Here is a 288,358-nt window from a genome sequence, read left to right as displayed (position 1 = left end):
ATGTATATTTATTGCATACATCAGGGCTCAAAATGTCTTGAGCTACTAACCGGGCCTTAAGAGTTACCTGCCACCAGATAACCCACCCAAATCCTACCCTGCCCCCAATCTTGCCCCTCAACACGCACTTGTAAATTATCTCCTGAAATGACACTGGTACAGTGGCTATAAAAAGTCTACACACCCCTGATAAAATGTCAGGTTACTGTGATGTAAAAAGAGACAAAGATAAATCATTTCAGAACTTTTTCCACCTCCTTAATGTGCCCTATAAACTGTACAACTCAGTTGAACAACAAACAAATCTTTTAGGTGGAGGAAAGTAAAAATAAAAAAATGGCAAATCTCGACTTGGCAATATTTGCCCACTCTTCTTTGCAAAAACACTCAGTGCCGGTTCACATTTATGTAATTCGGAGCACACTGCTCCTAAAACTATATGTGATGTCTGTGTGGTGCAAATTCAGCCATGCAGTTTGTATGGCTGAATTCGCACTGCAATCGCACTGAACACGCACAGGACCCTTTTTTTTGGTCCATAGCAGAATCCGATCGCATGGTGGTTCACACTAGTGCGAACTGATTCTGTGCAAACTCTCAGCTCGCACTGCGATCTGATCTGGGGGTGTCATTAACTTTGAATTGACACACCCCAGCGTATCGCATATGGCAGTGTGAACTGCCTGTGCTGTGGATGCGATGCGGGAAAACACTGTATATTCGCAGCATTCCCGCATTGCATAAATGTGAACCGGCACTTAGTGTGTTCGATCCATAGCCCAGACATATGAAGAATAGGGGAGATTGTTACAGTCACATGTACCACACAGCCAGTACTTGCCAGATATTTCTACAGCTCCTTTACCACTTCAATACAGGGCACTTTCACCCCCCTTCCTGCCCAGGCCAACTTTCAGCTTTCAGCGCTGTCACACTTTGAATTTGAATGCAATGCTGTACAAAAAAAAGTTATCTTTTTTTTTTTTTTTTTTTTCACGCAAATGGCTTTCTTTTGGTGGTATCTAATCACCGCTGGGTTTCTTTTAATTAAAAGACAGCATTTTGGAAAACATTTTCCTTAATTTCTGTTAGTAAATTTTGTAAATAAGTACTTTTTCTCCTTCACTGATAAGGTGGCACTTTTTTTTTTTTTTTTTTGTACTGTAATCACGGCACATCAGGGAACTGGCACCCTCTTGTGATGGCCAGGGCTGCAACAAGCAGTCACTGGCAGAGCTGAGGGTTTTCCCCTGCCTGTTCTCACTGCTTGGAGAAGAGGTTGAAGATGAGGGCTTGATGGGTGCCCTTTCCTTTCTGGTGAGTGAACAGAGTGTGGGGCAGCTGGTTGGAACAGCCTCTGTTCCATTTACAACCCCACAAAGATGGGGAAACGGGTGATATTTATTTTTTTTTTCTCTCCCTGTCATGCCACTCAGCTGAATGGAGGGCCCCCCCCCCCCCCCCCCCTTCACATGGGCTTTCTGTCAGTTTTTCAGACGGACCTGATCAGATCCTCCTTCCCTAGTGAGCCACTGCCCATCAAGCCACGTATACATGGGTCAAATGCTGGGCAGCATCAGCCAGTTCATTAAAAACTGGCCGCCATTCTGCCCACGTGTATGGCAGCTGGTCTGACAGAAAGCCGGCCATTTGGCATGCGCAAAAAAAAACTAGCTCCTAACTTTTATTTTAGCTGGCTCCTAGATTGCAAGCAAATTTGTCAAGCCCAGCTTCCAGCAATCGGCCAGGAAAACTGTAGGGCAGGGGGGAGAGCAGAACATTGCTGGATCACACAGAGAGGGAACTCTGCTGTTGAAGTCCTGCCTCCTGGACCGGCTCCTATGATAGACACTTCACCACTTTAATTATCCAGCATTATCTTTCTATCATAGGAGGTGGACTTTGACAGAGGAGTTCTCCCCTCTGTTATCCTGCAGGCTCTTCTCTCCCTTCCCTGCAGTTTCTTGGCTGATCGCTGGGAGGAGAATCCTCTCCCGTTCAGCCCTGCCCTGCCCCTCCCGATGCGGCCCCATGCTTGCTCTCAGATAATTTCCACTCGCCAAATGCGAGCAGGCAAGTGGAGGGCTGGCATACATATTGTACATGCTTATTTGTTAGGTATGTAGTCGGCTTGTTTTGTTATAATTTGCATGCTCTTAAGTGTTTTCTGCAGTTGTGTATGCTGATTTTCTGTTAAGAAAAAGTTAATACACTACAGAGGTCTAAGGTTCTTTGACGTTTTACCACAAGAACCTTTAACTACTTGCTGACCACGCTGTAGTAGCCGAATGACTGCTACAGCGTGGTTGTCCAGTTTTGGGAGGGCGTCTTGATGTCCTTTGCAGATCTGTGTGCCCTGCCCCTGCGAACGCTGTGTCCGGTTTACCACGTGATCATCTGTGTCCGGTTTACCACGTGATCATCTGTGTCCGGTTTACCACGTGATCATCTGTGTCCGGTGTGCTGTGAAAAAACCATAACCGTGAGAAAACCATACCCTCGTCACTTCCGGAGGGTATGGATTTCTCACGGTAGTTTAACTTGCGGCGGTTACATTATAACAGCTCCTCTGCATCATGCCTCATGTCCGCTCCTTCCCCTGTCACTTCCCTGATCTCGGTTAATAAATATAAAAGCGGATCACGGAGCACAGATCGCCATCACTTACATTTTATACACCCGCCGCCGCTTTTATATTTATTAGGGGAGATCAGGGAAGTGACAGGGAGAGGAGAGGAGAGGAGAGGAGATGATTGATGTTGCAGCAGAACTGTTTTAATTTTACCGCCGCAAGTATTAGTGCTGTTAACATAGCATACCCTCCGAGCATGCGCACTTGTGAACTTCTTTCTTCTTCAATTACGTCTCCGGGGCTCTGAGCATGCGCTCTGCTGCGCTGCTCTGCTGTTTCAGACCGGAAGTGACGAGGGGTATGGTTTCTTCACGGGGTATGGTTTTTTTAACGTTACACCGGTTTACCACGTGATCATCTGTGTCCGGTTTACCACGTGATCTTCTGTGTCCAATCTCAGCTGATCACGATGTAAACACACTTGCTGGTTAGCATTACTTTTCTCATGTCGCAGCGTGAGGAGAGAACCGTTAACTGGCAAGTGTGAAAGGGAACGTCTGCACTGATCATCAGTTTCTTAATTTATCAGTGCTGCTGCCTCATCGGCACACATCTGTGAAGGATCAAAATTACCGGTCTTGAAAAATTTTAGAACCAAAACTAAGAAAAGGGGGGTTTGGTTGGGGGGTGTTCTTCAAAAGTTTTTTTAGTCTTTTTCGTTTTAGCAAATAAAAAACTCAGTAGTGATTGAATACCACCAAAAGCAAACTTTTTTTTTTTTTTTTTTTTTGTCAGGGGGGGATAAAAATTTGGGTACAGTGTTGCATAATCGGGAAATTGTCATTCAAAGTGAGTCAGAGCTGAAATTGGTCTGGGCAGGAAGGGGGTAAAAGTGGTTAAAGGACCATAGCTAAACAGTTGCTGATCTGACATCACTTTATCACTGCTACATGTGTTCCAGAACTCCTGATTTTCATATTTCTTCTTGGTGGTTTACAGCCAGGCATCTTGTATTTTCCAAACTGTCACTGCTAATCAGTCTCTATCTTCATAATACTTGCTTTTCTTGCCTATTTATTGCTGGCCATGTATATAATGTGTATGTGTATCACAAAAAAAATGTAGATATAGTATTTTTTTATGGCCTCAGCAATAAGTGGTTTGTACAATGACAGTGGCTGCAGCCATAATCCTGGTATCCCCCCCCCCACCCCTTTACAGCCACCTTTTGCCTATGCCTTTTTTTGTTATGCTTTTGACAATTATTGGCATGTTTGTCATGTACAACTGGGTTTTTGTATAGTAATCGTTAAAGTGGTGTTCCAGCCGCCCCCCTCCAAAAATTTAGTCAGCAGCTACGCATACTGTAGCTGCTGACTTTTAATATTAGAACACTTACCTGTCCTGGAGTCCAGCAATGTCGGCACCGCTCCCGATGTTTCCGTCGGGTGCTGCCATTGCCAGTAAGGGAATCTGGCAGTGAAGCCTTGCGGCTTCAAGGGCGGGTCCCTACTGTGCATGTGTGAAGCGCATTCGGCTCCGCGGTGTGGCGAGGAGGGGGCCAAACTTCCGAGGGACGGTGCCATCTCCCGGAAGTGGTGAAGGGTACCTGTCAAAACAAAAAAAACGAAGGGTGCCAAATGTGGCACTGGGGGGAGGGGGTAAGCAAATGAGCAGAATTTCCACTTTTGGGTAGAACTCCATTTAAAGGACCGGGGGGGGAGGGCTATGTTTATAGGGTGGTGGCTGGGGCAGAATGAATGTCTGTCAATTTTTAGAAGTGATGTCACCTTATGGTAGCTTGTAGAAGTGAGCATTTCATTGCTAACTTTTTTTTTTTTTCCCTTATAGAACCTCACATACTCCTGTTTAGAAGGCCTCTTCCAAAAGACCAACAGAAATGAATTGCTCTTCACTTGTATCTTTTGGGACAATCTGTATATATTGTAATATTCAGTGAATACAAAGACTATGACCCTCACAACCACAGCTGTGCACAAGCTGTATTCTTAACAGCACCGGAGCTCTGGGAGTGTTTTCTACATTGAGCTGCTATTTTCTGTGTTTCTACCGTCACAACATTTTTTTATTTTTTTCTCCTTTTGACCACTAGCTAATAATAAAGTTTATGTATTTCATCTAAATGATGTTATTATAGCTTCTGGCGAAAAGTGCATTGGATGTTAAATGGATTTCTTTCCATTTTTGAAGGAAGTTTAAATTTGGATTGTATAGAGCAGTGTTCACTTTTTTTTGTTTTTTGTTGCTTTAACAGTATGCTTGTTACTCTATGCAAGTCAAGGGTAATGCGAAGTGAGCACTATTGAATGCAAGCTGTTTTCCAAGTGTACTATGTGTACCCAAGAACAGGCTTGATCATCTGTTTATATGAAACTCTAAGAACAAGTGCGCTTCAATAAAGCAAAGCTGCATCCTGTTAGATGAAGAATGAAGCTGTTTTATTTTAGCTTACTGGATCGCACACTTAAAAGATATTTCTCTTTTTTTAATTAAATGCAAATTTTTACTGTAACACTTTGCCTTGTCTATACAGCCTACATATTCAGTTCTTAAAGTGTAATTAAGCTTGCAACTGCAAGCATGCATCTCTTGCATAATGGGGGTGATTTGCTAAAACTTAAGTGCAAAACCTAGTGCAACTGTCTGGTAGCCAATTGGCTTCTAACTACAGCTTGTTCAGTTAGGCTTTGGCAAAATGGAAGCTGATTGGTTTCATTACAGAGCTGCACCAGATTTTGCACTCTCCAGTTTTAGTAAATCAACCCATATGTCTTTTAAGCAATCCCAAACGATTACCTACCTGTTCGCAGTCTATTGAACGTGCATTCCTGGCACAGTCTGTCTGTTGGAATGACTCTTATGGGATGAGATGTCATTCCCTAGCCAGCCAATCAAAAGGCCTAAAAAAAAACTGGCACCCAGAGGGAGCCTGGACAAAGATGGAAAATGGTAGGGGTTCACTATTGCAGGAATGAGGAAGTGCACATTTCTGAGATTTCAGTTCAGCTTTAAAGTGCTTTGTTACCCCCAACATGTCATATTCTTGATGTGTCTGCTGTACCATGTACTTGTATGAAAAAGTATCCTGTTCTTTGTATTGCTTCCTTTGTTAAATTCCTGGTGTTTGTGCTATTCCCTCTGCTTTACTATTTAAAAAAAAAAACACTGACCACCCTAGGAAGGACAACATTGTGGTCATTTCTCTAGCTGTCTATACACAATTTGTTTTTTTTTTTAACTGAATGGATTGTTTTAGAAGGTGATCGTTTACAATCAGTTTTAAGTGTAGCTATAAAAGGAGTAAGGCCTAGTTCATGTCGAAGCAGTGTGAAAGTCCCATAACTTCTGATCTGACTTTGCACTGCAACATCATTCAGACTTTAATGAACAGGATCTAAATTGAGATGGGTGCAACTTAGGTCTGGTATGAATTTGGGTGTTTTTTTTTTTTTTTCTTTTCCTGAGTACATTTTGCAGTGCTAACATTGCCTCTGAGCTCAAGTGCCATGTTACAAGTTGGATCAGTTAAGATGCTGAGATGACTTCAATGATGTTCAGTGGGCTGAAATCGGACCAAAGTAGTGCAGGAATCTTTTCAAAAGTTTAGACAGCTCTCATAGGCAATCATTTGATTTATATGTGGAACCTGTGAACTGGGCCCAAAAGGCATATGATGTCTGTCACTACACTTTTATATTGTGGGAGACAAGCAATTGGACTGTAAGGTTATGCTGCTGTTTACAGAAGGATGTGGACATTGGCAAACAAATGCTCACCAGCTTGGTAAAACGGCTTCTACTTCAGCATACCTTTTTTAGAGTCCTTTCACACGAGCGCTCTGATCAGATCTGCCTGTTTTTTTTTTTTTTTTTTTAGGTGGATCTAATTGGACCCCCCATGCATCCCTATGGGGCAGCGGATGTCACGGAGACATGTCTGCTGCCATCCACATCTGGTCCTGTCCATAAAATCCAGATCGATGGAAACCCCCTTTTCCATCTGTCCAGGGGATGAGAGCGGACAGGCGGTCCGTTCTCATAGGATTCCTCCATAGAGATGCCCCGCTGAGCAGCACGGATCCGCCTACGGAGGCAGACCGTGTGAAAGAAGCCTTTAGTAGTGTGTTGTGTTTTTGCTAGTGTCCTAGGAGCATGAACACCTTTTCCTCTCTTCTGCGGCGAGCTCTACCATGTTTCTTGCATCATACGTTGAGAGGCACAGGAACATGATCGTTTTAAAGTGGTTCTCTACTGAACACAATTATAAACGCAACACTTGTTTTTGCCCCATTTTTCATGAGCTGAACTCCAAAGATCTAAGAACACTGGAATTCATCCGTGAAGAGAACACCTCTCCAAAGTACCAGATGCCACAGAATGTGAGCATTTGCCCACTCAAGTCGGTTACGACGACGGACTGCAGTCAGGTCGAGACCTGAATGAGGGCGACAAGCATGTAGATAAGCTGCCCTGAGACGGTTTCTGACAGTTTGTGCAGAAATTCTTTGGTCATACAAACCGATTGTTGCAGCAGCTGTCTGGGTGGCTAGTCTCAGACGATCTTGGAGGTGAAGATGCTGGATGGGGAGGTCCTGGGCTGGTGTGGTTACACGTGGTTGTGAGGCCGGTTGGATGTACTGCCAAATTCTTTGAAACGCCTTCGGAGACTGCTTATGGTAGAGAAATGAACATTCAATTCACGGGCAACAGCTCTGGTGGAAATTCCTGCAGTCAGCATGCCAATTGCACGCTCCTTCAAAACTTGCGACATCTGTGGCATTGTGCTGTGTGAGAAAACTCAACATTTTAGAGTGGCCTTTTATTGTGGCCAGCCTAAGGCGCACCTGTGCAAAAAAAAAAAAAGTCTAATCAGCATCTTGATATGCCACACCTGTGAGGTGAGGATGGATTATCTCGGCAAAGAATTGCTCACTAACACAGATTTAGACAGATTTTTGAACAATATTTGAGCGAAATAGGCCTTTTGTATACATAGAAAAAGTCTTAGATCTTTGAGTTTGGCTCATGAAAAATGGGGGCAAAAACATAAGTGTTGCGTTTTTTTTTATAATTTTGTTCAGTATAAAAGCAAGAAACAAACAATATTGTATAAGGAGCTAGTGTGAAAGATGTCCAAAGGACTGACTGCCCCATGCCTAATAATAGAACATAGAAAAGAAAGCAACCCCCTAAAATTGGTACTTTATAGGCAGACACTAGATAACAACATAAAATAGTATTATAATAAAAACGGTATTTATTGACAGGAATAAAAATCACAATACACATCAACTAAGAACAAACATGATAAACCGTCTGTGTGAGTACATGTAGATCACCGGTTCAGTTCGTTGAACAAAAGGGTGTGAATCCAACCCAATGGAGTAACCTATCCATAGCCAACATGTTTCAGAACAAAAGCAATTCCTTCTTCAGGGAGATAGGTCTGAACACAGTGTTTAGGTATTGCAGAATACACATACAGAGATATAAGAAAATGTTGACGCTTGAGTGTGTGTCTCAGCAGCGCCATAGTATGCTTAGAGGCCCTAAAAAAAAAAAAAAGGGCTAGCTAGATGTGGGCCATGTATAGACTGACATGGAGTAAGAGATGTTCACAATTAAAGACTGTATGTAGAAAAAAAGATTCCACAACAAATTTCAGTAGAAGTTCTCTCCCCGCTCTTGGCTATAACCGATGCCCTCAAGGATCACCAAAAATTCAAACGGCCCTGTCTTAAATAGTACAGACACCGTAAGTGTCCATAGGAAGGCCCATCTCCTCGTTCTAAAAGCAAAAGGTTGCAGAGGATGCATTAAGTTAAACTTTCAATAGCAGCTCCTTCTAAATGCCTAGTGGTTCATAAAATCTGACCTATATCTGTAGTGTTTACTTATCACTCACCAAAGCTCTGAGTGTCGTTTGTCTCTGATGCTCTGTGTCTCTGTTACGAGCATGGGTTTCTTCTGACAAGCTCCGACGCGTGAGATAGCAGCAGAAAATTTGTATTGGGGAGGGTGCTTAGAGGTATTTTAGCAGAGAGCTGGTCTAGACAGACTACAGCTCTGCATGGAAACATTTCTAACATGATCTGCACTTTTCTAAGAGTGTAGAAAAGGGAAGACTGCCAATACATAAGTAGAACTTGCGTAGGGAATTTTTTTTCAATCTCTGTGTATCAGCTGAGGCTGTTCATTTCACTGGGTATTCATGAGGGTTTACATCCAATTTAACCTGAGTCCATTCTCAATCCAGCACTGTCCCATCTGCAGCAGCCCTTCTGACCTCTTCCTGGCCTCACAGGCACACACACAGCCTGGCTTGAAAGCATGCCTGCGTAAGTACCCCCACAGCTACCGGCTTGCTATGGGGGCACTCCGAGAAGAGGCGGTTCAGGGCCATTGGAAAATTTCTCCTCTATTAGAGCTCTGATGTCAACCCAAAATTTGGTATTTTCTTTTAATTTCACTTTAGCTAATAGTAAACAGGCAAATTAGAGCAGGTGAATCTCCCGGGGGCACAGACAGCAAAAAAATCCTGAGGGGTTTTATTGCTCTCCACAAAAAAAAAGTTTTGCCTTTAGTTATACTTTAAGGGACTGAAACTGGGGGGAATGAGCAAGAAAATAGAAACTGGTGTGCCCAAATTGGAAGAATGTAATTGTGGGGAAAATTTCTATCATATCAATAGTGGTGGTAAGAAGTCAGTGATACACACAAGTGGAAACTTGTCCTGATGAAAAAATGTAAGTGGTGTGTGTGTTTTTTTTCTCTATCGTTCATTGACAGATGCAGTTCTCTCTGATTCATATCAGTAGGGTTATACTGCCCCCTACAGGAGTAGGACACTAGGCAGAAAAAAGTTCTGGCTACGCCTATGGGCAGTCCCGGAGGGTACACCCTCTCTCTTCCTACATAGGATGTCAGTTTTTTTCTGCCTAGTGAGGAGTAAGGACCTAAGTTCCTTGCTGGGATCTCTGGTCCTGGCAAGCCTTTTTAGATCATTTTTTTTTTTTTATATATAGCTTTTTTCTCCGGATTGTTCCTGTGAGATCTACAAGCAACTATGCCGGATCTGGGCGACGGGCTGGATGTTGAGATCCAGTGGTCACCCCAGCCGGCCAACGAGCACGTGCAGGCCCTAGCTCCAAGCTGGGTCGGCCGCGACATAGTCCCACTGGACGTGGACTGGCCCAGCGAGTTAAACCTCTCGCCCCGACGCACACAACAGGGTCTAGGCTGATGTCGCAGCGTTCCTATTTGGCTGACAGCCCCCCTACTCCGGTGGCGTGGGGTCCTGTCAAGAGATGGCGCCCGCCTGTGTTCCCGGTATGGTGAGCAAATGTCCCCCCCTTCCCTGGCGGATTTTGGGGTGGTTGCAGGTCATCTCCCTGGGACGGTCGGACCCTCACACTCCTGGGTTTCCCTCTGTCCTATTGTGACCCCCCTCCTCTCCACCACCCCCCCCCCCCCCCCCCCCGCATGGGGGACTTTTTGGGCCTACCTGAGCCTGGGGCCTAGTGTGCAGGCCGCATGGGGAGCCGGGTAAGTGCGCTGTCTGTGGTGCTCAGTGATCATGCAGGGAGGGGGCCTTGCTAGGGTTCTTCTGAAGTGGATGGGCGTTTGGGGGGTCCCCATGTGGGTCCCGATTACCGCGATTTTTGGGTGGGCTGCCATTTTGTTGTAGCCTCTGTCTGCTTCTATGGAGGTGGCCATCTTGGTACACCAGTTTTCGCCCATTTTGCTGTGAAGGCCGGTGGGAGTGCATGAAGGACAGTGAGTCTTGAGGGTGGTCTCTCCCTCTCTGTGAGGGTCCGTTAGCGCGTATCTGACCTCCGGGGGGCGCTGTGGGGCCGTTTACAAAAAAAAAAAATGTAATTTTTTTAAAAAAGATGCTGGTGGGTTCCTCAGGTTCAGTATGGACCCTGCAGGCCATTTTTTCCCACCTGACCTCCTCACAGAGGCCACAGGGCCTTCCGGATCTCTACTGTCCGTTGATGCTTTTTCGGCAGTTCGGGACGCATTTGGGCTCTGGGGATGGTGGTAGGTGCGCTGAGACGTTTTTCCGCCTACCCCTGCCTAATCTGAAGTTTCTGAGTCTGGCTCAGCTGCCGCAGACGTGGGCCTCCCTGCTGGGTCTGTTACCTCGCGCCCTGTCTCCTCGGATGATGAGGATGACATTTCCACCTGCCCTGCCGCGACAGGCGCTGGTGGACGCGCACTGGCTGTTTTCGGTGCGTGGCACCCTGCAATTTGGGGGTCACAGCGGCGGCTGCGCCTAGGGCGCAGGTGGCATCTGGCACTCACATGCCACCCGGAGCTGCTCATTTTGCTGGCTGCTCATGTAGGAGGGGACCATCTGAGACGTTCCCCTGGGGTGTCTAAGCGGCCGTTAGCCGTTGCCCCTTTTGGGGGAGTCTATGGTACAGAGGACTGTTTCCGCCTTTGGTGGAAGTACGGTCTTTAGCTGAATGGGACTACCTTTGTTCCGGTGGAGGAATCCCTGTCCTTTAAGGACTTGGGGGATAGGATGGCGCGGGCTGTGGCCTGCGCTCTGTGCTCCCTGGCCACGCAGACACTGCCTGATGGACGGAGTCCCAACACCACGACTTGGTGTGGGGCATGTCCCTCTTGCCCTGGGGCAGCTGTTGGACCAGCTGGAGCATGGGCTGCATTATGTTTGCGATGCCGCGCTGGTCGAGGCTCCCTTGTATAGTCACTTTGTCGTTTTCGGCGGTGGTTGACCGGAGTCTACTTAACTGGAGTGTTGGTCTGCGGATCAAACATCTAAGAAGGTCTTAATGGATCTCCCTTTTCAGGGGGATTGCCTGTTTGGCGCTGCCCTTGTTGACACAGGCTGTCAAGGGTGAGGGCCTTTGTCGCAGTCGGGGTTCCCCCCTTTCGGCTCACAAACAGTTTCTTCGTCCTTCGGGAACAGTTGATGTGGCAATGTCCTTCCAGACTTCCGCGTTGGTTTCAGACGACCCTGGTCTGGCGTACATGGGTTTGGTTTTTTACAGACCTGTGGACAAGGCATACTCGGCCTGAAGGTGCTTCCTCTCCCATCTGGGGGGTCGAGGACCTGCGACTGGCCCGGATCCCAGGGTGACTGGGTTCAGGAGGTCATGCGGTCCAGTTGCATGATCGAGTTTCGATCCGTTTATTTCCAGAAAGGTTTTTCCCTTCCAATGTAAGGCTGTTTCCGGATCGCTTACAGGCGCTCTGTGGGGCAGTTCAGGCTCTGGTTCAGCAAGCTGGACCTACTGGTCCTTTGATGGTTCCGTGCAGATCACAAATGCAAGTTGGTATTGGTTCGCATGGTGGTGGCTTCTCTACCTCAGGGAGCTTCCTGGTCTCCATAGACATCAAGCTGCCTACCTTCCCGTTATGTTCTGGACAGCTACGGATCTCTGTTTTTTGCTGTGGGGAAGGATTTCTTGGTTTGTGGCATTACCCTTTGGTTTCACTTATGCTGCTAGGATCTACACGACGGTGTTTGCTCCAGTCCTGGCGCTGTTGCGGCAGCGGGGCGTATCGGTCTGTTTTCCTGATGGCTCTGCGTCTCCGTTTAGAGTCCCCTACGGTGCTGACAACGAAGTTGGTTGTCACCGTGAGAACTCTGGTGGAGTTCAGGTGGGTTCTGTACCTTCAGAAATCCTCCCTGGTCCCTTCCATGAGACTGGACTTTCTGAGTCTGACTTTGGATTCGTCCTCGGTCAGGGTGTTTCTTCCTACGGGGTCAAAACTCTTGGCACTTTAGACTGCGGTCAACTTGCTATTCCGCACATAGTCTTCCCTTTGGACCTGCATGCGAGTTCTGGGACTGATGGTGTTGTTTTTCAAGACGGTCCCTTTCGCTCAATCCCTCTTGGGGATCCCCCTGGAGGCAATCTTTCTCGAAGGCGACTGGATTCCAAAACTCTCTGGACTTGCGGATCCTGGGGAGTCTTGCTCTAGAATCCTTCCTCCCCGTCTACTGGACAATTGTCACCACGGATGCAAACTTGTCCGGGTGGGGAGGAGTCCTCAGCAGGTTTTCTGCTTTGGGAGTATGGTCCCTGGAGGATCCAGGTTACCGCTTATTGTCCTGGGGCTGAGAGCGATCCAGCTTTCCCTAGTTCACTGGATCAGGCACCTTCAGCTTCCGGTCACCTGTGCAAGGCTGACGCCGGCATGGTCGTGCGAGAGTGCTCGCGGATGGGCCGAGGTCAGTGTCAGATGCTGTCTGCCTTTCCTCCTCTCCAGTTGCTGCCAAGAATCCTTCGCAGGATCGAGGCGGCAGGGATTTCGGTCATTCTCGTGGCTCCGGACTGGCCTTGCCGAGCTTGCTACGCCGACCTGGTCAGGCTTGCCACTGACGCTCCTTGGAGGCTTCCTCTCAGAGAGGGTTTCTTCACTCCGGGGGCCGATCTCCCGTCCGGCTTTACGGTCGACGGCTTGTTGCCTTGGCTGTTGTAAGCCAGGTGTCAGAACGGAGGGTTGTCTGCTTCGGTGATTCCCACCCTGTGTAGAGCGTGGGCAGCGTCTTCTATGATGATTTTTTTTCCCCATTGTATTGCGTGGTGAGTCTTCTTGGGCTCCCCCTTGCTCTTGCTCAGTGGCCAAATCCTGGCTTCCTTCAATGGGGGGTTGATGAAAAGTTGGCCTTGAGTACTGTCAAGGGTCAGGTTTCGGCTTTGATAATTTTTATTCCACATTCCATTGGCCGCCCGTTCCCTGGTGCGTAACTTTTTCGAGGGGGTGAAACACTTGGTTCTTCCGGTGCGACCTCCGTCGCCAACTGTTGACCTTGGTTGGTGCAGTCGGTTCTTCCAGACCCTCTGTGAGTATGAAGGGTATCCCCTGCTTGCCTTGTTGCAGAAGGTGGCCTTTGTTGCTGTACGCGGAGGTGTCGGCACTGGGGACATTGTCCTGTCATTCTCCCTATCTGTTGGTTCATGGGGACAGGTGGTACTTCGTCCGGATCCGTCCTTCCCTCCGAAGGTGGTTTCTACCGTTCACTTACACGGGGCCATTGTGTTGCCATCTTGTCCTGAGCCCCCTCATCCTACGGAATGTGCGCTGCATACTATGGATGGAGTTCGGGCACTCGAGGGGTACTTGGCGACTACTGAGTTTTCCCATAGTCAGGTTCACTCTCTGTGCTCACGGATGGCCCAAGGACAGTGCTGCCTGTGTCTGCTGCAACTATTTCCAGGTGAATCGGACAGTCGTTGCTGCAGGCTTCTTCATTTATGGGTCCTCTGTTTCGGCGCTTTTTACTAGGGTGCCTAGTGCTTCCTGGGTTTTTTTTGCCATACAGGCATCTGTGCTTCAGGTTGCAAGACAATTACCTGGTCGTTTGATTGGACCTTTGCTCCGTTTTATGAGGTGGATGTGCTGGCATCTGCAGATGCCTCTTTTCGGCCGCAAGGTTTTTTGCTGGCTCTGTTTGGAGGCTTTTGGCCTTCCTTGAGGGTGTTTACTGTTTGTTTTCAGGTGGGCCTCATCTTTTGTTCTGATGAGTCCTATGTTGCCTGGTTGGCTGTGTTTGGCCTTGGGACTTGTTCTTTTCACCCCTCATTTTATGGCACTGCTTTGGGACATCCCTACTTATATGAATCAGAGAGAACTTCATCCGTCAATGAACGATAGAGAAAACTGGATATTTGACTTACCGTAAAATCTTTTTCTCTTTGACTTACCGTAAAATCCTTTTCTCTTAAGTTCATTGATGGATGCAGTACCTGCCCCTCTATTTTGGGTTGGTGTTACTTTCTGACACTGCTTTGATACAAAACTGATTTTACGGTCAAAAATCCCATTTTTTTTTTTTTTTTTTTTTTTTTTTTTTTTTTTTAATTTTGCAGAGGTGCTTGTAGGAAATGTCTGGGGCTTTTAACTACCTCCCATTTGACCAATGTACATAAAACAGCCGGGTAGGAGCTTCCTCATCCTGAGTGGATATACTGTCCCTCAGACACAGCTAGGCTTGTGATGGTATCAGATTTTCATGCTGCGATTAATTAAGGTTTTGCCACGGTATATGGTATTATCACGGTATTCAATTATTAAATTTAAATTATTACATTTCTACCTCACTTGAATTTCATTGCTGAATTTAGGGACTTTGGTTCACTTATGCACATTATTATATAGTCAGTCAGCCCAGACTCTGTGAACCAGGCCTAAAATAAGCCATCAAGCAGTGTCTGGCCTACCTGGTGATGACTGGTCCTGGTGCTCGGCTCTGATCCGATGGCCTGGTCATTAAGGGGGCAAATCCTTGTGGTCAAGAAGTGGTTAAACCTGAAGGAGGACCGGTGTTGTTATTTATAAATTACTTTACTATTGCTTTAGGCCTGGTTCACATGTATGCGGGTTGGCGGTTCACATGTATGCGGGTTGGCGGCCCACATTTGCACAGGCATAGCAGCCCATTAATTTGAACGGGCTGCTATGCCCTCATTTTCCACAGAAAAAAAGGTGCATGCAGCATTTTTTTTAAAGTCAGTGGCCTTGAAATCCATCCTGATTTTGCACCATGCGACTAACCTGCAGTTCCTGCTCTGGCAAGCTTTCTGCATTTTTTATATACGTGGGCCCAGCACTTAAAAAAACAGTTTGTGTGTGCAGCAACTGCAGGTAAGTCGCATGGTGCAAAAGGATGGATTTCATGGCCACTGCATTTTTTTAAAATTCTGCATGCACCTTTTTTCAGCCGAAAACGCAGGCATAGCAGCTCAAGCCCATTCGAATCAATGGGCTGCTATGCCTGTGCAAATGTGGGCCCCCAACCCGCATACATGTGAACCACCAACCCGCACACATGTGAACCAGGCCTAAAGCAATAGTAAAGTCATTTATAGATAAAAACACCGGTCCTCCTGCAGGTTTAACCACTTCTGGACCGCAAGGATTTGCCCCCTTAAAGCGGAGTTCCACCCAGTGAACTTTTTTTTAATAAAAATACCACCGGGACAGTCAGGGCTAGTGCATTCCACAATGGCTAGCCTCTGATCTGTCCCGGGTTGCACTTACCTGCAAGACGAAATACTTACCTTGAAAATGTATTCTCCAGCACTGCCATCTCAGGTGTGGGCAGCTTGAAGCCAGCGCGATCCTCTTCTGTGTCCTCTTCCATCTTCTTCGGTCCCACGATGCACTGCACCGGCCCCGCCGTCACTTCCGGTGCCGCAGTGTCATCCCTGCACAGCTTCTGGGCATGCCCAGAAGCTGTTTTGCAAGGTATGACGGCGCCTGCACCGGAACTGACGGGGCCGGTGCAGGTGCATTGATTCCTGGGAGCGATGACGTTCAGCTCCCAGGAATCATTGCATGCCAGGAAGTGACGAATCGCCATGGCCGCCGAGGGGAGGAAGAAGGAATTAAGGTGAGTATATTATCTTCTAAACGAGGTAAGTAAAAAAAAAAAAAAAATTGCGATTATCTATTTGTTTTTCAGGTGCCCCGAAGCGAGAAGATGGAGGTAAGTATCATTTTAGGGTGGAACTCCACTTTAATGATCAGGCCATCGGATCAGAGAGCCAGGACCAGTCATCACCAGGTACGCCAGACACTGCTTGATGGCTATATAATAATGTAATGTGGGCTGCTATACATGTGTGTGTATATATATATATTTATAATATGCTGCTATGCCCATGTATGTATGCGTGTGTATATATCTCTATCTATCTATGATTTATATATATATATATGTATCTATCTTATTCTATCTGCAGAAACTTGTATTAGGCAGTGTTTCTGTCTGTGTCTGAGCCCTGGAAGAAGCATGTGGGTGTGTGCTGGGAGTCGTCTGATTGGTTACAGGGAGGAGCTAAGTCTCTCACTCTAGGAACATATTACCAGAGCTGTTTCTATTGAGTGAGTGAATGAGTCATCCAGCTCACTGAAATGTATCAATTCAAAAGTCAGACTTGAGGAGCAGATAAAGACGGTATTTTTAAAATGCCACAATAACAATACCGTGGGTATGCAATACATCGAATTACTGAAAACCGGCACATCTCTAGACACAGCACATCACTAATCGGGATATGGGCTCTCTGATTGGCCCTACCGATAAGATGATAGCTGTGTCCAATCACAGACCTCATGAAATGTAACCAGAGACACAAGCCTCTGTAGCAGTTCTCCCTGCTAAGCTCTGTCTGGCGGGTGGGGAGTGAGTGATGCTGCAGCCTGTGACAGCTTATCTCTGTGTAGCGGATGATTTTATTGTTCAGCTATTCAGACTGCAGCCACCAAGCACCATCTGTCCTTATCCAAAGTGCACAAAAACATTTGCCAGTGTAAAAAAAAAAAAATGCTTGTGTGCGGACACACACATTGTTTACATACATAAACGGCGATCACACCACACATGAGGTATTGCCGTGAACATCGGAGCGAGAGCAATAATTCTAGCACCAGACCACCTGTGTAACTCTAAACTGGTAACCTGTAAAGGCTTAAGAAGAATAGTCTATTGAGGTTTTTACATCTTGTGACTAGAGCGAACACCTGGATGTGCGGGTTCGGTCGAACTTGAAAAAAAAGTCCGGGTTCGTGACCCGGACTTAACCAGAACTTTACCCCGATCCCGAACCCCATTGAAGTCAATGGAGACCTGAACTTTTGAGCACTAGAATGGCTCTAAAACAAACATGGAAAGGGCTAGAGGGCTGCAAATGGCAGCAAAATCATCTTAAGAGCATGGCAAGTGCTCTGCAAACAAATGTGGACAGGGAAATACCTTAAAATAAACATAAAAAAACATAAAAATAAAAAATAATCATCTTGAATGATGTAGGAGGAGGACGAGGCCCATATGGAGTAGGAGGATGAGGTAGCCAACACTGGTTTTTGTTTTTAATTTTATTTCTTTTTAAATGAGGGTACACCCCAAAAGAGTAAGAAAGATCAAAAATACAACAATGGCTGGGTAAGCCCGGTATACATGTCTATTCTGCACAAGGTACGGACAAGTCCTGTGGGATCCATGCCTGGTTAATTTTAATGAACCTGAGCTTGTCCACATTGGCTCTGGACAGGCGGCTGTGCTTGTCTGTGATAACGCCCCCAGCCACGCTAAATACACATTCAGATAATACACTGGCTGCAGGGCAGGCCAGCACCTCCAAGGCGTAAAGGGCAAGCTCAGGCCATGTGCCCAATTTGGAGACCCAGAAGTTGAAGGGGGCAGACCCGTCATTCAGTACGTGTATAGTACGTAAGGAACTGTATATGGTAAGGAACGGTGATGGCGGGGGGGGGCTTTTTTCTCCCTTCTGGGTTGAGTCTGGCCTTGGAAAAGGTATGTGTCCCTGGTTGTGGGCCGGGCTCTCCCAAAGCTGTCCAAGTTCTGAGGCCTTCTGGTAGGGACGGGACTGCACTGGTCTTGCCAGGGACCGGGATTCTGAAAAGCGTGTGGTGTATGTGCCCCTGGAGTGGCAGTCCAGGGGTGCCATAATTCACGGTGGGTGGCAACACTATGAGTATGGCACCAAGGACACTGCACTTCCTACACACATTTTTCACACCTGCCTCTAGGGCAGGGCCTTTTGGTCAGGACCAGAGGAATTTTTTATTCCTGGCCCAAGGGCCTGCCATAGTATTGCAATGTGGCACTAACCTTGCATTTCTCCACTATCCCTTTCCCCACTTTTATGTGTTGTGTATCTCATGTTTTGTGTTTTTTATTGTGGCGGTACACTTTATTTTGCACAGCGTGATTAGTAGGGTGTAGGTCCTTGGGCCTGTCCCTGAAAGTATTGGGAGGGGATGGATATGGCCTTCTGGCTTGGTTCGCCCTCTCTCATGGGGTCTCTCTTTGGGAGAGCCCCACCTAGTACTTGGGGTGGTCTGTTTCAGCAGATCTCCTAAAGAACGGGGCTGCCTGGTTTCGGCCAGGTTAGCCAGTGTAAGTACCCCAGTCCCTGTCAGGAGCCTTGCAACCCGGGGGATCAGGGTCAAGGACCATGTGTACACCCTGTGCACTTTTTGTGTTTCACTTTTTTGGTGTGCACTTTTTTATGCACCCACCGGGTGATAGTCTGAGTGTGTTCACACACCAGGGGCTTAAAAAAAAAAACAGCTGGTGGTCCTGGTTGTTGTGGCGTGCCGAAAAAAATTTCCACATTTCATACATGCTAACCCTGCCTTCTGAGGTGCTGCCAGTGCCCTGGCTGCGTTGGCAACCTCCTCCTTCTCTGCCTTCGCCTTGTGCTTCCACTGTGCCCCTGCTGTCAGGTGGGAATGCCACCAGCATCGCTTCTTGACCTTTTGCCTAAGATCAAGTGTAGTATCTGTTGTTATCAGTTATCTGGGTGCCACCCTGCTGTGAACATGGTTCCTCATCCTCCACCTCGTCATCCAGAACTGTGCCCTTGCTGGACAATTGTGTACCTGATGTTTGTGGGTGCAGGAACCCACCCTCGGAGATCAAGTGTAGTATCTGTTATAAGTTATCTGGGTGCCACCTTGCTGTGAACATGGTTCCTCCTCCTCATCCTCCACCTCGTCATCCTCCAGAACTGTGCCCTTGCTGGACAATTGTGTACCTGGCGTTTGTATCCAAAGGGTGTATCTCACACATACAGATACAGACTAAGCCACAATTTAATATCTTTCTGTCCCCTAAATGGGTGTTTATTGAATAGCAGAATACAACAACAGTATCCAAAGGGTGTATCTCACACGTACAGTATCCAAAGGGTGTATCTCACACGTACAGATACAGACTAAGCCGCAATTTAATATCTTTCTGTCCCCTAAATGGTTTGTTTGGTGTGTTTATTGAATAGTAGAATAGAACAACAGTATCCAAAGGGTGTATCTCACACCTACAGATGCAGACTAGGCCGCAATTTAATTTTTTCCCCTAAATGGGTGTTTATTGAATAGCAGAATAGAACAACAGTATACAACGGGTGTATCTCACACATACAGATACAGACTAGGCCGCAATCTAATTTTTTTTCCCTAAATGGGTGTTTATTGAATAGCAGAATAGAACAACAGTATCTAAAGGGTGTGTCTCACACGTACAGATACAGACTAGTCTGCAATTTAATATTTTTTCCCTAAATGGGTGTTTATTGAATAGCGGAATAGAACAACAGTATAGAAAGGGTGTATCTCACAGTAAAATCTGCAGAATAGCCTGCAATTCCCCCCCCTAAATGGGTTTATATTGCAATGCGCAATACAACAGTATGCAATGGGTGTATCTCACTGTAACATATGCAGACTAGGCCGCAATTAACTTTTTTTCCCTAAATGGGTTTTTATTGCAATGCGCAATACAACTGTATGCAATGGGTGTATCTCACTGTAACATATGCAGACTAGGCCGCAATTAACTTTTTTTCCCCCTAAATGGGTTTTTATTGCAATGCGCAATACAACAGTATGCAATGGGTGTATCTCACTGTAACATATGCAGACTAGGCCGCAATTAACTTTTTTTTCCCCTAAAAATAATTGTCCCCTTAATTGGTGCTTGTTGAATAGCAGATTTGAAATGCAGTGTCTAAACGCTGTAAGTTACAGTAAAGTATGAAGGAAAAAAGTTTTTTTCTTTTTTAAATGCAGATTAAGCAGACACATATGCACTCAGCTTGCATGAAATTGCCACTAAACACTGCACGCCTAACAGGTTGGATACTGTTGTTGTTCTATTCCGCTATTGAATAAAAAAAAACCCATTTGAATGAAAAACTGAAAAATATTTTTTTTTCCCTAAATATTGAAAAATAATTATTTTCCCCTTACATTGGTGCTTTTTGAAGAGCAGGTTAGAAAAGCAGTGTCTGTCTAAAAACTGTATGTCAAAGTAAAATATCAAGGAAAAAAGTTTTTTTTCTTTTTTAAATGCAGATTAAGCAGACACATATGCATTGAGCTTGCATTAAATGTGCAGCACCGCACGCCACCCACCTAACAGACTGATAAAAGTTTTTTTTTTCTCCTTTCTCCTCCTCACTGGGCTCAGGTCAGGGCATAAAGATTGTGCACTGCGCCCCCACACAATACAATCAATGTAGATCGCTGTCTGATTAACCGCTTACCCACTGGGCACTTAAACCCCCTTCCTAACCAGACCAATTTTCAGCTTTCAGTGCTCTCACATTTTGAATGCAACACTGTCCCCATATGAAATTTTTATCCTTTTTTTTTCACACAGAGCTTTCTTTTGGTGGTATTTAATCATAATTGGGTTTTTTATTTTTTGTGCTATAAATGAAAAAAGACCGAAAATTTTGTAAAAAAAAAAAAATGCATTTTTCTTCGTTTTGGTTTTAAATTTTGCAAATTTAGTCATTTTTCTTCATACATTTTGACAAAAATTTATACTGCTACATATCTTTAGTAAAAATAACCCAAATAAGTATACATTTTATGGTCTTTGTGAAGGTTATAGAGTCTACAAGCTATGGTACCAATCATTGAAAATTGATCACACCTGATGTACTGACGGCCTATCTCATTTCTTGAGACCCTAACAAGTCAGGACAGTACAAATACCCCCCAAAAGACCCCTTTTTGGAAAGTAGACATTCCAAGGTATTTAGTAAGAGGCATGGTGAGTTTTTTGAAGTTGTATTTTTTTCCCACAATTCTTTGCAAAATGAAGATTTTTTTTTAAAAAAATGATTTTTCACAAAATGGTCATATTACGAAGTTATTTCTTACACACTGTATAGGCATACTTGCAACTACACCCCAAAATACATTCTGCTACTCCTCCTAAGTATGGCGATACCACATGTGTGAGACTTTTCCACAGCCTGGCCACATACAGAGGCCCAACATCCAAGGAGCACCGTCAGGCGTTCTAGAAGCAAAAAGTACACATATAATTTTCTGACGACTTATCACACTTTTGAAAGTCCTGGAGCACCTGGACAATGGAATTACCCACAAAATGACCCCATTTTGGAAAGAAAACACCCCAACACATGATCTAGGAGGAATAATGAGTCTTTTGAACATGTCATTTTTTTCCACAAGTTTTTGGAAAATGTGGAAAGAAAACAAAACCCATTTTTTTTTTACACAAAGTTGTCCATTTATAAGAAATTTCTAACACATAGCATGTACATAGCAAAAATGAAACCCCAAAATACATTCTGCCACTCCTCCTAAATATAGCGATACCACATATGTGACACTTTTCCACAGCCTGACCACATACAGAGGCCCAACATGCAGGGAGCATCGTCATTTCCTGACTTCCCATTACAATTTTGTGAGACACTGTAGGGCACTGATAAGCATTGTAGTGGCATGGATGTGACCCGGATGAGCACTGACGTGGCATGGATGTGGCACTTATGAGCACTGACGTGGACTGGATGTGGCACTGATGTGGCATGGATTTAGCACTGATGAGCATTGACGTGGCACTGATGTGGCACGGATTAGCCCTGACATGGCATTGATGTGGCACGGATGAGCACTGATGTGGCATGGATGAGGCACAGATGAGCACCCTAACGTGGCATGGATGTGGCACAGATGAGCAGTGACATGGCATTGATGTGGCACGGATGAGCACTGACATAGCATGGATGTGGCACGGATGAGCACTGACGTGGCACGGATGAGCACTGACGCGGCACGGATGAGCACTGACGTGGCACGGATGAGCACTGAAGTGGCATGGGTGTGTCACGGATGAGCACTTACGTGGCACGGATGAGCACTGATGTGGCATGGATGAGCACTGACATGGCATGGATGAGCACTGATGTGGCACGGATGACCACTGAAGTGGCATGGGTGTGGCATGGATGAGCACTGACATGGCATGGATGAGCACTGACGTGGCATTGATGTGGCACAGATGACCACTGACATGGCACGGATGAGCACTGCCGTGGCATGGATGCGGCACAGATGAGTACTGACGTGGCTTTGATGTGGCATGGATGAGCACTGACATGGCATGGATGAGCATTGAAGTGGCACAGATGAGCACTGACGTGGCATGGATGTGGCACGGATGAGCACTGAGGTGGCATGGATGAGCACTGACGTGGCATGGATGAGCACAGATGTGGGATGGATGAGCACGGATGTGGCATGGATGAGCACTGAGGTGGCATGGGCGGGCACAGATGTGGGATGGATGAGCACTGAGATGGCATGGGCAGGCACAGATGAGGCATGGATGAGCACGGATGTGGCACGGAGGAGGCATGGATGAGCACTGAGGTGGCATGGGTGGGCACGGATGTGGCATTGATAAGCATTGAGGTGGCATGGGTGTGCACAGATGATGCATGGATGAGGCGCGGATGATGCATGGATGGGGCACGGTTGAGGCACTAATTGGGCACAGATTAGACATGGATGGGGCATGGTTGAGGCAGAGGAGGCATGCAGCTGCAGTTTCTCTCCTCGCACGCTGTACTGATTGCTGTGTACAGCGTGCGAGGAGAGAAATGAACCGGACATGCGCCGGTTTGTCGTGAAGTGATCGCTCCATCATTGGATGGAGCGATAACGTGGTAAAGGACCGCTCTCATTGGCCCTTTACCATGATCCGTGATGCGTCGGGTCCCCGGGACCTGGCGAGCGCGGGAGCGCGATTCTGGGAGGATGTCCATGTACGCCCTCCCAGAACTAGACAACCACTCTGCAGCTGTCTTTCGACCATGGGCCGGTCAGAAAGTGGTTAACCGCTTGCCGCCCGCCCGCCATCATATGACGGCGGAGCGACCATTATCCTGGGCCGCCGTCATATGACGGCGGCACTTTAAGCAGGGCAGGCGCACGATCGCGTGCGCGCCGCCCTGCACTGCCGGTGTCGGGGTGTCCCCTCAAATCTTCAGCTATCTCCGTAGCGTTTGCAGGATCTGCACCTGGCGGTGCGGGATCTGCGGGCCCAGGGAGTGGTGGTTCCGGTGCCTCATCGGGACAGATTTCGGGGGTTCTACTCCAATCTGTTCACTGTGCCCAGAAAGGAGGGCAAAGTGCGTCCGATTCTGGACTTGAAAGCTCTGAACCGCTTTGTGCGGGTTCGCAAGTTCCGCATGGAATCCCTGCGCTCAGTGGTGGCTGCCCTGGTTCCGGGGGAATTCATGGCTTCCATCGATCTGAAGGATGCGTACCTACACATCCCCATTTTCGAGGGTCACCAGAGGTACCTTCGATTCGCCATTGCAGAGAATCATTACCAATTTGTGGCGTTACCCTTTGGTCTCGCTTCGGCTCTGCGGGTTTTCACCAAGGTGCTTGCGCCGGTTCTTGCTTTGTTGAGAGCCCGGGGCATCTCTGTCTTGGGGTATCTAGACGATATCTTCATTCGGTCTGCGACCAGTCAGGGCCTGGTGAACGACCTGTCCATCACGATGCACAATCTGCAGGAGTTCGGTTGGACGATCAATCTTCCAAAGTCGACGCTGTGTCCGTCGGTTCGTCTTCCCTACCTGGGGATGATCCTGGACTCTGTTCAAGCGAAGGTCTTCCTGCCGGAAGACAAGCTCCGGACACTTCAGGATGAAGTCAGGTCCCTCAGGGACACTCAGTGCTCGTCTATCCGGACGTGTATGAGGTGTCTGGGATTGATGGTCTCGGCTTTCGAGGCGATTCCCTTCGCCCAGTTTCACACACGGGATCTTCAGGCGGAGATCCTGTCCAAGTGGGACGGGCGTCCGCAATCTCTGGATCTGCGGATTTCGTTGAGCCGCCTCACCCGAAGGGGTCTTTTGTGGTGGCTCCAGTCCCTGGCGGTGTCGGGGGGCAAGTCCTTTCGTCCTTTATCATGGACGGTGATCACCACGGATGCCAGCCTGTCGGGCTGGGGTGGTGTTCTGGGCGTTCTGTCCGCCCAGGGAACTTGGTCGGGGGAGGAATCCTCCCTTCCGATCAACATTCTGGAATTGCGAGCAATAAATCTCTGCGTTGGATGGAAAGGCTTCAGGGCCGTCCGGTTCGGGTGCAGACGGACAATACCACAGCGGTGGCCTACATCAACCACCAAGGGGGCACCAGGAGTGCCCGAGCGGCTCGGGAAGTAGCCGACATTCTGTCTTGGGCCGAGACGCACGTCCCGGCGATTACGGCAGTTCACATTCCAGGAGTGGAGAACTGGCAGGCGGATTATCTGAGTCGCCAGACCCTGGACCAGAGAGAATGGTCCCTTCACCTGGATGTCTTTCAGATGTTGTGCGCGAAGTGGGGCTCCCCAGATGTGGACCTGTTCGCGTCTCGTCTAAACAACAAGGTGGAAAGGTTCGTAGCAAGGACGCGCGATCCTCGGGCAGACGCCTCGGACGCGTTAGTGGCGCCCTGGCATCAGTATCGTCTGATGTATGCCTTTCCACCGAATCAGCTGCTGTCCAGGCTCCTTCGCAGGTTGGCCTCGGAACCGCACACGGTGATTCTGGTGGCGCCAGACTGGCCTCGCCGGTCTTGGTACGCAGACCTCGTGAATCTGGCGGTCGGCGCTCCGTGGCGTCTACCTCTTCGAGAAGATCTCCTGTCTCAAGGACCGATATTCCATCCTGCTTTACAGTCGCTGGCTTTAACGGCCTGGCTGTTGAAAGCCAGGTCCTGAAGGATAGGGGTCTCTCCCCTGAGGTCATTCCCACTTTGATCAAGGCTAGGAAGGCCTCTTCGGGGAAGATTTACTACCGTACTTGGAAGGCGTTTTTTGCCTGGTGTGAGTCCAGGGGGTACTCCCCTTGCTCATACTCGGTATCGAGAGTGTTGGCTTTCCTTCAAACGGGCGTGGACCAGCGTTTGGCGTTGGCCACGATTAAGGGTCAGATTTCTGCGCTGGCCGTTCTCTTTCAATGCCCTGTGGCGTCTAATTCTTTGGTTAGCACCTTTGTTCAAGGGGTGCGGCACTTGGCCCCTCCTCGGAGGGATCCTTTACCTCCATGGGACTTGAACCTTGTTCTGTCCGTGTTACAGCATGCTCCCTTTGAAAAGATCAGGGAGATCTCGTTGTCTCTGTTGTCCAAGAAGGTTGCCTTTTTGGTAGTGATCACTTCGGCTCGCAGGGTGTCGGAGCTGGCGGCCTTGTCCTGCAGCTCTCCCTACTTGGTGATTCACTTGGATAAGGTGGTCTTTCGACCTAACCCTTCTTTTCTTCCGAAGAGGATCTCGGAATTTCACCTCAATGAGGATATTGTCTTGCCTTCGCTTTGCGCGAAGCCTAAGCATCCAAAGGAGGTGGCTTTGCATTCCTTGGATGTTGTTCGGGCGATCAGGGTTTACCTGTCATCGTGGAAATCCTTTTGCAAGACGGATTCTCTATTTGTCCTTCCAGAGGGTCCTCGGAAGGGCATGGCAGCGTCGGCTGCGACCATCGCCAAGTGGATCAGACAGACCATTGTGCAAGCCTATGCTTTGAAGGGGAAGGTTCCTCCTTTCCCTGTGAAGGCGCACTCTACCAGGTCTCTGAGTACGTCTTGGGCCTATCGTCATCAGGCTTCTGTGGCCCAGGTGTGTAAGGCGGCGACTTGGTCGTCCGTTCACACCTTCTCAAAATTTTACAAAGTGGATGTTCAGGCATCGGCAGATGCTTCCTTTGGCCGTAAAGTTCTTAGTGCGGCAGTGCCTTAGGGTTCCTTGTTTGGGTCCTTGGCTGTGGGGGTGTTTTTACCCCTAGGTTACTTGTTCTTTCCTGGGTTGTTGCTCCTGTTGAGCACGTTTTTTCCTGTTGCCCAGTTGGTTCTCTTACTTTGGTAAGGTTCCTTTCTCTGATGTGGGTACTGCGTTGCTTTAGGCGCCGCTGCGTTTTTCCCACCCTCATGTCTACACTGCTCTGGGACGTCCCCATTAGTGAAGATTATGAAGTGGCGGCGACTGTCGGAGGACGTAAGAGAAAATGGAATTTTTGTAAAATCTTACCGTAAAATTCCTTTCTCTGAGTCATCCGACAGTCGCCGCCCCCGCCCCTCTTTTGGGGTTTGTTTATGTACTCTACTGCTATGCTACTGAAACTGAGTTGAGAATGCAGGAAGCAGGGAGGTATTGACTGAGGGGACCGCCCCCTAGGGGTGTGATATGCTAAAAGCTTTTATATTAACAAATCTTGTTGCCTAGCTACTCCTACGGAGCAAAGGTCAATACCCCATTAGTGAAGATTATGAAGTGGCGGCGACTGTCGGAGGACTCAGAGAAAGGAATTTTACGGTAAGATTTTACAAAAATTCCGTTTTCTCTATCAATAAAATAGGAGTAGGTGTGACACAAATGTAATAAACCCACTCACCCAGCGCTAACGTATTATATAATATATAAGAGATTATACATACAAAAAAATATAATATGCATAATGGAGCAGCCGCTATTATAAGAAATCAAATGTCAACAGGGTGTAAAATTGCTCAAAGTAGAAAACAACAATACACTAGCAGCGCTTATATCAATGAAAACGTATAAATGATATAAACAAAATTGATATAATAAAATAGTCCAATAAAGTGAAAGTGCTGTGATGATGCAAAATAGCATAGACACACGATGTTAAGTCATCTGTGGAATGTTCAGGTATAGTGATAAATCACTTTCTTCACTACGGTGCCTGTGGTAATGAACACTCACCAAAAGGAAACTTTATATATGCTTTGAAAGACCATTAAGGACTTGTAACACTGGGAATAAAGCACTGGCACACTGCTCTGCAGACCAGGATCCTCCAATCCTCACAGCAGTAAATGTAAGTACTCCAAGTAAACAAGCTCCGTTTTCATAGATGTGCCATGTAATCAGAGAAAGGACTCATAGCGTAATCTCACAAAATCAAATGTTTTATTAAGAAAAGCCCTTCCCCTCTTACAAATGCACTCACATATGATAAAGTTCCATACAGCATGTAAATTGTAATGTAGGAAAACCTGTGTCTTGCAGTAACTCCCAGCTTGTGGTAACTCGTCGCTTGGTACCTGGACGAACGAGTTTCGGGTAGGACGTCAGACGTAGGTATCCTAGATGACTGCGTACTCACGCACTTATGCGTTTCATCATCCAGGACTTCTACGGAGGGCGTGGGCATGTGGCACGATCACCATCTTTTATCTCACTCCGGGATGGGTGGTACGTGTTCCCAATCACTACTACAAATGACCTGGAGACACGCCTATTAGCTCCGCAGCCCGGGAGAGCATAATTCCAAATATATTACTGCCTCCGCTATGCGTCACCTCCTTTCTGGCACAGTTAACCCCTCACATTCCTCAATGAGTTGATGGTCAAACCTATAGGCCAGATCATGCGAAGATCATCCACACAGTAGGTGTAAGTCATAATCATACTGTTTCTCTTTTGGAGAGTTCACAAACCCTATTTGAACCCCTCCACACTGGATCAACCCTCTCTATGCCCCAAAATTTCAGAGATGATGGGTCCCTATTATGATGTCGCCTGAAGTGTAGGGATACACTGTGGTCTTTGAACCCTTTTCTGATATTGGCTATGTGCTCTGAAATTCTGATTGCTAATGTTCTCTTGGTCCTACCAATATAGATGAGACCACAAGGGCATTCGAGGCCATATACCACATGGGTCGTATGACATGATATGAAGTCCTTTATGTCAAAGTTTCGCCCATTGGCCAATGAATGGAACGTTGTAAAATTTCTCAAATGTGTATGGACCTGCCTTCAGGATCTGCAGTTACGGCAAGCAAAAAAACATAGACTTAGATATTAATTGCTTTATACGACAATCGGTCGATCCCTAATAGATGGTGCCTTCATGTCAAAGCACTCGATACTGCTTCAGCTTCGTGCCTCCCCACTTGCCATTAAGGCTATTGATGGGAGACTTTTACAGCCTGCTCATTTGATTCATAAAACTTCTCTGTTGACCATGACTGTAGGGGCTCTTCACCCTTTTCAAGTAATTTCCTCACCTCATGGTGGTCGTTGGTTATCCTTGGTTACAGAGGCACAATCCCTCTTTTGATTGGTGTCATACTGAGGTCCTTTATTAAACGCCACAATGCAGTAATACCTGTTTACAGAAATTGATTAAGGTCATGTGCATGTCTTCACTCTCTTCATTTCCAGAGGAATACCGTGGATTTAGTGATGTCCTTGACAAAGGTCAGGCTGGTATTTAGCCTCCACACTGGTCCTATGATTGCGCAATTGACCTTCAACCTGGTGCCATTCCTCCTCTTGGCCAGGTTTATCCTTTTGTCTGTCTCTGAGGATAAAGCCATGGAGGACTATTTTGCAGATTCACTTTCACAGAGGTTCATCCGCAAATCCTCGTCTCCTGCCAGTGCAGACATTTTCTTTGTGAAAAAAAAGAGTGGTGAACTGAGACCTTGTATCAATTACAGGGGTCTTAATCACATTACAGTTAAGAAAGCTTATCTGGTTCCATTGATTACAGAATTATTTGACCTCCTCAAGGGAGCAACGATCTTCACTAAGCTCGATTTTGAGAGGGGCATACAATCTCATGGGGATTAAGGGGGGGGGGGCAACGAATGGAAAACTGCATTTAATACTAGGACTGGACATTACGAATAACTCATGATGCCCTTTGGTCTCTGCAACACTCCTGCAGTTTTTCAGGAATTTTTTAACAATGTTTAGATGAGATCGTGTTCCATCGTGAACAGGTTAAATTTTTGTGTTATGTCATTTCTACTGCCCGATTTTCGACGGACCCAGAGAAACTATCTGCAGTCTTACAGGAGCCTTGACCCGTAGGTCTACGTCCGCTACCACGTTTTCTTGGCTTTGCTAATTATTATCGGAAATGTATTCATAATTACTCTTCTTAGGTCAAACCCCTGACTAACATGACCAGGAAGGACAGCAACCCACAGAATTGATCCCCAGATTCCAATAAAGCCTTTGAGTCAAGGCCGCTTTTGCTACAGCTCCTGTGCGAGCACATCCTGACCCTATGTTACCCTTCATTCTTGAGGTTGATGCATCTGAGACTGGGGTTGGTGCCCTCCTGTCTCAGCGTCCTACCTCTGAGAGCACTATGCATCCCTGTCAGGGCCGATCCTAGGGTAACAGATGCCTGGGTGCAGAAATATTAATGGCGCCCCACATGGGCGTGGTCATCTTACTAACTCCTCCCCTTTTCCTAATGGGACCTGGAGGGGGGTCTCTCCAAGGAACACAGAGGGCCTCTGTTAGACTGTCTGCTAGAAAGACCCCCCTACCAGGCCCCATTAGAGACTACAATGGGGTCGTATCATGGGACCAGGAGGGGGGTCTCTCTAACAGAGGTCATCTCTATGTGCATTTTAAAGTCTATGTTAGAAAGACCCCCCACCAGGCCCCATTAGAGACTACAATGGAGTTTAATGGGACCTGGAGGGGGGTTTATCTTACAGAGGCCCTCTCTGTGCCTATTGGAGAGTCTCTGATAGAAAGAATCACCTCCAGCCCCCATGAGAAACTACATTAGAGTGTCACTGAACAATAGAAAAATAAACAATATTATATTAATTAATAGCACTTTGATGCCCAGGCCCAAAACTAGAAGACTTCACTTACCTTAAATAATGGGTACTGGGGCTGGCTGCTGGTCCTGATTCTTGGCTGCTGGTCCTGATTCCTGGCTCCTCTGTGGTGTGCCGGTCTCTGTGGTATGCTGGGCTCTGTGGAGCCGGTGGTGCTGGCCTCTGTGGTGCCGGCCTCTGTGGTGCTGGGCTCTGCTCTGTGGCCTCTGTGGTGCTGGGCTCTGCTCTGTGGCCTCTGTGGTGCTAGGCTCTGTGGTGCTTGGCTCGGTGGTTCCCGGGCTCTGTGGCCTCTGTGGTGCTGGCCTCTGTGGTGCTGGCCTCTGTGGTGCCGGGCTCTGTGGTGCTGGGCTCTGTGGTGGCAGTGCTTGCTCTGTGGTGTGGGCTCTGTGGTGGCAGTGCTGGCTCTGTGGTGGCAGTGCTGGCTCTGTGGTGTGGGCTCTGTAGTGGCAGTGCTGGCTCTGTGGTGTGGGCTCTGTGGTGGCAGTGCTGGCTCTGTGGTGTGGGCTCTGTGGTGGCAGTGCTGGCTCTGTGGTGTGGGCTCTGTGGTGGCAGTGCTGGCTCTGTGGTGTGGGCTCTGTGGTGGCAGTGCTGGCTCTGTGGTGTGGGCTCTGTGGTGGCAGTGCTAGCTCTGTGGTGGCAGTGCTGGCTCTGTGGTGTGGGTTCTGTAGTGGCAGTGCTGGCTCTGTGGTGTGGGCTCTGTGGTGGCAGTGCTGGCTCTGTGGTGTGGGCTCTGTGGTGGCAGTGCAGGCTCTGTGGTGTGGGCTCGGTAGTGGCAGTGCTGGCTCTGTGGTGTAGGCTCTGTGGGGGCAGTGCTGGCTCTGTGGTGGCAGTGCTGGCTCTGTGGTGTGGGCTCTGTGGTGTCAGTGCTGGCTCTGTGGTGGCAGTGCTGGCTCTGTGGTGTGGGCTCTGTGGTGGCAGTGCTAGCTCTGTGGTGGCAGTGCTGGCTCTGTGGTGTGGGCTCTGTAGTGGCAGTGCTGGCTCTGTGGTGGCAGTTCTGGCTCTGTGGTGTGGGCTCTGTGGTGGCAGTGCTGGCTCTGTGGTGTGGGCTCTGTGGTGGTAGTGCTGGCTCTGTGGTGTGGGCTCTGTGGTGGCAGTGCTGGCTCTGTGGTGTGGGCTCTGTAGTGGCAGTGCTGGCTCTGTGGTGTGGGCTCTGTGGTGGCAGTGCTGGCTCTGTGGTGGCAGTGCTGGCTCTGTGGTGTGGGCTCTGTGGTGGCAGTGCTGGCTCTGTGGTGTGAGCTCTGTAGTGCAGTGCTGGCTCTGTGGTGTGGGCTCTGTAGTGCAGTGCTGGCTCTGTGGTGTGGGCTCTTGTGTCGAGATCCCGGCGGGGCTGCGGCTGTCACTGTGATGGCGCCTCTAATTCCTTCATAGTCCCGGCTCACAGGCGGAGTGATATCAAATGCACCCTGCCTGTGAGAGGGGGAGCCTTACAGAGAAAGCAGGGGGCTGCAGTATAGAGAAAAGCCGGTGCTTCCTCTGTACGGCTCATCCTCTCAAATGCACTCCGCCTGTGTGGCGGAACTAGAAAGGATGTAGCGGCTGCAGTGAGAGACTCCCGCGACTTGCGGGAGATTAGGGTTATGTGCGGCGTGCGCCCCCCCCCCTCAGGCGGTGCCTGGGCGTGGTGCACCACGCGCACCCGCCCAGGATCGGCCCTGATCCCTGTGGCTACTTTTATAATAAATTGTCTCCTGCAGAATGCAATTATAAGATTGGGGACAGAGAATTGTAAGCAATAATTTTAGCTCTTAAGGAATGGAGGGATCTCCTCGAGGGTACCACTGTGCCGGTCCTCATTTTGACTGATCATAAAAATCTCACATTTTTGTTAGAGGCAAAACCCTTATCTCCCAGAAGGGCACAATGGGTCCTTTTCCTGTCAAGCTTCAATTACATAGTCTCATTCTTACCCGGTACGAAGAATATAAAGGCTGATGCATTGTCGTGGCAGTTTTCCTCCTCTTCCAAGATGGAGCCAGTTCCTACTCCTGCGATACCTCCGGATCCCATTTTAGCCACTATTCGCACTAGTATCGCTTCACCTTTGGGTGAGAGAATTCTGGCCTCTCAGATCCATTCTCCTTGTGACGGCTGCTTTGTCCATGAGAATCTCCGAACTGCTTTGCTCCAGACCTATGATTCTCCTAAGGCAGCTGGGCACCCACGGAAGAATCAACTCATATGGTCTATGTCTCAACAATTCTGGTGTCCTAGTCTCCGCACTGAAGTAACCACATTCGTAGCCGCTTTTCCCATGTGTGCTCAGAATAAAATACCACAACACCTTCCACTGGGCCTCCTTCAACACATACCCAGTGGAAAGAGGCCTTGGACTCACTTGTAGAGATGGACGAACATCGGCCGGGGCGGTTCGCGAACGTCAGCCGCATTGTTCACGGCGGGCCCCATTGACCTTGACAAAAACCTTTAGGTCATATTTGCAGCCACAAAAGACGTCCTAGCTGTGCACCGATAGTCCCAGCACATGGACAATGTCATAACAGAAGTATTGCAATTGAAAAAGTTGCCCCATATTTTTTTTTTTTTTTTTACAGCAAAAAATATTTTTTTTTTTTTCATAAATCAGCCAGAACTGACAGCAGCCAGTAAATTCATGTCTAATACATATAGGGTCCATTCACACATCTGTTAAATGGGTCCGCATCCATTCCACAATTTGGCAGAACCTTTACAGACCCATTGATTTTCAATTCCAGTCTAAAAAATTAGGCATTCACAAGATATAGAAGTAAGTGTCGGTCAGTATAGGCCCCAAAAATTAGCCCACATGGGTTTAACTGACAGCTAAGAACGTAGTGTATTTGATGGCTAGAGGTATATTAGGCATTCGCACAGTATACAGAAGTAAGTGTCGGCCTGTATAGGCTGCAAAAATTAGCTCACATGGGTTTAACTGACAGCAAAGAACGTAGTGTATTTGATGGCTAGAGGTACATTAGACATTCACAGGATACAGAAGTAAGTGTCGGCCTGTATAGGCTGCAAAAATTAGCTCACATGGGTTTAACTGACAGCAAAGAATGTAGTGTATTTGATGGCTAGAGGTACATTAGGCATTCACAGTATACAGAAGTAAGTGTCGGCCTGTATAGGCCCCAGAAATTAGCCATTCAATGGACATGAAATACCCTTTATCCTGCTGTATTTAGCGAAGACAAGGACCAGGAATTGTTGTGGGTGGATGGCGGTCTGGCAGATATTTGTGGCCTGTCATGAGGAATTTCAATGAAACATGGTCTACTGGTCACATGTGTTGAATTCCTCAGAGATCCATGCCTCATTAATTTTTATAAATGTGAGGTAGTCTACACTGTCATGAGCTAGGCGAGTGCGCTTATCGGTCACGATCCCCTTGCTGCGCTGAACGTCCTTTCGGACAGGACACTGAACGGGGGGCAAGCCAACAGTTCCATTGCAAATTGTGCAAGCTCTGGCCAGAGGTCAAGCCTGCCCACCCAGTAGTCCAGGGGTTCATCACTCCTCAGAGCGTCCACATCGGCCGTTAACCCGATGTAGTCGGACACCTTTTTTTACGCTCCAACATTTGAGCCACAGAAGCCTGCCTTTTTCAAGAACAACATGACGACGGCATCATGGAAGGTGGAGTGTTGGACAACTGTGAGGAGACAGGAGAATAGGAGAAGGAGAAGAGGCTGGACGGTGAGAGCCTGGAGTGTGGCTTTGTGGGTTCTTACGGTGTTGCTCCCACTGGGCTCGGTGATGGGATTTCAGGTGCCTTCTTAAGGCGGTTGTTCCTAGGTGAGTGTTGGGCTTACCGTGACTTATGCGTTGACTGCAAAGGCTGCAGATGGCAACACTGTTGTAAGCAATGGATACATTAAAAAAAAAGCCCACACTGCGGAGCCATGTGAAGGCGTCCTGGGAGCGCCAGATGTGACTACATGGTTGATGGCTCGCTCCTGATACATTTGCAGTCTGCTTTGTACCTCTTCTGCAATGCAAGTTTTGCCTGCCTCTCCTCCCTATCTGCTGGTCCGTCAGTTCGCCAGTTCTACAAATAATTGGCCAGTAACTGTTGTCACTGTGTGTAGCACAGTTAACACAGCAAAAGAGGCCACATTTTTGCAGGACTAAAATACAATCTTAGAAAAGTATACTGTTAAATAACACCTCACTTCAATCTGTGGTATTGGGGGGCCACAGGTTTATCACACCAGTTCTACAAATAATTGGGCAGTAACTGTTGTCACTGTGTGTAGCACAGTTAACACAGCAAAAGAGGCCACATTTTTGCAGGACTAAAATACACTCTTAGAAAATGATACTGTTAAATAACACCCCACTTCAATATGTGGTATTGGGGGGCCACTGGTCTATCACACCAGTTGTTCAAAAAATTGGCCAGTGAGTTTGGCACTGTGTGTACCAGACGTAACACAGCAAAAGAGGCTATATTGTTTCAGGACACAAATACACTTGTAAAGGTTTACTCAGATAACACTGCACTTCAATATGTGGTATTGGGGGCCGTTTGTGTATCACACCAGTTCAAAAAATTGGCCAGTGAGTTTGGCAATGTGTGTACCAGACTTAACACAGCAAAAGAGGCAATATTGTTGCAGGACACAAATACACTTGTAAAGGTTTACTCAGATAACACCCCACTTCAATATGTGGTATTGGGGGGCCATTGGTGTATCACACCAGTTCAAAAAATTGGCCAGTGAGTTTGGCACTGTGTGTACCAGACTTAACACAGCAAAAGAGGCAATATTGTTGCAGGACACAAATACACTTGTAAAGGTTTACTCAGATAACACCCCACTTCAATATGTGGTATTGGGGGGCCATTGGTGTATCACACCAGTTCAAAAAATTGGCCAGTGAGTTTGGCATTATGTGTACCACACTTAACATAGCAAAAGAGGCAATATTGTTGCAGGACACAAATACACTTGTAAAAGTTTACTCAGATAACACCCCAATTCAATTTGTGGTATTGGGGGGGGGGGCACAGGTTTATTACACCAGTTCTACAAATAATTGGCCAGTAACTGTTGTCACTGTGTGTAGCACAGTTTACACAGCAAGAGGCCAAATTTTTGCAGGACTAAAATACACTCTTAGAAAATTATACTGTTAAATAACACCCCACTTCAATATGTGGTATTGGGAGGCCACTGGTCTATCACAGCAGTTCAAAAAAATTGGCCAGTGAGTTTGGCACTGTGTGTACCAGACTTAACTCAGCAAAAGAGGCAATATTGTTGCAGGACACAAATACACTTGTAAAGGTTTACTCAGATAACACCCCACTTCAATATGTGGTATTGGGGGGCCATTGGTGTATCACACCAGTTCAAAAAATTGGCCAGTGAGTTTGGCATTATGTGTACCACACTTAACACAGCAAAAGAGGCAATATTGTTGCAGGACACAAATACACTTGTAAAAGTTTACTCAGATAACACCCCAATTCAATTTGTGGTATTGGGGGGGGGGGGCACAGGTTTATTACACCAGTTCTACAAATAATTGGCCAGTAACTGTTGTCACTGTGTGTAGCACAGTTTACACAGCAAGAGGCCAAATTTTTGCAGGACTAAAATACACTCTTAGAAAATTATACTGTTAAATAACACCCCACTTCAATATGTGGTATTGGGAGGCCACTGGTCTATCACAGCAGTTCAAAAAAATTGGCCAGTGAGTTTGGCACTGTGTGTACCAGACTTAACTCAGCAAAAGAGGCAATATTGTTGCAGGACACAAATACACTTGTAAAAGTTTACTCAGATAACACCCCACTTCAATATGTGGTATTGGGGGGCCACAGGTTTATTACACCAGTTCTACAAATAATTGGCCAGTAACTGTTGTCACTGTGTGTAGCACAGTTTACACAGCAAGAGGCCAAATTTTTGCAGGACTAAAATACACTCTTAGAAAATTATACTGTTAAATAACACCCCACTTCCATATGTGGTATTGGGGGGCCACAGGTTTATTACACCAGTTCTACAAATAATTGACCATTAACTGTCACTGTGTGTAGCACAGTTTACACAGCAAGAGGTCAATTTTTTGCAGGACTAAAATACACTCTTAGAAAATTATACTGTTAAACAACACCCCACTTCAATATGTGGTATTGGGGGGCCACTGGTCTATCACAGCAGTTCAAAAAAATTGGCCAGTGAGTTTGGCACTGTGTGTACCAGACTTAACTCAGCAAAAGAGGCAATATTGTTGCAGGACACAAATAAAAATGTAAAAGTACCTCCGTTGGACGGGAGCGCGCTTCTATTTTCAGAGAGATAAAATTGGTTCATGTTTGGCTTCCACCCTCTCGCCCAAACCGTGTCTGCAAGCTCCCCCTCTAGTGAAACTCCCAAATGGTACTGGTACTCGCAATCCCCAGGATATAACAAAGGCCTTTAAAGACTTTTACACTGATCTTTACAGCAAGGCCCCTGACCCGCCCCACTCTCAACTTCACTCATTTCTAGCCTCTATTCCTCTCCCTAAACTAACTGATGACCATCGTGCACTATTGGATGACCCTATATCGGCAGAAGAAATAGAACTAGTCATTAAAGACATTAAGAGTAGCTCCGCACCTGGCCCAGATGGCTTTTCGATCCCGTACTATAAATCCTTCGGTCCGATCCTGGCCCCCTACCTAGCAAGGCTATTCAATGATCTTCGCACGAACCCACAACTAGATACCTCCCTCAATGCGGCATATATTACGGTAATACCCAAGCCTGGCAAAGATTCTAGCGAGGTTAGTAATTATAGACCGATTTCGCTTATAAATAATGACCTCAAAATACTGACAAAGATATTGGCTAACAGACTTTCCTCCTTCATTGCCCAATATATTAATAAAGACCAGGTAGGATTTATCCCGGGCCAGCAAGGACCCAATCAAATTAGACACGCTATTGATGTTATCTCATTGTTGCAATCAGGGTGGGACGGGGGCCCACCCCAGGAGGGTATTCTCCTCTCTATCGATCTGCAGAAAGCCTTTGACTCTATTTCTTGGTCATACTTGTTCTCTATATTAGATACTTGGGGCTTTGGAACATGGTTTGTTAATATCTTGAAAGCTTTATACTCCAACCCCAACGCTAAAGTCAGATTCCAAGGCTGTTACTCAGAATCTTTTCAGATATCAAGAGGTACCCGCCAGGGCTGTCCCCTCTCCCCCCTCCTGTTTGCGATTGCAATTGAAACACTAGCCGTAGCTATCAGAAATGACACTAACATTCATGGAGTTCACTGCGCCCAGGGCACTCACAAATGCGCCTTGTTCGCAGAAGATTTACTCTTATTTATCACGTCCCCGCTGATTTCCCTTCCCAATGTGTGTAGGCTTTTAACAACGTTCGGAACTATTTCCGGACTATAAGTGAATATGGCCAAATCAATGGCTCTGAACATAAACATGCCCCCCCCAGTGATAGCTAACCTGAAGGTCATTTTCCATTCGCATGGAGCGAACAGTCTATACCTTACTTGGGGGTCACCCTAACGAAGAAAACAGACCAACTATATAAGGCTAACTATCCCCCACTCTACTCTAAACTAGAATCGGACCTCCAAACCTGGTCACACTTACCTATCTCTTGGATAGGTAGGGTACATGCGGTCAAAATGACCCTTTTACCACGTATCCTGTATTACTTTAGATCACTTCCTATTCCCGTCAATAGCACTCATCTTCACAAGTTCCAGTCTCGAATCCTCAAGTTTGTTTGGGGCTCAAAAGGCTACAGATTTTCTAAGAATATATTATTCAGAACTAGATCACAGGGAGGGCTAGGACTTCCTAACCTGCGGTGGTATTACCAAGCAGCACAGTTGGCGCAGATATCAGTCATATATTCTCGTGGGGTAAAACCTGACTGGGTCAATATGGAACGCCAAGCGGGCCCTCTCCATGCGATAGACTACCTGATGTGGTGTCAAGAAAAGTATTGTCCAGCAATTCTAGCACCTACTCTCTCACACTCGTTCTCTCTCTGGGACAGGCTTCGGGGTAAACCTGAAATCACCTCCCCCATATGACCTCTGGCTCTCTTGTTCCAAAACCCCAATTTCCCTCCGGGCCGGAATATTACCTTGTTTAAATGGTGGCTAGATAAGGGGTTGTATAGAATAGCACACTTCTTTACAGGATCTTGCCCGATCTCCCTTTCGTACTGCAAATCTAAACTCAAAATGCCAGCTACTGAACTATGACGTCTTCTCTAAAAAGAAGGCTGAAGCACTACCACCCCATAGGACCTATGACTGTCCCATAGAACTTCTACCAGACAGTAAGATACCATTCGGACATATTTACCCCCTTTCACAACCTGAGTTGGTACATTTAAAACAATACCTTGATGAGAACTTGAAGAAAGGGTTTATATGGTCCTCCACTTCACCTGCAGGGGCCGCAATGTTCTTCGTCCGTAACAAGGATGGAGGTCTGCGGCCTATAATAGACTACAGACAATTGAATAAAATTACAGTTAAGAACAGGTACCCCCTTCCATTAATCCCTGAACTTTTAGAGCGGTTACAGGAAGCTACAATTTTCACAAAGCTTGATTTAAAGGGTGCTTACAATCTCATCCGCATTAAAGAAGGTGATGAATGGAAGACAGCTTTCTGAACTCGGTACGGCTTACTTGAATACTTAGTGATGCCATTTGGCCTCTCCAATGCCCCCGCAACTTTCCAATATTTCATATTTCATCAATGATGTTTTACGAGACCTCCCAGACATCTGCGTGGTTGTTTTGTTTATCTTGATGACATATTGATTTATTCCAATAAACTTCAAGACCATCGCAGACACGTTAGATGGCTATTGGCTGGGTTAAGAGCTCACAACTTGTATGCCAAGCTTGAGAAATGTATCTTTGAAGCTGAAAAGATCTTCTTCCTTGGTTACTCCATTTCCAGGGAAGGAATTCAGATGGAAAACAACAAGGTTGATTGTATATTGAACTGGCCAACACCAACCAGTAGAAAGGCAGTTCAAAAGTTTCTGGGATTCTCCAATTTTTATAGGAAGTTCTTACGGAATTTCTCCCACATTGCTAGACCTTTAACCCTCTTAACCAGTAGTAAAACCAAATTTCTATGGGATAGACAAGCCCAAAAGGCGTTCCTAGAACTTAAAACCAGATTCTCTTCTGCACCTATTCTCAGATTACCTGATCCAAATCTGCAGTACATACTTGAGGGTACATACTTGAGGTTGACGCCTCTCAGGTTGCAATCGGAGCAGGACTATCCCAAAGACCCAACTCTTTCTCACCAATACATCCAGTTGCATTCTATTTCCAGCACATTAACCGTCCCAGAACAGAATTACCCAATTGCTGAAAAAGAACTTCTAGCTATTAAGGCGTCTTTAGAGAATTGGCGTCATTTATTAGAGGGTACTGTACTACCGATAATTATCTATTCCGATCATAGTAACTTACAGTACATACAGCAATGTAAAACTTTATCCGCCAGACGGATAAGATGGGCGTTCTTTTTTGATAGATTTAATTGCAACATTACGTATAGACCAGGATCTAAGAATGGTAAGGCTGATACCCTATCCAGACAAGTTGAGGGGTCGTCCTCCAATTCTTCTTACAATAACATAATACCACAAGAGAAATTCATTAACGTTTTGGACTCACTCAAAGAAGAGTTTAAACAAGCCTTCTTACAGGAACAACCCAAAATAAAGTTACAGAGTGATAATAAAGGGATTCTTTATAAAGGGTCGAAACTCTATGTTCCCACAACACTACGTAGTAAGATTTTGCATATCAACCATGATCTCCCCCTTGCTGGACATCCCGGGGTACGGAAAACTTTGGAATTAATACAAAGAGATTAATGGTGGCCTGGGTTGTACCAGACTGTTCGAGATTATGTTGGTTCCTGTAAAACCTGTGCACAGTCCAAACATGACACTGGTTCACCATTTGGTCAGCTTATTAACTCATACCAAGTAAACCTTGGGAGGCTCTTTCCATGGATTTTGTTGTGGATTTACCCTCTTCAGGCGGTTACACCACAGTGTTTGTTGTGGTAGATACCTTAACTAAAATGGCTCATTTCATTCCGCTTAAAAAACTTCCCACAGCAAAGGAAACTGCTACAGCCTTTATTGGAGAAATAGTGAGATTACATGGTCTCCCATTCTCTTTACGCTCTGATAGAGGTCCACAGTTTGTTTCAAAATTTTGGAGAACTCTCTGTTCTGCTCTTCAAATTGAACATCAATACTCCAGTGCGTATCATCCCCTGACAAATGAGCAGACAGAGCGACTTAATAGAGTTTTGGAAAAATACATTCGTTGCTATTGTACTCATCTACAGGATGATTGGCATATATTAATTCCTCTTGCGGAGTTTGCGTACAATAATACGATTAGCTGCACTACAAAACAAACCCCTTTCTTCGCACATTATGGGTACCACCCATCCTTTTTTCCATCACAAATGTTACCCTCCAACAATCCAGCTTCTCAGGATTATCTGCAATCCCTACAGGATATCCATGACCGCTTAAAAAAGAGTATTTCCCAAGCCCAACTCTATCAAAAAAAGTATTATGATACCAGACGGAGACCCGCTCCTCCTTATAAAGTTGGGGACTTGGTGTGGCTATCCACTAAGAATTTATGCCTCAATACACCTTCTAGAAAATTCAGCAGTCTCTTTATTGGACCGTTTCCTATTCAAAAAATTATTAATCCATCGGCTGTGCGGTTACATCTACCCACTCACTTAAAGATTCATCCGACATTCCATGTTTCACTACTCAAACCTCATAAAACAATAAATTTTCCAAATAGAACATTACCCCCAGAACCCCCTGTACTAGTTGCTGGACAGGAAGAGTTTGTGGTTCACTCCATCTTGGATTCTAGAATCAGAAGAAGGAAATTACAATATTTAATTCGCTGGAAGTCCTATGGTCCTCACGAGGATTCATGGGAGGATGCATCTAACGCACACGCTCCCATACTGGTTCGTCAGTTCCATGCACGTTACCCTCATAAACCAAAGACACCTTAACCCCCGGGGTGGGTTCCTTTGGGGGGGGGGGGGGGATCCTGTAACAGACTTACCTGACTTCCTGTTCCTCGTTCCATGTTACCTGACGTCCTGTTCCTCGTTCCATGTGTGGCCCCACCCATCCTTTACTTAAGGCGTGAACTTCATTCCCTCAGTGTCTCAGCAACACATCAGACGCCCATGATCTGCTCCCTCAAGCCGTTCATCTCCTATAACTGTACTTAGACTGCCTCCGTCCTTCCTCCTTTCTACACGACTTCTTGGATCACTGCTTCATTTACTGGCAGAACAGTGTACTACAATTTCAGCTAAACTGCAGTTCCCATTAACTCAGCTAACAGCAAGTATATTGCCTTGACCTAAATTGTTTCCTCTGCTAAAAAAGTCTCACTGTGATGTTACTGTAGCCTGTATGACCAAACCTCACATTGGTAAACATAGCTCCGTTACTGAGTGGTTGACTTCCGCAGCTGAGATCCATACAGGTAATTACGTGATTGTTACAATATTGAAGAGAGACTGGACCTATACTGAAATACCAGCCCTGAAAAGGACTTTTGTGGACATTAACAGAGCGATTTGCGTGTGACTGCTGCCGATCTCTAACTGTCCCTAAAGCACCGACTGGATACTTGTCTCTAACCTGAAAAGATACTAGTAGACCTATACCGAAATACCAGCCCTGAAAAGGACTTTTGTGGATCTTCACAGAGCTATTTGTGTCTGGCAATCTCTCCCTCATGAGCACAGCAGACCTCTCCCTACACTGGCAAAAAGCGGAATGTGAAATGGCCGACAGCTCAGGTCTCTTTATAGGGTAGGGGGCATGTCCATGTGCTGAAATGTTTCAATTGGCTGTCCCGTTCCACCTGACGGCTGTGTCATGGGTCAAAGTTCTCCCCAATGTAAACTAATATGGCCGCCGCAAACAACTCCATGTGTTCACAAAATTGGCGGGTAGCGAACAAGCAAAATTTGCCACGAACCGACCGCTGGGCGAACTGCAAGGCCATCCCTACTCACTTGTCTATTGATTTTATTGTGGATTTACCCAGCTCCCAAGGCAACACTGTTATTCTTATAGTTATTCTTATAGTGGTGACTGGTTTTCAAAAATGTCTCAACTGGCATACATTTTCGCTTTGGGGGTCTTTCAGTTACGTGGGTTACCTAAGGTTATCCTCTCAGACAGGGGCAGGCAGTTTGTGCTCAGTTGGGAATTCAGTTTTCTTTCTCCTCGGCATGTCACCCGCAGTCCAATTGGGCCGCACAACGGGCCAACCAAGCCTTAGAGAATTTCCTACATTGCTATATTTCTGACCACCGTAACAACTGGTCAGACCTGTTACCTTATTATTGAGGTTCCAGCCATCCATGTTGCCTGACACATTTGTTTCACAAGGGATTCTTGCGTTAGAGGAACATCTTCGTGAACTCTGTTCCACTTGGGTGCAGGTCCAAGAATCCTTGCAACATGCCAGTGTCAGTTACAGACTCCATGCTGACCACAGAAGCCTACCTGCGCCCTCCTACCAAGTTGGGGAGAGGGTCTGGCTGTCTTCTCATAACCTTCGACTCCGTGTTCCCTTAATGAAACTGGCGCCATGGTATATTGGTCCTTTGTGCATTCTCCGTAAGATCAAACTAGTGGCCTACGCATTAGATCTTCCTTCCAACATGTGTACTTCTAACGCATTCCATGTTTCCTTATTAAAACCTTTGGCGTGCAACCGTTATACCACCTCAGTACCACATCCTCACCCGGTTCAGGTTTACAACCATGTTAAATATGAGATACAATCTATCATTGACTCCCGTAGGTTTCTGCATACAGAACCTTGTTCATTGGAGAGGTACGGTCTGAAGGAACGCTCTTGGGTTTTATCCTCAGACATACATGCTCCTGCCCTCCTCTGTGCTTTCAATAGATGTTTTCTCTCAAGCCTTGCGCCCCTCCAAGAGGGAGGGGTCATTGAGGAGGGGGTACTTTCAGGGCTGGGCTTTTAGCAACTCTCTTCTCGATGTTCTGGCTGCTCAACTGTCATATAATTACCAGCCACTCATTGTTTCCACACTGACTCACCTGGTTACCATTACCTGCTTCATTAGTCCAACCTACAGCCAGCTCCCTTTGGCTGTTTAAACTGCCTTGCTCATTCCTTCAGTGCCTTCACCTTGGTCAACATATCCTGTGTGTCTCTCTGCTGTGTTCCTGTTTGACTTTGCCTGGCTGGCTTTTCTTCTGGTTCCTGATCCTGATCTTTTGCTTCTGACTATGCTGATTCCTGGATCCCTGATTCCAGCTCGTCTGATTACCTGTTTCGACTTCTGTTTTTGACTACATCCCTAGTTTGTATTGTTTTACTATTACATTAAAGGTGTGATTTTTAACTGCATTTTCTGTCTCTGCCTGGTTCATGGTTTCTGACACAAGCCTTGACAAAGCAAATGTGCGCGAAGTGCGTCATCACAGCATCAGATACGCTTGCACTACACGCTGACTCCCTGAGGCATTCATCTTCGATTGCGAGCTTCCGCTTGTCGGCCTGCAGTGACGTCATCTGGGCACACTGACGTGTCCCGGCTTAGCTACTAGAGGGGCCCGATTCCATGCACCCCCGAATTTTGGACTGGATGACAGTAGCCCATTAACACCCACAGTCTCCAGCTTGGTATTGTTTACTTTCTGGTTTAATTTTACCCCTTCACATTATGGACAATTAATTGAATTGATTTCTCTCTTGGCTCAGTTTGGGTACCTTCTGGGTCCCATTCCCCACTACTCATTCATCCACACATTACCATCCAGACTATTGAGCGCTGTCTAACTTTCTGTACATGATCCACTGCTCCACCGTCTGAGAGTTCTTAAATTGAGAGGTTTTAATTAAGAGGCAGAGCCACCCAACAAAATCACCAGTTGGCCACTCCCCCTCGTGAAGTCATTGAGCGGGCCATACTTGGTCGATGCTGTCACGAGAGGGTGGGGTCATCCGATTAGGTCATCTGGCGACTCTGCCCCTAAGTTTTTTAAGAAATCTCAGACAGCGGAGCAGGCAGACAGTGGAAGTCTTCCACAAGACCGGAGGTTTTTTTCAGGTCTGGCGGTGCAGCGGGAATCGTGATTGAAGTTGAATCTACTTCAAGGGACTTTTTTTTTTTATAAAAGAATTGTCAAAAACTTGTGTTGTGTCTTTACTTACTTTTTACTCTTTTTGGTAAATGGGAAGGGGTACTATGTACCCCATACTCATTCACATAGGGGGGGATCTGGGAGCTCCCTTTTTAAAGGGGGCTTCCAGATTCTGATAAGCTCCCCTGCCTGCAAACCCCCACAACCACAGACCAAGGTTGTGGGGAAGAGACCCTTGCCTCCATCAACATGGGAACAAGGTGCTCCAAAGCACCCCCCCATGTTGAGGACATGTGGCCTAATATGGTTTAGGAGGGGGGAGGGTGCTCCCTTGCCTCTCCCCTTCCTGCCCTGCCAGGCTGCATGCTCGTATAAGGGTCTGGTATGGATTTGGGGGGGGGGGGTCCATGCTGTTTTTTTTCTGAATTTTTCACTGCCAGCATTCTTTTGTCTACATTTCAGCTGTCAGTGAGGACAGCTGACGAGTCATCGGTTGATAAGGACGCAGCCGCCGGCTTCCCGCCCACTCCTTAACAACCAGCTCTTCTTCACATCATTTTTTGACCGATTCGAATCGCTCCAAAATGTGGAATTCGTTAGAAAATGAACATACATAGCGAAATTAAACAGATACATCTGAATCACCAAAAATTTGTCGGAATTTATATTCAGACCGAAACTAATTGCACATGTCTACCTGCACATGTACTGGAGCTCAAATTCAGCAATGTCGAATTTATACTGTACAGTGGTCTGCATGTGTGCACACAGGTAGGTGAAATCATGTGGGGAGAGTGAATGGATCATTTCACGCTGGCAGCTGCAGCCATGATCCTGTTATCATTTTTGGCAAGTTGGCAATCAACTTTCCTGTAAAAGTGATCTGGGCAGCGCTACAGCCCCCAATGACTTTTACAGTAGTCACCTCTCGCCCTGCACCCTCATCACAAAAGTGTCCGTTGGCATCAGAATATTTGCAGCAATATTGCAGTCCTGCTATAAATCACTGATTGCCGCCACTACTAGTAAAAATAAATAAAATAAAAATTCTAGTATATGTCCTGTAGTTTATAGATGCTATTATTTTTCGCAAACCAATCAATATACGCTTATTGGGATTTTATTTTACCAAAAACATGTAGCAGAATACATATTGGCGTAAATTTATAAGGAAATTTGATTTTTTTTTTAATTTATTGGTGTTTTATAGCAGAAAGTAATAAATAGTTTTTTTCAAAATTGTCCGTTTTTTTTTTTTGTTTATAGCGCAAAAAACGCAGAGGTAATCAAATACCACCAAAAGAAAGCTCTAATTGTAGGGGGAAATACATACATTTTTTTGGGGTACAACGTTTCAGACCAAGCAGTTGTCAGCTAAAGTAATACAGTGCTGTATCGCAACAAATGGCCTGGTCATAAAGGAAGGGTGGGGGGGGGGGGGGAATCTTCTGGAGGTCAAGTGGTTACAAAAAAGGTATTATATTGTGTTTGTGTGCACTAAGACTCATTTAACCGCTTGCCGACCGCCGCAAGTAGATATACTGCGGCGGTCAGCCCCGGCCAGGCAAAGTGACGTATATATACCGTATATATATACGGTTTGTGAGCCAATAGCGGACGAGCGCGCGCGCGCCCGCTGACGCACGCGCCCACCACGGCTCGTTCACGGAGGAGTCCGCGCATGTGACCGGCGGACCCAATGTCCGCCGGTCACACTACAATCGTCGGTAGAGCGGGAGAAAGGCGGGCGGCTTTTGTAAACAAGCCGCCTGTCATTCTCCCCTGTGTAAAAATGGAGATCAGACGCATCTACTATGTAGAACCGTTGATCTCTGTTTTTATAATAGGAGACCTGTCCCACTACAGTTAGAAGCACGCCCCTAGGACACACTTAACCCCTCCCTCTCCAATACAGTTAACCCCTTCCCTGCCAGTGTCATTTTTACAGTAACAGTGCATATTTTTAGCACTGATTACTGCAGTAATGTCACTGGTAACCCCAAAAGTGTCAAAAATGTCAGGCAAGGGTCCGATCTGTCCACAGCAATGTCGCAGTCCCGCAAAAAAAAAATCGCAGATCGCCGCCATTACTCGTTAAAAAAAAAAACACCCAAAATTACAAAAATCTTTCCCTTTGTTAGTAAACGCGATAACTTTTGCGCAAACCAATCAAAATATGCTTTTTGCGATTTTTTTTACCAAACATATGTAGCATAAAACAAATTGGCTGAAAATGTTAAAAAATTTTGATTTTTACATTTTTTTTGGGGAATTTCATATAAAAAAATGTGAAAAATATTGTTATTTTTGCAAAATTTACGCTCTTTTTTTGTTTATAGCGCATTATCAAAAAATCGTACAGGTGATCAAATACCACCAAAAGAAAGCTCTGTTTGTGGGAAAAAAAGGACGTGAAATTCCTTTAGGTACAGCGTCGCACGACCACGCAATTGTCCGTTAAAGTCACGCAGTAAAAAAATCGCAAAAAACTCCCTGGTCGGAATGGGGGTAAAATCTTCCGGGGATTAAGTGGTTAAGTGTATTTTTTCCTGAAAATTTGCGTTTGATAAATGGCTCTGCAAATATTAGGCTATGTTCACATCTAGGCGTTGCTATTTTATAGGCATTTTTCAGGCCTATTTACAATCGTTTTACAGGCGTTTTTGTGTAGTCATACGAGTTTAGGTGACCAATGAAAAGCATCGTGTTTTTTTACATTTGCATAAAAGGGGACCTCTTCCTCAGGATTTTGTGGTGGTGTTTGGTGTCTGTATGAGGTTGTTACTGTGTGCTCTCCTGCTTTTTGTCTTTAAAATGGCAGACAAATACAGATTTCTGTTTTGTGCATCAGTTGCACTTCTGATGCTGGAGGAAGAGGAGGAAGTGAGGGATGGACAATACTGGGTCCATCCTGTGATCGCTAATCGGCGACAGCGTGACCAGTTCTGCGCAATGTATGATGACCTTTGTGTGCATGAGGACAAATTCTTCCAATACACACAATTCTTGTAATGCACATTCTTTGCATCGTACACACATGGATGTGTCCTCACTAGTGCAATGAAGCCTTCAGCTTCCAAAAGTAAAGTGCTGTCCTCCATTTTGCAGAACATGAGCTAAAGCAGAGGCGTGACAAGGGGTGGACAGCTGGGTGGAGAGATGCTGTTTGAGCAGATCAGCAGCTACAAAACGCCTGTAAAACGCTCTATATCACCTTTCCAGCGTTTGCATTGAAGTCTATGGGGCAAAAACGCCTGTAATCTGCCCAAAAAGAAGCTCATGCACTTTTTGGAGTGTTGGGCGTTTTGCTCCAGGTGTCGGAACGCTCAGATGTGAACAGGGGCCATTAAAATGAATAGGATTCGTCTTGTTGGGCGTTTTTTGAGCTGATCCTAAAAATGCTCCAAAACGCCTACATGTGAACGTAGCCTTAAGCAGCATAACAAATTCCAACAATGCCATTTTATCCTCCAGGGCCAGTGCTTTTTTTTTCTTTAAATGCAGACATCTCAAGTCTCCGGCAAGTCGCGGGAGACTCCCGCTTTCCGCCCTGAGCTCACGGACACCCGCGAGCTCAGGGCAATATCCCGGCTCTGTGTGTGAGTCAGTCACAGTGAGTCAGATGAGATGACTCATCGATGCAGGCAGAAGAGTGTGTCAGCTGTCAGCAAGCTGAGCCTGCACAGAGAAATCATCTCGGAGCCGAAGTAGATTCCGGCTCACAGGCGGAGTGATATGAGTCATGCACTCCGCCTGTGGGAGGAGCTGCAGAGAGCAAGCAGCGGCTTTGCTCTCTACTACAGCCACATCTTCTACTCCAGGAGGCATTTTGGCGCGTGGGACCAATCATCATGACACCCCACTCTGTGGCAGACACAGTGACCTAACCTGAGAGCAGCACCAGAGAGCCAGCACCTGAGACCAGCACCAGTGACCAGGCCAGCACCAGTGACCAGGCCAGTACCAGCACCAGTGACCAGGCCAGTACCAGCACCAGTGACCAGGCCAGTACCAGCACCAGTGACAAGGCCAGTACCAGCACCAGTGACCAGGCCAGCACCAGTGACCAGGCCAGTACCAGCACCAGTGACAAGGCCAGTACCAGCACCAGTGACCAGGCCAGCACCAGTGACCAGGCCAGTACCAGCACCAGTGACCAGGCCAGTACCAGCACCAGTGACCAGGCCAGTACCAGCACCAGTGACAAGGCCAGCACCAGTGACCAGGCCAGTACCAGCACCAGTGACCAGGCCAGTACCAGCACCAGTGAAGAGGCCAGTACCAGCACCAGTGACCAGCACCAGTGACCAGGCCAGCACCAGTGACCAGGCCAGTACCAGCACCAGTGACCAGGCCAGTACCAGCACCAGTGACCAGGCCAGTACCAGCACCAGTGAAGAGGCCAGTACCAGCACCAGTGACCAGGCCAGCACCAGTGACCAGGCCAGTACCAGCACCAGTGACCAGGCCAGCACCAGTGACCAGGCCAGTACCAGCACCAGTGACCAGGCCAGTACCAGCACCAGTGACCAGGCCAGTACCAGCACCAGTGACCAGGCCAGTACCAGCACCAGTGACCAGGCCAGTACCAGCACCAGTGACAAGGCCAGTACCAGCACCAGTGACCAGGCCAGTACCAGCACCAGTGACCAGGCCAGTACCAGCACCAGTGACCAGGCCAGTACCAGCACCAGTGAAGAGGCCAGTACCAGCACCAGTGACCAGCACCAGTGACCAGCACCAGCACCAGTGACCAGGCCAGTACCAGCACCAGTGACCAGGCCAGTAACAGCACCAGTGACCAGGCCAGTACCAGCACCAGTGACCAGGCCAGTACCAGCACCAGTGACCAGGCCAGTACCAGCACCAGTGACAAGGCCAGTACCAGCACCAGTGACCAGGCCAGCACCAGTGACCAGGCCAGTACCAGCACCAGTGACCAGGCCAGTACCAGCACCAGTGACAAGGCCAGTACCAGCACCAGTGACCAGGCCAGTACCAGCACCAGTGACCAGGCCAGTACCAGCACCAGTGAAGAGGCCAGTACCAGCACCAGTGACCAGCACCAGTGACCATTACCAGCACCAGTGACCAGGCCAGTACCAGCACCAGTGAACAGGCCAGTAACAGCACCAGTGACCAGGCCAGTACCAGCACCAGTGACCAGGCCAGCACCAGTGACCAGGCCAGTACCAGCACCAGTGACCAGGCCAGCACCAGTGACCAGGCCAGCACCAGTGACCAGGCCAGTACGAGCACCAGTGGCCGGTACCAGCACCAGTGACCAGTACCAGCATCAGTGTCCAGCACCAGTGTCCAGTACCAGTTACCAGACCAGTACAGTACCAGCACCAGTGAACAGTACCAGCATTAGTGACCAGTACCAGCATCAGTGACCAGCACCAGTAACCAGGTATACTGATTACATTTCATTATTCTCTGGTAGTGTTAAATTAGAAAGGGGGGGGTGCGGCGCAGGCGTGCGTGGGGGGGGGGGGGGCGGCGGCGGCGTGTGGGAGGGGGGGATGCTCACCTCCCTGAAATGAGTTTTTGCAGGTTGGGATGTCTGTAAATGTATGATTCTAGCAAAAATGTTGATTTAAACACGTATGTAAAAAATGCCCCAGACAGCAAGCAGTTAAAAAAAAAAAAAAGAACTTTTAGCAGCTTTAGCAGCTGTCCAGTGCCCATGTACCCACACCTAATACTAGGGCCATAGTCTTCTAAATGAGAGTTATAAACTAAACGATAGAGCCAAAAGTCACGTCTTCCCACACCCTATGAACAGGCATGAAAACATGGGCTTTGTCACTAGAGCACGACTCTCCTTGTAATAGCGCTTCCAGACTTTATACTGGAGATGGACAGCCGCGGCCATATTGTTGTAGCCCTTTTAGGTTACAATTTAGGTAGTGGACTCCACCAAAATGTTTCCTCTCATGGAGACAACCAGGAAGTGTGCCTCTTCCGTGTTTACTATCATTTCCGAAGTAATAGAAATGCGACTTACTTAGACGTCATGGCAGTGAGCAGTAAGAAACTTACCATGGTGGTTTTTGTCATGTCGGAGGCTTCGGTTACCGTGACTAGTAGATGATGTCTGTGCCCCAGGAGACCAGCACTCGGAGGAAGTAGTGTTGCAGCAGTACGCATTGCCGACATGCAGCCTGGGGGTGAGTTACAGCTTCTAGTTATCCCCACAACATTACTGGGGGACATAGCTGACAACACTTCCACAACACAACCTTACCTATGTTCACTGCTGTGTCAGGGCATCTCCCTATTTATTCCTCCACTGAGCTGTACAAAAACAATAAAAATATAAAGCCAAAACTGTTCTCTTTAGTAGTAGGGATTTTGTATGCTGTGTGTGTACCATTGGGGAAACAGTTGTCCCTATTGGGAAAATATATATATATATATATATATATATATATATATATAATATACACACCAACAAAGAGAGCGGCACTCACGAGTCTTGGAAGGTAAACTCACAATGACAGTTTTAAGCAATGTTTGGACAAGGTACAAGCTCGTCTTCCTCAGGATGACTGTCATTGTGCATTTACCTTTCAAGACCCTTGAGTACCACTTTTTCTTTGGTTTATATGCATTGCAGTCTCTGATGCGCACCCGGGCCCATTTTTTTTTATCCCTGATGTGTGTGCGGTGGCAGCCATTGGATAATATATAAATATATATATATATATATATGATTTTATATAGCACTGACCGTTTACGCAGCGCTTTACAACTTGAGGGTAGACAGTACAAATACAACACACTTTAATACAGTAGGAATCAGAGGGCTCTGCTGATTAGAGCACATATATATATATACATTGTGTGTGTGTGTGTGTGTATGTATGTGTATGTATATATATATATATATATATATATATATATATATATATATATATATATATATATATATATATATATATATATATATATATATATATAAATCATTTTTTTGTTTAAGTACTTATACAAGGTGTGTCTTAAAAGTTCAGTGAATGGTCTGATATCTCAGCGGCAACATGGACCAGGTACACGAGCATGCACATTAGGGCTGCACGATATTGGAAAAAAAGTACATTGCGATATTTTTTTTTCAACAACATATATCGCGATATTGAGAGAGCCGTCAATCAGTGCCGCAGCCTTCTTCTGATTGTATACAGGGACAGCCAGGGTTAATGTTACTGTAGGGATGGGATGGAAGTATTGCAGCAGCGCAGCCTTCTTCTGATAGTCATTGCACTCACAGTGGTGGTAGAACGTAGAAGAACACAGCCTGACATGACATCCGTCTCACACGTTCAGTCTGCCGCCCTGCAGCTAGTTCTCTTGACCGAGCGGTGAGCGCGGCACAGCGAACCAATCACGTCGTGAGTACCGGCACAGCGAACCAATCAGGTGTGCAGGCACGTGTGATTGGTTAGCTGTGCAGCTGCTCACGGCGTGCTGCTCACCGCTCAGTCAGGAGAACTAGCTGCAGGCATGCAGACTGAACGTGTGGGACGGATGCTGGGCTGTGTTCTGCTACAACCACTGTGAGTCCTGACTTCTGCCTACTATCGTATGTTCGGCGATGTGACTATCGCCCATGCTCGCAGCACGATAGTCGATATCACATCGACTATCGTTCAGCCCTAATGCACATGCCTATCCAGAGACACGTTGAGAAGCATCACCTAGCGTGGGGTACACGTGACCATCAGGGTAAATCCTTTGCAGGCAGTCAAACATAGTCAGTGTGAGAGCTAGGGTCACAGTGCAATGGATCAAAGAGCGAACATAAAGTTCTGCTACAAATTGGGGAAACCGGCGACGGAGACACATGAAATGTTGGTGCAAGGGCACGGGACTGAAATCAAGAGCAAAAAATGTGTTTATGACTGGTTCAAACTCTTTCGCCATGGGAAGGAAACAAGTGAGGATGAGTCACGTTCGACAAGCAGAACCCCAGATACGATTGAGCGAGTGCTACAAATGCTGGCATGAGATCGGCGGAATTTGGCATTGGCAAGGACACAGTACGCACTATCATCCGCAAAGATTTGGCTAAGTGGAAGATCTGTCCCTGGTTTGTGCCGCACAATCTGACAGACAAACAGAAAGCAAGAGGGATGGAAACTTCTGGAGATTTCATTACCATGTGTAATCAGGATCCATCCTTTATGCCAACCATCGTACAGGGGATGAGACCTGGTGGTAGCCAATTCTTGGCTCAGCGGGGCGTACCTGTTCTCAATTATCCACTGTACTACCCTGATCAGGCACCTTCCGACTTCCTTCTGTTTCCCCGCCTAAAGAGTGTAATGAAAGGTGCACATTTTGCAGATGGGGCGGTATTCCTAAGAATGTGTGACCACGGTTCTGCGATCGATTCCTAAAGAGGCCTTTGCTGCCAGTTTCCAGAAGATTTATGAATGTTGCCAAAAGTGAGTTCTGAAGGATGGCAATTTATTTTGAAGGCCACTAAAGGTAATTTTTTTGTATCTTTTTTGTGATGCCATTTGCTGAACTTTTTAGACACACCTCAGCGCCATCAGTTTACGCGGCGCTTTCATATATTATGCATTCACGTCAGTCCCTGCCCTCAAGGAGCTTACAGTCTAAGGTTCCTAACTCACATTTATACAGACACATACTAGGGCCAATTTATAAAGGGGCCAATTAACCTACCAGCAACTCTTTGGAGTGTGGTAGGGATTTTTCTCTCCTCCTGTCCTGGAGGAGAACGCTAAGGCTGGGTTCACACTGGTGTTGTATGGTTTGGGCGCAGTGAGATTCTATGCAAGTTTTACATGTTGTTTTAGGTGCAATTCCATTGAATTCTACTAGATTGTGCTTTTTCATGCATATAAAAGTCCTGCATGCTGCATCTTTCACAAAATGCACGGTCTACTAGAAATCAAAGGGATTGCATCTAAAATTGTGTGTGAAACATGCATACAATTGCACTGCGCCCAAACCGCAGCCTACTATTTTGAATTTACTGTACCTGGCCATTAAGCTTCTACCTTCCCTCATTGATTGATTTTTTTTTTTTTTTCTTCTCCCCTGTCCCTGTTCACACTACAACGCTGGTGTAATACGCGCTGGAGAAAAACGTAGACATGCTGCATTGTTCTGCATCGCAATGCACTGCTGTACATAGACCATGAATGAAGTGTAAATTTATCACACTTCTGTGAAAGTAGTAGTTTATGTTTTTTCGCCATCTGTGTCCCATTGTGGAGATTTCCCTTGACTGCCTGTCCCATAGCCAAACAGGAATTGAGAGAAATGCAAATTTTACTGCAAATTAAGGCAATCCCTTGGGGACCCCCAGGTCACCAAAAATAGTGTCCCCATTGAAAGCTCTCCCCTCTATTACATTTCTGGGGACAACTCAAAATGTGGGATTTTCTCTTACTTTCACTTTCAATGATAATGGTAAACACAACAAATAGAGAGGGTGAATCTCCTTAACCGGGACCCAGACAGCAAAAAAACTGACAAGCGTTCAAATCCTTCTCCACTCTATCCTAAACTAAAAACAAAAAGTTTTGCCTTCAGTTCTACTTTAAACATGAATTTCATAGATATAATGTTTATAGATGATGGACCACTGTGGAAGCTGGAAATCACTGCAGTAGTCATCACTACTACTATGTTGATTCCCACGATCTTCCAGATTCTTTGCTGAGCGTCTGGTCTTTTGCACACTGACCATAGGGCTTTGCACGCTTGGCACCACCACTATTCACAAAACGCTATTGAATACAATGATTGGATGAGGTGGAAAGGTGTGCCGGTGATGTCATTTTAAAGTGGAACTGAAGGGGTTTATACTCACCTTTCCAATGGTCTTGCACCAGCATCTTCTCCTGTGTGGCGGTGTTTGACTGTCCTTATTGGCTGGCACAGGAGGCCGTCATTCTGGCACACTTAGACTGGCCTGGCCTGGCGCTGTGTTCTTTCACCAGAAGGGAGATCAGCAGACAGTTGCTTGCTGATCCCCCTCTGTTACACTACCATCACCTGCCATGATGGTCCTTGGGCCTACAGGTGGTTCAGCGGAGCACCGGGTAAAATGGCTGGCAGGAGGAGGAGGAGTACAATCGGCAGGGTGCAGAAGTGATTGGGTGGCCTTACAGCTGCCAGAATAATTTCCATTAGACAGCCCAGCACTGGGTGAATAAGGCTGGCCATACACTATACAATTTTCTTATTCAATTTCCTTTAGATTTACCTTAAACTATGTAGTGCAAGGGCCTGCCTGATTGCATACAAATTGAAAGTGTTTAGGTTTGACCCTATATTACATGGTTTTGGTAAATCTAAAGGAAAGTTGAACAAGAAAATTGTATAGTGTATGGCCAGCCTAAGTGTGTGTGTGTGTGTATAACAGCCAGGAGTGTGTTTTTAAATCCCGTCTGTTTTTTTTTTTTTACCTATTTATAAACGACCATTATAGACAAATGGTTAAACAAACAATAAATAGTGCAATGCAGTAAAACTGCGCATATCACTGTCTGGCACAGCAAACACTAGGCCGCACACTAAGGACTGGTTCACCATTCCCGTGTGGTAAACTGCCACATTTTACTGTGCAGGAAGTCAGTTCTAGCCAGCAGTGCCTTACACTTTAAAAAAAAAAAAAAAAAAGTGTTTGCCTTCCTTTTCTTTCTTGGCGAATTCCTCTGTTCCTGTACGTATGGATTTTCGCTCACTTCTAGCCCCGATGACGAAAAAGATAGATCTCCCCAGTGGGACATAGACAATAAAAAATGACTGGTTACCATGTGTTACTGTACATTGTGTTTCAGTGCTGACAACTTCATAACAGATGTGTAAATATGTGCTTATAGTCCTTATTATGTCTGCATTAAAGCCTAATTGTAGTGCTAAAAACGTTCATTGTTACTTAGTGAGAACTATCTGGCCCTATCCTTTCCTACTGTATGGAGAAGGGTCAAACCTTTTATTTTCTGTCATTATCAGACAAGTATTGCGGTGAGATTAATTTTGAGGACTGGCAGATATTATCAGCCACTTGGTCTATGTGCCCTTCTATGGCTAGCCTTACTTTTCTTAGTAGTTTATTTTTGTGTGTGCTTTTTCTTTCCAGATATATCACAAGTGTCTTTTAGCAGCCCTTTTAGTCAAGAGACATGGGCCAGCAAAGTGAAACAACCTCCAAAAGCTAGGATCCTTCCAGCTACCTCTGTGAAACCTGTATGTTCTTCACCTAGCACTGCTGAGGATTCTAAATCGCAGACCTGGAATAAGGTAGGTCTACTTTTTCAAAGTAAAAATGCTGGAATAGAGCTAAAACCCTTATGTGAGAATCTGTTCAAGCTACTATATCAAATACTTATGCTATTGGCTTGTGTGCTTCTTTATAGTATCTCAATCTGATACATCATGCATAGTACTCTTTATTAAAGGGTTCCTCTGCTTATAGGTAATATTTTTTAGGTGGGTTACATAGTAGTTGAGGTCAAATAAAGACAATAGTCCATCCAGTTCAACCTATGTAGGTGTGTGTGGACGTATTCATTTCCCATACCCCTGAATGTTTTGATCTTTGAGATGTACATCCAAGAGTCTTTTAAAAGTAGCCATACTCCCCGTAGGTACCACCATTTGTGGAAGAGCGTTCCACAATTTTATTGTCCTTACTGTAAAAAAACCCTTGAGTAGCCTGAGGTTAAATCGCTTCTCCATTAATTGCATTGTGTGGCCACGTGTCCTTGCGACTGAATAGTTTTTTTTTTCTTTTTTCTATGCTGAGCTCACCATTGAGGTATTTGTAAATCGCTTGCATGTCCCCTCTCAGGCGTCTCTTCTCTAGGGAGAATAAATCAAGCACTTGTAAACACATCTCATAATTAAGGTCCTCCAATCCCCTAATTAGTTTAGTTGCCCTTCTTTGGACTCTCTCCAGTTCCAACACATCCTTTCTGAGGATTTGCGACCAGAACTGGACAGGGTACTCCAGATGCAGTCGGACCAGAGTTTTATAAAGTGGAAGGATTATAGCTTTATCTCTGGAATAGATCCCCTTCTTTATGCATGCTAATATTCTGCCAGCTTTGGCAGCTGCAGCTTGACATTGCATGCTCTTGCTTAGTCCAGGGATTCCCAAACTATGGCCCTCCAGTTGTTCAGGAACTACAATTCCCATCATGCCTAGTCATGTATGTGAATGTCAGAGTGTTACAATGCCTCATGGGATATGTAGTTCTGCAACAGCTTCAGGGCCGTAGTTTGGGAAGCCCTGGCTTAGTTTATCTTTTACTAAGACTCCCAGATCTTTCTCCATCCTGGATTCCCCCAGAGGTTCCCCCCCTATTGCGTATATTTTGCGTTTATGTTTTTAAGTCCCCAAGTGCAGTACTTACATTTCTCTACATTAAACCTCATTTGCCACGTAGTTGTCCACTCTGTTATTTTATTCAGGTCATTCTGTTAGATTTCTATATCTTGATGTGAAGTTATTGCCCTGCTTATTTTTGTGTCATCTGCAAAAACTGAGATTGAGCTAGTGATTCCGTCCTCTATGCTATTTATGGATAAATTGAACAAAACTGGACCCAGGACTGAGCCTTGGGGGACCCCACTTACCACTACAGACCAGTCTGGGTACACGTTATTTATCACCACCCTTTCGACACGCCCCTTTAACCAGTTTTCTATCCAAAAACAAACCTTGTGGTCGATGCCTGCAGACCTTAATTGGTAAATTTAACATTTGTGGGGAATTGTATCGAATGCCTTAGCAAAATCCAGATACACCACATCCACAGGTCTCCCCCTATCTAGCTCACAGCTCACCTCCTCGTAGAATGTTAACAGATTGGTCTGACAAGAACTTCCTTTTGAAAACCCGTGCTGATTACTGGTGATGATTCTGTTGACTTTAGTAAATTCTTGAATATAGTCCCTTATCATACCTTCCAGTAATTTACATACTATTGATGTCAGGTTGACTGGCCTAAAACTCCGCGGGATATGCCTCTGCCCTTTTTTTGAACATTGGTATCACGTTAGCTTTCCTCCAGTCACCTGGTACAGTTCCTGTCAAAATACTATCTGCAAAGATCAGGAACAGTGGTCTAGATATAACCTTACTGAGTTCTTTGAGTACTCTCGGATGCACGCCATCTGGCCCTGGTGATTTATTTGTGTTAATGTTATCAAGCCTTTCCATGATTTCACCCTCTGTTGACCATTGCGGCCAGTCCTGAGATGTGCTGCGCCATACAGTCATGGTCAGTATACCCCTCCTTTAAATCAGCTCATGGCTTCTTATAAGCCTTGGATACCCCCCAAGAGTGAGGGCTCCCTGCTATAGTTCCTGATTCTGTTCCTGTCCAACTGGAAGTCCTATGTGCTTTCACCTACAATTGCATGTTAATCTCCTCTTGTTACATTCCATATTTAAATAAATAGAAAAGTCAGCAGGGGCAGTCGGAACCCCTCATTATGCCCTCAGTAGTTGTTCAGACCCAGTAGTTCAAGCACAGTGATCTCACAGAGTCCTCAATATTGTCAGGTGTCAGGTTTAACTTGCCAATAGCTACCAAAAACTGAAATATCAGTTTTATGTTTTGTCTTTTTGTTATTAAATGGCTTTTCTAAGGTATTCTGAGTTTTAAAAATATGCCAAGGCTCACCCTTGCTTCGCCTGCTGCTTGGCCGCGCCTCCCCACCTGGGCACAGAGTGTCCCCTTTATGGGGTGCCTATGGGTTGGCTACGCCGGTTGAAGAGTCCTAGCCACAGCCCCCCTGGTTGCCTCTTATCCACCTACTCCTAAGTTTGACCCATGGTTATTGTAGCCATTATTTTGTTAGCGCATCTGGCTTGTACTTATCATGTCACTCTGTTTACCAATTGTTGTTACCTGTTTACTTTGTTCTCCAATAAAATGTTTGAACCAGAAAAATATGCCAAGGTTTAATATTGGCAATATAACGAATATTTTAATATTTGCGATGTACTGGGCCTAAAAAGTAAGTATTTTAGATATACATATCACAGCCAAGATGATTGCACTTGCTGAATTTGGAACGTTGCTCACACAATGGATATAGTTCAGTGCAAAAGGATGTGTGATTAGGAGTCTGAAAGACTGTCCACATAACATGAGCACATATTGGCCACCCTACATGCATGCTTTGTATGTGAGAAGCAACACTAAGTTTAAAGAGGAAGTAAACCCTCCTCTGCAACTTTTAATTATAGGTAAGCCTATGATAAGGCTTACCTATAGGTACTGTAAATATCTCCTAAACTTGCACCGTTTAGGAGATTTTTACTTTGCATGCAGCCAGTGACATCACTGGCGCATGCGCTCTGAAGGAACGGCCGCTCATGCGGTTCCTTCAGAGCCCCGTGCTGTGACCATCGGCTCCCCCGCGCATGCGTCATCGCAGCTCCAGCCAATCAGATGGCCGGATGCCGCAAACCCAGAAGAAGGGTGACCGAACATGTCACCCATGAGACAGGTGAGCGGGCGGCACTGCAATGCTTCATTCTAAGGTAAGTATTTCATAATGAGCTAGTATGCGATGCATACTAGCTCATTATGTGTTTGTGTTTCAGGTGTTCGTTTTTTTTTTTTTTTTTAGCTGATATTTCAGTTTTTGGTAGCTATTGGCAAGTTAAACCTCTTTAAGTTACACAAATCCCCCCAGTCCTACTTGGTATGGTTCACACTAGGGATGCACCAATACCTGTTTTTTAAGAGTGAGTATGAGGTTCAATACTTGTGCTCAAGTACTCACCGATACCTTTGCGATGCGATTTGAACCCATACATAATGAAATGGCTCGTATCGCACTGCAAGGAATTGCACGCAATTTGAAGGAGAATGTAGTGCAAATCCTGTCCGAATCTCATTCCTTTTTCTTGCACTTCTCCTGTTTGAAACCAAGCTGAAGTCATTATGACAAGCCTGGGTTCACATAGGAGTAGTGCAGAAAACCGCATGTGATTTGGACAGGAATCGCACCGCATTCCTGTTCAAATCACATGCAGTTCTGTGCAGTGCGATTTAAGCCCTTATTTTGTATGGGGTATCAGAGTATTTGCGCTAATCAAGTACTTGTGCAAATGCTTAATACCAGCACCGATACGGCTGTCAGTATATGTGCAATCCTAGTCCACACATTCCCATGCTTATACGTCATGCATTGTGGATGGTTTCTGCAGGCAAAGTAAACCTTTCCTATAAGACAGGGTTTGACACATTTGCTTTGTAACTAGGAGCCAGCTAAAATAGTTAGGAGCCAGGTTTTTTTTTTTTTTTTTTTTAAACAAAGCCTTATTTTTAAAGACAAACCCCTCCTCACCCCTCCTCTTATGTAGCCCTTGTGTATCATTACAGATGCATGACACAGGTTTACATACAGTTATGCCTCGCAGCTTTTGCCTAAAACCCTTCTTAGAAACCCACTACTACTGAATGCAACCCATTCAAATAAAAGGGTCTGTGCTGCAGCATTTAGGGGTTTAATATAGGTGGTGTGGAGGTAGCATATCATTGCCTAGCAATTGCTTCTGAAAAGCATTTCGTATGTGGATTGCTTTTCAGAGGAGTGGCAGTCTTTTTCAATCAGAGACTCAGAGCAGCAGAGGGGGCATTAGTGCAATTGTCTAGGGAGGAGGTGGTGTTTAAACTTACTGACCAATTTTTCAGCCTCTAGTGTGCATGTATTCCAATTTGCCACCCGTCCTGCAATCATTAACATACACACAGAAAGTGTGTCTGTGTGTGCATCAGGGAGTGGAGTATGGATGCAGGTGATGGGGTAGGCACAAAAGAGATTGGATAGATCATAAGGAGGCGGGAAAAATAATTGGCCCTTTCAGCAAACTGCACTGTTCACTCCGACGAGAGACACATGTAGTTAAAGACACCAAAAAAAAAAGTATCTGTCAGTCTTAAATGTAGTCAGCAGGATAGGCCATAAAATCCAGACTGATCTATAATGAGAAATTACACTTTTCTCCATGTGTCAGAAGGCAGTATTAACCATACAGGTTGACCATATATACAAGCAAACACTAAGGTGTTAAATGCCATTCATACCAGAAGCACCAGTCTGCAGATGTTAAGCTGTAAAGAGTTAACCATTTAGGTAAGCAGCAGTGTACATGTGTTGATTGAAGCAGAGTAGATAAGCACTGTCCTCCCCCTAGCATCCAAGGACACAGAGGGTTAATTACTAGGGAGTCCCTATTTCAAATAACAGGAGAGACAGTTTGTAAGGACTGGTATTTTACTCTCACCCCCTCCAGGATATACAGTATGTAGCTAGGCCCGTCTGCTGAAGCCACAATCCCACCAGCCCTGATGTGGCTCCATGTGTCACAAGACAGGAGCAGAGAGTGGAAGGAGGAGAAGTTCACCAGCTCTATCTCTCTTCTCCTGTCTGTGCGGAGGGGAGTAGGGAACTGTCAACACATGCTCTATGCTCCATGAGAGAGATGCTCTCAGAACGCTGCAGCCAGCCACCCCAATCGTGAATAGGCGGACAAGCCCAGGCTCTATGAAGAGTGAGAATTTATGGTATTTGTGTTTTGATGCTCGAGTTGGAGTTGAGCAATTCTGGATTGGGGAAAGCTATTTCACTAGGGGCATTGCTAACTTGGGTATAGAGGGCACAGAGATTTATGGGTTGTGTGCTGCTGAACCAGGGAAGTCATGTTAAAAATGTAGAAGAAAACATTTTGGCATATAGGTGTTTTGTCACCTGTTGTGCTTAGGCACACCGTTACCTGTTCACTAGTGTTACAAAAAGCAGATTTGTGACTGGTTCTCTTCATAGTGGCTCTAAAGCTAAACATTTTTGTATCTATTAGCCTTGTCTGGATTAAGATAGAAAACGCTTACCTGAGTCCTCCATCAATCCAGCGATGTGCCCAGGTGCAGGTTTTCTCTCCTCTCCCCCTGCTATCCCTACACTACACTGAAAGTAGCAGGAACCAATGACTCCTGCTGCTGTCAATCAGATACTGTGAGGAGGGAGCAGGGGGGAGAGGAGAGTGCTGGTGGGAGACCCCAAAATATGAGGTAAGGGACTGCTCTGTACAATACCATTGGTTCTCATTGAGACTAGGTTCACGCATGTCCAGCTACAGTTTGCAGTCCGATTTTAAAGGAGTGTGATGCAGTTTTGTTCACTGGTTCAGTTGTTATTCAGGTGGGAATTTTTACCTGAATTCGCACCTGAGCCGACCCTAAAAACGCACTGGACTCTTTTTAAAAACTGGCCGCAGCTGTTCCAGACATGTGTGATTCGGCCCCATTGTAAGCCGGTCCGGCTCACATGTTGTATGAATCAGATACGGTTCAAAATGCATCCAATTCACATATACACTTTATTACCAAAAGTATTGGGACACCTGCCTTTTACACGCACACAAACTTTAATGGCATCCCAGTCTTAGTCCGTAGGTTTCAGTATTGGGTTGGCCCACCCTTTGCAGCTATAACATCTTCAACTCTTCTGGGAAGGCTGTCCACAATTTTTAGGAGTGTGTCTATGGGAATATTTGACCATTGGACGAGAAGGCCTGGCTTGTAGTCTCCGCACTAAATAAACCCAAAGGTGTTCCAAACTCACTCATCCATGTCTTTAATGACCTTGCTTTGTGCACTGGTACAAATCATTTGATGGAGGTGGATTATGACATGGGGTTTTTCAGAGGTTGGGCTTGGCCCCTTAGTTCCATTGAAGGGAACTCTTAAGGAGTCCGCGTACCAAGACATTTTAAAAAAATGAATGCTCCCAAATTTTGTGGAAAAATTTTGGAGATGGCTACTTCCTGTTCCAATATGTGCACAAAGCAAGGTCCATAAAGACATGGATAAGCAAGTTTGGGGTGGAGGAACTTGACTGGCCTGCATAGAGTCCTGGCCTCACCCTGATAGAACATCTTTGGGAGGAATTAGAGCAGTGACTGCGAGCCAGGCCTTCTCGTCCAACATCAGTGACTGACCTCACAAATGTGCTTCTGAAAGAATAGTCAAACATTCCCATAGACACACTTCTAAACCTTGTGGGCAGCCTTCCCAGAAGAGTTGAAGCTGTTATGGGTGGGTCAATATTGAACCCTACGGGCTAAGACTGAGATGCAAATAAAGATCATGTGTGTGTAAAGGCAGGTGTCCTAATACTTTTGGTAATATAGTGTATGTGAACCGAGCCTTAAGGTTCTCGTATATTATTATACAGGATTTATATAGCGCCAACAGTTTGCGCAGCGCTTAACAAAATGAAGGCAGACAGTACAGTTACAATACAATTTGGAACAAAAGGAATCAGAGGGCCCTGCTCATTAGAGCTTACAATCTAAAAGGGAGGGTATATCTAGGTCAGAACATATTTAGTAGTAAGCCACATTCCACTTAAACTGGTCTGTAATGGTAAAGATGTTTATTTCAAGTATAACTTTTTTTTTTTTTTTTGTGGACAGTCCAGTTTCTTTTTTTTTTTTTTTGCTGTCTGTGCCTCCGTTAAGGAGATTCTCCCTCTCTATTTGTCGTATTTACCATAATTATTGAAAGTAAAAGAAAACACCAAATTTGGGGTTTTCCCCAGAAAAGTAATAGATGGGAAGTCTTCCAATAAGTACACTCATTTTGGTGATCTGGGGGTCCCCAAGAAATTCCCTTAATTTGCAGGGATTCCCTCTCACTTCCTGTTTCGCTATGGGACAGGAAGTGAAGGTAAAACTCTGCAATAGGACAGAGATGGCAAAAAAAAAAAAAAAAAATCTGACTGGTTATAACCCTCCCTTGCTCTATCCAAAATGAAAAAAAGAATAGTTTTGCCCATAGTTCTAGTTCAACTCATACAAGCTGTAACAAAACCGTCCTCCACTCTGCTTGTGTGCTTCCCTTAGTATACAGCTTCCTCCAGTCTGGACATAGAAACCAGATATTATAGCAGACCATACAAGACTAGCTGACAATAGCTTGTATGAGAACTAGAACTGTTTATTGAAAACTCACACAGAATTTATATACCACACAATTAGGTGAGCCTGATCACATTATCGTATGTATACAGCTGTATACAGGAATATTAACATAACTAAGGAACAAACAACATATACTATATGCTAATCCACCTCTAGCAACTAATAGCTGACAGTAATATATTTAACTTGAGCTAATTAATTAGTCACTTAAACCAGCCTACCTGGAGGAGAAAATACTAGCATAAGGGGATCCAATTACCATAAAATCCACATCTAAGCAATGCTTTGATTAATAAGGAATCGCAGACTGCATGACAACGGTCTACAAAAGCCTATGGGGCAAAGCTCATACAAAGTCCCAGTAGTCTAATACAGTGGAATTAACTTATCTTCATCTATTTCTTGAGGAATTTTATTAATAAATATTACTGTCCCAAGTGAAGGAGCCTCTCTAACTTTCAACACAAACCACACATATAAGACCCAGGATAACAGGGGTATTCTGTTATCGAAATGCTGAACCCCATATGGTTGTATGGCGAGTCTGGTTAGGGCAGACCACACTGGGCTTCTCAGTCACCCTGTGCCCCTAATAGACAGAGGGTGACTTACACATAAGAGGGGCCTGGGTAGATGAACAAGGAGTTTCCCAACCTCTCTAAGGTAAGCTGAGTTCCAAGGCCCCCCAACCAAATTGACTCTTGTTAAATGATATGTTCACCTTTGGGAACATCTTACATGTTCCGCCCATTTTTAGGGTGGAACATGTAACGTTCCCTCTTGTGCAGCGCCCCGATCCCCAATCCACTGCATTTGGTGACAGCAATGGTAGATTGTCTCCCCTGAATGTGAATGGGGAAGCTACAAGTACCCAGCTTGTAAGTCTCTGTGAATGACCAGAAGCCTGTTGAGGTAGTTCTGCTCTGGTAGTTCATGTCTCTTCCTGTCAGTGTGTATCTGCCTGCCCGTACGAGGTACGAGCAGACAGATACACTCACAAGTCTGCAGGAGTCGGAGTCCTGCATCGCACCTGTGATCTGGTAATAATGGGTGTAATGCTTTCCAGGCTCCTAGTAAAGGCACGTTTGTGTTTTACCTAAAAAAAAGATGTGCAATTATTTTATATATATATATATATATATATATATATATATATTGTGTAATAATTTTTTTTTCTTTAAGGTGAACCGATCATTTAAAGAAGTTGTAAAGGCTGAAGGTTTTTATTTACTCCATCCAGTCTATGCATGAAGGTAAAAAAAAAAACCTTCAGTATGCAGACCACCCCCCTAATACTTATCTGAGCTCACTTTTGATCCAGCAATGTGCACAAGAGAAACTGCTATCCTGGCTTTCTGCCTCCTCATTGGCTCAGAGACAGCAGTGGGAGGCATTGTTTTTCTCTGTGGCCACTCCTCTGACCAAGCATGCCACAGCTGAGCAGTCTAAACAAGAGTAAACCACTTGGATCCCATGATTCCTTGCTATGCGTAATGCTGGCAAATATAATTATCAATTAGGGATCAGGATCATCTATTGGTACACCCTGAGGTCAAGAAATGATCCCTTTTGATTGTTTCTGCTGACAGATTTTCCAAATCAGTGGTGGAAAGCATCTAGAATCCTTTGTGCCGCTATCCTCTGAGTTCATTAACATCACCAGGTTTAAAATGGATATTACAAAACTCTGAATTACTGCAGAACTTACATTTTACACCTTTATGTGAGTTGAATCCAATTTATACATATTCTCAACAAGGAAACGTATTTCAGAATCAATACATTTTTTGTGTGTCTCTGATCTCCTGGGACATGTAAAAACCTCCAATATATCTTGATTCTAGACCACTCCTAACATGCTGTAATTGTATTGATTGTCAAATAAAATGTAAAGGTTTATTTAGTAGCTTATTTAATGAACCTTTTCTTTCTAGATGTTAACATCCCCTAATTTAGCTACTAAAACAGAGGCTGAAGAAGTGGTTGCAAAGAAAAAGAGAAAAAGGAAGAAGAAAAATAAACCGAGTCCAAACAATGAACACCCCGAAAATGTTTCCAGGTTTGCAAATGAGAACATTGTTATACAGGAACCCCCAAAATTTCAAGTAAGTTGTATAATAATTATTATTATTTATTCTTTTCAGACCCCATTCAGACTAGCGCGACTTGGTCGCTTGCCATTGATTAGTACAGGACCCGTTCTAATAGGAGCGACACAAGTCGCTCCGACTTAGAAAAAGGGTGCTGTACTACTTTGGGGCGACCTGGGAGCGACTTGCATAGACTTCCATTATGTGAAGTCCCTGCAAGTCGTGCCGAAGTCGCGGTGCACGCTGTGCACCGCGACTTCACAGGTCGCCCCTCGAAGTCGGATCGCGCCAGTCTGAATGGGCTGTAAATGTGTGCCTGTTTTATTGTTGCAGGTTAAATGGACTGTTTAGGTAGGCAGTCACACTATGTGCCTGCTATACTTTGTACTTGTAAAGAAAAGTATCCTGCTCTCTTTGTATTGCTTCCTTTATGTGAAATCCCTGGTGTTCCTGCCAGTCCCTCTTCTTCCCTATTAAAAACTGACCACACTAAGCAGGAGAGCACATTGTGGTCAGTTCTCTAGATGTACTGGGAACTCAGCCTGCTCTCCTCTAATGATCAGACTTGTCTTACATCCCCCCCCCTTCCCCTCAGGCACAGCCTTACACTGGGAAGATCAGTGTGCTGTTTCTCTTCCCCCAGCTCTTATGCAGCTGAGAACAGAGGGGGATGTGATCACTTCCAAAAGAAAGGTGGGGGGGGGGGGATGGTTATAATGAATTTTATTATCTATACAAAAATGTTTTACCTTTTCATTTTTACAGTGCCTTAACCACTTCAGCCCTGGAAGGTTTTACCCCCTTAATGACCAGGCCATTTTTTGCAATTCTGCACTGCGTTACTTTAACTGACAATTGCGCAGTCGTGCGACGCCGTACCCAAATACAATTGATGTCCTTTTTTCCCCACAAATAGAGCTTTCTTTTGGTGGTATTTGATCACCTCTGCTATAAACAAATAAGGAGCATCAATTTTGAAAAAACACCAATTTTACTAGCTTCAAAGATCTGAATTGGGTGAAGGGAAAGGGGACTGCTTTAAACAGCGACAACTGTAGTGACAAGTAACATACAGTCATTGCTACTTTCTCTGCATGCTCTGTGTTGGTGGGACTACATTGCCTTTGAAAGTAAAACAAGCACAACACTTTAAATTCAAAGTAATAACCATGTAACAAACCGTGCAGAAAAAGATAAAAACTACATGAAAATGCAATTTTTCAAATTCTTTGCTTTTAATTTCTACAAAAATGAAGAAAATAAAAATATATGTATTCAAATCTCCACCAAATTAAAAATAAGTTCACCTTTAAAAAATAAATGCACATGCTCTCGCAGGTAAAAAATGTGAATTTTCTTTAATTTTTTCAGCAGCCTAGTTTTATTCATTCAGATTCCTGTGAATTTATGACCTATTGTGTTGTTTTTAAAATGTGACAGTGAGGAGAGGATCCCCTGCTCTCTGTCAGAGGGGTAGGGGGTGCTTTATAGTAACATGTTACACCCAAAATATGGGTGTAACCTTTTACTAAAGGTGAACTTATCCTTTAAAGGATAAGTTCACCTTTTACAAAAAAATAATAAATGCACATTTTTTTTTTCTCAGGTAAAAAAATGTGCATTATTTTTGTTGCAGCAGCCTGGAAAGCATTGTATCAGCGGTTGGTAGATCGCTGATGTCATGCAGGACTCCTGCAGACCTGTCAGTTTATCTGCTTGCTCGTACCTCATAGTGGCATCCGATACACTCTTGACAATGAACTACCACAGCGCTCACAGCGCCATGGTAATTGAGAACTGCAAACCGACAGCCGCTTAGAACACTGTGAATTAGTGACGTGGCTGTGGGGGAGAAAATCCCCTCTAGCTGTCAGAGCGGGGGCCAGTCCTTTACATACTGAATATGGGTGTAACATGTTATGAAAGGTGAACATATCCTTTAAAGCATTATTGGTCCTGAAAAAAGAGATGATTCAAAGCCATTTATTAGCCCTTGTAGTACAGTTACTATAAGACAGTTATTAAGCTATGTAGAGTAGAGCACAGTTGTAAATCTGCAAAGAACAGGCCATCTATCACTAGCAGGAAACTAGCTAGGGACTACCAATACATTAGCACATTGCCAGCAAAGCAGTGTGTAACATTACTCTATGTGGCAGCATGCATTTGTCACATATACAACCAGCTTCTCTAAATATAATATGCAAACATAAGTTCTCCTAAGTGTGTCAAGCACAGGCACTCTTTTCTGAAAGAACCCTGCTGTTTGTTTTATATTCTGTAAACCTGATTATTATACACAGTCTTTTTTCTAAAAGGATGATGAGGAATTCCCTGACTTGATGTCCTCTACTGGTGTTGCTGAAAGAGGTTTAAGACCTGAAAATAGAAGTTATTCTAGTTACAGCCGGGGACCTCGAGAGACATTGGTAAGAAAGTAAATGTTATTCAGAACTCCTCTAAAGCATTGCCACGGTATAGCTGTGTACCTCCGTGAATGACAATAGAAAAGAGGATTATTTTTTTTTTTGTACACGCTGTAAAATCTTTCTTGGTGAGTTGATTGGGGAACACAGATCCCAGATGTGGTTTCTATTTGTTTCCCACCTTTAGTCCATGTTTATATTGGGGTAGCACAGTGGTTAAGTGGTTAGCACTTCCGTCTAGCAGCACTAGGGTTGTTTGTTCAAATCCCAACCACAACACTACCTGCCTGCTATACCTCAAGGTAAAGCTGGTTACCCTTATAGATTTTATTGTGTGCACAAAAAAAGGTTCTTCATGCCACCTTGATATTGTTTAGTCCTACAACACTGCAAAAAAGAACCATACTAACATTTTTATATATGAAGTCACACAGAAATATTTCTGATGGAAGAATATGAGTAAATGTCTCCAAAAAGTATCAGTATAGCTTAACAACATTTAGATGCTGGGTTTTTGGGATACTATAAAAACAATTGAGATAAAAATGTAAGCAATGCCATCAGCCTTTAAACAAGCTTAACTAGAAAACTTAACAGAGCTTAATCCACTCTATTAAATTAGGAAAGGTAAAAGAGTGGATGTCTGTTATATTTGAAGCAGAACTTAATGCAATTTTGACGCAACTTTGGATGGGTGCAACTTACTTGTTGTCCCTCTGCAAAGTCGGACCCACTGTTGTATGTACAACTTTCATCCAACTTTTTAGGGTTAACATGAAGTCTATGGCCCTTAAGTTGCATGAAAGTCAGACCAAAGTAGTGCATAAATTACTTTGAAGTTGTTGCAGTGGTTATTATTGGAAAACAAGGGGTACAACTTATCATATGACTTTAATGACCAAAGTCGAATGACGTTGCACAAGTGAAAATGGGGCAATAATTTTACTTTGAAACCATTGCAGAAGGTAACCAGACACTTAGGCGGTTATCATGTTCCTCTCCTAGGAACCATTTTGCAATGCTGAATTGTGAGTCTTAGCTGGAATTAACCTTTTGCCCATTGAAGCACAGATACACCTAATATATCCTTAAATCTCCCAGGAGTCATCAAAGACAAAAGGCAGTGGCAGAAAGAGCAAAACTCCTGTACAGCTGGATTTAGGAGGCATGCTGGCAGCACTTGAGCAGAAACAACACATAGATAAAATCAAACCATCTACTAAGCCAGTCGTCTTGTCTGGTAAGTGGGATATCAATGTGATATCTATATGTTTTTCCCGAAGTCCTTATACAATTCAATGAATCATCTTTGGTCTTCATTCACACTGGCACATATAGCAATAACTCAGTGTAGATGGTTTATGCACCAAGGGAATGACAAATGTTCTGTGCAGCCAGCCTGTTAAAATCAATGCAATACTGAGAGATACTGTGGCTGTATGGATTTTCCCATACGTGCCAATGTTTAAATAATCTGCGTCCAATGCTGTGCATCTGTTCCTGTATGCATGTAAACACTGCCATATGCAGGAAGATCTGTAGAGTCACTGGGTCTCTCAGCATGTCATTGGTTTTAACAGGCTGTCTGTACAGAGCTCAAGGCTCATAAGCCCAACCCTCTGCACAGAGGTACGGGTTTATGTGCCCTTGTGAATGAATCTTTGATGCGTTCCTTGTCCTCCTTTTACATTCATTATTGCACTTTGACCCCAACTGTTGAAAGATTTACTTGAACACCCCCTAATGAAATTTTGATGTGCTTGGAGAATTATTTTAGCATCAAACAGTTGGCTCTTAGGCTCGGTTCACACCTATGCAGTTTGCTTTTAGTCGTTTCTGCAGTGCTTTTTGCTATTATTATTATATTATTATTATTATACAGGATTTATATAGCGCCAACAGTTTGTGCAGCGCTTTACAATGTGAGGGAAGGCAATACAGTTACAATACAATTAAAAACAGGAGGAACTAGAGGGCCCTGCTCGTTGGAGCTTACAATCTATGCATTTTGTTTTTGCACACATGATTTTGGTGCGCTTTTGTGTGTTGGATTTTTTTTTTTTTTGGCCAATTTGTTGTTAAGCAGATTAAAAAAAATGCAAATTGCGGCAAAAACACACTACACGCTTCTTCGCAGCTTCTCCATTAAAGTCTATTGAACCAAAAAAGCAAATAAATAAAAAAAAAAAAGCCCCTGACCCTTTCCAAAAAGGCAATGGATAAGAAAAAAAAAAACAGATGTGAACGTATCCCTTAGGTAACCATGTTAAATAAACTGTAGTGAGTTTCTGCAAAAAGCACCAAAAAACGCATAGGTGTGAACCAGGCCTTTGGCTGAATTTGCTGGGCCAGCGAGACCTACACAAATTGGAAGTGGTTTAAATTTGCACCATTTTTAGATTATTTTCCTTACAGTGGAATGATCGCCTTCCAATAATTTGGCAAACTTTTTAAATCCCTTTCGGGGGCCTTCTTTCCAGAGGGCCTTAGAGAGCTCTTTTTATCTTGGCATGATGACACCACAAACATTAATACCAAAGAGTACACCAGAGCTTAGATATTTGCAGTTCCACCTGCACACTCCCTAAGGAGGTTCTAAGCACTGGCGCCTAATCTGGAACTCCAGATTCTAATTCATGAATTTTGTGGTGATAAATGTAGGGGTGTATTTATTTTATCTACATTACAAATTTATCTTTTCATTAATTTGGATTATGAGAATAAATACACATTGATAATTTTATGTGTGACTTGTTCAATTATATCACATTTATCTGTGGGCACCATTTAAATGAAGATTTAATGTTTGCCTGATCAAATATGTTGAAAAAACTTCCATAGGGTGTAAAATGTTTTTATGACTGTGTGTAATTAATCAGCTCAAACGTGTTTGGAATGGCAAACTTGTTTACCATTTTTAGATGCTGAAGAATTGAAAGTGGTATTAAAACCCAAAAGCAAACATTTATTATATTTCAGGTTACCAATTCTTAAATGTGATGGCTGTATTAGTGTTTTTTTTTTTTTAACTCCAGTAGTAAAGGGTATTGATCAGAAATAAATAGCACAATGCATACATACATTGTCAACTGCAACAACAGTGTTCCAGGATAAAAACCTAATACGCATTGATCATTTAGTTTCAGACTGTAGCCATGCTAACATCATAAACTTCACCAGCAGCACCTTACAGTAAGCATAGAGGTGGTAAGGCAGTCCAATAACAATACAACAATACACGCTATTCCAAGATTCTGTCAATGAAAATGTCAATGAACGATAAGCCTGGCACAGCCAACCAATGTCCCCATAGCTTTTCAAACTTCCCTAGGCAACCGCTGTATTGAAATATAACTTTTTCTAACCAGAGGATATCTCCCATGTGGTTAACCCATTCCCTATGAGTTGGAGACTGATCTGACTTCCAATATTGTAGAATAATGGGCCATACACACTATAAGATTTTCTGAAGACTTTTTCCTTTAGACTTACCAAAACCATATCATATGAGGCAAACCTAAACACTTTGAATTTGTATGCAATCTGGCAGGCCCTTGCACTACATAGAAAAGGTAAATCTGAAGGAAAAAGTCTTCAGAAAATCTTATAGTGTGTATGGCCCTTTAGTCTCCTTGCCTGAAATAGTGCTCTATTAATTGCTGGTGTCTGAAACTCAGTTAAGTCGTACTCCTCTAGAATTACATTTGGCACAGAGAGTGGAGGATTGCAGGATCCCAAGTGGTATAATTTCGGGGACGGGGGAATGGGCTAGAAGGACAATGTAAAGCTGTAAAAGCCTTTGTGTTGTGTTGAGAGCTGGTCAATACAGACTCTAAGACATTATCCCATTGGTATTTCTCAGCAATGCCGACATATTTATCCCATTTATCTTTAGCCTTATATGGGTATCCTTCCAAAGAAGGAAGGAGCACATCATAGATCCATAAAATAAAACCTTTGGTTCTCGTGACAGATTGTGCATAGTTAAATATAGGGGTAGGGGAGAGGTTCCAATCTCCTGTGGATCCCTGGGTTCTGACTTCATGCAAAAGAGATTTTTTTCTTTTTTTAAGCTTTCTTTCTTTCTTTTATAGGTACTTGGCCAGTAACTCAATTTGTCAACAAAAAAAAAGCTATCCTGCAGATGTTGCAGTTAGAGTATTGAGACAAACCATTTAACACTGACCGGGTGCTCACAGTGGTCTGCTTTTATTCATTTATATAAAAGCTTTATCCCAAAAAGAACAAAACTGTTGCTGTAACTGCTTAACAAGTGTTTGGAGTTTGGCTTCAATTTTGTTTAGTGTATCTAAATATTCTAGTACATCTAAGGCCTCATGCACACAGGATGTTTTGCAAACTCTCCTAGAAGCCTTGAATTCTGGCAGCAACATTTTTAGCAGAAAAAACACCTGACGCTTGTAAAAGTGCCTAACAATTTAACAAGCATTTAGGTGCATTTAGAGGCGTCAATTGCTTGGACGGTAATTCATTTAATTGGCCAGAATAATAATTTATTTTGTCCATTGAAGTTAATTCCCACTCAAGCGCTAAAAGTGCCAAACATTAACACCCATCAACCGGCAATGTTTTATTTTTGTTTTCCTTCCTGTAAAAGCCCCTGCCATTTAACGCTGCTAAAAATCTATGTGTGCTTGGACTCATAGGCATACATGCTTGGGAGTTTAGCGGCAGGAAAAAAAACGCCTGATGCTCCTTGAAGCGGCTGCAAAAACATCCAGTGTAGCCCAATACCCCCCTTCCCCCGGACTGATAATGTTGCTGTCCAAAGGTGCCCATGTTGCTCCTTGATCCAGAGTGGAGGCACCCCAATCACCAGGTAAAAACAGAGGAAAGGAAACTAAAAAAAAAACAAATGCAGTCACCACATCTAATGATTGGTAAATTGCAGTATATTACATTTTTGGTTTTGGGATTAATACTGCTTTAAGCCTTGCTATATTCACATACAATATATATATATATATATATATATATATATAAGTTGATCAGTTTACATTGAAAGGTACTTTTTAACCGGCCATTGTTGCCGACATTCAGTCCGTGTGTACCCGTGCTTGTAGATATTGCTACAACGTGCAAATTTATTATAGCCAATTGTGTGCTTCTGACATTGTAACAATTGTTTAAGGAAGGCCCTTCTGTAAACAAGCACCAGTTTCCATGTGTTTCTTATGATATATTTGTATTCTAGTTGGTAGTGGTGTTCCTGTGCTATCCAGAGAGCCCAACAATATATCTAAGAACCCTCAGGCAAAGCAAGGCCCGGCACCTCACAATCCTCTTGATTCTAGTGCTCCTCTGGTCAAGAAGGGAAAGCAGCGAGAGGTGCCCAAAGCCAAAAAACCAACTTCCCTAAAAAAGGTTTGTATTCACTGATATTGAAATGTTGCTTCTAAGCCTGTAAATAAAACATTTCTTTGAACATTTTAAGTTTAATGAAATGCCAATATACATAAAATTATTTTTGATTTATACTTTTAGAAATACATATGCAGGAATTTTACATGCAGCTTATTCCTGATCACATGGGACACATTGTGCAACAAAAGTCTGTCAGTTTTTTATACTATGTTTGCAAAGCTATTTCTTCTTTTTTGTTAAATGGGGGACTCCAGGAAGTACAGAATAGGCTTTTTTTTTAGTTCAAATTAATTGTTTGGATCTTTGGCTTCAAGTATTGGTCCCACCTGTGTCAAGTTCTTCCATCTTCCTGGATGTAGGGAGTATATGTTATAGGCTTGACAAACAGCAAAGTAATCAGAGTGGAACACAGTTGCTGGAGATTTGAGGTCAACTGTAATTAGCACACTACAGTGACATGACCCTAAACTACCAGCTTGCACACTAATCATTTGTTTGCCATGCTTTATGCCTTGTTTGTGCAGCCCCTTCCTTATACCTTATAATCTAGTATTGTAAAAAGGTAGCTGAGTCCCCTTGTGCCAGGGTATCATTGAACTTGATGTAATGATGCTTTAGTGCAGAACAATTTAACATTTGGACCTCTAGTCAGTCACAAACTTCAAACATTTGAATATTGTATGCGTTAGAATTTCTGTAGTTATAACGCACTGTGCCTATTTTGCAATGTAAATAGTTATGTCCTTTTATGGAGTGCAATTTTAGGTAAGATATACAGGCAGTCTTTGGAAGAGCAGACTATTCGTTATGCAGTAAAGTCTCATTATGTGACGCTTTTTTGGTTAAAGTGGAACTTTAGTCAGAAAATTAAGTTCAGCTAGATCACTTCAGGCTGACCCCTTTTGCAGGTATAGCTATGTAAAAGTCCCTAGACTGTGTAAAATCCAGTAATACACTGTCTCATCCTGCTCTGCACATGCTCAGTTGCTCTCCATTTTAGGCATTTTTAGGCACTGCCGAAATTGTAGAGGCCGATCTGCTGACAGCCTTAACATTGGAATTAAACCCTCCTATCCTTTACAGCCAAGGAAACTGCTTCTGTTTGATCTGCAACTGCCATGGTGCTGCACATGTGATCAGTAATGACATCAGCCATTTAGTGGTTTGACAGTTTGGTTGAGGACACAAGCAAATGTGACAGTTAGCAATCCTGGAATTCCAGGAATGAATGTAACTGGTTTTTTTAACTGTTAAATTGATGGGTTTAGTTCTACTTTATGATTTACTGCTGTTCAGGGGCTCTGGACTTCCACAAGATGGCTGCCTCCAGTAAGAAGAAACAGGAACAATGCTGGAAGCAATTAAAGCACACACGAATATTGGTAGCATAATTATTAATGTGGAATGTATGTTCCTTGCTAAAAAAACATTATTTTATAATACTTTTTTTGGGTAAAATTCCGCTTTAACTTCCTGTAATATATGCATGTTCCATTTTCACATTTTCAGATTATTTTGAAAGAAAGAGAACAGAAGAAACAGCTGCAATCTTCTGTGTCCCAGGATGCATCCCAGAAAGTGGAGGAAGCTCCTTTAGATGATGCTGAGGGAATAGTGGAGTGCCAGGATGTGTCTGAACAGCCTCTTGATTCTCCAAGCCCAGAAGATATAGGTATCTATCTTACATTACATTTTTGGATTACGTTTGAAAAAAAAAAAATGCAAGTGCTCCTAACACATTAAGAATGCCACTCATAGGCCTTGCCATTCCACAGATTTTCCATCTTATTTCAGTGAAAAGGTTTATACCGCTATTCCAAACTTTCCGAGAAGTGGAAATACAAGCAGTCCCCAGCTTACAAACAAGATAGGTTCTGTAGGTTTGCTCTTAAGTTGAATCTGTATGCAAGTTGAAACGGGTACATTTTTTAAGTGTAACTCCAGACAAAAAAATAATTTTAAAGTTTTTTGAATAGCATAGGGAAGGATTAACACCCCCTGTAATGTTTGTTTTGCTGTTGGTGCCCATGTTCAGAAGATTTCACCTCACTTTCTGTCCTTGTGGCAATTTGATTTTGGAAATTTGGGGTTGTGGAAACAAGGATTGGTGATGATAAAGCTTTAGTGGAGAAACCTTTTTCCTATGATAACTTTTACAGGAGTGAATTTCCTTTCCTAGGGGTAGATTTATTCTCACTTCCTGTTGTCTCCCTCCCTTTGTAAGTATTAGTCGTATGTTTGTAACTCGGGGACTGCCTGTATTCATGTACCACGAATATATCTGCCTGTAGGGGTTCATTCACAAAGCACATGCTTTAACCATCTTAAAGTGATTTGTAAGAGCCCATTCACACTGCAGCGGCACGACTCTGTACTACTTAGGGGGCGACTTGTGAAGTCCCGTGCTCCGCGACTTCAGAGCCACTTGCACAGACTTCATATAATGAATGTCTATGCAAGTCGCCCCGAGGTCGCCCCGAAGTAGTACAGGACCCTTTTTCTAAGTCGAAGCGACTTGTGTTGCTCCTATTAGAACGGGTCCTGTAGCAGTCAATTGACCGCGACTTGTCAGGCTGACAAGTCGCCTGACTAGTCACTCTAGTGTGAATGGAGCCTAAAGGTTTTTTTGTAGTTTTTTTTTTTTTTTTAAATAAACATGTTATACTTGGCTGCTCTGTGCAATTGTTTTGCACAGAGCAGCCCCAATCCTCCTCACCTGGGTTGCCCTGGCATCGCTTGTGGGTCCTCATCTTCATCGGGTGCCCCCACGAAGAGCCGCTATCCATGGGGCACCCGTGCAGGTGCGCTCCTGAGTCCTGCTGCTGCGTCTATTGACACAGAAAGCAGGACTCGGCCTCGCCCCCCGCTCTCGTGTCACTGGATTTGATTGACAGCAGCAGGAGCCAATGGCTCCTGGTGCTATCAGTCTATCCAATGAGGACCCGAGACAGTGGCTAGAGCTGCAACCAAGAAGGTTTTTCACCTTAATGCATAGAATGCATTAAGGTGAAAAACCTTGAGACTTTACAACTCCTTCAAGCCTAGTACACACTATTAGCAAATCGGATAAGTGATTGTTTTTGTCCTCGTCCCATGTTGAAAACAAGAATAACTAAAATGTTACGAAAATTCCCAAACAACAGATGACAACTTCCCACGTACGTAGCTACGGTCTATGTCTAGTCTATGGTCATATATTGTTTCTGATAATGCGCAGACTTGCTCATTTGATTTTAAAGGACTTAATAGTGCTGTACTAATTAAACCAAAAAAAAGATGTCCTAATAACGAACGAGAACATTTTTCCAACATGTCTCTTTTGAAATGTTTATCTGAACAATCCATATCAGCTCTCAAAAGCAGTGTACTAACGATCTGAAAATCGAACGATCGTTCCTAATATGAAAATCTTCATCTGATTTTCTAATATTATGTACTAGGCCTAATGAAGGAAAAGCTCTAGTATCTCAGCCTGGAAATAATTTACAGAATACATAGAACTATTCACATCAGTCTAATAACAGCTACCACACTAAAAATCCAATTAACCTCCCAGTGTGTTTTTGGTTTGAAGGAGAAAACATACAGTATCCCAGATGGGGTTCAAACCCAGCATATGAGCCGCTAGGCACTGTGCTGTCTCTAGTTGGAGGTCCTGTTCAATTCACAATCATGTTTTAACCAGATATCTTGTAATATCCATCCCCTCTCATATTTCAGAGAAGGAAATTGAACCGAATGTTGATTGCTCTGCTTCAACAAGTGACTCTTCAAAAAATCTTTCCGATAGCACCAGTGTTGTTCCTATTCATCAACTGACAAGCAACCTCCCAAAAATTCACAGCAGAAGATTTAGAGAGTGAGTTCTTTGTTTTAAAATGTTCTGTATATCTAAAAAGATGTTTCAAGTTCACCTTTTGTAAGTTGATTGTGCTTTTTAGCTCATGCCATTATTTCTCATTTGAACAGAATTGCATTACAGTATGTTGGAGCCATTTGGTGAAACCTTCTAATGCTTCCAGCCTCATGCCACTTTTGATCTTGAGCCCAACCGCTAAGTTCTGCCCCAATCAAACACCATAATTGCCCCACTCATGTTCCAAGTGGACCCTAAAAAATGCACACATTGGATGGGGGGTGGGGGGCAGTAGAAGAATGGGACAACATTAGGATTTATAGATTGTAATAATGAATTGTATGTATTTGTACATTTTACAGTAGATGTAAATTGCCATTTTTTGTTTGTCAGGTATTGTAGCCAGGTTCTCAGTAAAGAAGTGGACAGTTGTGTGACAGATCTTCTTAAGGAACTGGTGCGCTTTCAGGATCGCTTGTTCCTTAAAGATCCAGTAAAAGCAAAGACAAAAAGGCGTCTTGTTATGGGATTACGTGAGGTGTTGAAGCATCTAAAACTGAAAAAACTAAAGTGCATAATCATTTCTCCCAACTGTGAAAAGATCCAGTCTAAAGGTACTATTAAAAAGTGAGAGATTTAAAATATTGCTCTTTTAAAGGCTTATATTGTGTGTATGTGAATAAGATCCTTGTTTGTATATAATAATTTGTAATGTAGAGGTTCATGTGGGCATCCATATTTGCACATTACGGACTGTGTTTCCTGCTAAGAAATGATGCACAGAGACCATGCTTTACTCAACCCTTTATCTCTTCTGCTATTCGCCCTTATTGAAAATGGTAGACTCTTTGTGACTTATCCTGTAATTGTGGCAGTTCAGCAAAGATGCTAACCATATTCCATGATCAGATGGTCATTATAGTGAAAATCTACCCTCTGTAAATGAAATACTACATAAAAGAAAATATAAAACAATGAGCTTTTAAGCCTCACCGGCATCCGTTTTCAAGGGAATGTTATGATTATAAAATGTGTACTTGGCAACCATGCACTATAATTTCACTTTACTGACAATCTGTCATTTTAAACGGCTTAATCCTCTGAAATGTGTGCATAGGAAAGCCTTGCTGCTTGCTGTAAATCTGGTGATTGTGCTGTTGGTGGCAACACTAAACTTCACCGAGATCGGACAGGGATAGTGACTGACCTTTTCCTATCACAAGCACAGTACTGCTCGGTACTCTTCTGGGGTTAAGATAATTTATTCTATCTGATTTTTTTTTAAGTAATCCTGTGTACTTTGGTTCTGAACAAGAAATTTATATTGGGAGCCCTTGAAAAATGTCCTATTGACTACTGGCTATTTTTTCAAAGAGCATGTCCAACACTGCTATGATCATTATTGTTTAGCATTGTCAAGTATTTAGTAAATGGGGCATTTAGGCCCTCATCTCTGTTGCCAATCAGTGGGGATGCCAAATTGTACTGCATATATATATATATATATATATATATATATATATATATATATATATATATATGAAAATCAATCAATCCTGATGTACTGACTCTCATTTCTTAAGGCCCAAAAACATTAAAAATATCCCCCAAATGAACCCTTTTTGGGAAGTACACAGTCCAAGGTATTTAGTAGGTGACATGTTGAGTAATTTTATTTATTTTTTTACATACTGTCACCAGCCAGTGCAGTACAGTGTTTATTATAGAACGGGTGTTGTAGTGGTCAGGGACATTTTTTTTTTTTTTTTTTTTTTTTATTACATTTTTTTATTTATTTATTTATTTTTTACACAGGTCACATTTTTTTTTTTTTTTTGTGACCAGAGCAATTCAGTGTTTCCATAAGAACACTGTATTACCCTGGGGACGCGATCAGGATTTTTTTTTTTTTTTAACACCTTATGATTTTTTATACCAGTGGATTTCACTGGTATAAGCAACCATTTATGCTGAATGAAACGGATTAAGTGTGATGGGCTGTGATTGGTCACAGCTAATCACATGGTACAGATGGGCCGTGATTGGCTTGGTCTGTACCTTGTAATCACTGTGTCCAATCACAACTAGCAAAACAATTGTACACAATGGATGGGATGAATGAAGCCATCCATTGTTTACAATTGTCCTGTAATCTGCTGTGATTAGTCATAGAGATCACAGGGTACCGGCAGTGGGTCTGTACACTCATCGGTCATTGGCTGTTTCTGATGGACACATCCAGTGATAGATTGCGCCAAGCCACAGTCCCAGGCATGATCCGGGATGACGTCATATGATGTCCACCCGGATTGACAAGTCCCGCTCAGCCGCCATTTTGTTATAGGCCTGAAAGGGAACTGGTTAATGAGAAAAAAGCTCCCCTAAGTGAGTGGAAATCTCTCCCCCAAAGAAAAAAGTTCAGTTTTAAATCTGACTACATCCATCCAAAACTTTAAAAATACTTTTTGATGCATTTGACCTTCAAAATGTTCTACTGTGAAACTACAGTTTTTTTTCACTGAATACACAAATATATTTAGTAAGCTAAAATGTTCAGCGTTATTGTAATCATACTGTGAAAGTTATGAGACTAAAAACCATTAGTAGGGGTCTTTGTAACGAGCGTGTTTGTCTAGAAATGTTGCCATTATAAAGTGCTGATTGTGTCTGTCTGTATATATGTTGTTTGTGCAGGTGGATTGGATGACACTCTGCAGACAATTATTAGCTGTGCTATTGAACAGAATGTCCCTTTTGTGTTTGCACTCAATCGCAAAGCTCTGGGCCGTTGTGTGAACAAAGCTGTCCCTGTTAGTGTGGTCGGGATATTCAGCTATGATGGAGCCCAGGTGAGGCATGTTTAACCTTTTGTCTATTAGAGTAATAGCAGCCATTGAAGAGAGCATTGTCATGTACCAATGTGGACAAACTATTATATAGCCAAAGAACTGATCGTACAACATGCGTGCATAAAGGCATCTACAGAAAATTATTACATGTGCTTCATACAAACTTGTATAGTCTATGTGGTGTCCTCAGATTCTACTCTATGTGAAAATTAACATTTTGTAATACCATTGCGTAAAGATCATTTTTACACATACCTAACCTTTTTTTGGTTATGCTTTATAGGTTTGTTCGCTCTCACCCAGTGCACACGTGAAGAAGAACAAAGACTTAATTTTTTTTAGTTTGACTATTTACTGAATGACAGTAGTAAATGAGCCTTTGGGTTGGTAGGTTTAATAAATTGTAATAAAACACCCAAGTCCCAAATAATCCTGAGCACAGTAGGCACTGGTGTAAAAAAAAAAAAATGCTTATTATACATGTGAACACATGGGCACTGGTGTAAGTAAAAAATAGAAAAAAAAATGCTTATTATACATGTGAACACATTGATTTTAATGCAGATTAGCAGAAAATTTGAACTTCCCTTACATTGGAAAGTTTTCCTCTCATTTCCTGTTGAGCCTAAAGGACCGGAAGTGAAAGGAAATCTCCCAAAGTCACAATGGCAAGAAAAGCAGTTGGCTCCCGCTGCGGTAAATCACTGCCAGGGAGACAATCTGGAGACGGAGGGCGTAGGGCCGAGCCGCGGCTCTGTGTGTGAATGCACACACAGAGGCGTGGGTTGGGAGCAAGCTGTGGGGTACAAGGATTACAGTTTGTCTATGACGCCTCTTTGGATGCAGCTCCCTTGATTTCTAGACTGTCTGTCTCGGCAGTGATCCTGCGGAGTATTATCTGGCTGAAATGCTGGTCAAGGCTCTAAACTGCTTTGTGCGGGTACAGAAGTTCCCAATGGAGTCTATTCGCACGGTAGTGGCGTCACTTCATGGGGGGGGGGGATTTCCTTGCTTCCATCGACATCAAGGACGCCTACCTTCACATCCCAATATGTGCCAGCCACCAGTGCTTCCTCCGCTTTGCCGTGAGTGAGGAGCATTATCAGTTTGCTGCCTTACCTATTGGTCTTGCCTCTGCTCCTCTGGTCTTCACAAAAGTAGTGGCCCCAGTGCTAGCATTGTTGCGTCAGTGGGGGATCGCGGCACTGGGGTACCTGGACGATCTGCTTTTGCAAATAGAGTCTCCGACTGCTCTTCTGGACAACGCGGAGATTACTCTGCGAACTCTGCGGGAGTTCGGTTGGATTCTGAATCTTCAGAAGTCTGCTCTGGTTCTGTCCACCATTCTGGGCTGTCTAGGTCTGACTCTGGACTCTGCATCAGCCAAGGTGTTTCTTCCTCTGGAAAAACTCCAGGAATTGCAGGAGGCAATTCAGCTTCTGCGATCCAGCAGACAGTCATCTCTTTGGACTTGCATGTGGGTGCTGGGCCTGATGGTATCTACCTTCAAGGCGGTTCCGTTTGCTCAGTTAAACACGAGATCTCTGCAAAAAGAGATCCTGGTGAAATGGAACAAGAATCCTTAGTCTCTAGACAATCAGATCCTGTTGAGCTGGAGTACGAGAGGGTCCCTGGTTTGGTGGCTTCATTCTCCGGCAATTTGTCAGGGAAAATCTTTTCTTCCCCTGTAATGTACAGTCGTCACCACAGATGCCAGCCTGTCCGGGTGGGGAGGCATCCTCAGCACGGAGTGTGCTCAGGTGGTCTGGACTCAGGAAAAATCCAGGCTACCGATTAATGTACTGGAACTGTGAGCGATCAGACTTTGTCTGGATCATTTGACGATTCAGGGGTGTCCAGTATGTATTCAATTGGACAATGCCACGGCCGTGGCTTATGTCAATCACCAAGGGGGCACAAGAAGTGCCTTGGTGGCTCGGGAAGTAGCCAGTATTCTAAGCTGGGCAGAACTGTTTGTTCCAGCCCTCTCCACTGTACACATTCCTGGGGTGGAAAACTGGCAGGCGGATTACCTCAGTCGGCAGGCGTTGGACCAAGGGGAGTGGTCTCTTCATCCGCAGATGTTTCATCAGTTGTATCTCCGGTGGGGCATTCCGGAGGTGGATCTGTTGGCGCCTTGGCTCAACAGGAAAGTACAGAGGTTTGTGGCACGGTCTCGGGATCCTCTAGCTGACACCACAGACGCCTTAGTGGCTCCTTGGAGTCAGTATCATCTGATTTATGCCTTTCCTCCTCTCAGTTTTCTGCCGAGACTGCTGCGCAGGATCAAGGCAGAAGGGATTCCGGTCATTCTAGTGGCTCCAGACTGGCCTCGCCAGTCTTTGTATGCCAGTCTGGTACGGCTGGTAGCCGATGCTCCTTGGAAACTTCCTCTTAGGGATGAACTGCTGGCCGAGGGTCAATTTCCCATCCTGCTTTACAGTCGCTGGCTTTAACGGCTTGGCTGTTGTTGAAAGCCAGGTGCTGAAGGATAGAGGTTTGTCTAAATCAGTGATTCCTACGCTCTTAACAGCTAGAAAATCTACCTCTAGGAACATTTACCATCGCACTTGGAAGAAATACATTGCGTGGTGTGAGTCTCTTGGGACTTGCCCTCGCTCCTTTTCGGTGGATCGGATCTTGGTTTTCCTCCAAGGGCCAGGTTTCGGCCTTGGCGGTTCTCTTTCATTGTCCATTGGCCACACATTCCTTGGTGTGTACCTTTTTATCCAGGGAGTTCAACACTTGGCTCCTCCAGTGTGGTCTCCATTGCCGCCGTGGGATCTCCATTTGGTGTTGCCAGTTCTCCAGAAGCCTCCTTTTGAAAATATTCGGGAGGTGCCCCTGCTTGCGTTATCCCAGAAGGTGGACATTTTGGTGGCTATTACTTCTGTGCGCAGGGTGTCGAAGCTGGCGGCGCTGTCTTGTCATTCACCTTACCTGGTGGTTCACAGGGATAAGGTGGTTCTTCGTCCATGTTCATCGTTTCTTCAAAAGGTGGTCTCTGTTTTTCATTTGAATGAAGACATTGTGTTGCCAGTGTCCCAGGCCTCAGCATCCTAAGGAAATTGCCTTGCATTCCCAGCATCCTAAGGAAATTGCCTTGCATTCCCTCAATGTGGTTTGGTCAGTCAGGGTGTACCTGGCAGCTACGGAGTCTTTTCAAAAAATCAGACTGACTATTTGTCCTCATGGATGGACCTCGCAAAGGGTTGGTTGCTTCTGCTGCGATCATTTCCAGATGGATCAGACAGACAGTGATTCGGGCTTATTCCATTAAGGGCCAGGTTCCTTCTTTACCTGTCAGGGCCTTCCATCATCAGGCGTCCGTGATGAAGGTTTGCAAGGCGGCTACTGGTCGTTTGTGCACAAAGTTTTCTAAGGTGGATGTGTTGGCATCTGCGGATGCTTCCTTTGGCCGCAAAATTTTGCAGACTGCTGTTAAGAGGACTTGGTCCTCTTTGAGGGTGTTTTAATTTTTCACGTGAGCTCCAGTTTTATGGTTGAGCTCCATGTTACCTGGTTGGCAATGTTTTGCCTTGGGAAGTATTTTTTTTCTTGCTGTTCCCACCCCTCATGTTTGACACTGCTTTGGGACGTCCCACGTAGTCAAGAAGATGAGGAGTCGTGTCCGTCAATGAACGAAAGAGAAAATTGGATTTTTGACTTAACGGAAAATCAATTTTTTTGATGTTCATTGATGGACACAGCACCCTACCCTATATGGAGTTGGGTTTTTTCTTCTGACACTGCTTGTACCAAAACTGAGTACCTTTTAGCAGAAAATGGGAGTATACCCCCTGGGACTGCCCCATAGGGGTGGTCAAGTTCTTTTCTGCCTAGTATCCTACTGCGGTAGGGGGCAGTATAACCCACTTCATCAAGAAGATGAGGAGCTATGTCTGTCAATGAACATCAGAGAAATGGAGTTTACAGTAAGTCAAAAAATCAAATTTTTCCATTAAAATAATGAAAAGCAGTGCTGGGACAAGGTCACATGGTGGCCAGGGCGAAGATGGCAAACTTTATAAAATGTTATAAAATTATATATATATATATATATATATATATATATATATATATATATATATAATGTTTGGGGGTTCTGAGTAATTTTCTAGCAAACAAAAATTATGATTTTTACATTTAGGAGAGGAGTGCCAATATAGGCCAGGTATAGAAGTGGTTAGCTGTCCCAGGAACATCTTATGGCAAGTGGACCCACCGCCCAGGAAACATATATCACAGATGGTCCCCAAAATACAAAAGTCTTGCTCGCCGTAGTGTAAAAATATTTAAAATTTTTATTCAAGATATACAATATTGCACTTACAGCAAGAAGAACATGTAATCGCATTAGGATCAAAACAAGCCAGCTGGCTAATCGCAGCTTCCTGTCCTTCCGGAATTCGAGAAGTGCGGTGACGTCAGCTGACGGAGTGATGTGCTGATGTCACCGCGCTTCTTGAAGTCCGTGCAATCTGGTAAGCCAGCACTTTATCTATGGTGGAGGTGACTGTCACAGGATCACTCAATTGAAGGTGGCAGATGGGCGGGTGTTACCAAAGAACCTTTATTAGCACATTGGGATTTTGTGTTTATCACTGGTGTTTGACTCAATTTGTAATATGCAGCATGAGAGGGTTAATGTATTGCGCTGGTCACTGATACATTAGTGAATAGTGGCAGTTAATTAACCCCTTTGTGCTGCATTAGTGGCACTAGTGTCAGTGTTACTGATGTATCAGTGACCAGCAGCAATACATTAACCCCCTCATGCTACATATTACAGAAATTAAATATAACTGGTAAATAATCTCCTTCCCTCAGCCAGATAGAAATATAGAGAGAGGGAGGGAGGAATGAATAAAGGAATAGAGAGAGAGAAAAGGAGAGAGATGGAGGAAGGAAGGGGTCCCCTTACATCAGAGTACTCACTGGAAAGCAGAAGAGAAAAGGGATGGAGTGGATGGATGGGATGGATCAGGCTCCATCTTTCCACTTCTGGTTGTTGCTGGTGTGCAAGCACAGGAGGAGAGGGTGGGAGGAGGAGGAGCAGAAGCAGCTCTCTCTCCTGTCTGTGAGGGAGGGGGAAGTGTCGGCTCTATCCGAAATGACAGGCAGGGCTGCTCTAGGCTTGTGCCGAGTGCAGGAGCGCACTCAGCACTTCGTTGCAGGAGTTGCAGCTACAGCTACTAGCTGTATCAATCACACACACAGTAGTCCAGACAGTTTTTAGAAGTACACTTCACTGCGCCCCCCTCCCTCTAATAAATTGTACTGCCCAGGGCATCCGCCCCCCCCCCGCCCCCCTTGTACCGGCTCTGATGAAAAGAGTACTAAACTAAAGCCCTGTATATAAAATGAGCAATGTCAATTCTATTTAGGTATGCAGATAAATCATAGGATAATAGTCAAGTTAACCAATGCATAAGCATGCTGCTAAATTTAGTCTGGACAGCTAGACTTTCATGACCTCCGCATGAGAGGGTTAATGTGTTGCAGTTTACAATTGGAGCGTCAAAATACAAAAATGACAAATATTCTCCCCTATTTCTTGTGTCTGTGTGAATCATTGTGGAATGACTTTCATAGTTTCATATTTCTAAGCTTTGATATTATTTGGTATTCTCCTTATATATTTCTGGTTCAATTTCTCTTCCCATAGGATCACTTCCACAAATTAAATGAACTTACAATGCAAGCTAGACAAGCATATAATGACATGGTTTGCTCATTACAAGAGCAGCAGAGGGAAGATACTGAAGATGGAGAGAAGGTGGAAAGTGTCTTACAAAACAGTCAGCACAAACATGTGGAAGTGAATGCAGAGCCCACAGCAGATGAGGCAGAAGAGCCAAACTACAGTGAGTATTACTAACTATCTGTATTAGCCCGAGCCTTCTGAGTAATGAGCAGTTTTGGTAGACTAGTATGTTGTTATAGTAGTTTATTGATTATACTGTTAAACTCAAATTCAAAATTGAGTTCAAATCAATTGAAGAAGTTTCTTGCTATATTGCCTTCTAACATTACACATTTATAGAGCATAATGTGCTTTAAAAATGTGCACTGTGATTTGCTTGCATCAAGAGCTGTTAGTGGCACACTGTTCACATAAAAAAAAAAAAAAGTTGCGGTAGATCCTAGTCATGTGACCAGCCTCTCTTCTAGTTATGGAATGATCTCTGCAGAATTAGACAGACAGAACTTTGTGGAACACTGAAAGCTCTACACCCTAGCTTTCACTTTATAAGTAAGTCGCATAATGCAGGTGCAGTATGGTGTTGGTGTACAGCTCTAATTGGACAGTCTTATTGTCTCTCTGCTATAAAGATGACCCTTAGACCTTATTCTGGCAATATTTTAGTGGCAGGAATTCAGCGATTTCCTGTGGCTGGATTCACAGATGGATGCGAATAGTTGTGGCCGCACAACCTGTGCAAAGCAATAGCAGGTTAAAGTGGAAGTAAAGTCCTTTGTTTTTACTTGTACCTACAGGTAAGCCTATAATAAGACTAACCTGTAGGTACTGTGAATATCTCGTAAGCTTGCACAGTGTAGGTGATATTCAGAGTGCTTGGAGCTGATGACATCATCGGCGTATGTGCTTTGAAGGTCCGGCTTACCGTGCCGGACCTTCAGAGCCCGTGCCGTGAACTATGGTTTCCACGCGCATGTGCGGGAGTGAGGTCTTTGCGGCTCTGGCCAATACCAGCGCCGGAGCCTGCCAGCCCAGGAGAAACACCTGGGAAAAATCTCAACCATATCAGCGGTGTGTGGGCTCCGCTGGAGGGCATCGTTCGAAGGTAAGTATGTCATAGTAAGCTAGTATGCGATGCATACTATCTCATTATGCCTTTGTCTTACATGTTTTTTTTTTTTTTCCTTGAGGTTTTCAACCTCTTTAATGGTGGCTGCAGCTTTCCACAGGTGTTTGGGTGTAATCGTACACGGAGTATTTATTATCTGAAATATTTGTAGACTAGTGAAGAGAATGTAATGTAATTTTTTAAATTTTTTTTGTCCCCAGTTAAAGTGTGGAAGAAGATGCTAGAAGAGCAATACACTCCTTACACTCCTTACACCCTGAGCCTTGAGGAAACTGTCTCCAATGACATGTTTAATTTCCATTTATCGTGACTTCAGCTACATAATCTTTCCACTCCACAAAACCAGATGTGGGCACAGGACTGGTTAGGAACTGTTTGAAGAATGCTGGAGCATTCTTCCCATTTTCCCATTTTTTTCTGGTATACCAAATGTTCAACAACAAAGCATATGTGAATTGATGTTAGTGGCATTGTTTATGTCTTGATACTTTTGAAAGGTTGGTAAAGTCACACCCTGGAGGAGCAGTACAGGGTTAGCAGCAGGTGAGTCATAACTAGACTGCTCTGTAGATGCCCCTGTCCAAAGAACCACTCAGAATTCCTAAAGCTGCTATGTTGATTTGGCTCCAGAGCCTCTTTGTGGTAGATACATGGCTGGTATAGCTGGATGGGTGAATGTAATTGTGTCCCTTCACTAGGGCGCCTAAAAATATGTTTTCTATAGACAGTTATATTACATTAGGTCATAAACATTTCTGACCATACTTACTACTGTGGCCTTGAAGTCAGCATTGTGTACTGTTTGTCTGGCCTGCATGTGAAATGACCACAGCGGTAAAGGGTTATAATGATGTGTCTGGTCTTAATAAATAGTGCAAGGAACACAGTGTTGATTTTAGTAATTCATTGCAGCAATTTTTCTAAATTAATTTTAAAGGGGTTGTAAAGTCAGAAGGATGTTTTATCTTAATGCATTAAGATAAAAAGCCTTCTGTGTGCAGCAACCCCCCCCTGAGCCCCCTCTCTATCCAGCGAAGCCCGCGAGTGCTTCAGCCATCCGGGACTCTCTCTCCTGATTGGCTGAGACACAGCAGCGGCGCCATTGGCTCTCTGTCAATTAAACTCAGCCAATCAGGAGAGAGGGGGCCGGGCTGAACGGCAGCTCCGTGTCTGAATGGATACTACAGCTCGGCTTGAATGCCCCGATAGCAAGCTGCTTGCTGTGGGGGTACTCAACAGGAGGGAGGGGCCAGGGACCCGAGAAGAGGAGGATCCGGGCCACTCTGTGCAAAACCAACTGTATGGAGCAGGTAAGTATAACATGTTTGTTATTTTAATAGAAGAAAAAAATGAGACTTTACAATCACTTTAAGCTAGACCAGTATAAGGTAGGTCCTGACTGGTTACTGCATGTAATACACTATGGATTTAGCACTTGGTTCTTGCGCATATTCTCTAAGCCTATTAATCTAGTCTTTTGATGTTGAGGCTTTAATGCCACCTTTAAGTGGTCAGTCTTGAAGAAGAACACCAGAAATTAGGTCACTATTTAAAATGTGATGGCTTACCACTTACCTTTTATTTAAAATTTTCCTGAACAGTAAGCTGTCTTCAGCTATACTTTGGTGCTCTGACATTGAACCTTTAGGTCTCAGATACTGCAGCTGCAGTTAAGTGCAACCACTCTGCCTGTCTCTCCTTTCCTCTTGCCAAAATATGAAGATTTCTGTGAATGGACAGTGTAGGGTAAGGACAGGCAGTCACACAGCAGCCGTGTCTTTGCCGTTAGAGCGCTGTTTAATTTAACCCATTGTAAGCCAGCAGGTTTTAAATAGTGACTTAATTCCTGGAGTTCTTCTTTAAGTTTATTTGTTTAAACATGACACAATTTTTAAAGCTGTATTTGTCTATATACCACTAGAAAGTCTATTAGAAAGCAGGGACCACCTCGCAAGGCACATTTATAAAACAGACATTTATAAAACTTTTTTTTTTTTGCATTATATACTAAAATTTGCTGAAAATTGGTATAAATGACACAATAACATAAATACTAATGAACTACGACCCCAATGGCTTTTGTGATGGTATCTTTATGTGTAATAGGAACATTCCGAGCAAAACAGACAGAAATATATGCCCCTACAGACAGAAATGGGCTTTCATTTTTTTTTTTTTTTTTTTGTAAAACAAAAAAAATGAAATTGAATTCACATAAAAAGTTTTTTTTTTTTTTTTAAGTTTTTTTTTTTTCTCCACGAAAGCGTTATATCATTATAATGTGATTTTAAAGATGATGTAATGTAACATTAAATGTAAACTTTCTTTGAAAAGATGTATAAAATTGTGTTTAGTTTGACACCAGTTTGGTTTCCTTAGTTTAGTTTAATCCATTTAAAATGCAGTACCAATTCTAGCCTGCAGATGGCATGAATGTTGTCTGTATAAATTGTATATATAAATGCTAATAGACTCTACAGGAAACAGCTATTTGACTTGCTAGAAAATACAATAAGCCATTTTAGTCGTGGCGCTCTGTTTTTCATAGCACCTCAAAGTCCCTGTAACATAAGAAAGATTTTGTCTAAACAACGGTTGAAAAAGTTCTACTTGCATATATTTACAAATAAACACCAGCAACTTTCTCCCGTAGATTTCAGACTGTAATCTTAGTGAGTGCAAATTCACTTAAAAATATAATTTGTTTCTTTTGGATTTTAATTTTTGATCACTTGTTTTTCACAGTGTAGAATGTAGACAAAAAGTGACGGTTTTATTACTTATTGTTTCAAATTTGTTGAACAAATTACATTTTGCATTTTGCAGGTGCATTTTGATTTTCACCTTTACTTCTTTAGTGCTGGCAGGAAACATTTTCCAACAATCTCTGTTGTACACAAGTCTGAGACCACCAGAATGAGACCATCCTTTATATAAAGGGTTTAATACTAAGGTGTTTAATGACCTTTCTCTGCAGAAGAATTTTATAGCAGATAAGATCTGTCTAGAAACCAGAAAGCCATGTGATTAAGGAAGAACTCCTGACCATTAAATATGAAGAAGTGTGTCTTCCTTTATTAGTTTGCTGCCATGTCGTCTGTGCTCTTCTCACAGTGTCCCTGCTACTTACTTGATGGCCATCTCTGTTCTGTACTGCATTGTTTTTAGATTGAAGAAATCAACACCATGGAATGTCAAAATTTCCCAACTTCACAGCATGCATCAGAGTTTAGAGACCAGAAATGTGCAAGTAGCAGGTACACTCCTTTTACACAGGTTTGCTATAGTGCTTGCCCGCACAGGGATGCAAAGATGTTCCGTGCATCACAGTGCAGGTAGTCCCATCCACATCAGTTAAGACGTAGCAGCTGCTCCCAATTTCTCAGCAGGGGCTATGCACCTGTGTGGTTATTAAGTGTATAAATGGATAGAGAATTGGCGCTGCAATCTAGTAGATATCAGAAATAAATATTGTGTATACTCTTGGATTTATATATATATATATATATATATATATATATATATATATATATATATATATATATATATATATATAATATCTCAAATCCTCAAATTATTCATAACCATAATACATATAAATATAAAGTGACTGGTGATATAAAAGTGATATAGTGCTGTGCAATAAATAAAATCTGAAATCAATAAAATTTACAATATATATAAAAGCACATAGAATAATTCCTTTGGGTGACACAGTGAAAAATGCATAAATGAAAATAAATGTAAATATAAGTATAGATATAAATAAATATGTGACAGAGTCTAAATATATTATAAATAGATTTAAATGCTGTGATAATTATGCAAGTGGTCTGTGCATATAAGCAATAAAGTGCAAGGTGATTGGTGATTCCAAATACGTGCGTGGTCTATAACTGGCAAATATATACTCCTACTAAAGTGCCCATTGGTAAGTGTATGGGAAATATATTCCCAGGAATCTCAAAGCAAACCGAAAGAATCAGTGCAGATAAATCAGTGCACTCCACTCCTTAATCAAAGTGCATCTCGGATTGGTTTAAATGTATAAAAGATGCGGCATAGTAAATACAGTTAATATAATGGAGTGCTTGATTATCTAGTGGTGCTGGCATTCAATCTTCGTGCACTAGGATAGGTGCTCAAAGTGGATGGTGAAATAGATTGCACTCACCAGAGTGCCCAACTCCACACAGGGGTGTTAGGCAGGGTAAATTGTACTGGAAGCCACAGCAGGAAACTGTAATCACCTTGCACTTTACTGCTTATATGCACAGACCACTTGCATAATTATCACAGCATTTAAATCTATTTATAATATATTTAGACTCTGTCACATATTTATATCTATATTTTACATTTATTTTCATTTATGCATTTTTCACCGTGTCACCCAAAGGAATTATTCTATGTGTTTTTATATATATATATATATTGTAAATTTTATTGATTTCAGATTTTATTTATTGCACAGCACTATATCACTTTTATATCACCAGCCACTTTATATTTATATGTATTATGGTTATGAATAACTTGAGGATTTGAGATATATATATCCAAGAGTATACACAATATTTATTTCTGATATCTACTAGATTTACACCATTATCCCCTTGGGCAGCGCCAATTCCCTATCCCTTTATACACTTAATAATCAGATATAGCATTGCTATATTTTAGGGAGGCTGCAGCCCTTTCATTTCCTTACATCTCCATAGCGCGGGTTTCCTTTCTTTATGCACCTATGTGGGCCCTCGCACAGGCATATTTTTTAGCTTGCCCATGTGAACGAGGTCTTATTGCCCTTACACGCGATCAAAATTAGCGATTTTGAAGCGATCTTGCGATAATCGGATCGTTGGTACAGAGCTTTCGAGAGCGACAGTTCATCTGATATTATCCGATCGGACAAGCACGAAAATGTTTCTTGTATGATACCAGATTGTACGGTTTTAGGTTAATCAGGACAATTGCCGTCCAAAAATACAATACAAATACACTACAACACTTTACATCACTTCTGATTCTGTTGTACAAGAATTTTCGTAACTTTAGTGACCTCCATTTTCGATATGCGACTAGCATGCAAAAAAAAACGGACAATCTTTCGTCCAATTTTCGGATCGTGTGTACGGGCTATTAGTGGGGTTGAGATTTCAAAGCAGCTGATGTAATGAAGGATGTTACATAATAATTTACATATTACACTTTCCTTTGCATATTTGAATATAAGCATCCTCAAGTTCTTCTTACTTATAACTTCTCAACTGTGCTCTCTTGTATTTGTGGGACTTTGTGCCTTTCTCCATATATTACACACTGCTTAGGCCCTGTTCACAAACGTTGCGATAACCCATTATAAAAATAAGCATTTTACCGCAATGCATGCATTTCAATTCATTTTGAGATATGCCCTGAAAACCCAGGCAATGCACCATAACACAATTAAATTGTGGTGCACTGTATTAAAACAAATAATGGTTCATGTCGGGTTTTAGGTGCTTTGTGGTGTGTTGACAGCCCATTCAATTTGAATGGGTTTCCTAACGCATCACATGTATACACTACTTTAAACATGCATGCTTTACCGTAACTGGCTAGTGTGAACAGGGAGTATGAAATGCCAGTGCAACTTGTTGTAGCTGTCAGGCTGTGTAATATTGGATCCTGTACAAGTTTACAAGTCACAGTTTACAACTACTTTTTTAGTATGAAAAAGTAAAAAAGTGGACATGAAAATTATAAGCCTCTGTACTGGACTGACAGGTAATCTTAAGGCCTAGACATTATGGAGGAGATTTAGTAAAACTGGAGCACTTCCAATCAGGTGCAGCTGTGCATGGTAACTAATCAGCTTCTTCAATTAACCACTTTACCACCGGAGGATTTTCCTGCTTTATGTCCAGGCCACTTTTTGCAACTTGGCACTGTGCGATTTTAACTGACACTTGCGCAGTCATGCAACGCCATACCCAAACGAAATTTACGTCCTTTTTTTCCCACAAACAGAGCTTTCTTTTGGTGGTATTTGATCACCTCTGCGCTTTTCATTTTTTGCAATATTAATAAAAAAAAGAGCGAAAATTTTGCGAAATTTCTACTTTGACAGTTAAAAAATATCCAATATATTCAATTTTTGTCATATATTTAGGCCAAAATGTATTTAGCTACATGTCTTTGACAAAAAAATTCTCAATGAGTGTATTTTTAACTGCTTTAAGGCCCGGAAGATTTTACCCCATTCCTGACCAGGCTATATTTTGCAATTCAGCACTGCGTTACTTTAACGGACAATTGCGCGGTCGTGCGAAGCTGTACCCACATTTTTCCCCTCAAATAGAGCTTTCTTTTGGTGGTATTTTTACTTTTTGCGCTATAAACAAAAAAAGAGCGACTATTTTGAAAAAATAACAATATTTTTCACATTTTTTTTATATGAAATTCCCTCCAAAAAAATGTAAAAATCAAAATTTAACATTTTAGACCAATTTGTTTTCTGCTACATATGTTTGGTAAAAAAAGCAATAAGCGTATTTTGATTGATTTGCGCAAAAGTTATCGCAGCTACTAACTACCGGAAAGATTTATGTCATTTTTATTGTTTTTTTTTATTTTTTTAATAATAATTTTTTTTAGTAATGGCGGCGATCTGCGATTTTTTTTTTGCTGGACTGCGACATTGCGGCTGACAGATCGGACCCCTAACTGACATTTTTGACACTTTTGGGGGGTACCAGTGACATTACTACATAATTGCTACTACATACTACATACATTACTGCTATAAATATGCACTGTTACTGTAATAATGACACTCTGGCAGGGAAAGGGTTAACTTTATTGGTGTGGGGGGGAGGGGATTGTGTGACACAGGCACAGATCGCAGGTTCAGCTATGCTGAATCCTGTAATATGTCCCTGCCTGTCACATAGGAGATCTGCCCGCTTTGTTTACACAAGCGGCGGATTTCCTCACTCGATCCCCGACGATCGGGGAAGAGCGGCCAATTGGTTTCTATAAAGAACTGCACCAAATTCTACACTCTCCAGTTTTAAGAAATCTTCCCTGTGCTATTTTATATTATAACTTATGAAAATCCCAAGATGGATATCAACAAATAGTTCTCTCCTGATCATCAGAAAGCCACTGTTTCATTATGTCATCTGTGTTATGCTTAATCATCATGGTCTCTGACAAACATTTGGTTATTTCACAGATTCTTATGTAAAATATTGCACTAGCAGCTTGTATAAGTATTCTTGTAATTAAAGAAGAAATATTCCAGTTATCCCAAAATGTGAAAATTCATATCTAATGGGGGGAAAAAAGAAAGTAATGGTAGATTTCATTTAAATTCATTCAGATTAGGGCATTTCTCATACCAAACTGTGTACTAGCAAAGTGTGGCAATGAAGTCTAATTTGTTGTGTTTTCATGACTGAGGCTGCAATGCTTTTTCTGTGGAAAATAAAAATGTTAAGTTTGGATTGGGTTCCTTCTTTCATTGCATTTTACATTTTTTTGTTATGTGAATGTACACATTTCCTGTAGGTAAATCAGTTTACTTTTAAAACACCTAAACCAGGAAGTTTGGTGAATGTCACATTCCCTGCTTTATAACTATACCCCTTTGCAATTTACACTCCATTTGACTGTATTGAACAATGGCTGTTGGGCAGACATCAGAAAGTTAGCTTAAAGTGTTCCTAAACCCACAACAATAAAATCAGTCTGTATATGCAGTAAAGCTTGCTTGTTATACTTATTGCTGCCTTGTGCAAAAAGGCTGTTTGATCCTGTATGCACAGATCCTCCTCTTCCACTGATTCCAAAATATGTCCGGATAAGACAGCGCCTTTAGATTTAGGCTGCACATGCCCAGTTTGGTGTTTTTTTATTGCTAGAAAGTTTTGTTTTTTTTTTTCCTTGGGAGAGTGCATGTGATCAGTACAGGGCCCAATCAGCACTGCCCAGACATGTCCAGACAGAGGATCTTGAGCCCTGTAGCCTCAAAGGAAAGCTCAGTGCTTTGTGAAAACTCCTACAAGCTTCACCAGGAACAGATAGAAATCACAAGACTGCTATATACTGCTAATGCGAAAAGTTATTTAGTAGTTTTATATTTGCTAAAATAAATGCATTTCCATGTTCTGTGGGAGACCAGTTATAGTGAATGCAGGGTCCTGGATAAAGTAACACTTTAAAATAGTTGTAAAGGCTGATGATTTTTTTTTTTTTTTAACCTTCATGCATTCTATTTCCACTGCACAGAGCAGGGAGGTATGACGTATGTTGATTTTTTTTTTATGAAACTACTACCACACCAGACCATCTCTGGCACTCTGCTCCTACATGTAAAAATCATAATTTTTCTCTTTCGTTTATTGACAGACACAGCTCCTGTCCTTCTTGACCATTGGGTTATACTCCCCCCCCCCCCCCCATAGGAGTAGGACATTACGTTGAAAAAACATCTGGCTATACCCATGGGCAAATCTCAGGAGCTATATATACACACTCCCTCTCCCTGCTATAGTCACACATGCACACACAGTTTTTTTCTGCCTAGTCAGGAGTAAAGATCTAGTTACTGGGATCGTGAGGATGATTCCTCCACCTCTGTGACCGCGCATGAAAAGGCGCTAGTGGATGCAATGATTGTATCTGTGCGTGAGACCCTGAAGATGGAAGACGCAGTTGAAGCTGCGATGGAAGCACAGGTACACTTTGGCACTCACAACCCATCCAGAGTAACAAAGGTATTCCCTTTCCCTGCTTATTTTGACAGAATTTTCGCCAAAGTGTGGAGATGAACAGCGTCCTGTGGGGTTCCTAAACGCTTTACTAGGCATTACCCCTATCCCACCAGTGGTGGACCCTCCAGTTTCCAGATTGAACAAGGCAACCATGATTCCGGTTGAAGAGTCCCCGGCCTTTAAGGACCCGGCTGACGGGAAGGTGGAGGCTGTGGCCCTCACTATGTATACCTTAGCTGGTTTGGCGATGAGGTCGGTATTTACTATTGCCCTGGTGTCGCAAACTCTGACCGAGGAAGCTAAGCTCCTACGCCGTGACCTGGAGGGAGAACAGCTTTACCCTGCCTTTGCTGAGCTGGCGGACCAGCTGGTCAAGGGGCTGCAGTTTATCTCTGATGCCTCTTTGGATGCGGCTCCTCTGATGGCCTGCAGTGGCCGTTTGGACTCTTTTTACTTAAATGCTGGTCTGTGGATCAGACTTCTAAAAAGGCCTCGACTGATCTTCCATTTCAAGTAGATCGTCTGTTTGGAACTACCCTGGATGACATCATTAAAGGTCTCACGGGGGGGGGGGGAAGAGTACCTTTCTTCCACAGGCTACTAAGGGCAAGGAACCTTGTCATAGACATAGACCTTCCTTCTCGGCTCAAAATACATTTTTTCGTCCCTCAGAGGCGACTGACAAGGGCTCGAAGCCTTTCAGGACCTCCTTTGGGGGATCCAAATGAACCTGGTCTGGCAAGCCAAGAGCGGGCTTCTCCAGACCTGCGGACAAGGCTCCTTCTTCATGAAGGTGCACCCTCATCCGTATCGGGGGTGGGGGGATCCGTGGACTTCCCTGGTACCAGACAAGTGGGTCCACTAAGTCATTCGGCTCGCTACAAGATTAAGTTTCGCTCTTGTCCCCCGGCAAGATCTTTTCCTTCCGACCTGCGCCTGTCCCCAGACCAGTTACAGGGTCTGTTTGGAGCGGTACAAGACCTGTTTCTTCAACGTCCCCTCTCGTCGCTTGTAAGAACGATCAGGCGGTTGAACAGTCCCTATGATTGTTTTTTTGGTGAAGGGAATCGGCGGCTAAAAAAAAAATATCGGAATGATGCCTGCAGCTGCAAGGCATCATGGTAGGTGGGGGATTAGGGGTTAACATTCACTGGCATTAAGACCAATGCATGTTGAGGGGAGGGGGGGTTAACTTTCACCCCCCCCTGACCCCCACCTGCAGTGGTGGACATGGCAATGTTAACCCCTTCCTCAATTCCAGTCTGTTCCAGTCCCATTCCCCTAGGGCTATGGTCCTGGACAAGGAGCAGGAGCAATGAAGCAAGCACAGTCAGCTGAGCTTACATCCGCACACACGCTCCTGGTAACCTCATCGCTCTTCTCTTCCAGGAGTGCAGACAGGCGGGTGGCCGGACAGCAGGTGGTTCAGGCAGGTGGGAGGGTGGTTCAGCCAGGGGGGGGATCTCAGAAGATTTCTGCATCCCCATCCTGCCCACACAACAAGCAGCCAGAGTCTAAAATTGACAGTCCCGAAGCTAGAGGGAGGGGGGAGTAAAATCCTCCCTCCAGCAGCCATCGCAGCCTGCACTGTTCGGAATGATAGGAGTGATGGCAGTGTCACTCCTGTCATTCGTGCTCCTGGAGTGCTGAGTGCTTATCTGCTCTCAGCGCCCCTCAGCAAATTTCCACTCGCTAAATGCACGCAGGCGAGTAGAAATTGTGAGGACTGTGTATCTATATATAAGTGCTGCGTGGCATTTTTTTATTATTTTATTTCTAGTTACTTGGTGCGAGAACACATTAATGCTGCAACCTGTCAAGTTCAGTTTAGGTTTTTGGTTAATTTATATTTGTTCTTTTCAACACGCTGGTAGTGTGGTGGTATGATATTTAAAGCGAAGCTCCACCCAAAAGGGGAAGTTCCGCTTTAAGCACTCCTCCCCTGCTATGCCACATTTGGCATGTCATTTTTTTTTGGAGGATCAGGTACCTAGTTTGGACAGGTACCCGCTCCCACTTCCACTCGGAGCGCCTAAGGCAATAGGAGCAGAAGTTCTCCTCTCCCCCTCCCTCCCTGCAGTCTTCTGGAACACATCACAGGTCCCAGAAGATTACCCTGCCATTCAGGAGGCTTGAGCAGTGCACACCCAGCTGTAAAGCCACAGTTGTAATTTCGGTGCCAGGGTGAGGAGAGGGAGAGAACCGAGGGTTTGGGCGGCCACATTGCTGGACCGTGGGACAGGTGAGTGTGTGTTTATTAAAAGTCAGCATAAACACTTTTTGTAGCTGCAACACAATAAAGACTGGAACTCCGCTTTAATTTATTAAATCATTTACAAATCTATTGGGAAGCCTAATTGCCTCATCAAGGCCCCTCTGCACAGCATGATTCCTAGCTCTAAATTACCAAAGCATCCATCCTGGGACACAAACAGCAGTAAATCGATTAAGGACACATTCACACCAGAACGCAGTTTGGAAAACCCGTGTTTCATGTGCGTTTCCTGTCCTGCACCGTGTGCAAAGCACACTGGGTGAGCGAGCTGCTGCGGGTGCCAATGTACTCCTAAAAACACCGCAAGCATATTGCGTTTGCCTGCTTCGGATCACATGGTACTGCACAACTTATGGTGCGATTTCAGCCCATTCTGATAATCACAGACCACGTTCCTGTGTGATTCAGTATGCAGGTAGGTGTGAACTGGCACCTAAGAGCAGGTATGCCTGGAGGTAACTGGTTCTATGGTGCAGACACACACGAAACATGGCACAAAGACAGCTGAAGGGTCTACAAGTTTGGCTTTTTAATGATAAAAGGGTACCATTTCATATTTTGTTTATTTCATCTATCGCAATATCATGTCAGGAAACTACGAAATCTTCAGAAATGTCAGGAAATTATGTAACTATGTTTTTAACATGTAAATGTTTTAGTTGCAATAGATTTGTCTTTATTTCAGTTGTTTCTTATTTTTCCTGCTTTTTACTTCCCTCCTGTGCAAACACTAAAAAAGTTGTAGTCCCTAGATACCTGCAGTTGCTCAGGTGAAAACCTGGCTCTACTGCCAGTAGAGAATGTAAAGGGTCTTGTAAAGACCCCCCCCCCCTTAATATTGGCCCTACTTTGTGCTTTACTGTGGCTTAACTTAGAGTGATTCTTTAACATTTGCTTTTTAGCTGAACAGTCTCCTATGTGGCAGCATAGAAAAGATGATACTGAACGTGAGAACTAGAATAATAGACAGGCTAGCAATACACCCAGAATATGCTTACAGAATGTAATCACAAATGTTGATAGTGTGTCTAGAATTAATTAACTTTTGAGATTGTACAATATTCTTCATATATATATATATATATATAGATACACACACACACTTTTAAGAGATGGGTATTACTAGTAGGTGTCAGTAAGGGTGACAAACATATGTCCATAAACAATTCTATGAAAGTGGGTCTGTCTTTAACCACTTGCTTAACTGGGCACTTAAACCCCCTTCCTGCCCAGACCAATTTTCAGTTTTCAGCGCTCTCACACCTAAAATGACTGACAATTTTGAAAAACAAAACAATTTTCATATTTTGTTAAAAAATTTTGCAAACAGGTAATTTTTCTCCTTAATTGATGGTCCCTAATAGGTTACACTGATAGGTATTGATAGATGGCACTTGATAGATGGCACTGGTGGGCACTTAGGGGACCGATGTCCCTCTAACATAAGCCAGGTAAATAGCTTTCTTTTCTTTACGCTGACAGCATGAAGGAAAAAAAAAAAAAAGGCGGTAACCGGCTTCTGTATACTTCCATGATCGGCTGTCATTGCCTGACAGCTGATCACGTGGTAAAGGGCTCGCTGTGATTGACCCTTTACCCTGCTCTGTGATCAACTGAGTCCCAAGGAAGCAGTGATCACAGAGTGCATTGCTCACATGTCGCCTGGGGTACGAGAACGGGATCGTGGGTGGAGTACACCCTTGAGATGGATAGGTACTATTAACTTGTTTGATAGGTGTAATTTTCCTTTCAGGGAATTAATTGCATCTCCTGATACAGGGTGGAAGTTATATACATAGTTGGTTGAACTCTCTGGCATCTAACCATAATCATGTAATGTCCTAAAAGGTAAGAAAATATGTAGAAAGTTAAAGGTGTCCCAGAGGAATGAAGAATCAATGTATTATTTATTTTATCTTATGATTTTGGTAGGGCCATTGTGCCAGAGAGAGAGACTTATGGCTGACCTTTGATCTAGATGTTCTGGATCTCTCCAAGAAGACAGATCTATTGTTACAGAGGGCTTTTTTTGAGTTATGAGTATTAACAAGGCCATTATATGCATAGTTATCTTTTACTGTGGATATTTTATAACCCTTCGTGGGTTAAAGTTGGCTCAGGAATTAGCAGACAGAACATGCCCAGAGCATTTTGAATGTGGAAATCAGCAAAGTACGTTTCATTTCCTGTATAACATCCAGCAATAGAGCACATTTCTGATGTTTCTCCTTAATTTCCCTTGAGGTTACAGTTTACAGAGATAGCCTCTGCTTTTAGAATGGGCCACATTAAAATTATACTATGTTTCTTACTGCCAGTTATTAGGACCTTCATAAAAGCCAGTTTACAACTGTACTGAGGAAGCATCATCTCATCTCAATGTATTTATCTTCTGACTCTGACCTTAAATAGCCCAGTAAAACTGGTTTGGTTGAATAGAAAAGTTCTTCCCTGTACTGTACATAAAGCTTCCAGTACTGGATGAGACTCAGGCTGTAGGCAGCATTAGGCCCCGTTTACATAAGGTGGATTCCGTCAGCTCAGCGAGAAATCTGTTCACTGATCCCCACTGAACAGGCGGATGGCTTGTCTGCTTATGCAGAGCGGACACAGACTCAGCCCGCTCTCCTCTTTGGTCGGTCAGATGTAAATGGACCTTTTGTCCATTTATATCGGATGGTCATCCAGTCCACTAGATGGATGGGGAACGAATCCCCAGCTGTCTGTTTTTACCGGATAGTATCGGATGTCAACACATGTCCGTTGACACCCACCACTCCATAGAGGGCAATGGATGGTCCAATCCGACAGACAGATCTGTGGAATTGGCTGGTCAGCTTCCACCAATAGCCATTAGTTTCAGAAATGTAACCTACAAGATTCATGCTTGACATGTTGTAGAGTGATCAGGTGTTTACAATTTCCACAGATGGTCTGAAGAGACTCAGAAAGTATTGCCAGGCCTTGATTTCAAAAATAATCTTCTTCTAAGATTATATAGGCATGTCATTTATTTTATGTTTATTATCAGTAGTATGGTAATATCCCTTAAGCCGGCCATAGATTTTGGCTGGTTTTGCAGGAATCTGCAAGATTCGAACTATCTATGGGCAGGCTGAATGTACTGAAGTCAATCCATTAATCGACTAGCATGTTGGATCTTCAGAATATGATTATTGCCAGTGGCTATAGCCTCCAGGAATAATCACTGTGTTTTACCAGCCAGGAAGGTTCCCTGCGCCCCTCTGCCCGAAGAACACAATAGCTCTGCAACACTGTGTTGCTGGGGGGAATTGAGTGATTTTCTTTCCTGCAACCTGTACCAATCAGCAGACCTTTTTCAATCATGCCCCTTCGACAGAAGCCGGCCTAATGATCAGCTTCTAGTAGAGATTACTGTACCGCATTAAAACAGACTATGAAGCACCGTATATACTCGAGTATAAGCCGAGTTTTTCAGCATGTTTTTCATGCTGAAATCGCACCCCTCAGCTTATACTCGAGTCACTGGCTAGAGTGCCTTTTTAAAAATGGCGCCGCTCGGCGCCGACGTGTCACTGCGCATGTGCCGCATGCCCGGGAATAGCCGAACGTGTTCGGCCTTTCCCGAGCATGGGTGGCGCATTTGCCGTGACTTATTGGCGGGACGATTTTTAAATCGAAGACGGCGCCTCACCGACAGGTAAGTGAGATTTCCTCATGCAGTGCTGCAGGCATGGTACAGGACATTCCCCTGTACCTTGCCCGCAGCACTGCATCTCCTGTGCCATGCCTGTACATACTGTGCCATGCCTGTACATACTGTGCCATGCCTGTACTTACTATGCCATGCCTATACATACTGTGCCATGCCTGTACTTACTGTGCCATGCCTATACCATCACCTGTGCTATGCCATACCTGTACCATGACCAGTGACATGCCTGTACCATCACCTGTGCCATGACCTTACCATGACCTGTGCAATGCCTGTACTATGACCTGCGCCATCTCCTGTACCATGCCCTCAGCCCCTGTTTTGTGTCTCATGGTGGTCCAGTTGGGTACAGTAGCTGCTGCATTTCCCACCCTAGGCTTAAATTCGAGTCAATAAGTTTTCCCACTTTTTTGTGGTAAAAGTAGGGGTCTCGGCTTATATTCGGGTCGGCTTATACTCGAGTATATACGGTAGTTAGCATATTTTTACAAACTAATACAGGGACAAATCATAGTGTAGATCAAGACACCACAGACTGTAAAGCTACAATATATAAATGTTTTATTGGGAATGATCAAAATGCATTACTTTTTCAGTAAACCTTACTTAAAGGTGTACATGGCATATTGTATTCCTCAAAAATTCTGCAAAAATGCAAACAATTGTTAGCTCAAAGCTTGCTGTAAACATATCTGCCAATAGAGATCGCTGGTTTTATTCATTTTTTATAAGCTGACATACCCACTGATAATATGTCCCTCATGGCAGAGGGGTCATGTGATCTTCATTTGTCCAAGGGTTAAACATGGTCAGATGTGTAAATAATGAAGTCAAGCTGCTGATATGAGGACCATTTTCCTAGGAAAAAAAAATGTGCTCGATGTGGATGATGTCCCCATTTTATTTTCCTTTTTCCTTGTGTGTTCATTTATCAGACCATAAGGTTATTTTATTGAACACAGTGCAATTGTTAAAGTGCTGTAATCCATAGGAACCCGATAATAGTACACGGCATCGGATTTAAAAAAAAAAAGAAAAAAAAGGAACCTTGTCTGGCACAAGTAACAAATGATGCCAACACCAAAAATGACATAAATAAAACCTTATCTGTTAGTGCAGACTAACATTTTCACATTTAGGATGGAAAAAAAAAAAAAGACAAACCCATTAACTGTAAGTAACATGGTAACACAATCATAAACAAAGGTTTTAAATCATGCACTCTCCTCCACAAAAATGGATAGACAATATTCATGTTTTCGGTACAAGTCTTGCATAGTTAATTTAGAGCGTATTTTAGAGAGCTCTTACATTATCTACACAATACACAAAGCCATAGAACAATGTGTGTGTATCCCGTGCCCTCTTCTGCAGCTAAGGTCCTTTGGAAGCCATATTCAGTCCTCATAATACAGAACTGTTCATGGAAGCTGCTCACTCTCATAATTCAGGTTGATGCATTTTCTTCATTTTGTTGAATCAACATCTTTTTTGTTGCAGCTCCCCTAGAATAATGGAAAACAATTTCAGCATTATTTTGGGCAGTCTGGTCCTGCTAAATTCTGACTTGATTAATGGCTATGCTGAAGTGCTCATAATGTGTGAGAGCCTAATTACATGAAAATTGTAAGGGTAAACATATCAGTGGATATGCATATTATAGCTAAAGGTAAGACCACTTTATGACTGAAATAAGTTGCTAAAAGCTTCTATAATAATGATAATTGTAAGCAATAGGCATTCAAATATTACAGTTGGGAGCTCTATCAGTTCCTGTATTACAATTGTGAGCACTAGATGTTCCTGTAATAAAATTGTGAGCTCTATCGGTTCCTGTATTACAATTGTGAGCACTAGATGTTCCTGTATTACAATTGTGAGCACTAGATGTTCCTGTAATAAAATTGTGAGCTCTATCGGTTCCTGTATTACAATTGTGAGCTCTATCGGTTCCTGTATTACAATTGTGAGCACTAGATGTTCCTGTATTACAATTGTGAGCACTAGATGTTCCTGTATTAAAATTGGAATAAGAAAAGGGAAGTTGGGACTTTAAATAATAACATACTTTTATACTTTTTACAGACCCCTGTTGGCATCTGCTCTTGAAAAAGTGGAAAATGTTCCATGAAACGCGTTGAGCACATAGGATGCAATCCCCTACTCAATTCTATGTTGGCATGTGTTGTCATCTATTATCTGATCTTGCAATCTCCAGCTCTCTACCATACAGCTTATGCCGTCTATGTATTATTGTCATTACTTTTTTTTTATTGTGATGCATGACTTTCATTTGTATTTATTATTATTATGCAACTTGTAAAGTTTACATTGATGTGATGATGCTTTTAATAAACACTGTTGGTATCATTCATTATTTTTGGTTGCCTTACATCGGTGTGATTACCTATCACACCCTGCTCTGGTTCATTAGCACACCTCATCCAAAGTCCCAACTTCCCTTCTCTTATTCCTCAAATAGGGATGGAGACACATGTGTTCCCCATGTGTATTGTCTAAAAGTCCCAATCCCCTTTCTTACTTACTGTATTAAAATTGTGAGCTCTATCTGTTCCTGTATTACAATTGTGGGCACTAGATGTTCCTGTATTACAATTGTGAGCTCTATCTGTTCCTGTATTACAATTGTGGGCACTAGATGTTCCTGTATTACAATTGTGAGCTCTATCTGTTCCTGTATTACAATTGTGAGCTCTATCTGTTCCTGTATTACAATTGTGGGCACTAGATGTTCCTGTATTACAATTGTGGGCACTAGATGTTCCTGTATTACAATTGTTGGCACTAGATGTTCCTGTATTAAAATTGTGAACTCTATCTGTTCCTGTATTAAAATTTACATTTTCTCTTACGTCCTCCGACAGTCGCCGCCCCCTTCCAAGTCCTCACCAATGGGTATTGACCTTTGCTCCGTAGGAGTAGCTAGGCAACAAGAATTGTTAATACAAAAGCTTTTAGCATAGACACACCCCTAGGGGCTGTCCCCTCAGTCAATACCTCCCTGCACCAGCATTCCCAACTCAGTTTGATCTTGCCTAGCTTAGGAGTAGCTGGCTTTCCTGTGCTGGGGCTCGGTCTCAGCCTTCTACCCTTTATTTGATTTTATTTCAAGTATTGTTTCTCTTTTCTTTACTAGCTGTTATTTTGTCAGCCTTAGTTTAGGGATCTTCAAATGAAGAATCGTCATGTGGAGCTGGGTCTCGGACTGGCCGCCCTGGATCCCAGGGCTGAGAGCCAGATGGATCCCCAGCCTGCCATCGAGCGTTCAGCTTAGGTTTTACCCTGGCACATTGAACGACCCATCCCTGTTCGCTGCAGGGATGCTGCCTGTGAGGTGGCTACCTCACTGGACGCCATGGCTGCGGTCCACAAGCGTCCTGGCTGCGGCACTCCCTGTCTGCCTTGATAGCTGTTTGCCGCTGGAGACGGCTCCCCACGCCATCTGGTACGGTAAGCACCTTCTGTGTGGGGACCTTCTGTGTGGGTGTCAGTCTGTGGCTGTGTAGTACCCCCCATGTCTGTGTAACTGCGGGCTCCCTGTCAGATCCCTGTGTGGCTGCACTGCCTGTGGGCTGCGAGGGGGGGCCATCCTGCTCTGCTGTGAATTATGCTCTGGGTGCAGTTTTGTGTGCAGACGTGTGTGTGCGGCGATCCGTCATTTTCTTGGCCTGAATACTGTGACCGGCCCTGTCCCTGTGCAGCGCCGTGTTTTGGCGCCATTCGCCGCCATTTTGGCGGGCGGTGCTCGCCCGAGCACATGTCGGCGCCATTTTACTGTAGCCTTCTCCCCCCAGCCGAGCGGCCATTTTGCCGGAGCCTTCATAGGCTATATCAGTCAGCCCGCATTGCTTCACTTCCTCTTTCTCTGGGAACAGCGATCGGTGGCAGCAGTCTGGTGTGCTCTCCAGGTTTTTACCTTCTTGTCCTGTCATTCCTTGCTCAGTGTTATCTATCCCTGCGGGGTCGGTGCATACAGCAGTGTGTGGTGGGCTGCGCTCGCCGTGGTATTTAAAGGGCCAGTACCTTTATTACTTTTCTGTGCTGGGGCATGGATTCTCAGGATAGCAAGTTTCCCCCCGCCCTGGTGGGGGACCAGGGGGCTGCTGCACCCCCCGATGGGGCCGATCTGACTGTAGTGGCTTCCTTAATGTCTCAGGTGCAGATGCTGATGGCTGAACGATCCGCAAAAAGGGCCAGGGTGTCTGTTTCCTCTGATTCAGAGGGCGATGTGGCTGCTGTGGCTGGCGTACCCTTCTCGGGGTCCCGCTCATCTTTGGACCTTCTGGGGTCCGAGGGGGAGGCAGAGGTGGAGGGGGTTGATGTTTCTCCCCATGGCTCGCCTGAAGAGCTTGCACTCATGAATGAGCTGATTGCTTCCATAAAGGATACCTTGCACCTGGAGGATGAGCCTACTCCTCCTCCTGCTAGGGTGTCCTCCTTTGGAACGCAGAGGACTCGCAAATCAGCGCAGGTTTTTCCCTGTCCTGCTGAATTTCACCATACGGTTAATGAACAGTGGTGCAATTTAAAGAAGCCCTTTACTGTGCCAAATAAGTTTAAACTGCTTTATCCGTTTGCGCCCTCCACCGACGAGCGTTGGTGTGTGGCACCTCAGGTGGATCACGCGGTGGCCATTTTGAACAAGGCTACTGCGGTGCCTTCTGAGGATACCCCGGTTTTCCGGGACCCTACGGACAGGAGAATGGAGTCTCTTGCCCTTCATGCCTATATGGTTGCTGGTTCTATGCTGAAGCCTATTTTTGCTTCCATTATGGCGGCACAGGCTGTTGCAGATTGGACAAAAATGCTCAGGCGCACCTTAGTGGCTGATTCAGCTTCACCTACCACGTTGGCTATGGTGGACCAGATCCATCAGGGTGTTATGTACTTGTGTGATGCGGACTTGAATTTAGCTCCCTTGGCTGCGCGCCTGTCCAGCGTGGCGATACTGAACCGTCGTCTGATTTGGCTGAAGAATTGGTCGGTCGACCAATCTTCTCGCAAGACACTGGCGGATTTTCCCTACGCGGGATCTCGCCTTTTTGGCGAGGCTTTGGATACCCTGATAAAAGGGGTTACGGGGGGCAAGAGTACTCTCCTGCCCCAGTCCCACAAGCATAAGTCCTTCCGTGGTAAACGGAATTCCTCGTCTAGGCCCTCTCAGGGGTCCTTTCGTGCCTTTCGGTCGCAGTCCAAGGGCAAGCCCTTCAAAGGCCAAGGCTCCCAGAAGAAGCCGTGGGCGGGGAAGCAGAAATCCGGCCAGTCCGGTTCAACTTCCCATACCACTTCCGCCTGAAGGGGCGCCCTCACCCGTTTCTGGGGTGGGGGGACGTCTGCGCGGTTTCCTACAACCTTGGCTGGCCCGCATTCGGGACAGATGGGTTCAGGACATCGTTCGATCTGGTTACAAGATCGAATTTCTCTCTCGGCCGGCGGGCAGATTTTTTCCCTCAAATCTTCAGCTGTCTCCAGAGCGCTTTGTGCGGGTTCGCAAGTTCCGCATGGAATCCCTGCGCTCAGTGGTGGCTGCCCTGAGTCCGGGGGAATTCATGGCCTCCATCGATCTGAAGGATGCGTACCTACACATCCCCATTTTCGAGGGTCACCAGAGGTACCTTCGATTCGCCATTGCGGAGGATCACTACCAATTCGTGGCGTTACCTTTTGGTCTCGCTTCGGCTCCGCGGGTTTTTACCAAAGTGCTGGCGCCGGTTCTGGCCCTGTTGCGAGCACAGGGCATTGCTGTCTTGGGGTATCTGGACGATATCCTGATAAGGTCAAGCGCCAGTCAAAGCCTGGTGACCGACCTGTCCACCACGATGCGGACACTGCAGGAGTTCGGTTGGACCATAAACATTCCGAAGTCGACTCTGTGTCCTTCGGTTCGTCTTCCCTACCTGGGAATGATTCTGGACTCTGTCCAAGCGAAGGTTTTCCTACCGGAAGACAAGCTTCGGACTCTTCAGGACGAGGTCAGGTCCCTCAGGGACAACCGACAATCATCTCTCCGGACGTGCATGAGGTTTGATGGTCTCGGCCTTCGAGGCCATCCCCTTTGCCCAGTTTCACACGCGGAGTCTCCAAGCGGAGATTCTTGCCGAGTGGGACGGGCGGCCGCAGTCCCTGGATCTGCGGATTTCGTTGAGCCACAACACCAGAAGGGATCTTCTGTGGTGGCTCCAGTCCTCGGCGGTGTCGGGGGGCAAGTCTTTTCGTCCATTATCGTGGACGGTGCTCACCACGGATGCCAGTCTGTCGGGCTGGGGTGGTGTTCTGGGCGTTCTGTCTGCCCAGGGAACTTGGTCGGGGGAGGAGTCCTCCCTTCCGATCAACATTCTGGAATTGAGGGCGATAAAGCTTTGCCTTCTGAGATGGACGGACCGGCTTCGGGGCCGTCCAGTTCGGGTTCAGACGGACAATGCCACCGCGGTGGCCTACATCAACAACCAAGGGGGCACCAGGAGTGCCCGAGCGACTCGGGAAGTAGCCGACATTCTGTCTTGGGCCGAGACGCACGTCCCGGCGATAACGGCAGTTCACATTCCGGGGGTGGAGAACTGGCAGGCGGATTATCTGAGTCGCCAGACCCTGGACTAGGGAGAATGGTCCCTTCACCCGGATGTCTTCCAGATGTTGTGCACGAAGTGGGGCCCCCCGGATGTGGACCTGTTCGCGTCTCGTCTGAACATCAAGGTGGAAAGGTTCGTGGCAAGGACGCGCGACCCTCGGGCAGACGCCTCGGACGCGTTAGTGGTGCCCTGGCATCAGTATCGTCTGATGTATGCCTTTCCACCGATTCAACTACTGTCCAGGCTTCTTCGCAGGTTAGCCTCGGAACCGCACACAGTGATTCTGGTGGCACCGGACTGGCCTCGCCGGTCTTGGTACGCAGACCTCGTAAATCTGGCAGTCGACGCTCCGTGGCGTCTGCTGCTTCGAGAAGACCACCTGTCTAAAGGGCCGATATTCCATCCTGCTTTACAGTCGCTGGCTTTAACGGCCTGGCTGTTGAAAGCCAGGTCCTGAAGGATAGGGGTCTCTCCTCTGAGGTCATTCCCACTTTGATCAAGGCTAGAAAAGCCTCTTCGGGGAAAATTTACTACCGTACTTGGAAAGCGTATTTTGCTTGGTGTGAGTCCAGGGGGTATTCCCCTCGCTCATACTCGGTGTCGAGAGTGTTGGCTTTCCTTCAAACGGGAGTGGACCAGCGTTTGGCGTTGGCCAAGATTAAGGGTCAGATTTCTGCGCTGGCCGTTCTCTTTCAACGCCCTGTGGCGTCTAATTCATTGGTTAGCACCTTTGTTCAGGGGGTGCGACATTTGGCCCCTCCTAGGAGGGAGCCTTTGCCTCCATGGGACTTGAACTTAGTTCTGTCCGTGTTACAACAGGCTCCCTTTGAAAGGATCAGGGAGATCTCGTTGTCTCTGTTGTCCAAGAAGGTTGCCTTTTTGGTGGCGATCACTTCGACTCGCAGGGTGTCGGAGCTGGCGGCTTTGTCCTGCAACTCTCCCTACCTGGTGATCCACAAGGATAAGGTGGTCCTGCGACCTAACCCATCTTTTCTTCCGAAAAGGATCTCGGAATTTCACCTAAATGAAGACATTGTCTTGCCTTCGCTCTGCGCGAAGCCTAAGCATCCGAAGGAGGTTGCCTTACATTCCTTGGATGTTGTCCGGGCGATCAGGGTTTACCTGTCGTCCACTAAATCTTTTTGCAAGTCGGATTCCCTCTTTGTTCTTCCTGAGGGACCTCGGAAGGGCATGGCGGCGTCGGCTGCGACCATCGCCAAATGGATCAGACAGATCATTGAACAAGCCTATGCCTTGAAGGGGAAGGTTCCCCCCTTCCCTGTGAAGGCGCACTCTACCAGATCTTTGAGTACGTCTTGGGCCTACCGTCATCAGGCTTCTGTGGCCCAGGTGTGTAAGGCGGCGACTTGGTCGTCCGTTCACACCTTCTCAAAATTCTATAAGGTGGATGTTCAGGCATCGGCTGATGCCTCCTTTGGCCGTAAATTTCTCAGTGCAGCAGTTTCTTAGGGACCCTTGTTTTTGTGGGCCCTTGGTTATTGGGGTGTTTTACCCCTGGGTTACTTGTTTTCCTGGGTTGTTGCTCCTGTTGAGCACGTTTTCCTGTTGCCCAGTTGGTTCTCTTACTGTGGTAAGGTTCCTTTCTCTGATGTGGGTACTGCGTTGCCTTTCTATGGTTGCGTCTCCCACCCTCATGTCTACACTGCTTTGGGACGTCCCATTGGTGAGGACTTGGAAGGGGGCGGCGACTGTCGGAGGACGTAAGAGAAAACGGAATTTTTGTAAAATCTTACCGTAAAATTCCTTTCTCTGAGTCCTCCGACAGTCGCCGCCCCCTGCCCCTCTTTTGGGGTTTTTGTGTACTCTTACTGCTATGCTACCAAACTGAGTTGGGAATGCTGGTGCAGGGAGGTATTGACTGAGGGGACAGCCCCTAGGGGTGTGTCTATGCTAAAAGCTTTTGTATTAACAATTCTTGTTGACTAGCTACTCCTACGGAGCAAAGGTCAATACCCATTGGTGAGGACTTGGAAGGGGGCGGCGACTGTCGGAGGACTCAGAGAAAGGAATTTTACGGTAAGATTTTACAAAAATTCCGTTTTTTTTCTTACTACTTGGCAAGTACATGTATACACAGGCTGCGCTAGGGCAGTTATTGCACAGGTGATGGATTTAGGATCTGAATATAGGCTTCACAGCACAAAATATTTACTGGCATCCGTAAGTTTCCTCTAAACTAGTGAAAGGCAATGTACCTTTTGATAATAAAGTTGTTTTTTTCTTTTTTTTTTTTACTTGTACCTACAGGTAAGCCTATAATAAGGCTTACCTGTGTAGGTACATTGAATATCTCCTAAACTTGCAGGGTTTAGGAGATATTCCCAGCAGCCGGTGATGTCACTGGCACATGCGCACTGAAGGCTTGGCATACCGTTCTCGACCTTCAGAGCTCCGTGCCGCAGCTGAGGTCTCCTGCGCTTGCGCGACGTCATTGAGGCCTGGCCACGCATACAGCCGGAGCCCAGACTAAAGACTGGGGGGAGATGGAAGCCCTGTCTGTGGGTGACAGGGCGCCACTGGAGAGCTTTATTCTAAGTTAAAGTTTTTTTCAATGTGCTAGCTTGCGATGCAGACTAACACATTAGGTCATTGCCTTTGCAGGAACTTTTTTTTTTTTTTTTGCAAGCCGCCGGTTTACTGCCTCTTTAAGAAAAATCATGACACAGCTGCAATGCATTACCCATGTTTTCTTCCAGGCCACCATGATGTTGTTGTGCTCATCAACAGCGCTCTTCCAGCTTGCAAGTTCATTGGACCAGCCAGGGTTTAATGAGCCTGTGTAACAGTAGACAAAGATTTGCTTAGCCAAAACTTTCATGTTTCATCTTCCCACCCAGTAGTGGCTATATAAAGACCATTAAATCCTATCAAATAAAATGTTCTTCCCAACACCAATCTTCCTTAACAGTGGTATCTGATGCTTGATGTCCAGTACTGCAGTGACCACTAGGTGGCATCACTGATTAATAAGGGAGCCAGTCCTACTGATGAGGATCGTTTGTTAAACAGGATTTTCACCCTAGAAAGAAAATATTAAAAATCAGCAGCTGCAAATACTGTAGCTGCTGACTTTTAATAAAAGAAAACTTACCTTTCTAGGGATCCAGCTCTGGCGTGTTCCAGGAGGCTAAGGGCAAAGAGAAGGGAGGCTGAATTTCAGCTCGGATCCCCTATTCAAACCGAGTGGAAGTGGGTACCTATCAAAACTAGTTACCTGCTCCCACCCATAAAATATAATATGCCAAATGTGGTGGCGGAGGAGGCCATAAAGTGAAACCTCCCCTTTTTGGTGAAGATTTACTTTAAGATTTCTGCTTCACAGTTTGGCCTCTTGCACACTGTACTGATGTTTGGGCATCAGACATTCCCGGCAAAAAAAAAAAAAGAAATGCAAGGATAGGCTGTATATCACAATATACAATTTCTTCTAACTTTATTTTGAATGAAAGAAGTGTGGCATATGTGCATATTCATGCAGAAATACTGACTGGCGACTCAGATTTCTCTTTTTTTTTTTTTTTAAACTAATCTATAGGCAGCACATGTTTATGCACCTGTGTGTACAGGCACATGGAAAGCAATGGGTTGTATTTAGATCAGAAAAAAAAACACTAAAAACTCAGCGTTTTCAGGCAGCAGCGTGCAAGAGGCCTTAAAGTGGTAATAAACCCAAAATCAGAAAAAGTAATATATCAATCATTAGATATGGTGGCAGTGATCAGGGACAGTGACTGCTGACAGTATAATAATATTAAAAACAATTTTTTTTTTTTATTTTTTCAATTTTATTACATTTCTTTCACAATTTTTTTTTTTTTTTTTTTACAGTGACCAGACCAATACAGTGTTAACACAGTGACACTCTACTACTCTAGGAAGGTGATCAGGATTTTTTTTCTTATTTTACACACTAGGATTGCTTACACTGCATTTTACAGTTATAAGCAACCATTTTTTTTCTGAATGAAAACTACTAGTGTTTAATATTGTGAAGAGCTGTGACTGGCCCTGTCTGTACAATGTAATGCCTGTGACCAATCACAGAGCTCATCACAATAGTACACAATGAAAGGCATATAACAAAGCCTTTCATTGTGTACAACTGTCAAGTGTTCTGCTGTGGTTGGCCACAGCAATCACATGATACCGGCAGTGAGTTGATACAGTGATCTGTCATCGGAGCATGGCCCGTGGGGTGTGCATGGGGCACAATTCTGGTAGGAGGTCCTATGACATCCTCCCAGATCAACAGTGCTCCAACCCAGACATTTTACAATAGGCTGGGCGGGAAGGGGTCAAATGGTTTGTCTCATCCCTCTAACTGCTTCATTTTTAGCACAGATTATCCTATTAAAAAACAGAAGTACTAGCCAGATCACCTGGTGAGAATTAAGGCCCCTTTCACACATTCCAGTCTGTCGGCGGACTCCGCTGTGTGCGGAGACAGAGCTGTCGGGTCCCGCTGTTCTCTATAGGGAATCGGATGGGAACGGACCATCTGTCCGTTCTCATCCGATCCGCTGGACGGATGGAAAATAGGGTTTCCATCCCTCCAGATTTGACGGATCGGATCGGATGTCAGCAGACATGTCTCCACTGACATCAGATGCCCCATGGAGATGCATGGGGCATCCGTTCAGGTCCTGAGGAAGCGTTTTCACGCGAAACGGCCATAGAGCAGTATTACATGCCAGAGGTCCTAGCCACCAGTGCTATTGTGGGTTCTGGTGGCTTTTAATGTAAGTGATGTTCTGAAGATTGGACCTTTGTGTTTGGCTTTTTCTTGTTTTTAGTTGTCTTTTAATAAATACTACACTATGGAAAGCATTTTCTCTCTTGCATATCTATTGGTATAACTTCCTGCTGGTTGGAGTACTTGAAGGAATTTTTTTCGGTGTCATCGTCTCTTCTGATTTGCTTTCTGGCTCAAGACCTGCTGTATAATATACAAAAACGCATTAGCTATCCCAATAAGACAGCAACATGGTCTGGTGAGTGCGCATTTCTGTTTTTGGGTGAAGGACCACTGGTGGAGGATTGACCTTGTTTACACTGACACTGATTATCCATATGGACTTTTTTTGCAGTTTTATGGACTGAGTTCATTATTTTTGAGCATATGCACTATATGTTCACTAATTGTATGTTTTACACATGTTTTTTATGTTTGTATATTCACATCGTTTGCAAGCTGATTAAGTATTTTATTTTAAGGCGCTGACTTCACTTTTATGTTTATCCGTTCAGATCCGCCTGAAAAACGGATTTTGACCCACCTATGTCCAGCTTTAAATCCCCTAAATAACAGCTGTACCTAACTTTACCAATGGGACATGGAGGAGAAAAAAAAAAAGACTGTTTTTAACCATTCCCAACTCTATCCCTAAAAGTTTTGACTTTTGGAAAGATTTTTTTTTCCCCCAGTTAGAAGCTTGATGCTGAGATCAGATTGAGCAATTTGATTGATAGATATTTAGCATTGGGTGGGAAAAGCTGATCTTAACCTCTTGCCGACCGCCTACAGTAGTATTACTGCGGCAGGGGGGCTCGGTTGCATAAAATCATGTTGTACTACGCAATTTTGTGCACGAGGTCTCGGCGGCAAGCGTGCGGCGCCAGAGCCGCGCTCCCGCTGTGTTTAGACACAGCGGGAGGCAGGCCGACCCCCGGGATCGTCAGAGAAACTGATAGAAGACCCACCTGCTTATGTAAACAAAGCAGGCGAGTCTTCTGTCACACAGACAGGGAGAGGTCAGAAGTTTCAGCTAAGCTGAAACCCCCGATCTCTCTGTGCCTGTCACAGAACCCTTCCCCCACACAGTTAGTAAGCATACATAGGTACACATTAACCCCTTTGATCACCCCCAGTATTAACCCCTTCCCTGCCAGTGTCATTTATACAGTAACAGTGCATGTCCGCCGCAATGTCGCAGTCCTGCTAAAAATCCCCGATTGCCACCATTACTAATAAAAATAAAAATTCCAAAAAGCTATCCCGTAGTTTGTAAACGCTATAACTTTTGCGCAAAATACGCTTTTTGGGATTTTTTTTTTACCAAAAATATGTAGCAGATTACAAATTGGCCTAAACTGATAAAAAAAAATTCGATTTTTTAAATTTTTTTATTGGGAATGTTTTATAGCAAAAAGTAAAAAATATGGCGTTTTTTTCAAAATTGTCTCTCTTTTTTTGTTTAAAGCGCTAAATCTAAAAACTGCAGAGGTGATCAAATACCACCAAACGAAAGCTGCATTTGTGAGGACAAAAGGACATCAATTGTATTTGGGTACAGCGTCGCAGGACTGCGCAATTTTTTGTTAAAATAACGCAGTGCCGATTCACAAAAAATGGCCTGGTCATTAAGGGGGTAAAACCTTCCGGAGCTTAAGTGGTTAAATTTGCTACCAAAAAAAAAAAACACGCCACACTTATTTATCACCACACCACTGCAGGTGTGACACATTTAAGTACAGAGGGGAGATGTCGTTAACTCCTAGCTATTAAACATGGGGCTTGACTAATTCCATTATTGAGTGGTTATGTTACAGTATGCCCAAGGCAGGGAGTGATGAAGTGGAAATGCTGACAGAAGTAGAAAGCCTAAACTTAAGTAAAATTACAGGTAAAACCATACTAATTCCAGTGTTTCTAGTAAAGTGATATTACTAACTGATCATCTCTTGCGAACCTTAAAGCACCAGTAGTATGTATGTATGTATGGTCACAACTTTTAAAACTTTTTTTGTTGCTGTTGTGTCCCATTAAGTGGATTTACCTTCACTTTCTGTCCAGGAGACACAGCAAACGTGAGAAAGAAGTCTATACAATGTGACATAATTCTCCTCTTTGCTGTCCTTATTGGAAGGTTCAAGTATATAGATACCAGTAGCAGGTCATCAGGACAAAGAGGGTCTTTTCCTTGGACATAGCAGATAACGATTTGGTGTCACTCAGGCCCGTTTCATCAAGATGGTAGACGTCTGACAAGTAAAAGGCCCTCTTTTCCCTAATGACCTGCCATCTATAAAACCTAGCATCACAAGTCCCTCCATTGTTGTGTGCTCATGTTTAGGGATGGGCTGGACTTCAGACGGAGGGCGGTGCCACCGAGTGATGTAACCGGGTGGTCTCGCCCCTTGCCTATAAAAGAGCTGTCAAAGCTCAAGATCTAGCCAGTAACACACTTCCTGTCTTAGGGTGTCTGTATTCTGGAGAAAGCAGTAAAGCAGACACCTTAGGACAGCAACATTGTCAGTCTGGGGGGAGAGTAGTTATAGCAGAATTAGATGGACTTGACTAACAAATTGAAGCCAAACTCCAATTAAGACTTTTTACGCAGTTACAGGTTACAGCAAAAGTTTTTTTCCTTTTTGGATAAATGTTTTACATAAATGAATAAAAACTGATCATTGTAATCACCCCTGTCAGTGTTAAATGGTTTTGTCTCAACTAGAGATCAACTGATTATCGGCAAAGCCGATATATCAAGGGCTGATACGCACTTTCCCAGATATATTGGAATTGGCCACCATGGTGACCGATATTTCGGGAAAGTGTTTGTAACGGAGTGATGCCTGCAGCTAGAGGTAAACGATTGGCTAGAGGTAAACGAGATAGTAAACGATCGGCTGTCTTGTAATGACAACCAATGCAGCAGAGAAGCTGCTCGGCTGTCATTACAAGGAGCGGGAGGGGACGTCCCCACCCCTCCCGCTGCCTTCCACGGCTTGCCCGATTCTCCTGTCCCACCTGGAGAACCGCGCAACCAGCCTGCATGGCCACCAAAGACCCGTTCAAGGCCGCATTCAGCTCTGATCAGGTCTCCACGCAAAAACCCAGAAGTGATGTCATGAGTGACATCACTCCAGGGTACTGTCTGGTGCCAGATTAAAAAAAATTACAGCATTCAAAACAGCCAAACTTGGCGTTTTGAATGATTTTAAGTGCAGAGAAGGGGTTTGGAGTCTTTTAGACCCCCCATATCCCTCCACAAGAGTACCTGTAAAGTAAAAAAAAAATTTTAAATGCACGAAAATATCGGCCAATACCGATATGCATTGACCAAAATATCGGTATTGGCAATGAAAAAACGATATCGGTCGATCACTAGTCTCAAACCTCTAGCTCCTACTTTGTCTGGACAGCTTTGTTTGTAAAGGATGATGAAAAATACCAGACTTAGACTCCGTTCACACTGGGGCGACCTGTCAGGCGACCTGGTCGCCTGACAGTTCGCCCTAGGTCGCCTGCCATAGAGTAGCTGTGGACCCGTTCTAATAGGAGCGACACAAGTCGCTCCGACTTAGAAAAAGGGTCTGGAGCTTCTTTGGGGCGACCTGGAGCGACCTGCATTGACTTCAATGATATGAAGTCCGTGCCGGCCGCTCCGAGGTCGCGGTGCGAGCTGCGCACCGCGACCTGTGAGGTCGCCCCGGCAAGTAGCGTCGCCCCAGTGTGAACGGGGTCTTACTGTCTGGATCTTCAGGTAAAAGAAAAAAAAAGCCTAAAAAAGAAAAAACTGTGGGGCTTTTCAACCACTTCAGGTCTTCCCCATAGCAGTTTTACTGCTGCAGAGCAGCACTTGTGCGCCAGATCATGCATATATACATGATCTGGCTCTTCTACATAGGGGGCGCACATGCATGCCACTGCAGGGCTCGCCCCTGCTGTGATCACACACAGCAGGAGCCCAGCAGCGGGTACCGCAGACTCAAAGTCTGGCAGCACCCATCAATGATCTATCAGAGAGGCAGATCGCTGTTCTTACAGTAGGGAAGACATGGATCCTGTGTCTCTTCAAAGCTGGGACATGGATCCATCCCTTCCCCTAGTAAAAGCACCTTCCACAGTACACTAAAACACAGGCTAGGCACACAGTTAACCCTTTGATCGCCCCCATTAACCCCTTCCCAGCCAGTGTTATTAATACAGTGCAAATTTTTAGCAATGATCACTGTAATAGTGTCACTGGTCCCCAAAAAGTGTCAGTGTCCCAATGTCCGCTGCAATATCGTATTTCCCACTATAAGTCGCCGCCATTAATCATAAAAATAAATAAAACATATCCCATAGTTTGAAGAAGCTATAACTTTAGTGCAAACCAATCAATATGCCTTTTTGGGATTTTTTTAAATCCCACAAATATGTAGCAGAATACAAATTGGCCTAAATTGATGAAGGAATTCGATTTTTTCATTTTTTTTTTATTGGATATGTTTCATAGCAGAAAGTTAAAAATAGTTTTTTTTTTTGTTTTTTTTTTTTAAATTGTCGCTCTTTTTTTGTTTATAGTGCAAAAGATAAAAATGCAGAGGTGATCAAATACCACCAAAAGAAAGCTCTATTTGTGGGGGTAAATAAAAGGACATAAATGTTATTTGGGTACAGCGTTGTACCACTGCGCAATTGTCAGTTAAAGTAATGCAGTGCCGTATCGCAAAAATGGCCTGGTCATGAAGGGGGGTCAATCTTCTGGTGGGTCAAGGGGTAATGAATAACTTTTTTTAGCCAATTTACAATAATACTATGAATAGCCCGTGTTGTGAACAGACGTGAATAGCAATGCATCAAATGGCACACACAAAGCTGAATAACCCAGGCAAACACAACATCACCTCTCTTCTAGCAGGGATGATAACATCTTAACTCATCGGCCTATTAAAGCAAAAAAAAAAAAAAAAGCAGGCTGTGCTGGACTTAAAGTGGAACTTCACTCTCATTCAACATGGACTATTTATAATCCTCCTGCTGCTAGCATTAGTAAATAGATAGGAAATTATATTTATATTTACCGTGTCTCTGCAAAGCAGGGACTAGAATCAATCTCTTCCCCTAGTGAAAGTAGCATACGGTGTACACGTAAACTCAGGCTAGGCACACAGTTAACCCTTTGGCTAGGAAGGGGTTAAACATTCTAGAGCGATCAGTGTCAGTACAGTGACAGTGCATATTTTTAGCACTGATCACTGTATTAGTGCCACTGGTTCCCAAAAAGTGTCAGTGCCCGATAATCCGCCACAATATCGCAGTCCCGCTGTAAAATAAAAATACGCAGCGGTGATCAAATGCCACCAAAAGAAAGCTCTATTTGTGAGGCAAAAGGGCATACATTTTATTTGGGTACAGCGTCCCACGACCGCGCAATTGTCAGTTAAAGTAACGCAATGCCATATCGCAAAAAATGGCCTGGTCATTAGGGGGATAAATCTTCTGGAGGTCAAGTGGTTAAAAAGCCTAGAATCATTTGTATAACAGTCAATGTGTCATGGACACACACTGTAATAAGTGTTTATTTGTGAAATAAATATTTTATTCTAATAAACATATCATAAAGCACCAGTTAAACTTGTAAGATTAAAACACAACTGACCAAAAACGTATAGTTTATGTTGTTCTGATGGCCAGTGCCAATATGGTGCACAGATTAGGGTATTTACCTGTAACTCTAATAAACACTTTTGAAGACTTGAGTCCAGCTGTTGATTGGATGGTACAGCGATACTCGGCATCCTTAATGGCAATGTCTCGCACCCAGCTCAGTATGTGCACGTTCCCATCAGGTAGTGGAAGCAACGCTTCCTTCGCACAACTCTCCATTTTAACCTCTTCCTTCTCCCATGTAAAGTGTATGTCTCTTGGACCTGAAGGGAACTACAGCTGTCATATGAACAAGAGAAAAAGCATGCACAAACAGATAATCAACTTGAAAATGTAATCTTCCCTGAAGAAAGCAAAGGGTCGAAATAATGCACCAGCATCACGATCACCGGAACATCACGAGGGGAGCCCAGCTCATCAATTACTCATTTGATGGCAGATATTTCCTCATCCATTGTTCTGAGGAAAATATCTACCAGTTTACATAGGATCATATCAATAGTGATCACTTACATTTGCTCTTTATTTTTGGATACTAAATTAATTTGTTTTCATGAAAACAATATCCAAGTGCAGTGCTGTCCACTACTTTTGCTAGAATTCTGACGACGTCCCGCGTTTGGTGACGTAACGCGTAGGGTGACATAAGCCGCACACTTGAAAGTTTGTGAGCCATCATCTTGCGAGTGTCTGGAGACCGGTGACTTTAGGGGAAAGGAGCCTATACACTGTGGTGCATTAGAAATGCACTTTGTAATGCGAGTAATGATATTTACCTGCTTGCCGAACGCCCTATAGCAGTTTTACTGCTACAGGGCGGCCGCACTGTGCAGGATCATGTACGGTCGGGTCCATAAATATTGGGACATCGACAATTCTAAACTTTTTGGCTCTATACACCACCACAATGGATTTGAAATGAAACACAAACAAGATGTGCTTTAACTGCAGACTTTGATCGCCCATATTAACCCCTTCTCTGCCAGTGTCATTAGTACAGTGACAGTGCATATTTTTAGCACTGATCACTGTATTAATGTCACTGGTTCCCAAAAAAGTGTCAAGCGTCAGTGTTCGATTTTTCCGCCACAATATCGTAGTCGCTGATTGGCTCCATTACTAGTAAAAAATAAAAATTACATAAATCTATCCTATGGTTTATAGACGCTATATCTTTCTCACAAACCAATTAATATAAGCCTATTGGTATTTCTTTTTACCAAAAACATGTAGCAGAATACATATTGGCCTAAACTGATAAAGAAATTCGATTTTTTACATTTTTTTTTTTTTGAAAGGTTTTATAGAAGTAAAAAATGTTTTTTTTCCTCCCAAAACTGTTGGTGGTTTTTTGTTTACAGCACAAAAAATAAAAAAACGCAGTGGTGATCAAATACCACCAAACGAAAAGCTCTATTTGTGGGGAAAAGACATACATTTTATTCAGAAACAGCGTTGCATGACCGCGCAGTTGTCAGTTACAATTACGCAATGCTGTATCGCAAAAAATGGCCTGTCATAAAGAAGGGGAAATTTTCCGGAGCTGAAGTGGTTAATAAAAATTGATGGGAAGCAGTTTTATACTATAAGAAGTCTGTTTTATCGGAGCTTTGGAAAAAATAATGTGGCACAAGTAAAGAGGATGACGGTGAATTGAATACCAGGGGATTACTGCCATGGAGAATACCTGTGCCTAAAACCTACCCAATTTAACAGGAAAAGCGCTAATTGGCCTAAAATAGTTTTGGGTTAAATTTTGGAGGTGAGATTATATTTGTAGGTCAGTGGTGGGATGAGAACACTGCAATAGGTGGAATCAGAGTGAACACATGGATTGCATACTAATCGATCATTTAAAGAATTACTAATCCAACTAAGGACACGGATTGGCACATTGATAATGCAATATATGTGCGGGAAATAATTCGCACAAATGAAGTGAATAAATGAATCGATTACCAGAAGTAAGGACAGTTTTGGTTATGTTTACTTTTGTGTATTGTTATATATGGTAGATTTCACATTGAATTATAGCAATAGTAGTGGATAGCACTGTTTTCAGCATATGTGGGAACATATATGGGGTTGATTACTAAAGGCAAATAGACTGTGCACATCGCAAAGTGCAGTTTCTCCAGAGCTTACTAAATGAGGTAAGGCTTCACTTTGCAAAGAATACCCAATCACGTGCAAGGAAAATGAAAAAGAACAGCATTTTCCTTGCCCATGATTGGATGATGGAAGTCAGCAGAGCTTCTGCTCATTTATTAAGTTCTGGAGCAACTGTACTTTGCAATGTGCACAGTCTATTTGCCTTTAGTAAATCCACCCCATAGTGTTAGAGTCAGTCCAATCTTTATCGTTTTGCACACACACACACTGAGGTTAAACATAATTGCCCTGATTTTTATAGATTTAAATGATAATTTGTATTTTTTGTGGTGGATGTGCAGCAGAAAGTGGAATCGCCCTCTGACCTATTTAATCCTAAAACTCCAATAATTTGTTTTCCCCTTTGCCATTACAATGCCAAACACTGCTGCATTTTCTGTATTGTAAGAAAAAAAGACCCTTTGGCAACACACTGATGGTAGCCAGTTGATGGAGTTAGATCTGTAGCCTTTTATACGTGAAAGTGATCAAAGTTACAGTTGTGCGTTTAGGTCTTTATTTTATTTGTAAATGGGACAGCCCTTTAGTTTGTTACATATGGCTCTGCTTGGCTAAATTTGGGAAGTCATAAAGAACCTTATAAGTACAAGCATTGATCCTAAATTCTAGCATTGCTTGTGATAAGTCAGATAATTTCTGACTGCCAAGAATGAGAATACTTTTCATCTATAAAACTATACAGGAAGACATTACAACTTCTTGGAAAATCTGCCTACAAATGGGCATAGTCCATTACTCTTCTATGTAGAGCACGTGTCAAACACAAGGCCCTCCGGGCCATTTCATGTGGCCCTCGCACCTCTCCTATAGCTGTAGCACCCCCCCTTGTCACCTTGTTTCAGAAGTTGGCAGCAGAGAGGAGGACAGAACTCCTCCACCAGATCCTGCATATTTCTGTGAAGCTGCAGAGAGGCACATCTCAGCAGTCGGCAGCAGAGAGGAGGGCAGGGCTCCACGTTAAGATTCTGCACCTCTCTCTGCAGCTGCAACATCACCTTGTCTTCACTTCCTCTGTCTCTGCATTAAGCAGACTCCGGCAGCTGACTTCTTTCCTCCTGTGGTCCACCCCCAGCTTCTTCCCGACAGCAGCACCTGGTAAGGGGGGGTGTCACTGTGATGCAAGGGAGGGTGGGGGGCTCGACTTCTGACCATGGGGGGCTTGCTCTGGATATGTAGTCTTCCAGATACAACCCTTTACTGGCCCTTTGAGGGCAACCATAATGCTGAGGCAACCCTCAATGAAATGGAGTTTGACACCCCTGATGTAGAGGAAAGGAGGAACAAGACACCATGCACATGCTGCTGTCACTGTCTGACGAGAATATGAGACTAGAGAAAATATGCTGGAGGACAGGCCAATATCCACAGTACATGCCTGCTGTTCATAGGGAGATATCCCCATTAGGTGCCAAAAGACTTCAGAAGGAGTTTACACGAGCATTCATGCCCTTGACTACTTGGTGCATTATGTATTTTGAGAGGGGGTTGGAGGGGAAAGGTGTTGGCAAACACCAGTGGCTATGGTAGGCACAGGCAACAACAATAAAAATTGAGACAGGCTTCGTAGCCTGTCTTATAGTTCCTCCCAAATGACACTAGCTTGTTAGATCAGCATGGACTAACTTTTCCATGGCTATAGATAGCTTTATTATTCCTTGCCATCAATAAAAGCTTTATTATTCCTTGCCATCAATAAAAGTGTATCAAAGGCCTATTTTTGCCTGGAAATACTAACTTAAAGAACAAAAAATGTATGTAAAAATGCCAACCTTTGTAAAGTACTTGAGCTATCTGTATTTAAATTATTATTTTGCATTGTTTGAATGTATATTAATTTAAAAGTAAACTAAAAAGGCAAAACTTTTTTCTTTTTACTTTGGATAAAGTTCGGCTCAGTTCACTCCTATGTGTTTTAGTGCTTTTTGTAGAAACACACTACAGTCCATTAAACATGTTTTTTTATGGGACACCTGCACATTTCAGCTGCTGCATTTTTGGAAAGGGTCAGGGACATTTTTTAAACGCAAAATGTTACTTTTTGGTTCAATAGACTTCAATAGAGGAGCTGCAGAAAATCATGTAGTGTGTTTTTGGCACGATTTTACTGCAATTTTGCAGTAAAATTGTCCCGAAAAAATGCAAAACGCACCAAAAAAGTACTGTAAAAAGTTCAGAAATGGATCAAAAGCAAATTGCATAGTTATAAATCAGACCCAAGCCCCCGTTCACATTGGGCTCATTTGAAATGCGATTTGACATCTCAAATCAGAGCAGGGGCTGACTGGCAACTTTCAGCTCAGGGGGCAAGTACAAACCAGAGGCCCATGGTGCAGCGACTTGGCCCCCCTCCCACTCTCCCTCATCCCAGCCCCCATTCCAGGCTGAAGCTCGCTCTAGGTACTCTCTACTCACTGGCCAAATCTGGGTTTCCGACCCGGCCAGCAGTTGAGGGGAGCTGGGACAGCTCGGTAAGGGCTGCCTGGGGAAGAAGAGTCTCCAGTGGGGCATGGAACTGGCCTCTGCTCAGACACAGTTTACACCATCCATGCTGGTGAGGAGGCCTGCGCTCTGTCTTTGTCTTCATCCCGCACTCAGTAGGTCAGCAGTGGGGACATTTTACTTCTCTTTACCAGGAATCATTTAGGCATGTCTTTAAGCACTGAAGCCGTTTTAGGGGGGATCAAAAAGGCCCGGGGGACAATTGCCCCCGGTGGCCCAGTCCTCCCCTGAATCTGAGCCTATTACCAGCAAAGTCACTGTCCAAATTCGTGTGACGCTAAATTTGCGGCACTACACCGATTCCGAAAATAAGTTCCTGTCCTACTTTTGGTGACTTCAGGGGTGATTTCAGTAGACATTTGTGCATGAACCCGCACACCTCTCTCAAATCAGCCCCCGAAGTCGAACTAAAATGCTGGTTTGAAATCGTGTGAGTTCAGCTTAGCTTGCACGATTTCAAACCCACATTCAGTGTGAACCTAGGCTAAGGGAAGGTTATAACACCTGTCAGGTTTCACTTTGTCCCTTAACCACAATAGGAATTGAGAAGAAATCCTTCCAAAGTGAGGGAAATCCATGGATATTAACATGATCAGCAGAACTAGTGCCCCAATTGGAAGATTTCCCATCCATTTCTGTTCTGGTGACAACTCAACTTTTTCTATCATTTTTACTCTCCGTGATAGTGGCAACAAGGACAAATAGAGAGGGTGAATCTCTCTACTGGGGACACAGACAGCAATGCCAATCTGACAGGTGTGCTAATCTGTTTTCACTCCATCCAAAACAAAAAAGGCTTTGCCTTTAGTTTTTTCTTTAAGATTGAGGGCTATTAGGTTTTAAGCCAATGGCTTTGCTGTCTATGTATTCTATAGCTGTGTGGCCTCAATGTGAGAATAGTCATAAGATCTTTTACTTTTGTTACACAGACCTCCTTCAACAAGACCTTACCTTTATGCCGTCATTTTACTTCAAATGATTTTTATTGAAGTTTTAACACAACAAAAGAAAAAACAGACAATAAAGACGCGGTCGCAGCCGCAATGCGAATAATAGGACTGTAATACATAACAGTGTAGCTGCAACATTGCAGATGGTACAAGAACAAGAGAGATGGTCAAGCGTAAAGAAGTCATAACATGTGCAACAAGGTGAGTTAGACAATCAACAGGGAAAGAGTTCGTATGGTACCGCTACGGCATGCCGTTATATCAACAGTATATTAAGAGGAGACAAACAAGGCTCCGGTCTAAGGGGAAGAGGAGGGTGTGGGGGATGCTGTAGGTTGAGGTGGGGGGTCCGTGTTGGCAGCAGCAGGGGGGAGGTATCCCCCATGCCACTGCCCCCACGGGTCCCAGTTGGATGCAAAGGAGGCATATGAGGAAGAACGCATCGCCAGTAGACGTTCATATTGGTAGTTTAGTTGGACCTGTGATACCACCTCTGAGGGGTTGGGAGGTGAGGGGTCGCGCCAATGGCGGGCTATAGCTAGTGAGGAGGCAAGCAAAATGTGGGATACTAGTGTCCGGTATGGCGGGGGAAAAAGATCAATCCCCAGGAGCAAGAGGGCAAGGGCAGGATTTGGGGTTACAGTGATATTCGTGATGCTAGCTAGGATGGAAAATATCTTCTTCCAGAAACTCGTGAGAGATTTACAAGACCAACATGTGTGTAGGATGGTGCCTGTAGCCCCACAGTCTCGCCAGCAGAGTGGAGACACCGTGGGGTAGAAGCGCGACAGCAACAAGGGAGTCCGATACCATCTGGTCAAGAGTTTCTGGAACGTTTCCCAATAGTTAATGCAATGAGAGGAGGTATATGCCCGTTTTAGGGCCGAGGCCCATTGATGAAGAGGGAATTCTCTGCCTAGGTCTGTTTCCCAAGCCTTCATCAGGGGGGTTTTGGACATTTGAGTTTTATTGTTAAGCAGGGAGTAGAATAGGGTAATGCCTTTGGTGTGTGTTTTAGGATTTGAGAGGTGATGCCAGGCCTGAAAGTCTAAGTTGAGGGAGGGGGGGGGGGGATATTTGAGGAGAAAGGACGAAATGCGGGTGTAGGAGTACATGGCCTTTTTGGGAATACCGTGCATTGAGGACAAAGTTTCAAAGGGCAAGAGGGTTGTACCGGAATATAGCTGGTCTATCCATAGGATGTTGGCAGCTTGAAACAGAGTCAGGGAGAGATGGGGGATCAGAGACTCCAATATTTTGAGGGGAAGTCTAATTTTGGTATTATTGATGTTAGTCAAGGAGTGGGAAAGGAGGGATTTCCATGCCAGAATGGAGGCCCGGGTAGGGGGGGGTAGGTCGGTGAGGGAGAGCGGTTTCCAAGAGTCTGCTAAGAGCATAAGGGAGAGATCCGATGTGTGGGAACAAGCGGCTTCTAAGGTTATCCAGCAAGAGGCCCTGCGGGTATCAAACCAGCAGGGGAGTTGAGCCAACAAGGAGGCTAAGTAGTAGTCTCCAATGTCGGGAAGACCCAAGCCCCCCAACTCTCCTGTGGTATGCCGTCATTTTAAAGGGGGATAGGACACAGCTGATGACCTTCTTTACAGATTTTCTTTTGCACTTTGCAACAAGATAGAAAACCATTAGAGCTAGCACTCTGCGTTAAAGCGTAACTCCACTTTTGTTGTAAAAAAACATTCCCCTCTGGGTGATCTCTGTACATTACAAGGGTTTTAACAAACTTTGTTGCAGATTCCTACCTTTTGTTATTCTGAAGAAATCCCTGTTTGTTCCTCTGTGCTGATTGGGTCAAATGGGAGTGATTTCATAATTATCTGTCAGCTGTGGCAGCGCAGGGCTCTAATGAGGAAATCTGCTGGGTCTGCATCCCTTTAGATGTGTTCCTATTGGAAGTATCTCACCAAAAATGACATTTTTGTTGCAGGGGATGCCAGAAATCTGACTTGTATCTTAGTGCAGACTTCTGGGAAAATTGGTGAGCCAATCACACAAGCAGGAAATGATGTTTCTGGGGAGTGGTCAGTACACATTCTGTGTACAGAACACCTCCAGGTAGCCATATTACATTTTTAGAAAAATACAACAACTGCAGATTGAAAAGGAAAGGTCATTTTTAATAACGTTCAATTACAATATGATTTGTGACACAATTGTATACGCTGTATTGTTATTTCTTTATTTGCAGATTTTTTTTCCCCACGAAAGTGGAGTTACCCTTTAAGCCTGGTACACATGATGTGAATATCGGACAAATCATCCGTGTTTTTTTTTTTTTTTTTGCATGCTACTCTCATATTGAAAATGAAAAGGTTACTAAAGTTATGACAATTCTTGTAAAACAGAATAGAACTTCCCGTGATGATGTAATGTATTCTTTCGTTTCCGAGCATGCACAGTCTTGGTCACTGGATTTTTTATGGATAAATACTGTACGGATTTAAAAAAATTCAGACGAATGATCATCTGTTTTTTTTTTTTTTTTGCATGCTAGTCTATCGAAAATGAAAAGGTTACTAAAGTTATAAAAATTCTTGTAAGACCGAATACAACTTCCCGTGATGATGTAATGTATTCTTTCGTTTCTGAGCATGCGCAGTCCTGGTCACTGGATTTTATTTTACAGATGAATATTGTACAGATTAAATAAAAATCGTTCATTATCTTATCTTACGAGAAACTTTTTCGTGTTCCTTATAATTTTGCATGAAATGTCGTAATCAGCTCTCAAAAGCGGTGTACCAATAATCAGATTATTGGAAAATCGCCCCGAAAGCGGTATTTTTCGTCTGATTTTCGCATGGTGTGTCCTAGGCATTACAGTGCGGTCCACTCCCGGCTGCACATACAGAAGCAAACTAATGCTATAGTCGTGGAAGACAATGCAACGTTTCCATTCAGTGATTTAGTATAGCTTTGGGCAACCGATTTACCTGTACAAAGTAATCTGGACAAGCCAGACTGTTGACAGATTTAGCATGAGAATGAAAGGTTCTGTGGATGTGTACAATACATTTTAGCAACGTGACACCTTGAGAAAATCCCTTTGTTTGCTCAAAGCACACAACTCTCTTGACATTTTCAACAGCAAGTGAAAAAAAAAATGTCACTTTTGTAGCATAATTCACATTACTTACATGTGTCGCTCCATTTTTGGAAGCTTAAGATTAAAGAATGCAAAAAAAAAAAGATCACTTTAACAAGTTGTACAGTCTTGAAGGTAAGGTTGGAATTTTCAGAGAAACTACATGCAGCAATAAAGCATTGTACACTTGAGTTTTGTTTCTCTTGCTGTCTGCCATGCAACCTGTTCTATTCCAATCTATTTTAACTGCTCTCATTTTTCTACACAAGTCAACACAGTAAACACATGGCATCCACATTAGCATCCACATTAGCATCATTTTTTTTTTTTTCCTGAAAGCATGTAAACTGCTTGTGTAGATGGGAATTTGTGTCCTGCTGCTGGCAAATGGTTGTGAAACATGTTTGACAGATCTAGAATCGGTCAAAAATAGAAGGTTTACAATTTGATTATTGTAGAGCAGTAATAAAAAAGCTGAAGTCCAGGTAAACATTAGGGCCAGCCATAGACGGTGCAAATTTCTTTCCTGCAACCACAATTTCCCCATCAACACAGACCGTGGTGACAGGTGAATCCCTCCTGCCGAGTAGGAGGGTGACCCCACCAGGAGAAGACAGTGATTATTGTTAGCGGCTATAGTAGCTGCTAGCAATAATCGCAAGTGGTTCCAGCAGGCTGGTTGTACCCAGGTTGATCCATCAACTTGGTACACTCAGCCTGCTCACACAGTATCCGAATCCCAGTTCAAACCATCAGCCAGCCCAAGTCTTTGAAATGGCAGAGGAAAACCAAAACTATAACAGACAATGAGCACACCAATCTACTGTATTTAAAAAAAAATACACGCCTGATGAAAAGTCAGCAATGCACCGACAATGTGCCAGATGGAATATCGCCTTATAATAGCACTGCAATTCTGATAACCACACAACACAGGTAGGACGTATAACAAACTTAAAAGGTTTCCATCCAAGACTGGGAAGATCTGTGCATCAATCACCGATTACCAAATTTTTTATGCACAGATATACTCTGCAGTGGGACAGGAATCAGGAACACTATTGCAAGAAGGCGGCTTGAGAAAGAGGAGGCTATCCTGGAAATGCTTTGACTAGCAACACAATGCCACTCAGGAGTGGATGCTGCTGCCTTCTCTGAGAGGTCAGTTTACTAGTTTAGAGCAGCTTTCCGCTTGCAAGGATCCAGAGACTCCCTTCCTGTGGCCAGCATTAAAGGGCAAATTCCAGCATTATACTGGACATTTTATCATGCACTTCGATAAAGTTGGCTATAGATGGATCAAACCTTGGCTATTTCAGCAGTGACCAGTTGAGATACGATCTAACTATGGGCAGGCTGGTTGTATTGAAGTTGATCCATCGATTAACTTCAGTACAACCAACCTGCCATATTTTGTATTTGATCACCGCCGGTGGCTTCAGAAGCCAGCAATGATCATTGTGTTCTGTCGGCAGGGAAAGCTCTCCCCCAGCAGAAAACAGCTCTGTGAGAGGGTTTCCCCAATCAACACTGACTGTGTTAATGGGGAAATCAAGCAATTTTCTCTCCTTTCACCCATGATGGAAGAAAAGAACATTGTATAATCTATGGCCTGCATAAGTAGTTGGGAGTGCATTAATATTTAAAAGCATAAAAAGTATTGTAATTTGTATTGTAGTTGAGGTGCGGTGTTGTTGATCCCTGTTCCACTGTAGAGTATTCCTGTGCATAGGGTATTTGGAAAACAAGTTTATTGTTTGGAGCATGATGTCAACCTGTGGGTGAACTAAAGGGTAATAATGTTGAAATTGTATTACGCTTGCAATAAATGGTGCATTAAGGAGGAATTAGTATGGAATGATATACAGTGGCCAAAATTATTATTTGATCCCCTACAGATTTTGTAAGTTTGCCCACTTACAAAGAAATGAAGGGTCTAGAATTGCTATCATCAATGTATTTTAAATGATAGAGACAGAATATCAACCAAAAATCCAGAAAAAATATTTTACAATACGATACAAATGTTAATTGTAAAATATGTATTTGATCCCCTACCAACCAACAATAATGCTGGCTCCCACAGACTGGCTAAAGTATGTGCTCATGTGGTACACAGATTAGTCCTGTCAATTTAAGAGGGTGCTCCTAACGACAATTTGTTTTGTGTATAAAAGACACCTGTCCATAGAATCTCTTTCTTCCATTCAAACCTCACCATCATGGGGAAGACCAAAGAGCTGTCAAAGGACATCAGAGACAAGATTGTAGACCTGCACTAGGCTTGAATGGGCTACAAGACCATCAGCAAGAAGCTTGGTGAGAAGGAGACAACTGTTGGAGCGATTATTCGCAAATGGAAGAAATACAAAATAACCATCAATCGCCCTGGGTCTGGAGCTCCATGCAAGATTTCGCCTCAAGGGGTAAGGATGATCATGAGAAAAGTGAGGATCAGCCCAGAACTACACGGGAGGAGCTTGTGAATGATCTCAAGGCAGTTTGGACCACAGTGACCAAACAAACCATTAGTAACACTATACGACGCCATGGATTGAAATACTGCAGCATCCACAAGGTCCCTCTTCTCAAGAAGGCACATGTACAGGCCTGTATGAAGTTTTCCAATGAAGATCTAAATTATTTAGAGAAGGATTGGGAGAAAGTACTGCGGTCAGAGGAGACCAAAATTAAGCTCTTTGACATTAACTTGACTCGCTGTGTTTGGAGGAAGAAAATTGACAACTATGACCATAAGAACACCATCCCTACCATCAAACATGGAAGTGGAACCTTATGCTTTGGGGCTGTTTTTCTGCTAAAGGTACAGGTCGACTTTGCCACATTGAGGGGCCAAGTATTGTAAAATCTTGGATGAGAAGCTTCTTTCCTCAGCCACAACACTAAAGATGGGTCTTCCAGCATGACAATGACCCAAAACATACCGCCAAGGCAACAAAGGAGTGGCTCAAGAAGGAGCACATTAAGATCATGGAGTGGCCTAACCAGTCTCCAGACCTTAATCCTATAAGAAATTTTTGGAGGGAGCTAAATCTTTGAGTTGCCAAGCGACAGCCAAGAAACTTTAAGAATTTAGAGAAGATCTGTAAAGACCCTCCTGAGATGTGTGCAAACCTGTTAACCAAATACAAGAAACGTCTTACCAAAAAGGTTTTCTCCACCAAGTACTAAGTCATGTTTTGCTTGGGGCTCAAATACATATTTTTCTGGATTTTTGGTTAACATTCTTTCTCTATTATTTAAAAATACACCTATGATAAAAATGATAGACTCTTCATTTTTTTGTAAGTGGGCAAACTTACAAAATTTGCAGGGGATAAAATAACTATTTTCCCCACTATATATTGGAAATAATATGTCAGGGCCAGCCCTCCTGTACTGGGCCCGGGCCCTCATAAGTTCAAAAGGGGTGCCCAAGCACCTGCTGAGCAGGAGCCTTATTGCTGACACTTGTGGATCCAGTGCAGCTGCTGCTGCAGAGAAAGGAACTGATGAATCTCTGTCCTCAGCCCCTTTCTCTGTCTCAATTTCTCCTGATAGTTCACCAAAGCCCCCCCCCCCCAACAGGGCAGTTTAAAAAAATGTCATTAATAAGTAATACAATTCAAAAAAATAAATAAAAATAATGTAAAAAAATTTAAAATCCTAAAAACTAGAAATGTTAAAAAAGTTAAGGACTGGTTTAATTGTTTTCTAATGCCTCCCTATCGCCTGTGATAAGCCCACACTAGCACACCACAACTGCATGCTTTTAATGTGGTTGTGGGGCACTTGGAGAGCAGCACTATTCAATTAAATGAGTATTTATCTTTGAGGGTATAGTTTCTGCCATGGCTGCGAAGCATAGCATCGGAACCATGGCATTTTAGCTAAATATCATTTGATATTTTTGGAGGTGGGAGGAGGGACCATGTCAGGAAGGCTGTATGGGGCCCCGTGATTTCTAACAGCAGCCCTGTAAAATGGATATACTTTATTGCAATCTTATGTCATAAAAAGTTTATCAAAAAAAAATTAAATAAGACGATATTGCATCCAGCACATTGTAAGTGCGGTATTGATATTTTATTAGTCACATTGTATGTGTTTTTAATACAGGAGTTTTGTGCAGATGTTTTTAATACAGGAGTTTAGTACAGATGGGTTTGTTCCATATAAAGGTAGCACTGATCTAACCGAAAAAGAGCTGTGGAAGGAGCCTAGAAGGTCAACCCACTATAGGTGGTCTGCAGAAAATTACAAAAGAGGCAGATACAAGCCCTCCTGCACACGGGCAAAGTATAGGAGTTGTTTCATAAAGGATTACTGCACAGTTCTGGAAGATATACACAAAGGACAACAAGATTCAAGTAAGGGTCCTTTCACACGGGCGCTCCGTATGTCCGTTTTTCATCCCATTTTTTTTGCAGATGAAAAACGGACATAATGCATGTCAATGGGTTTGCGGATGTCAGCGGATGACCATCCGCTGACATCCGATTTGCGTCCTTTCTTATTAGTTCTGTTTTTTGGAACGGAACAGAACCCTATTTTTCTTCCATTTAAAAAAACGGAACGGACGCAAAAACGGATGTCAGCGATGTCATCCGCTGACATCCGCAATCCCATTGACATACATTATCTCCGTTTATCATCCGCAAACGGATGGGATGATAATCGTACATACGGACCACCAAAGTGTCATCCATGTCCGTGAAAAAAAAAAAAAAATGTGCCGGAGCGGATCAAAAAACGGTCTGCTCCGTGTGAAAGGACCCTATACACATGGCCCCTGTATTTACACTTTATGTGTTTACCCTGGAATTCAGCTTTTACTTATGTTGCTTTTGCATTCGTGGTATATTTATTTATGTAAACACAGCATATCCTTTTTTTGCTGCATTTAAAATGTTTATGGCCCTGCTTAGCAGGAAAGGCAAATGCAATGTAAATGGATGGTAAGTGTACTGTATTGTGGATGAATCCTAAAGCAGTAGTAAACAGTTTCAAGGCAATGTCATTATGAGAGACTTATCTTAAAATTAAGCCTTCCAGCACTGTGCTGTCTTACTGCTGAGAGGGCTTCCATCTTCACCCGGTCTTCCTTCCGTGTTTGCGTCCTCTGGCTACATGAGTGGCCGAGTGCACGATTACGTCACTCCCGCGTATGCGCTTCAGGAGCCGCCATTTAAGACGCAGGCTCTGAAGGTCCAGCACAGTAAGCTGAACCATCAGAGTGCATGCACTGGTGACCTCACTGGCTGCATGCACTCTGAATATATCCTTAAGAGTGCTAGTTCAAGGGATAGTCACAGTACCTACAGGTAAGCCTGATTATAGGCTTACCTGTAGGTAGAAGTGGTAAAACAGCGTTTACTACCACTTTAAAGGCATTCCATTTTTACATGAAAAGCATAAAAACACACTATCTTGGGGCTGCATTTAAGTTGTTTCCAGGTCTGATACCCCTAAACACAAGCCATCACATTTTAACCCGATTTGATTCTAAGGCTCCATAAAGACGGACATTGACACCTGTTCTGTGTGCAGGCCGCATTCATTATTGTGTTTGCATCCACCCCGAGCTGAGAGCAGGCAGCCTATTAAGGTGGATGCAGCATGCAGAGATGTGAGAACTGGCTCCATTAAGAGCCGGTCACAGTTTCCTGTCATGCGAATTGGATACAGGGAAATCCGCATCATTGTGAACCCAGCCTTAGGCTCACCGTACACATTACAATCTGACCACACAATCAACTTTAGCTCTACCAAAACTTTGTAATATGATGACCTACCTAACCTATGCAATGAAGACTCTAGGCATTACATGCTAGTTGGGAGATCTAACAGAGATTGCACATTTAGATTGCAATGCGTGTGGTGAGCTTCAAAATGTATATTTACCTTCAACTTATTTTCCAAGAAAATGTAGACTGTAAACACAAGTCAAAAAAATAAGTATTTTCAAGCTATTATGGTGAAATTACCTACCTGTAAATCTTTACTGCAGTAGCCAGTCCTTCAGTCTATCAGGGGCCCCATCTCTATATACTGGCTTTAAAGTACATATAAACTCAAGACCTAAAATGTAATCTATTGCACCTTACCAGTCTTTAAAAAAAAAAACAAAAAAAAAAAAAACGAATGCAGAGTGATAAACTGTCTGCAATAGGTTATATTTTTGGTTTCGAGTTCAGATAAACTTTAGTCTGAATATGTTACCAACATTTTACAATCTGTCCACTCTTTTGATGGGTGTCTGTCTTAAAGAAATCCTCCACACCTGGAAAACTGAGAAAGATTTGGTTTGGTAATGGTAATGTTGCTGGCTGGGGCTGCCACAAACACATGCAACAACCAGGATTGGGTTGGGCGAGTGGTGGTTTTTATGCTTGAATTTCTTACACTTACTGGATGAGTGTTATCCCGTGTGGATAGCAGTAAAAGTCAGACAGAAATTCTAGTCATTCTCCACTCTATATAAAACAACATTTTGGGCTTTACGTACTCATTACTGAACCTTGAATAACTTATGGAGGTGGTTAAAAAAAAAGACAAGGTCACTGCCAACACCTTGCTAACTCTCACCAGTAACTATGGACAACACAGCTGAGACAAACATCTGGTAATATCTAAGCGTTTTTCTTCTCATTCGTCTGGTTCTTTCAATCTTAGGCCTCATACACTGGCACTCCTGTGTTTATACTTCCCAGATCAATAATCCTGCATTTAGAAAAGCTGAATAACTTTTATGCCTCCCAGATCATCCATTCCTGCAGGTAAATACTATAGCCGCTAGCAGTAACCATTGTATTCTGCCGGCCAGGAATGCTCACCACACCCTCCGCTGGCAGAATACAATAGCGCAGCAGAAGGCATTACCCCATCAACACTGATTGTGTTGATAGGGGAATCGAGTGATTTTATTACCTTCCACCCATGGTAATCGTATCAATCACAATCAGTGGAAAATTGTATCATCTATGGCCAGCCTAAGAGTTACGTTTGGACACAGGTTGCTGTAAGCTCTTTACTGCTTCCCCTCTCATATCACATTTCTCTAGCAATCCCCATTGGCTGAAATAATTTTTTTTTTTGTTTGACCCCAGCCAAAAAAAAAAAAAGTGTCCCAGCCAAGCAGGAAAATAGTGTTTTCGAAGGCCCCCGCCATCTGACAGTTTTAAATAACTAAAGGGTGGGGCCAGTCGATAAGGTCGCCGGATGTCCCCACCCCCTTATGATGTCATCAACCGGGGCAAACTGGGTTGATAACGTCACAAGGGGGTGTGGTCACCCAGTGACGCCATCGGCTGGGCCCACCCCTTTGTTATTTAAGAATTGTCAAATGGTGGAGCCGTCAGACCACGGAGCCTTTATCGGGTGTGGACCTCTTTTTTTTTTCGGGTCGGCAGGAGCCTTCATTGTGATTGACGCTGGATTTACTTCGGGGGACATTATTTTTGTCTTTTGTTCTTAAAGGAATTGTCAAAAATTGTCTGCTTTTATTTATTTTAGACATTTTTGTAGCGAATGAGAAGGGGCGCAATGTGTGATTCCCATGGAGAGGGGCAGTGGGGAAACCTGCTGACAGCTGATGAGTTATCGGTTGTTAAGGACGTTGCGCCCCCCTCCGGCCCGCTCCGTAACTACCAGCTATTTTTTACACATTTGCATCTTTGATAAATTTTCGGCTGATTGGAATTTCGAATCGTTATGGATATTTGGAATTCGTTAGAAAATGAATAAACTATACAAAACAAATTCTTAAACAAATCCACAAAACAAATTTTAGTAACATAAATTTAACCGAAACAAAAATAAACAAAACTTTCTATTCTGCACTTTTCTAATGACATGAGAAACAAACCAAGAGCTAAAAGCAGCTATACACAGGCATTATTAAACTGGATGGCAAGAAAAACGGCATTTTACTTTAATGTGTTTACATTAAAAAGAAATACATTCACCTGTACTATGTTTTGCATAGGGGATACTTGGGATTTACTCACCAGTGGCATGACAGAACAGGTGAAGGGTTCCATGGACATGAACAATCTGGCCCTGATCACTTAGGAAAGGAGGAAGCAATTTGAGAACATCTGTATCAGCACTAGACAGGACTTCAGGCTGCATGCTGGATAGTGAAGGATGTAATTCGGAAGCCATAGAGGACACAAAGGAGGTGGCAGAAGAAGGAAAAGGTATGGGAGATGAGGCTGTGTGACAGACAAAGACACAAGAGAAAGAAAGAAAGAGGGAACTAAGAAAGATCAAAGAAAGTAAAAAAGGATGCACAACACTACTAAAAAGAAAGTTCATGCATTGAACAAAAGTTTGAAATCAGAATGATAACAGGCACGTGTACATGGACCAAAGAATGACAAAACTGTAAATGAAATTTCTTAGAATAAAATTATACTTTAATATTAGGTCATCATGAATTTACATTTATACAGAACCTTTATAGAAAAATAAACTTATTTTCAAAGTATAAACAGCAAGAATCACAGTGTGGTTTTGTCCTTTGTTTACAGCTACACAATATAATACACTGAAAGAATGCCCTTCAATGAGTTTACCGAACATGCTTTCCAGTCTGCATAGCATGTGGATTCTGCAGGCAAATAGTCTCAGTCTCTTAGTCTGCAGTTTTCCTCCAGTGTTTTCACAGATAGGACCAAAAGTCACTGTTGAAAGTCTTTATTTTTCCCTTATAGTCCATAGAAATGTCCACTGGGGCTTCCATTTAAGTTCTACCAGGGCATAACTAATACAGGGATTTTGGAAATGCTTAAAATACATCCTGTTTTACTATATACAATCTGTTTTCCTGTGTACTGGAATTATTTGCATCTTTCCCAGTGTCAGTAGTTAAGTCCACATTCCAGTTCCTGTTGTGACGCATAACAAGTAAAAACAGCTCAGACAGATCACTGTCCTTTTCCCTCACTCCATCACTCTAAAACCAAAAAGCTTACAAGGATAACAGTTTTGTTTTACATTATGAAAAGTAGGACAGCAAAGGTTGTATTCCCTGAGAAAGTAATTCAACTGAAGAAACTGAACTGAAGAGATCCATAGCGAATCTGCAGGCAAATTAACGTAGAATTTATATACAGCATTACAAATTGTGTTCTGGAAGTTTCATCTTCAAGTACTAATGAGAATAGCTGTAGCCCTATGTGGGCAAAGTACCAGATACTTACCAATTTGATAAAAAAAAAAAAACTTCCAATTTGGAATTAAACTTATAACGTGAAAGCACTTGGTCAGTCTTGTGCAAAGAAAGAAACACAAAAACTTAAGAGGAATGTTAAAAAAAAAATGGAAAAGATACAAACAATTAATTTAGATAAAAGCTAGAAACAATAACTCTATATCCTTTTATGAAATGGAGTGAAGCTGAACAGCTGGCTGCCAAGTAGCCCTATTACCTCTGGCTCAGTATACATATTACTTGAAATGAAAGCATTGGTTTCAATCACCGTCGGAGTCGGCGTATTTTATTTCACATTTGACATCAAATGGTTGGTCTGTCTCCTTTTCCTCTGTTGTTTCGTCTTCTTTATGAGTGATGTTGCCATTACCACATTCTGCATCTGTCTCATAGCCAGTGTCTGGAGGTGCTTTACCTGTCCCACTAGTCTGGTTCTCAGTACACCCTTTTTCTACCAAGGTTTCCTTCAAACCCTGCTCACAATCTTTCAAGCTCGGAGGACTCTTCTTTTTGCTAGACAGCACAGCAGAGCGGTATTTCAGACAAGTGTCAGGAAGGAACCCTTTGTAGCAATTGTATGTCAACAAGATGAAGAAAAGTAAAAAGAATACTATGACCAGAATTATGAGAAGAGAGCAGTCATTGTTTTTGGTCAAGTATAAGGCTTTTTCTACATTAGGAAGGGAGCTGAATATTTCTTCCGATACATAGACTGTTGGTGTTGTCATTTTGTTGTTTAGATATGTCACACCCCCAACAGATGTAGTTACTATTGGAGTAGTTGATGTAGACGTCGACCGTCTGGTGGTTTTCTCTTCTTTCATTTTATACAACCGAGTGGGTTCCATTATTCCTTCCATTCGCGTTGATAGTGGTGGAGTTGTGCTGGTCACGGGAGGTGGTGGCTTCTCAATCTCTAGAACATGTTTGATCACCAACTGGGAAACTACATTTTTCATTACAAATTCTTGTGACCAGCACTGGTAAATGCCTGCGTCGGACTCCGTCACATTGAGTAGGATTAGAGCATCGTTCACAATATATTTGGGAGGGGCCATGCTAAGGCTTTCATTATTAAATGTCCACACCACTGAAGCCAAATTAGACTTGTAAGAACATTTCATCTCTATTGTGCTTCCTGCCTTGACAGTGTACCGCTTACTTTCCTGGATCCCTTTATCAGCAGAATCTAAAAAAGCGGGGCATACATCAACAGTGATTCTCTTATATTACTCTACAGCTAAAATCAATTAAAACAAATATTTTAACTGTACAAAGGCAAGTCTTGCATTTCTTCTTGCATATTCAGCATAATGTAGCACCTCTGACTTGGTTTGAAGCAAATCTATATTGTGCTAAGGCTTAATGCTACTGTATGCAGTATGCTGCTAGAAGTGGGCTTTTTAAAGTGGTATTAAAGGTTCAGCTTTTAGGAAAAAAATAAATATAAAAAAAAAACATGTTATACTTACCTGCTCTGTGCAGTGGTTTTGCACAGAGCAGCCCCGATCCTCTTCTTCTCGGGTCCCCCACCAGTGCTCCTGGCTCCTCCCCCTTGACCAGTGCCCCCAATAGCAAGCCATTTGCTGTTGGGGCACTAGTGTGTGCTCCTCCCTGAGCCCTGCTCTATGAGTTCATAAGACACATAGAGCCACGGCTCAGGCCTACTCCCCACTGTCTCCTAATTGACTCACTGCTATGATTGAATTTGTAGAGGAAAAAGTGACCGCACTCCGAGGTTGAAATCAAAAAAGGGAGTGATTTATTCTACATCAAACAAACATCAAGATCAAACTGTGAGACATGGGACAAAAAGGTAGACGCGTTTCAAGACTAAGAATGACGCTTACTCATTACCAAGTCACTGCTATGATTGACAGCAGTGAGAGCCAATGGATCCCACTGATGTCGCAGCCAATAAGGAGAGGGAGTCCCTGGACAGTGAAGGCTCTTGTGCACATCGCTGGATCGAGCGAGGGCTCAGCACACAGAAGGTTTTTAACTTCATGCATACAATACATAAAAGGTAAAAAAAAAAAATCTTCAAGCCTTTACAACTACTTTAAAACCTCATGACAGACCATTAAATAAAAAGTCAGGTTGAATTAATAGAAAAGCACAAGGAACCAACATGACTTTACAAATCTGTAAGGATTCTCATTTATTCACAATAACAGATGACAAAACTTACCTGGGCATTTAGAAGAATCACCACTTAGAGACTGAATCAAGGGTCTGTGGTAAAACAAGACAATGTATATATAAGTTCAAAATCACAGTCCCAGATACTTCTCAAAAATATTATTCAGTCATGCCAGGGTTTCTTATCCTACAATAATCTTAATACATTTTGTGATTCCTAAATACTTACAGGATAACTAAATCCAAGAACAAAATTATATATTGCAGCTTATAGTCTTTAGATGTGGTGACTGCGATAGCTAAAAAAAAAAAAAACTAAGAACATTTTTCAGCAACTACAAAAGAGAACTATTTTACACACCTAGCCGCTTCCTGCAACATCCTGGCAAGCTCTACAGATGGCGCACAGTCTCTTCCAGTAGCTACTCTGCAACACCCAGACATGTTTCTCTGGCAAACTGTGCATATGCCCACAGGACTTTTCGGAGGGGATACCCATATATTGCAGGACGATGTGCCTTTAACTAATTGCATGTGAGTGCATATTATTTTTTTCTCATGTTTTAATTAAAATCTCCACTTAATTGGGGGTACATGAGTACAGAGGCTTATCGAATACTCTGATTAGAGGAGCTGCAGTCATCACGGAAGTGATTGTACACCATTACTATATTTTATTGGGCCCTTTTTGTGGGTTATTTTATATGCCCCCCCCCCTCTCTTGGCTCCCCCCACTCAGTTTATTTGCACCATAAACTGTTGCTTTTATCACTATTGATCTTGCCAAAACCCAGTGTCCTTGTAATTTCCTGTGAGCCGCGCCAAAAATGATTTTCCTCCCTAGCTATCTGCCGTAATCTAACAATTGTCCTGCCCTCCATGTAATGGAGATGGAGATATGGACATGCTTATAGTCTATATCAGGAAAGCAGCCTTGGGTAAAAACCATGGTTCCCTTCACATATACAGTGGAGGAGTGGTGTAGCCACCCAAGAACAGGAAGTGTGCTATTTGCAGGACTGCCACAAACAGAAGCTTAAGGCTCCATGCACGCTAGCATTTTTAATAAGCTCAAAAATCGCTGGATGAAAAACACTAATAGCATTTTTGTGCCAGCTTCTAGTAGCGTTTTAGTAGCTTTTAGGAGCATTAGCATTTTATTAGCGTTTTTTACAGTACATTAAGAAAAAAAATATATACTGCTCGCAAAGAGATGTTAGGATAATTTTTGTAGCGTTTAGCGTTCTTTTCTGCCTTGAAAACACTCCCAAAAACTCTACAAAAACAATTTTATTTCTGCTTCTAGATGCTGAAGCTCAAAAAACGCTAATAGCCTAATATCATGTGCATGGACACATTTGATAGCACTATTTAGCCTCCATGAGCAGAAAAAAATGCTAACAGCTTCTTGGAGCTTAAAAATACACCATTGTGCATGGAGCCTAAGGTGCCAGAAAATTACAAGAAAAAAACTAGATTAAAAAAACGCTGAAAGAAAAAACGCTCATGATAGCATTTTTTTGCCAGTATATAGCAGCAGTTAGGAGCATTCAGCATTTTTTTCTGCTGGAAAATTGCTCTAAAAGCGCAAAAAAGTTTTTTTTTTTTTCTGTTCCTAGAAGCTGAAACTTAAAAAAGGCTTCCAGACTAAAATAGTGTTCATGGACACATAGGATAACACAATTTTGCTTCTAGAAGCAGAGAACAAAAAAGCTGCTGCTAGGAGTTTTTTTTTTTTTTTTTTTTAAAGGAGAAGTACAGACAAAACTCGTTTGTTCTGCACTCCTGTGACCCGTTTTCAGCAGATAGCAGGCTGAAGTTCGCTGTCTACTAACATCACAGAGCCAGTCCACATGCCTGGGCTGTCACTAGGCTCAGCCTCTCAGCGATCCACTGTGAACCTGACCCGGCCAGTCCCGCTGTCTCCACAGCCCAGCGTTCCAGATCCAGAGATCGGGGAGCTGTGAGAACCAAGCAATCTGCGGTGTTAGATCGCTCCATTCTCAGTCTAAGAGGCCCTTTGGGACAGATGCAGCCTCTACCTAGGTATGTATGATACAAGAAAGAAAGAAAAAATTATCTTAAGCTAGTGTGCAAGGAGTCTAAAAAAAAAAAATCAAACAAATGCAGCCACCACACCGAGGACTAATAATATGCAATATAACAGGATTTTATTACTTACTTACTGTAAAATCAATTTCTCTGATGTTCATTGATGGACACAGCACCTGATCTTCCTAACCATTGGGTTATACTGCCCTCTACAGGAGTAGGACCCTAGGCAGAAAAAAAGACTGGCTACGCCGATGGGCAGTCCCAGGGGGTATACTCCCTCTCTCCGCTATCGGTACTCAAGTTGGTTACAAGCAGTGTCAGAAGAATTACAACTCCACAGAGGGGTGGGTGCTGTGTCCGTCAATGAACATCAGAGAGGCTACTGAAGGCCCGTACACACGTACCGATCGTCGGCATACAAACGTCGGTGGACGAAGGATCTGCCGATTGTACGTGTGTTAGTATGGTGCCTCCGACAGATGTCTGCGCACAATCCGCGGACAAAAGTCTTTCGTGCAAACATGAAAATATTTGTATGCCGACACCAGAACGGACGATTGTTCGCCTGTCAGTACACAATTCGGCCGACAGACCGCAGATTTGCAAGACTGGGCATGCTCAGAAAATAGAAAACACAGGGAAAGTTAACCATTACATGACATCACTTCTGCAGTCGGCGGACAAAATTCTTGTGCTGTCCTTGTGCTGTCTTTGCACTTTTCAGCAGACACCGACATCCCGGGGAGAAAAGAGGAACATTTGTAAGCCGACCATCGGTACGTGTGTACGGGGCTTGACAGGCTATATTCTCTGTATAGATCAATGTAAGCCTTGGTAAACTTCACACTCGTGTATCTTCAAACATCCAAAAGGGAACCAAGGAATGAATTTCACTGCCCTTCTGACTAGAACGATACTCCAAGCTAGACAACACTTCCCATATTGGGCTAAAATATATCACATAAGAGAAAGTAAAACTGAAGGGTTAACTTTGATTCTACACTTTATAATTGCATATCTGGAAGAATGTTTCTTAGCTATTCTCCCTTGCTCTGTGTTGTGATAAGAAAAAAAAGAAGAAGAATCTAGAGCTACAATCACAGCCTATTGCATAGTACTATTATGTTAGATACAGAAAGAGCCATCTAGAGTATGATCAAACTCTATACAAAATCTGCATGGCCAGCTACGGGTTGTAACCTCCAGTAAATTTACCATCCAGATACCCTTCTTGCTAAAAGTACCTTCTGAGACATTTGTACATACAAGATACATACATACAAGATACTGCTAGTGCATACAATTTTAATGTAGGTTAGCTTTTAATGGTTTCCAAAACATTTTACACACCAACATACCCAAGGTTTAGATTTTGCAGGTTAATCTGCGCTAATATGCATTTAGCTACTACAAATGTGTAACAATCCCCAAAGCAAGGTTGGAGTAGTGTAACTGATTTACAAAGGAAGAAAAGAGAAAGATGAATTATGTACCTGTCAGTGTCAGCCTCCAGAAGGATTTCAACACAGGAATTTTTGACTGGGTGCCAAGCACAATAGGGATCCCTGGTCAGCACACACTCTGCACAGGAGGTGAACTTCTCACAGAAAGCAATGGGAGACTGAATCACTTCTAGATTGGAGCCAGCATAGATGTACCTCTTGTTCTACAACAAAATTGTTACATAAAGGATGGTGTAGTTACAGCAGAAATGGGCAATCAATCAATGCAAATACAGTAATCATGCTGGTAATACCTATCCATGTACTGCCCTAGCAACTTGACCTCTTAAGATTTATCCCCTTTCATGACCAAGCCTTTTTTGCTATATGGCACTACGTTACTTTGACAATTGCGACATGCAACACTCTACCCACTTTTTTCCCCACAAATAGAGCTTTCTTTTGTTGGTATTTGATCACCAAAAGGCGGACAATTTTGAAAATATAAATCAATTTTTTTACTTTCTGCTATAGCACATATCCAATAAAAAAAAATCTATATTTCTTATAAAATTAGGCTAATACATATTCCGCTACATATTTTTTGGTACAAAAAATACCAATAACCGTATATTGATCTGTTTGCACATAAGTTATAGCGTCTACAAACTATGGTATATTTAAAGGATTTTTTTTTTTTTTTTTATACTAGTAATGGTGGTGATCAGTGACTTATAGTAGGACTAGAAGAACTTAGATAGTATGGCAGGAAATTGACATCAACAAACTTTGACACTTGACACGAATACATTGATCAGTGCTAAAAATATGCACTGTCACTGTACTAATGACACTGGCTGGAAAGCGGTTAAAGATCTAGAGCAATCAAAGGGTTAAACGTGTGCCTAACCAGTGTTTGCATGTTTACTATGAGGTGCTTTCACAAGGGATATGCCGGTTTTTATTCCCTGCTTTGCAGGGAAACAAAAACCAGCACATCCGGGTCAACAGGACAGAGCTCTGTATTGTTTACATACACAGAGCACTGACCTGTCTTCATCCTAGCCGATCAGCAGGTGCTTAAAGTCATCCATTGGCTGGTACCTACTGATTGGCTTGTGCAGTGACTAATCACAGCACAGCCGGGGCGCTGGATGCACACACCACCTATCTGGAAAAGCAGAATCATATATACATATAAATCGCTATACACACCTATACATACATATACACACATACACGTGATCAGCAAGGGGCTAGACACCACAATATATGGTAGATAAACAGATACTGTGCAGTAATTTTTCACCAAAAGCAATGTCATGCTGATTAAAAACCATTATTAAAGCAACTGTGAAATTTTAAATCATGATGGATGGAAAATGCAATCAGAAAGCCTATGCTTTCAAGCATAGACATTTTCCGCTGCAAGTTTACGTATCCTGCCAGTTGGTGAAATACAGTCACTAATGATGGAAAAAACTGCTGCTGGCACCTGTGACAAGCAGTACCGTTGTTGTGAGAACACAAAAAAAAAAAAAAAAACAGTGCAAAATTCCTTCTATATTAGCTTTCCTCTATGATGCAAGGTTTTTTTTGGACTACTCAATTCTGTTTGGTATTTCAATTATTTCAGCCAGATCACTGCTGCTTCTATGCTTAACTCACACCACAGTGAAGGAAGAGTTAAATGGAATGTGCATGCCCAAGGACATTTTACCTAGTGGGAGTCCATTATAAAGAGGACAAGCTGCATTCATGGTCAGTCATCCATTCTGTAAAAAGTATTTTCTGGTGCCTGAAAGTCCATTAGCTCTCTGCTGACTGTACTGTGAATGCAGTTTAGCAGTGTGTTTTAATAAAAAATAAACTGTGTGCATCTAGGCAAAAAGAAAAAGTGACTAAAGTGTTACATAAGCTGTGTGTTAAAGAACAAAAACTCAAAGAACAAAAACTCAGAGATGGATATTGACAACAGTACTTTTTATTTTAGGAACTCAAAACGGGCGGTTTACCTGCTTATTGGAAAGCAGTAATGTCTGGACTGCTTGGTGATCAGAGAATAACACTATCTCCTCAATAATCCGCATTTCAGCATCACGACTTATTGCTTTGTGCAGCATTCCTTTATCTGAGCAGGGAAAAAACAAATCAATAAAAAAAATTGCACAACATGCTACTAAAAATAGGCTTTTTGACTTACCGTAAAATCCATTTCTCTGATGTTCATTGACGGACACAGCTCCTGATCTTATTAACCATTGGGTTATACTGCCCTCTACAGGAGGCGAACACTAAGCAGAATAAAAATCTGGCTATGCCTATGGGCAGTCCCAGGGGGTATACTCCCTCTCTTCCTTATAGATATTCAGTTTTGTTACAAGCAGTGTCAGAAGAATTACAACTCCACAGAGGGGTGGGTGCTGTGTCCGTCAATGAACATCAGAGAAATTGATTTTTCGGTAAGTCAAAAATCCAATTTTCTCTTTCGTTCATTGACGGACACAACTCCTGATCTTCTTAACCATTGGGACGTCCCAAAGCAGTGTTAAACATGAAGGGTGGGAACAGTGAAAAATAAATTCCGAAGGCTAAACTATAGCCAACCAGGTAAACAGGAGCTCAACCAAAACAACTGGAGACCACCTGAAAAGAACAATACACCCTCAAAGAATATCAGGTCCTCTAAACAGCAGCCTGCAAAATCTTGCAGCCAAAAGGAAGCATCTGCAGATGCCCAAACATCAACTTTATAGAACTTTGTGAGAGTGTGCACTGATGACCAGGTGGCCGCCTTGTAAACCTGTGTCACCGACACCTGATGACTGAAGGCCCAGGAGGCACTGAGCGCCCGAGTAGAATGCGCATTGACAGGGAAAGGAGGAACCTGACCCTTGATGGAATAGGCCTGAACCACCATCTGTCTGAGAAATAGTCACAGAAGACGCGGACAACCCTTTCCGAGGCCCATCCATAAGCACAAATAGGAAGTCTGTTTTCCCTTAAAGACTCGGTAGCTGCCAGGTACACCCTAAATCGCCCGGACCACATCCAAGGCATGCAAAGCCATTTCCTTCGGATATTTTGGCTTGGGACACAGGGAAGGCAACACAATGTCTTCATTCAAATGAAAATCAGAGACAACCTTTGGAAGGAACGACGGACAGGGGCGAAGAACCACCTTAGCCCTGTGAACCACCAAATTAGGTGAACGACAGGATAACACCTCCAATTCCGACAGCCTGCAAGGAGAGGTGATAGACACCAAAAAGGCCACCTTCTGGGACAGCATAAGCAGGGAAATCTCCCAAATTCTCAAAGGGAGGCTTCTGGAGGACTGAGAGCACCAAATTGAGGTCCCAAGGTGGTAACGGAGAACGCACTGGAGGAGCCAAGTGCCGAACATCCTGAGGAAAAGTACACACCAAGGAGCGTGTGGCCAAGGACCATTGAAAGAAGACCGCTAAGGCCGACACCTAGTCCTCAAGGCCAGTTTAAGCTCAACCCCCCGTTGAAGGAAGGTCAAGATCCTAGCCACCCAAAAATAACAAGGATGAAACCCAAGAGACTCACACCACACAATGTACGTCTTCCAGGTACGATAGTAGAACTTCCTAGAAGGAGATTTCCTATCTTTTAACAGCATTGGAATCACTGACTCAAACAAACCTCTATCCATCAGCACCTGGCAATCAACAGCCAAGTCATTAAAGCCAGCGACTGTAAAGCAGGATGGAAGATTGGTCTTTGGGACAGCAGATCCTCCCTGAGAGGAAGTTTCCAAAGAAGGTCGGAGACCAGCAGCACCATATCGGCGTACCAAACCCGGCGAGGCCAGTCCGGGGCCACTAAGATGACTGGAATCCCTTCTGCCTCTATCTTGCATTGAAGTCTTGGTAGAAGCTTGAGAGGAGGAAAGGTGTAAATCAGACGCTACTGACCCCACAAGGCCACCAGCACGTCTGTGGCATTTGCCAGAGGATCCTGTTACAGAGCCACAAACCTCTGCACCTTTTTGTTGCACTGGGACACCAACAGATCCACCTTGGGAATACCCCATCGGAGAAACAACTGATGAAACACCACTGCAGAGTCTTGTCCTATTTGGCCAGAATCTCCCTCTGCAGGGACCTCGTATGGAACTGTGCAAAGAGAGCCGCCTTGAAGGTAGACACCATCAAGCCAAGCACCTGCATGCAAGACCAGAGGGATGACCATTTGCTGGACAGCAGGAGACAAATTGCAACCTGAAGTTTGTCCAGAGGAAGGAGCACTCTGACTAAGGCCAGTCCAGAGTCAGACCCAGATAGTCTAGCTTTGTGGACGGAACCAGAGAAGACTTATGAAATTTCAGAATCCAGCCGAACTCCCTCAGAGTTCGTATGGTGATTTCCAGGTTTTCCACCAGAGCAGTAGGAAACTCCGCTCGCATAAGGAGGTCGTCTAAGTAGCCCAGTACCGCGATCCCCTCGTTGGCGTAACATTGCGAGCACCGGGGCTAACACTTTTGTGAAGATCGGAGGAGCAGAGGCGAGACCAAGGGGTAGCGCCACAAACTGATAATGCTCCTCTCCCACGGCACAGAGGAGGAAGTGCCGGTGACCAGCACATATTGGAATGTGAAGGTAAGCATCCTTGATGTCGACGGAGGCCAGAAAATCCCCCTGATGCAGGGATGCCACCACTGTGCGAATGGACTTTATTCTGAACTTCTAGAAAACGTTCCTAAGTCGGAACCGGGACAATCACCCCTTGAAGTAACAGATCTTATACCGCACCCCAAACAGACCCTGTAAACAGTCCGAGGACAGGTGCAAGTTGAAAGGAAACAACCTTGCCGGGGGGTAAGAGCAAAACTCGATCTTGTAACCGGACCGAATGATTTTGTTGACCCACTTGTCTTGTACCAGGGAAGTCCATGGATCCAGAAACTAGCGAAGACGTCCCCCCACCCCCAATATGGGTGAGGGCGTACCTTCATGCTGAAGGAGCCTTGTCTGCGGGTCTGGAGAAGCCTGCTTTTGGCTTGCCAGACCAGGTTCATTTGGATGCTCCAGAGAAGGCCTTGAAAGGCTTTGAGCGCTTGTCAGTCGACCCGGAGGGACGAAAAAACTTCTTATGAGCTGAGAAAGAGGGCCCACGTCTACGACGAGGGTCATTGCCCTTGGTAGCCTGCAGAAGAAAGGTACTCTTTCCCCCTGTGAGACCTTTAATGATGTTATCCAGGGTAACTCCAAACAGGTGATCTCCGTAAAAGGGGAGATCAGTCAAGGCCTTTTTAGAACTCTGGTCCACAGACCAGCATTTGAGCCAAAAGACACGCTGAAGGACCACTGCCGAAACAGAGAACCGAGCCACTAGGGGAGCCATATCCAAAGAGGCATCACAGATGAACTGCAGCCCCTGGACCAGCTGGTCTGCCAGTTCAGCAAAGGCAGGGGGGAGCTGGTCTCCCTCCAGGTCACGGCGTAAAAGCTTAGCCCACTCATTCAGTTTGCAACACCAGGACAATGGTGAACACTGGCCTCTGTGCCGAACCAGCCAGAGTGTACATATTGAGGGCCACAGCCTCTGCCTTCCTGTCAGCCGGATCCTTAAAGGCCGGGGATTCTTCAACCAGAATCATGGTTGCCTTGTTCAATCTGGAAACCAGAGGGTCCACCATCGGTGGAACAGTCAACTTCTTAATAAGGGACTGCTCATATGGGTATTGCCTAGCAAATCGCTTAGGGACCCCAAGGGGGCTGTTTGGTCATCCCCACTCTCTAGCGACAATTCTGTCAAAATAGGCGGGACAAGGACACCTTTGCTGCTCTGGATGGCTTGTGAGTGCCAAAGGGAACCTGCGCCTCAGGTGCAGCTGCCACTGCGTCCTCTATCTTTAAGGTCTCAAGCACAGATATAATCAATGTGTCGACTTGGGCCGAGACCCCGGGCGTATGCGACCTTGCGAGGCATTTAACTCACAGACCAGCCCCTGTTCAGTGGGGCTATGTCGCGGCTGACCTAGTGCAAGGCTGGGCTCTTTGCGCGCACTCGCTTGCCAGACTGGGGTGACCACTGGATCTAGATTATCCAGCCTGTCGCTCAGTCCGGCAGTTGATTGTAGATCTCACAGGAGAAAAAAAAAAAAAAAACACAGGAGAAAAAAAACCTAAACTAAAAAGAAAAAAAATCTGCCAGGACCAGAGACCCCAACAAAGAACTAGGTCCTTACTCCTGACTAGGCAGAAAAAAACTGGAGTACCTATAGCAAAGAGAGGGAGTATACACCCCCCCCCCCCCAGGACTGCCCATAGGCGTAGCCAGACTTTTTTTCTGACTGCCAGTAAAACCCAATGGTTAACAAGATCAGGAGGTGTGTCCGTCAATGTACGAAAGAGAAATGTGTTATTAAAAGAACATAAAGTTTGTTTTAAAAGTAAACTTCTGATGGTCATCTTTTTACCTAACCAGTAAGCAGAACAACATACATCAAACAGAACGATTAGAAAACCTATCACTCCTCCTGCCTTTCTCATATTAATAAGCATGATGCCACGGTTGAGCAAGCATCACCCAATCCCTTTTCATGAAGACAGGTTGCGTACCCACATCTACACCCTTGTAGGTCCTATAAGGTTCCCCAAAGACAGCCCATACAAACTGTCACAGAGGGCATATCTGATTACAGCAAGATGATATAAAAGTAAAGCACACAATTTACAAAACGCATAACATATGTTCACATAGTTTGTATCTGCAGATATACAAAAAATGACATAAAAGGAAACCCTGTACCCATTAGAGGTGTCAGAATAAACACAAACTTTTATTGTAATACTAAATAGTTAAAATAGCAAAGATGTACTGTATATTGCATATTTATGGATTAGCATATCTTAATTTATAGGTATTTTACAAGCACACAGAGTTTGAGTTTTGCATCTGTCATACTTATTAACGCTGCAGTTGTGTAGCAGTATATTGTAGAACGAAATCTGGTGTCTAGGCACCGCATCCCCAAATGATATAGATTAATAAGGGATGTAGAAGACTGGCTTTTAATGGTGCCACACACAAAATGTAATAAAAATCAAATTTTTATTGTGATCAATATTTTATCAAATAAAAATATTTGAAGAAATTGTTCATACGGTACTGCTGCAATGTATTTATCTCTACATATTTCACCAGACTATGGCTTCTTCAGGAGACTTTTTGAAAGTCACTCAAAGCTGTCAATAAAAAGAGCCTCCTGCAAATGTTTATCTATATTGTTAAGGCTGCTAGATACCTATAAACACGTTCTTGTAGATCAAAGGAATAAACTTCCATCTGTAAAGGAGGGCAGTTTAACCTCTTAAAGAAAACCAAGCCATTTCCGCCATTTGTTGCTTACAAGTTAAAATTAGTATTTTTTGGTAGAAAATTACTTAGAACCTCCAAACATTATATATATATATTTTTTTTTTTTAGCAGATACCCTAGAGAATAAAATGGCGATCGTTGAAATCTTTTAGGCCACACTGTATTTGCACAGAAGTCTTTCAAACGCAATTTTTTGGGAAAAAATACTTTAATGAATTAAAAAAAAAAAAACGAAACCGTAAAGTTAAGCAAATTTTTTTGTATAATGTAAAAGATGATGTTACGCCGAGAATCTTGATCTTTATTCTAAGCAAAAGAAATTGTGATTCTCATTTTATCCAGAATCGTGTAGCTCTACTAAGTGCAAATAAATGCCTGTTTGGAGTCCAACCTCAGTACAGCACCAGGATATCAGTGACACAAAGGAAAACAAAGGCCCAGATACATACCAACTGCCTCTAACTGACACAGGTCAGTGCAAAATAAACTTCCCAGAATTCCAAGGTCTAGGTTTGCAAGTACTCTACGATTTTCCATGTGGTGCTTGGACCTTGTGCTCACAGTGTACTGGGATATGTCAACCTCACTGCAAAAATTCAGTTTTTCGCTCTGTGGTCACCGGTATCCTGGTGCTGTACTGATGTTGGATTCCAAACAGCCATTTATTTGTGCTTATAATAAGTAAACGGTTATGCAATATTTCAAATAGTCTCCTGAAGAAGCCACAGTCTGGTGAAACATATAGAGATGAGTATATTGCAGCAGCACTGTATGAACAATTTCTTCTAATGTTTATATTTGATAAAATATTTTAATGATCACAATAAAAATTTGACTTTTTAGAATACATTTTGTGTGGCACCTTTTAAACCCCATCTCCTACTTCCCTTATTAATCTATAGCAGTATATAGTGTTTGTGTGTGATAATTTTCTATAATTTCATATAAGGATTACAATAATTCTGTATTATGCTTTACTGGAATGTGTGTGGGCCACATATTTGAACAGAGGAAGGATTACAGGTAATTGCACATCACAAAATCTATAGATTACAATTTTTGTTCTTAATAAAACTACTAATTCAAATCACAATAACGGGTTTTCCATATAGAAAATGAAAAAGAGAAACATTTACAGGGTTTTCCTTTAGAAATGGTCATGATATTGTATTGACAAGAAAGGCAGGTAATATGCACTTGTGCAGTGCTAAGACTTTACTCTCACCTGTACTTAAAAACATGACATCGTAGGTATCGCCATCCAGTGCTTTGACCTGATCCACGACAATCTGAGTGTATGTCACATTCCGAAGCACTAGTTTAGGCTTTTTTCCTATGGGGGTGACGGACTCATCCATAAGAGGGTGATCTTTTACAAACTGTAATGTCTTGTCCGGCAGGTTCAAAGAGCTGGTGTAGTTCATGGATTTAGCCTCATTATTGATACACTAAAGTTAAAAAAAAGTTATTTAGAAAAAAAAATGCACACTGTTCTGCAAATTTGAAAGACATGTGCTAAACAAATGTGATTTGCAAACAGAGGACTACAGATCCATAAAAATGTTCTTGTGATGGTTATGAGCATGGATGTCAACGCTGAGAAATTTGCACCCTTATGTTTTTAAAACTAAAGCAGACAATCTTCAGATTTCTTGTTTAACCACTTTCCTTCTGACGTACATATATATGCATCCTTGGTAAGTGGTGGTCATATCTGGATTTTGGCTGCAGCTACAGTCATGATCTTGAGGTTCTTTTCAGGTGTCAATTTTCTACAAGTGGTTGTAAACTTCTACCGTGAAAAAAGAACAAAGTATATCCTTCTATAGTGTGTACTTGCCTTAATTCAAAGCATCAAGTGTCATGTCTCTGCTGTCTTTTCCCTCTTCTATCTCCATGGGTCACTATTTATAGTCCAACCCGACTCCACAGCCTTTGGGGTGATGGCCTGCCCCATCTCCAGCACACAGCAGCTGACTCACATCCTCAGCTATGTATATTTCCCAATGATTCTGTGTAGGAGGGTGTTCTTTCCCTCTCTGTGCTCTAGCTGTACAGTGTGTGATGTCTGATCCCACCCCAGCCTTCTCTGGCTAAAAAAAAAAAAAAAAAAAATAGCCTTTGATCGGTTTTTAAATTGAGAAAGGAGTGTGGCAAGGATGTATATGGTCACCCTACTTAATTAACTTCTATGCAGAGTACATTACGCAAAATGCCTTGATCGACGATATACAATCCGGAATTAAGATCGCAGGGAGAAATATCAACAACCTGAGATATGCAGACAATACCACATTAATGGCAGAAAGTGAAGAACTAAAGAGTCTCTTAATGAAGGTGAAAGAGGAGAGCGCAAAAGCTGGCCTGAACATTACGAAAACCAAGATTATGTCAAATGGTCCCATCATTCCTTGGCAAATAGAAGGAGAAAAAATGGAAACAGTGACAGAGTTTATCTTCTAGGCTCCAAGATCACAGCAGATGGTGACTGTAGTCATGAAATTAAGAGACGCTTGCTTCTTGGGAGGAAAGCAATGGCAAACCTAGACAACATTATAAAAAAAGAGACATCACCCTGTCGACAAAGTGCTGTACAGTCAAAGCTATGTTATTCCCAGTAGTAACCTATGGCTGTGAAAGTATGTCCAAGGAAGTCTGAATTGATGCTTTTAAGCTATGGTGTTGGAGAAGTCTCTTGAAAGTCCTTTGGATGGCAAGAAGATCAAACCAGTCACTCCTGAAGAAAATCAACCCTGAATATTCACTGGGAGGACAGATAATGAAGCTGAAACTCGAATACTTTGGTCACTTAATGCCAAGAGAGGACTCTGATGCTGGGGAACATGGAAAGAAAAAAGGAGAAGAGGACGACAGAAAACAATATGGATAGATAGCATCATCGAAACAATGAGCATAAAGTTAAGCAAGCTCCGGGAGGCAGTGGAGGCCAGAAAAGCATGGTGCGCTATGGTTCATGAGGTCACGAAGAGTTGGACACGACCAAACAACAAAAATAGAAGAGATTCCTGCAGATAAACAGGTAGGAGGATTCACTCATCTCTGTGTATCACTTAAGGCAAGCCACTTTACTGGGTATACTGTATATATATATATATAAAATAAATTACAAAGTTGCAAAGGAAAAAAAAAATCTCAAACTTACAGCTCCTGGGCGAGGCTTGGGCACCTCTCCATTAAACTGCACCCATTTAGTATGTGCCTGTTCCACAGTGGCACTCTGCATGTATTTTCCCCTTGAAAACACTTCTTCCACACTAGATACACTATATGCACACACCGCTGACATGCCAACATTGTTTCTGTAAAGAAAGGAAAGGAATGCATTCGATTTATTATAGTCATGAAGGGATATGGCCTCAGAAATTCAGCCAGTTCCTGCTAAACTGGTCAAATTCCGATCAATGTAAGGCCAGCTTAACATCTCATATAGCCTTTAACATGTTAATGTAATTTCAAAAGTTGCTTTAAGTAGAACTACAGTGAAACCTTGGATTGCGGGCCTAATTAGTTCCGGAAACATGCTTGTAATCCAAAGCACGAGTATTCCAAAGTGAATTTCCCCATAAGAAACAATGAAAACTCAGATGATTTATTTCAGAATCATTTATTTATAACTCCTATAGTTCATATAAAAAAAAAAAAAAAAAGATTATAGCAATGTGACTTCAAGGCAACTTCAGGAAATGCCTGGGTAATCTTCCCGTAATGTAGGATCCAAATCACACCAATTAAGAGGAGGATCCGTTTTAGATCCGTTTTACTAATGATTTGTACAGGGGCAAAATTAGATCTTTCTGGAGTCTATACCTTGCAATACAAGAAAGGACTTTGCTCGCTTTGGGAAACGCTGCTTGGAATTGCATGCTATTATTAAGCCCATCATCTAACAAGATCCTTCTCTAGAATTGATTCCCCCAGTTGTGTTCCCCCTAGTATGTATGATGCATGCATATTCTTAGCCTTCAAGTGCATAACTTTACATTTATCAACATTAAACCTCATTTGCCACATAGTTGCCCAATTACACAGTGCATTGAGGTCTCCTTGCAGGTTGGAGACATTCAGTAAGGACGTTGTTCCACTGCATAGCTTGGTGACATCTGCAAAGACTGAAATGGTACTTTTAATCCCAGACCCTGTATAAATTATAAATATATTAAAAAGTACCAGCCCGAACCGCACTGTAATATTGGGCGCCGCCTGACATTGCAGTGAATGAATTGTACATTTATACATTAAATAAAGCTAGTAAAAAATTGAATCGTGCGTCACACTGATCCCCAGCACAGCGGCAACGCAGAATGGCCGAAGCGGTGAATCGCTCCGGCTGCTCTGCGATTTCAAGGAGGGATAGTTTGAATTAGCCCTAAGAGAAAGCTGGTCTATAGTACAGTTTTGCAACAGATGCTGGGGTTGCATGCTTCATGACAGACTGAAAGGGGTGGGAAAAGATCAGCAGCACTGGGATGTAACAAAATATAAAAAAAGTGAAAAATTATTTTTTGGAAAACACATGCCAATTTTATTGATACACACAATACATTAAATCTATTTAAGGCCCCTTTCACACATGCGGACCGTTCAGATCTGCCTGTCAGTTTTTCAGGTGGATCTGAACAGATGCCCCATGCATCTCTATAGGGAAGCGGATGTCAGCGGAGACATGTCCGCTGACATCCCATTTCGATCCTGTCCGTCAAATCCGGACGGATGGAAACCCTATTTTCCATTTATCTGGCGGATCGGATGAGAACGGACAGGCGGTCCGTTCTTATCCAATTCCCCCATAGAGGACAGCGGGGATCTGACACCTCTCTGTATGCGGAGATGGAGCTGTCATCCGCCTGCTCAGCGGGGATCGATCCCCCGCTGAGCAGAACGGCTCCGTCGACGGAACGGAGCCATGTGAAAGGGGCCTAAATTACCGCATGGCCTATGTAGCAATTCTATATGTTATATTTATTTCCAGAAAAAGTGAAGTTTTCCTTGAAATCACAGATCTGTTTTGTGATTTTATAACATTTACAAATAATAAAGCTTTACTTACAAATGGGATGTAAAAACTCCGTAGATGACTGGTTCTTGCAAATCTGGTGATTTCAGGATAAAAACATCATTGATGACATTGAAAATCATATTATTCTCCGGTGAGTGACATATCAGTCTGGCTTTAAGAAAGGTTGTCCATTTTTTCTGCAGTGTTCTGAGACCACCTTGGTCACCCTGGAAACAGAGTAAATATAGGATTTACATTGTATAATAGGACATCCCAAAAGAAGTAGTAGTAGTAGTGCATGTTAAAGAGGAACTCTAGTCATTTGTAGAAAAAATAAAGTCAGCAGTTAAAAATACTGTAGCTGCTATTAATAAAGATATTCAGCAGCCTAGGGGTCCAGCTATGTCTTCCCCCATGCTGTTTCTTCCCAGGTCTTTGGTTTCCTGGTGCCGCCAACTTGAGTGCGGGAAGCCGGCTGTAATTTCCTGCTGGCTCCTTACTGTGCATGCATGAGATGAGCTGTGCTTCTTAAATGGTCCCGCAGGTTCCTGGCAAGGGCGGGAGCCTAGCTTCCTTTCTGCTTGCCTGGGCAAACAGAGCACAAGTGGTAGAGGGCACCTGTCAGAAAGTCAAAGTTTGGTGGCTTATAATGTACATATTGGCATTCATTTTGTGCTTCTGACTGCTTTTGTAGCTAAAAAAGTTTCAGAGATTAAGCACTGCCCTCTTTCTCTGTCCACAGCAGCTGAATTACATCGTATTACAAAAGGTGAAGAAGCAACTTAAATATCTGAATTCTATTGGGAGAAAAAAGCTTATAGACTGACCGAACCTGAAGTTTAAATCGGCCGAATAAAATCAAGTTGTAAAGTTTTAGTACTTCGTGGACTAACTTGGAGTTGCTCTTAATGCCAAGATCCATAATTTGCTCCAGGATGCGCATGCACTGAAAATATTTTCCTACTCAGCTTAGTCCAGATATTTAAAACAGAAATATGGAAGAGTGTAAGGACTAAATTATTTTCTAAACTTTGCAAGAAAATTAGATTAAAATGTAAACCAAATACGCTTCACCTTATAAAAAGAAAGCCATTTCGAGTTTTCTGCTCACTTTTAGACCGTCCCTGCACAGCTACATATGACCTAGAGACACTAAGAAGGTGCAAAATTGCTGAACAGCATGAGATCAATCAAAGACTATGCTCAGCATAGTAGGCTGTAAGGAAGTCACTAGGCCGTGTGACAAAACGTGTCAGTGCGGGGCTACGTGATGTTATCACGCCCGGAAGCCTTATTGTGATTAGTATTGAGGTTTATCCTTATCCTGGAAGATTTTAAAAGGGCGCTTTATTTAGTGCACTGGATTTTTAGTTTACCACAAATGTGAGTGGTTTTCTGTTCTTTTAAGTTAATAAATCTGAGCAGTGTTTTAATACTACACTGTGAGAGGTTATGTATTGAGTGGGCTGGATCCTGAGTTATACAGTGGGATGTTGAACTAGGCATAGACTCTACAGGTGAATTGCTGCAGTGTATTGACCCAAATTGCTGGGAATGCACATGATGACTGTACCCGACTGTAGGTCATATTCTGGAGGTAAGTGACAGCAGTGAATAGGTGGTGGGACGGTGGCACATGTTTTTTAATAGAATGCACGCATGATAAATAGGCATGCATAACATATGCACTAATATTTAAAGGAAAAGCACATTTATAAGACTAAAGTTGTGACATAATAAAGGACTAATATTGATCTAGTATATTATTGATCATGTTTATATAATTTATTATTATTTTTATTATTTTAATAATTCACATTAATCATCTCATTTTCGTTTCCTTGCACTTTTGGGATGTAGTGATAGTAGGCAAATAACTTAGCAGAACTAAAAACAAATGGCAACATCCACTTATTGCTTCAGTGTTAAATATGACATTTTCACATGTAATATATTACCGATCGTAAAATGTTAATCTTTACTCACGAACATTATGAAAAAATTAAAAATATTTACAATTATATTATTCTGAAATGTATTTATCATAAGAAAAATGTGCTTTTTACCGCTCTAATACCTTTTTTACACTCACCTACTCATCTATTTAAAACTGCCATCAATGTTACATGTCCTGCTAATATAATCAGTGCCCATTCAAAAGATTTTCTATTCATTCAGCTTTGTTTGTGAACAAACCAAGTGACAGACCTCAGGAGAGGCTTCGACAATACAGATTGGAATGTCCAAGCAGAAGATAGGTGCTGTCATTAAGCTGCCTGGACTAAGCCCGGTTTATAAAGAGAGCAAACAATGTCAGGGTGCTGTATGTAAGGCTTTATAGCATGGTCCATCTTAAGGTAAACCTCGTACACATATAAATAAAATATTAGTAGTTAAACAGTGCACTCTGCACTTTTCTTCTAAACTCAAAAGGCTTAGTCAGGAAATAATTAAAGTCTGCACTTGTCTCAAGCTTCATGTCTCTAAGGGCTTCAGGTTGCCTTGGAAACCCCAAAGATTAGGTTCAGCACTTTTATCTGCAGAGCCCAAGCATTTCAAATAGAAGATTTTTACCAAAGAACAGCAATGTGCTTAAATGATCTGCTTAGAACAGGGAAGAAGAAAAAAAACTTTAGATCACACCTAATATACTGTGTATCTAAAAAGATTACACATTAACCACTTGCCTACTGGGCACTTTTACCCCCTTCCTGCCCAGGCCAATTTTCAGCTTTCAGCGCTCTCACGCTTTGAATGACAATTGCGCGGTCATGCTACACTGTACCCATATGAAATTTTTATCATTTTTTCCACACAAATAGAGCTTTCTTTTGGTGGAATTTTATAACCTCTGGGTTTTTTATTTCTTACAAAAAAAAAAAAAAGAAAAAAGGCAGAAAATTTTGAAAAAAAAAAAGTTTCTTATTTTCTGAGTAAATTTTGAAAATAAATACATCTTTCTCCTTCACTGATGTGCGCTGATGAGGCTGCACTGATGGGCACTGATGAGGTGGCACTTATGGGCACTGATGAGGAGGTACAAATATGCCGCACTGATAGGCAGCACTGATAGGCGGCACTGCTGGGCACTGAGAGGTGGCACTGCTGGGCACTGAGAGGCGGCACTGATGGGCACTGATTGTGGGCACTGATGGGGGGCACTGATGGCGGGCACTGTGGGCAGTTATGGCATTTTTTTTCCCCACTTGTGTAATCAGGGCACTGGTGATCAGTGCCCTGATTACATTCATCTGTGTCCCCTTACCACTGATCGGCTCTCCTCTTCCTCACACTGCAGTCTCTGTGTGAGGAAGGAGAGCTGGCGATGAGAGATGATCTCATATGTTTACATATGAGATCATCTCTCATTGCATGGGCCGATCATGTGGTAAATGGCCGCTGTGATTGGCCATTCACCACGATCTGTGATTAGCTGTGTCCAAGGGACAAGGCCGACACAGATTTTCCCCGATGCGCGGTCGCGGGAGCGCGCTGGGAGCCTGTTACTGGAGCCCGTGCTGTAGCCGTCTTTCGGCTATAGCGCGGGCCGAAGGTGGTTAAATTTCCCTTTACTGAAAGGGGCATTAGGCGATGAATGTGACAGCCACCAAACATTAAATGCAGGTGAATCAATGTATGGGGAAGGTTCACCTGCTGTGAATGTCACAATCACTGCTTTATAAACATGTTCCATGATTTTATATTTGGAAAGAAAAAAAAAAAAAAAACAAGGGGTTTAGACACAAAAATGGCTGCATTTGTGAAATTTGTGACCGTAACGATTTACAGTATAGGGGGTTCAAAATTCTTATGACCGCATGCAAAAATATTGAATATACAAACAAAAATGTTCTATTTTAGCAAGGGATAGCGAGAAACTGGATGTAAGCCCTTCCTCCCAAGCTGCAGTGCTGGATAGCAGACATCAGATATATCACTCCTCCATTTAAGAAAACTAAGTTATACCCAACAGGGGCTGCCCCTTAAACTAAAACTAAATATGGCACTGCTGGTTGCAACACTCCTAGATATGATCGCTTCCTCCTACTTATGAAACAGAGTTAAGGTTTTTTATGGGATACTGTAGTTATACTTGGTTTTATTTATGGTATTTCACACTTACTATATGCAGGCAGTACCACCCCTATGATTATTTCTACTTCATATGTTATTTGTAGGCTATTTTAATGCTATTAGCTATGTATCCGAACGATTACACCTTGACAGATGCTACCTCAAGTCTTTGCACAGTACTATGCAAAAGTTTTAGGTAGGGGTGAAGTATTTCTGTTAAGTAAGAATGCTTTCAAAAATATAGATTTTAATTGTTTTTTTTTATTAATTTACAAAATGCAAAGTGAGTGAACGTAAGAGAGATGCAAATCAATATTTGGTGTGACCACACCTTGCCTTCAAAACAGCATAAATTCTTCTAGGTACACTTGCACACAATTTTTAAAGGAACTCGGAAAACTAACCACAAATATTCTATGGATGTAGGCTGCCTAAAATCCTTCTGTCTCTTCATGTAATCCCAGACAGACTCAATGACGTGGAGATCAGGACTCTGTGGGGGCCAGAACATCACTCCCAGGACTCCTTGTTCTTCTTTACAATGAAGATAGTTCCTATTGACATTGGCTGTATGTTTGGGGTCATTGTCCTGCTGCAGGAATACATTTGGGGCACCAATCACACACCTCCCCTGATGGTATGCCATGATGGATCTGCCTGTATTCCTCACCATTTAGGACACCATCCATTCTGACCAAATCTCCAACTTAATTTGCAGAAATGCAGCCCTAAACTTTAAAGGAAGCTCCATAATGCTTCACTGTTGCCTGCCTCATTATTGTACCGCTCTCCAGCCCTTTGCCAACAAACTGCCTTTCACTGCAGCCAAATATTTCAAAATGTTAACTCATCAGTCCAGAGCACCTGCTGCCATTGTTCTGCACCTTGTTTCCATGTCCTATGCATGAAAACCTAAAAAATGGAGCAGATGCGGCTCCTAACATAAGAGGTGCAAGCCACATTGGTAATTAGGAATGATCAGTTGTATGTTTGTTAACCCTGTAGGTTTTGCGTAGTGTAATCCCTGTGTGGGCAGAGATAGGGATGTGAGCCGTCGACATCCCATACGACAGGTCACACCACTCCTTCGGGTGATTAGGGGCAGACCTGTGCTAGTTTCTATTTTACTAAAAAATAGAAACTGATGCATGTGTTTTCAACGCAAAAGACAAGTTAGCTGACATGTCATTCTACCAGGCGCAGCAAGAAATGCTGCAAATTAAATCAACTGCTAGGCAAACTCTGTACGAGTGGTTTCCTAATCACCTTCCGCCTGAAACTAAATTGTTGAAACTGGACAGTGCTATAATGTATGAGCATTCTAAAACTGAACTCTAACCAAAACTTTTTCAAATAAAGAGACATGGGGTTAATTTACTAAAGGCAAATAGGCGGAGCTTAGTAAAAATTTACACTGCAAAGAATACCCAAACTCATAGAAGGAAAATAAAAACTTTTATTGCCTGTACATGATTTGATAACGGAAGTCAGCAGAGCTTCGCTTTATTCACTAAGCTAAAAGAAAATGTATTTTCAAAATGAATAGCCTATTTGCCTTTAGTAAATCAAGCCCTAGGTCTACAGAAAAAAAAAAAATGTAAAAAGCACCTTGCAAAAGTAGACAATACTTTCCAGGATGGCAGGCTGCGACTCTGACCTTTGCTCTCTTGGAGAGCTATGGCAGCCAAAGAATGTTCAGCGTTCAATACGTTTCTGGGTGTGTCAGATGCTTGGCCCCCCATTGTGGTCCACCTTCGGGCTTACTATGTCACTACTATTTCTTGTCTTTACCAGCATTATGATGATGCTTCCAGGTGGTCTGTACTTAAAGGAATATAAGATGAGGCCACAGCATTTACAGAAGGATTTAGAGTGTGGAAAATATTCCTTGTTGAGTCACACATAGCAGTCAAGACTATTACTGATAGTAATACGAAGGATGCCATTTCCTGAACTCCTTCTGAAAACTCTAGTTGCATGACTGCTCTTGCTTCAATTCTTATAATGCAGATTTAAAACTTGTATGTTTATCAGCAGAGTCACAGTAAAGTCAAAATTCCTGATTTGCATACCTGTTCCAAGTCAGTCCACTCAAAGAAATCCACAGATTTGCCCCTCCCCCCCTTAATTTGTGTTGATGGAGAAATTTTCCCTGTGGGCCATCACCCATGGACCAAACAGGGACTGTAGCCCCTGCTCGGCCAACTTTTATTCCACCCCAATCCTTCGATTTCTCAATAGAAGTTTGTCTACTCAGGTGATACTGGCAAGAGCACCCACAGCTCACATTTCAGACAATTCACAGGAATCAGCCAAAAATGTAAGCCATGTCAGGCCAGGTTTAGCCCATCAATCAATTGGGAAGCCTACCAATTCCTTTCCCTTTTTACAGTCATCAGATCAAGGACATATACATTATTTATGTTACCATAGTGTCGAATCCAATTTTGAAAAAGATTTTTAACTTCCGATATTAAATTATAATGAAAATGACACAATTCTATTCCAGGGTTTTAGAAACCTCTTACCCATAACAAGCGATGCTTACTTTGTAATCATTATATATGCAAGTGGAAGACACAAAGTAAATATATTTCCCTAATTCGAGCGTCCCTGTATCCTTGTTAATAACAGCCATTAACATTTCTCAGAATACTGCCACGGGTGAAGTGATGCAATGTGAATTTAATCACTGTAATTAAGGCAAGATCTCAGCATTCTAACAATTGTTGAAGAGGCTCTGGAAGACCCATAAAATACATCACTGTACACAATGGATGCTGTCACTGACAAAGCACTGCAACCCTTCTAGCAGCACATGATAGAAGTCGGCAGCTGGGCTCATTTTTTAATGTGAGTGATGACAGCTTAGTATGAATTTCCACCTGTCATCACCAGTTAAGACAAAACACAGCCTGTCAGAGGCATCCCATAACACTTATAGAAAATATGCCAAGGGGTGCTCAAATACATTTTCAACATAGCCCGATTCCCAAATTGCAAATTAATGTTTATGGGGTGTCAGAGACATCTGTAGCAGTATAATCATTATTTTTGGTTAGCTGATAACTCAAACCTTGATGAAGCGTATCATCATCAACCGACAAGCACCTAACCTGATGATCACTGGTTACATTAGGGTAACAATGTGAATATTAACACTTATTTTTTTAAATCGTTTTCGTTATTGAAGATTATAAGGATACAGAACTCTAATATGAACAAAAAAAATTTGGGACATAAAGCGCATGTATAAATGTTATTAAATATGGCATTTGGTATATAGAAAAAATGCACCTTCATTCTACTATAATAGCTTCCAGAAGTACAATGGAAAATTTAGTTAACACAACCTTTTATGTGAGAAAACATGTTTTTAGTAGATCCTCATGTTTTAAAAAGAATTCACATAACAAAATGAATTACGTTTTGTTCTACAATTAAATAAACCTGTAACATCATGCTGTAAAGTAATGGCACAGATGGTTAGCAGGCACATTATCCTAAACCTATCTGCTTACCTAAATGTTCAGCTGGAGCCCCCTTTAAAACGCAAACATCTCTACAGGGCAGACAAGCACATTCCTTCCCCTTTCCACAATGCAGTGCTCACTGCATGAGAAGCCTGTAGCAACACCCTACCACTGCCATATGGGTGGGACTATCCCTATGCAAACATTACTTATTATTTTCAAAGGCAGTCAAAGCACGCAATCCTTGGGGGGCCCTAGGAACTTTAAGAGAGGTTGGCAAGCTCAATGAAGGTACAATGCGAATCAGAGATGTTTTACAGCAGCGCCATATTACAGGCTCACCTTTACGGATAAATTCTAGCTTACACAATAATGTTTTCACCCAATACAAAAATACCACAGCTAAGACTTGGTAATGTCGGAGTTAAGGAAATAAAATGTCTCAGGGGAGTACATTCTTACTGGTTCCCTTTCATGAGCCAATTTAAGAAAACCCATAGTCTTAAGACAAATCTTTTAAGAAATATGATATTTCAAGTTGTTGGTCCATTCAAAAAAATGTGTTGAATTATTTTTTATTTTCTTCTGCCATTTTTCTACAGCATTAAAAACCCTTTTTATGCCTGTCTTGTTATTAAGCAGGCAGTTCTTAGTTTGAACAATCATTCATGAGACTTTGAAGGATGAAGAACAGTTCACACGTTTGATTACTTGTGCCTTATGTCTTCTGGTCACTCATATGCAGAAAGAATGTAAACATTTGAGAAAAGCGTAGGTAGCGTTAATCCTAAATATCAAAAGTATTACTGCATCACATTGAACTTTTGCCTCCTAATTAAAAAGATTTAGAAAAGGACTAAATACATCTAATACAGGGGTCTCCAAACATTCTAAACAAAGGGCTAGTTTGTCCTTTGTCCTCAATCTTAAGGGTGGATCGGACTTTTGGCTACTAGGAGTAGATAAGGTCCCTGACTTCAGTGGAAATAAACAATGCCCCATCTTTGCTATCAGTGGAATGAATAGTGCCCCATCATTGGTGTCAGTTGGAGGAATAGTGCCCCATCATTGGTGTCAGTAGGAGGAATAGTGCCCCATCATTGGTGTCATTAGGAGGAATTGTGCCCCATCATTGGTATCATTGGGAGGAATTGTTCCCCATCGTTGGTGTCATTCAGAGGAATTATGTCCCGTTGTTGGTATCATTGATTGAAAATAGTGCCCCAAGGGTTGGAAAAAGCAAGCAAAAGGACGCATCGTGCCCTGGGCCACAGTTTAGAGACCGCTGATCTAAAGGATAAACTAGAAGAAAAGCAATGCCACTGAATTTGCTAAATGAGATGGAGTCAAATACAGAGCTCCCTCTTGTGATTCACTCAAATCTTTATATTTAAACACATTAACAAAAAAACTCAAAAAATGGATGCCAACAATGCAATAATTGTAAATATGTACTCCCTAGAAATAAACTGTTCTCCTGTAAAACCCATCTATCACAAACCATAATGCTGGTCTCCAAGGCTTCTGAATGAAACAACCATTCCCATACTTGAGTAGGGATGAGCTTGCCTTTGCTCAGACTGAATTCGAAACCGGAAGTCAGCTGTCATTCCTGGTCAAATGAGCTGCCATATTAGGTTAATGATGTCATGAGCCTTCTCACCGCTTTGTAGAAGTCACCTGCAGGGTGTGGAATCCCCACATGCGCAGCTTATTGGATGGGGAATGAAAACTGAGCTCTGGTTTCGGACTCAAACCCAATTCTAAACATACACAAGCTTATCCCTACTCATAAGCCATATCTGTGCAGTTGTAAGTTGACATTATAGCTTTAAAATTTAAAAGTGTAATAAAATCAAGTCTGAAATTGTTACTGGTGAAATGGGGCACCAAAGATATTTCAACGTTTTTTTCCCTAATCCAAATGGAATTTCAATAAAAACACTTGCTATAAACAGGGCAGTAAATTTACAGAAAAATTGCTTGTGTGTCATATTAATCATTTGCGTGTGTGGTGGAAAATATTCTAGGAACTACAAAAATGTGCAAGAAATTGGTTATCAGCATTGACAGCCTAAGAGATGCATAAGAAAAAAAAAATTAAACACATGGATTTATGAAAATAAACTTAATTATCTTTAATTATAAAACATTCGTGAAATGAGTTTTAGTGTGGAAATCTTCCTTAATCCTTCTTAAACACTTAGCTTTGGCCCTGCCAAGGGGAGTAGAAATAACTCTGACACAAATAGCTCTGTTATTACAAGTACAGTAGCTGAGCTGCAAAGGCTTGCACATGGCAGAGTTAAAAAGATAAACTAAAAACAAACATGCACACACACCAAAAAAAAGTTATATATTTTATTTTTCTTGTGTGTGTGTGGGCGCATGATTGCTTTTAATTTATTTTTTTAACTCCCCAAGTACAAGCCTTTACAGCTCAGATACTGTATATATATATATATATATATATATATATATATATATATATATATATATATATATATATATATAGTCAAAAACTTTGGCAAACACTATTGAAATATAGCCAGCAAGTACGGTATTCTATAGGCTGTTAAAGTGAATTAGCAATGAATAAGCACATGGTGTAAAACGCGTTTACTGCTATCCTGTTTGTCTTGCACATGTCGATGTTGGACTTTTTGATTTGAAGAAATAAAACTCAAGTTTCTACTTTCATGAGACTGAAAGTGCCACTTTCTTTCTACATGCAAATGGGCTTCTTAGGTTGCGGACCTTGGTGAGCACCCAGTCTTGCAGGACTACTACAGTTTACTTGGGAATCCTACTGGCCCAGCTGTCAGCACTTTGAGCGGTGATTTGTTTCTTTGCTTCTTTGTTAAAGGGAATATACAGTCTAATTTTTAAAGGGTTTAATTCGTTGTTTCTATTCATTGTTTGTAATTATGTATGGGAACAGGGGTAGCCATATTTGATCATCAAATTTGCAGGCTCTGCTTCGTGATCTGCAATGCTACACAATGGGAGACATCAGCCGGTTTAAAAAAGAAAAAAAAAAAAAAAAAAAAAAACGCTGACATTCAGCTCCTGTGTATGTTGGTCTATCCGACAGAAGCCGGCCATTCGGCTGACCTCTGTCAGGTGTGCAAGCTGGAAAACCAGCAGTCGACAGACTCCTGATCAGCGCTCTCAACCAATAGAGGAGAGTGCTGATCGGAGTGTTCGGATTGCCTCTAATCAGAAATCGAACATCCATTTGTATATTTTAAAGGTGTTCCCAGTTACAAGGATTCACGTGATAAGCAGTGTTTAAGCCTTTCGCTGCCAGAGCCATTTTTGCATTTTTACACACGTTTAAAAACTATTTTAGTCCTGAAGATTGCATAAAACCCCCAAAACATTATATATTTACCGAAGGCAAAACACCCTAGAGACTAAAATAGTGGTAGCTTCAATTTGTTATGTTACACGATATTACAGCAAAGGTCTAGGAAACGCAACATTTCAATGCAAAATACACTGAGGTTAATCTTAGGGCACACAAGTACAGTAAACTATCCAATTTGTTAAAAGAGTTTGCAAGATGAGTAATCCAATACCCAACATGTCAAACCTTAAATTTACCTGCACCCCTAAAATGGCGACAAACTTCAGTACCCTATATATTCTATAGGCAACGCTATAACAAAACCTGTAGGTCATCAGTTTAGTGCTACGGAGGAGGTCTGGTGCTAGAAATATTGCTCTCACTCTAGCTCGCACTGTGATATGTAACATGTATCGCAAGCTATGTTTTCATGTGTAGGTGTCCCTGACGTGTTAGTTTACGTGCATATGTTCGGGATGGGGGGGGGGGGGGGGGGGGAGGGGGGGGGGTATTTTACGTGCTTGGGTGTTTTTTTTTTTACTTAACATTATTTTCATCAAAAGTCCCCTATGTGATGATTTTTGGTGACAGGTTCTCTTTAATGAGACTTCCAGGATCTCCACTGAAAGTAATACAATGCAGATCGTATTGAATTCCATTCGGGTTGGGGAAACTGACAAGGGAACCCAGAAGTAACATCAAATACATGGCCTCTGGGTCAGCAACAAGCTTCCTCCCCCCCCTACTTAGCGGCACTCGCTATGCCACAAATGGGCAGCCCAAGCCCAGGATACAAGGAGGGGGCTGCAGCCACTGGGAATGTGTGTAAACCCCCCCCCCCCCCCCCCGTGTACAGACCTAGCAGTGAGAGGCTTAAAGTGAATTTTCACTTTTGCAGTCAAATTCGACTATAACTAAACATCCCCACTAGAACTAAAAAAGAGCACAACTAAATGGTTCTTTTTAGATCTTTCTCAAGGGAAGGCCTCATGGCAGACTGCCAGCACTTCGAAGCAATTTTTATTTTACATTTCGGGCTCCTACCGGACAATGAACATGTAGTATTTCTTCCATGTTTCTAAGTGCTTTCTTACTATAGTTTTGTTGAGTACCGAACTGCCCCCCCCCCCCCCCACCTCCTGCTGCAGCTGAATCAGGACCCGCTTAAATAGAAACAGCTGATTCTTACCTGCAAGTTGTCTAAGATAAGGGTCACTGCTAACTGTAGGGCTAAGTAGTGAGAGAAACAGAATATTAAATTTAACATTCTCTGCTCATTGGCTAACTGGGAAGTATTCCAGGATTTTCAATGTTGGGCATAAATACACTAGTAATTTTATCTACCGATTCTTCCAAGGTAGGGTGCTACAGCCTGTAGGGAGTGGGCATTACGTTTCTATGTGCCTAGTATCCATTTTATCTGTAGGCAGTAATATAACTCTTGGTTGCTTATCTATAAAGCAGTGTTCCTCAATGGGCGAGAAAGAAAGGATGATTTTCCCAGTATAAGAAAACAAACATGCTGATAGTATGCTATGGTGTGACATCCCTACCAGGCACATATCCTGTTCCTGACAATTTTTTTATTCTTTACAGCTAAAGCAATACAGCCTAATTTTATTCTTTACAGCCAAAGAAATACAGCCTAAGAAACTGTAATTGGATAGAGAATGAGCAGCAACTTACTGATAAAGTCACTTTGCTTAATCTTTGCTTAATCTTCCAATTAGTAATCTACTTTGGTTAGCTTCAGACACACTGTGCAATTTAGTAATACCAGACTGGCATACAGTGCTGTACCCGGGGTTGGTGTGCAAAGGATTACAAAAAGGCTAAAGAGGGGTCTTTTATAGCGGTCTATGCTTTAAAAACCCAAAACACCAAATAGGATGCTCTGTTTTCCACTGTCCCCCCATTTTCCAGGCAATCAGCAAATTAATGTTGCCCAGCCAGTGGAGCCATATATATATTATATATATATATATATATAATGGAATGGTTTCTCCAACAGGTCATTGAGGTAGGACAAAAATCCCTAATGAGGTGGATGAGCAGTTTTTAGGTCCCTGTCCTTCCACACCAGGGGAACAGAATTGAACCTTTTGTGTAATAAGTCATGCTTTGTCAAAGACCCAGCAAAATGTTCATTGTTAAAAAATGAAGCGAATATCAACACACAACACAGAAGAGCAAAGATCAGAAAATCACTGAAGCAGTTTATAAGGCAGAATGACTGCTGACCTACCTTGCATACTCTGGCTATTCTGGGAATTAGAAGCTTGTTAAAAAATTCATATTCGACAGACACTTCGGTGAAGAAGAAATAGACTTTGTCATCATCTCCATCTGGGTTATTCGGAGGTGCTCTGATCACATCTGAATACACAAACTTCGGCTCTAAAAACAAGAAAGGAAATGCACTTATCACTTCACCGATTCAGAGCATCACTTTTTCAGTTTGTTGAATAATGGTTCCATGAAAGACCAAAAGGTTTCAAAATATGCATACATTACACCAAGAATTGCAGAACTTGTACACAGTACATAAAAAAAGCCTCTACATGACAACTCCATAGGGCATCCAATGTAGGGGTTGTGAAATCTTGTGTTTGAATGTTGGTGCGCTAAATAATGTATTGAACATAAAATATAGATTAAATGATGAACAGTGTGTGATTTCTGTGAAAAGGAGGTTTGTGGGATATTTCAGTCCACATGGAGCACAAAATGTATTGGACTGTAGCATCAGACTGCTGAGGCTCCCAGGAAGAGCCAGCATTTCGGTGTGTCTGTTGGGGAATTAAAGGTTATTGCGAGTTGTGGTTGTTCAGCAGAATCACTACAGAACCCAGAAAATGGGCAGATATGTCATATGCTCTTTGTCTGTTGGATGTTGGAAATGAAAAAGAAAAGATCATCAAGCATTTGCAATTAAGGGAATGGTGTAGTGAGTCCTGCGCTGTCTAAACAAGGGCGATTAAAAGGGGTTAAAGGAGAACCCAGATGCTGCTAGTACCGGGGCTGGTAACCAAACAGTGTCAAAGATATAAATAGGTGGGGGGTACTGCGCTTCTGGGAGGTGTATAAATAAATAAATAAATTGAACCAGGTGTGTGTGCCTATCACAATAAATATAGAAGGAAACTAAAACATACAAAATAGATCCATATTCATAATAAACGTACTAAATATTAGTGCAATACTTTAAAAAATACTTCATGTGTTCAAAATGCTCTAGTGACCAATAAAGTGCTCAGGTGCATATATATACAAAGCAAAGTGTCCTCAGTGCTTCACAACTAAATATATAACAGTCTGGGTGTAAAGTCCAGATAATTAAAATAGGTATTCAAGTGAAAAAAATATATCCATAGGTGCAACTCCTTCACCAAACACCGTGTTGACAATAGTGGGGTGCTTCTCCTTATCCCCTCTAGGTGCTCTAACCGCTCACCGCTTACATGGACACACATCGCGGAAGTGAGGACTGTGATCCCACTCCGACGCTATCCTGTTTGCGCCTTGTTTATTCAGCTAATGTGAGTGGTTTTAATTATACTTAATAAAAATACCCGTTATCCATACATACTTGCACCATTTTGAGTATTCTGCTTTGAGATCCATTGGGACCGTGGGGATTCTGGAGAGGGAGAGTGAGCCACGTCACCCGCAGCAGCCCAGACATCTGACCCCAGTGGATCACGGTATAAAATTGGAGAGGAGCCCCCAGGATTACTGATAAGGCTTTTACCCTTAGTACTGAAGGTGAGCGGTTAGAGCACCTAGAGGGGATAAGGAGAAGCACCCCACTATTGTCAACACGGTGTTTGGTGAAGGAGTTGCACCTATGGATATATTTTTTTCACTTGAATACCTATTTTAATTATCTGGACTTTATTTACACCCAGACTGTTATATATTTAGTTGTGAAGCACTGAGGACACTTTGCTTTGTATATATATGCACCTGAGCACTTTATTGGTCACTAGAGCATTTTGAACACATAAAGTATTTTTTAAAGTATTGCACTAATATTTAGTACGTTTATTATGAATATGGATCTATTTTGTATGTTTTAGTTTCCTTCTATATTTATTGTGATAGGCACACACACCTGGTTCAATTTATTTATTTATTTATACACCTCCCAGAAGCGCAGTACCCCCCACCTATTTATATTAAAGCATTTGCAATTGCTGCTTGAACAGAACCAGGACTAACACTGAGCTCCTGAATTGAGGAGATTTTTCCTCAATTCCTATCCTAAAGACACAACAGGGAAAAAGAGGAAACCTCTCTGAATTCTCATCTCAGAGAGTTGTCAAAGGAAAAAGTGTCTCCATGGAAGGATTATATCCTCAACTCTTGCTTCGAGGAAGACTCTGAAAAGTTTGATTCCGTATTACTTCCTGTCTGTGTGACAATGGTCACTGGACAAAAAGAAGGTTGAATCTCCCAGACAGCAATAAATACTTGACAAAGAATCTAACCCATTCCTACTCTACAACTACAAAAAAAAATATATAATAATATAAATAATATTATAAAAAAAAAAAAAAACTGCATGTAAACCGAAGCATGTTTCAATCTCCTGTCATAAAACATTTTTAGGTTAGTAATAGGAGTATTATGGCGAGGGAGTGCATTTTGTGTCAGGATTTCCACTGCTAACCCCACTGTGTGATTCATATTATCCTCATATGAATTGGCATGAACAGTGCACCTGCATGTGGCCTTACTCAAACATTTCCCTGCAGTTTCAGCTGTTTTTGTTGTGGGAATAATTTCAGTTAAAAGAATGTTTTTGTACCTAAGTAGTTGAAATCAGGCACACAGATGTGTGGCAGAAACTCTTTGTTTCTTTCAAAGCTATTCCTATTCACCCCACAGACTCGCAAACCAGACATGCCTAAAATCTGACAGTCAGGTAAACTGTCAACCACCATACTGAAAAAATTACCTACACAAACTCAAGCATGCAAGACAATGTTCAGTCTCTCAGCAAGGATATCTCTATAGCACTACTTGGAGACCTTGTATAGCATGTATTTAATATTTATTTTGCAAACAAACATTTAATGCACGACAAAGAATCCCCAGAGCGCTATAGGTTATTAAAAGAAATAGCAGAGCAGTAACAGCGCTCAGTGGTTCCTTCTGCTGACTTCCACTCCTTACAAGATACAGTAGTAATGTGGAGGTCAAGAGAAGGAACCACTAAGCACTATAGGGGACAGAGCAGGTCAGGTCACCAATTCTAAAAGTGTTCTCAGGAGAAAAGCTGCAGCAATGGGTTAGTTAGCATTGGAACAGTATTTGGCGTTGCAACCGCAGAAAAGGTAAATATTTCTTTTCAGGCGTGCCATTATGAACAATTCAAGTATGTGAGATAATAACTTGAAATGAGCACGATTTTAGCAAATAACTTAAACAGTAACAAAACATCTCAGTAACTTACCATTAAGCCAAGGTACAGCATACTCTGTTCTAATTAGACCTTGTTGGGAGTGTCTGCATATGATTGGTTCGCTGCCCAGAAAAGTAAAAGAGGTGCCAGAATATAGTTCCCCATCTTTTGTAAAAAAAAAAAAAGATATATACATCTTTAAAACACAAGCACTACAGGCTTTATTTAATTAAACCTATTATTTATTATATAATAATATGGGGTATAATATATTTAGAATAATTAAGGTATAATATATTAATTATACCTCACTCTTAAGCCGGCTATACACGGATTGAAATTAAGCTGGTTCAGCAGGGACCAGGTAAATTTTGATCCATTTATGGGTATCCTGGTTGTGCAAAAAAGGCAATCAACTTGTGTACAACCAGCCTGTTGGGTTTTCCCAAAAGATTATTGCCACTGGCTATAGCTGGAAAAAAAATAATCACCGTGCAGGGAAGGCTCCCTGCTGGCAAAAGACAATGGCGCTGCGGGGGGGGGGGGGGGGGGGATTCCATCAATGCTGACTGTTGATTGGGGAATCGGGCAATTTGGTGGTGCAAGGAGAGAAGATTGCATAATCTACGACCTGCCTTACTCTAAGGCCCCTTTCACACAGACGGACCATTCAGATCCGCCTGTTCGTTTTTTTGGCGGATCTGAACGGTCCCCCCATGCATTCCTATGGGGCATCGGAGACATGTCCGCTGACATCCGACCCGATCCGTCAAATCTGGACGGATGGAAACCCTATTTTCCATCCGTCCAGCGGATCGGATCGGATGAGAACGGACCGACGGTCCGTTCCCATTTAATTTCCCCCCATAGAGATGCATGGGGAACTGACAGCTGTGTCTCCGCACACAGCGTGGAGACACAGCTGTCATCCTCCTGCTCAGCGGGGGATCGGCGGCTCAAACCCCCGCTGAGAAAAACGGCATCCGCCGACGGACGGATAGTGTGAAAGGAGCCTAAGTCAGGATAACCCAGAAGATACAACACTGGTCACAGCCTAGTAAAAATGTTTCCAGAAAAAAAAATATTCACACATGGGAGTTGCTACTCCAGGTAATGGAAACCAGTCAGAGGAGTAACCAAAAAAAAAAAAAAATTGTAGGCTGGCAGTTGGTAAAAATGAAAGCACAGTTAGGAATTACTATTTAAATACTTTTATATACAGTATTTTTTTTTTTTTTTATGTATTCCGTAAAATGCTGCTACAATTTCCTACATGTGTCAGGATAACTTTTTTCTTGCACTAATGTATGCACTAAATCTCAAGTTGGACCTTCTGAATACCATACTATAAATAAAGCTCTGACAAACAGAAGTTTACATACTGTAAGAGCCGGTTCACACTAATCCGACTCCAGGGCCCCTCGACTTCGGGCAACTTTGAAGTCGCCCGTGCAGCGCGACTTCAGCGCGGCTTGCAAACGACTTCTCATAATTGAAGTCAATGCAAGTCGCTCCAACTTTGCCAAAAAATAATGCAGGAACCTTTTTCTAAGTCAGAGTGACTTGAGTCGCTCTGATTAGAACGGTTCCATTGCACAGCATTGGGAGCTACTTGTCAGGCGACTAAGTCGCCTGACAAGTCGGATTAGTGTGAACCGGCTCTAAAGGTGAATTAATAACACATTTACATTTCATTACGCAAAGACTACTCTTCTGAAAATTTATGAGGACTGAACTGTGGCTGCAAAATTCAATGCTGAATGATGATGCAGTAAATATGACCTGCAGGGCACTTAATTGAAATACAGCTCTGGTAATCATCCTGATGTCATAAGGGTTGATTAATTTGGCCACGTACTCTAAATGTTTCGTCTGATAATCTCTCCTGTAAAATTTGAATCAGCTAAATCTTGCACACATTACCTTTCTTAGCTTTACTTATTTTAGGGTTTTGTTCTGATAATTATTGACTTACCAACCATCACTGAAGTGTAACTTTGCGCAGGATCAAAAGGACATCGTCCTTTACCATCTTCATTTTTGCCTACCAGCCGAAAGCTACTAAGTTCCTGCAAAAACAAAGATGCCTTCTGTGACATACCTGTAAGTGAACATCTCAGCTCTCTACTGTTTAATAGCTATACTGGGCCGTGTGATGAATTCAAAAGTACAATACTCAGAATAAAGCTAAAAACTTACAGAAACTCCCTCCAGATCCCAAAATCACTCGGCTCCAAGACATGGACCATCATGTAAGTCTAGTACGGTTGGGATACCGTAGCAAGCAGTTGTGAAAAATCAAAAAATAAAGAAACTAGTTATGGGCTCAAGGCCAAACTATCACAGAACTGGGTACCCAGATTTGTGATGGTTTGGTCTTGAGCCCATAACTAGTTTCTTTAGTTTTTGATTTTTCAGAATAAAGCTAGCAGGTTCTCCCTCCTCTACTAATCTTCTCTTACCCAGTTTGCACACCTTACTCAATAACATGGAAAAATGGCAGTCATTAACCACTTGCCGACTGCTCACATTGAGGGTACTGCCGCAAAGTGGCTCGGTATCGTCCAGTGACGTAGACCTACGTCGCTGGACCCCTCCCCTTCTCGGCGGCGCACACGCGCCGCCGGAGGCTCGCTCCCGCTGTATTCAGACACAGCGGGAGTCGGGCCAGGGGAGGAGAGGCGGTGGTCACCGCCGCTCTTCCCCGATAGTCGGGGATCGAGTGAGGAAATCGGCTCGCTTGTGTAAACAAAGCGGGCGGATCTCCTATGTGACAGGCAGAGACAGATTACAGGATTTAGCATAGCTGAACCTGCGATCTGTGCCTGTATCACTTAATCCCCTCCCCCCACACACGTCAGTAAGCACCAGGCATACATTTAACCCCTTGATCACTAAGTTAACCCCTTCTCTGCCAGTGTAATTTTTACAGTAACAGTGCATATTTATAGCATTGATTACTGTAGTAATGTCACTGGTACCCCCAAAAGTGTCAAAAATGTCAGTTAGGGGTCCGATCTTTTAACTGTCAAAGTAGAAAAATATTGTTATTTTTTCAAAATTGTCGCTCTTTTTTTATTAATATCGCAAAAAATGAAAAGTGCAGAGGTGATCAAATACCACCAAAAGAAAGCTCTGTTTGTGGGAAAAAAAGGAGGTAAATTTAGTTTGGGTACGGCATTGCATGACCGCGCAATTGTCAGTTAAAGTCGCACAGTGCCAAGTTGCAAAAAGTGGCCTGGACGTAAAGAAGGAAAATCCTCCGGTGGTAAAGTGGTTAAAAAGGCATTATAGCAAAACTTACCAGAAAATCACAGGAGGGATGAAATGCATTGGTACCACACACATACAAAGTGTTTTCGTTGAGTGGCTGCAGCACTCTAATGTAGTTCAGGCATTCTGTCTGTAATAAAGGAAACAAGCAATGTGTTATTAATGAAATAAGTAAAATGTTTAAGCCAATACACACAAATTGGCATTACAAGAAACAAAAACAAGTGTTTGGGAACACACATTGGGGGTATATAAATAATGTATATAAAAATTTAATATAAAGAATGTAAATTATTTACAGACATACAATTTCAAAGTACAAGAAAAAAAGTGCACATGGAATGTAAAAAAATGTGGCTATATACCCTGTTCAGAAATAAAACCATTTCTGATTAAAACATGGAGGAGGTCTTATTCAGAAAACTCTAATTGCCTGGTAGTCATGTGGATTCTCCTCCTTCAACAAGTTGTATGTAGAATATGCAAAAAGTATTTTAAAGTTTAACTCTGGGAATTTGAAAAATTGTACCCCTGAAATGGGGCCCTGAACTGCAAGGGTTAAATGCTCATCGAGTCTAGGGGGGACAGAAACAGGCAGTACTACCTATCTCAACCCAGACTCCGGCACTCTCCTCTGGTCAGTCCTTCAGCACCATCACATACAATGCAGGGCTATTAACATTGCACTGTACATGAAGGAAGGGGTGTGACTGTGGCCTAGATCGGAGGTGGTACGGGACCAGTCACACGCATAGTGGGAGCGTGGCAGAGGACGGAGTAAGGCTCCTTTCATGCGGGGGACTGACTGGGTCCATCTGTCAGTATTTCAGGCGGATCCGATCGGACCATCCACTGCCCTCTATGGAGCGGTGGATGTAAACAGACATGTGCTTATTTACACCCTCCTACACTTGATCCGATCCTATCCACTAAAAAAAAGAAATTTGAGGGTCCTTGTACAACATCCAACCCCCCAGAGAGAAAAACAAGCTTTATCCGTTTTATCAGCCTCCGGACCTGTCATCTGCCTGGATCAGTGGAGAGGCGGATCCCTTTAAGGCAAGTATTAAGGTAAGTATTACTGCCAATTATGGTAATCTTCGACATAATGAGCACTTAACCATTATACTGCCGGGGGGGGGGGGGCTTACTGCATATTGCTTAATTCCCAGATTTAGGGTTTCTGACTTTGCTCCAACTTCCTGATCTGCATGCGTATTCCTGTTCAGTAACACAGAAAGTAATGAAGCCAGATTGTCAGCATACCAACCAGCATTTCAAAAGCACATGTCTCTTAGACCCCGTTCAGACAGGGGCGACGCGACTTGCGTGCACCGCGAACTCGGTGCGACATGCACGGACTTTATATCATTGAAGTCAATGCAAGTCGCCTCCAGGTCGCCCCAAAGTAGTACAGGACCCTTTTTCTAAGTCGGAGCGACTTGTGTCGCTCCTATTAGAACGGGTCCTGTGCTAATCAATGGCAGGCGACCCACCGCGACTTGTCAGGCGACCAAGTCGTTTGACAAGTCGCGCTAGTGTGAATGAGGTCTTAGGAAAAAGTTATTTGTTTTTCTATCAAACGTGATCTTAAAGGCTTCCTGTAAAACAACAGAGCCACTAATCAAAACTTGACTTGTAAAGAGACATCTGGAGTCCAATGCCAGTAGGAGAGAAGGCAGCACTGTGACTTATGAGCTGGATGACTGTTCTACATTTGCAAAACAAAAATGAAAAATACCTGACCGCTGTATGATAATTATAGACACCAACTCTAGAAGCAAAATATGTACACAAGTTTATTCTAGTAACACCAGAAAATCACACCTTGAAGGGTCATAGAAATTGCAAATAGTACAAACACTTGTAGCTAATTATTCATCAAAGTCAAATGCTTAAGTACCTCTTTGGATTTGCCTTTCCGTACGCACTCTCTGCTCTTGTCTTCAGTGGCTTTCCAGTAAGCCTGAAATCAAAAGGTTAATGTTATTCAATTACCTTTTTAAATTAGTGGAAGTTGCAACAGCCGTGCAAAATATATGAATATATAAAAAAGTTAAACCTAATATAGATAAAATCCTTTAACCTTAAGCAAGCATCAACTAGGTCTCATGTGTCAAACACAAGGCCCGCTGGCCGAATCTGGCCCGCAAGGCAATTTCCTGTGAACCTTGCACCCAGGGATTTTTGCAGCTGAAATGTGGCGGAACCCTGTTTAACTCCTCCAGCTCTAGCCCTCTGCTCCCTGCTTACCATTGTCACTTGTAAACACAGAAGCCTTCTGTGTTTAAAAGAACAGCTTTCCTTTTAGAGATTCTCACAAATCCCTACCTGCCCTGAACTCACCACAGAGACAAGGGAGATGAGCATGCAGGTGCAGTGCGGGATGGGGCATCTCATGGTAAACTGTACTGAGATTCCTGTTTGTGCCTGGCTGCACAGATGTAGATTTATTATCTCCCCACACACTGTGCATAACACACCCCTAAACCCTACCCTCTGTATGTAGCGCACTCCTCAACCCTACACTTTGTACACAACGCACCCCTGAACACTGCCCTCTGTATGTAGTGCACCCCTGAACCCTGCGCTCTGTGCACAAGGACACCCCTTGAACCCTGCGCTCTGTGCACAAGGGCACCCCTAAACCCTGCGCACAAGGGCATCCCCTAAACCCTGCGCACAAGGCCACCCCCTGAACCCTGAGCTCTGTGCATAAGGGCACCCCCTGAACCCTGTGCATAAGTTCACCCCCAGAACCCTGTGCATAAGGGCACCCCCTGAACCCTGTGCATAAGGGCACCCCTGAACCCTGTGCATAAGGGCACCCCTGAACCCTGTGCATAAGGGCACCCCCTGAACACTGTGCATAAGGTCACCCCCTGAACACTGTGCATAAGGTCACCCCCTGAACACTGTGCATAAGGGCAAGGGCACCCCCTGAACCCTGTGCATAAGGGCACCCCCTGAACCCTGTGCATAAGGGCACCCCCTGAACCCTGTGCATAAGGGCACCCCCTGAACCCTGTACATAAGGGCACCCCCTGAACCCTGTGCATAAGGGCACCCCCTGAACCCTGTGCATAAGGGCACCCCCTGAACCCTGCGCTCTGTGCATAAGGGCACCCCCTGAACCCTGCGCTCTGTGCATAAGGGCACCCCCTGAACCCTGTGCTCTGTGCATAAGGGCACCCCTGAACCCTGCGCTCTGTGCATAAGGGCACCGCTGTGTACTTAGCACACCCCTGAACTCAGAGTTGCATTTCTCAAATAGAACACAAATGTGGTGATCGGTGGACCAGCAGCTGCAGAAAGTCTGCAGGAGCCTGTGCAATGCGCCTGTGATCCATTTATTGTGGTTGCAATGAAACTGCTGGCTTTTATGCAAAATAAAAAATGAATAAATAAATGCACATTTTAACTGCAAATATAGGTAGATGTATTATTTGTTAGGTAAAAGGTGAACTTTGCCTTTAGGAGACCAAATTTAATTTGTGGGATAGTTTCTCAGCTATAATCCTTAAGTTGCACCAAAAGGTCAACAGATTTAACTAATGAAAATTGTGGTACTTGTAGATCCAGTGCAAACAACTGAAGTCCTGTGTGGAGCACCAGAAAACCCTGCAAAATGACCTGCTGGGAGCATTTAACCAATTGAGTGGAAATATGAAGTGTTATTTATGACAATTACATCCAGTGAACTTTGATACACGGTTTACAAATATTTTAATCCATCTAAGGGTATTATAGCTTATTGCTGGTCCAGAATTCAACTTTAATAAAGATGATAATGTTCTCGCTTAATCCAGTACCCCAATCTATTTCTAGATTACTATTCTGTAACCCCCCTTCCAAGCACGATCCCATCAAGCTCTACTGCTCTATAAAAGGTGCAGGTACCTTCTGACAAGACCATTCACATGCATGTATGCCAAGGGAATACAGTTATGTGCTGTACAAAAACCTATAAATTATACAAATGTGTTCAGAACACGGCTAAATTATTTATGGAAAATGTTTCATTATCCGCTTATCTTCTTTGATAGTCTTTTGTAAAACCAGATCCAGTACGTGTATGTTTCCTTTCAGCAAAGTTAACACATTAAGCCCTAGTTCACACAACTGCGGCATGCGACAGAGTTGACCCAATAACAGCAATGGAACCGTTCTAATCGGTGCGACTCAAGTCAACTCAAAGAAAAAGATCCCTGCACTACTTTATCATGACTTGCATTGGCTTCTGTTAAAGAACTTGTATGCAAGCCGTGACAAAGTCACGCAGGGATGTCGGTTTCGAAGCCACACTGGTGTGAAGCGGAACTCATTGAAAGCATACTTTTTTTCTATACAGGGATTAGTATTGAGAAGGGGATTTTTTCTATTTTTTTTATTACAGATATCAATACATTCTACTACACAAACAAAACCCACCAGAAATGTACTCATAAGATAGAATTTAGAACTTAAACTGCAGTATCTGTTGATGCAAAAACAATTACCCACCTCATGTTTCTTCTCTGAAATATCCAACGAATTTACTGCAAAAATGACTTCCCGCGCTCCAATATATAAAACATCCTGGTCTTCACTTAGTAATAATGTGGAGTAATTATAAATTTCTTGCTCCTTGAAATGAGTTAAACTAACTTCTACAAAAAGAAAAAAAAAAAGAAAATGTAAGCTGGTACTCTACATGTCTTATACAACTTAACCATACCTTCATCTAGATTTCACTAGCATACAAAAAATATGAAAATTACTGTAGATGAAAAAAAAAGAAAAAGAAAATGACTGTAGATGTTCACAATCCAGTAATTTGCTTCAAACAAAAACATGTCTCATAGTAACATGTAGGGAGGCACATCCAATGCAGAATCAAGGGATTAGAGGTTTCAGATTTCCCATTGATCTGACTAGTAAACTGAAACCCTATTAGATGCTACAGACTACAGCACTTGACACATCACACTTTGCAGTACTTTCCCATTTTTCAAACAGGGTAATATTTCAGTTAAAATCTGAATTTTTTAAAGAAAATTAGGTTTCTATGCTTACATTTTCAGGAAAAAATATACTAAAATGAATTTTAGTGCACACAAACACAATATAATACCCATTTTTTTTTGTGTAAAATATAAAAGATGGGGTTGCATCCAGTAAATAGATACCAAACATGTCAAGGCTTAAAATTGTGCAAACCCGAGAAATGGCATAAAACATCGGTACCCAAAATTGCCCAAAAGCGACATTTCAAAAGACTTCACAGATCACCGGTTTAGAGTAAGCAGTGAATGATTGAATGATGATATGGCCATTAAATTATTGCTCACTCCACCATTCACAGTGATACCTAACATGTATGGCAAAATCACTGTTTACATGCAAGTGCGTGCCCTACTTATTAGTTTCTATTCAAGTGTGTGCTGGATGACAAGTTGCTCTTAAAATTTTTTTTTTTTATCTGTATATATTTTATTAGGATTTTCATTTTTTTCATTCAACTTTTGCTATTATAATAACTTGGGCAGGTGACAGGTTCTTTTAAAGGATAAGTTCACCCTTTGTAACATGTTATAAACGCACTGGCCACCGCACCTATATTCGAATGTGTGCGCAGGATGACAGGTTGCTCTTAAAGTTTTTTTTATTTGTATTTATTTTATTATGATTTTCATTTTTTTAACACAATTTTTTTTATCCAACTTTTGCCATCATAAGGGGGATAACATTGACGGGTTCTTTTAAAGGATAAGTTCACTCTGAACCTGCAATACTCAAAGCTAATGGTTCCAATTTACTAATGGCAGAGGAGATTGGGGCTGGGGTACAGGGTGGAACTTCACTGTACTTGCTCTACAGCCATCTGGATAACTTTTACATGAAAGCCAGGAGCTGGCGGAAAATAAATTATACAGCAGCAGCCGTGAGCTAGTTTTAGCCCTAAAGAATACTAGGACTTTTATAAACATACCATGGTACACAAGGGGTTAAAGATTAATGCTAGCTATACATGGCTTGAATTCTGGCAGATTCCTGAGGACCAGTCGAAATTCTAGCTGTGGGCAGCCCTGTTGGCACCACCGGGCTCACAATAGCTGTCAGGGAGTATTGCACCATCCACAATATGTAGGATTAGCCTTTTTTTCAGTTTTGAGTAAAGGTGGAGAGCACACATCTGATTATCTACTCCAGAATTCTAAAGTGCTCCAAAAAGTGAACATGCATCCAAAAAAAGTGCATACCAGTGAATTCAATCACTCATTGAACTGATATGACCTTCAAACAAAAAGGTAGGTCTGTTAACGCTTTCAATTTCTTCTACCATTCAGAGCCTCTCTGCATCCAGGTGGATCAAACCAACGCCAGTATCTTGCTCTCACTCACCAATGCCGTGAAAATCACCAAGCCCATGATTAGGGCCTGATAGCTGAAACACATTGGCTTTTTTGACTGTTATTCACCTACATCAATAAAACTATGTTTACCCAACTTCCATGGCACCAGCCTATCTCCCCTTTTTTGCACAGATTGCACATGGAGGTTTGCAGAGACTTCCCAGGCTGAGTGCTGTGTTCTTAAAGGCTGACCAGGCAATACAGTAAACCCCGGCTCCATCGCGGTTCAGTTTTTGCGGTCCCGGTATATTGCGGTTTTTTTTGTAATGTTATTTTACTATATAAATCATTAAAAATGAAATATTTTTGTGTTTTCCATAGCTCTTGCTATGTCTCTCAGTATCTTTTATGGGTTTAAATGAGTTTCTATTGTTTTAAAAGTGTTTTTAAAGACCTTAAAATGCTTTTACACGTACAGTGACAGTAAAAAAAACATGCCTACAATGCATTTTAATAGGGTTTTTCTATTTTGCAGATTCTCACTTTTCGCGGCTGGGTCCGGAACGTAACCCCCGCAATGGAGGGGGGGTTTACTGTACACATGAAGTAGTAGCTCAGAGGCACCATGAAAATCAGACCAAAAAAAAAAATCGAAATTGCGTAAAACTAATTATATTTACTTTATTCATAAAAAAAGGTTTACGAATACACTCACATTAATTGTGACCCTTTTTTATGAAGTGATATTAATGGATTTTAAGCAATGAGTTCTTTTCGGATCCGATTTTTATGGCATTGGTGAGTAAAAGGAAGATGCTCTTGTAATATATTTGGAGTTGGTTTGATCCAACTGGATGCGGAGAGGCTCTGAATGGTAGAAGAAGTTTAAAGGGTTGACAGACCTTTCTCTTGTTAGAACAAATGACATGTATAGGAGGCTCTGTCTATGATCATGGAGTGCAGCACAGTTGTTATATAATAAAAACAATCTAACAGCCACGTGTAGGAAGTAGAACTTCCCAGGTGTGGGTTTGTAGAAAACTCATACAGATGATATTTTACATACATCTCATCTAAAATGTTCCTTTCTTACAGAAATATTCCAGGAAACGTCATAAGAGAACTAACGTTTCCTCACACGTAGGACACATGATACTGTACTGTATGCAAATGGCATGAAATGTATAGGAGGTTGTGTCTCTGATCATAGAGTGCAGCACAGAAGAGTGTCAGTGATCGAAAACCAGCAATAAAAGATGCCAGTTTGCTAATACGTAAGGGACACGAAACCTAATAAAGTGAGAATGAATTAGGACAATGAATGGAGTTTTGACAGTGACTGAGGTAAATCAGAGCTGAATGCTCGAAGATTAGTAAAGTTAGAGAATTGTTAGGTGTTAATAAGAAAATAAAGTTTATAGATTAGGCCATCTATAAATATACAGATTACCCTACGCAAGCATAATTAGGTGAACACTAGGGCAGCTCTAAACCTTTATCATGGGAACCACATAGAAGGACATACTGGATGTTTTCACTAAGCAACAAAATTTCCCAATGTACGATATTACAGAAGATGAAGATTCAGAGGCTTGTTTTTAATACGAAACCTATTTCAGCTGATCACCAGCCCTATTCAAGATACATCTAAAGTCCTGGTAAATAGCTAAATACTTAGATAAACAGGTATAACAGCTTCCTTATAGGTGTTTAGTTTAGAATTGTATTTCTGTCCATCCTATTTTTACGTTTGCACAGCTCTGCCAAACAGCACATCTATGTGTGGCATGAACAGGTCCTTCACCCAAGCCTGTAACTAGACAGTGCTCAGCTCAGTGCTCTCTCCTCCTATCAGCACAATCATCTTTACCACCTCAACTAATGGGCTCCTTGTGCTGCTTCTCACTTTACTAATCTGAGCTTTACTGATGCTAAATCAAATTCAAGTACATGCACAGCTTGCTTTAAAAATATATCTACTGTATATATTTAATAGTTTGTTAATAAAAACAGAGCTGCATTCATTTGTGTCTTTTATATCAATAGTTTCAAAGTGATTGTAAAGTGATCCACATTTGGATTGCTCTTTAGAGAGCATTTGCCAGGCAGTCAGGCTCAATGCCTGCTTTAACCACTGGGACACCGCACTAGCGTGCCGCAACTGTTTTCTGCTGTGGCATGTGTACATCCCTAGCCACTGCAGCTTAAGGGGGAGTGGGGGAATGTGGATCATATCAGGTATAAGTAATTTGAATGGAAATCCAGCTGTACAGTTGCCATTTCTGTGTATTGCGGCAGCACGAAGTGACATGTGTCAGTGCCAAATTTCTGGATCGGATGACTATGAGGTACACATAAGGTTATAATTACTCATCAGATAATTGACATTCGTGGACTTCACTTTCCTGAATCAGAAGAGAACATCTGTGGATACCCTCATTTTTCTTTTCAGCTATGACTGTCATGAACTAAAATTAGTTCCATCAGACTTAAGCTGGTTTGAATCGCAGAGTTCAGCAGGGACTGTCCAAGATTCAAATCCTCAGTGGTCAGGATGATTGTACCCAAGTCAATCCATTGTAACTTGGGTACACAATTAAAATATTTGATTTTTGGCATGCGATTACTGCCAACGGCTATAGGCACTAGCAATCATCACTGTGTTCTCCCGGCAGGGATTGCTCCCAGTACACCCCCCGCCCCTACGCAGGAGGGATTTCCCCATCAATAGTGTTTCTTTCCTTCAACCTGTGAAAATTTGCATCGTCTATAGCCTGTCTTAATCAGACCTTACGGGGTTTTTCTTCTGCTGGTGTTCCGGTATACTTTCGTAACACTTTGAGTGACATGGACCTTTTGCAAAAAGTGAAAAATCTGCAGCTAAACTGTTTTACGCAACAGAGAAGCTTTGCTGATAGAGGAACCATCTTTTACATGTCTGTTTTAGTAGATTACTTACAAGCAGGGTTAAATAAAAAATGGCAACTATGAAAATTGTAGTCAAACATGCCTTTTTGAAAAAATACATAAAAAAAAAAAAAAAAAAAAATGCTCCAAAGTCGCCTTGGCATTTGACAAAACCAAATTTTTACAATATACTTAGGACAGATATGAGAATGTAGTCATGAATAGATATTGCAGAAACACATTAAGTATAGTATTCGCCATAGTTAAAAAAAAAAAAAAAAAAAAAAAGTTAGCTTAAAGAGTATACAAGGAAGTCAAAGTGGCCAAAATAAAATAGTTATTAACAAATTGTGAGACCACAAAGATAGCAATCACGGTAAAAAGAATAATATGGGGAATTAGAGCTTACTGTAGAATAAAAAACTATAAATGAATTCTGCTGGTAATCATTTTTTACCTGTTGGTTTCCATGTGATCCTGGGCTCTGGAAATGTTGTTGCAGCTGGCAGAACAAAACAGAGAAGCGTATACAGAGGGTGCAAAAATGCCATGTTACGTGGGAGCAGATCCAACGATTCAGATGCAAAAGGATGTAATCTAACAGCTGTGCCAAGGTGGGAGCAAGCCGATGAGAAGCATGTATGGATTGTTACTTCAGACCAAATAACATCATCAGGTCAGCTCCACAAAATGTGATTCTGTGCAAGAGTTTTCTGTCTTTATGAATCATCTGGAAAAAAGGAAGTTCTGGTCAGACACACTTCCTAGAACAATGATACTGCACTACAAAGAGAAAACCTTTACAGAATACACTCTACAGCTAGTCTACTAAACAGTTATATGTGTTTAGAATAAATATAAAGCAGAAAACCAGCTAAATGTAAATGGTAACTCCTAATCTTGGGGTCAAAAAACTGTTTTTGGGTGTGATTACAATGGTGGTGTTATCTTTGCACAGGACTGCTATTAGATTTAATAAACTATAAATAACTACAAACTGTATGTACAGCATTTTTTTCTTGAAAAGGATGTAATAAAGTTTAGATGGCTGGACTAGATTATACAAGATTAAAGCACTGGTGGCTCTGTGTCAGCTCAACTATATAACAATCATTAACTAAACGTAATAAATACTGGAATACATATTACCTCACTGGTGTCCACGTGTTCAGTTATTATAAGTGCTGGTTCACACTGCCGCTACCACTAAAGTAGCGTCGCTTCCAGCGCGACTTTGACGCGATTTTGACGCGACTTTGGCGCGACTTTGACGCGACTTTGGCGCGACTTAGCGCGACTTTGACGCGACCTAATCGCGAGGCAACTTTTTATTTGGCCAATCACAATCTGATGTCTTGTGACCTAATTTCCTTTTCCTGTGTTTTTTTTTTTACATATTTCCTTTTTCCCATGTGTGCAGTGTTGTGTGTCTCACATAGCTTTGTTTGTCTGTCCAGAAACGTAAAAAAAAAAAAGAGCTTTTTTCCTATAATTTTTAAGAAGCACATGCCTCCAAAGACACCCAAAAAATGCCCGTAAAATGTCTGCAAGAAAAAAAGCCAGCCGCAGAGAAGCCGTATTCCTGAAAATATAGTAAAAATGCTGTTTTTTAGGGGTTCTGGACATGCTACAGAGCTGAAAATTGACAGGTACACTTTTTAGACCCCCCAGACACTAAATAAAAAAAATGACATGCCTGCCTAAAAAAATGCCCGCTAAATGCCTGCAAGAAAAAAAAAGACAGCTGGTAAGACACTACAAAAAATTATAAGAAAAATGATTTTTTTTTAGGGGTTCTGGACATGCTACATAGCTGAAACTTGACAGGGACACTTTTTTGACCCCCCAGACACTAAATCCAGAAAATGACATGCCTGCCTAAAAAAATGCCCGCTAAATGTCTGCAAGAAAAAAAGCCAGCCGCAGAGAAGCCGTATTCCTGAAAATATAGTAAAAATGCTGTTTTTTAGGGGTTCTGGACATGCTACAGAGCTGAAAATTGACAGGTACACTTTTTAGACCCCCCAGACACTAAATAAAAAAAATGACATGCCTGCCTAAAAAAATGCCCGCTAAATGCCTGCAAGAAAAAAAGACAGCTGGTAAGACACTACAAAAAATTAAAAGAAAAATGATTTTTTTTAAGGGTTCTGGACATGCTACAGAGCTGAAACTTGACAGGGACACTTTGTAGACCCCCCAGAAACGAAATCCAAAAAATGACATGCCTGCCTAAAAAAATGCCCGCTAAATGCCTGCAAGAAAAAAAGCCAGCCGCAGAGAAGCCGTATTCCTGAAAATATAGTAAAAATGCTGTTTTTTAGGGGTTCTGGACATGCTACAGAGCTGAAACTTGACAGGGACACTTTTTAGACCCCCCAGAAACGAAATCCCAAAAATGACATGCCTGCTTAAAAAAATGCCCGCTAAATGCCTGCAAGAAAAAAAGACAGCTGGTAAGACACTACAAAAAATTAAAAGAAAAATGATTTTTTTTAGGGGTTCTGGACATGCTACAGAGCTGAAACTTGACAGGGACACTTTGTAGACCCCCCAGAAACGAAATCCAAAAAATGACATGCCTGCCTAAAAAAATGACCGCTGATGAATGCCTGCAAGTATAAAAGACAGCTGGTAAAGACACTACAAAAAATTAAAAGAAAAATGTTTTTTTTTTAGGGGTTCTGGACATGCTACAGAGCTGAAACTTGACAGGGACACTTTTTAGACCCCCCAGAAACGAAATCCAAAAAATGACATGCCTGCCTAAAAAAATGACCGCTAATGCCTGCAAGAAAATTATGCTCTTTTCTTGTTCACTGCCATTTTTTAGCAAAGTCGGATGACAAGTCGGATTACAGGTCGCTTCAATTAAGATAAGGAGGCGACTCCCATTGAAGTATATGGGACAGGTCGGATCACTGGTCGCCTGAAAGTAGTACAGGACCCTTTTCTGAAGTCGGAGCGACCTTAATAGCGGCAATTAAGACGGCACTGATTCATTTACATTGGTTTGGTCATGTCAAGCGACCTGGGGCGACCTGGGGCGACACAAGTCGCCTCGTGAGTCGCCCTAGTGTGAATGGGGGCTTACTATTCTTATTATACAGGATTTATAAAGCGCCAACAATTTAAAACGTTGCGCTTTACAACATGAGGGCAGACAGTACAGTTACAATAATAATTACAATTTTATTTATTTTTTGGAAAAAATATCACTCGTGTCCATTTCTTCATTTTCTTTTTTTTTTTTTGGACTCCAATGGTTTTTGATTCTTTACTCAAAATCTAATGTCACACTCATTTAATCTTTTTAACCACTTAAGCCCCGGAAGATTTTACCCCCATTCCGACCAGGGGGTATTTTGCGATTCGGCACTGCGTGACTTTAACGGACAATTGCGCGGTCGTGCGACGCTGTACCTAAACGAATTTGGCGTCCTTTTTTTCCCACAAACAGAGCTTTCTTTTGGTGGTATTTGATCACCTGTGCGATTTTTTGATCACGCGCTATAAACAAAAAAAGAGCGTCAATTTTGCAAAAATAGCAATATTTTTCACATTTTTTTATATGAAATTCCCCAAAAAAAAAATTTAAAAATCTAAATTTTTTTACTTTTTCGGCCAATTTGTTTTATGCTACCTATGTTTGGTAAAAAAAAAAAATCGCAAAAAGCGTATTTTGATTGGTTTGCGCAAAAGTTATCGCGTTTACTAACAAAGGGAAAGATTTTTGTCATTTTTGTTGTTTTTTTTTTTTTAACGTGTAATGGCGGCGATCTGCGATTTTTTTGCGGTACTGCGACATTGGGGCGGACAGATCGGACCCTTGACTGACATTTTTGACACTTTTGGGGTTACCAGTGACATTTCTACAGTAATCAGTGCTATATATATGCACTGTTACTGTAAAAATACACTGGTAGTGAAGGGGTTAACTTTATTTGGGAGGGAGGGGCTGTGTGTATCCCTAGGGGCGTGCTTTCTACTGTGATTGGCTGGGGCTTGAGCTGTATGGACACTGATCAACGGATCTACATACTAGATCCGAGTGATCAGTATCCTAACAGCAAGGAGAATGACAGGTGGCTTGTTTACACAAGCTGCCTGACATTCTCCCTCTCCCCTGCCGATCGCCGAGTGACCGGCGGACATCGGGTCCGCCGGTCACACGCGCGGGGGGGGGGGGGGGGGTCCGTGACCACGCGGGAGCGCGCCTCCGGGGGCGCGCACTCGCTCCCTAGACCCTCACAAGCTAGTGACGTAGCCCTACGTCACTTTGCCTGTGAGGGGCTGACTGCCGACGTAGATCGGCGTTAGGCAGTCGGCAAGTGGTTAAATACATTTATTTTAATTATTTATTATTATTATTTTAAATTTACTTTTTTTTTTAAATAAATATTAGCTCACTCCTGTCTATGTGTTAATTTATTTTTGGACAATGGTTTTTAGACCATCACTCAAAAATCTAATGTCACACACATTAAATTTAATTTACAAGATATTCAATGTACAGAACAAAGTTATTCAACATCTGGCAATCTAAAAAAAACAGTTGCCCCTTTTTAAAATAAAAAACTGTATGCACTGCAATTAGCACCTAGGACCTTGCTTTGTGCACTGGTGCTCAGTCATGTTGGAATAGGAAGGGGCCATCCCCAAACTGTTTCCACAAAGTTATGAGCATGAAATTGTGCGAAATGTCTTGGTATGCTGACTCCCTAAGTTCACTGGAACTAAAGGGCCAAGCCCAACCCCTGAAAAACAACCCAACACCATAATCCCCTCTCCATCAAATGATTTGGACCAGTACATAAAGCAAGGTCCATAAAGACATGTATGAGCAAGTTTGGGGTGGAGGAACTTGACTGGGCTGCACAGAGTCCTGACCTCAACCCAGTAGAACACCTTTGGGATAAATTATAGCAGAGACTGTGAGCCAGGCCTTCTCATCCAACATCAGCACCTGACCTCACAAATGCACTTCTGGAAGAATGGTCAAACATTCCCATAGACACTCCTAAACCTTGTGGACAGCCTTCCCAGAAGAGATGAAGCTGTGATAGCTACAAAAGGGTGGGCAAACTGAATATTATACCCTATGGACTAAGACTGGGATGCCATTAAAGTTCCTGTGTATGTAAAGGCTGGTGTAGAAACACTTCAGGTGTTGACAGGTGGCTAAGAGGAGATTAGCCCTCTCCTGGATGCCTGTTTTTTTTTTTTTGGTCGAACTATCAAAGCGCTGTAATGAAGAGGTATTAGATGCCGATACTCACGTGGTAATGCATATATATTTGCTGTATTGCAAACTTTACAGACAATCACTTTGTGCCTTTATGTGAGTAATGTCATTCATGTATCTGAAACTACAGACATCAATGACAAAAAACAAAAAGGAAAAAGAGAAGCATGCCACTGAAAGACCTTGTAATGCCTTGTACACACTGAGAAAATCGGAGAAAAAATACCGCTTTTTGAGCTATTGTCCGATCATTAGTACACAGCTTTCGAGAGCCAATTATCTGCAGACAAACACAAAATATTTTCTCGTACGATACCAGAACAAACAATTTTCATTTAATTTGTACAGCATTCATCCTTACAAAATCGAGTGAACAAGAACGCGCGTGCTCGGAAATGAAAGAATACATTACAATACATCATCGCTGGAAGTTGTATTCGGTGTTAGGAGAATTTTTGTAACTCTAGTAACCTATTTGTTTTCGATAGGAGAATAGCATGCAAAAACTAGAAAAAAAAAAAACAATCATTCATCCGATATTCTCATCTTGTGTAACAGGCTTTAAGTGATAATAAAGCTTTGGATTTTTTTGCATTAAAATAACAAACATGTTATACTTACCTGCACCGTGCAGTGGTTTTGCACAGAACAGCTCCAATCCTCCTCTTCTCGGTCCCCCACCGGCGCTCCTGGCACCTGCCGAATGCCCACAGAGAAAGCAGCTTGCAATGGGGGCACCTAAGCAGGCTCGCTCCTGAGCTGCATCTCTAAGTGTGCATTCATACACAGAGTTGTGGCTCGGCCCCGCCCCTCTATCCTCATGGGCTCACTCACTAGCTGTGATTGACAGCAGCCCTTAGGAGTTAGAGTCCCTGGAGAGCCAAGGCTCTCATGCACATCGCTGAAGAAAGATTGGGCTTAGGTAAGTATTAGGGGGGCTGCTGCCCCTTGAGCCTTTACAACCACTTTAACCACTCTAACTACAGCTAAATAAAACACATATACTTTCCAAAGTCCCTCTTAGATTGTAAGCTCCAACGAGCAGGGCCCGCTGATTCCTTTTGTACCAAATTGTATTGTAACTGTATTGTCTACCTTCATTTTGTTAAGCGCTGCGCAAACTGTTGGCACTATATAAATCCTGAACAATAATAATAATAAGACCTACCAGCAGTAAAAGTATGCCCACATTAAGCCAATTACAAAATTACACAGATCCAAGATATGGATCACCCAAACCACACATGACCCCTGACAGGGGTTCTGCAGTGCATCTTGGGACACTGCTGCTGTGCCAGAGATTTGTAATTGCCTGTAGTCTGACACTCATTTTATTTACTCAAATGTTTAGATCACTAGCCCTATAGATGGCCAACATGCAGGCGTACAATACGTATTTCTCTAAAAAAGATACAAGGCAGTCACATATTGCAAGCATTATGATGTATACTCAATCCGGGGCTGTGTAATACACTGTACGGAATCGCACTCTGGCAGCACGGGGCATCATGGCTACTATGTGCATAGCGGTTTGGAGGGGGATTTGGATGTAGTTTATATTTCATTTTTCTTGAAAAGGTGAGCTTAACCTTCAAGGGCTCTTCACACCAGTGGTCCCATTATACTACTGGTGTCTGCTGTGAAAGAAGTGGTACTGATGTATTGTAAACAACCCTTTGCACTGTCTACTTTTTTTTTCCAGCTTTATTGAAATGACATTACATTCTTCTTTATTTATAGCAACACACTGTGCTAGAAAGTACAGTACAAACTGAACCTATAGGACATAAGGCCAATCCAGTCCAGTGCAGACCAACGCATATGGTGCGGCCCAAAATCCCAATTTCTGCCATTTTTTCTTTTTTCTTTTTCAAATTTGGAAATTTGTGGGAAAGGGTTAGTACTTCTGTCAGTTTTTACTTTGAGGAGGAGATTTCCCTTTACCTCCAAAAACAGTAATACAAACTGCTTTTATTACTGGATTGGGAAAATATATGGCTTTGTGTGGAGCACGACAAAAATGAAATAAAGGGGAGAAAAAAAGCCCGGTCACGTGACCTGTCCAAATTGCATGAATAGCTTTTATCCAATCACAGAACTCCTTGGGGCACTGCAACCTTCGCATGACAGACTGCATTTTTTGAACAGGCTGTAAAACGCGAGCTGCCGTGCATGCAACCGTCCAGAATGTAATGAAAAGCGGATAGCAATATACGCTCTTCAGCAATGTTTATAGTCTATAACAGGTATATTTTCTGTTCTTCTGCAGCTTTATGGGGACATACCTATACTCATCACATGAAAGCAAGGATGGTCAGGTATTGTGTAAGCCAGGGCTTGGCAAATTTGTTTTGAATCTAGATGCCAGCTAAAGAAGTTAGCAGATAGTTAAAAAACAAAAAACAAACAAAACAAAAAAAAAAAAAAAAACTTACAAAAAGCTTTATTTTTTTGTTTCTGCCGGTCCCATGAGGTGGGCAATTATAATTTATGTCTTTTATTATATTTAAAAATCAGACAGCTAGCTCATTCAGTTACAATGCTACTGAATGTGACCTAACTACGTATTTTCAAGGTATTACCAATATTACCGCCAAGGTCTAGGAAACGCAAAATGTCAGTAAAAAAAAACACTAAAGTTAATTTTAGGGCACAAAAACGCAATAAATTATCCATTTGTTTGGTAAAATATAAAAGAGTAAATAGATAACCAACATGTCAAACCCTAAATTTGCATGTCCCACGAAATGGAGACAAACTTCAGTACCCTAGATTTTCTGTAGGCGACACTTTTAAAGCCCCTTATAGGTCATCAGTTAAGCATTATGACGGAGGCCTGGTGCTAGAATTATTCCCCTCTCTCACCCTGGCGTGTGCGTTGATATACAACATGTGTATTGAAAGCAAAGTTTTCATGCGTAGGTACCCCAGCGCTTGAGTTTTACATTTGCATGTGCGTATATGTGGGGATGAGGGGCCTCAACATTTTTTTTTTTTTGGGGGGGGGGGATTTTATTTTGCTTGGGTATAACTTGACTTTTTTACAATTAAAAAAAATTATAATTTTTATCACACAGGGGACAAAAAGTCCCCTAGGTGATGATTTTTTGGTGACATTTTCTCTAATGAGACATCCAGGGTCTAAAAGACCCTACATCATGTCTCCCCTGTACTCCACTGAATGTAATGCAGTGCAGATTGCACTTTACCCACGTGGGCAAGCAATCAGATGGCTCCGCTGCTTCCACCTGGCAAGTGAGCCCTGATAGCAGGGCTAAATGTAGGAAAAAAACTACCTGCCCGGCGACCGAAACTGCAAGTCCCGAGCTTTAGGCAACACAAATTGTGCATTCCTACAACAGTGAATTGCTGACAAAAGCCCAGGCACCACGACACAATTTCTAGCCACCAGGGCGACCTGGCGCCTAGGATTTGTCAAGCCCTGGTCTAACACTGCAGGCAGAGTTACAGAACTGCACATTCCACACAGTATTGTTCCATCTTCTGGAAGACAGAGCTCAATGGGTTAGAGTTGCTATCACTCGTCTCAGCCTCTGAAATCAACAAGCTGCTTCTGGTAACAAGACCTTCCCTAGCTGAATTATTGGACCATTCTCCAAATATCTTTAGTACAGTAGTGAATGACAAGATAAGTAAGGCTTCCATGACCATCCCACCAACCTCTGATGATTATCTAATACTCTACTGCTCAAATTCACGAAGGTCACTTGCGGTCTGCAATGTCCATTAATAGAATAGTCATGGCACGGCTGCTAGGCAAGGGTAACACAGTATGGTATGGAAAAAAAAAATGTTGTCACGTGTCAACCTATGACATGAAAATGAAGCATGAAACCTGTATACTGGACATTCAGTAGATTTTCCATATGGCATGGCAGATTCTTAGCATATTTTTAGCTAGCTAAGAGCAGGCCGTTTCTGACTACGCTGCAGTATTTCAGTCTTTATAGCTTGCAGCTGAAGCAAACTATACCAATTGGAAAATAAGGGAAAATTTAAGTACAGGGGGAGGACTGAACTACAAGAAAGAACGTGAGGCTCTGACCATTCAATCTGTTAAATGGCAGTGTAGAATCTAGTCCTCGGTCGTGCTATAAGCTCTTCTGAGGCTGCAATCATTTCTCCAGCAAATCGTAACTCCTCCTAAAAGATGTTGGCCAGTGTCAGCTCACAGACATTGGGGTCAATTCACGAACGTTTACCGCAAGGGATAACGTGGTCATGCGACTCATTTGCATAAATAATCGCATGTGGTTAATTAAGTCCAGATCATGAAAAAAAAATTATTTACTACAAAATGAAAAATGTGCTGGTAAATACAGAGCAGAAAGTAAAAGAAATGTGATTTTTACCTACCACCACAGTTTTGCTGGTGGTATCACATGTGAAATTTGTCAAAAAAAACCCCTGACTCTCATGCGTTTAAAAAAAAAAAAAATACCAGCCCCTTATCCGAGAATGAATCTTCAAGCGATCGCCCCCCCCCCCCATTCTGAATCATACCAAGCTACATGCCCTCAACATGGGGGCTGGGTGCTTTGGGGCAGGGAGGGGCTCTGCCCTCCACACCCCAAAGCACCTTGTCCCCATGTTGATGGGGACAAGAGGCCTCATTCCCACCATCCTGGCCGGTGGTTGTGGGGGTCTGCGGGCAGGGGCTTATCAGAATCTGGAAATATCCCAGCCTCCCCCCCCCCCATATGCGAGTATGGGGTACATAGTACCCTTACCCATTCACCAAAAAAAGTTTCAAAAAGTAATAAAAACACAGATGCAGTTTTTGACAATTCCTTTATTAAAAAATAAAACAATTGTGTCCCCGATATAAATCTATCATCAATCACGCCGCCCGCCGACCCCAAAAAAGTCTCCGCAAGCGCCGACGGCTGACCTCTGAATGCCTCCTCCGCTGTTTGACAGTTCTTATATAGGTAAGGGCAGGGCTACCTGGCGACATCACCTGGTGGCACTGCCCCCCTTGTGACATCAAGGACCGATGCATGCTGGGTCAGTGACATCACAAGGGGGCGGTGCCATCAGGTGATGTCGACAGGTGGCCCCGCCCGTACCTATAAGAAATGTCAAACAGCAAAGGAGGCATTCGGCGGTAATCTGTCCTTGCTATCAGAGCTTTTTTTTTTTGGGGGGGAGGGGAGTTGGGGGCGGTGTCATTGACCATGGAATTAAATCGGGGGACAGAGTTTCGTTTTTAATAAAGGAATTGTCAAAAAAACGTTGCTGTGTTTTTATTACTTTTTGACACTTTTTTGGTGAATGGGTAGGGGTATAGTCATTCACATGGAGGGGGGGCAGGATCTGGGATCTAAGCCCTCTGCCCGCAGACCCCCACAACCACCAGCCCGGTTGTGGGAATTAGACCCTCGTCCCCCCCATCAACATGGGCACAAGGTGCTTTGAGGGGCGCTCGCTGCCCCCCTCCCCCTTTTCTGACCTTCCGGGCTGCATGTTCAGATAAGGGTCTGGTATGGACTTTGGGGGGGGGGGGTGCCCACAACGTTTTTTTTTATTTATTTTAACATTTGTCCCTTGATGGCAATGGTATTGTATTGCAATTTAAATGTCATTTAATTCTGTTTTTTTTTTTTTTTTTTTTTTTTTTTAGAATTCTCATTTTTTGCTGCAGCATGTTCTACACATGCTACAGATGGTATGCAGGGGAGGGGACCCCACAACTGTTTCCAAATTCATTATTTTACCACATTTTATTAGCCATTATTTAACTCTTTGTGAATTGATCTCATTATAACAAGCCCCCCCACACCAACTTGTGATTTCAATTACTCAACCTGGCACTGCTGCAAAACTTTTTTCATCATAGTTGGCGGTCAACAGTCATGTGATGAAGTCACTTGAGCATGTGACAATACACGTAGGCACGGGCAGCAAACGTCGGAGCCGAAGTGGAAGTACGTTAGTGTGCAAGCTGATAGTTTCCAATATTGTATTATTTACACATGTGATTACCATGAAGTGACATACAAGTGGTGCAGCAGATCTCTTAAAGACACAGCAACACAATTAAAGTGGAATTCAGAAAATTAAGTGCTGCTAGAGGACTCCAGGCTGGCCCCTTTTGTAGGTATAGCTATGTAAAACATTAAAAATAGGTGTCTATACTATTTAAAATCCAATAATAAACTGTCTCACACTGCTCAGCACATGCTCAGTTGCGCTACATTTTTAGGCACTGCTGAATTTGTAGAGGCCGATCTGCTGACAGCCTTAAATCAGAATAAAACCCTTCTATCCTTACAACCATGGCAGCTGCTACTGTTTGATCTGCAACTTCCATGGTGCTGCACATGTGATAATGCAACAAAGCAAGGTCCACAAAGACATGGATGAGCAAGTTTGGGGTAGAGGAACTTGATTGGCCTACACGGAGTCCTGACCTCAACACCTTTGGGATGAATTAGAGCAAAGACTGCAAGCCAGGCCTTCTCGTTGAACATCAGTACCTGACGTCACAAATGTGCTTCTGGAAGAATGGTCAAACATTCCCATAGACACACTCCTAAACCTTGTGCACAGCCTTCCCAGAAGAGTTGAAGCTGTTATAGCTGCAGAGGGTGGACCAACTCAATATTGAACCCTACGGACTAAGACTGGGATGCCATTAAAGTTCATGTGCGCGTAAAGGCAGGTGTCCCAATACTTTTGAAAATATAGTGTACTTTGAGATATACATGTTTATCTATTTCATATCTTCAACTTGCTGCCAACTTTAACAGTTGACAAGCTCTATGTAGACCTAACAAGATGCTCAGAAATACAACAATTCAATTTAGCAAAAAGTGGAAATCAAAGAGGGACAAGCTCCCACCCACCCTTAACTAGTCCGTTTCCACTGGCTGCCAACAAGCATGCAGGCGATGATGGGCTGTTTAAAGCTTTACAGTCCAAGTGCCTTGGAGGCACCTATAGTAACATTAAACACATCATTCAGAGTTAGAAATTCAAAGAATGGGCTTACTTCGCTAGTAAAATAATTTCACCAGGTAGGAAGTGTGGGTAAATATCCAACAGCAACACAAACAGAAATAGAAGGTATTAGGTAGAGTAGGGAAAAGATAGAACTCCTGTCTGCTTTTAATTTTGTGCCATCGTTACAGATTTCCTCTCTAGTAAAGCCATTGTCACTGTGACAAAAAGTAAGGGGTAAAATCAAGTGCAAATATTAGAAACAAATGTATTTGCGTGATTTGTTAAAGCATATGCTTGAAGCATACGTCACTTCCGGTCTCGGTGGAACGCAAGCCGGGACCAGCGCAACCCGTGCAGTGACCACAAGTCCTGAAGTCCTCTCTGCCTAGGAGATTGTATCATTACAAGGCTTGTTATCACTCCTGAAATGTGAGTTTATTTTCTGCATTATTCAATAAAGTTTACAAAACGGGTTTCCACTATTGTAAGGAAAGATTGGGTACCAGAGTCCACAAGACTAGCCTCAAAAGAAAAGATCCTACTCCACACCGGACTAAGTGAGTTTGACCCACATGCAATATTGCTAAGGGGTCCTGGCAGTCTGGTAAGTGGAAGTATCCATGGGGAGTGGACCCTCTCACCATTGCACCTTATCTTTTGGCACGGATCTTCACCAATTTGTACATTAAAGAGCACTTAAGCACACCGCACTTTCACTGGCTACTTGCTTAAGGAACTGAACATTTTTGGGGACTTTATTTATTTATGCACCATTGCAAGATATATTGATGTAAAGATTGGTCACGCAAAAACATTTGTTTCTAATATTTTCACTTGATTTTACACCATTATAGTTTTGTATGATTCAGATTAGGGTGGGGTTATTTACTTATTTATTTGCAACATTGCACATTTTTATTACCCACCTATATAATTACTTTGGCACTAGTCACTTTATTGTATATAGCCCAATTTGCGCTGTGTATCCTTTTTGTCACTTTTAAAATATTAGCATTTTTGAACAGCAGCACTTTGGATTGAAGGAAAAAATCATATATCCATAGCGCAGTATTACACATTTTTTAAAAGTAAGGGGTAATCGCCAGTAAGGGTCCTTTCACACGGGCTTTCCACCCAGTGGACTACGTTTTGCTCAGCGGAGAATCGACCCACCGATCCCCGCTGAACAGGCAGATGACAGCTCCGTCTCCGCTAACTTTGCAGAGACAGACCTGTCAGAGCCCCGCCCTCCTCTATGAGAGATCAAATGAAAACAGACCACCCGTCCGTTTTCATCCAATCCTATCCTCCAGATGGATTGAAAATAGGGTTTCCATCTGTCTGGATTTCAAGAACAGAATCGGATCGGATAGCAGCAGGTGTTAGCGGACATGTCACCGCTGACATCCGCTGCCCCAAAGGGATGAATGGATCGTCCGATCAGGTCCGCCTGAAAAAATGATAGGCGGACCTGATCGGAAAGCCTGTGTGAAAGGGCCCTAAATCAAGATGGAGGTTCGAATCCTTGCTCACTCTAATCAACTCTGTTGGGAAAATTCCCCTCTCTATTTGTCCTGATTATGGTTATCACCCAGAGTTAAAGAAAACTCCAAATTTTGGTTGGTCACCAGTACAGAAATAGAGGGGGCTAAGCAGTTCTGGTGACAACCAGGGATTCCTTCCATTTGAAGGATTTCTTCTCACTTCCTGTTTTGGATATCTGGCTGGAAGTAAAGGTAATTCTCTCCAAAGGGACACAGATGGCAAAAAAAAAAAAAACTGGTTTTACTGTATCCAAAATGGAAAAAAAAGAAAAGAAAGAAAAATGTTTTGTCTTTGGTTGCATTCACAAGTGTTTTGATTAAAATGAGGAACCTGCCACTGTCTGGATCATTTCCCAACCACCAGGAACCCTCATAGGGCAAGTTTAAAACTTCCCTAATCTAGCAGCATTTTAGGAAGCGCTCAAGACTCAATACTGGAAAGACTCATTTCAGTTTCCAGGGCACAGTAATTGCTATTGAATGATCTAGTACAATTTCATTTTACTTCTGTTCCTCTAAACGAGAAGGGAATGTGTCAAAGTCTGCCATGTAACAGCGAGACTGAAATCTGGTACATGCATATTAAACACTAGCTGGCTGAGCTGGTCTTTGTCCCAAATTTCTATGCAGGTCAACGTCTCACATTTCTCCAGCATCCATTTGGCAGGACATTTATCATTCTCTTTACTGAACAATTGTACTCCGATACCAACAAGCACGAGGAAACAAAGGCTGACTAAATCTGGGCTGCCATCTCTCGTACAGATTGTTGCTAGGAAACCTTTCAACTCTTAAGCAGCTTGTTGATGCTCATCATTTATTAAACTGCAAGCAGTGAAAGTGGATGGACAAATAAGTGCATGCAAATTATAAAATAAATGTAAGCAATTCACATATCAAATACTGTACCAAATCATGAACATGTTTATATAAAACCAAAGATTATGTACAACGATAAAGCACTTTTTCATGCCTGAAAAAAATCTCATACTTCTGTAAATATGGTACGTGAATATTAAAGAGGTTGTAAACCTCCAATATAAAAAAACAAAAAACTTGTAAAGACAAAAAAGGCATAATGAGCTAGTATGCATCGCAATTGCAAACTAGCTCATGAAACACTCACCTTAAGGCTACGTTCACATGTTAGCGTAGCGGACCGCGGGCAGAATCACAGCAGTTCTGCCCACGATCCGGAAATCATTGCAAATCGCTGGACGCCTGTGCATTGCCATTGATTTGCAATGGCACCCCAAACGTTGTGCGATGTTACAGCAATTTCCGCCTGCCGAATCGCGGTAACATCGCGCAAACCAAATCGCGGGTCGCATGACGCCCAAAAAAGGTAAAAGAGCTTCTTTGGGGCGTAATGTGACCCGTGATTTTGTTTGCGCGATGTTACCGCGATTTGGCAGACAGAAATCGCGGCAACATCGCACAGCATTTGGGGTGCCATTGCAAATCAACGGCAATGCACAGGCGTTCCGCGACTTGCAATGATTTCCGGATTGCGGGCAGAATCTCGGTGATTCTGCCCACGGTCCGCTATGCTAACATGTGATCGTAGCCTAAATCGAAGCCCTTCAGCAGTGCCCGCACACCGCTGAGACGGCTGACATTTTTCTGGTGTCTCTTCCGGGTTCGTGGGCTCCGGCACTATGAGTGGAAGTTTAGGAGATATTCACAGTACCTACAGGTAAGGCTTATTATAGGCTTACCTGTAGGTAGAAGTAAAAACTAAGACTTTACTTCTTCTTTAATCACTTCAGGACCAGAAGGATTTACCCCCTTAACGACCAGGCCATTTTTTTGCGATACAGCACTGCGCTACTTTAACTGACAATTGCGCCATCGTGCGACGCTGTACCCAAATAACATTGATCTTTTTTTCCCACAAATAGAGCTTTCTTTTGGTAGTATTTAAAATTTTTATTTTTTTCACTATAAACAAAAACAAAAAAAAAAAACGTCAATTCTAAAAAAAAATAATAATATTTTTCACTTTCTACTATAGAACATTCCAAAAAAAAAAAAATGTAAACATCAAATTGTTTTCATCCTTTTAGGCCAATTTGTATTCTGCTACATATTTTTGGTAAAAAAAAATCCCAATAAGCGTATTTTGATTGGTTTGCACAAAAGTTATCGTGTCTACAAACTAGGGGAAAGATTTATGTAATTTTTCATTTTTATTTTTTTACTAGTAATGGCGGCGATCTGCGATTTTTAGCAGGACTGCAACCATTTCAGCGGACAGTTCGGACCACTGACATTTTTTACACTTTTGAAGGGACCAATGACATTACTACAGTAATCGGTGCTAAAAATATGTACTGTTACTATAATAATGACACTGGCAGGGAAGGGGTTAACCCAGGGGTGATCAAAGGGTTAAGTGTGAGCCTAGGGGGAGTGTTTTCTAACTGTACAGGGGGATGGGCTTGTGAAATAAACACCGAGACCTGTGATCCTAAATAGGAGGATCACAGGCGCTCTGTGCTCATTTCAGAGAGAACAATGGTCTGCTGTGTTTACAAAAGCAGACCATCGTTCTCTCTCCGCGGGGAGCGATCGCGGGTGCCCGGCAACAATCGCGCCACCTGCCCCGTGGATCGGCATCCCCGCTGCCTATTGGGGAAGGGAATGCGCCCCCAGCGTACCTGCAAACTGCCAAATAGGTACGGCGGTTCACTTCACGCAGCTGTGCCAGCCTGCTGCAGTATATCTGCGGCGGGCAGTCGGCAAGTGGTTAAAGAGTTACTAAACCCAGGACCCTGCATTGGCTATATCTGGTCTCCCACAGTACACATAAGTGCACATAATTCCAGTGCCCTCATCCATATACAGAACTAAAAGGGATAATGTAAATCAGGGTCCCCAAAGTTCCCCCTCACATTCGGGTCCCCAGAGTTCGTACTTACATCAAAAACCCCACTTTCATTAGGCTCCCCAAAGTCTCCCTTTACATTTGGATCCCAAAGTCCCCCCTTACATCATGGTCCTTAGAGCCCATTCCCTTTCAATTGGGTCCAAAGAGTTAGAAGGGAAGAGCAGAGTGGGTTAAGTAGAGTGGAGAGGTTTAAGAAAATAGTTGGGGTAGTGGAAAGGAAAGGAGGGGGCATTGTGAGGACCCCAGCTTACATCAGGATCTATTCCTTCTCATTGCAGCAGTTGGCTACAAGACAGGTAGAAGCTGGAAGGCTGGGCACTGGGACCGGATACGTTTGGAGGAGGAACTTCCTCCTCCTCTGAATGCTGGGGCTTGGGGGAGGGGCAAGCTCCGATTGCTGCACAGCCCACGCTGTTGCTGAGCAGGGCAGCTGTGGCAGCAGGGACACTGACTGGGTATTTGGCAGGATGCTCAGGGGGGGGGGGGGGTTTGGACCCAGCAATAACTGGTTGGTTGCAGCCCTGGCCCCCTACATGTGTATGGGCTGTCACCCCCCGATGTTAGCCCTGAGGATGGGGGAGAGAGGTTCGTTTTGAGATGTTTTGCTGTTTGGAGCTGGGGAAAGATGCAGCCAGGATTTCTTTGTCCTGTTCTAGATATGGAGTGCAAGCTGTTGTCAGAGTTAAGTATTATTTGACCTTTCTTTGGAATATTGGGAATAGGAGTGTATATTTGAGCTTTGTTAATGTTTATGGTAACTTTTAGGTGTAAGAAGCTTTATATATTTTGATATCCAGTAAAGTTTTGTTTTATGCTTTTTATCAAAACTGGTGTGTCATTTGAAATATTCACCAGGTATTTTTCAGTGGCTGTCCAGTATACCTTCATTATAAATGTTGTTGTTCCCACATTTGATACAGATCAGCATTCTGTAAACTTATGTGGGGGTCATGAAGCCACCATTGCTATGGAACAAAATGGGATTTTTGACTTACCGTAAAATCAATTTCTCGGATGTTCATTGACAGACACAGCTCCTCATCTTTATGACCGTAGGGTTATGCTGCCCCCTAAAGTAGCATGCCTATGGGGCAGTCCCTGGGGGTATACTCCCACTTTCTGCTATAGGTATTCAGTTTTGTAACAAGCAGTGTTAGAAGAAAAAAAACCAACTCCAAAGAAGAGCGGGTGCTGTGTCCGTCAATGAACATCAGAGAAATGGATTTTACAGTAAGTCAAAAACAGCCAACAAGGTAACAGAGCTCAACTGAAAAAAAAACACCCTCAAAGAGGACAAATCCTCTAAATAGTCACCTGCAAAACTTTGCGGCCAAAGGAGGCATCTGCAGATGCCAACACATCCACTTTATAAAACGTTCTGAATGTGTGCACAGAAGACCAATTGGCCACTTTGCAAACTTGCACCACTGACGTCTGATGACGGAAGGCCCACGAGGCACTAAGCGCCCGAGTAGAATGTTCTCTGACAGGGAAAGGAGGAACCTGACCTTTAAGAGAATAAGCCTGAACCACAGTCTGCCTGATCCATCTGGAAATGGCCGCAGCAGAAGCAGCCAGCCCCTTACGAGGTCCATCCATTAGGACAAACAGTGAATCTGACTTTCATAATGACTTCGTAGCTGCCAGGTACACCGACTGCATGAACCACAACCAGGGAATGCAAACCAACTTCCTCAGGATGCTTAGGATTAGGACACAGGGAAGGCAACACAATGTCTTTATTCAGATGAAAATCTGAGATGACCTTTGGAAGGAATGATGGACATGGTCGAAGAACCACTGTACAGGGAAGGCAACACAATGTCTTTATTTAGATGAAAACCTGAGATGACCTTTGGAAGGAATGATGGACATGGTCGAAGAACCACCGTACCCCTGTGAACAACTAGATAAGGTAAACGGCAAGACAGCGCTGCCAGCTCAGACACCCTTCACGCCAAAGTAATAGCCACCAAAAAAGGCCACATTCTGGGTCAATGTAAGCAGGGGAATCTCCCAAATATTTGGAAAGGGAGGTTTCTGGAGATCTGACAACACCAAATTGAGGTCCCACGGCGGCAATGGAGACTGCACCAGGGGAGCCAAGTGAGGCTACACAAACATGGCCACCGCTCAGTAGCTAACAGGGCTACAAGAAAATGGCGGCACCGTGTGGCTCCCGGGGGGTCCCAAGAGAAAAGGCTAGCCCAGGCAGGCGCCCCAACCAGGAGCATCCCCCGCAAGGAGCGATCGTTTTTGGCACCGACGGCACCCCCCATAAATTAACCTCTTATAGTAGCGATTATCTGCCCTTTTTTGTACTATAAAAGTACTAATTTTATTTTTTAACCCTATTATGACAGGGGATAAAAAAAAAAAAAAGCCCAAGAACAAACTGGGCAAAAAAAAAAAAAAAGGCAAAACAAATGCAAGAACGCAGCAAAATCGCGTGTTCAAAAACGCACAGCAAAAAGCCCTGCAGAAAAGGATCAAAAGCAAACTGCATAGGTGTGAACCGAGCCTTATGCTGGCCATAAACGTTTCGATTTTCGGACGACAATATTCATGCAGAAAATCTTTGTACATTTGCTGAATGAAAGAATGTCGTTTGAAAATTCCACTTGCTTTTAACATTCAGTTTTAAAATAAATTAAATGTCTGAACAAAAACTACATAAACTATCTGAAGATTCCTTTGACCAAGAAGTTTTCTATTCTGCACCTTCGAGTTTTCTTGTCACTGGTCGAAACTGAACATCGATTTGACCCCACTAATGATTAGAAAATTGAACGAATGTTCTTAAAATGAACATTTTTTGAAGGAAGACATTGATTTTGTATAGCCAGCATAAGTGACAGCAGGCGCAGGGAGCTTTTAGCAAGCCACCGGCCTATGAGAAGGGAGTCTGTTATTCATAATATATTACAGTTCTGTCTGAAAGTTGGCAAAACAGCCTAATTTTTTTTTCTTTAACCACTTGCTGACTGCCCGCCGCAGATTTTTTGCAGCAGGCTGGCTCGGTTGCGCAAAACGACGTAGGTCGGTCGCACGAGTGGTGCTAGGCAGCAGGGATGCCCATCCACCCGACCAGCGGCCGTGATTGCCACCAGGCACCCACGATCGCTCCCCACTGAGAGAGAAGAATGGTCAGCTGTTGTAAACACAGTTGCCCGTTCTACTCTCTTCTATAAGGGATCACAGGTCTCTATATTCATTTCACAAGCCCATCCCCCATGCAGTTAGAAAACACTCCCCTAGGCCCACACTTAACCCTTTGATCACCACTGTGTTAACCCTTTCCCTGCCAGTGTCATTATTACAGTAACAGTGCATATTTTTAGCACTGATTACTGTAGTAATGTCACTGGTCCCCCCAAGTGTGTCAAAAAATGGCAGTTAGGGGTCCGATTTGTCCGCCGCAATGTTGCAGTCTGCTAAAAATGGCCGATCACCCCCATTACTAGTAAAAAAAATAAAGAAATAAAAGTAACAAATCTTTCCCCTAGTTAGTAGACGCAATAACTTTTGCGCAAACCAATAAAAATACGCTGATTGCGATTTATTTTTTTTACCAAAAATATGTAGCAAAATACCAATTGGCCTAAAAAGGATGAAAAATTTGGATTTTTACTTTTTGGGGGGGATGTTCTATAACAGACTGTGAAAAATGTTTTTTTTTTTTTTCCAGAATTGTTGCTTTATATTATATATATACACACACACACACATATATATATATATATATATATATATATATATATATATATATATATATATATATATATATATATATATATATATATATATATATATATATATATATATATATATATATATATATACACACAGTATATCTCTTCTGTCTGTTATCCTCAGAGTGGATTCGAGATTTTGCTCCCTCGCCTTATAGTTGGTTATTTATATTTAAGAATAAATTGCCTTTTTTTTTTTTTTTTTTTAAACTTTACATATTATCTAAAGTATACACCACACCTTTTCTAGTGCCGGTTCACACTAACGCGGCACGACTTCGGGGGCGACCTGTGAAGTCGTGTGCACCGCGACTTCGGCGCGACTTGCACGGACTTCATATAATGAATGTCTATGCAAGTCGCTCCGATGTAGCCCTGAAGTAGTACAGGACCCTTTTTCTAAGTTGGAGCGACTTGAGTCGCTCCTATTAGAACGGTTCCTCACAACAGCATGCAGATAAACAGCAGTATTTTACTGTTTAGTAACATATTTGTTAATCATCAGACAGAAATGGCATTACCCTGCTACATGCCTTGGGAAGATGCCAAAAGATAATCTTCGCTAGTAGCTGGAGAGTTCAAGGAGGAATGGATGCATTAAAAACTTAAAAGGGCCTCCTAAATACCGTAGCTGCTACTCTTAACCTCTTGTTGTACTTCAATATGCTATAAGATAATGAAGCCCATTAAATTCATGGATTTTTCTTGCCCTAAATGGCTGCAAATCCTTAAAGAACAAATCCAGAATTTCTAAGACAAAAAATGGCCCTCTCTGCTCTAATTATTTGTAATGAATAGCACAGACCATGGACCAAGCCATCCGGTCACTGGAGAGAAATCACTTATGGAGTCACCCCTCACTAGTTGAACTGGCAGAAGGCCAATGCCTTGTCACTGAATGTAGTGAGATTTGGCAGTGTTCCGGGTCAGGGAGGGAGTCATTGCATTTGGGTGAGTGGAAGCCTCTACCCCATTCACCCTGCTGCCACCAGCAGAAGCACCTGTGTGCCACTGGATCTGAAGTGATTTGGGTGAGTCACTTTAAGTGAAGCATTGCCAGAGCTGGGACAAGGGGTGGGCAGGAGGGCCGGCTGCCCCCATCCATACTGTATGGATGGGGGCACCAGTAAACTCATTTGATATAAGGCATTTTGACAAGTGGATGACTGCTGGGGGAAACATCCCCTAAGTTTGCACATAATGAAGGAGGGGGGGGGCGCAGTTTGGCTTCTTTGCCCTGGGCGCTGGATGACCTTGTCCTGGCACTGGGCATAGGCGAAGAATGAAAGTTAGAAATGCAAGAACGATTCAACAACTCCATTATCATTAATTAATAATAATATTAATAATAAATGCTCAGGGCAAAGAGTAGGCAGACACCCCATAGTCAGCCTTATTTCACAGATGTGATACAACTCCGTTAAAGAATGTGGTACCCCAACATTTCATATTTTTGATATGCGTCTGCTGTGCCATGTACTTGTACTAAAAAAATATCCTGGTTTGAATAGCTTCCTTAGCATGAAATCCCTGGTTATCCTGCCAGTCCCCTTGCTCTCTTACTTTAAACTGACCTCACCAGGGCATGGAAGCACATCTATCCCAGCTTGGTCAATTTTCTTCTTTGCATACTAACTGGGTGCACTTTACTCAAATGGTCAGACATCTGACAGGCACCTCCCACCCACCCCCTGAGCAATTTACTGGGAAGATCAGTGTGCTGCTGTTTCTCTGCCTCCTGCTGACATACCACCTGCAGTCTCCACCCCCACAGAAGTCATGCGATCACTTGTAAAAAAGGGGGAAATGTATTTAGATTTTTTTTGAATACATAAATATTTACTCAAAGTTTTGCCTTGAATTTCTACTTTAAACTGAATAGGGTAACAAAGTAAGGGTTCACAAAGAGTAAGACACTTTAAGGCACTGAATTACTGATTTTACAACAAGGAGCTGAACACATTATTACACCCACAGTCATACGATCACTGTCCTATATGGATAAGATCATAAAACCTTTAGTGCTCATCACACCAGCCCACATGCTAAAAAGATTATAAACTGGTGTATGTTGTGTAAAGAAAATAAGGAGCAGTGCAATGGGTTGTTACAATGCATTCCACAGTTTAATAACATTAAAAAATAAATAAAAAGTATCACAAAATGACACTCCAGACTATGCATTGCAGTATGCTGCGGTGAATTGCACTGCACAAAAAAGCAGATGTGTTGGATTATCATTATGCAACGCTGCACCTTAAAACAACGTTTTATAGTTTGAACAGGACACATAGCCACTATTTCTTTTCTATATACTTTTGTGTTGAGCCCATGTTGATCTATGCAGATCATCTCAGCTCAATGGAAATGGTGAGAATGAGCTCTTTAATCAGTTGTTACATTATTTCAATGGACAGGCTTCTGGTGAGCAAAAAATGTAAAAAGTTAACACACACGTCAATAACATGGATATCCATTTATAATCCCCAAGAAAACTGAAAAAGAACTGTGAAAGAAATACATCATATAGACCAGGGGTCTCCAAACTGCGGCCTGCAGGCCAGATGTTGCCTTTATCCGACCCTTGGGGCACCATTTTTTCCACTAATACGAGTCACTATTACTCCCACTGACACCAATGATGGGGCACTATTCCTCCCACTGACACCAATGATGGGGCACTATTCCTCCCACTGACACAAATGATGGGGCACTATTCCTCCCACTGGCACCAATGATGGGGCACAATTCCTCCCACAGACACCAATGATGAGGCACTATTCCTCCCACTGACACCAATGATGAGGCACTATTCCTCCCACTGACACCAATGATGGGGCACTATTCCTCCCACAGACACCAATGATGGGGCACTATTCCTCCCACAGACACCAATGATGGGGCACTATTCCTCCCACTGACACCAATGATGGGGCACTATTCCTCCCACTGACACCAATGATGGGGCACTATTCCTCCCACTGACACCAATGATGGGGCACTATTCCTCCCACTGACACCAATGATGGGGCACTATTCCTCCCACAGACACCAATGATGGGGCACCATTCCTCCCACTGACTCCAATGATGGGGCACCATTCCTCCCACTGACACCAATGATGGGGCACTAATCCTCCCACTGACACCAATGATGGGGCACTATTCCTCCCACAGACACCAATGATGGAGCACTATTCCTCCCACTGACACCAATGATGGGGCACCATTCCTCCCACTGACACCAATGATGGGGCACTAGTCCTCCCACTGACACCAATGATGGGGTACTATTCCCCCACTGACACCAATGATGGGGTATTATTCCTTTAATTGACAATGACCGATAGGGTATTATTTCTCCCTCCCACTGACACCAATAATGGGGCACTAGTCCTCCCACCGACACCAATGATGGGGCACTATTCCTCCCACTGACAGCAATAATGGGGCACTAGTCCTCCCACTGACACCAATGATGGGGCACTATTCCTCCCACTGACAGCAATGGTGTAATTCTTTTACTCTCACTGACTATCAACCCCTTTGGCATTGTTTACTCACACTGATGCCAGGCCATTTTCCACTCCCACTGTCCACAGTCCGGCCCTGCTAAAATTTAAAGGGCAATAAACTGGCCCTTGGTTTTAAAAGTTTGGAGAGCCCTGCTATAGCCCCTAATCTCAGCCTGTATGAAGGACTGGTCTTAGACACCCCTGATCTGAAAATGTAAGTCTAATGACACCTCTATGTTTGAAAGTTTTCTATATTCGGTGTCTGCATGTGAAAGACCAGCACAGCAGTTGCTGGAGAGTGCTGCAGGTCGCATGCGTAGTACATATACATTGTACACTGAACAGTGGCAGCTATAGTAAGGAAATGCTACTACCTGTCTGAAACATGTTACTCCAGGTCATAATATCCTTATTGCTGGCAGACGCTGTTACAGAGAGCGGGTATTTCATAACAAAACCAATGCTGACATGCAAAACCGCATTCACTGTAGTGTCTGCATAAAAGCTTAATAGGTGAAAGGTTCAGCTGAGAGCACAGAACATTCTCAATTATCCTCAGTTTTACAAACAATTATGCACAGCTTAAGAATAACAGCTGCCCCACATACACATCACTTAAACCAGCCATAGACATGAAGGTGGCCAAATATTACAGAATACGCCAAACAAAGATTGTTCCCTGCACTCCAAACAGACAGGGGATTGTCTACTAAAAGACGGCATAAAGGTCCACTGGCTGAAAATTTCCAACCCATCTGAAAGAACCTCTCCCAGTGTATTTTGCTTGTATAATGACCCATGCTACAATGAAATACAGTCTGTGTCAATAAAACTTTCATAAAACCAGATGAGCTCACAAATCCTTACATATCCTGAAGTTTACATTTTCTCTTCATATAATTAATGTTGAATATATTTGCAGCTATTTTTTATGGTGTCTACAGAAGGTCTTGGGGTTCAAATCCAAATACGGCACTTTGTTTGCCTGTATGGGTTTCAATCAGTTACTCTGATTTCCTCCCACACTCCAAAGACAAGCTGGTAGGTTAATTAGCGCCTGCCTAAATTGGCCCTGGTATGTGTATATATATATGAATGTGAGTTAGATTGTAAGCTCCTTGAGGACAGGTACTGATGTGAATGTACAATATATATGTAAAGCGATGTGTAAATTGATGGCACTATATAATACAGGGCTCGACAAACCCCAGGTAGCCCAGACGTCAGGCCACTAATTCTAGTTGCCAATGCGACCAGGCACCTGGTCTACACTGTGGCAGGTGTCTTCTCCCCATGCAGCCCCCACCCACGAGTGCGCAGACTAAGATGCCGTGCCAGCAGGAAATGGAGGCGGCGGGTTTGCGGCCTGCTGTAGGAAGACGCTTACATTGGGGAACTGGCACCCAGGGCTGCAACAAGTTGTCACTGGCGGCACTGAGGGTTTCCCCAGCCTGCCCATCTCTTTCCAAAGAGAAGAGGCTGAAGATGTTGAGGGCTTGCTGGTGAGTGAACAGGGAGTGTGGAGCAGCTGGTTGGAACTACTTCAGTTCCATTTACAATCTCACAAAGATGGAAACTGTTTTTTTTTTTTATGAAAATTATTTTTTTTCATTATTTTTTTATTCTCTCCCTGCCATGCCACACAGCCGAAGGCCCCTTTCACACGGGCTGTTGGATCAGGTCAGTTTTTCAGGCAGACCTGATTGGACCCTTTAGTCTCCTCTATTGAGCGGCGGATGTCTGCTGACAACCGCCGCCATCCGATCCTGTTGGCCAAAAACAGACGGATGGTGGTCTTACTTTCCATTCGTCCGGCGGATCGAATCAGATGGCATCGGATGGCAATGGACAGGCCCCAAAGAGGAGAGTGGGACTGTGTCAGTGTTCACTCTGTATAGTGGAGTGGACAGGACCTGTCATCCGCCTGCTCAGCTGAGTTACTGGATCTCCTATCACCCCTAGTGAGCCACTGCCCATCACACCATCAAGCCAAGTACGCATGGGTCGAATGCTGGGCAACATCAGCTGGTTCAATAAAAACTGGCCTCCATTCGGCCCGTGTGTATGGCAGCCGGTCCGACAGAAGCTAGCCAAAAAAATGGCTCCTAACTTTTTTAGCTGGCTCCTAGATTTCAAGCAAATTTGTCAAGCCCTGCTGTAATACATTTGATTAAAATGGGGGTGTACATATTAAGATGTATATATAGCCAAAGATTTTTTTGTTTGTAAAAAGTAGTGAAGGGTTAACTAAAACTTATTTTTTTTTTGGTCCAGTTGGGGAGATTACCCCTCAAACAGGAACAAGAAATCTCTTTCATGGAGGTCATGCATGCTTTGATTCCTTTTCTGACTGATTCAATTAAAACGATCAAGAATCGAATACCCATAACTTCCTTTTCAAAGGATTTAGACTGTTGGATTGGATTCAAACTAAGTCAAGCAGACAGGGCAGAAAATTATCGATCACCTTGCATCGATTGGCAGCACTGAGATACTTTGCTCATGAAGACGATCATATTTCAATGTATCAAGTCATGAAAATTCATGGTGGAAACAGAAATACACCGATAACTACTGTAGCAATTGTAACTTATAATCATATCTTAACTATTAAACAAAAGTTATTGCCACTGGAAAATTTCCCCTCACCTCCCTTCCCCTGGTGGCTCCCCTGAATTTCTCTCTTAATGGCAATGACCACTGGGACAAACCAAGAGTGAATCTACCCAGCAGGGACACCAGGAGTAATAAAAACTTGGAGTAGGAAAGGATTAGATCCCCTATATAAAACCAAATAAGAAAAGTCTACAGTTTAAGGGCTTGTTCCCACAAGCTGTTGGGGGGAGGTAAACCCCCACAGCTAAACCACACCTATACTGCCCTCAACCGCTACCCTCGTTAGCTGCAGAGGTAGCAGCTGGGGTGTAAGCATGCTGTGGCTACGATGCTTTGCTTCACAGCTGCGGCAGAAAGGACACCCTTTATTGCAGCGATGGCGAACCTTGGCACCCCAGATGTTTTGGAACTACATTTCCCATAATGCTCATGCACTCTGCAGTGTGGTTGAGCACCATGGGAAATGTAGTTCTAAAACATCTGGGGTGCCAGGGTTCGCCATCACTGCTCTATTGCTTTCAGCGGGTGTAGCACCTGCTGTATGTGACCCATTAAAGTAAATAGGGCCACTCTGAAAGCGCCCTGCAACTGTGTGCAATGCAAGGGGTTAAAGCAGGCACAGGAGCGGTTGGTAAAACAGCTTCTTCTGTTAAATGCACTCTGGAGAGTGATTTCAACGTGCATCGCACTTCAGAGAATAAAGCTAGTGTGAACAAGCCCTAGGGGCCTTTTCACACCATCACACTAGCATTAACACACATGCATTTGTCATGTGCTGGAATGTATTGTTTTCATGTGCTTTGCAATGTTTTTTTTTTTCTTCTTTTTTTTCCATTTGAAGACTGCTTTTATAAATAAAACGATTTTCAAGTAACAGACCTTGTTCAAGTGGGCAATGATGCCCACACATCGTAAATAAGCTGGAATTTTTTGTTTTTATGCAGCATCTCAACTAATCCTTATAGTTCTAATAGACTTCAATGGGCTGCCTACATGCAGCACCTGGAAGTAGAGACGCTACAAAACACTCGTTCACATTATACGGGCATCATTGCCAATGTAAATGAGGCCTTGAAGTCGAAGTTCACCCAAAACCTAACTCTAAATCTACTCACTTTCACATTCTAAAAGGAATGAAAGGAAAAGGGGCATATAATTGTGCCCCCCATTTTCCTCATGGGATAGTGACAGGGCCAGCTAGGTGGTTAGGCTTACATTATAACTAATAGATAGGTATAGTGGTCACTGAGGTAAGGGTCAGCTGAACTTTTCACCCTGTTTCGAATCTGCTGCCTCTTTCCCGCTCAAATTAGGTTGTATCTGGGGAGATTAAGTTGTTCCCCTGTCTTTCCCGCTCAAAGCTCCCCTGTATCTGGGGAGATTTGAGCTTTAAGTGCCGGTTCACACTCTTGCGGCTGCGGCGATTGCATGTAATTCGGAGCGCACTGCTCCTTCATTACATGCGATCGGCTGTGCGGTGCGAATTCAGCCATACATTTGTATGGCTGAATTCGCACTGCACCCGCACCAAAGTCGCACAAGACCCTTTTATTCAGCCGCATCAGGATCGGATCGCACAGTGGTTCACACTTGTGCGATCCGATCCTTTGCGAACTGTAAAGATCGCACTGCGATATGCGATCAAACTGGGGGTGTCGTTAACATTTCATTGAAACCCCCAGCGTATCGCATATGGCAGTGTGAACTGCCAAGGGTGCGTTTGCGATGCGGGAACAGGCTGCGAATTCGCAGCCTTCCCGCATCGCATAAGTGTGACCCGACACTTAGCCCTCTTCCTGCTCAAATTTGCCACCCAAACCACTAGACAGCTTTTTCCAGAACCCAGTTTTAGGGCTATTTACGGGGCTCCTCGTTAGCAGATTCCTCAGACCACCTCATCAAGAGCAAGAAGCTGTTGGCGTTTCCCCCCCCTCCCTTGTTTGTCGCGGCCAAAGTTTATTATTTGTGGGTCACCTTTATTTTATACAAAGGGGGACGATATGTATGTGGTATGTATTTATATGAATTTGTGTTGGATAATTTATTAAAATTGTACTTATTTACTTTACAACCTGGGTTGTGGTGATCAGGTTGTTTCCAGTGTTTCTATTTTATATTGTTGTTGAAATCTTTATCTAGTTTGTTAAATAAACGAATAATAAACGGCCGCGGCCTAAATCATTTTTTCCAAGCTGATAGTGTGTGGTGTCTTTTTATTTTAAGAAATTGTATTACTTATTTGGTTTTAAAAATGAATTTAGAGTAAGGTCGGTTTTGGGTGAACGTCTACTGCTAAAGCTTTTTGGACTGAAAAAGTAGATCATCCTGTACTTTTTCAGCACAAATAATCAATGGTGTGACCTACCCTAAGTGTAAAGTAGGGATGCACCGAATAATCGGCGGCCGAACATTATTCGGCCGAAAATAGAAAAAATAGCACTTTCGGTGTTCGGCCGAATAAGTCAAAAGGCCGAATAATTTTGTGCCGAATAATAGGGCTGAACGATAGTCGATATGATATTGACTATCGTTCTGTGGCCGTAGGCAATATTCATATCGCCGAGGTCACGATATTTACAGGGGGAAGGGACTCGGAGGACAGGAGGACTCACAGACTTCCGTGTTAGGCAGGGGAAGCCGGGACACTTCAGCGGTGAGCATACATACATTACTCACTCGTGCACTGCAGCCCGCCCCACACATTCAGTGAGTCTTACTCTCCTCCCTAGTTTTTTCAATGGCACATTCAGGAAGCCAATCGCGCCGTGATTAGCTGCACAGCGAACCAATCACGCGTGCCTGCACACCTGATTGGTTCCGCTGTGCCGCTACTCACGGCGTGATTGGCTTCCTGAATGTGCCATTGAAAAAACTAGGGAGGAGAGTAAGACTCACTGAATGTGTGGGGCGGGCTGCAGTGCACGAGTGAGTAATGTATGTATGCGGCTGTGCTCCTTTCCAGGCTCCTACTAGTCCACCTCCAGCCTCCTACTACCACCACTATGAGAGACTGTCACTGTATAATCTGATCGAGTCCACACTGACACTGACTGACTGTCACTGAGTAATTGATGTTACCACATTAACCCTGACCTGCCCAGTGCCCTGTATCTGCAATTAAAATTTACAAGGCTGCCTGCATGCTTCCTGATTTCCATTCCCAGCATCCTTCCCAATCCCTACAGTGTCACTAACATTAACCCTATGGTACAAGGCTGCAGTGTGCACTGAATCCCATTCCCTACAGTAACATTTAGGGAGAGAGAGAGAGAGAGAGAGAGAGGACAAGAGAGAGAGAGAGAGAGAGAGAGGACAAGAGAGAGAGAGAGACATGAGAGGACAAGAGAGAGAGAGAGGACAAGAGAGAGAGAGAGAGAGAGAGAGAGACGAGAGAGGACAAAAAATTGGCAAAATAAATGGGAAAAAATGCAAAACACTGCGTTCGGTATTCGGCCTTCGGCCAAACATTTTATTATTATTCGGCTTCGGCCAAGAATTTCATTTCGGTGCATCCCTAGTGTAAAGCATTGCTTTACCAGTGTCCATGCATTAGGAATGCGTTGAGCAAGGCATCCCATTCCGACTGGTGTGAATGAGCCCTCTAAACAAAAATTGTTAAAGAGTAACTCCACTTTCATGATGAAAAAAAAAAAATAGCAAATAAAGAATAAACAATATAGCTCATACAATTGCCACACACGTCATATTGTAATTGAATGTTATTAAAAATGACCTTTCCTTTTCAATCTGCAGCTCTGTAATTTTCTGAAAATGCAATGCAATATGGCTCCCTGGAGGAGTTCTGTACACACCCCAGAATCATTTCCTGCTTGTATGATTGGCTCACCAATTTTTCCTAAAGTCTGCCTAAGATACAAGTCAGATTTCTGGCATCCCCTACAACAAAAATGCCATTCATTGTGAGATCCTCCCAATAGGAACACATCTAAAGGGATGCAGGCCCAGCAGATTTCCTCAGAGCCCTGCAGCTGCCACAGCTGATAGATAATTATGAAACCACTCCTATTTGACCCACTCAGCACAGAGGAACAAACAGTGATTTCTTCAGAATAACAAAAAGGTAGAATTCTGCAACAAAGTTTGTCATAATCCTTGCAATGTACAGTGATCCCCTAGAGGGGAATGTTTTTTTCTCAACAAAAGTGGAGTTACTCTTTAATGTACTGAAAGCACAACTACAGACAATGAGGTCACAGAGCGTGGAGCTGAAAAAAGCACACACAATCCACACGGCTTGCAAGGGAGCAATTTATCGATCGGCAGAGACACTGCACAGTGTAAAAGCAGAGGTCTCCTAGCAACCAGCCAGCCGAGGTTATTGACTGGTCCGTGTACAGTGCATGATGGGTAATACAGACGAGGCACTAGAGAGGTGATGATCCTACATATATTACAGGCAATGTGTAATGGAGTAGACGTGATCCAGCCATGGATAACACAGACCTGACATGGCTAATGAGAGCTTCTCTAGGGTTACCACGGCGCCCTGTCTGACTTGCACAATCCACATGTCACATGCTGATTTTGTTATTTACTCAACTGTTTCCCTGTAGAAAATTCAGTAATGTCATTTCAGAAATATTATTTAACGGCATGTGATAAATCAGACAGAAGAAAACAAAAAGGAAAACCTACAGTAATCTAGATACTGACATAACTCCATCAACTGATAGGAAAACTCAACTAGTCCACACATTGTTATGCTGCAACCAGGATCATCTGACAGCATTTTGTACATTACTCATACACAAATGGGCTCCTGACATGTGAGCAGTAATATTGCACAAGTGCTAATGGGAAGGTGAATAGGTGTATTCAATAAGGCAGCGTATGCTGCAAAAGTGAGGAGCAAACCACATGATTTTGTAGCATGCAGCCACAAGCCATCTTTTAAAGTGGAACTGCAGCAAGTAGATCTAACCGTTAATCTTCAAATGCACTGCATAACGGTTTTTGTAATTGGAACATCATCCACAATCATTACTGTGTACCAACTTCCATTTTTCAAAACTTTTGCCAGCGGTTTGTCCTATCTTTGTCACATCTCATGGCTGCTAATTTCCTGCAGCCTCTTTACAGCCACTGCCTGTCTACATACACTTCGAGGCTGCATGGCATTTATCTAGGCCAGATTCCTGCCCATTATACCAGTGTAACATGCTTGTGCAATGTGTTTAAAAGAGCCACTGAAAGTCGGTGTGAGAGGGTGACAAAGCAGGAGAACATTTGGGTGACAAGGACATAGCGCTGTCACAAAAAAATAGAAAGATAAATTGTAACTTTCTCTGCTTGCTAGGGGAAAAAAATGTAAACAAAAAACTGTAAAAAAAATAAATAAATAAAATGATAAATAAAAACGAAATCAAGGTTTTATCTAGGTCAGGGTTGGTGTTAGGGTCAAAAGGTCAGGGTTAAAAAGTTAGAGTCAGTATAATTTAAGTAGAATTTTTTTTTTAAAAGCATTTTTGAAAATTAAAATTAGCCTCCCTTTCCTCCCCCAAATCTATACCAGACCCTTATTGGAGCACGCAGCCTGGAAGGCCAGGAAAAGGGGGAGGTTAACAAGGAAGTCAACCCCCGAACCATACCATGCCACATACTGTCAACATGGGGGAGGAACCCCCTGGCAAAACACCTTGTTCCCATGATAGGTGGGGTCAACCTGGTGACCCCCCTTATGCTATCATTGACCAAACATGGACACAGATCCTAAGGGGAGTTTTGATTGCCACTTTAAAACTTTAAGAAGCTGCTAGCAGGCTTCAAAACTTCTTGATGTTTGTTGAAAGCCTGCCAGCAGCTTGTTTAACGTGGCAATCAACTCTTCCATTAGGCTCCATGTTCAACATTTACAAACTGGAGCTGAATGATCCTTTCAGCCCCCGTTCACGCCGGAGCGACTTGTCAAATCGCATGACAAGTCCCACCCTATTGTGGGCAATGGCACTGTTCAAATCTGTGCGACGCCGACTCTGCGGTGCCGCACCAATTTGAAAAAATAGTTGCTGCACTACTATTGGCGATTTCGGGTGCCACTTGCAAAGACAATATGCATGAAGATGCACAGATGTCTTCCAAGTCACACCGACATGCAGCTTTGAAATGGTGCGATTTCATGCAGGCAGTTCCTTCCGTAACCAGCATCCCCAACCCTTATATAGTTATAAATATACTAGCGCTCATCTGGGTGGAAGACGATTAACCTTTCAGCAAATTTTTGGGTAGAAGGAAACAGAAACGAAGACGAAGTAAACATACCAATACCATGCACATACAGTCAGGTCCATAAATATTGGACATCTACACAATTCTAATCTTTTTGGCTCTATACACCACCACAATGGAATTTGAAATGAAATAAACAAGATTTGCTTTAACTGCAGACTTTCAGGTTTAATTTGAGGGTATTTACATCCAAATCAGGTGAACGGTGTAGGAATTACAACAGTTTGTATATGTGCCTCCCACTTTTTAAAAGGGACCAAAAGTAATGGGACAGATTAACAATCATAAATCAAACTTTCACTTTTTAATACTTGGTTGCAAATCCTTTGCAGTCAATTACAGCCTGAAGTCTGGAACACATAGACATCACCAGACGCTTGGTTTCCTCCCTGGTGATGCTCTGCCAGGCCTCTACTGCAACTGTCTTCAGTTCCTGCTTGTTCTTGGGGCATTTTCCCTTCAGTTTTGTCTTCAGCAAGTGAAATGCATGCTCAATCGGATTCAGGTCAGGGGATTGACTTAGTCATTGCATAACATTCCACTTCTTTCCCTTAAAAAACTCTTTGGTTGCTTTCGCAGTATGCTTCGGGTCATTGTCCATCTGCACTGTGAAGCGCCGTCCAATGAGTTCTGAAGCATTTGGCTGAATATGAGCAGATAATATTGCCCGAAACACTTCAGAATTCATCCTGCTGCTTTTGTCAGCAGTCACATCATCAATAAATACAAGAGAACCAGTTCCATTGGCAGCCATACATGCCCACGCCATGACACTACCACCACCATGCTTCACTGATGAGGTGGTATGCTTTGGATCATGAGCAGTTCCTTTCCTTCTCCAAACTCTTCTCTTCCCATCACTCTGGTACAAGTTGATCTTGGTATCATCTGTCCATAGGATGTTGTTCCAGAACTGTGAAGGCTTGTTTAGATGTTGTTTGGCAAACTCTAATCTGGCCTTCCTGTTTTTGAGGCTCACCAATGATTTACATCTTGGGGTGAACCCTCTGTATTCACTCTGGTGAAGTCTTCTCTTGATTGTTGACTTTGACACACATACACCTATCTCCTGGAGAGTGTTCTTGATCTGGCCAACTGTTGTGAAGGGGGTTTTCTTCACCAGGGAAAGAATTATTCGGTCATCCACCACAGTTGTTTTCCGTGGTCTTCCAGGTCGTTTGGTGTTGCTGAGCTCACCGATGCATTCTTTCTTTTTAAGGATGTTCCAAACAGTTCATTTGGCCACTCCTAATGTTTTTGCTATCTCTCTGATGGGTTTGTTTTGTTTTTTTCAGCCTAATGATGGCTTGCCTCACTGATAGTGACAGCTCTTTGGATCTCATATTGAGAGTTGACAGCAACAGATTCCAAATGCAAATAGCACACTTGAAATGAACTCTGGACCTTTTATCTGCTCCTTGTAAATGGGATAATGAGGAAATAACACGCACCTGGCCATGGAACAGCTGAGCAGCCAATTGTCCCATTGCTTTTGGTCCCTTAAAAAGTGGGAGGCACATATACAAACTGTTGCAATTCCTACACCTTTCACCTGATTTGGATGTAAATACCTTCGAATTAAAGCTGAAAGTCTGCAGTTAAAGCACATCTTGTTTGTTTCATTTCATATCCATTGTGGTGGTGTATAGAGCCAAAAAGATTAGAATTGTGTCAATGTCCTAATATTTATGGACCCGACTGTAGGTTCCCTGGTGGGAATGCAACCATGTTGGCCTCTACATGACCAGTTAATCATGCTGCAGTATTGCCAGCACAAGATAAAAAGATTTGCATTTAGCAGAGCCTGCTTGGGTAAGTTCAGCAGAATACTCTTCTCTGTATCTCTGATGCACCTCTATGCACGATAGTCCATTTTCAATAATAAAAAATAATCAGTAGAAGCCCATTCCCGATGAAAAATTAAGCTTTTAGTCTTCTGTACTGATACCATCTCAGATGTTCATTATCACTTCCTACAAGCAATGGCACATTTAACCAAAAGAAAAAGTTTTCAATGCCTGCAGAGTAACTGGGTCAAATCTCTCCGCAGTCAGCCTGCCAAAGCTAATACCTTTACAGTTTGTTAAACAGGCTAAACTATGCAAGCCCTCATTCAACCTTCCAGCTCCAGCAATAAATAGCGTGTGATTAACCAAAAATGCAGCAGAAGGAGCTGACAAGCTTGGTTTCAGCACACAACACGTGACGGCTCACTATGATATGGTTACCAAGCAGTCAGACATATCTGGGGGCAAGGTGACAGCAGTGCTTGGCAGTCCATGTCAACAAGCTAAACACGACGCATGTATGGAATAAACAGGAGCAATCTATTCAATAACGCCACACAACTAGATCAATACAGAAGGTTTGTAAATCATGCCAACTTTTAGCAATATTTCGCAGCAATTTCCAGGACATTTCACACCTGTCCACTATTGATTACTGTACAGCTTTACTTTTGTAATAGGTTCCCCCACTGCCCTCCTATGTACTATGCCCCCCACCACTGCCCTCCTATGTAGTATGCCCACACCACTGCCCTCCTATGTAGTATGCCCCCACCAGTGCCCTCCTATGTAGTATGCCCCCACCAGTGCCCTCTTATGTAATATGCCCCCACCAGTGCCCTCCTATGTAGTATGCCCCCACCACTGCCCTCCTATGTAGTATGCCCCCACCATTGCCCTCCTATGTAGTATGCCCCCCACACATACCTCGGATGCAACTGCGCTGGAATAAAACCGCACCAACAATGTCTAGAACTTCAGACACTTCCCTCTGCGTCTGCACATCCATTGCAGAACTTTGAGACTTTGGGTTCTGCATTGGTCTTGATGAGGTCAGAGGGTCTGCAACTGGCAGAGCGTAGGGGGAATGAGGCTGCAGGAGCAGAGTACTGGGTAAATAAGTGGTTAAGTGTACGAGGAGGGGGATTCTAATCTCAGGATTGCCACCAAAAGGAGTGAAACAGCATAAAACAGATCCACAGAGAGGGACAAAGCACATATAGACCATTGGTTGGTCTTATCCCCCAGGTGGGGGCACATCAGATGAGGGGATTATCACTAATGTATGTGGATGATTGGGGCACATATTGGTGAACACTAATTAAAGGAGTTGTAAAGACAGAAGGTTTTCTTTGTCTTAATGCATTCATTGTCTTCTGGGTGTAGCAGTCCCCCCAGCACCTCCTAATACTTACCGTCCACGAGTCCCTCAGCCATCTGAGACTCTCTCTCCTGATTGCCTGGGACACAGTTGTGGCGCCATTGGCTCCTGCGGCTGTCAATCAAAGTCAGTTAGCCAATTAGGAGATAAAGGGGGTGGGGACGAACGACAACTCTGTGTCTAAATGGATACATGGAGCTGTGACTCGGCTTGGGTGCCCCCATAGCAAGCTGCTTGCTGTGGGGGCACTCGATAGGAGGGAGGGGCCAGGGGCAGAGAAGAGGGACCCGAGAAGAGGAGGATCCAGGTTGCTCTGTGCAAAACCAACTAGAAGATGCTATTGGCCTGGTTGGACATTTATTGTAAAAATTGCACTGGGAATGTTGGCAGGACAAAAACAAGAAGAGTCATGGGTTATGACTGTTTTCTTGCCTATCTCAAAAATCCCTGTACAGCGGTTTCCCAACATTCAATGCCATCTTATGTCCATGCCTCTTGCAAAAAAAAAAAAAACACATTTACCCAACACTGTTGGGCTTTCAACCAAAAGCGGAACTGTTCTAAATGGGGGGATGGGTTACAACTAAACCTGATGCCACAAACTTCCTTTTACAAACTTCCACAGTAACTTTCTGCCTATAGTAAGCACTTCAGAAGTCTCCAAAAAGTGTCATCAAGGCTGTGGGAACATGGAAAGGAACCAAATGTCGTGGGACAGAGCTTCAATAGGAAACAATTATGTAGTTCACTCCAAAGCGACCTTAAAGGCAATTCAAACGTTTCTGAAATCTGGCATCTATATTGCCAACACTTTCTGCTTTCCTAACAGGGTCATTCTCCTAAAACAGTGGACTCCAAACTGCAAGCCTTTGCTAGCCTTTATCTGACCCTTAAGCACTGTTCCCAATGATCAAAGTCACTATTCCTCCCACTGACACCAACAGTGGGGCATAATTATTGCCACTGACACGAATGATGGGGCAACATTCCTCCCACTAATCACCAATATCAATGATGGGTCATGGTTTCTCCCACTGACACCAACAGTGGGGCATAATTATTGCCACTGACACGAATGATGGGGCAACATTCCTCCCACTAATCACCAATATCAATGATGGGTCATGGTTTCTCCCACTGACACCAACAGTGGGGCATAATTATTGCCACTGACACGAATGATGGGGCAACATTCCTCCCACTAATCACCAATATCAATGATGGGTCATGGTTTCTCCCACTGACACCAACAGTGGGGCATAATTATTGCCACTGACACGAATGATGGGGCAACATTCCTCCCCTTAATCACTAATATCAATGACGGGGCACTGTTTCTCCCACTGACACCAACAATGGGACACTATTTCTTCAACTGACACCAATGGCAGGGCACTATTCCTCCCACTACTACCAATAATGGGGCAACTACTCCTCCTACTGACCACCAACCCTGAAGCAATGTTTATTCTTACCAATGCTGGGCCCAGGACATTTTCGACCCCCACTAGGTACAATCCAGCCCCCCTAAATTCTGAAGGACAGTAAACAGACCCTTTGAAAAGTTTGGAGACCCTGTCCTAAAATTATTTTATTGCTCAGTAATATCTTCACCCAAGCCGTGCTTAACCTTCCAATTCAGGACACCAAAATTGCACACCAAGTTTTAAGACTCCACACCTTACACCCCAAGAATATTACCCATCATGCATGCATGGATTGTACTGTGTTTGCAGCGCCAATGATTTCAGCTCATATGCATCACAACCTAAAAAATAAAAAAAAAAAAAACGTTTTCACACCCAATTTTTAACTGAACCTTTAACAAAGATGAAAGTTGCCCATTCAAGCAATGATTGCAGGTCTCTGGGGAAAAAAAAACCCTGACTCCACCCAGCCATTTGTTTCTCCGGTGATCTGGTAGTTAGAAAACCTACCTTAACACTTGTTACCCCTTTAGGATAAATGGTGTCATTCACAACCACCAGCTTCACTTACCTATACTCTCTGGAAAACCAAAAGTGAATTCATGGAAAATGTAGCCTATTCTGGTGCATGGAGGTTGGACAGTACATGCATGTTTATGACCTATTAAGGTCTACCATTGGCTTGGCCAATAATCCAAGTCAACAGCTTAACCACTTTACCACCGGAGGATTTTCCTGCTAAAAGACCAGGGGTTTTTTTGCGATTTTTTACTGCGTGACTTTAAACGGACAATTGAGCGGTCGTGCGACGCTGTACCTAAACGAATTTCACGTCCTTTTTTTCCCACAAACAGAGCTTTCTTTTGGTGGTATTTGATCACCTGTGCGATTTTTTGATCACACGCTATAAACAAAAAAAGAGCGTAATTTTTGCAAAAATAACAATATTTTTCACTTTTTTTTATATGAAATTCCCCCCAAAAAAATGTAAAAATCACAATTTTTTAACATTTTCGGCCAATTTGTTTTACGCTACCTATGTTTGGTAAAAAAAAAAAAAAAAAAAATCGCAAAAAGCGTATTTTGATTGGTTTGCGCAAAAGTTATCGCGTTTACTAACAAAGGGAAAGATTTTTGTCATTTTTGGTGTTTTTTTTTTAACGAGTAATGGCGGCGATCTGCGATTTTTTTTGCGGTACTGCGACATTGCGGCGGACAGATCGGACCCTTGACTGACATTTTTGACACTTTTGGGGGTACCAGTGACATTACTGCAGTAATCAGTGCTATATATATGCACTGTTAATGCAAAAATTACACTGGCAGGGAAGGGGTTAACTGTATTGGACAGGGAGGGGTTAAGTGTGTCCTAGGGGCGTGCTTCTAACTGTAGTGGGACATTCCTATTGGTGTAAAAAAAAAGATCAACTGTTCTACATAGTAGAACCGTCTGATCTTCATTTTTACACAGGGAGAACTGACAGGCGGCTTGTTTACATAAACCGCTCTGTCTTTCTCCCGCTGTACCGGCGATCGCAGAGTGACCGGCGGACATCAGGTCCGCCAGTCACACTCCCGCACTCCTCCGTGAACGAGCCTCGGCGGGCGCGTGCTCGCCCGCTATTGGCTCTAGAAGGAGTGACAGGCGAGCGACGTAGACCTACGTCACTCTGCCTGGCCGGGGCCGACTGCCGCAGTAAATATACTGTGCGCAGTCGGCAAGTGGTTAAGATAAACATATATATCACAGTAATGAAAAAAACTAGGTTATTATGTTGATAGTTACAGTGGTAGTATTAGGCCAAAAGCTATGTATCCAACAAAAGTTTTGACAAGTATACATAAGGCTGAACATCTTCAACAATGAAACAACTGTATCCTAAATCAATGATCCAATATACATAAGGTTGTCAGAAGCCTAGAAGCTTTTTCCTTGTTAAATTCCTTTGCGCTTTTCCTGCCGCTGTCCCTTTTTCTCCTGTTTTTCTCTGGTCTCTATTTCTTTTTTTTTTTACTAGGTCTCCTTTTGTAATGTTTTCCTCTAGGGCTCCTGGCTATACTGCTCTTTTATTACCCTTCTTTGTCAGCCTCTATGGATCGCACAATCCCTCTACTGCGCTGTGCTTCTTCTCCAATGATCTAGATCAAATGTTCTTCTCCTGGGGTTCAATATGGGGCGTTTCCCCTGTATGGTTGACACCATGTCTGCAGACACTTTATGTATAGAAAGAGCTTGATTTCTCCCCTACAATGACTTAAACTGGTTGTAAACCCTCCATATACCCAGGGAAGTGACTGGCCTCTGGTGATGAACAGAGATTAAACAAATCCTCCTACATAAGTTGTATCTGTCTATCTGCAGTCTTCTTTTCTCTATTTCTATTTAAAGTGCTGAATTATAGGGCTTGTCTGAAAGTTCAGAAAAAAAAGGTGATAGAGAGCTGAAACTTCATATTTCAGAGCTCAGTGAGGAGAGTTCTGACAATTTACTGGAGGGAAGGGACAACACCCCCCTTCACACAGACCACGGAACAGAGCTGAGGCTGTCACTTACAGGCTGTGTGCTGGAGCTCCCTCCTGTCACCATTTTCTGGTTGGGGTCAGGGAAACTAGTTAGAAGTGACTGATCACAGAGGAAAGAGGCAGCAGACAAAAATGACACTTAAGCCCCGTACACACGTACCGAATGTCGGCCGAACGATCGGCCGTCTTTTGTCCGGTGCTGTCCAGTCGGCTGAAAACTGCAAAAGACTGCACATGAATTTTGTCGGCCAACTGCAGAAGTGATGTCATGTGATGGTTAACTTTCCGTGTGTTTTTTCTTTTCTGAGCATGCCCAGTCTTGCTAATCGGCTGTTTGTCGGCCGAATTCTGTACTGACTGGCGAACAATCGGCCGTTCTGGAGTTGGCCAACAAAAATTTTAATGTCTGCACAACAGATTCTGTTCGGCCGAAAAGTCGCTGTCGGTTGTCGGAAGCATCATACTAACAAGCCGACAATCGGCCGATCGTTCGGCGGCCGAATATTTACGGCCGACAATCGCTAAGTGTGTACGGGGCTTTCGTTTTCTGGACTGAGACAAGTACACACTATAAAGGGATATGCTTTGATCATATTTCATGTCTGGAGGTTTACAACCACTTAAAGCTGGCCAAGCACTGTTCGATTTTCATTCAAATGGTCGAAAAAAAATCATTTGTATGAATATTCTTTGTTGCCATCGAGTCAACTAATTCTAAAGCACTTAACATTTTATCCAGTCCTTCTATTTGAATGGAATACCAGAGATATTATACAGGTTTCAATACAATATGTACGATTTTCCCACAATCACAGTTAGAATTTCACTTGTTTTAGAAAAATTTTCCAGTCTGCTTCAAATTTTCTCGTTGCCCTAGTCAAAAACAAAACGTCAATTCGACCCTTTTACCATTGGAAAGTCAAATGATTGTTCTAAAAAAGGAAAGTTGGGAATGAAAGTACACCGGTGTTCGGTCAGCTTAAAGGGTAACTCCACTTTCGTGGGGCAAAAAATCAGCAAATAAAGAAAAAACAATATAGCGTATACAATTGTGCCACACGTCATATTGTAATTGAATGTTATTAAAAATTACCTTTCCTTTTTAATCTGCAGCCGCTGTAATTTTCTGAAAATGCAATGCAATATGGCTACCTGGAGCTGTTCTGTATACAGAATGCATACTGACCACACCCCAGAAACATTTCCTGCTTGTGTGATTGGCTCACCAAAGTCTGCCTAAGATACAAGTCAGATTTCTGGCATCCCCTGCAATAAAAATGACATTTTTGGTGACATACTCCCAATAGGAACACGTCTAAAGGGATGCAGGCCCAGCAGATTTCCTCAGAGCCCTGCAGCTGTCACAGCTGACAGATAATTATGAAACCACTCCCATTTGACCCACTCAGCACAGAGGAACAAACAATGATTTCTTTAGAATAACAAAAGGTAGGAATCTGCAACAAAGTCTGTTAAAATCCTTGCAATGTACAGAGATCACCCAGAGGGGAATCTTTTCTCAACAAAAGAGAAGCTACGCTTAAAGTCTGAACACAAGAGCATAGTAGAAATGAGCGGTCCCGTGTTCCATGATACAGCAAGCTGATGCCCATACGGTTATCGTGCAGTGTTGCCCCCTTCCTTAGGCTTTATACCACCTCAACAACGGATGTGACCATCCTTGTCCCGCATCGCTATTAATGTACAGGTCTGTATTCTGCTCGGCATAAATTATCTGCATGTAAGAAGCTAACTAGATGAACATTTTGAGGCTAATATACCTACGAGAGCAAAAACCCCTGAGGAGATCTCTTTTCTGAGTGAGAGAAGATTAATTCCAAGATTAATTTATTGCATTATCAGCAATCTAAAAGGGAATTGCCAGAGAGGTAGGAAGGTATTTTACTGCCAGGATGAGAAATAAACATGCCAGAGGAGAGATCAGATGTAGGATCAGGTTAGCTTAATCTATCATTAAGAGGCCTAGAAAGGATAGCTTTCCACTGCAGCGAAAATACCTTCTTGTCCAAGTAACTGCACAGCGTACTCATGGAAGTGTTCTTTAATTTATATTACATAACTAACACTAAAAATAAAGTTCTACATTACATGCAATGTGCAGCCCAGTCCGGAGGTGCTTCTCAACCTTTGTGCAAGTGCCACAACTGAAAAATATCGAGGCACCCTATTCTAAAATGTAAAAAAAAAAAAAAAAAAAAAAAAAAAACGAAAAACTAATAGTTTTACATAACGCAGCAACACCCATAGCCATGGGCCATCCAACATTAGAAGTGATTTATTCCTCCACTATACACACAAATGATGTGCACTTACATTAGTCTGTGCCAAAGAGGCACCAGCACAAACAACCTGTGATATTAAAAAGCGCACCACCGTTCTCTGCAGAGGATCGACATGCGTTCCCCCAACCCGGACGTGACATTACTGACAACCCGAAAGTGATAACCGCGACTAAGCCTCAATGCATTTTGCACATAAGTCTCTTCAGGAAGCCTGGAACAACTGCACATATTTATGGACATTATTTGTATTGAATACCTGTGGTATTCTACTAAGAGTAAATTAATCCTCAAATCCATGGACACTATTTGGAGGTGTTTTTGGTGATATTTAAAAGTGTAACATTTTTTGTTATATGTGGCTGCAACATATGTTTTCTCTTTCACACATTTTGTCACATTTAATATATTTTCCTTTATTGGTATAAGAGCCAGTTCACACTACCACGACCAGAAAGTCGCCCCATGAAGGAGCGACTTTTTAGCGTGACTTTGAAGAGACTTGTTTAGAGACTTGTTTAGAGACTCGTGTACTACTTTGAAGAGACTTACATGATAGGCAACTGTCTGTGGGGAATGCCTGGCTAATCTCTTTCTTCTTCCTGGAAAGTCTGATAACAAGTTGCTTGAAAATAGATAAGGATACTTAGAGGCGACTCCCGATGAAGTCTAAAGTCGGATAGAGTACGCCTTGAAGTAGTACAGGAACCTTTTCTAAAGTCGGAGCGACTTCAGTAGTGCATATTAAGACGGCTCTCATTCATTTACATTAACCGCTTGCCGACCGCCGCGGTCAGCCCCTGCCAGGCAGAGTGACGTTAATTAACGTCACTAGCCTGGGAGGGTCTGGGGAGCGAGCACGCGCCCGCGGAGGCGCGGTCACGGACCCCCCCGCGCGTGTGACCAGCGGACCCGATGTCCGCCGGTCACTCGGCGATCGTCGGGGGAGAGGGAGAATGTCAGGCAGCTTGTGTAAACAAGCCACCTGTCATTCTCCTCGGTGTAAAGACACTGATCACACGGATCTACTATGTAGATCCGTTGATCAGTGTCCTTACAGCTCAAGCCACAGCCAATCACAGTAGAAAGCACGCCCCTAGGGATACACACAGCCCCTCTCTCCCAAATAAAGTTAACCCCTTCACTACCAGTGTATTTTTACAGTAACAGTGCATATGTATAGCACTGATTACTGTAGAAATGTCATTGGTAACCCCAAAAGTGTCAAAAATGTCAGTCAAGGGTCCGATCTGTCCGCCGCAATGTCGCAGTACCGCAAAAAAAAAAAAAAAAAAACGCAGATCGCCGCCATTACGCGTTAAAAAAAAAAATGACAAAAATCTTTCCCTTTGTTAGTAAACGCGATAACTTTTGCGCAAACCAATAAAAATACGCTTTTTGCGATTTTTTTTACCTAACATAGGTAGGATAAAACAAATTGGCCGAAAATGTTAAAAAATTTTGATTTTTACATTTTTTTGGGGGGGAATTTCATATAAAAAAATGTGAAAAATATTGCTATTTTTGCAAAATTGTCGCTCTTTTTTTGTTTATAGCGCGTGATCAAAAAATCACACAGGTGATCAAATACCACCAAAAGAAAGCTCTGTTTGTGGGAAAAAAAGGACGTCAAATTCGTTTAGGTACAGCGTCGCACGACCGCGCAATTGTCCGTTAAAGTCACGCAGTGCCGAATCGCAAAATACCCCCTGGTCTTTTAGCAGGAAAATCCTCCGGGGCTTAAGTGGTTAAATTTGTGATGACAAGAGACTTGGGGCGACTTGAGGGCACACAAGCCGTGTCCCAAGTCTGAATAGTGTGAACACCTATCCTTATAATTATATACATTCTTAGTCCCGGTTCACACTTGTGCGATGCGGGAAGGCTGCAAATTCGCAGCCTGTTCCCGCATCGCAAACGCACATCTGGCAGTTCACACTGCCATATGCGATACGCAGGGGGTGTCAATTAAATGTTAACGACACCTCCAGTTTGATCGCATATCGCAGTGCAATCTGACAGTTCGCACAGGATCGGATCGCACAAGTGTGAACCACATTCGATCGCATGTAATGAAGGAGCAGTGCGCTCCGAATTACATGCGATCACCGCACTCGCAAGAGTGTGAACCGGCCCTTAGTGTTCTTAATTATAGGGGCAGCTGCAAATCACGTAGGGGAGTTTTGGGTTGCCAATTTGAAAACACATCAGATCTAACTTGTGAAAAATGTAATGCTGGATATCTATACTGATTTGGACTGGGTAATGTGTTAAAAACAAAAAGGATGCCACATCGTTTGATGGAAATGGAAAATATCAACCTACAGAGGGCTGAACTCAAAGACGCCCCCCATCAAAGTGAAAAAAGAATGCAGCAGGCTAGTCAATTTTGCTGAAATTTCATTGCAGCAACTCAAAATGGTACTCAGTAGATGGACTGAAACATAATGTCCCAGAGGTGCTTTATTGGATTTAGGTCAGGCGAGCATGGGGGCCATTCAATGGTATCAATTAATTAATTCTCCAGGAACTGGCTGCATACTCTCGTCATATGAGGCCGGGTATTGTCCTGCACCAGGAGGAACCCAGGACCCACTGCACCAGCATAGGGTTTGACAATGGGTCCAAGGATTTCATCACGATTCCTAATGGCAGTCAGAGTGCCTTTGTCTAGCCTGTAGTGGTCCTCCATGGATATGCCACCTCAGACCATCACTGACCCACTACCAAAGCGATCGTGCCTGTTACAGGCATTATAACGTTCTCCGCGACTTCTTCAGACTCTTTCACATCTGTCATATGTGCTCAGGGTGAACCTGCTCTCATCTGTGAAAAGCACAGGGCACCAGTGGCAGACCTGCTGATTCTGGTGTTCAATGGCAAATGCCAAGTGAGCTCCATGGTGCTGGGCAGTGAGCACAGGGCTCACTAGAGGAGGTCGGGCCCTCAGGCCACCCTAATGAATTCGGTTTCTGATTGTTTGGTCAGAGACATTCACACTAGTGGCCTGCTGGAGGTCATTTTGTAGGGCTATGGCAGTGAACAAAGAAACAGATACCAGTCCTGCTGATAGGTTAAGGACCTTCTACAGCCCTGTCCAGTTCTCCTAGAGTAACTGCCTGTCTTCTGGAATCTCCTCCATGCTCTTGAGATTGTGCTGGGAGAAACAGCAAACTTTTTGCCAATGCCACGTATTGATGCAACATCTGTAGCGTCCAGGTATCACCTCATGCTGACAGTAGTGTCATTGACCCTAGCCAAATGCAAAACTAGTAAAAAACAGTCAGAAAGAGGAATTCAGTCAGAAAAGATAAGCAGGGGAAAAAAATATCAGTGGCCTCCACCTGTAAAACCATTCCTGTTTTGGAGGTCGCCCCATTGTTGCCAATCTAGTGCACCTGTTAATTTCCATAACACCAAAGCAACTGAAACTGATTAACAACCCCCTCTGCTACTTAACTGACCAGATCAATATCCCAGGAGTTTAAATTACTTGATGCTATACTCTGATTAAGAAGTGTTCCTTTGAGCAGTATATATATATATATTATATATATATATATATATATATATATATATATAATTTTTTTTTTTTTTTTTTTTTTTTCTTCCCCTTCAATTACTTTGTACACCCACACAATGACAACGAATGCAGAATACAAAGTTATTGCAATGCAATACTAATGATATTTTTTTTATTTTTCCCTAAATTCGTGTTGGCAAAAGGACTAGTCCAAGAGGGTCTTTCAGAAACAATTGGAATTGCATTACGGAGACGATAAGCTCTAAAAAGCTTTAAAAGGCGACCCTATTGACCTTAACAAACCTGTGACGGTGCAATTTACCAAGAGAAAACATCAGACACATGAAGTGGGGGGGAATGGTGTTGGAGCAGGTGCAGTCTTCTAAATGTGGTGACAGAGAATGGCAGCTTCTTCTAGAAGAAGCTTTATGAATTGGCACTTAACACAGTGCATCCCAAGGTCCTTGCACATAATGTACACTTACATGTTTCTTCAATAAGAGAAGATGACATTGCACTCCATACACCCCATTTGCCCGCGTATGCCCTTCAGCATTTTCTGACACACACTTGCTGTATGACATACTGAACAAGTGCAGAAGAAGAGCGAGGAGTGCTGGCAACATATTTTTTCTTCTCTCCAGCTAGACCAGACTGGATTTTAATTCTGCCTCCAACTTTCAAGACCACGTTACACGTACCTTCGGTCCTGGTGACAGCAGTCATTGAGACAGAAAGTTATGGGAAATGCTCTTGCTGTGGCACAAACCTACCCAAAGCTCTGCCAAAAAATACTGAATATTGGCAAACACACCTAAAAAAAAAAAAAAAGTACCGTATTGTACATTATGGTTCAGAATACAAAGTGCTGAACATAAGAGAACATAATGGCATCTGTCCCTCCTCTCCTCCAAGAATAATCAAAGAACACCTTGTATTTACTGAATACAAGGCTTCTTCTAAATGGTGGAGGTACGAAGGACTATGTTTAGTGCACAGAAGGGAAAGTTGTTGGAGGACCTGCCACGAAAGGACATTGCTTATGCCCAGTACACACGATCCGAAAATCGGACGACGTTCCGTCCGTTTTTGTTTGGTTGCTAGGAACTCTCAATTATATTCGCAAATGGGAGAGGTTACTTACGATACGAATTTTCTCGGATGATGATTCAAAAGCTTCCAGTATGCGTAACCACGCTGTAGCGTGTGAGGGGAAAATGATGTCTACTGCTCACCATTTTTTTCGGACGAACAACATACTGATAATACGATTATTGTACGATGTGTTATAATACGATCAAAATTTTTATGCTTGCACGACCGGATAATATCGGGCGAACTGTCGTGATCGCCTCTCGTAAGTTGTGTACTAACGATCAGATTATCGTCCGATCCTTTCACAAGCGTTATTTTTCATCCGATTTTCGGATCGTGTGTACGGGCCATTACTGTATGTAGCCTACTCCAAAACATTGAACTATTGCTTCATCATTGGTCACACAAGAGGTGGCATCTGGATAATTTGTTTGAACCACACTTGCCATACTCTAGTAGAATTGAATTCAAATTTTTTTTTTTTTGCGTAACCTTCATTCAATTTTATAATCGTGACTGGAGCCAAATCAATGTTTTTCTAGAACAAACTTCTAACGGTAAAATGTGTTTTTCGTTCTGGAAATACATTAATTCTAAAATCTAACGTTAAAAGCAAATGAAAATTTTAAAGTACTTTCAAATTAAATTTGTCAAGTCATCAAATGTACTGATGAAAATTTTCACACAAAATGTTCATACGAGCGTTCATTTGAAAATCTACTAGTGTATGGCATTCGAAAATCTACTGGCATATGGCCAGCCCTAGTATTTATACTAATCTCATTCCTGGAGCTCTTCTGACTGTGCAAACATGGATAGTGAATCATGGCTGAAAGCAAGTCTTACTAGCAAGAAGGCAGATGGAGCCACAAAATGCCGCTGTATTTTAGAAGGAAGGCTTAGATGTGTCTTACAATGATATAATAACACTAGTTATCATCCGCTTTGGCAGAGAGATCTGACACTAATTCGCTAACAGCCTTCAGATAGCAGCTAATCTGCTAAAATACCTTCCAATCATTTAAAGCCGATAAAAAAAAAAAAAATAAACAGTATTAACTTCTACAACAAGATATCTGCTAAGCAATGACTATTTTATTGTAAATCAACATAAAAATAAAAAAAAAAAAAAACACTCAAAAAACACATTAAAGCGGTTGTATCCCGCTTTTTGACACTTTTACCTACAGGTAAGCCTATAATAAGGCTTACCTGTAGGTACAACCGGCACGGTTTAGGAGATATTTACAGTGCATGCAGCCGCTCGCGCGAGCGGCGCATGCGCTCTGAAGGTCCGGGGGGACCTTCAATTAACTTGCCGGGAGCTTGCCGGAAAAATCACTCCCGCGCGCATGCGCGGGAGTGACGTCATCGCGGCTCCGGCCAATCAGCGCGCTGGAGCCGTCTCTTCCGGCCAATCAGCGTGCCGGAGCCGCCGAACCCGGAAGAGACGACGAGGGATCATGGCAGCGCCCGCATCGATGTCCGGGGGTCCGTGTCGGGGCTTCGTTTTAAGGTAAGTTAAACATAATGGGCTAGTATGCGATGCATACTAGCTCATTATGCCTTTGTCTTGCAGGTGTTTTTTTTTTTTTTTTTTTTTTATATAGGGTTTACAACCGCTTTAAGGCCTTGCTCACACTGTATAGGTTTTATCACCTATGCGTCCATAAGCAACCCAATAGCTACAAAGCAGTTTCAAGAGGGGTCACAAGTATGTAAATATCCCGTGTGTCCAAAATCAGTCCCGTGGCAAAAAAAAATAAAATGTCAACGTTGCTCTGAAAATGTTTCAACACATAAGTATATTACTGTTTTTCTACTGCACAGTTTTAATGCATTTAGGCCCCATTCATACTTGGAGTGTTTTGTAGCTCGAAGCTCTAAAACAGGTAACATTAAGTGTTCGGGGCGATCCGACTTGGGGGGGGCGACCTCCGAGGTCGCGGTGCGAGCAGCGCGCCCCGACCTCGGAGCGGCCGCCACGGACTTCATAACATTGAAGTCTATGGCGGTCGCCTCCGGGTCGCCCCAAAGAAGCTCCGGACCCTTTTTCTAAGTCGGGGCGACTTGTGTTGCTCCTATTAGAACGGGTCCGCAGCTTCCCTATGGAAGGCGACCTACGGCGACCTGTGAGGCGCCCAGGTCGCCTCACAGGTCACCTTAGTGTGAACGGGGGCTTAAAAAAAATGAATGGTGGCTGTTCACACGCTGTGTTCATTTGGTCAACGAAAATATTTTCGCCGTTGAAATTAACACTTTTTAGTCGACTAAAACAATTCAGATGACTAAAATATGATTAAAACTAAAATGCTATTTTAGTCAAATTTCAATTTAGTTTTAGTCATCATTTTTTTACGCCAAAATTACCACTGTACTTAGTAGTGCTCAGGTGCCTGTAGCTAGAAATGCAAACAAAGAGGGCGCACCAGCCTAGAGCATTATCCCACCTGCATTTATTGCATACTGTAAATAAAATGATAAAATACTACCCACAAGCATGAGAACATGGGTTTGCCCATATAAGCCACTTGTCCATAGCTATCCAGTCCTGGAATCAACAGTCTCCAGATTATGGGGGGGGAACACACGAGGGCCCCTGCTGGCTGAAACATTTAGAAGGATTCATCTTGAGGCTCTGAGGAAGGAGAATACTTCGGAACGTGTCAGCCAGCAGAGGCCCTCGCATGATCTGAAGACTGTTGATTCCAGGAATGTATAGCTACGGACAAGTGACTTATACTGTATAAGCGAACCTATGTTCTCATGCTTGTGAGTAGTTTTGTTTTTTTATCATTTTAATATGCAATAAATACATGTGGGATAATGCACAAGGCTGCTGCACCTTCTTTCTTTCCATTTCTAGTGACACTAAGGATACCCCCTAGTCCTAGAGGGCAGCAAGGTTTGAAGAAATGTCTCCTGACTACTACTCCTTTAGGTGCTGGGCTACCATACTCATGTGCAAGAATATTTATTCTGGCCTGTAGCTAAAAGCCTTACAGAAGTCCTCTATGGCCCTGAAATGTTGCAATTTACTGCTGTGATGTGATGGGTGTATTTTGATACATCATTGGATCCATGGTGCACAACAAAATATGTCTTGACCCGTAGCTAGAAGCTTGATGCTCTAAAACATGGGTGTCCAACCTTTTGGCTTCTCTGGGCCACATTGAGTGTAGAGAAATTTTCTTGGGCCACATATAAAATATATACTATAGTTAAGGTATACAAGTAATAAAATGCTGCCGCGCCCCCCCCCCCCCCGCACTAATTTAACACAACTAGAGGATGATGAAATGAAATGGAATCAGTATACAGAGGTTTACTTCTTCTGAGAGACAATAAAGGAACACTCTAACCACCGTGACCACTTCAGTGATTTGAAGTGGTCATGGTGGTAGGAGTCAGAAACACGGCACATGCTCGCTCGCCCCCCCCCCCCCCAATCCGAGGCAGCCTCTGCCTACCGTTAGTTGGAAACTGCTGTGGCTGTGCTCCCGACCCAACTTCCTTCCTCCCCAGCAAAAAAAAGATTGTCAGGGGTCAGTGGGCCGCATTACCTGCGGTTCCTGGCCGCATGCGGCCCCCAGGCCGCAGGTTGGACATGCCTGCTCTAAAATCTACATGAGATACTTTTGAGGCAATATGAATATTAATGCCTAAAAAAATTGAGCACTTTTGCCTGTTTTTTTTTTTCAGCCATGTTTTTGCGATCATAAAACCACTTAAAGCACGAATACCCATGTAAAAAACATACACTCCTATACACATGCAAAAATGCTAAAAGAAAAAATATATACACACACACCCATATACATCCATACACACACGCCTGAAAATCGCTTTGCTCAGGTGTAAGGGCAGCCTAATGGGCCTAGAAAAACTGAATTTAAAGTGAGAAAAATACCCTGCATAAAGTTTCCTCCTATGCTTTTTATATTAAAACTTGAGGTGGATAGTAGGAAACCCCCCCCCCCCCTTAAGTCACATTGAAAAACCTTTATTTGAGTTTTTGAAGAGTACATGGATGTTGTATGAGGTGAGTAAGTGTCTGAGGTGAGCTGAGAACATGCTTTGTCACCATTTTATACCGGCTGGCTGACTTGAATAGAGTTGTGATCATGGATTCCAGGAAGAGACAAGCCACAGCACATCTTTTTCAGGAACCCATTATCCAGCTTGCTGGCACATAGTCATACAGGTGAGCAAGCACAACAATGCACCGGGGACATTTCTCAGCACCCACAGTTACCTTTAAATCCTGCCGTGGCATGCCATATATCTCACTTTATTACAATCCCAGCCAACCGGAGTCATGTACAGGCACCTCAGGAAAGCTAAGGAATTCAGATGGCAGAACAGAACTTTCTCCTTGTCTTTGTTCTCACAGACTGGTATTGTTCGCAAAACAACAAAGATTTCTCCATAAACACACAGGATGCACCAATCTTCCTTCTAGATTGTAAGCTCTAATGAGCAGGGCCCTCTAATTCCTCCTGTATTGAATTGTATTGTAACTGTATTGTCTTCCCTCACATTGTAAAGCACTGCGCAAACTGTCGGTGCTATATAAATCCTGTATAATAATAATAATAATTAAATGCTACATGATTGAAGCTGGCCATACACAAATTTCAGGAGGTTCTGAGGAACGATGACCCTCCCTATCCATCTTGGCTCACACTAGAAGTTTTTCTTGACAGGTCAGAGAGGATGCGCACGGCCTGCACACTGGACTCAGCATCCCGAAAGCCTTTTCTCCTGGGAGAACATCTGCTTAAGAAATGCGCCAAAACCCTTATTTTGCACACGTTTAGGCGCATCATTTGAGCATTAATATATTTTATTGGCCAGAATTTTAAACACATTTGGCACTTAAGCCCAACGTCTGCCCAAAAGTTCCTCTCCAGAACGTGCTGGTGATTTTTTTTCTCTGCCTGTAAAGGCTCCTCTTCTAACAGGCTGCATTCCCACCAGCGATTTAGGCCGATGCTGAAAGCGGATGCGCTTTGTGTGCATCCAGCAGCGATCACTGCATGTAATCGCTGGCTGTGATGTATGAGCATATGAGAAACAAAAATGCATCAGAGGGTACAGTGAAAAACGCTAGTCAATATCATCAGTGTATCCAGATAAATAGGCCGCTGAAAGTATATGAGGTGTGTCTGAAAAGTTCAGTGAATGGTCTGATGTCTCAACAGCAACATGAGCCAGGTGTGCGCCCATGCACATGGCTATTCAGAGACATGGTGAGAAGCGCCATCTAGCGTGGAGTACGTGACCATCAGGATAAACCCGCTGTGGGCAGTTGAACATCGTTAGTAGGAGAGGTAGGGTCACAGTGCAATGGAGCAACGAGTGAACATCAAGTTCTGAAGTAGTTGCACAGGACTGGATAGTGGATGTTGTTGCGTGACAATGTGACTACGCGATCCGTGTGTGCCAATTCTTGGCTTAGGGCAGCGTACCTGAACTTGATCATCCACCGTACTCCCCTGATTGGGCACCTATGGACTTTTCTGTTTTCATGCCTGAACAGTGTCATGAAAGACGCACGTTTTGTGGACATGGCGGCAATCCAAGAATGTGTGACAGCAGTTCTGCGATCGATTCCTGAAGACTGAGTTTCAAGAAGCTTTATAAGTGTTGCCAAAAGGGTGATGTGAAGGATGGAGATTATTTTTAAGGCCAATAAGGCTCCATGTACACGGGACGCTGGAAATGGCCATTTAGGAGCAGTTGGGCGTTTTTTTTCAGAAGCCCCTGAACCCATCTACATTTTATCTTATCTGTCCATGTACACCAGGTCGTTTACAGTCATTTGCAGGCAGTTGCGTTCAGGGACTTTTTTTAGAACGCAATTATTTGCGTTCGAACGTGTGTTTCTTGGCGTTTCAAACGCACAAACGCGTCCGAACGCGATGACCCGCGTTTAGCGTTCGCGTTTTTCCATTTTAAAGGGGAATCATTTTTTTGACCTCTAGGGACGGTTCTAAACGCAAACGCCCCTAAACGCCCGCTAAACGCGGGTACAAACGCGACTGAACGGACGTTTCAAACGTCCTAAAAATTCCAGCATTCAAAGGGACTTTTAACAACGTCCCGTGTACATGGAGCCTAAAAGGTAATTTGTTTGTATCTTCTATTTTGTTTTGTTTTCTGATACCATCCACCAAACTTTTTAGACACACCTCGTATGAAAACCTGGACCTTACCAGCAAACGTCTAATTTGGCCCTACTCCTTTGTCTTCTCTAGGACTCTCTATTGCTGATGGGCACCCCATGTCAGTGATGGGCATCCTCAAAAGGTAATAGGATGAAAAGGAACCTCAATTTTCCCAGGAATGGTACATAGAACGTCAACCTCCAAGATCTCAAAATTTTCTGAAAACAATTGACTTCAAGATTTTTAGGATAACCTCATTTATGCATTTTTTTACTCCATATTTTTTTATCCAGATTTAGGACAGGTTTACTAGAAGTGATTGATGTTTCATCAGCTCTGTTGCCAACCTTGGTGACTTGAAGATTCAGAGGTGATGCGTCATACTTTCGCTCCATCTATACACCTGTGTAACCTTATATGACGACACATATAATTCTACAGACCACACACGGAGGCCACAGTAATCCGCTACTCAGATTTCACAAATTGCTTTAAACCATCTTCAATATTGTACTCATTTTTACACTTTTTGTTGTCATACACACACCACCACCGGAGCAAGCTCCCCATGTGGGAATCAAAATAATACAACGAAAGAAGAGGAATTAAGCCAGACACAAAAAGTGTCAGTGTTTGCCAAATAAACCAATCTTATTTCATTTCACTTGTGCATGTAAAAGTTAACAAGAGAGCTAAAAGCAGCATTCGAGACAAGGAGTATTACAGATGTAGGTTTCAGTTCTTCTATGGTCCCCCACCAGCCTTTGCAAATCTGCAAGGAATGCTTGATTTATAAATGGCTAATCAAGCCTTAAAGCTGAACTCCAGGTATAGTTTATAGCATAGTTAGATAGGTTCAGCTTGGGCCAGTGTAAAGTATGTATATACTATACCTGTGGGATAAGTGCAGAAGAAGAGAATCAGTGTAGTATTCACTGCTACTACAGCAATCCTCATTGTCTTCCAGGATCCTGTGCCGTGCAGCTGTAATGCTGCATTGCAACCACAGGGTTTGCTTACTCTGCAAGGGTGCTATTCACAGAACGCATTTTTCTCTAGGAGTGCAAAGCATTCTCTGTTTGGATAAGGTGAAGATCATGACATCATCACCTGCCTCTCCACCTCGTCCAATCAGAGACCACTTTGCATTCTAAAAAAAAAAGAATTCAATACATTCTGTGAGTGGTGTCTGTGTGTTCACTATGAAGCAGGGCAGCTGCTTGGCATCCTGATGACAGCACCGATCACTGTAGCAGTGGTGCCCACTACAGAGATTTACTGATTCCACATGGGTCTAAAAAGGTATGGAATATGCATTCCTACATTAGTCTCATGTAGGAGTCTCCAAACTTCCTAAACAAAGGGGCCACTTTACTGTCCTTCAGACTTTAAGGGGGCTGAACTAGGGCCAGTAGGAGTAGAAAATGTCCTGGTGTCCAGTGGGAGTAAACAATGGCCTATCCTGGTGTCAGTAGAGGAATATTGCCCCATCATTGGTGTCAATAGATGGAATTCTGCCGCATTGTTGGTGTCAGTGGGAGGAATTCTGCCCTTTCGCTGGTGTCAGTGGGAGGAATAGTGGTCCATCATTGGTATCAATGGAAGGAATTATGCCCCATTGTTGGTGTCAATGGAAGGAATTGTGCCCCATTGTTGGTGCCAGTGGGAGTAATTGTGCACACTTGATGAGGTCAGTGGGAGGAATAGTGACCCACTGTTTATGTCAGTGACCAGAATTATGTCCCATTGTTGGGGTCAGTAGACGGAATAATGCCCCAAAAGCCAAATAAAGGCAAGCAAAGTGGCGCAGTTTGGAGATCGCTGGTCTAATGGTATAAAATCATACCCGGAGTTCAGCTTTAAACACGATTCAAAATGTATCTAGCTAAGTGGTTATAGCCTCATACACACTCTTCTGAACACCTTTTTCCTGGTGCCGAAAGCCATGTTTTTCAAAAGCATTTAGGCTCCTTTCACACTTATGCGACGCGATTTTGCTGCGATTTTGAAAGCTATGGCTATGGCTCAAAACGCAATCAAATCGTGGCAAAGTAGTGCAGGAACTACCTTGAAGTCGGTGCGACTTCAAAACGCACTGATATGAATGGGGCTCATTGAAAATAATGGAAAACGACTTGTCATGCGATTTTACGGTCCAAAATCGCGGGACAAGTCGCACTAGTGTGAAAGGGGCCTTAGACCCGTTGAGGCACGTCAAGCGTTTTTGGGGTTTATTCAATTCATTGGCAAGGACATTTATCCTGGCCATTAAAATGACTGATGATGAAAAGCTAAACAAGCGCAAGTCTAACGTTAGGTGCATTAGGGAGGTTTTTCGGCACAAATGCTCCTTTCCTGAACACACAAGTGATGGATTTTTTTCGGCTTCTTATTGCACCAGCCTATAAATACCTATGTGCGCAAAGACACAGAGGCATTTAGAGGCAGGAAAAAGTAAAACGCCTCTAACAGCAGCGTTTAGCACCCAGTGTGCAGGAGGCCTGTAAACAAATAAAGCCCTCTATGCTTTGCAGAACACCAAATAACTATGCAATCGTCTATCAGTTGTCATTTAGCAATCTCTGCATGAATGCAACTTTAACAACTGCAGCTAGGGATGCGGTCACCAGACTCCAGTATGGACAGTAGAGGGGTGTGCATTCTGGAATGGAGGAACTCCCCCCAAGCTCTGATCACTCATCAGAATCTTGATGTATGGTAGTTCTAACAAAAAACGAATCGCGTCTCTTCAGTTATCAGCATGTTGTGATACTTAGCATAGCTGAAGTTGCTGAGGCTGGTTGCAGTGCAATTATCAGGTGACCACACAAAAGGGATAGTCATGTATTTTCTAGAAAGTGATGTAATGTCTGAAGATGCTTTCAATTAAAATAGTTCCTCAATTCAGCATAAAGAGAAACTAATGGGTTTTTGTCAATTACATTCCACTAACTGCAAGTGGAAAATATAAAATATTCATACAAAATGGAATAAATCTTGTAAACCTGACAAAACTATTTCTCTGCTTTCATTTTATTAATATAAATGAATAAACATAAAAGCATCACAGATTTCTTTGAATTGCTTCTCACTATTTGAGTTAGCGAATACAAACACAGACAAAACAGCTTAAGGGCCTGCGTTTACGGGCTTTGGTATTTGATAATGACATCAGTTGAGACCCTTCGGAGACCATTCAGAATTCTTTGACAGGGGCATCTGACCTGCAGTTAACCTCCTTCAAGCTGCTTTTGCAATCCCATAGACTTGTATAGGGGCAGAAGGACAAACAAAAGCCAATCGTAACAGCCCCCTATAGTAGATTTAGACAAACGTCTACCATTTATCTGAAGAGCCAGCCACGTTCGGATCGCTTTGAAGAGGCATTTGACAGGCCTCCTCAGCCTCCTTACCGCCTGTTTTAGCTACATTTTGCCAACAAATGCGGCTTTTGCAGTCCCTCTTCATTTGCTTGAATAAGTTGTGTTCAGTGGGCTTGAACAGCGTGCGTTCAGCAGTAGTTTTTGCTGCTGGTGTGAAACAAAGCCTTGCAACCACTGTATGTAAACACTCATGTCTGCTTCTATTTGCAGGTTAAGGAGGGTATTGTGGGATGGCTCACCACGCATTTTTATTGCTCCCCAACCATCTAAAGATTGCTCACCAACCGTCTAAAGATTGTGTGGTTAGTCCCAACCGTCGAAATGAGGCCTTACAAATGTTCAGAAAGCAAAGTCCAGAATTTTTTAAATAAAAAGTTAGCTAAACTTATTTATTCTTGTGTTGGTAGCAGATTTCAAAAACCCCATGACAAACAGTTTAGTCTGGGCTCCGATCCTCTGTCGGCTCCACGAGAAAGCAGCAGGTGACGTCATTAACGTGAGGCTCCTCCTCCCATACACGTTACGTCCTATGGGACTTCGTCAGCGGGAGATTCCCGTTGACGAAATCCCATAGGAAGTAATGCAAAACCCCCGCTGAGGAAGTCCCGTAGAATGTAACGCGTACGGGAGGAGCCGCCTCATGTTAATGACATCACCCGCTGCTTTCTCTTGGAGCCGACAGGGGATCGGAGCCATATGATTTATCTACTGCTTGTTACCAAGAAAACTTTCTGTAGGTGCGATTTTATTAATAAAATTATAGTTTTATATACAGTACGCACTTAGATGCTTTTATTTTTATACACCTATATTTGATGGCATGTTGATACACCATTCCGCTGGAAAAATGGGAGGCACTATTGGTCCTTATACACAGGGGATCGCTACTTCTAAGGTTGTGAGCTGGTGGAGTGCTGAGGCTAATCTTCAAAGCTTGCCTTCAACTTCTCCTTCTGGTGGAATCAAACTGTATGACCTGCTGGTAATACAGGGGTCTTACAGTGAGGTGAGCGCATTGTATTGTGTATGGGTGAAGGGATTGTCACTTGAAGTGGATCCATTTCTCGCACCGTCTTTCTCACTTGTTATTGGACTTTTTCCTGTTTATCAAGGGACTTTTGGGCCTAAAGGGCCATACACACTATAAGATTTTCTGAAGACTTTTGTCTGCAGACTTACCTTTTCTATGTAGTGCAAGGGCCTGCCAGATTGCATACAAATTGAAAGTGTTTAGGTTTGACCTCATATTATCTGGTTTTGGTAAATCTAAAGGAAAAAGTCTTCAGAAAATCTTATAGTGTGTATGGCCCTTTACTGCTATTTGTGTCTGATGTGTTATAGCCACATTATTTATTGTGCTGCACTGTCTTTCGATTTTTTGTATTTATTCTGGGCTTAGTGTTCAGCTTGCAATACGAATTCATTGAGTCTCATTGTTTTGCTGATTGTTCATTTGTTTTAATGCCTGAGCACTCCCTTTTCTGTTGCAGGTGTGAGACGGGAGGTCTCTATCCCACTGCCGGAACACATTTGTCCCCATCCCACTGCCGGAAACAGAGTTGTATGCTGTATGTAGTGGAGGATACATACACTTTAAACAGCGCTGGCAATGACCACATGTATAAAGCAAAAGGAAAATAGTTTGTGTGTGCCAGCTTGGCCCAAATGAACTATTTAAAGCAGGACTATACTCACCATGGCTCCAGCGATGCAGTGTTCTGGAGCTCCCCACCAGCCGTTGACATGTTTGAGCGGCCGGCTTCCAGGTATCGGTTGCCGGCCACATTTACTGGCTGGGCTGATATGACATCATTCAGCTTTAGTTGGTTCAGCAATGCCCAATTTTTACAGTGAGCTGTGTATGTGCAGCTCACTTTACAGGGACAGACAGGAAGGTAGGTAACTTTAATGCATGTACCTTCTGCACTAAAAATCCTGCCTGCTAGCACTTCTTTTAACTTTTACATAAAGTTTCAATTTAAAGCGATAGCAAAGCAGGAGTTAGGCTTGAATACAGGGTTTGTTTTGGGCATTTAGGTGGATCAAAAGGAATCCTAAAACTCACTATTTTACGTTAGAACTTATATGGCCACTGAGAAGGTGGTAATATGCCAGTCTCTACACCTCTCCCATCTGCAAAGTTATGGTAGAGTAGCTCTCCACCCTCAGTGCCAGCAATGACTATTTCAGCATGTTTGGAAGCCATTTTTACTAATCTTGGAGGTGTAGGAAAGCGATTGGCTGCTACAGCAGAGCTGTACATACGTAGACAAGAATAAAGTAATTACTAGCTTATGATCCCTCCTAAAAGTCTTATGACCCAGGACTTTCTGACACGAGGACAACTGTGACATAAGCCAAGCATAGCATAACCTAAGCTACTACTTGTACTTCAAACTACCCAACCCAGAACATTCTGCCATGCTCATAAATACAATGCACATTTAGCTTCTAAAACCAAACAATTCTTACCCTTGTGTATTGTAATTGAGCTGTGGCTTGTGCACTTGTATTTATGAGTACTTCCCTAGCAGTAAATTATCCAAGTTTCAGGATGCAACTTAGTATGTATGTCTGGCTGGACTCCAGCCCAAGATTTCACTGTTTCCTCAGCTTCCTCCTGTAACCGATGTCTTATTTAATTCTGATTTAAACGTATTTCATCTTGTGGTGATACAAGGATGAATGATTCGTTCTATCGCTTTTGGCAACCTCCAATGTGAATGACATCATGCAAGGCCATTTCCTGAGGGACAAAGGGCGAAAAAGGAAAACGTATGACCCTAGGTCATTGCTTTACATAGGGAAAGGATGCAGACAAAAAATTACTGGATGTTGTATAGAAAACATAGATTTCTACGTTTGTGTGATCAGTAACAAATGTGGAAAAATGCAGCCTAAACAACGGCTAAAATATGTCCACTTTTTGGCCACTGGTTTAGAGGGGATATACGTTAATGAGTAATCTAAATAGGTTTTGCCTATTTAAAAAATAAAATAAAATCTTTCCCCGGACAATGCATAGTAAACAGCGCATGAAGACACACCGTAAGGCCAAGTTCATCTGCGAGTGGTGCGGAAAATTTCAGCGGTTTTCCAGTTTTCCTCATTGCTCTGCTCCGCAGGTGCAGGGAAGAGTGAACGGGAAACACAGAAAACCCTTTTTTTTTTTGTTTTATTTTCTCTGTGCCCTTGCAGAGAAATGCATTCTACAGAAAATCAGAGCTCTCTGCTGTAGTGTGAATGTGCCCTAAAACATAGGCAGATTCTTAGAGTCGGTTCACACTGAGGCGACACGACTCCTTACGACTTCGGGGGCGACTTGTGCATTACCATGCACCACGACTTTGGAGCGACTTGCAGGGACTTCACATAATGGAAGTCGCTCCAAGGTCGCCCCGAAGTAGTACAGGACCCTTTTTCTAAGTCGGAGCGACTTGTGTCGCTCCTATTAGAACGGGACCTGTAGCGGTCAATGGACCGCGAGGGAGCACGACTTGTCAGGCTGACAAGTCGTCTGACAAGTCACACTAGTGTGAACCGGCTCTTAATTTTCACTGTACAGCTAAAAGAAAAAAAAACAAAAAAAGAAGGGGAAGTGAAAGGAAAGTCTCAATTTCAACTTTTATTTTTAAAGCCCTAAGAATGTTCTCATTTATCCAGGTCATGGTGGTATAGCGAATAGTGGTAAAGCTCATTTAGCCTAGAATTGTTCTGTTCTGTGATGCAGATGTTTTGCTACTCATCCAATCAATCAGGTTCTTCAGTTCTTAGTCTAGCCACATGTCTCAATTTCTCTCAGTCAACCCCATGGGCTGAACAAGAGAAATCCATTGATGCAACCATTCATGCTTAAAAGCATGGATGAAGAAAGCCGCACTGCCAGCTATTGTATTTAGGCAGCCACAACACCCAATAAATTTCCCATCCAGCCTGGTCGATTTTCAAATCAACACTTGTCGAGCCAGGTGGTGCTTGTAGGACCACGGCCAGCTCCAATCAGCAGGAACTGGCCAACATTCAAGCTGTCTATGGCCAACTTTAGTGTCAGGAACGTATATACTCAAGCATTTAAAGAATGCATGTAAAAGAAATCAGTTTAATGTAAACAATTTTATGAACATGCATTATTCTTCAAAAGCCTTGTTTTTGTAAAAAGTTTATAATTGTCTATGAACATGGGTTATTTATATTGGCTCATTACATATTCAAGCTCTGATTCCAGCTTTGCAGCACTAGACAAAGGATGCACTTTACTCTTAAGCCTCTTGCACACTGCAGCTTGAAAAAGCTCAGTACAGCTTTTTTTTTTTTTTTTTAATGAGCTAAAATCTTGGTCAGCTTGACATGGCACTGCTCCTGAACCATAAGTGACAAGGACACCAAGCTTGGGGAGCATGTTAAGGGGATCCAGGACTATGATATGGTAGATTACCTAGGCAAGCTGGCTGGCCACAAATAGGATATGTTGTGGTCATGGGTTCCCTCTCAGTGCTCCCTAAGTTTGGTATCCCTGTCACTTATGGTTTGGGAGCAGTGCCATGTCAAGCTGACCAAGATTTCTTATAGACGCCAATGTTAAAAACTGGGAGTAGTGCCATGCCAAGCTGACCAGGCTGTGTCCGTACTCCCGAGTGTACGTAAAGTGAGTGTACTTAAAATGGGGTATGCCTGTAATTTACGCCTCATGCATGCAAATGCACGCAAACCTCCACTTACATATTGTGCTGACCAATAGCGAGAAAGTTTTTGCGCACTTGTGCGAAAATACATACAGAAAAAAATAAATGTCTGAAAAAGAAGATGCTCAAAACAGGAGTATCGTGTGCAAGAGGCCTTACTGACCCGTCACTATGTAAAGCCTGACCAACATGCTACCATACCACTAGTGGCTAGCCTGCCAATCTCTATACTGCAATAAGTAGGGATGCACCGAAATGAAAATTTTGGGCTGGAAACGAAACCGAAAATGCAGGATGCCCTTGGCCGAAAACCGAAAATGACTTTTTCCCCCAAATAATTTTAAATTAGGTAGAAGAGGGGCATACACCAAAAAAAGGCAGCGACGTACACCTGTCGCTGCCACCCTGTCACAGTATATGTACTGTGACGGTTTGGCAAGTGGTTAATTTAATTACCAATGGTATTTGTATTATGCAGCATGAGGGGGTTAATGTATTGTCACTGCTGGTCACTGATGCATTAGTGACCAACCAGTGGCAGTTAATTAACCCCTTTGTGCTGCATTAGTGCAACCAGCATCAGTGTTAATTAACACTGGTTGCACTAATGCAGCACAAAGGGGTTAATTAACTGTCACTGGTCAGTCACTAATGCATCAGTGACCAGCAGTGACAATACATTAACCCCTTCATGCTGCATATTACTAAAACCAATGGTAAGCTCGTCTGAGCTCCCTACCCCCCCCCCCCCCCCGGCACGTCTTTTCAAACCTGCCCTGCGCCCTCCTCCTTCCTCGGCGGCCATTAATTTCGGCATTTTTAACCAATTTTTGGCTGAAATGGGATAGGCCCATTTTCGGCCGAAAATTTCGGTGCATCCCTAGTAATAAGCATAAAAGGAGCAAGCATATACAATTATGGAAGTCAAAGAAAAAAAAAATCTTTAGGGTAAAAATGCAATAAAACTCAAACGTCCTAATTGGAAATAAACAACTTTCTCTTCTCACGTTTGAAGAACTTGCAAGAATAAATGTGACGCATGGCAAAGAACGTACATAAACACGGTAGCTGGTTATATAAGAATATCACCTCCATAGTGCAAAGTTCAGATTACACCACACAAAGGATCATACACCGTGTAATAGTAATGTTATACGACAGGATGCAGGCACACCTACAAGTAAAGCAAATACCATCTGGTTATCATACAAAGTATAATAGAATTGTATGAGTGGTAGCACGGCTCGACTCCAGGGATTTGTTAATATCTGCATTAGGAAGACAATTTCTAAAACTGAATAACGTAATTATATACTAATGTATTTTGAGTAGAGGGACTAATTCCTTTATGATCCAGATGTTACATGCATTAGATTAGCCATGTACAAGGTGACTCTGGCTAGATCAGTGTCCTCTACAAACCTCCGTCTAATGACTTTGCTGCATTACATAATAGAGCCAACGACAATCATACCAACCAACAGTCAGCAAATTGGGTCACAATTGTCAGTTTAGGCCATAAAAAGACTTTGAAATGGTAGTCATGCTTGCCGATAACTGGAAGCTTTACTTCAGATTTATAACCTGAAACATTTTTATTGAAATGACATGCACTGCATCTAAAGCATAAAGGGCTTGTAAGAAGGGTCTGTCTTTGTAAGCCCATAACAACCAGGGCCTGGAAATTTTCTAGTGCAGATTCGAAAAAGAGATGCAAAATTAGACGGATTACCACGGGCAGCTCATGGCAGAGCCATTGTGTTCTCCCAGCAGGAGGGGGGAAGCCGTCCCTACCAGGAGAACACAGTGATTATTGCTAGCGGCTATAACAGCACCAGGGTAGGTGTGGGGAGGAGACCCGTAAGAGAAAGGGAAAGGGAAACTGCAGCAGAGAAAGACCACATCTCTCCCCCTGCCAGGCAGGACTGTGCTGTGCGGAAAAACTTTGTTAATCTCAGGACTGGAAACAGAATCCTTCAGCTGTTATATATGCATGTCTGTGCATTCAGCTGTTTGCCTGGTATTCAATTTAGGTTTTCCAAAGTTATTAAGAATAAAATCCCTTGTGATGCCATTTCCATACCTAGGAGGTCCGGTATGGGGCCAACAATGGTATTAAGCAGCTATTCAAATGGCTCATCCCCAACCGTTGTTGGCACCCCAAAACTGTGCCGCTATTCCCTTTCTATCTGTGTCTATTGGTAATTTTGCTTTCCATGTCTGTAGTAAACGTGTAATGTGTCTCAACAAGCAAGGCACATCAATAACTGGAAATGCATCTCATCAGCTAAGTATCACCAGTTCAACTAGGGAAACCCGAAACTTGTAATTAGATTTCTCCGGCACATGTAAAATATATGAGGCTGAAAATCACTTCAGACTGGAGTTTGTAGAATTAAAGCAGTTGTAAACCACTAGAGATTTTATTTTTTTATTAATTTTTTTTTTTGGGGGGGCTGTGGGGTAAAGCCATAATGTGCTAGTATGCATCGCATACTGGCGCATTAAAGTAAACCTACCTGAACTGAAGCCCTCCCGCGCCGAGAAGTCCGCCCTGCAGGCGCCTTCACCCATCTTGATTTTGGGTTCGCGGACTCCGGCTCTGTGATTGGCCAGAGCCACGATGACGTCACTCCCGCCCAATGTGCGCTGGAGCCGCTGTTAATGCACAGGGCTCTGAAGGAATGGTACAGGCGGCTGTTCCTTCAGAGCGCATGCAGCCAGTGGCTTTACATTACACGTTCACTACAATAGTAACTGGCTGCATGCAATGTAAACTGTTTAGGAGATATTAACACTACCTATAGGTAAGCCTTATTATAGGCTTACCTATAGGTAAAAGCAAGAGAAAGAAATTGTAATTCTACTTTAGCACTGCATGACAATTCCATCAAAAATGGTAAGCAACTGAAAAGCATAATAACTAAAAAAAATAAAAATAAAGTGTAATTTTTTTTTAGCCAACATTTCCTGACGCCATATAAATTATTTGACTTCTACCAACTCAATACTCTTGGCTTCTGTAGGAGGCAGAGGCATGCATTTCTGCTCATGAAGACTGAATACTATTTGTATCAGTTCTGCTACATCTATAGGCTTCTATACACTGCTCAAATGTCATCCAATTCCTGCTGAATCAGCCAAAATTCATGCTGTTGGTGCCCTTTCCATACCCGCTGGCAAGAGAAAAGTCATTGTTTTTTTTTATTGACTTTTGCACAGGTGGAAATTTGTCATCTGACCATTGACAAACAGATGCAGTCACTGTTTGGGTATTCTTACAGCTGCAGGTGGTGGTTGTCAGAATAGAGTACCCTGCAGGGGAGATTCCTCCACCCACCCTAGAGTGAGTGGAGGAGTCTATTAGAAATACAGGTATAGTAACTTTAAAGCTCGAACAGCTCATACACCGCCCAGAACAGCATATTTCAGCTGTTAGTACAGCCACGTTTTTACATTTAGGCCCCTTTCACACTTGTGCCACTTGTCCTGCGACTTGGGACAGCAAAGTCGCAAGACAATTCCTACCCTATTATTTCCAATGAGTACCATTCTGTGCGACTTTCCTGCGACTTGAGGCCCATAGACCTCAAGATTATGCAGGCATTGCTTCAAGTTGTGTCAAAGTCGCGCAACTTTTTAGGTGCCTTAGCAGCAGCTGGTCAGCCTGTACAAATCAATGATAGGCTAAGGGGCCTTTTACACAGGCTTTCCGCCCAGCAGAGTCCGTTTTACTCAGCGGGGATCGATCCGCCGAGCGGATGAAAGGTCAGTCTCCGCTTACTTTGCAGAGACAGACCTGTCAGATCCCCGCTCGCCTCTATGGGAAATCGGATTAAATTGGACCGCCTGTCTGTTTTCATTTGATCCGATCCTCCAGACGGATGGAAAATAGGGTTTCCATCCGTCTGGATTTCACGGACAGAATCGGATAGCAGTGGGTGTCAGCGGAGATGTCCGATCAGATCCGCCTGAAAAACTGACAGGCAGACCTGATCGGTAAGCCCGAGTGAAAGGGCCCTAAGAGGTTCAGCAGGTGTCCGCATGCATTCACATGTGGACTAATTATCTGCAGTTAGAGACAGAGGAGTGGGATTGAAGCAGCTCTGCTACAGAGACCCTCATCTATCCCCAGCCACATGTAAATGGCTACTTAATTACATGTGAACAGCCATGGACAGCTACAGACAGTGTCAGCATATCATTGATTTCTATAGACTTCCAGCCAGCAGCAGGTTCTACAATGAAACAGAGGCTTCAGTGTCGGTTCACACTATGGCGATCTGAATTCGGGGGCGACCTGTGAAGTCGCGTGCACCGCGACTTTGGCGTGACTTGCACGGACTTCACATAATGGAAGTCAATGCAAGTCGCTCCGATGTCGCCCCGAAGTAGTACAGGAACTATTTTCTAAGTCGGAGCGACTTGAGTCACTCCTATTAGAACGGTTCCCATAGCACAGAATGGGCCGTGACTTGTCAGGCTGACAAGTCGCCTGACAAGTCGCGGTAGTGTGAACCAGGACTTAGACACTGCATTGCATATTCAATTTAAAGTGACACAGCACAAGCCAATAAAGAACTTTACCAAACCATTTTCTGAGTCAACCCATCCAGCTAAAATAAAAAGATCTACACCGAGCACCAGGCAGCACTTGGAACATGTTGAAAACTTGCACCAAACCCCCGATATCCACCCTTCTATGGACAAGGCCTTAGATATGTTGCTGCTGGTACTATTGAGATAAGTGATATTGTTGGTGTATTTATTATCACCTTGAACTGCAGCAATCACGGCATTCTCAGTATAAAAAGAGAATCACATATAAAACCTGATAAATTATGCGCCTACTTAGTATCTCTGAGTAAAATGATCACCTTGCTTCCAGACAGAAACAAGCAGTCAGCTGAAAATCTGTAGGTACGCCTTGCCCTTGCATGACGCCAACAGGCACTCTATGACACGCATTTTAAACCCTTTTAAATTAGAGGGCTTAAAAAAGGATAAGCCTTTCATCGTATGTGTTTTACTTAGTAACCAAAGTCTGGCCAGTTTTTTACTTGTTTTGCAAGAATGAGGTCTTCAGATAATGTAAAGTTGATGCTCGTGCTGTACATAAACCTGGAACTTCTTAAAATGGGGGACCACATCGTACCTTTGAACTGAAGAGAAAGCTACTAAAATCTCCAGATTGTTCTCGGTTCCCACAGCAGGTCATCAGCTCCAACACAATATCAGAAAAATACCAAATTCTGAACTTTCATAGCAGCCACAGATTTGTATGTCCAACAATCTTCCTGAATTTCCGGAAGGGTACGAGTCCCTGGCAGAATCCGTTTTGCTCAGCGCTGATCCCCGCTGGGCAGCCAGGTGACAGGTGGGTTGCCTCAAAGCTGTAGTAAACATAATGTGTCATAATGTGCTAGTATGCATTGCATACTTGCACATTATGTGAAACACCTGAAAACTAAGCCTTCCAGTGGCGTGCTGTCACCGCTGAAGGTGCTCCCATCTTCACCCGGTCTTCCTTTCGGACTCCGTTTTTGGGATTTGCCGGAGCCGCCATGACGTCACTCCCGCTCATGAACGCGTGAGCCGCCGTTTATGGCACAGGACTCTGAAGGAATGGGCCGGGTGGCTGTTCCGTCACAGCGCATCCCCCAGTGATGTCACCGGCTGCATCTACTTTAAATATCTCCTAAATAGTGCACGTTTAGGAGAATTATTTACAGTACCTATAGGTAAGCCTTATTATAGGCTTAAATAAAAGAAAGGGTAGCGCTAAAAACAATTAAACTTATACAATTAATTATAAAACAGTTCTAGAAAAGGAAATAAATGTCCATAAATTGATCAGTGTAAAAAAGATCCCAGGTAAGTAATCCATGTGAGTAGAGAAGTTATCACCACCCAGGAAACGTGCCAGGTAGGTAAAAAGTAGAGTTAGACTACAGCAAGGAAATTGGGACTCCCTCAGAACCGTACAACCTGGAACCACTCAGAATACTCGATAGACTCCAAGGTATAGGTAACTTGTTTTCCAAGCGTCTTTCGGGACAGCTCCGGTGAGATTGTGGCTCCTCCTACTGACTAAGGAAACACCTCTTCCACCAATCTTTTAAAAGGCAGCTTCTCCCCACCACATATCAGTCGTAGTAGAGTACCTCCGGCCCAGGCTCACTTTTCCCAAATGTATATATTGGAAGATAGCAACCATCATGGGTTTCTTCAGTGCAAGTCTTGAAGCCACGATCTCTCCGAAGCTGTTCTGAAAGTATCTTGAAAAACAAGTTACCGATATCTTGGGAGTCTATTGAGCATTCTGAGTGGACCATACAGACTGTATGGTTCTGAGGGAGACCTAATTTCCTTGCGCTTGATGTGACCACTTCTAACATAATGGTCAATTGGTTCTGGCAAGCAGAATTTGTTACTCACCTAGGGTGTGAAGTGGGAACGTCTTTAGTCACCCTACTTTTTACCTGCCTGGCATGTTTCCTGGGTGGTGACAACTTCTCTACTCACGTGGATTACTTACCTGGGACCTTTTTGCACTTATCAATTTATGGACATTTCCTTTTCAAGACCATTTTTATATCAATCGTTTTTAGCGCTGCACTTCCTTTTATTTATTGTTTTGGAGTGTGTATCTTTGCTCTGAGTGCTGGCGGCTCACTATATGCTCTAGCACAGTGTTGTTTTTGTTATTATAGGCTTACCTAAAAGGTAAAATTCATGCATTGGAGTTTAGGCCAACTTTAATGCATTCTCTGCATTAGGGTACAAAAACCTTTAAAAGCTCCACCCCCCAGGCCCTCAACCCCCTCAAAAACCCACCTGAGCCCCATCACGATCCACTTCTGTGCCTGTCCACAGCAGCTCTTCTCCGCTTCCTCTCTTCTCACAGGAGACTCCGTCGAATCCATTGAGGAGAGAGTGGTGGCAGATCCGAACCACATTATGTGTTTCTATGGATGAACAGCCAGGTTCAGGATCAAGCCCGCATTAGTGCCCCCATAACAAGTGGTTTGCTTTGGGAGCACTAGAAGAGGAGGAGCCAAAATCCGCAACGGGGAACTCCAGAAGAGGTGGTTCAGGGCTATTCTGTGCAAAACCATTACAGCATACAATGTTCTTTTATTTTTCCTGAAAATAACAAAGCTTTACACCCACTTTAACTTTTAAGGTTTACTCTAGTTGTCAATGCTGAGGCTTCTAAAAAGTCATACCGGCTCCTGAATTCCATATTAAATACTTGAGACAGAAAAGTAAACAAATGTCTTGTAGGATAAATTAAAAAAAAAAGCCTAAAATATTTCTAAAGCACATTGACAAACCATGTATAACAAGGCACACGTTAACAGATAAAGTTATTTTGCAAAGTTTATTGTCTTCTAAAGCAGTATGTGTTGGTGATTAGCAGCTTCCAGAATACAGTGTCATTAGTTACAGAGGCCACAAAACCCCATCATTTCCAGTGCAAGCACCTGGATTTAAAAAGATCAAAGCAGGGAAAAAACAACAAATGTGGTAATCTGCACATTGTTAACACCAATGTACTGCAGGAAAGAAACCCCCAACAGCCAGATGCTTTTTTCCAGCCCTCATAAACTGCACAACATAAAAGGATCCAACTATTTCCATTGTATGCCAAGATCAGTGTTTTATCAGAAGTACAGCCAATAAACCTTACACTGATGGCTGATCGGAATAATAAAAAATAAATTACTTAAAATCTGAACTATACAAAAAGATTTTCATAGCTGGTCATATATTAGTAGAATTCTGAAATTTTTCATTGTAACAACATTTATTTCATTTTCTAATCATTAGTGGTGTCAAACTGACGTTCATTTTCAACTGCAGTGAGAAAATTCGAAGGAGCAGAATTACATTTTTCTCCAACGAATACATTTCTAAGGCCCCTTTCACATATACGGTCCGTTGACGGATGAAAAAACAGACATCAATGCATTCCTATGGAAAAACGGATGATCATCCATTTTTATCCGCTTCCGTCAATTTCCATTTTTTGAAAGGGATTAAAAGCCCTATTTTTCTTCCGCAAAAAAAAAAAAAAAAAAAAAAAACAGGATGTAAACTGACAAACGGTCCGTTTTTCATCCGTTTTTGCATTGGATGTAAGAAAAACAGACAAAAAACAGACCAAACATGGACGAATACTTTATCCATTTTGATGTGACTGAACTGATGAAATGAATGGTGTGTGAATGCATGTGTGAAAGGGGCCTGGCAGTGAATGTGGTTTTCCTTCTGTGAAGTCTATTCACTCCACAAATCAAATGTTAAGCCCAAGTTCACATTGATCCGATTAAATATGTCAAATTGGAGGCAATTGTCAGCAATGGCAGTGTCCGACTTTTCGGCGCCGCACCATACAAAAATAGTTTCTGTACTATTTTGGCGATTTGGGGGGGATTTCCATTGACATCTGTGCAGGAACCGGCACAGATATCTGTGAAATCGCCCCCGAAATTGGACTGAAATGCCGGCTTGAAATTGAGCAAGTTCAGCTAAACGCGCACAATTTCAAAATGGCCCCAGTGTGAACCTGGGCTAAAAGCATGAAGTACTTTTGAACAACATTCATCTAGTCATTGTATGTACTGAGAATGTTTGGAGGAATCTTCATTTGAAACAAAAATCTCAACCACGATAATATTTAATTTGCTCAGATAAGGATACAAAATTTCTCATCATTCTCCTTCTATTTTCCTGTTACCACAGTTGAAAAAAGGGATGGACCGATATAGTTTTTTCAGGGCTGATACCAATTTTCCGGCCACCCTTCAGGCCGATAATCTGCACATTTAAAGTTTTTATTTTTACATTGTCCTTTTATTTTTTTATTTTTTTATCACTTTTATTGCGGTCACAAAGAATGTAAACATCCCTAGAGACAGTTAGGCCCTGTTCAAACCTGAGCGTTTTTCAGCTCATAAAACGCTCATCTCTAAAGTCTCAAAACGCCTAACAAGCAAAATCCCATTCATTTTGATGGCCCCTGTTCACATATGAGCGCTTTGTCACCTGAAGCAAAACACCTGAAGCTCAAAAAGGTACATGAGCTTCTTTTTTGGCAGATTACTGGCGTTTTTGTTAGATGGCAATGCCTGCCTCCAAACGCCTGCAAAAAACGTCTGAAAAAAGTCAGAAAAAGCCCAAAAAAACCTCCTGAAAAAGCCCCAAAAAACGCCTGAAAACGATATGCTCAGGTGTGAATGGAGCCAAATAGGCAGTGACAGGTACAAGTTTTGCTGTTTTGAAAGCTTTAGTTTTTATTTTATTTTTTAAATCTGGCGCCTTTGAGGCTCCAGTAACCGGAAGTGATGTCATGATATTGCTTCCGGATTTTTACATCGGAGACCCGATCAGAGCCAAATGCGGCTTTGTTTGGGTCTTCGGCCAGCCGGCGGACGTAGCTCAGGTCTCTCTGTGGGATTGGGGATTGGGGGGGGGGGGGTGGAGACGGAAAATTCCTTCCAGGACAAATCGAGCAACTGCTTAGCCGCATCCGTTGTCATTATAAGAAAGCGGACTGTCCGCTCTAAACAAATGGTACGGGGTAGAGCTGCACGATTAATCGTATGAAAATCGCGATCTCGATTCACCCCCCCTGACGATCTAACCCTGAAATATGCTCGATTCTTTGCATAGCAGAGAGAACAGCTGTGAAAAAAAAAAAAAAAAGCCTCCTGGCAAACAGCTATCAGCAAAGTCTCCCAGTAACTATAAACAAAAATGGTTACATTGTATCTTTTCCTTCCCTCTGCCAGGGAGAAAGGAAGTTTAACCTCTTAAACACTGGATCTTTTTCTGACATTTGTTGCTTGCAAGTTAAAATCATTTTTTTTTTTTGCTAGAAAAGTACTTCGAACCCCCAAACATTTTATATATTTTTTTTTTAGCAGAGACCCTACAGAATAAAATGGCGATTGTTGTAATATTTTATGTCACACTGTATTTGCGCAGCAGTCTTTCAAACGTAATTAATAGACTTTAATGAATAAAAAAAAAAAAAACAGTAAAGTTATCCCAATTTTTTTTGTTACACAGAGAATCGTGAGAGAATCGTGATCTTTATTCCAAGCTAAAAAAATCGTGATTCTCATTTTGGCCAGAATCGTGCAGCTCTAGTACGGGGGTGATGCCTGTATCTGCAGGCATCACTCCAGTACAACCACTTGGTAGGCAATATCGGCAGGTTTTGTGGCCCATACCAATACTTCAAGAAAAATTTATATCGGTAGATCACTACATGAAGAGCTTTAAATTGTCGCCATTAACCATTGGAAAATCTAAAGAACGTTTGGAAAAAGGCCGTTTTTCTTTGCTCATCTCCACTTTTTTTCCCTTGCTTATTGGGTGGTGTGTTGTGCACATTTCACATACCTCCCCACCCAGCGGATCCAGCGTTGTCCTGCTGAGATCCTTTTGTCTTCTGGCACGCCTGGTTCAATGTCACTATGTTGTTTGTGATGCATCAAGAGGCCCACTGGCTCATCCGGGTTCGGCTGGCGTGCCTACTGATGGCGCAACACTAGTCACGCCCCCCTCCTCCATTCTGAATGAAGCGCTATGCCTTCTGAGATATGTGACGTGCATTATTTTACCTCATGATACATTTTCAGGAGAAAATGATCATGAGGTAAAAAAAAAAGATAAAGTTAAAATTCACAAATTGCCCATACCATAGGTATGGAATCAGTATTTGTTCATATTGAATAATCAAAACTGACAGTCTGACATGTCTGTATTTTATCGAATGCAGTTAAGTTACATGGACAAGTCTTTCTACTCCCCCATCTTGTGTAGGCCTCATTCACACAGGCGCTGAGGTCTATGAATGGCCTGTGTGTTTATGTTTAAGTTCATGGGGATGTGGCCAATAAGTGCATGGGGATGTGGTGGCAATTTAACAGGGTGAGCGGCTCCAAGCACAGCAAGCTGCATAAACACACAGCTCTTGTGAATGAGGCCTAAAAGGAGAAGCACGAGGCAGCTAAGCTCATCTCGCTATCACTCTGCTCTCTCCTCCTATCAGTATGTTACTTGTTAAGCCCCTTTCACACTTGTGATGCGACTTTGTAGTCCCAAGTTGCACTCCATGATTTTCAATGAGTATCATTCATATCTGTGCGACTACAAAGTAGTCCCTGCAGTACCTTGGTCTGACTTTGATGCGACTTAAAGAGGTTGTAAACCCGTTTAAAATTTTTTTTTTTCTTTACATCCTGCAAGAGAAACACATAATGAGCTAGTATGCATCGCATACTAGCTCATTATGAAATACTTACCTTAGAACGAGCCCCCGCCGTGCCGCTCACTCACCTGTATGACGAGCGACATGTTCAGTCGCCCGTCTTCCGGGATCGCGGCATCCGGCCATCTGATTGGCCGGAGCCGCGGTGATGTCACTCCCGCGCACGTGCGCGGGAGCAGACGGTCACGGCACGGGGCTCTGAAGGAACGGCACGATCAGCCGTTCCTTCAGAGCGCATGCGCCAGTGACGTCACTGGCTGCATTAAAGGTAAATATCTCCTAAACGGTACATGTTTAGGAGATATTTACAGTACCTATAGGTAAGCCTTATCATAGGCTTACCTATAGGTACAACTTCCCGAGGAGGGTTTCCTTCCTCTTTAAGGGCCACAGACCTCAAGATTACACAGGCATTGCTACGAGTCGCAGCAAAGTCATGCGACTTTCAGGTCATACAAGTGAGATAGGGACCTAAGAACAAGCTCTGAAGTACATCTGGCTGGCTCCTTGTGCGGCTTCTCACCCTTCTAGTTTGGAGCTGCAAGAGGCTGATATCAGGACAAATTCAGAGATCCCCTGGCAGTTTTTTAATTGCTGTACCCCTTTAGGGGAGATTTATTTTTGCTCCAGCTACCACTGTCACATTAAGAGAAAGTTATGAGAATGTCCTCCAGTGGGGACATCTGTTCCGGTGACAACAAACTCCAGCCATATGCAGGCTGAATGAGAATTGAATCAATTCCCCCAACTATGCTAAACAGCATGGACAGAGGAATGTCCACTGCAGGCTATTGTATTGTGTGTGAAAAGTGTGCTCATAAAACATTCTCGCTGTCTGTAGCAACCAACCAGCTTTCAATTCTACGAGTCCCTTTTGAAAATGAAACATGGATTCTGATTGGTTACTGGACAGCAAGCAATGCTCTTAACACAATTGTTATTTACAGGTCCCCAATAAGAACTGCAGGCTAATGCTAGGTATACACTGGATTACCAAAATTGGGACACCTGCCTTTACACTCACTTGAACTTTAATGGCATCCCAGTCTTAGTCCGTAGGGTTCAATATCGAGTTGGTCCGCCCTTAGCAGCTATAACAGCTTCAACTCTTCTGGGAAGGCTGTCCACAAGGTTTAGGAGTGTATCTATGGGAATGTTTGACCATTCTTCCAGAAGAACATTTGTGAGGTCAGGCACTAATGCTGGATGAGAAGCCCTGGCTCGCAGTCTCAGCTCTAATTCATCCTAAAGGTGTTCTGTCGGGTTGAGGTTAGGACTCTGTGCAGGCCAGTTAAGTTCCTCTACCCCAAACTCATTCATCCATGTCTTTATGGACCTTGCTTTGTGCACTGGTGCACAGTCATGTTGGAACAAGAAGGGGCCATCCCCAAACTGTTCCCACAAAGTTGGGAGCATGAAATTGTCCAAAATGTCTTGGTATGCCGACACCTTAAGAGTTCCATCACTGGAACTAAGGGGCCAAGCCCAAACCCTGAATAACAACCCTATGCCATAATCTCCCCTCCACCAAATAATATGGACCAGTGCACAAAGCAAGGTCCAAAAAAGACATGGATGAGCAAGCTTGGAGTGGAGGAACTGGACTGGCCTGCACAGAGTTCTGGCCTCAACCCGATAGAACACCTTTGGGATGAACTAAAGCAGAGACTGCGAGCCAGGGCTTTTCTCCAACATCAGTGCCTGACCTCACAAATGTTCTTCTGGAAGAATGGTCAAACATTCCCATAGACACACTCCTAAACCTTGTGCACAACCTTCCCAGAAGAGTTGAAGCTGTTATAGCTGCAAAGGGTGGGCCAACTCAATATTGAACCCTATGGACTAAGACCGGGATGCCAATTAAGTTCATGTGCGTGTAAAGGCAGGCGCCCCAATACTTTTGGTAATATAGTGTACATGTGTAGATGGCTAAATTAGCCTAATCTGCACTGTCAGCAATTGTATTCAGATATCCCCAACAAACGCAGATGTCTGAATACCCAAAGAGTGACTACATCTGATAGGATTCAGTCACTGTTTATTTTCTACCTGGATCAGTCAGTTTTTAAATCAACATTTGTCAAGCCAGATCTTGCTTGCAGGGTCCCCCATTATTTGAATTTCAGGCAACTCAATGATGGGAATTGGAGAAATTTCAAGCCATCTATGGCCAGCTATAGTGAGGAATTCCTCTCTTTTTGCGGAAATGGTCTACTTCCTGTTGAGTCTTTGGGACAGGAAGTGAAAGCAAGTCTACCCAGTGGGAAAAAAATTACAGAAATGTTAACAATTCTCTACTCTATGCAAACTAAAACGATATACAATAAAGAACATAACATGGAGTAAAGATTTTAAATCCTTGGTCTTTATTTCCAAAACTGGGTGGGCTATGCAAATTGTAAATGGCTATAGCAGATCAATCTGTTGTCTGTGCCAACACAAAATAACAATTTCCCTAAGATGTGACTGCTAGATCAGAAAAATCTACCAGTAATAATGTAAGGTGATCAATTAAAAAAAAAATAACAGATGAATTCCAAAAGGAAAAGTGGCACGTGGCCAGCTTTGGACCAATGATGGTCAGTGAGGAACATAGTGTGTATGTACCCACCACTGAAAGCCATGGCCTACACAAGAGGAAGAAGAACACAGCTCCTAATGTCTTCAATTTGGACACACTTGTATGGTCTTAGACGAGAGACAGGTCTCATAAAAATGTAGGTTTTATTTTCACCAGAAGAAATTGTTTTTCTGAAACTATGCTTCGGTTCTAATATATGGTTAGTGTATGTGTATAATAATATATATATATATATATATATATATATACACACACACACACACACACACACACATATATATATAGTGTGGAGTTATCTTTTTATATCTTTACCTAACCACCATATGATGGTTTGCCGAACAAGCAGCTAAGGATATGGCTGACCAGAATACATTTACAGATAAACTTTATGAAATTTTCAGAGCTTGCTACAGCATAGGTTAAAACCACAACCCTAGCAACTTACAGTTAGAACATCAACCCCATCCACATGAGTCTATATATAGAAAAATACACAGAATCCTCATTCAGTGTAGGTTCACACTGAAGCTGGTTTAAAATCGTGCAAGTTCAGCTGAACAATTTCAAACCTGCATTTTCAGTCCGACTTCGGGGGGCGATTTCACAGACATCTGTGCGGGTTCCTGCATAGAGGTCTATTGAAATCGCCCCCAAAGTCACCAAAAGTAGTGCAGAAACTACTTTTGGGAATCGGTGCAGCGCCACAAAGTCGGCGTCGCACCGATTTGGACAGTGCCATTGCCGGCAATTAGCTTTCGATTTGGCATGCGATTTCAAAATGGATCAATGTGAACGTGGGCTTAGACCAGTGTTTCCCAAACTTTTTCAGTCATGTCACCCTCTGAAAGTATGTAAAATTTCAAGGCACCCCAGTCTAAAACGGGGTCCCCAATCACATCAAAATCCCTCTATTCACATCAGGGTCTTCACTTTTACCTCCCCCCCACATCAGACTCCTTAGCCCCCTGCCACCCTTTTCCCACATCAAAGTCCTCAGCAACCTGTCCCCTTTTTACATCAAAGTCCCAGTTTTCCCCCTATTCTTTTACATCAAGAGTCCTTTGTCCCCCCCCCTCCCTTTTCACATCAAAGTTCTAAGTCCCATCACTCCCTGCCTTCTCATTCGAGTCCACTGCCTCCACCTTTTCACAAGTCCTACCTTCTGATCTTCACCACAGCAGGTCTAAAACAGAGGTGGACTTTCGTTCCCTTCTAAATACTTGGGGCTACCCTGAATGCCACCCTTCCTGGATTCACGTCATGCATTTTTATGGTGCCGGCCCACCTGCACCATAGAAACAGGTGACGCTGTGCAAAAATTCTGGACGCAGCGCAACACCCTTGACAACCCCAAACAGCACACTAGGGTGGCACCCCAGTTGAGAAACGCTGATTTAGACAGCCAAGTCATCACTCTGCAAATGTATATTTTTAGCTTTAGGCCCCTTTCACACTACTGTTCTGATCAGATCCACCTGTCAGTTTTTCAGGCAGGCCTGATTAAACAATCCATTCATCCCTATGGACAAGTGGGTGTAAACGGACTTTTGTCTGTTTACACCCACCTACTATCAATATGATCAGGACCACAAAAAAAAAAAAAAAAAAGGAAGGAGATCCGTTCTTTTTCATCTAGGTGGATCAGAACAGAGGGTAGTCGGTGTAAATGGACAGCACAGTCTGTTTACACTCGGCCACCCATTGAGCAGAACGAGCTCTGACTGTGTCTGCTCTTCAAAAATTGAGTCGACACGGACCTGTCAACCACCCACTCTGCTCTGATTAGCAGACAGATTTCCTGCTGATCAAAACAGAGTCAGCCTTGTGTAATAGGGGCCTTATATGTGAAGATAGATACAGGACTGGGCACTGGAAATGTGACCAGTTATACAATGAAACAAAATGAAGTAGTTGTTGATCACTGCAGAATCACTTGGCGGCTTTCATTCTCTAACACCAGCAAGTTTGGCATCTTACAGATTGCCACTTTCTACATATAAGCTCCAATAATGCTGCCTGTAAAAGCACTGGACAAACCAGATCTTGTCCTTCATAATACACTGCTCAAAAAAAGGAACACTTTGAAAACACATCAGATCCTAATGGGGAAACATATCATGCTGGATATCTATACTGATATGGACTGGGTAATATGTTAAGAACGAAAGTGTGCCACATCGTTTGATGGAAATGAAAATGATAAACCTAGAGCACTGAATTCAAACACCCCCCCCGAAAATCAAAGTGATGCAGCAAGCAAGTCCTTTTTGCTAAAATTCCATTGCAGCAACTCAAAATGGTACAACCTGGTGGCGTTGAATGGACAGAAACATAATGTTCCAGAGGTTTTCTATTGGATTTAGGTCAGGCGAGCATGGGGGCCATTCAATTGTATCAATTCCTTCATCCTCCAGGAACTGGCTGCATACTCTCACCACATAAGGCCGGGCATTGTCGTGCACCAGGAGGAACCCAGGACTCACTGCACCAGCGTAGGGTCTGATAATGGGACCAAGGATTTCATCCCGATACCTAATGGCAGTCAGGGTGCCATTGTCTAGGCTGTAGAGGTCTGTGCATCCCTCCATGGATATGCCTCCCCGGGCCATCACTGACCACCACCAAAGCGGTCATGCTAAATGATGTTACAGGAAGCATAACGTTTTCCGCGGCTTCTCCAGACTCTTTTGCGTGTCACATGTGCTCAGGGTGAACCTGCTCTCATCTGTGAAAAGCACAAGGCACCAGTGGCGGACCTGCCAATTCTGGTGTTCAATGGCAAATGCCAATTGAGTTCCATGGTGCCGGGCAATGTGCACAGGGCCCACCAGAGGATTTCGGGCCCTAAGGTCTCCCTTATGAAGTCTGTTTCTGATTGTTTGGACAGTGACTTTGACACCAGTGGCCTGCTGGAGGTCATTTTTTTTTATCATGTAGGAGTATTATACTACCGCTCAGACTGTTCTTAAAGGCTGGCAGCCCTGATAACCCCTTTGGTCTATATTGCATGTGTAAAAGTACATGTGCCCTATAGGAAAAGGGCACATAATGTCAACTAAACATGCTTAAGGAGGTCATTTTTTAGGGCTCTGGCAGTGCTTATCCTGTTCCTCCTCGCACAAAGGAGCAGGTATTGGTCCTGTTGATGGGTTAAGGACCTTCTAGGGCCCTGTCCAGGTCTCCTAGAGTAACTTCCTGTCTCCTGGAATCTCCTCCATGCTCTTGAGACTCTGTGCTGAGAGACAAAGCAAACATTTTAGCAATGGCACGTATTGATGTGCCATCCTGGAGGAGTTGGACTGCCCGTGCAACCTCTATAGCAGGGATATGCAAACTGTGGCCCTCCAGATATTGCAGAACTACAAGACCCATGAGGCATAGCAAGACTGACAGCCACAAGCATGACACCCAGAGGCATGATGTGACTTGTAGTTTTACAACAGCTGGAGGGCCACAGTTTGCATACCGCTGCTCTATAGGGTCCAGGTATTGACTCGTGCTACCAGTAGTGACACTGACCCTAGTCAAATGCAAATCTAGTGAAAAACATTTAGAAAAGAGGAGTAGGGGGGAAAAAAAAGTCAGTGGCCTCCACCTGTAAAACCATTCCTGTTTTGAAGGTTGTCTCATTGTTGGTCATCTAGTGCAGCGTTCCCCAACTCCCGGGCCGCAGACCGCTACCGGTCTGCCCAAAGAACATTACATTATTTCCATTTTAGAAAAAAAAAAAAAGGTTTTCAGAAAAGGGTGGACCCGGGGCGCAGAGCAGTGCGCCGAGCCTACCCATTTGTGACAATAGCAAATGAATATTCGCTATTGTCACACGGATCCTCCTCCTGGCCAATCAGGAAGCGGGTCCGAGACCCGTTTCTTGATTGGCCGAAAGGCGAACCCATGCCATTGACCAAGGAGGAGGAGGAGGTGGGAAGACTCGAGGAGACGTGGGGAGACTGAGGAGAAGCTGCCGCTGCAAATCAGGTAAGTGCACTGGTCACTGTGCATTGATGGGGGGCATGCTGGTCACTGTGCATTGATGGGGGCACGCTGGTCACTGTGCATTGACTGGGGGCACGCTGTGGTCACTGTGCATTGACTGGGGGCACGCTGTGGTCACTGTGCATTGATTGGGGGCACGCTGTGGTCACTGTGCATTGATTGGGGGCACGCTGTGGTCACTGTGCATTGATTGGGGGCACGCTGTGGTCACTGTGCATTGATTGGGGGCACGCTGTGGTCACTGTGCATTGATTGGGGGCACGCTGTGGTCACTGTGCATTGACTGGGGGCACGCTGTGGTCACTGTGCATTGATTGGGGGCACGCTGGTCACTGTGCATTGATTGGGGGCACGCTGGTCACTGTGCATTGATTGGGGGCATGCTGGTCACTGTGCATTGACGTCCCCCCCCCCCCCCTCAGCGGGCCACGGAAAAAATTATCAAACGTTGACCGGTGATAAAAAGGTTGGGGAGCACTGATCTAGTGCACCTGTTAATTTCATTAACACAAAAGCAGCTGAAACTGATTAACAACCCCCCTCTGCTACTTGACTAGATCAAGATCCCAGGAGTTTCATTGACTTGATGCGAATACTCTGATTAAAAAGCATTCCTTTAATTTTTTTGAGCAGTGTATATCTCAATGCCGTTACCAGTTATGTAACATTATCACCAAGAGGTAGTTTTATCGGTCTATAAAATAAAAACAAAACGCGAGTCTTGATACCAATGAGTGTCAGATGTGATATGGAAGCAGGACAAATCCAGAAATAGAACCTGTCTAGGAATACCAAGTACAACAAGGTCCTGGGCTATCAATGGTGCAAAAACCTTCAACAAGTATAAAAACAGCAAATGTGTACTGCAGTGTAACAAAAATACTCCGTATGTGACCTTCTCTCCACCGTATTGATTCAAATCACCTGACATTTACAAGGCGGCTTGTCCTGCCAGTAGAACAACTAGGATTGCAATCAGACATAGAAATATTCAGGGGGAATGCAAAACAGTACTAATGACAGTTTTCTGGGGGTAGTTCCTCTAAGCATGACCTGCGCCAAATTCAGGCAAGCATTTGCATCGCTGTTGATAACGTTGGATGGGAGATTCCTGAGCTCAAAGATAAACAATGATGTCATGGCAATGACCATATTTGGGAAATGACATCACTGGGTGGGCGGAGTCTGCTGGGGAGCTGAGCAAATAGTGACAGGAGACGGCAGTGGGTGGATCTGTAAGCCACTACTGGACTGGCAGCTATCAATCCACCCACTGCCGTGTGCGATCAATCAAAAGTTAGGAAACTAATTTCTCAGTTCCCCTATAAGGCTCCGGCCACTCTTAAGGGCCATACACACTATAAGATTTTCTGAAGACTTTTTCCTTCAGATTTACCTTTTCTATGTAGTGCAAGGGCCTGCCAGATTGCATACAAATTGAAAGTGTTTAGGTTTGACCTCATATTATATGGTTTTGGTAAATCTAAAGGAAAAAGTCTTCAGAAAATCTTATAGCGTGTATGGCCCCCATTAGGGCCCATTCACACTAGGAACAGCATGGGAATCGCACAGGAATACTGTACAGTTCCTGTGCGATTCACATGCAGTTGGATTTCAGCCCTAGTCATTTGGAATGGGCTGAAATTGCACTGCACCAAAAGTAGTGCATGCACTATTTTTTGAAACACGTGGCAAACATATCCCATTGTACTTTTATACCTTGCGTTCCGGTCACTGCGCTTGCAACTTCCGTTTGGGGTGTTGTTAACTTTGCACTAACCCCTGCCGCAAATCGCAAAGGCAATGCGGGAAGCCGCAAGGGAATGCAGCTTTCTCGCACTGTATTCTAGTGTGAATGAACCCATAGTACAAAACTCCTGCGCCATGCGTCTGCCGGTGTGCCAGGCACAGTGATGGGGGGAGAGCGACAGAGCACTGAAGGAGGAGTGACCAGTATGAACACTCCGACCTCAGCATGGGCACCAACAGATCCATGTATGTGTCAGGTACAAGCACCCACAAATTTAGTGCTGCACCCCAACAAAATTCTAAAGGGTGTCTATGACATCCTTTATGAATTCCCCAGAGGATTTTCAAACCAATAACGTTCCAAGGTTTTGGATTTGGTCTCCCTTTCAGTCCCAATGACAGTAGTCACCTGTACAAAATGAAAAAGAAAAATAGACAGGGGTTCTAACCCTTCCCTGCTCCAACCACTAAAAGAAAGGATCCGACTTTAGGTACACTAAGCTATTTTTTTTTTTTTTTACAGTTTTCCTACTAATTTTGTATAGGGCTTCCTGCTTGCAGCTGTCCACATAAACATTGCCGAGTCACTTGCTAGCAGTGTTAATTTTGGCAGCAAATTTCAATTTTGTTTTAGTCTTAGGACTAAAATGGCATTTTAGTTTTAGTCCTATTTTAGTCTCCTGCAAGTGTTTTAGTTTTAGTCGTATTTAGTCGACTAAAACTCCAGTATATTTTAGTCGACTAAAACGCCCTACATTTTAGTCGACTAAAACGCCCTACATTTTAGTCGACTAAAACTCATTTTAGTCCTCTAATCGAATGGGTGTAGTTCAATTGTAATTTGTAATGCATTATTTAAGCATTTCTCTACAATTTCCAAACTCATTATATACTACTGCTGGTCCTGGAGTGAAAAATCTAATATGTTATTATTTATGCTTTGAGCACGCACCAGTGTTAATTTTTGGCAGCAAATTTCGATTTAGTTTTAGTTATAGTCTTTTGACTAAAATGCTATTTTAGTTTTAGTCGTATTTTAGTCTGAAGACTAAAATGCCATTTTAATTTTAGTCGTATTTTAGTCATCTGAATTGTGTTAGTCGACGAAAACGTTTTAGTCGGTTTTAGTCGACGAAATTAACACTGCTTGCTAGAATTAGCAATCTGTCTCCAAATCGCAAGTGTGAATGGGGCCTAAAGCTAGCAATACACTGCTTGATTTATTGAAATCTGCACAGCCTCTCACTACGATTAGTGTTCTGCTGTTTCTCCTCCCCCAGCTCTTATGCAGCTGAGAACAGAGGGAATGTGATCACTATATATCTATAATCTATACGCAATATAGATCTCACTATATATCTATACACATGTTTTGCCTCTCATTTCTATTTTAAACTGAATGGGTTGTTTTCCAAAGGTGAGGGCTTACAAATCAATTTAATAGCCTTGGAATCTATTTTTCATGAAATCCTTACTGTGTTTTTGGTTTCCATGTGGCGTCCGCCGTGATCTCCTGAACCTCTCCTTTTCTCTTGCATTTCTGTTTGTTTGGAATGCGCAGTGCCACTTAGCTGCAGCCACGTACACAGCCCTATTTACCCTACAATTTTTTTTTTTAGGAAGCAAAAGAGAATGGCTATTTTCTTACGAACAATGTGATTAAAGAGAACGAACGTAGTCACTCTTTCTTTTAACTGGAAGTCACATCGGAAAAAAAAAATAAAATTTGGAAGCAGCTGAGAGCAATAGAATGTGTATTTCTGAATTAAAAATATGTACTTACTGTATTTCGACTGCTTTTTTTTTTTTTTTTTTAAATGAACTTTTATTGGACATTTGTTTATTATTGCATATTATCTGTACCGGTATGGGCGTGGTCTAATCTACAATCCCTCTTTTTTACGTTTTTGGCTTATTCAAGTTGGAAGAACATTTATTCTATATTAGTATTAATCACGTGATAAATACACGTTGATTTTCCCCATATTTAGGTTATATTTATTATGGTGTTTTGAGTGGGTGTAGACTAGGGATAGATCGATATGTTTTTTTTCAGGGCCAATACCAATATTTTGGTCACAACGTATCGGTATCGGCCGATATTTTGTACATTTAAAGTTTTGAAAAATAAAAGAATTTTTGACACAAATCTGGTACTGAACATGTTAATTTTTGTTTAATGCTTAATGGCTGGCTGGCTGGCACCCTGTGGTGGGTGGGTGGCTGGTACAGGGCCTGTGGCTGGCTGGCTCGCTGGTACAGGGCCTGTGGATGTGGGTGGCTGGCACCGGGCTGCTGTGGGTGGGTGTATGGCTGTGATACACTCCCGCCAGACTATTCCCGACTCCAGACTAGGCTGTCCAAGGCGAAGGAGGCGGCCCAAGAAAGCAGAATGACGTCACAAAAATATCGGCAATATCGGCCAGTTCCGGTGCTGATACCGAGATTATATATATATATATATATATATATATATATATATATATATATATATATATATATATTATATATATATATATATATATATATAAAAATCGGGGGAAAGTGCATATCGGCCCCCAATATATCGGCCTTGCCAATAATCGGTCTATCCCTAGTGTAAACCAACATTTTAGGAATACATACTTGAATAGATTTTTCTTTTTTAAACCAGAGTTTAGTGCCACTTGTGTGAAATATGGAATGTCTAGAAGCAGCATACAAGTTTGCCCTGCCAAAGAAAAGAAATCTTGCGGCCCCTTTCCCTATCCCACCCGATGTACTGAGGCCTCTTTTTATTTCACAAGCCTTTATTGACATTTTTCTCCACATTTACATGCAGGCCGAACTGTCCAACAAAAGTGACAGGGCATGGGACAAACCATAACAATGCCAGGGGGGCTCCAGCAGCCAATGTTCTCTTTTATTTTAGAGACAACCTATGAGAATAAAAGGTGACCGTGGTAAGCACCCCTGGCAGTGTTACACTTTGTCCCTCCCCCATCACTGTCACAGCTCAGTCCACATGTAATGTGCAGGAATAAAAAGCATGTCAAATAATAAAAAAGAAAAAGGAATGCATATACTAAAACAAGGCGTGCGGCAATAAAACCAATTTTTACAGGACACAGTAAACAACCGTTACAGCCCTTATGAAAAATATCACAAGACCTGAGCGCAGTAGTAGAACTGAACACCATGTACTTATTCAACTGTCAGGACTGCGCTACACAACCGGCTAATTTTAGTATGCATCTTACAATAGTGTATATGTTTAAGCAGCTTTCTCTTCCTTATACCCTATATTATCCAAGGCAAATGCCCCCAGGAATTGAAGCATCGTCAGGTTACACTATTAACAATGGACAAACTGTATAGTCATGCAAAAACCAGTAATGTTTCTCCAACAATTACCTTTCTAGAGCAGCTCATTACGTATGTACTGGAATCCATCATAAAGACTGTGCACCATTTATAGAAGAAATATATATTACATTACAATACGAAGCAGCTTATACAAGAACCCACCCTTAGTACAAATTTCATATATATATATATATATATATATATATATATATATATATATATATATCTCTATCTATATCTATATCACACATGAACTTTGATGGCATCCCAGTCTTAGCCCGTAGGGTTCATAATTGAGTTGACCCACCCTTTGCAGCTATAGGTAGAGAAGGCTGTCCACAAGGTTTAGAAGTGTATATATGGGAATGTTTGACCATTTTTCCAGAAATGCATTTGTGAGGTCAGGCACCGATGTTGGACAAGAAGGCCTAGCTCGCAGTCTCTGCTCTAATTCATCCAAAAGGTGTTCTATCGGGTTGAGGTCAGGAAACAGGGCAGTCAAGTTCCTTCCCCCAAACTTGCTCATCCATGTCTTTATGGACCTGGCTTTGTGCACTGGTCCAAATCATTTGGTGGAGGGGGGTTATGGTGTGGAGTTGTTTTTCAAGGGTTGGGCTTGGCCCCTTCAGTTCCAGTGAAGGGAACACTTAAGGCGTCAGCATAGAGACATTTTGGACAATTTCATACTCCCAACTTTGTGGGAACAGTTTGGGGATGGTCCACAAAGACATGTATGAGCAAGTTTGGGGTGGAGGAACTCGACTGGCCTGCACAGAGTCCTGACTTCAACCTGATAGAACACCTTTGGGATGAATTAGTGCGGAGACTGAGAGCCAGGCCTTCTTGTCCAACATCAGAGCCTGACCTCACAAATGCGCTTCTGGAATAATGGTCAAACATTCCCATAGACACACTCCTAAACCTTGTGGACATTCTTCCCAAAAGAGTTGAAGCTGTTATAGCTGCAAAGCAAGGGCCAACTATTGAACCCTACGGACTAATGCCTCGTACACACGTACCGATTGTCAGCCGTAAATATTCGGCTGACGACCGATCGGCCGATTGTAGGCTTGTTAGTATGATGCTTCCGACAGCGCATTTTCGGCCGAACAGAATCTGTCGTGCAGGCATTAAAATTTTTGTTGGCTAACACCACAACGGCCGATTGTTCACCAGTCAGTACAGAATTCAGCCGACAGACAGCAGATTAGCAAGACTGGGCATGCTCAGAAAAGAAAAAACACAAGGAAAGTTAACCATCACATGACATCACTTCTGCAGTCGGCTGTTGTTGGCCGACAAAATTCGTGTGCAGTCTTTTGCAGTTTTCAGCAGACACGACAGCCCTGGACAAAAGACGGCCGATCGTTCGGCCGACGATCGCTACGTGTGTACGGGGCTTAAGACTGGGATGCCATTAAAGTTCATGTGCGTGTAAAGGCAGGCATCCCAATACTTTTAACAATATAGTGTGTGTGTGTGTGTGTGTGTGTGTGTGTGTATATACACACACATACATACCCACTGTATATTATACTAGAACTCCTCTTGTACAGTGTTTTTTAAAGGATCCCCAGAGTCACAACATACACTTTCCTTTTATAACATCAGCACTGAAATAGCAAGCTTACTTGAAAAAACTCCTTTTGGCCCTGTTCACACCTGAGCGTTTTTTAGCTCATAAAAACGTTCATCTCTGAAGTCTAAAAACACCCAACAAGCAAAATCTCTCTCATTTCAATGGCCGCTGTTCACATATGAGCGTTTTATTAGATGTCAATGCCTGCCTTCAAACACCTGCAAAAAAAACACGTAAAAAAAGCCTGAAAAACGCCCAAAAAATGCCTGAAAAGGATACGCTCATGTGTGAATGGAGCCTTCACGTTGTGAGTTCTGCCTATCTGCGGACCATCTTTTTTCACAACTTCCTGGATTCCCTGCATGCTTTGCAGCTTCTACTCTGCTGTTTACTTTCAATTTCTAAGGACTATATATCCCATGGTACCTTGCTGCCTGCAAGCTGTGATCATGTACTGACTCCGCCTCCTGAAACTCCTCCTCAGAGAACCTTTGTAGTTTGGCAGGCTCTGTGATATGTGGGGCACAGCAGTGCCTACCACACAGGGCATAGTGAATACATGTCCCAGAATTAAAATGTGTGGGGATCTTCAAAACGTAAAATTATTTTGCTGGGCTGAAGGAGAAAAATGTAACCGCGTATGTATGGCTAACCTTAATCCTCCACCCATGGTGATCATCATAAATATTTTGCTGGGACCTACCACCCTAGATAGCAAGAGGGAAATATAAAACAAATATGTGAAGTTCCAAAGCTCATCAGATAAGTAAAAATAAGTTTGGTTCGGTCATTTCAGCACTGGAATGTGCAGTTTGACAGTTAAACAAATCCGCTATTGTGTCTGTCTGGACTGAAATCTACAAATCAGCTTGATGGGAGCGCCCTAAAAACGCTATCTCTTCTAAAGAGTTCACGGGTTAAATTACAACCAAAGCAGAGGCGAATCCATTCTCTAGTGATAATAGAATAGCTGAGGACAAACAGTCCTGACATGTTTACAATGGCACAGGACCAAAAGGCTAAACTCTGCTGGACATCTAACAGGTGCAGACCCAAACCCCACATACTTCACACATTACAAAACACCTTTCCTTCTGTCATCTAAAACAATAAATATTTCACAATTATTTTCTCAAATATAACCTACCACATGAAATAATAATATTTAGTAAACATTTCTTTTGGCAATAAAATTACATCTAAAAGGTTTTCTATTTTTTTAAATTAACATTTTTGAATTTTGTTTTGTAATCTATCAAGTTACTTTTCTTGCTTAATTTCATTTTTTAATGTATTCATCACATTAAATATAGTATGCTTTTTCCTTATTTTTTGCATAATGTTATCACATTGAATATTTTGTTGCTAAATATTTCCCAATTTGCTTGTATAAATCTATCACACTAAATATTATGTGCTAAATATTTCCTAATTTCTTTTCATAATTTTAGCTAGCCATTTCCTATTTGTTTTAAATATTCATATTAAATGTTTCCCATTGTTAATATTTAACAGAATATGTGTCATTAACATAATATTTTTGTTAAATATAACATAATATTTTTGTTAAATATAACATAATATTTTTGTCAAATATAACATAATATTTTTGTTAAATATAACATAATATTTTTGTTAAATATAACATAATATTTTTGTCAAATATAACATAATATTTTTGATAAATATTACCAATTTTTTGCGATATCCACCACAAAAAATATTTTCTAATTATTTTTGAATAATACACCATGCTAAATATATTTTTTGTGTGTAATCTTTTCTTGCAATAATTATGTTGCATAATATTTTGCACTAAATAAGTCCTTATTTTTTCACATATTTTCTGCTAACCATCTTCTAATTGTTTTTTTTTTTTTTTTACTAATCACAGTTTTATAAATCAAGTTTTTTTTTTTTTCCTTTGTTAGGCTCCATGTACACGGACGCTGGAAATGGGCGTTTTTTTCAGAACCCCTGAACGCAGCTCCATGTTATCTTATCTGTCCATGTACACCAGGTCGTTTACAGTCATTTGCAGGCAGTTGCATTCAGGGACTTTTTTTAGAACGCAATTATTTGCATTCGAACGTGTGTTTCCCGGCGTTTCAAACGCACAAACGCGTCCAAACGCGATGACCCGCGTTTAGTGTTCGCGTTTTTCCATTTTAAAAGTGAATCATTTTTTTGACCTCTAGGAACGGTTCTAAACGCAAACGCCTGCTAAACGCGGGTGAAACGGATGTTTCAAACGTCCTAAAAATTCCAGCATTCAAAGGGACTTTTAACAACGTCCCGTGTACATGGAGCCTTAATGTTCCTTAACTATTTTCCATGATCCATTACATAAAATATTTGCTAAATATTTACCATTTGTATGTGTAATCTACTACATTAAATATTTTCTAATTATTTTTGAATAATCTATCATGCTAAATATTTTTTCATAAATATTTCCTTTTTTAGTATGATCAATAAAAATAAATATTTTTCTCTATTTCCCAATAATTTTCAGCAAAACATTTTGCTCTAAATATTTCCAAATAATTTTCAACAAAACATTTTTCCCTAATTATTTCCAAAACATTTTTCTCTAATTATTTCCAAATCATTTTTCTCTAATTATTTCCAAATCATTTTCAACAAAAATAGTTTCCCATAAAAACAGATGTGTAAGCCTGTGTTGAGTGTAGTACACATGACTGCCATGGATTGATTTTTCACCAGCTATGCGATATAATAGCATTAATTCAATGCTGACATGCAATAGGGGAACCCATAACAGTAATCACATATATACTGTAAGACAGGGAGTCTGGGAGGAAGTAGAAAAGCGATCTGCTGAGCGTCATTATTAAATTACAGCATTTACATTAAACCAATTTGCTGTCAAAAAGGGAAGCAAAAACCATTGGCAGGAAGGTCAGCTTTGCAGTCGTCATACTTGATGCTGGTAGTAAAAAACGATAAGCACTGGGTGTAAACGTAATACCATCCTCCCACACAACATGCATGTCACACATGGCTCGCTGTCACTGCACACAACCAAGCACTTTCACTGGTGCCTTGCAGTGAAGTGCCATCACATAGGGGAGGGGGGCTCTTCCCTAGGAGGGAGGGGGGTGATCACATCTAAAAGATAAGCTAATGAATCAGGTGGGCGAGGAAGGGGAGTCCTGCTGTCCTACTGGCTCATTTAAAATGAAGGAGGGGGCACTGCACTGGGAAAAGCTCAACCACATCATTTCTCATGGATGCAAAAATACGCAGAATTAGGGGCCCATTCATGCTGCTGTGATTAAAAACACATGCGATGTGTAAAGTAAATTGTGTGTCTGCGCCCATCTTTGAGCTGCAGTGCATTTTTTAAAAAATACAACCTGTATTGTAGTGCATTGGGAAGCCCATAGAAGTCACTGGTAGCGCATCGAAATGCACATAACGAGCGTTTTGATGCGTTGGCAACAGGTTTTAAAGCAGAAATAAACTCAATCAACATCCTCACTCACACCAACTTCTGGGTATGAGGACTTTAGCCATCTTGATTGGCCAGTGTAGGTTGGCGCAACTCCTGCGCACTTTTCATCCTGACACCATGGAAAGAGTGTACCCTACTCTGTGTATATGCAGCTCAGCGTACATTTTAAAGAAACTGTGTACAAACGAGTAACTTTATTTTATTACATGTCATTTGTCACATTGGGGCGTGCTGAACTTCGCCTGCAATTTACACAAGAATCGCACTGCATTCCAGTGCATATCACATGTGATGTCTGTGCGGTGCAATTTGAGCCATACAGATAGTATAACTCAAATCGCATCACATCCGCACCATAATGGTGCAGGACCCTTTTTTGACCTTGCACCTGAATCGTATCGCATGGGTGTTCACACCTATGCAATGCGATTCTGGCAATTGCGCTGCGTTTTGCTGCTTTTGGTGTGTCGTGAATCTAACATCCCGCAGCAGATCACATGGACGCTGCGCCACTGCATTGAGCCTGGGTTCACACTATTATAAACACAGACATTGCATGTAATTTGCAACGCATTGTTGTGCAGATCACATGCGATGTCTGTGCGATGTGAATTCAGCCATACAGTTTGTATGGCTGAACTTGCATTGCATTCCCCAGGAAAATGCTGCAGGAACCTTTTTTCCCCCTGCACTGGAATCGGATTGCACAGGTGTTCACACCCATGAGATCCAATTCATATCCAAATTCACTCTTTGCACTGTGATCTACAAACCGATCTGGGGGTGTCATTAACTTTGTATTGACACCCGCAGCGGCGTGAACTGGGAGATGCGATGCGGGAACCCGCACTGGAATTCCACTGCTTCCCGCGACGCAATAGCGTTAACTGGTGCTAAAGTGCAATGCGGGGAAACGCAGAAAACCTTGTGCGTTTCTGGCATGGCATCAGCGTGAACCAGGGCTAAGGGGGTTAACAAGACTTAATTAATGGCTGTTAACCCTAGCCACTCCAAATGACAAAAACGCACATCTATGCACAACAACGCCACAAAAAGCGCACATCGATGCACAATGCCACAAAAAGCGCATATCTCTGCACGACAACGCCACAAAAAGCGCACATGCACGACAACGCCACAAAAAGAGCACATCTATGCACGACAACGCCACAAAAGGCGCACATCTATGCACGACAACGCCACAAAAAGCGCACATCGATCCATGACAATGCCACAAAAAGAGCACATCTCTGCACGACAACGCCACAAAAAGCGCACATCGATCCATGACAACGCCACAAAAAGCGCACATCTATGCACGGCAACGCCACAAAAAGCGCACATCTATGCACGGCAACGCCACAAAAAGCGCACATCTATGCACGACAACGCCACAAAAAGCGCACATCTATGCACGGCAACGCCACAAAAAGCGCACATCTATGCACGACAACGCCACAAAAAGCGCACATCTATGCACGACAACGCCACAAAAAGCGCACATCTCTGCACGACAACGCCACAAAAAGCGCACATCTCTGCACGACAACGCCACAAAAAGCGCACATCGATCCATGACAACGCCACAAAAAGCGCACATCTATGCACGACAACGCCACAAAAGGCGCACATCTACGCACACATATAGATCTAAATGATCCCTTACACAGGTGTGAAAAATTATTTGAAAAGAATCTTCTAGTGCATTGTGATGAAGTGTCACTAGTGTATATGAAGGGCTTAGATAAAGCTGGGGGTTGATGGAATCTAAGAGTAGAGGGCCGTATCCCATAGCAACCAATGTCACGTGACACATAAGACACTTCCATCCCTATAGGCACACTACACTATGTGTTCCTGGAGACATGGAGTGTGCACACATAGTACAAGCCATAGGCTCACCTCCTGTACACAGATAAAGGGAAGTGTCCTCACATAGAGGAAGTCAGCCGCTTTCAGTAGGCGGACACTTACCTGCTGTACAGAGTGCTCCGGTCTCCGGGAAGTTAGGTCCGTCCTGGGCAGTATGGCGGAGTGACATAGACCCCGCTCAGCACCAAGCCTGCTCAATAGAGGAGCGCAGCCTGGCAGCAGCAGGAGGAGGAGGAGGCGGTGGTGGGGGAGGGGATGTCACTGCAGGAGGAGGAGGAGGAGGAGGATGGGAGACAAGGAACCTGGGCAGCACTTTAATACAAAGCAATGATAAACCTTCACTTTCCGCCAGGTTCAATGATATTGGAATGCTGCTCCCCCCGGGAATGCATTTCTATAGGCTATTATTATTCAGTGATTGGCTAGTTCATTGTGTCCATCACAGGTTGATTTGTGTGTAAAGAGTCTCTCTTTATATGCTAATGGTTCCTTGTGACTTGGAAAAGACAGGTAGAAATGGCAGTGCTGACTCCATCATAAAGTCATAGCATTCAGGTGGAAATGTATTGTTTACTTGGGCTGGGCATTGCTTTTGTAGAGAATGGGGGCTGCAGAAATATGAAGGGGGGTAGGGACATACACTATATTGGCAAAAGGTATTGTTTGTGCCTCTATATTCTCCTCATTTGTGACCCCAAACCCCCAATCTTTCTGTATTGTTTGGGTCTATTTCCTCCTTATATACACTATTTTGTAAAACGTTAAGGGACACCTGCCTTTACACGCATATTAACTTTAATGGCATCCCAGTCTTAAAGAGGTTGTAAACCGATAATTTTTTTTTTCTTTTCTTTACATCCTGAAAGATAAAGACATAATGAGCTAGTATGCATCGCATACTAGCTTATTATCAAATACTTACCTTAGAACGAGCCCTCGCCGCGCCGCTCTCTTACCTCTATGACGGGCGACATGTATAGTCGCCCGTCTTCTGGGATCGCGGCATCCGGCCATCTGATTGGCCGGAGCCGCGGTGACGTCACTCCCGCGCACGCGCACGGGAGCCGACGGTCACGGCACAGGGCTCTGAAGGAACGGCACGATCTGCCGTTCCTTCAGAGCGCATGCGCCAGTGACGTCACTGGCTGCATCAAATGTAAATATCTCCTAAATGGTGCATGTTTAGGAGATATTTACAGTACCTATAGGTAAGCCTTATCATAGGCTTACCTATAGGTACAACTTCCTGAGGAGGGTTTACTTCCTCTTTAACCACTTAAGCCCCGGAAGATTTTACCCCCTTCCTGAACAGGGTCTATTTTGCGATTCGGCACTGCGTGACTTTAACGGACAATTGCGCGGTCGTGCGACGCTGTACCTAAACTAATTTGACGTCCTTTTTTCCCCACAAACAGAGCTTTCTTTTGGTGGTATTTGATCACCTGTGCGATTTTTTTTGATCATGCGCTATAAACAAAAAAAGAGCGTCAATTTTGCAAAAATAACAATATTTTTCACATTTTTTATATGAAATTCCCAAAAAAAATGTAAAAATCAAAATTTTTTAACATTTTAGGCCAATTTGTTTTATGCTATCTATGTTTGGTAAAATTATTGCGTTTACTAACTAAGGGAAAGATTTTTGTCATTTTTGTTGTTTTTTTTTAACGAGTAATGGCGGCGATCTGCGATTTTGTTTGCGGGACTGCGACATTGCGTCGGAAAGATCGGACCCTTGACTGACATTTTTGACACTTTTGGGGTTATCAGTGACATTACTGCAGTAATCAGTGCTATAAATATGCACTGTTGCTGTAAAATGACACTGGTAGTGAAGGGGTTAACTTTATTTGAGAGGGAGGGGTGGTGTGTGTCCCTAGGGGCGTGATTCTTACTGTGATTGGCTGTGGCTTGAAGTGTAGGTACAGTGATCAAAGGTCCTACATAGTAGAACCGTGTGATTACTGTTCTTACACAGGGGAGAATGACAGGCGGCTTTGTTTACTTTAGCCGCCTGCCTTTCTCCCGCTGTCACGGACGATCGTGAGTGCCCGGCAGACATCGGGTCAGCCGGGCACACGCGCGGGGGGGTCCGTGACCGAGCGGGAGCAGGAGCACGCCTCCGGCGGCGCGCGCTCGCTCCCCAGAGCCTCACAGGCTAGTGACGTACCCTTACGTCACTTTGCCTGTGAGGGGCTGACCACCGCAGTATATGTACTTGCGGCGGTCAGCAAGTGGTTAAAGAGGAAGTAAACCCTCCTCTGCAAGTTGTACCTATAGGTAAGCCTATGATAAGGCTTACCTATAGGTACTGTAAATATCTCTTAAACATGTACCGTTTAGGAGATATTTACCTTAAAAGCAGGCAGTGACATCACTGGCGCATGCGCTCTGAAGGAACGCTTCCTTCAGAGCCCGTGCCGTGACCGTCGGCTCCCGCACGCATGCGCGGGAGTGACGTAATTGCGGGTCAAGCCAGTCAGATGGCCGGATGCCACGAACCCGGAAGAAGGGTGACAGCACATGTCACCCATGGGAGAGGAGAGCAGTCGGCGCTTCGGGGTTTCGTTCTAAGGTAAGTATATCATAATGAGCTAGTATGCGATGCATACTAGCTCATTATGTGTTTGTCTTTCAGGTGTACTTTAAAAAAAAAAAAAATTTCTGAGGTTTACAACCTCTTCAAAGCGGAGTTCCGGCCTCAAAATCGAAAAAATCGATTTTGGGCCACCTGAAAAAGAAATGGATGCTCCCGAATTTTTTTTCTGTTCACTCACCTTCCTTCCACTTCCTCCCTCTGGGGCCGCGGCCCGCGCCGTCACTTCCAGCTTGCAATGACTCCTGGGAGCTGAACGTCATCGCTCCCAGGAATCAATGCGCCTGCACCGGCCAGCTCGTCACTTCCGCTGCAGACACCGCATTCCCTGCTAAACAGCTTCTGGGCCCAGAAGCTGTGCAGGGATGACACGCCTTCACCGGAAGTGACGAGCTGGGCCGGTGCAGGGCATTCTGGGACTCCGACGTCACCGAAGAGGAGGCAGAATAGGACGCACTGGCTTCAGCTGCCCACACCTGAGATGGCAGCGCGGGAGAAGACATTTTAACCACTTTACCACCGGAGGATTTTCCTGCTGTACGTCCAGGCCACTTTTTGCGATTCTGCACTGTGCTACTTTAACTGACAATTGCGCGGTCAGGCAACGCCGTACCCAAACGAAATTTACGTCCTTTTTTTCCCACAAACAGAGGTTTTTTTTGGTGGTATTTGATCACCTCTGCGCTTTTCATTATTTGCGATATTAATAAAAAAATGCGACAATTCTGAAAAATAACAATATGTTTCTACTTTGACAGTTAAAAAATATCCAATATATTCAATTTTTGAAATATATATTTAGGCCAAAATGTATTTAGCTACATGTCTTTGACAAAAAAATTCTCAGTGAGCGTATTTTTAACCGCTTTAAGACAGGATGATTTTACCCCATTCCTGACCAGGCCATATTTTGCGATTCGGCACTGCGTTATTTTAACGGACAATTGCGCGGTCGTGCGATGCTGTACCCGAATTAAATTTATGTTCTTTTTCCCCCCACAAATAGAGCTTTCTTTTCGTGGTATTTGATCACCTGTGCGATTTTTACTTTTTGCGTTATATACAAAAAAAGAGCGACAATTTTGAAAAAATAACAATATTTTTAAAAATTTTTATAGGAAATTCCCCCCCAAAAATGTAAAAATCTAAATTTTTTAACATTTTAGGCCAATTTGTTTTCTGCTACATATTTTTGGTAAAAAAAATCGCAATAAGCGTATTTTGATTGGTTTGCGCAAAAGTTATCGCAGCTATTAACTACGGGAAATTTATGTCATTTTTATAGTTTTTTTTTTAACTAGTAATGTCGGCGATCTGCGATTTTTTTTTTTTTGCGGGACTGCGACATTGCGGCGGACAGATCGGACCCTTGACTGACATTTTTGACACTTTTGGGGGTACCAGTGACATTACTACAGTAATCAGTGCTATAAATATGCACTGTTACTGTAAAAATGACACTGGCAGGGAAGGGGTTAACTTTTATTGGTGATCAAGGGGTTAATATATGCCTGGTGCTTACTGACGTGTGTGGGGGGAGGGGACTGTGTGACACAGGCACAGATCGCAGGTTCAGCTATGCTGAATCCTGCAATCTGTCACTGTTTGTCACTTAGGAGATTTCCACACTCGATCCCCGACGATCTGGGAAGAGCGGCGGTGATCACCGCTGCTCCTCCCCTGGCCCGACTCCCGCTGTGACTGAATACAGCGGGAGCGAGCCTCCGGTGGCGCGCGCGCCGCACACAAATGGAGGAGTCCAGCAACGTAGGTCTACGTCGCTGGACGATATTGAGCCACTTTGCCGCAGTACCAGCTCAGTGAGTGGTCGGCAAGTGGTTAAAGGTAAGTATTTCTTCTAAAAGGTAAGTGCAACCCGGGACAGTACAGAGGCTATCTATTATTGAATGTACTAGCCCTGACTGTCCCGGGGGTACTTTTATCTAAAATTCACCCTCGAGGCCGGAACTCCGCTTTAAGCCACGTACACACGATTAGATTATCGGACGATCTTTCGTTCGTTTTTTGTTGCATGCTAGTCTCATATGGAAAGTGAAGAGGTTACTTTCATACAAAAATTCTCGTACTACAGAATTCAACTTCAGAAGTGATGTCATGTGTTGGATTGTTTTTATATGTGTTCTTTTGTTTCTGAGCATGCCTAGTCGTGCTCTTACAATTTTTTTCGGACGAAAACTGTACTAGTTAAACGATATTTGGACGTTGTGTTGACGTACAATAACAATTTTATAGCCTGCACATCCAGTTTTTGTCATCCAAAAATTGGTAATTGGCTGTCGAAAGCACTATACTAACGATTCGAAAATCGTCAGATTTTCGTATCGTGTGTACAGGCCTTTAATCTGTAGGGTTCAGTATTGAGTTGGCCCACCCTTTGCAGCTATAACAGCTTCAACTCTTCTGGGAAGGCTGTCCACAAGGTTTAGGAGTGTGTCTATGGGAATGTTTGACCCTTCTTCCAGAGGAGCATTTGTGAGGTGAGGCACTGATGTGGAGGAGAAGGCCATAGCTCGCAGTCTCTGCTCTAATTCATCCCAAAGATGTTCTATCGGGTTGAGGTCAAGCCAGTCAAGTTCCTCCACCCCAAACTCACTCATCCATGTCTTTATGGACCTTGCTTTGTGCACTGGTGCACAGTCATGTTAGAACAGGAAAGGGCCATCCCCAAACTGCTTCCACAAAGTTGGGAGCATGAAATTATCCAAAATGTCTTTGTGTGCTGACGCCTTAAGAGTTCCCTTCACTGTAACTAAGGAGCCAAGCCAAACCCCTGAAAAACAACCCCACACCATAATCCCCCCTCCACCAAATGATTTGGAAGGTGTTCTACCAGGTTGAGATCAGAACTCTGTGTAGGCCAGTCAAGTTCCTCCGACTCAAACTTGCTCATCCATGTCTTTATGGACAGTGCTTTGTGCACTGGTCCAAATCATTTAGTGGAGGGGATTGGGTTGTGAGGTTGTTTTTCAGGGGTTGGGCTTGGCCCCTTAGTTCAAGTGAAGGGAACTTTTAAGGCGTCAGCAAACCTAGACATTGTGGACAATTTCATGCTAGATTAAAGCGGGAAGGGAAAAGGGATGAACCCACCGCTCCAAAACAGTCTGCAGAGCTGTGATCCCAACAGCTTCATGCTCCCAACTTTGTAGGATCAGTTTGGGGATGGCCTCTACCTGTTCCAACATGACTGCACACCAGTGCACAAAGCAAGGTCTATAAAGACATGTATGAGGGAGTTTGGGGTGGAGGAACTTGACTAGCCGGCACAGAGTCCTGACCTCAACCTAATAGAATACCTTTGGGATGAATTAGAGCGCAGACTGCGAGCCAGGCCTTCTTGTCCAACATCAGTGCCTGACCTCACAAACGTGCTTCTGGAAGAATGGTCAAACATTCCCATAGACACACTCCTAAGCCTTGTGGACAGTCTTCGTAAAAGAGTTGAAGCTGTTATAGCTGCAAAGGGTGGGCCAACTCAAAATTGAACCCTATGGACTAAGACTGGGATGCCATTAATGGGATGCCTGTGCGTGTAAAGGCAGGTGTCCCTTAACTTTTTACAATATAGTGTATATAAGGAGAAAAAGGCCCAAACAATACAGAAAAATAGGGGGTTTGGGGGTCACAAATGAAGAAAATTTAGAGGCAAGAACAATAAAGAAATATGGGGGTTCTAGAGTCAAATATGAAAAAAATATTGACTTAAACAATGCAGAAAAAAGGGAGCGTATGGGTTCACATATGAAAAAACAATAGACCCAAACAATAAAGAAACATGGGGGGATCTGAAGTCATATATGAAGTAAATATAGACTACAGTACAACAATACAGAAACATTGGGGGGGGGGGGGGGGGTTGTGTAGGTCTAGAGTCACATATGAAGAAAATATAGACCCAAACACTACAGAACCAAGGAGGGATCCAGGAGACATATGAAAAAAATAGAGACGCAACACTACAGAAACATGGAGGGATCCAGGGTGATGTGTGAGAAAAATTTAAACCCTACAAGTGGTATCTGGAGTCACATATGAAGAAAATAAAGACCCGAACAATACAGAAACATGAGGGGGGGGGGGTGGTATCCAGGGAGACATATGAAGAAAATATGGACCCAAGTCTGCAGAAACATGGGGGGATCTAGGGGCAAATATGAAGAAAATAAAGACCCAACTCTACAGAAACATAGGGGGAGGGTGTTCCAGAGGGATATATTAAAAAAATATAGGCCCATCTCTACAGAAACATGGAGGTATCCAGGGGGATTGTTGAAGAAAATATAGGCCTAAACAATACAGAAACATGGGGGGATCTGGGGTCATATATGAAAAAATATAGACTCAAAAACTAGAGAAACTAACAGATGGCCGTTCACCTCACATTCTGACCCTTGTGTTACCAGTGGGTCAGAACAAGCGGTTCCCTGAAAGGGATAAAATCCTTTGGATGATGATCAGCCAGTTCTCCAATGGTTATCGATCCTTCAATCATATATGAACTCAGGTGTATCCTCTGAAGGAGTCACAACCCTGTTCCTGTGCCCACGATTTTGGAAATAGCACCATGTACACTGGCACACCTGGCTGGTTGGGGGATATTTATTGCAGATATAGGTATATACTGTATATTCCAATATAGACACCAGTAATGACACAGAAAATGGTTAAGCAAAAGCTGGAAGGGTAGTTTATTGGAGTGAATAAAGACCGCACAGCATCATAGAGGTACAGGAACAAAGACAGCTGATGCATTTCGCAATTTCACTAGTGCTTAGCTACCTATGACTAAGCACTAGTGAAATTGCAAAACGCATCAGCTGTCTTTGTTCCTGTACCTCTATGATGCTGTGTGGATTTTTTTTCACTCCAATAAACTACCATTTCCAGCTTTTTGTCTAACCATTTGCTGTGTCATTACTGGTGCCTATATCCAGATATACAGTATATACTGTACCTACAGTATACAGTATCTGCAATAAATATCCCCCAGGAGGGAAGGGTCAGGGCAAGGTCGTTAGGGCAGAGTGCTGAAAAGACCACGAGGGCCCCGCAACAGGTCAACCAGTGCCTTGCAAATAGGCCGCCGTGTCGTAAAATACGCCCAGGGTCTCCCTAAATCCCAAGTTTGCTCCTCAGTGCTCCTTAGGTGGATTTCATTAATTTTGGAAAAAGACAAAGTGCGCATGGGTGGTTGAGTCTGCCTCCACAAGGCCGGTATGCAGGCCTTTCCAGCATTTAGAAGTTGGATTGTCAAGGACTTACGTATCGTGAGATGAAGTAGGCACAGCGCAGGATCATCTCCCACCTGTTTGACGACCGAAGCTACATCAGTCCAGAAGCCCCTGAGTAAGGGGCAGAGGCAAAAAATGTGGGACATCCCCCCCCCCCTCGGAATCACACCTCCAACATCTGTCCGGGATCCTAGTGTCCATCTTATGCAGCGCAGAGGGGACTCTGTACCACCTAGTGAGAATTCTGTACCCCACCTCCTGAAATTTGTTCGTGATGGATGCCTTGTGGGTAAGAGTCAGGATCTTGTCAGTCTGTTTGGGAGAGAGTGTGATGCCAAGATCGCGTTCCCATTGCCGGAGAAAAAGTAAATGCTGCCTCTCCGACGCATCAGATAAAAGAGTACATAGAAAGGACAGGGAGTGTCTGAGGGGGTCCCCCTCTTTGCAGATGGTTTCGAATTGCGTTAAGGGTCAGGGGAAATAGCCAGACCTCCGAAGGGAGAAGAAGTGCCGAATCGGACCCACACTGAGGGGGTCAAGAGGAGGGTCAGACCAACCGGCGACCTCTGCAGAGGAGGGGATGTCACCCCTCGGCCAGATGTCCAGCAGACGCGTCTTGCCGGACAGAGCCAGGCTCCGTACCCTGGGGCTCGTGCAACCCGGGGGGGAACTCAGTATTACCCAGAAAGGGCATCAGTGGAGAAGGAGAGGGAGCCACCATCGGGTGGCACTGGGTCCATCTGGCCTCCCGGAGAGTGACGCCGATCACCGGATCAGTTGGGGCAGGGTCTGGCCCGCTTTCTCGCACTCTAGGCTCACCCACTGCTTAGCCTTAGTGTTGCAGTGCCAGTCAAGGAACCGCACTAGATGGGAGGCCCTGTAATACCGGAGGAGGTCAGGTAGCCCCACACCTCCCCTCGCCTTGGGTAGGGAAAGCGTAGATAGCTTAATCCTGGGGGATCTGAATGTCGCCCGGACCTGTTTGAAGAAGGAAAGGGGGATGGAGATCGGAAGAGCCTGAATAACATAGAGCAGCCTGGGCAAGACATTCATTTTGAGTGCATTACAGCGACCAAACCATGTCAACGTTAGTGACTGCCAGGCACAGAGGTCTGATTTTATAGTCCTCAGGAGGTGGGGAAGGTTAGTCTAGAAGAGGTCAAGAGGGTCAGCCGTGATGTGGACACCAAGATACTTGAGGGACTCTTCGGCCCATTGTAGTGGGAAAGACGCCCGTAGAGTTCTCTCGACCTCGGCAGAAGCAGAAACTTTTAGCGCCGCCGATTTAGAAACGTTAATCTTGTAGTTAGAGAGTTTGTCATATAACTTTAGAGCGTGGAGTATATTTGGTAGGGAAGTGGTCGGGTAGTATTTACTGTTTGCACTTTTCATTTGTGCACTTACGCAATTTTTTCATCGGGTTAACCACCAGGTTGCGCTGATTTTTAACTTTTTATATTTTTTTTGAAGAAAATATAGAGCTAACTCTACAGAAACATGAAGGGAATCCAGGGGAACATATGAAGAAAATATGGCTCAAACTCAACAAAAACAATAGAAGGAACTAGGGGGACATATGAAGAAAATATAGTCCCAACCAATACAGAAACATAGGGGGATCTGGGGTCCCATACAAAGAAAATATACACCTATCTCTACAAAAACATGGGGGGGGGGAATCCAGGGGTACATGTCATGAAATATAGACCCAACTCTACAGAAACATGGAAGGATCCAGGGGGACATATGAGAAAATTATAGACCTAAACAATACAGAAATATGAGGAAAATTGAGTCATATATGAAGAAAAAATAGACCCATCCCCTCTAAGCAATTACTTTTTATATCACAGAAAAGTTATATCACAGAAAAACGTAGTTGAGTGTGTGTGGGGGAGGATTCTATTGAGAATATGTGTCAGTGGAGGGTATCAAATGTATCTCAATAGTATAAACAATAGGACTTAATGTATATACAGTATGCATATATACATATGCATATGTAGTTCTCTTCCAGCTTACCTGAATGAAGAGGTCCTGCCTGCAGCATACAAGTTCCAACATTCCAAGCATGGCTGTACTAGTTCTTGTGCCAACTAAGCTGCAGAGCACTGCCATCTTGTGGCCATTTTAAAATCTGCAATCAGTAACAATGCGGTGTGTTACACCAGGAATAGGGAGGAGCCAATGGTTAGGTTGTCTATACATGACAGCTTCCAACTGTCACTGGTTCCTTAGGAAGGCGCAGGTGTCTGCATCTGACTTGTCCCTTGAAACCACTGACATCAGCAGGAATCCCTTTCACTAAATTAAAGGTATAAGTGATAGCAATAACATCACTGTCCAAATATGTCTACTGGTCAACGATGTCACCCATAGATACCAACTGTCCAGTTTTTGCTGGGACAGTCCTGGCAAATAGGACTCTGTCCCGGGTAATTTACTCTGCCAGGACTAGTCCCGGCAAATCAGTGTTGCATCGGGCTGCCCATAAATGCCCGCCGTTACGGGCAGCCGGTGCCCCGTAAAAAAAATGGTGCCGGGCCAACATCGTAACTGCGCATGCCCTGTTCTGACACCTGCCGGGCTCGGGAAAGCTCATATAAGCTCGGCCGGGCAGGCGCATGCGCAGTTACGTAATGGCGCCTCCTGGCGCCATTTTTAAAGCAAAGATGCTCATGCTCGGTAGCTGTATACTGCTCCCCCCATTGTATACTGCTCATTTCTTCCCCCTTCCCCCTGTAAACTGCTCACTGACCTCCCCACTATATACTACTCACTGCTCCCCCCACTGTATACTGCTCACTGCTTCCCCCCCCCACTGTATACTTCTCACTGCCCCCCCTACTGTATACTGCTCCCTGCTCTCCCCCCCCTGCTGTATACAGCTCACTGCTTTCCCCCACTATATACTGCTCACTGTTTCCCGTACCACTGTATACTGCTCACTGCTCCCCCTCTGCTGCAGGGGGCACATGCAGCCTCCCTGTCACTAGAGGTGGCTCCAGGGGGATGCCACAGAACCCCCAAAAATTCTGCTAGCACCCACTGGTGAAACTACCAGGGTCTCAAATGCTGAACTTCTGACTGGGCCCTGCCATTCTGCCACTGTGGGGGGCCCTGCTGCAGAACATGTAAGAGGGTCCTGCATCGGGACCTTAATGAAGGGCCCTGTAAAGGGTCCTGGAATCAATGGGAAGGACCCTGGAGGGAAGGGCCCTGGGAACAAAGGTCAGGGAGACCTTCATGATTTCTTGCACCAGGGCCCTGAAGGTTCCAGTTATGCCTCTGCTCCTATCTATCTTTTTTCTGCTCCTGTCCACTCTCCAGGTTCCCCTGTACTCTCTCCAGGCCCCTGTGTGCTCTCTCCCGACCCCCTCCTCTCCAACAGCGCTGACGGTTTCCCCTCTCCCCTCTCCTGCCAGCTGCTGGGGGGATCTGGTCTGCTCAGTCTAAAATTCCTGGGCCTATTTTTTGCCCCAGTCCGGGCCTGATAGGCACCACATTGGCCCTACGCCGTTCCAGTGGTGCTATTCCAGTCATTAAAGAGTCCCTAGAAATATGAAACAATCACTTTATCCACCTTTATTCTGTCTAAATATTTCTGAACCATATAACTTTTGAGCCATTGTGGATCATTTGGGGCTGTGTCAATACCATCCCCATTATGGACATGAGCTCCCCCATGCTCTTTGTATACACAGAGCTGAAGAAAATATTTAATACATTTGCCTTCCCTTTGTCCCCATTCACCCACTCTAGATTATTTTTGTAAAGGACCTACATGCTCAGAGGTCTATCCTTCTATCTTTTGCAGTCTGAATTTTTGCGTCCTTGATTTCCTTTTTACATATTCTTTTATATTATTTGTAACATTTAAACGATGATAGTGTTTACATACCCAGGGCCAGATTTATAAGATGGCAAAATGGGCAATTGCCCCAGGCCCCCTGACAGAAGGGGCCACCCTCTATACAAAAATTATATAAAATAATCTGAAAATGTATATAAAATAATAAAATAAACAATAATACAATGATATAAAATGTATAGTATTCTTTGAATAGTTAAATCTAGGGAAGTAATATTTTGCAAGCCAGCATCTGTAAAACTCTTATGTCGTATCGTATGTTGTATTGTTTTTCAAAAGTGAATCTTGGCGGCTCAAGGAAACCACACATAGGGCACTATGGCTGCGTGTGTGTGGGCATGTGTAACCTCAGAATGACGTTGTGTCATGTATTTTAAAAAAGTGTGACTTTCATTGAGAATGTAAACTAACTCTGTGTATAGGTCCCCCCCAAACCTGAAGTTCCCCAGGCCCCCCAAGGTCCAAAAAAAAGGCTCTGTACATAGCTATTTTTTTTGGCAGTACTTGACTTTGTATTCGAATTTGTTAAAATATGCATGTTAGTGTAAGCTGGAAAGCTGTTTACAGATAAGAAATGCCTTCATGAGCCTGAATATACCCACATCAACCTTAAGTGCAGCTAGAAATGAATGGAGGCCACTTCTTTTGATATGGATATGGCAATTTACAGGACCTCACATTTAGAGGTCCTGCCAACTGCCATCCCCACATCCAATGAAAGTGCCCTTTTTGGCCTCAAGTGGTTGACAGTGCACGATGCATAGCCATAAAATCAGGGAAGTCAGACCCCTGTTATCCATAGATTCTCCTTCTCTCCTTCACAGGTGCATAACCAGGAAGATTTTATTGCAACAAAAGGCATCCAACATTGCCTTCTCTTAGGCAGAACATTTCCTTTAAAAGTTTAAAATTGGGGTTTAGGACATTGGAAATTTGTGCGGATAATAGTATTATTGATTATTATTTATTATTGAATATTCATGGGTTCTCTGTTTAATATAATTATTTAGAGTTTATACAAAATATATAGAGATACAAACATCTTAAATAAATTATAAATAAAATGTAATGCTCGCAAAGCCCATTAGTTTTTAATAGTCCTAAAAGAGCTGTCATTATTGTACTACTTACGGTAAAATAATAAAATAGTTTAAAACTGAAACCATATTGGAAAAATCAAATTTTTATAGAAAATTAAACTATTATTAGAATGGTTATAAAAGCAAGTAACAATTCAATTTAGAGAATGTCAATATTAAATTTACTGAAGTCATTATTACATCAGCAGATAGGACTGGCAGCAAGCACTTTACAAGAAAAGCAGAGTCAGCAATGGCAGCCTAGGTATTCGTCTCACTAAAGATTCCTTTAAAGGATAAGTGCATTTTTAAAAAAAGTGCATACTTTTTGACCTAACCTAGCCTGTCCTTCACAGATGCTTACTTACCTCCATCAAATGGCCATGACCTCAGGTTTTTATTTACATCCCGCATCGCAAGACTTCAGTGTCCTGCTTTTCACCGTGGCTCCTGATAGACTTCTTTGGGTCTATGCCTTGGGTGTCTTAACGTCAGGTGATAGCCACATAGAAATATAAGGGTTCCATTGCACAGGTTGGCCAGGACACCAAAGGCTTATGGAGGGTGATATAAATAAATACTAGAGACTATGACTGTTGGATCAAGGAAAGCATGCATCTGGGCGGGGTTGGTGAGGTAAGGTTGGGGAAGGGGGGCACTGATTGGGCTCGTATTAACAATTGGCAGTTGGATGCGTGGTTCTGATTACATAATTGCTGTGAAAGCACATGATTGGCTATTACAATACTCACTTAGTAACACCCCCATACATTGTATATTTTACTACTTGGCAGTCAATGTGTTTTAGGTAAAGAAAAAATTTTAAAAAAGAAACAAAACAAAAGACACACTATTGTTTCTTGGCCATACTATGGGTACAAACAACAAATGACATACACGTGCTGTACCATTACCATTTTGGGCCATCATCAAATTAAGGCCCAATTTATCCTGAAAAAAACCCCAAGGTTTAATTTGCTTAGATACACTAAGTAGTTTTGATAATATGTACATTTTTATTGACACATGCCAAAATTGCAAAATTGGGTCCAGGCGATAAGATTTGTTTTACTTTCAGGCATTAAGTGGTCAAAGTTCACTTAACCTTTAACTTTGGCCTACAGTGAATGATAATCTTTCATGATGAAAAATCAGTTTGTTGATAGTGGCCATAGACCTAGCAGAAACCTGTGATATTTCTGCGCATGCACAAAGTACTATTCCAAGGTGGAGGCATAAGAGCAGAGAGAGGAAGAAGAACTTTAGGCTGCAAGAAGGATAGCTCTGGATTCCATGGATATGCTTTTGTTTTTTTTTATGGGTGCAATTATCAGGGACTGGAATTAAAATGTAGGTTAGGCAGGGCCGGTGCTTCCACTAGGCAAACTAGGCAGCCGCCTAGGGCGCATTGCCACCTAGAGGCGCAGCCAGGAGTCGGCACTCTCTCTCCATCATGAATTCTCCATCCATCATGAATGATTATTGTGAGCTGAGGCGA

General features: G+C 43.1%; 3 protein-coding genes across 6 annotated transcripts in view; 2 read left to right on the top strand and 1 right to left on the bottom strand.

Annotated features, from left to right (window-relative positions):
• CKS2 (CDC28 protein kinase regulatory subunit 2) overlaps positions 1-4,630 on the top strand; it is a 16,375-nt gene extending 11,745 nt beyond the window's left edge. Inside the window, exon 3 of the mRNA XM_082253800.1 lies at positions 4,424-4,630. Coding sequence (XP_082109926.1) covers positions 4,424-4,476 — 53 coding nt within the window. The 3' untranslated portion in view covers positions 4,477-4,630. The remainder of the gene's footprint in view (positions 1-4,423) is intronic.
• A 45,563-nt stretch (positions 4,631-50,193) lies between these two features.
• Positions 50,194-86,996, top strand: SECISBP2 (SECIS binding protein 2). Its single transcript, XM_082243193.1, has 12 exons — positions 50,194-50,398; positions 55,351-55,511; positions 65,151-65,321; positions 67,625-67,735; positions 68,834-68,972; positions 72,948-73,117; positions 74,627-74,789; positions 76,838-76,976; positions 77,367-77,587; positions 79,668-79,822; positions 85,491-85,689; positions 86,856-86,996. The coding sequence occupies exons 1-12, from the start codon at positions 50,386-50,388 to the stop codon at positions 86,963-86,965; spliced, it is 1,752 nt and encodes a 583-aa protein (XP_082099319.1). The 5' UTR covers positions 50,194-50,385; the 3' UTR covers positions 86,966-86,996.
• A 15,542-nt stretch (positions 86,997-102,538) lies between these two features.
• SEMA4D (semaphorin 4D) lies at positions 102,539-274,284 on the bottom strand. Of its 4 annotated transcripts, XM_082243109.1 has the most exons (18): positions 274,168-274,284; positions 183,595-183,867; positions 178,399-178,544; positions 175,799-175,861; positions 173,927-174,025; positions 172,598-172,691; positions 170,674-170,787; positions 167,461-167,612; positions 154,371-154,546; positions 152,466-152,622; positions 150,528-150,750; positions 143,968-144,083; positions 142,004-142,176; positions 138,505-138,548; positions 135,106-135,312; positions 118,435-118,638; positions 110,678-110,772; positions 102,539-102,891 (listed from the first exon to the last, which is right to left on the bottom strand). In XM_082243109.1, the coding sequence occupies exons 2-18, from the start codon at positions 183,686-183,688 to the stop codon at positions 102,853-102,855; spliced, it is 2,196 nt and encodes a 731-aa protein (XP_082099235.1). In that variant the 5' UTR covers positions 183,689-183,867; positions 274,168-274,284; the 3' UTR covers positions 102,539-102,852. The 4 variants fall into 4 exon arrangements, with proteins under 4 accessions (XP_082099235.1, XP_082099236.1, XP_082099237.1 ...); XM_082243110.1 differs by lacking the exon at positions 118,435-118,638; XM_082243111.1 differs by lacking the exon at positions 135,106-135,312.
• Between the last annotated feature and the right edge of the window lie 14,074 nt (positions 274,285-288,358).

Source organism: Pelophylax lessonae, assembly GCF_965119305.1.
Source record: "Pelophylax lessonae genome assembly, chromosome: 1".
In the NCBI taxonomy this organism is placed as follows: domain Eukaryota; kingdom Metazoa; phylum Chordata; class Amphibia; order Anura; family Ranidae; genus Pelophylax; species Pelophylax lessonae.
Note: the sequence above shows the minus strand (reverse complement) of the source record. Positions and strands in the feature narration are given on the sequence as shown.

Excerpts from the sequence above, each read along its gene's own strand:
- SECISBP2 (XM_082243193.1), top strand. Across the intron at positions 73,118-74,626 it reads AACCAACTTCCCTAAAAAAG|ATTATTTTGAAAGAAAGAGA; the intron begins GTTTGTATTCAC and ends TCACATTTTCAG. Across the intron at positions 76,977-77,366 it reads CACAGCAGAAGATTTAGAGA|GTATTGTAGCCAGGTTCTCA; the intron begins GTGAGTTCTTTG and ends TTTGTTTGTCAG.
- SEMA4D (XM_082243108.1), bottom strand. The coding sequence starts at position 183,688 with ATGGCATTTTTGCACCCTCTGTATACGCTTCTCTGTTTTGTTCTGCCA. Across the intron at positions 154,547-167,460 it reads GAATAGCCAGAGTATGCAAG|GGTGACCAAGGTGGTCTCAG; the intron begins GTAGGTCAGCAG and ends CTCTGTTTCCAG. Across the intron at positions 152,623-154,370 it reads GGAGTTTTTACATCCCATTT|AAACAATGTTGGCATGTCAG; the intron begins GTAAGTAAAGCT and ends CTTTCTTTACAG.